Source organism: Dipodomys merriami, unplaced genomic scaffold, assembly GCF_024711535.1.
Source record: "Dipodomys merriami isolate MVZ:Mamm:240054 unplaced genomic scaffold, mDipMer1.0.p SCAF_17, whole genome shotgun sequence".
NCBI lineage: Eukaryota > Metazoa > Chordata > Mammalia > Rodentia > Heteromyidae > Dipodomys > Dipodomys merriami.
This window is the reverse complement of record NW_027203048.1, coordinates 26,311,466-26,540,835: the sequence shown is the minus strand read 5'-3', so window position 1 is coordinate 26,540,835 and position 229,370 is coordinate 26,311,466. Positions and strand designations below refer to the sequence as shown.

Genomic DNA, 229,370 nt, shown 5'->3' with positions numbered 1-229,370 from the left:
CTTACAGACTGTTTTGCTCAAGCTGCTCCAAAGAGCAATCGTCAATTCTCAGCCTTCTGTGTATCTAGGATTACAAGTGTGAGCCACCAGCATCAAGCTGAAGTATTTTTAGCTGTTCAAATTGGTTCTTGTGGGAAAACAAAACTATGGTTCAAACCGCAGTGTTTTGTTTTCTCCTTTTTAAAAATAATTTTTATTGAAAGTTCATTATATGCCACACATATTAGTAACTACATTATGTAATTTTATCTAGTGAATACTCATAAACATCATAACATGATGTACATGTTATTTGTTTGGTATAGGAAATGAAAACTTATTCCAATTGATAAAGTTGCCAACCAAAATGAATAAAAGATTCAACTCAAGAGGATTCAAACTCAAAGCTTTGCTTTGGGATCTCAGCCTCTTATTCACTGTTTTGCTGACTCCTATAATATAAATCAGTTATCCAAGGTTTATTATGCATTCAAATTCTTTAAATTTCCCTAATGATTTGTAATGGTATTTTCCAATGTATATAAAGGAAGTTGGCACACGTAATGATCTTTATTTTTGTAGATCATAATTGAGGTTTCAATAGAAATAGTCAGAGGTCATTGTCTCCCTCAATCCCACACCCTTCCATCAATAAAACCTACTATTTGAATTGCCTTCCAAGCCAATTCTTTGTTTTGTATTTCCACTGCCACACCTACATCTCAGACAGAGCCCCTCACTCCTGAACCGCTCATTTTTATTCACATCTGGGCTTTCCCATGTCCACACTCTTACATGCACTATCACTGACTAATCTTCCTAAAATCCTGTTTCATTATATGCCCACACAAAATGCCTGAGCAGTTTCTCAGTACCTATAAACTTAAACTTCAGCTCCCAGGCAAACATTCAGAGAGCTACAGAGCCCATCCTTTATAACCACTCATTTTTATTCCTGTTGTTTTTCTATATGAAAAAAACTGCCCCCATTTCTTCTCCCTAGTCATGCCTTAGTATTTCCATACCAGGATCCACACCATTCTTGAGTAACTTGTCCCTTACCTGTGATTTTTTTCCATCGTAAGGTCCTAGCTACAAGTCTGCCTTTTTTAAATCAAACTTTCCTTAATGTACTCCCTCCCTCATTGACTATTGTTAAGATATCTCTTTACATGAAATATAGTAGGCCGTAACTAATCAATATATATCCCACAAAAGTCTCTCTTTGGACTTCAACATTTATCAATACCACTCATTTGTCCTTTCCCTATACTAGGGTATTACTAGTAACCTTTACAATAAAACTGTCCTTGTGAGAAGTAATTCCCATATGAGATAGCCTTGTTAATAGGATGTGTGTTCTGATTCTCTATAATACTTCAAAACTAAGTCATAAAAAAAAACTAAGTCATAAAAAATTCAGATGCCTAATGAATTCATATTTCTGTCTTGTATTTTTTCACCATTCTTGATATTAATATAAGATACCAGTCTTGATATTAATATAAGATACCAGTCTTGGAATAACTTGCCTAAATGTACAAAGTAACTTTAAAAAGATGTTAGTATTTATTCTTCATTTATTACATTTGTTTTAAGGAAGGAGGCTTGGTTTTGGCTTTCTCAAAAACATATTATGTCCACACATAAAGTAAGGATCTCTTACTAAGATGTCAATAAATGTGTTCATAACGTCTACTGCATTTTTTAAATAATAGACCAATGGGTCTATCATGACTTTTTTCCCTGGTGATAAAATGTGCTACACAAAAAGGATGTATATAATAGTATTTGTAGTATTCTATTTTTTAAACACGGTGAAACGTGTTTAAAAAATAGAATAGAAAGCTAAGTAAGATTTTAAAGTTCATGAGAAAGAAAGGGGAAAGGAATTTGAGGAACAACTATTACTACCTCCTCCATGAACTTCCCCCATGCACACAAACCTTATTTCCCAGGTAAGTATATCCTGCCAATAAATCAAATCCTCAATTTATAAGAAGCATCACCTAGTGCAAGTACGGAGTGACCAGGCGAAACTGGGAAGGAGAAAACAGAGACTAGGAACCATACTCCTCAGCTCTGAAGAAGGTACATTTCAGAGTCGGATACAGTAAGTGCCTTTTGTTGTCCACCTAGAAAAAGAGAAATGCCACTGTAGAGCAATAACTACACAGCTCCCTGGAATTCTCAAGAACCAGATCAGGATCTCAAGCAGCGGTGGTCATAGGGAAAGGCCATCCCTGAGAAGATAAAGAGAACATAGCAGAGAAGTTGGGTGGAGGACCAGCCTACTCACTAGGACTACCTGAATCCTCACAAGGTGTCCAACTTTAAGCCAAAGGCAATATCTGACCTTCAAGGCCCAGAAGAGATTCATCTAGATTTTGAAAAGATAGGCCAAAAGCTGAGTCCCTTCAGTAGGATAAATCACACTCTCCATGTAAAGCTGCTTAGTGAAAAGAAGTAGGGAATTTGCCCCAGTCCCAGGAAGATCCAGATAGTGAATTCTTAGGAAGCTTTTGTAAACCAGGACCCACTCATCTTTTGGTTTTGTGCCAGTCGTGATCCCAAAGAACACTATTCAGGCCTGAAGCTAGAGCTCCTAGACCTAGAGACCCCACTTGTTAATGGGAGTAAAGTAATGGGGAAAATGTCCCTTTAGGGAATTGAGCATTACTAAGGGAGAAAGTATTATAGAAGAGCTCACTGAGATATTAATTTGCTTTTGATTTTATTATTGCAGTAAAATAAGGGCCATTTGTGTTTTATGTGTTTTTTTTTTCTCTTCTTGATTTGAAAGATGGTATTCCAAACCTCTTTACTCAACTGAAGACAGTCTGACCAAAGTAGAAGGAAGGGGGTGGAGGGAAGAAGAGGGGAGGAGGAGGGCAGGAAGAGATTTGAGATTGACCCCAAGGCCTTGGACATGATAGGCAAAGCACTCTACCTCTTGAGGCATCCCAAGCTCCAGAAATAATCTCTTCTTGGTTTTTGCTTTTAAAAACTTAAACTAGAAGGGGGGAGAAGTGTCTCTTCATAGGGAAAAAGGAAAATCAGATATTACACTAAAGAGTTGGCAGAGGGTTGTTCCACTATAATATTTTTTTAAGTAGAAAAGCGGTTAAATCCTATCATGATTAGGAAAAAGACAGATGTCTGAAGTTCCAAGAAGTAGCACAAGATTCTATTCTAATCCCTTACAACTGCCTAAGAATACCACATAAAATAGAGAGGCTACCCTTCAGCTCAAAGACGCTGGGCTCCACAGATACTGTCTTGCTTAAATAAGAGCATATACATCTGCTTTCTAGGGATCATCTGAGCTTACATCGTCATCGTATTGCCAGTGATCCACTTAGGCTCAGAAAAGCTTTGTGAGATGTTCCCCACCTACTGAAAACACTCTCCAGGACCCTTGTGTAACATAACAGTCAGTGATGGGTAGACTGGTTTTACAAGGGGCATTAGGATCTTAAGTTGTGCCTTCAAAGAATAAGACAGCCTGGAGCCGGTGGCTCAGGCCTATAATCCTAGCCACTCGGGAGGCTGAGATCAGAGGAACTTGATTCAAAGCCAGCCAAGGCAGAAAAGTCTATGAGATTCTTATCTCTGAATAATCACCAAAAAGCTGGAAATAGAGCTGTGGCTCAAGTGGTAGAGTGCTAGCCTTGAGCACAAAAGCTCAGGGACAGTGCCCAGGTCCTGAGTTCAAGACCCAGGACCACTCTCCCCACCCTACCCCACCCCCCCAAAAAAGAAAACAATGTGACATTTCATCATGGTCTGTCACACCCAATGCAAATGTGATCTGTAATGGCATAGATAATGAGGGGAGGGGAGGACCTGCTGAAACAGAAAACAAAATAAATATACAATTGTACATTGTATCTGCATCTGGATTGTAACTTTATTTAATTCCATATAGAGAACTGAAAATCTGAGTAGCTCAGTGATGGACAATATTTAAAATAAAAATGCCTCACAATGTGCAATGAACCCCCACTGATAATTACAAAATCGAAACAATAAGCTCCTAACGTTTACCACTCTGCATCACCAATGGCTTTTGCAAATACATAGTCTCTCCCTCCAAAACACATAACACCATCTTTCAAATAGAATTTCCATTTGTTCTTGCTTCGATGAATCTGGGGAGGGGAGAAAAATAATCTACATTAATTACATTTATAAGTTAGGGGATGATTTACATTGCTTTTGGAATAATATGTGGGATTATTCTGACCCTGAACGTAAGTTGTTTAAAAGACTTCCTCAAGATTGAGTTTGTATAAGACATATACTTTGAGGCACTGGAGATACATTAGTTATATATACATGAGTCATCCCTCAGTATCAGCCCATTGGAGAGGAAGAGAATTTGTTCCACAACTCCTGCAGACATCAAAAAAAAAAAAAATCTGTGGATGCTCAGATCTCTTATATGACATGACTTTATGTATTTGCATATAATCTATGTGTATCATCCTACATATTTTAAATCATATCTAGATTATTTACAACACCTAATTTAATATAAATGCTCTTTTTTTTTTTTTTTTTTTTTTTTTTTTGTCGGTCATGGGGCTTGAACTCCGGGCCTGGGTGCTGTCCCTCAGCTCTTCAGCTCAAGGCGAGCGCTCTACCACTTGAGCTACAGCGCCACTTCCGGTTTTCTGGTGGTTTATTGGAGATAGGAGTCTCACGGTCTCTCCTGCCCGGGCTGGCTTTGAACCGCGATCCTCAGATCTCAGCCTCCTGAGTAGCTAGGATTACAGGCGTGAGCCACCAGCGCCCGGCAATATAAATGCTCTTGAGTAGTAGTTATACTGCACTATTTAGGAAATCATGACAAGATAAAAAGTCTGTGCATGAGCCAAGCACCCAGCTCATGCCTATAATCCCAGATACTCAGGAGGTTGAGATCTGAGGATCCTAGTTCAAAGCCAGACCAGGCAAGAAAGTCCATGAGACTCTTACCTCCAACAAACTATCAGAAAAACCCAGAAGTAGTGCTGTGGCTCAAGTGGTAGAGCGCTAGCCTTGAGTAAAAGAAGCTCAAGAACAGTACCCATCCCAGAGTTCAAGCCCAGCACTGGCAAAAAAAAAAAAAAAAGTCTGTATATGTTTACTAAAGATGTAATTTTTAATATGTTTGACCCATAATTAGTTTAATCCATAGAGGAAGCAGAAAACAGAAGTGGAGGGCCAACTATGTTTGTTTTCATGTGTATACATATGTGTATATAATGCATTTATGCAAAAACAGAAAACATTTGCCACCTTCAAAGATTTCACACTTTTTCTTTAAACAGGAGATAGAAACTAATGAATAAGTATGTCATAGAAAACATTAAAAGTTGGGCTGGGAAGGTGGCTCAGTGGTAGAATGTTTGCCTAGCATGCATGAAGCCCTGGGTTCGATTCCTCAGTACCACATACACAGACCTGTTGCAACAATGAGAAGTACAAAATGTCATGTCAAAACCAGCTTTACAATGTCGGTGTGGGGGGGGAGGGGGGTATAATTGGGTGGGGGGAGGGGGGTATAATTGGGTGGGGGGAGGGGGGAGGCGGGGAAGGGAGGTGAAGGGTAAACAAAGGAGGAGGCTGCAATGCTTGGTAAGAAATGTATACATTATCCTGCCCATGTAATTGTAGCCCCTCTGTACAGTATGTTCTCAAATAAAATAAAATAAAATTAAAAAAAAAAAAAGCCAGAAGTGGCGCTGTGTCTCAAATGGTAGAATGTTAGTCTTGAGCAAATGAAGCTTAGGGACTGTGCCCAAGCCCTGAGTTCAAGCCCCAGGACTGGCCAAAAAAAAAAAGAAAAGAAAAGAAAAGAAAACATTAAAAGATGATTAACTCAATGAAAAAAGTAGTTGCTTCTCAGATTCAATGAATCCACATAGATACAGACAAAATAAGATAGGAAATCCTACTGCTTCGAGAGCAAAAGAATCACAATCATTGTTACTTCAGGGTAAACTGCAAGTGACTAAAAGCTGAAGGAAGTTGGGTGTAGGTAGCTCATGTCTAAAACTAGCTACTCAGGAGGTTGAGATCTGAGGATCATAGCTCAAAGCCAGCCCAGTCTTATCTCCAATCAACCACCAAAAAGCTGAAAATGGAGCTGTGACTCAAGTGATAGAGTACTACTAGCCTTGATGCTCAGGGACAGTGTCCTGGCCTTGTGTTCCAGCCCAGGACTGCCACACATATGCACATGCATGCACACATACACACAAAAGCCTTAGAAATATATGATCTGAGATCAAGGATAATAAATATTTAAATTTACTTGTTGATTACATATACTCTAATTCAGGAAGAAAAGTTGTGGTTAGGATTCTGCTACATTTTGTGAAGTCTAAGAAAATATAAAGGCTAAGTCCCTTTTTTGTATATATTTAAAAGTCCTACAGTACATTTTTCTGCATTTAATCACATTTTCATATATACCTATCCTACATATTCAAAACAACAGTAACAACAGAATACTGAATATAGCACAGATAAAAAAATTATATAACATGAATTCTAAAAACAACAATAATTCCTTCAGGTAGCTTTTCAAGTGACTGCATTTGTTCCTAAAAATTAAACCATAGTTAAATACTCAATATTTATTAATGTTAAAACCTTTTTAGTTGACCTAAGGAGACATATTGCATGACCTCTCTAGAAATGTCATGTGTGTTTTAGATTTTTTTTTAACTCAAGAGAAGCAAATAATTTTTCCTATCCACAGGCACAGGCACAGGCACACACACACACACGCAACACACACACACACACACACACACACACACACAGGCACAGGCACACACACACACACACACAGGCACAGGCACACACACACACACGCAACACACACACACACACACACACACACACACACACACACACACACACACACACACACACACACGTCTCAGCTCAAACAACCAGGACATGTTGGTAGGGAAACCCTAAAAGCTTTCCCAAAAATGACAAGGATGTTCACTCCTACCCAATTTTTTAAATATTCTAGAGGTACTAGAAAATCCAAGCAAGCAAAAGGAAAGAACAATTGGCATTATCCAGCATGATTAGACAAAAGCAAAGAAATAGGGAATAAAAATGGAATAAAGATTATGGGGCTGGGAAGGTGGCTCAGTGGTAGAGCGCTTGCCTTGCATGCATGAGGCCCTGGGTTTGATTCCTCAGCACCACATAAGCAAAAATAAAAAAGCCAGAAGTGGCGCTGTGGCTCAAGTGGTAGGGTGCTAGCCTTGAGCTGAAGAGCTGAGGGACAGCGCCCAGGCCCAGAGTACAGGCCCCATGACCGGACACCCCCCCCAAAAAAAAGGAATAAAGATTAAATAAATTCAAGAAGATATTTGTGTATTGAGTGCAAAAAATACCATTCTACTACATAATTATAATATTTTTCAAAAAAAGCAGCATTTTTTGTTGGTATTGGAAGATTAACTTTTAGGGCTTTATGTTAATCCAAGATTATCGATGAATACTAAGAATTCAATTTGAATCAAAATACATAATTCATAGTCTTTGTGTATATAAACGACAGACAGAATATATTGGTAAAGAGTCAATTTATCACAAAAGCCAAATTAATAAAGTAGGTAGGAATATTTGACCCACTGGTAGTATTTAATACTCTCTTCTTTTGAATATTTTCCTCACATAGCTTATGGTGTACTATCGGTTTTCGCCTAATTCTCTGGTCACTCCTTAGTTTCCCTTACTGATTTCTCCTTACCTCTCTTATCTCTCAGTCTTAGATTTTACCAGAACCATTCTTTTTTCTTATACTTCTTTTTTACAATCGGTCTCCTTATGTTAAATACCATATATATATATATATATATATATATATATATATATATATATATATATATATATACATACATATATATATATATATCCCCGCAACTCCAAATCATTATTCAACAACTCCGGCATCTCCTGAATGTGAAATAGACATCTGAAATGAATCCAAAAATAGGATATCCTCTTCCAAAACTTCACAGTTTCTCCATCTCTGTAGGAAATATCCACTCTTTGCTCTAAGTGCTCAAGTAAAAATAAAATCTTGACATTCTTTTGGCTTCCTACTCGTATCCCACAGGCAGGTCAGCCCATCAGTGTTAATTCTACCTACAAAGCATCTACCTACAAAACATGCTCATATTCCCACCACTTTTACCCCCTCTGCTCCTTTCACTCTTACCTAGAAAATAGCCTCATAACTGGTTTCCCCATTTCTCCCTTGTCCAATGCTGCCTTCAAGTCTACATTGAACTTTACCACGCAGGTCTGTTAAAACATCAATCAGATGTCATTTCTCTACACAAAATTTCTCAATGAGTTCCATCCAAAAACTAAATCCCTTACAATGAACATCAAGACCTTTCACTTCACTGGGTGCCAGTGGCTAATGCCTGTAATCCTAGCTACTCAGGAGACTGAGATCTGAGGATCACAGTTTGAAGCAGCCAACGTGGACAGAAAAGTCCCAATGAGACTCTTACCTCTAGTTAACTACTAAAAAAGTAAACAGAACTGATACTGTGGCTCAAAGTGGTAGAATGCTAGCTTTGAGCACAAAGAGCTCAGGGACAGCACCCAACCCATGAGTTCAAGCCTCACAACAACTGACAAACAAGAAAAATCTCTCACCTCCCCTCATTTTCTACGCCAGGTTTCTCTCCATTCCCTGAACACACAGGCATTCTTCCTCAGGACTTCTGCATTTGCTGTTCCCTTTGTCCAGAATGCTAAACCCAACTCTCCTGGACGTTGGTTCTCTTTTCTCCTTCTGACTTTTATTCCACTGACCTGTACATCACTGCATTTTCAGTAAGCCTCCCCCAGACCTTTCGTCTATAATCATTGCTTATTCCTCCTCAATATCACTAAAATCTCAACGTCTATGAATTTAGTGTGATCCAATAAAAATATTGGTAGAGTTTTATTTTGAACCAGGCAGGCTAATGATGAGTTAATGCAGAAAAATAAACAAGAGTTCCCAGGAAAACTCTAGAAAAGATGATCAGTGCCAAAGTACTACCCCTACTAGATTTTTTAAATCTTGATAATTAAATCATCACTGTAGCACAGACTTGTGGATATACAAACCAATAGAAGAAAACAGAAAAATTAAAAAGAACTCTCTCTAATGCTTTGTGCAAAAAAACAAAAATAGTATTTTTGGTGGTGGTGGTGGTAGTGTTATGTGTGTATGTGTCCGTGTGTATGTTGGTGTATGTGTGTATGTGTGTCTAGATTATAAAGGAACTTCTTTTTGTCAGTGGAGAAAAAAATTCCTTTCATGAAATGTCAGAAAATTTAGCTAGCCTCCCAAAAACAAGTTGATATCACACATTACATTACACATCAAGAAAAACATTTAATGGGTCAGGAAGTGAATAGAAAAATAAGCCCCCCAAAATACTAGAAGAAAACAAAAGTAAATCCTTTTTAAACTTTCAATTAAAGAACATTCTAGTCATGCCTCAAATTTTAAATGCTATAAAATTAAAGACTGAAAAATGTAACACCTGAACATAGGAATGAAAAAGCAAGATGGGGAAGAATGATGGAAGGGGGTGACATTGATCAAGATGTGTTGTACTGGGACTGGGAATGTGGCTTAGTGGTAGAGTGCTTGCCTAGCATGCATGAAGCCCTGGGTTCAATTCCCTAGTACCACATAAACAGAAAAAGCCAGTAGTGCTCTGCCTCAAGTGGTAGAGTGTTAGCTTTGAGCAAAAGTAGCACAGGGTCAGGGCTCAGGCCCTGAGTTCAAGCCCCAGGACTGGCAAAAAAAAAAAAAAAGATGTATTGTACTTATAAACTGATTTGCTGAACTCATACTTTTTTGAACAACTACTTAAAAATAATTAATTTTTTTGTCAGTCATGGGGCTTGAATTCTGGGCCTGGGTGCTGTCCCTCAGCTCTTCAGCTCAAGGCAAGTGCTCTATTACTTGAGCCACAGTGCCATTTCCAGTTTTCTGGTGGTTTATTGGAGATAAGAGACTCACAACTTTCCTGCCTGGGCTGGCTTTGAACTGCAATCCTCAAATCTCAGCCTCCTGAGTAGCTAGGATTATAAGTGTGAGCCACGAGTGCCTGTCTAGTTAATTTAATTCATAAACAAATAAATTAACTCAATTTTGAAAGTCAAAAAAGTGAAAAGAAAAAAATGAAAGCAAATGTCTGAGAAAAAAAGTACTTGCATATATAACAAACAGCTAATCATCTCTTTCCACAACAATAAGGAACCCTGAGAAATCAATAAATAAGAAGCCAATGAACTGTTTAAAGGCAAAAGTTGTGCACAATGTTACAAAAAGAAAATACAAAGGGCCTTAAACACATATAGAGTTATAATTTCCACCCAAATCTGTTTCAACCTTTCATAATGGTGAGGATCCAAATTGTGCTTTTATCATACTCTATTGGCAATGCTATAGGACAAAGTTACTCTCAAACAATGAAGTGGAAATATATACTAGAACATCTTTTTAGAGAATACAATGACTGTATTTTACCATACATTTGTCTTATCAACCTAATTATCCCATTTCTGAAGAGTTATGTGTGATGACATAGCTGCACACACATTGAATGTCTTATATCTATATGGTAATTCAAAGCAAGTATATCAAATTTTATCAGTAGGGGTTGGTTACATAAACTTTAACAATCATACAATGAAATACTATACATCTATTAAAATATTACTACAACAGTATCTTAGAGAAATGCTGACAAAAGATGGCAAATGGCAAAATACAGAGTGGTTTGTGCAACCTTTTGTACGTGCATTTCAAATCATTATAACTAGTTACTTACACTCAAGACAGTGACAGATAAGCTACTAGTAGCAGGAAGCACAGATAGCAAAGAAGTAGGAAATTGACTACCCATGTACCCTCATAGTAAAGTACATAGACATTGACGACATAGCAACCAATGGTTGTACTTGCATCAAAGGGGCAAACTTGGAAGCAAGTTTTCAAAACTGTCACATGAACACAATGCCTCCTCTGGTGGTTTCGAGTTCCACTTATATACAAACTGTGTCCTACTGTTGTCTCTTATAGAAGGTTTCATTTTACAGTGAGTTTTTCTTGTAATATCCTAATTACTTCAGTCTTTACATAAATTTTTGATATTTTCAAGGCCTGTAGAATAATGTCCATACAATTAATGCACTGTGTGTGGACCAGTGCCTTCATTTAAGCTGTTAGACATGTTCATAAATTCAAAGATTAGTTCTACCTGTTGACCAAAACAAAACAAAACAAAATACACCTTTTTTTTAACAAAATATGCTACTCCAAATTTAAATGAACAAGCAAATCATTTGGGGATCTTGTTAAAACATACATTCTGATCCAGGGAAAGTAATGCTACTGACCTTAGAACATCTCCACTCTTTTCAATTATTTTTGTTTGTTTCCATCCAATACTAGTCTAAATGAATCAACTAATGACACAAACTGTGAAGTTTTCCCTTTATAGAAATCCACTGTAACAGCATTTCCCATTCCACTCTGACCTTACAGACACATTCTCTTAGCTACTATCTTATGACTTCATTACTCCCTCTTAAAATAATTTCAATGCTTCCCTAATGCCCTGGTTCCTATTAATATTTAATACTATTCTTTAAATAGTCACTAATTAGAGAGTACTCTCCAACTCAACAACTAGATTTAACACTACACAGCCAATATCGTTTTTATATGCCCCACAAGGTTATTGTAAGAGTCAAATGACCAAGTATGAAGGGAAAAAAAAGAAACCACTGAAAAATTCAAAGCCTATATAATGAATTACAAGCTTTCTTTCACACTGCAGCAATGGATATTAAATACATAATGTTCCAGAAAATTCTTTATGCAACTTTCTGAAATGTAGATATAATTAAGTAACATAATGTTTTTATTGTAGAAGGCAATGCACAATTTATAAGAAACTAAAGTAAGTTTCAAAGTAAGAACTGTCACTTTTCTATGCCCTACTCCATCTTTTATTTATATTTTCCAGCATCTAAGTAGCCATTTTTCCATATATAAAATGTTTTAAGGGAAGAAAGTGATCTTGAATGTAGACCAAAGGATTTATTTTTGTTTTAGCAATTCAAAATGTTATCCATTGTTTCCTTTATGTATCTCAAATTGTGATTCAAAAGACACAAAAAGCTAACAATGAGATAGATATCCCTGCACTCCCACCGGGATGTCGAGATTAAAAAGTCAAGTAACAAGTGTTGGCAAGGATGTGCAGAAATTGAAATCCCCAAACACAGCTAATAGAACATAAAGCTGACTGCACCAGCTTGTCAAACAGTCTAGTAGCTCCTTAAAATGTTATCATATGACCCAGGAACCTCACTTCCAGGAATGTACCAGAACAGATGAAAATATGTCCACACAAAAACTTGTGCATTAGTGTTCATTGAAACATTTCACATATTAACCAAAAGGTACAAAGGAGGCTCAAGATATACTCCCCCAAATATGGCACTCAGTCCTCAGAAAATAACAGAAGCAGGAAGTCTCTCTTCCCTTAACCCTTCTCCTAAAAGAATTCTGTGACCTTCCATAAAGTCCTTATCTTCCCCCCCCCCCTTTTGGTCATGGGGCTTGAAATCAGGGCCTAAGCGATTCTGTCCTTAGTTTCTTTTTTTGCTCAAGGATAGCATTCTACCACTTTGAGCCACAGCTTCACTTCCGGTTTTCAGTTGGTTAACTGGAGATTCAAGTCTCACAGACTTTCCTGCCTGGGCCAGCTTGGAACTGCTATCCTCAGATCTCAGCTTCCTAAATAGCTACAAGCACAGACATGAGCCACCAGCACCCAGCCATACAGTCCAGAGGTGTTGACCCTGTACCCACAGGAGAGAAATACCATTATCTCCAAAGACATAGGGATACTGTGAAGATTCTGAACAAGGAGGCCTTGCTAAGTCCCTCCAGTTTATTACTAACAGATCATACCCATTTTTCCTCTGATTCTACTTCTGTATGGTTTTCCATACAGAAAAAAATAGTTATCTCTAATTCTTTATCTCTAATTCTTTTTTTTGGGGGGGGGTGGTGGTGGGAGGGTAGGGTTGGTCATGGGGCCTGAACTCTGGGCCTGGGAGCTGTTCCTCAGCTCTTCAGCTCAAGGCTAGTGCTCTACCACTTGAGCCACAGTGCCACTTCTGGCTTTTTCTGCTTATGTGGTGCTGAGGAATCGAACCAGGGCCTCACACATGCAAGGCAGCATTATACCACTAGCCACCTTCCCAGCCCCATGTCTTCATTTTTTTAAAGATCTGTTTAGCATTTATTAGTTGTATAAGTGGATCTTGTGTGATTGCCATACATGTATACAATGCACCCGGATCAAACTCAACTACTCCACTCTCCCGCACCCTCCTTTTCCTCCTTCTTGAAATGGTTCCAATCACTGGGGGCTGTTGGCTCACCTTGTAATCCTAACTACTTGGGAGGAAGAGATCTGGGGATTACAGTTCAAAGCTAGCCTGAGCAGAAAAGTCCCCCAAGAAACACTTATCTCCAATTAACCACTCAAAAACTGGAAGTGGTGCTGTGGCTCAAGTGGTAAATTGCTAGCCTGGAACACAGAAAGGCATTGGGACAGTGCCCAGGCCCCAAGTTTAAGCCCCACAACCAACAAAATAAAGAAAAAAAAAACAGTTCCAACTGATTTCACTGTGCAAGTATTTTCATACATGCAATGTTTCCACCACATTCACCCACTCCATTGCCCACCAACAACAAAGCCTTTTTTAATTTCCTGTGATTCATTTTCCATGTTTATTAGTAGTACAAAGGAGTTTTGCCATGGTAGTTCACATGTACATAAGTTATTGAGTTAAATTAACCTTGTCTATTCTTTCCCCCTGTGTCTTCATTTCTAAGGTTTCCTGTGCAATGTAAAATTTATCTTAACTAAATTTGTGTGCTTTGCACCTGTCAATCTCTCTTTATTAGGGGCCGCAGCTATGAACCTGCAGATGAGAAAATATATTACTTTCTTTCTTCTACAGTGGGAAACAATCCAAAGGTCCATAGACAGATAAATAAGAAGAAAGCGTGTGTTACAAAAGACTTCTACTGCATTATTCTTTCATATGAAATGCCTCAACAGGGAAGTCTAAAGAAACCCAAAGTGAGTTCCTGGTTCTTCAGGCCTAGGATCAAAGGTACAAGAAAATGAGAAATTAAAGAGTGAGAACTGAAGATGTGGGGTTGCTTTCTGAGAAGACAAAGACTCTAAAATTAACTGTGGAGATGTGTGCATGTATGCGCTAATATACTAAGAAACATCGAGCCATATACTTCCAATAGGTGCATTGCATAGGATGTTACTACCGCAAGTCTGTTTTAAGAAAATATTCATGTATTAGGGACAAAAATCTACCATTCTTCTACATAATCATAATTGTAATGTTTTTTGGGGGGGGAAAGCAGTATTTTGTTGGTGGTGCTATTGGGATTTTAATTTAGGGCTTCATACTTGCTAGGCAGGTGTTCTAACACTTGAGCCATACTAACAGCTCTTTTTGATTTTGGTATTTTTCCCATAGAATCTTGCTTTTTGCCCAGACTGCAGTCTTCCTATTTATGCTTCCCACAGCGGCTGGGGTAACAGGTAGCATATACAACATTATGCCCTGCTATTTATTGGTTTAGATGGGGTCTTATGAGCTTTTTGCCTTATGAGCCTTGCCTTGCCTTAAATCATGATCCTTCTGATCTCAGCCTTTCAAGAAGCTAGGATTACAGGTGTGAGCTACCACAACTGGCATAAACAATCATTTTTTTTAGTTGCTGAAATTAAAATGCTACTAATAACAATCTCTACACTTGAAACCAGAGCGTGCCTCCAACTAACTACCAGTCTCCCTGATTCTTCTATCATAACTTCATAACCTCTAGCTATTCTTTATTCTTACACTACCTTCTCAACCTGGTTTTTGCATGTCTACATCAAATTATTACATATGGCCAGTTTTATTCTGCTTTGTTTTTTTACTCTGATTACAACTTCCTCAGTAACCTTCTCAGAAAGTAAATGTCCTTCAGACCAAGTTGAGATTGCTCTTACTAGCATTTAGGTTATTCTGATCCATTCCCTACTTTTTTCCCCAGGCCAGTATCATTTCTTAGGCCATGCAATGAAAGAACACTTATTCAAGCCGGGTGCTGGTGGCTCATGCCTGTAATCTTAACTACTTGAGAGGCTGAGATCTGAGCATCATGGTTCAAAGCCAGCCCAGGTAGGAAAGTCCATGAGACCCTTATCTCCAATTAACAACCAGAAAACGGGAAGTGGCGCTGTGGCTCAAGTGGTAGAGTACTCGCCTTGAGCTGAAGAGCTCAGGGACAGCGCCCAAGCCCAGAGTTCAAGCCCCATGACTGACAAAAATAATAATAATAATAATAACACTTATTCAAATCAGAACTGTCTCTTTACTGCCCCTTGTATGTACTACTCCCTTCATGGTTTGCCTTTTGTCAGGTTTTTCTCAATGCCTGCTCTCTATACTCACGTCTATCCTTTAAATCACTCAAGCCCATTTCCAAACTCTATATTGCCCCAAGGATTTGTAAAGACCTCCAACTGCAAATGATTTCTTGTATTTCCTTGCCACTTTTAGGACTCCTGCCTGCCATGTGCTAGCACTTGACTTATGTGACAGTCATCTTAGCATTTGGTTTACCTGTCACATATTTTAGCTTTTGATTTACCTGCCATCCCATTCTGTGTCATTTTATTATTCCCTAAGAAATACTGTGGCTCACTAAGATTTTTTTTCACCTCCTTAAGACAAAGGCTATCACTTCCTGTCCTGTCACTGAGATCACAGCACAGTGCTGGACCTAGATGCACCCTTCACACCTCCCAGAATGAAGTAGCTGTTGTGTGATTCTGTTAACTCTCAACTGTAACTCACCATCCTATTTTCCACCATTTTACACACCTTCTGACTATAAATGCAATTAATAAACCCAGAGTCCAAAAGGTGAACACTGTACCTTATCATACTGACAGACAATTACATTATCCGTGTCAAACAGGTCTGGCACATCCTGCTCACTAGCGTCATCTCCTGAATTTAGAGGATCCTAAAGATGAAAGATGATCACATTAAGAAATTTCATGGGGCTTCAAATGTTTCAAAGCTGGAGATACATATGGAAATAAAGGCGCTTGGAGAGGCAGAATAGTGCTGGACTTTAAAATCAGATGTACTATGTCTGAATAACCAGCTAGGCCATTTAATGACCTTGAGTTAAGTTACTAAAAGCTCCACGAAGAAGAAGAAGAATGCCGGGCACTGGTGGCTCTCACCTGTAATCCTAGCTACTCAGGAGGCTGAGATCTGAGGATCACAGTTCAAAGCCAGCCCGGTCAGGAGAGACTGTGAGACTCCTATCTCCAATAAACCACCAGAAAACCGGAAGTGGCGCTGTAGCTCAAGTGGTAGAGCGCTTGCCTTGAGCTGAAGAGCTGAGGGACAGCGCCCAGGCCCAGAGTTCAAGCCCCACAACCGACAAAAGAAAAAGAAGAAGAAGAAGAAGAGGAGGAGGGGAGGGAGGGAGGGAGGGGGAGGGGGGAAGAAGAAGAAGAAAAAGAAGAAGAGGAAAAAGAAGAGAAGGAGGAGGAAGACTTCTCCAATTACTACATAAGACAAAGCACATAAAACTTAGTATGACAGGCACATATATAATAAGGCCACCCTAAATGATAGTTAATGCTTCTTATAAACTTAATTACCATATTCCACTCAGATTTTACTGTACTCATTAGAACACAGGAATTAGAACATAAAATATAGGCCTCTGCACAGCCTCCCTTCATTAACCTCTACCCAACCCCCTAAACCTCCTGCTGTCTCTAGTTAAGGACAACTAATATAAGGCTAGTTCCTCAATGCTTACTGCTAGTTTAAAACAGTTTAAATAAAAGTTTTAAGTCTGAGGATCCAAGTCATCTCATTTTAAAAGAATAAATATTGGGTTAATCTTAATTTCTCTTGTACCTGGTTCCCAAATACACTGAAGTAAAAGGTTATAAGCAAATACAGTGTAAGCTCCAAAGCAGTCCCCACTCACCTCCTCCATGACGTCTATCTGAGAGTCTTCATTATCACTATTGTTTGTAGTGGACTCTTCATTGGATACACTGTCAGCTTCTTCTTCAAGCACCTTTAGATCTCCTGTGTCAATAACCCCCAGAAATTCATTGTCGACCTCTCGTATACTTTTTATTTCTTCAGTAGAAGACATATCACCAGTCCCATCTATTTGAATTATTTCATTGACATCATCATCAGCTACCCGAATACTCAAATTCATCTGAGAAGTTGAATTCTAAGAGAGAAAGAAAAGAAATTCTTCATATCAAAGTACATAAAGTATTATATACAAATTTTAAATTACTTTGCCAAATTTTCTACAAATGGCCAGTTAAAATTTTTCTGTTTTATGAGCTGCTAAATTTTGAATTTGAGAAAATATTTCTCATAACTTAAAAATAAATTTTAAATTAAAAATGAAGTGAGTAAGCCAGGTGCCAGTGGCTCATGCCTGTAGCCCTAGTTACTCAGAAGGCTGAGATCCGAGGATTGTGGTTCAAAGACAGCCCAGGTAGAAAAAGTCCCTAAGATGCTTACCTCCAATAAAGCACCAGAAAACGGGAAGTGGTGCTGTGGCTCCAGTGGTAGAGTGCTAGAGCACTCACCTTGAGCTAAAGAGCTGAGGGACAGTTCCCAGGCCCAGAGTTCAAGTTCTACAACTGACCAAAAGAAAAAAATGGAATATACTAATACATACTATGTATATACTGCGCATGGGCAATATGTGAGTCCATGAATTTCATACAATATTTACCAGTTTTTTTATTTTTATTTTTTTGTGAAAATACTGTACAGAGGGGTTACAATTACATGGGCAAGATAGTGAGTACATTTCTTATCAAGCATTGTAGCCTCCTCCTTTGTTTACCCTTCACATCCCTTCCCATTCTCTCTCCCCCCCACCTAATCCTTCCCCCCCTCCCAAGTTGTAAAGTTCGTTTTTGACATGACAACTTGTACTTCTCATTGTTGCGACAGGTCCACCTGTATCCTTATTTAAACGACTTGTTTTTCCCCTTCCCTTCCACAAATTATACCGACATCAAATACAGTGAAAGCAGGGGTTATACTGTGGGGGAGGGATATACAAAGCAACAAAGAAATAATCTTATAATTGTGTTAGAAACAAATGCATGAAAGAAAAAAAACATTTAAAATACATATCTTAGGGTTCATTTTCCTAACATCACCTTATCTGACCTTTTCTGCTTGACTCATACATATACTAGATATTGCAAATAAGGAAAATCATGAAAGAAGGATGGCCAATAGACACATGAAGAAATGCTCAATCTCTCTAGCCATAAAAGAAATGCAAATCAAAACAACATTGAGATACCACTTCACCCCAGTTAGAATGGCAAAATTCAAGAACTCTAATAACAACAGATGCTGGAGAGGATGTGGACAGAAGGGAACCTTACTTCATTGTTGGTGGGAGTGTAAACTTGTTCAACCACTTTGGAAAGTAGTATGGAGGTTCCTCAAAAGACTCCACATAGAGCTCCCCTATGACCCAGCAGTCCCACTTTTGGGCATTTACCCAAATGTTTACAAACAAGACCATACTAAAGCTACCAGCACAACTATGTTTATTGCAGCATTATTTACCATAGCTAAGATATGGAACCAACCCAGATGCCCCTCAGTAGATGAATGGATCAAGAAAATGGTATATATACACAATGGAATTCTATGCCTCCATCAGAAAGATGACATTGCCCCATTTGTTAGGAAATGGAAAGACTTGGAAAAAATTATATTAATTGAAGTAAGCCAAGCCCAAAGAAACATAGGTCCCATGATTTCCCTACCAGTTTTTTTGTTTTGGTTTGGTTTGGTTTTGGGGGGGGTCCGGTCGTGGGGCCTGAACTCTGGGCCTGGGTGCTGTCCCTCAGCTCTTCAGCTCAAGACTAGCGCTCTACCACTTGAGCCACATCGCCACTTCCAGATTTTTTCTTTTTTGCTTATGTGGTGCTGAGGAATCGAACCCAGGGCCTCATGCATGCAAGGCAAGCGGTCTACCACTGAGCCACCTTCCCAGCCCAATATTTACTAGTTTTTATATGTGTGACATGCAACTATACACAATCACAACATCTGTTGAGTTTTAACGACTACAGTTTACTCTAAACAACTGAATGAAGTACAAAAGACAAGCAGTACCATGGCCAATGGAAAAATAGATAAAGGATTATACTAAGTGAAATGAGATAAATATACTTTATACAAGGCTCCCAGAATAGGCACATTCATAGAGACAGAAAGAATTGCAAAGGCTATTGCTTCTGTTTCCAATATTGAAAAAGTTCTGGAAACATATTGTGGCAATAGTTGTACTACATTGTGGATATACTTAAACTACTTAATTTTATGCTTGAATGTTTTCATGGAAAATTCCCTGTCATGTATATTTTACTACAATCAAAATTTAAAATTAGTAATAGAAAGGAAATGTAGTAACCACCTCTTGTCACACAGATTTTTATCTTCTTCAGTCAGATCAAACTAATAAGCATCTACTAAACACTTCATAAGCATTTCCTAACTTAAATATAACTGCAGCACACTGAGAGATGGAACATTATGCCATACCAAGGTTACAAAGCTAGGAAAGGGTGAAAAAAGATTAAACTCCAAGCTCGAGGATAGAGTTCACCACTAATGTACCGTACATACCTTTCCATTAGCTTGTCACAGACAAGATAGAGATCCACAAAATTTCAAGGTCTTTAAGAACAGGGTCTATTTTATATGATAATACACACCATAGGATTTACAGCAGATATTCTTAAATTTATTGATGACATCAGAGAACCTGGTAAAAAAGTTCGAATGGGAATAGACAGTACCACTGTATACCTGGAAGCAGGTATCCAGGTTGACTTGCATATTATTATACAACAGGTTTCCTTAGCTCTAACAACAAGATACAGAAGTGCAGCTCAACAGAACAGGCCTTCACAGGATCTGCCTAAGATATTAGGAATCCTAAGGTCACCAAACCTACAGATGGCTTTCAACAGGATCCAAGACACTTCACCAAGGGTCAAATAAATGCTCTTTATACTTTTTAGTTTTTGAAGGACAAGTGATGTTTCATACTTGAATACAACAATGTCTCAGTGTATCCATTTAAGATGCAACTTTCCTATTGGAATGTACTGAACTTGTTATTGAGTGTATGGCTACCCTGCGGAGTTTATACCCTATGGATAGTCTACAATGAACCCTCACAAAGTAGACCCAACAGTTGTAGTTGGAAAAATAAAAACTCATAAATTTTTGCTTTGTTTTTCAAGAGTACACAAAATCATCATAAAGACAGATCATATTTGAGGTTCCAAAAGATAGTCAGACAAATCTGAAGCACTCAACAACAAAATTAAAATGAGTATCAGTAACAAAAGTATGTGAAAAGTCCCACCAAATTGTTAACCTTAACAATCTAAATACCCAAAAATGAAAGAGTAAATCACAATTAAATTATAAAAATAATTTACTTGACTGTAAACAGAAATACAATATGCCAAAGCTTATGAAATACAGCTACAAAACTGAATTTTGATTTTTTTCAAAGAATAAGCATTTGATCTTTTTGTTTTCTCTATTCTTTATGTTCTCAGTTTTGTTTCCCACTTTTTTCTTCACAAGTGAGTACACATTAAAGTAAAAACACAGTAAAAACAGGCATGGTGACACACTCCTGAAATTCCAGCTCAAGAGACTGAAGCAGGAGAAATGCCAATTCAAGACTAGTCTATAATCCTAACTATTCAGACAGCTGCAACCTGGGAAGGCTCTGGTTCCAAGTCAGCTGGGTAGAAAAGTTAAGACTCCATCTCCAGTTAACCAGCAAAATGGTGAACTAGAGGTATAACTCAAGTGATAGAGAGCTTGCAATAAGCAAGAAAATCGAGTGAAAGCATGAGGATCTAAGTTTAAGCACTTCAGCTTCAGGTTAGATATGCCAAGGAAAGAAGGAACTCAGGGATTTGTGTACCAGGTTTACGGCAGCATTATTCATGAGATCCAAAAGGTGAGAACAACCCAAGTTTCCATAGGCAAATGAATGGGTAAATAAAAGATACTGTTCAGTCATAAAAGGAAGGAAATTCTGACACAGGCTACAACATGATAAACTCTGAAGACATTAATTAAATGAAGAGAGAAACAAAAGGTAAATGCTGGCTGACTCTGTTTACACTATGTAATTAACATAGGCAAATCATAGAGACTGAAAGGATGCTGGGAACTCAGGGGAGTTATTGTCTAATAAGGATGGGTTGGTGCATATATTTTTTTTCAAAAAAAACTTTTCATATATCTTTTTTAGAAAAGTTTTAACTATTAGTAAAACTCAAGTTTTATTGTTTTTAGGAAAGGAAAAGCAAAGTTTTCAGTAACTGAATATAATTTGCAGTTATGAATATGAAGAATATATATAATTCATTAGGCTTGTATACTTATCTCTTCTTTGATTTTAAGGGATTTTATAATTTACAAAATGATAAAAAAAATTCTTAAAACATTAAAAAGTTAATCAAGTTAATTTTTTTTTCTGTGCTACTACCAAGGCTTAACTCATGACCTGAGCACTATCCTTTAGTTTTTTTTCTCAAAGAAAACACTCCACCACCTGAGCCACACTGCCACTTCTAGCTTTTTGTTGATTAACTGGAAATAAGAGTTATGTGGATTTTTCTTCCTGGGCTGCCTTCGAACTAGGATCCTTAGATCTCAGCCTCCTGAGTACCTAGGATTACAAGCATGAGCGTCCTGAAATTTAAAAAAATAATAATTAAAATGGTAAATAGAAAAGAAGACATAAACAGAAGTAGCATAAATGCCAAGTATCTAGCAAAACTGGTAGAGTTTGGTTGGCAGAAAAAATTGACACATCCTCTTCAAAATATTTTGGCAATTCATTTCAAGTACCTTAGAAATGTTTACAGTTCTTTCTCAAAAATCCTACCTCTTTTAAATGCATATTAAAAATATGATACCAATGAAGCTTTAAAAAAAATGAGAATGTTCCTTAAACTAGGTGCTGGTGGCTTACACCCGTAATCCTAGCTACTTAGGAGGCTAAGATCTGAGGATTGCAGGTCAAAGCCAGCCTGGGCAGAAAAGTCCATGAGAGTCTTACCTCCAATAAACACCCCATAAAAAGCAAGAACTGTTGCTGTGGCTTAAGTGAAAAAGTTAAAAGAAAAAGCTCAGGGACAGTGCCTAGGCTCTGAGTTCAAGCCCCAGAACCAGCACACACACACACACACACACACACACACACACACACACACACACACACACACACACACACACACACTCACAATGTTACTTAAGTTTTTAAAGTACCATTTATAGTAGCATCCAAAACCATGAAATACTTAAATCAAAATACATAGAAAACATGCAAATTCAGAGACCTAAATGAATAAGAATTGAAGACTCAGTATTGTGAAGATGTCAATTCTCCTTTATTGACCTATGGATTCAACAAAGTTCAAATCACAGGAATCAAAGGTCCCAACATGTAGGCTGACAAGTTCATTCTAACATTTATACAGAAACACAGAAAATTAGAATACCTAAACTGATTTTGGAGTAGCACAAGATTAAGAGGCTTATTCTCTGACATCCAGACTTACTATAAGCTGCCATGATAAAGACACTTTCTCATGGGAAAAACTAGATATCTGATGCATAAGACAGAATAAATGCTCAGAAATAAGCCAACCTACATAGCTACTGCATTCAATGTGATCAGACAACTCAATTAGTAATATTTTTAACAAGTTACACTAAAAACTATTGCATATCCAAACGCAAAAAAAAAGTGTAAAGCTTGTAACAATAAAAAAAAATTTCAAGAAGAGCAGGATGCCAGTGGGTCACATCTGTAATCCTAGCTACTCAGGAGCCTGAAAGCTGAAGAACACATTTCAAAGCCAGCCAATGAGACTTCTTTTTTTTTTTAATTTAATTTAATTTTATTTGTGAACATACTGTACAGAGGAGTTACAATTACATGGGCAGGATAATGCGTACATTTCTTACCAAGCATTGCAGCCTCCTCCTTTGTTTACCCTTCACATCCCTTCCCAGCCTCCCCCCTCCCCCCCAATCCCAATCCCAATCCTTCTCCTTCCCCCCCTTCCCCCCCCCCACACCGACGTTGTAAAGCTCGTTTTGGACATGACAACTTGTACTTCTCATTGTTGCGACAGGTCCACCTGTATCCTTAAACAACTGGTTTTTCCCCATCTCCTCCACAAGTTATACTGACATCAAATATAGTGAAAGCAGGGGTTATACTGTGGGGGAGGGACATACAAAGCAACAAAGAGATAATCTTATAAATGCATTAGAAACACATGCATGAAAGAAAAAAACATTAAAATACATATCTAAGGGTTCATTTTCCTGACATCACATTATCTGACCTTTTCCACTTGACTCATACATCTACTAGATATTACAAATAAGGGAAACCATGGGACCTATGTTTCTTTGGGCCTGGCTTACTTCACTTAATATAATTTTTTCCGCCAATGAGACTTCTGTCTTCAATAAACTATTCAAAAAAGCCAGAAGAGGCACTGTGGCTCAAGTGGTAGGATGCTAGCCTTGAGCACAAAGAGGTTCAGGGACAGTACCTAGGTCCTGAGTTCAAGTCACAGGACCAGCAAAAAAAATTTTTTTTCAAGAAAACGTGACAAATATCTTTGTAACCTTTGTTAAAATATACATGAAGAAGAAGTTTAAAACAAAAAATGAAATAAGCTGGGTGCCAGTGGCTCACATCTATAATCTTAGCTACTCAGGCAACTGAGATTTGAGGGTTGTGGTTCGAAGCCAGCTGGGTCAGAAAACACCATGAGACTCTTACCTCCAATAAACTACTCAAAAAAGCCACAAGTGGAACTGTGGGTCAAATGGTAGAGCGCTTGCCCTGAGCAAAAGAAGCTCAGGGACAGGGCCCAGGCACAGTTGAAGCCCCAGGACTGGAGGTGTTGGGGGGAGTGTGGGGTTGGGGGGAAGGGAGCAAGGAATTGAACATCAAATTCACAAATTTCTCTTGGAAAATTTCTGTCAATATTAAGGGTATAAATCAACTACAAATCTTATACATTGTCAGTAGAAGTTACACCACACAGTAATGGTAAAAACACAAGCACTCGAAGTAAAATGGTGGATTCTTATAAATATACATGTATATACGACCTAGCAGTTCCACTCTTATTTACACTCTGTATACAAATGCTTTCAGAGGCTTTAGTCACAAGTACTAAAAACTGGGGAAAACCTTGGCGTTCCACTAGTAAACAAACTATGGTACATTCATATATAATGAATGACAGTACATGCAACCACATGGATAAATCTCAGACACATATGAGAGGCATATGTGCTAAAGCCATATATTGCATAACTGCTATTTGTTTGATATTCTGAAACAGTCAGAAGACAGATCAGTGAATGACTGCCAGGAATGCTGGTAGGAGGAAAGTACTAGCTACACATGCACATGAGGAAACTCTTGGGGTTAATGTGAGTGTTCTCTACCTCAGCTGCGGACGCTTTGAATAACTGAATGTGTTCTTCAAAATTTATATTGTACACCTGAAAGGTGAACATTACAAGTAAATTACACTTCAATAAAATCTGACTTTTTAAAAGGTAAATTATTATAAGGTTAGCCTCAAGCAAAAACTGAGTATTGATATTAGATTTTTCATTTTAATAGTAGTAAGGGCTGAAAACATAAAATCATAAGGTCTTTGGTTGCTAAATTAACTAAATCTCCCATAGTACTTTTCCAGGTAAGGATGAGCACATCAAGGAATATTAAGTTTCAGCTCACACTTATAAAGCTGAGGTCTGAAGATCACAGTTCAAAGCCAGCCTACACAGAAAAGTATAAGACTCTTATTTCCAATTACCCAGCAGAACTGGAATTGTGGCTCAAAGGGTAGAATGTTAGTCTTAGCAAAAAAAGACAAATGCTCTCTCTCTCTCTCTCTCTCTGTCTCTGTCTCTGTCTCTGTCTCTGTCTCTCTCTCTCTCTCTCTCTCTCTCTCTCACACACACACACACACACACACACACACACACACACACACACACACAATCTCCAGGATTCTTCTAATATAAGTTAGGTAAAGCAATCTTTTTTTTTTTTTTTTTTTTTGTGAGAATACCGTACAGAGGAGTTACAATTACATGGGCAAGATAACAAGTACATTTCTTATCAAGCATTGTTGCCTCCTCTTTGTTTCCCCTTCTCATTCCTTCCCATACTCCCTCTGCCCCTCACCCGACCCCCCCACCAAAGTTGTAAAGTTCATTTCTGTACATAACGACTTGTACATCTCATTGTTGCAATGGGTCCACCTGTATCCCTAGTTAAACAATTTGTTTTTTTCCCTTCCCCTCCACAAATTATACCAACATCAAAACAGTGAAAGTATGGGTTATACTGTGGGGGAGGGACATACAAAGCAACAAAGAAATAATCTTATAAATATGATAGAAACAATTGCATGAAAGGAAAAAAAATATTTGAATACTTATCTTGGGGTTCATTCCCCAAACATCAACTTATCTGACCTTTTCTGCTTGATTCAGACATATATTGCAAATAAGGGAAACCATGGGACCTGTGTTTCTTTGGGCCTGGCTTACTTCACTTCATATTAATTTTTTCCAAATCTTTCCATTTCCTAACAAATGGGGCAATGTCATCCTTTCTGATGGAGGCATAGAATTCCATTGTGTATATATACCACATTTTCTTGATCCATTCATCTACTGAGGGGCATCTGGGTTGGTTCCATATCTTAGCTACGGTAAATAATGCTGCAATAAACATAGTTGTGCTGGTAGCTTTAGTATGGTCTTGTTTGTGATCATTTGGGTAAATGCCCAAAAGTGGGATTGCTTGATCATAGGGAGCTTTATGTGGTTTCTTTTGAGGAACCTCCATACTGCTTTCCAAAGTGGCTGAACAAGTTTACACTCCCACCAACAATGCAGAAGGGTTCCCTTCTGTCCACATCCCCTCCAGCATCTGTTGCATGAATTTCAGAGCTTCTGCATGGCAAAGGACATAGCTAGCAAGATCAATAGAAAGCCCACGGATTGGGAGAAGATCTTTACTAGCCATACAACAGACAAGTGTCTCATATCTAAAATATACCTGGAACTCAAAAAATTAAATCCCCCTAAAACAAATCTTCAAAGAAACAACTGCTCAATAAATAAGTGGGCTAAAGACATAAAGAGAAACTTCTTTGAAGAGGAAAGAAGGATGGCCAATAGACACATGAAGAAATGCTCAACCTCTCTAGCCATAAAAGAAATACAACCTCACTCCAGTTAGAATGCCTATAATCAAGAACTCTAATAACAACAGATGCTGGAGGGGATGTGGACAGAAGGGAACCTTATTGCGTTTAAATTAGTAAAGTTATCCTTAGTCTGGGAGAGGAACATGACTATATATCTAACTTTAATATCAATAACTTTAACCGTGTTTTTCTTTCTCAGCTGCTTTCCTCAGAAGCATTTCAGCAAGCAATGGGAATTGCACATCATTACTGACACCTATGTCCTCTAAGGTAGATCAAAATAGCCAACCTCATTCAACATTCAAATTGAAGCACAGGACTGTGAGTAGAAAGATCTAAATCTTTTATACAGCCAAACATCCCCCACATAGATCATCAACGAACTCCTCCAGTTCATATTGTTAGGAGGGACTTTTATTCCTTCTCAAAAACAGCAAATATTAGCCAAAGCACTAAGCAAGGGCTTCAAAGAAGTCCTTCAGAAAGCTGAAATGATTTAGCATGAAAAAATAAATTTATGTCTTAATGCATTTTAGTAAATGCATTAAAAATAACAATAATATAAAATCTTGATTCTAATGTATTTGATGTTTTCATCAGCCAATGATTCTTCTTTGCCAATTACTGGGTGTATCTTAGCACAGTGCCAGCCATGACACTAACCATGACATACAGAAATGCTTTCTCTCCTGAAGGAGCAAAACTATATTTTACCAAGTTTCTCAGGAGCCAAAAAAAAAAAAACCTTTTCATTATTACAATCTGTCTTCAGCTTGTACCCTCAATCTGAATTTTTTCAGTGATATCAAATAAAAATTAAAATCACATGTCAGCTACCCTAAGAAGCCACTGATATTTTTATTCTGTTTAATGCTAAGGTGAAGTCGCTGCTGATGATTCTATGAATTCCAACTGAATATGAAAAAGTGTGAACAGTTCTGATCCAGATGAGGTCTCTGCTGCAATTTCATTTCCCTGCTCTAAAAACACCTAGTGCAGTAATGGCAAGATTGTTACACTTTGCCAAGTGTCATGCTTCAACTACATGTAGCTTCAGCAGCTAGGTAGTCCAATAAGCAATAAATAGGATTGCTTGAGATAAAATTTTGTTTGCCAGAACCAACCTTGCCAGCTTCCCAAATTTTCTCCCTTTTAGTTTTCCTATAATGAAAGAATCATAGTTTTGCAATGACTGTTAAGGACTCATAGGGCTTCACAACCGCAAGTAAGCTAAGAATAAAATAAGACAAATATAAGCTGTTAGGGGTTTTCCCCTTTTCAACTTGGTAGGAGTCTGCCTATCACATATGAGGCCCTAATTCTCCAAGTATTGGGAAGGGGAGGGGAGGGGAGGAGAGGGGAGAGAAAGAGAGAGAAAGAAGACGAAAGGAAGGAAGGGAGGGAGGAAGGGAGGGAGGAAGAATGGGGAGGGAGGGAGCGAGGGAGGGAGGGAGGAAGGAAGGAAGAAGAGAGGGAGGGAGGAAGAGAGAGAAAGAAAGGGAGAGAGGGAAGGAGGGATTACCATCACGCCTACCCCTTGTCAGTCTATCCCCACTTCTCTTCTGTGTTAGTCAGACTTTCTACCACTGTGACAAAATACCTAAGAAAGTCAGATATGGGAGGAAATACTCATTTTGGCTAATGGTTTCAGAATTTTCAATCCACGGTTGGCTGGATACGTTTCTTTGGGCCTGAGACAAGACACAATGTCATGGTGGTTGGAGCACACTATAAAGGAGGCTGCTTACCTCATGGTAGCCTGAAAGCAAACGGAGTATGCCTGTGCCAGTGGGATTTCTCCTTCCCCTTTTATTTGGCCTGGGCCTTAGGTTATTGGAAGATTCATCCCACCTTCACGGTGGGTCTTCCTTCCTTCCTGATTCTGAAAACACCTTGACAGATACACTGAGAGATGTGCTTTATGGATCTCCTAGGTATTTTCTTAATCCAAATTTTGAATTCAATTAACTATTGACAGACATTTTTATCTCTTAGCTTAGATTTAGAAGAAAAATCAAAACTGACTTGAACTTATATGTTCTTTTATCCCATTACTCCATCCATTTCCTGTTCACATATTGACTTTGAACTATATGATCTTGACTACATGATAAAATCACCCCCAGAAACCCCTAATGCTGATGACCAGATTCCCACTTAAGACCAAGTAGATCTAAACCCCTTGGAATGTATGCCTGAGAGTTTTAGTGCCCCTGTAATGATTGCAATATTCAGCCAGGTTTGAGAAACTGAGCCAAAATAAAACAAAAAATATCAATCATAGATTCTTACTCTCTAAAAGCTTATGCTCTAGTATGTTGTGCAAGTACACACATATGTTTGCACGTTTTTAGGTCCTAGGTATGCACATATGAATAGAATGTATCTCTTAATGTAGATAATTTTAATGTAACTTTACTGCATGACAACCAACAGAGAAGAACTGCAGTCAGTCTAACAATAAAAGAAGGCTAGGTAGAGGAGTACTGCCATTGTGTGGAAGAGATAATAAATGGATAAATAAAAACTAACCAGGAGTCAGGCACCAGTGGCTCACACCTATAATCCTAGCTACTCAGAAAGCTGAGATCTGAGGATTGAAGTTCAAAGCCAACCCAGTCAGGAAAGTCCATGAGACTCTTATCTCCAATTAACCACCAGAAGTGGCATTGTGGCTCAAGTGGTAGAGCACTCGCCTTTAGAGGAAGAGCTCAGGGATAGCACCCAGGGCCAGAGTTCAAGCCCTACAACCAACAACAAAAACAAAACAAAACAAAATTAGAGGAAACCATGCAGGAAGACCACCTACGTTCCAAGTTTCAAACAGAGACAATAATAAGCAAAGAAAGGAGTTGAGGAAAGGATGTAGATCTTGTCATGCCCTTAGTAAGGAGTCTGAACTTGACTTCTGAAGGGCAGGCAATGATGTGTTAGCAGAAGGGTTAGGCAGGACAGAACTCTGGAAGCAGTTATCGGCTAATACCACGAGCCAGGCAGCATGGCACTAGCACTTCCTGTCTTAACTCCCACAACTGTAACTCCCTGCTGGATACTGCTGCCTTTATTTCCAATAAAGTAAAGTTTACTTTGGGGAGTTACTTTTTGAATAACTTTCCCAAGTCACAAGGAAAGAAATTCAAAACAAACTGATCTTGAATCTTGAAGCCTGGGCCTTACTATCTAAAATGGCTGGGCTGCGGGGGGGGGGGGAGGGGGGGGGGATGAGAATAACAGAGGCTACAGGTTGGTGAACTAATTAAGACATTGTTATGGTAGCTCACATTACAAATAGGGCAGTGTCAGTAGGAATGGTGGAGAGGGAAAAGATGGGACCCTCCCAGGTACTTTGGAGGCAGAGATAAGAGTGTTGTGAGTTGAGGCCAGCAGAGGTAGAAAAGTTAGCAAGACCACCAACTCAATCAACACATCAAGCATGGTAGTTCCCACTGTAATCCTAGCTGTATGGGAAACATAGGAAGGAGAATTCAGGCCTGACAAAAAGCGCTAAACTCTTGCTGAAATAAGAACTTAAATCAAAAAAGATCTTGAGTGGTAGAACAGTTGATTACTGATCACAAGGCACTGACTTCAGATGCCAGTACTGACAACAACAACAAAAAAGGGAAAGATTCCACAAGTATTTAAAAGTTTTTAAGAAGCATCAAAACTATGATTCAGACTAAAGTAGGAATGAAGTCATGGCACAGTCAGCCACATGGAAAAACTATGAAGATATTCTGCTAACTGAAAGAAGCCAGCCACAAAAGGATAAAAATGTATAACTCCTTTATAAGCTCCCTAAAATAGTCATATTTCTGTAGACAGTTCACAAAACAGAAGCTAGTGAGAGCAGAATCAAAAGCTGTCAGGAATATATCTGAGAGAATGTTAAGCCTGCACAGACCCTTAGGACATCTGGAGTGGGTACTGCAAGACAAAAAAGCAAGTATAGGCAAAGTATAATTTCATTAAGCTACTTATAAAAAAGGAAAGACTACTTAGATTTTCTTTTTCAAAAGCAGGCCAGCATAAAGTTCCCCTATGACTATTTAAAGGTAACTTATAATAAATAAATAAGGAGATGTTTTATATGATATATGTGTTTGGTTTTGTGTTGTAGATTCAGACAGATTTTTTAAAATTAATTTTTAAAGAACTCGTATAAAAGTTACCCAATATATAACAAGGGAAAGGCATAATAGCACTAATAGTAAACCATGGTACCAGAGCTAAATCCTCCACACACACACATCATCTCTGATAATAACTTAAGATGCTTGTATTATGTCTAGGTTACAGACAAGAACTGAATTGCAGAAAGTAGCATTTCATCGTTTGCTTATAGATAGGAAAGCTCAGATTTGGGCCTATTGTGGCTACAAAGCAACCCCTATCTCTAACAATCCTAGATTAATACCGTTTAACTAATCTACTTATGCACAGCTGAATAAGCACGTAATGACACCCAGAGAGTAACTGGAGAGTAAATCCTTCACTTATCACACCAAAACTCTGAAAAGTTCATTCCAACTCTAGGAGAAAAACACCTCCAAAATGGCTAAGTGATCAAAACACTGTTTAAATTTGTAGTTATTTTTACCTCAAAACCACATAATGCATAATTATTAGTTTAACCTCCTTCCTAAATGATATATATTATGTGAAAACTATGGGGGGGAAATATACTACCACACACACACATACATTTAAATTTTAGTTCTTTATATCAAAAGAAACACAGACTTGCTAAAACACTTTGAACAAGTTTCCAGGAACAATTGAATTCTTCCAAGTGGGAAAACCTTAGGAAGTCTAATCATTGGCTATTGTGTGTCCCTTAGCACCAAGAAATTGAACATACCTTCTCCGGTACAGGTAAGCCGCCGGCCGCCTCTACTTTTCTTGGTTGTGTTATAGAGTCGCATCCATACATCCTACTGTTAATACCATAAAGCCTGGCATCCGTCACATAGTGGCAGGGAGCCCCAGGGGGGCCCAGGGAGAGCCCGCCATGTAGGTTTTGTGTCATGTTAGCTGACACACTGAGTACTGGCTCCACCTTAGAATCTGTTTGAGACACTTGCGAAGGAAATCCAGGACCTCGAAGACCCATATACTGTGAGCTTTCCTGCTGATTCAGAAAAGCTTCAGACCTGACTTTATGCTCATTGCCAGGAGATACAAGGAGACTGCTGGCGGTGGTTTCTAGTTGTTTCCTATCTATAGGAACAGAATGGAGAATTGTGGGTTGATGCAGCACAGTTTCCACTCTCTGTTGCTTGTCAGGAGTGGCTTGGATAGAACATGGATTTGGCCGTGGGATACTGGTCTGTATGATGGAAGGCTGCCCCAGCTGCTGAAACACTTGCTGGACAGGAGGCTGGACAACGCCTGTTCTTCCTGGAGTCTGGGTCACCATAATCGGTACGTTCACCTTGTAAAGGTGACCTCAAAAAGGAAAAAGCAAAAGTGTAAGTCGAACAAAGTCAATTACCTTAAAAAAAAAGAAATATATTAGTTATTTGTGATTATCTCCAAGAGTTTTCCTTTATTCTTCATTTTTATTATTTCCTGCAATAGTTATTGTTTGTGTGTGTGTATGTGTGTATGTATGTGTGTGTGTGTGTATGCCAATACCAGGGCTAGAATTCACCTGTTCTAGATCTTACTTGGCTTTTTTTGCTCAAAACTGGGGCTCTATCACACCTGACTTTTTGCTGGTCAGTTGGAGATAAAGCTCAGTTTTTTGAGCAACTAGGATTACAAGCTCAAATTAGCAGCTATTATTCTTATTTCTTAAATTATATTTTGCTTTACTTTTACCTTAGCAGCTCTCCACTATTGCTTACATGATTGATACCTTTTGAGATGTATACATACTCCCAGTATTTCATTGTGACTCTCTCTCTCTCTCTCTCTCTCTCTGTCTCTCAGTTTTGGAGCTTGAACTCTGGGCCTGGACACTGTCTCTCAGCAGTTTAGCTCAAGGCTAGTGCTCTACCACTTGAGCTACAGCACCACTTCCAGTTTTCTGGTGGATTGTTGGAGATAAAAGTCTCACGGACCGGGCTAGGAAGGTGGCTCAGTGGTAGAGCACTTGCCTTGCATGCATGAGGCCCTGGGTTCGATTCCTCAGCACCACATAAGCAAAAAAGAAAAAAGCTGGAAGTGGCACTGTGGCTCAAGTGGTAGAATGCTAGCCTTGAGCTGAAGAGCTGAGGGACAGCGCCCAGGCCCAGAGTTCAGGCCCCATGACCGGACCAAAAAAAAAAGTCTCACGGACCGTCCTACCCAGGCTGGCTTTGAACTGCGATCCTCAGATCTCAGCCTCCTGAGTAGCTAGGATTATAGGTGTGAACCACTGGTGCCTGACTGTGACCCTCTCTTATTGGTTGATAAGTTAATGTTAACAACCCACAATGCAAATTTTAACAAACATAATCATGTAAATTTGTTTTATATATTTAAAACATATGTTTCAAGATAAGGTTATCAAAAAAGAATTTAATAATTTCCACAGTTATCAAATCCCCTCCATCTTTCCTTTAAAATAATACTGAAAAAGAAGAAAAAAAACATATTTTTGAGTACTGAGTTAGGTGCTTTACTTCAACTTTACAACAATCCAAACAGGTCTGAAAACGCTTCAAATAAAGAGACAGTACTAAAAAACAAAGGTCAATTAACCTCCAAACTTTTGGATATCCTTTCTATTAGACCATGTAGTCTTTTGTTTGTCTGTTTTTATGCCAGTCCTGTAGCTTGCTTGAACTTGGGGCCTGAGCATTGCCTCTCAATAAGGCTTTGTAGATCCAAGACTGGTGATCTACCACTCAAACCACAGCTCCACTTCTGCTTCTTACTAATTAATTAAAGACAAGACTTTCCTATTCAGGCTGGATTTAAACTCTGGTCCTCAGATCTCAGCCTCCTGAGTAACTATGATTAGAACCGTGCACCACTGGCACCCACAGCCATTCAGTCTTGATTAAGAAAGAAGATAAAGGTTGGTTGAAATAGCCTTTGTCTTTTCTTGATTAGCAAGCACTACCAAGAACAGACATGTCCTTTTATTTTGTGTTTGCTAAAACTTAGAAACTGGCTTGAACTAGAGGAAATACATACCAAACGTCTGATATATATTAAGAAAAAGAATGGGGAACTGATTATAGGACAGGCCTAGGACAGGATCTTCTGTGGTAGATAGATTCTATACTATAACAAAGCCACCATTTCATTGATACTTTTTAAATAGGGATTATTAAAAGCTCTAAAAACAATTATTTTAAAAATCATGTAACTTAAGGTCTAGAAGCTAGTACCAATACTAACATCACAATATTCTTACAACAGCTCACCAGATGGAGTCTGCAGCGTCACACCTGCTGGTACATGAATAGGATAGCCAGGAAAAGCAAAGTTGGCACTGGAGCCCGAGGTACCCTAGACACAGGAAATTATATTAGGGACTTATAAAAAGACCTTACTTTTTTTCCATGATATCAGAGGGGGTCAAAATCTTGATTCCAGACAATTGGACAACAGCTGGGCAATGCATTTTATATCAGGGCTGAGTTCTTTGAAGAAAGCTGCTTTTTAATATTTGATTCAAGTAATTCGGATAAAGATCAAGAGGAATTCTATTATGCAGTTACTAGCAACCTTTTTTTATAAAATTGTCTTAATGTTTGTTACTTGTATGATAAAAGTACAGAAACATTCATAAAATATTTTCAGATATTTTGTAAAGGACCATAACCATTTCTATGCACAAAATAAAATTTTATACTGTGAAAGTTAAAAACATTTTAATTTCTATGAAGCCAGTAAGTCTTAGTGAATAAACAGTAGCTTCAAAAACTTGGGTAAAGGGGCTGGGAAGGTGGCTCAGTGGTAGAGCGCTTGCTTTGCATGCATGAGGCCCTGGGTTCGATTCCTCAGCACCATATAAGCAAACAGAAAAAAAGCCAGAAGTGGCGCTGTGGCTCAAGTGGTAGAGTGCTAGTCTTGAGCTGAAGAGCTGAGAGACAGGCCCAGAGTTCAAGCCCCACAACCGGACCCAAAAAAATAAGCAAAACAAAACAAAAACAAAAACTTAGGTAAAACTTCGTCTGGACCTCTGATTCTCAAAGTGTGAAGTAAAAGAAACAGTTGTTTTTATGTGTCTTCTAGAGAAAGTTGATCGTTAATGATATTTTAAAGTAGAAATGATAGTGATAATTTATGTAGTATATAATTTTTCTTTTGGAATAGCTAAATCCAATGTTTTAAGTAAAAAACACAAGTATAAGTAACATTCAATGTTGACAAGAATGCTATAAAAATTGGTTTTCTCAGACTACTAAATATGAGTGCATTTCAGAACAATTCTTTGGAGGGGCAATTTTGTGCTATATATTACACACACACACACTCTGACCCAGAAATTCTACTTTCTAGGAATTTACCCAAGTATCACATGAATGTGTTATGCTGTATTACAAAAGATTAGAAAGTATTTTCTCCACCAACAAAATTTGGATAAACTGTGGTGTACCCACAATATAAGGGAAAGACAAGAAATAGATTACTGAAACAGTAGGAAAAAACAGCAATTCTAATCTTTTCATTGACAATAACATTCATCAACAAACTCTAATAAATATACATCAAATATATGGGGGGGATGGGTAATAAGACCTCAGGTTTTTTTACATTTTACTCTAAATTTTTGTTTTCACTTGGTTGTATACCAGTCCTGTGGCACTGTCCCTAAGCTTTTTAGCTCACAGCTAGTGTTCTACCACTAGCCACAGCTCTACTTCTGACTTTTTGGTGGTTAATTGGAAATAAGAGTCTCACAGAATTTCCTGCCCAGCCTGCCCTTGAACCATGATCCTCAGAACTCAACCTCCTGAGTAGCTAGGATTACAGGCATGTACCACCAGTGCCCAGCTTGTTTTCACTCTTAAGAAATATTGACTGAAAAGTGGTAAACAGTTCAAATATTTTCAACTCACCTATATTCTTTATTGTCACCTTTTGTAACTGCTAGATTTTAGGGCATTAAGTTGTAAGTACCCAAGTAGGAAAGGACTATTGATTCCCAAGTCTCAGAATTCTTCACTAGCAGAGATCTCACTTGAACACTTACAAAAATATCAGAGAAAGTCACTAGTAACTGAAAAATGTAGGAAAGATCTAATTTCTCCATCCTATTATGAATTAAGTATACATTATAAGTTCTGTTGTGAGTGGGGCTATTAGTTTCATAAAGTGCAAATGTACACCTGGAATGCAGCCTTTGCGGAAACTCTAGGGACCCACTGGACAACCAAAGGTGCCCTCTAAGAAATCTCATACATCTAGTCTCCCTTTATTATGTTATCCTCAGGCTGATTAAAAGTGTGCTTATTCGCTAAAAAAAAAAAAAAAAAGAAAGAAAGAAAAGAAAAGAAATATTTCTATGAATCTCAATGGCAGAGATATTTCACTGGTCTTCATTCAAAAAGCAGTGCCATTTTATTTCAAAAATCCTGATGAGAGGAGAGGTTTTATTTGTTCTTAACGAAGAACTGAAAACAACTGGCCCACTAAATCTTTGATCCTAAAAAAGCAGCCCATGGGAAGAAAGTGGAAAAGAAATGGTCGATGGATTATTTACCATCAACACTGTAAGAAAAAAGTAAAAGAGAAAAAGTACTACTCTTCCCCACCTGAAAAATGACTAGATTTTTCTGTGAAGAAATCATAGTTTTAGTTCCTGCCTCTGACTCCTAGAGGGGAAAACAAACTACTTTCACAAAAGTAGAACGTGGCCTAAGTATTCCACTTAAAAACAATAATATCGTTCAATGCCGGAGAGAAAAAGAAAGAAAGAAAGAAAAATTATCATATCAAAGTTACCAATTTAAGGGCCACGAAGGATCTAAAATTATGCTGTATTATTAAAACCCCACATATTGGAACTTCAGAAATTTTCTAACCTTGTAGATCTGAGTCTAACAAGTACTCTAAAAGAGAACAAATTATATGGAAGTGTTGGTTCCAAATTGCCTGAGTTTTTATTATGATATTGAAACTATTCCTGTCCCCTATGCCTGCACATCTTTCAACTGGAGGCTCCTGAATTATATCTATGCCCAGCATTCTGCCACCAGGCACCTAAAGTGGAACACAGGTTCTTAAATGTACTTTAAATAAACTACATACCAGTTCTGCTGGGACAAAACTTGGAAGGGTTCTACCAGCAGGAATAACTAATGATGCTGTGGTAAAAACAAAACAATTATTATGTATCAATTCAACTTCATCAACTTAATAAAATTGCTACTTATAGATTTTCTTAAAACCAAAAATATTTTCTACCACTAACAAGTTCGACCATGGTGAATTTATTGATTTCAAGAGAGGAAGAGTAGTTGTATTTTTTTCCCCTCGCAACTTTAAAGACTTCACAACTAAATTACTTTATCAAAAGAGAATATCTCATTATAGTCAGGCACACTGTGCTTTTAGATCCATAACACAACATGTAGACTGCCCTGTCAGTCAATGTAGTATGAAATCTCTATATTATTCCATGGGGGAGAAAAAGCAATATTCGTTAAAGTAGCACATTTCTAAAAGACCATTTTGTTGATCAATGACATATAACCCAACATAAATCCATTCTAAATTTTATAGGTTCAAAATAAATTGCAATTCATTTCACAAAAAGTTATTTATAGTTCTTTGGCCAACTAAGCAAGCCCAGCTGTATGGTTTTAGGAACAGATGAATAAAAATACTTGCAATGAAACACCTTTGACTGCTAAGAAAGCAAATTCTCAGGAGAATTTGACTCAACCTGAATTAACGTTTCAATCACATATTATCTTTCCTTTTTTCTCTGATAATTGTTAACTATACCTGTATTTATATCTACAAGGCTAACCAAGGTTAAAATTTTAATACATCATTTAAAAATAAGTAGAAATGCCTGGCACTGGTGGCCCATGCCTGTAATACTAGCTGTTCAGAAAGATGAGATTTGAGGATGATTGTTCAAAACTAGCTGGGGCAGAAAAATCTGTGAGACTCTTATCTCCGATTAAGCAGCAAAAAGCCAGATGTAGAGATGTGGCTCAAGTGGTGGAATGCTAAACTTGAGCAAAAAAACAAAAAACAAAAAAAAAAACCAGGCTACAAAGCAAGGCCCTGATTTCAAGCTCCAATACCAGCATACCACACACACACACACACACACCACGTATAAAGCCCAAATAATAAGTACAGTAGAAGGATCTCAGTGGTCAATATAACCATAAACCTTAAATTGTCAAGTTCACTGTATCCACCTGAACATGACAGAATGTTGTTTGCCTTTAATGAAACAAGAACTTTTTTAGTACTTTTTTAGTGTGTCTATGAGCCACATTTATGTTAGGGCAATGTTTATCATGGCCTATTTCTCACATAAAGAACTAAGGAGAATTGCTCCAAAGACCTGTTTCTGCTGCTAGATTGGCTTCTCACACACAACAAACAGATCAGAGGAGCAAATGTTTTTGGGTGGGGAGGGGGAGTGGAGGTCTGTATGTGTCAATACTAGGGCTTAAATTCAGGGCCTTGCCATAGATCTAGAGCTTGGCTTTTTTTTTTTTTTTTTTTTTTTTTTTTTTTGCTTCAGGATGGTGTTTTACCACTTGTTTCACAGCTCCACCTTCCAGCTTTTTTGGTGGTTACTTGGAGATAAGAGTCTCAAGATCTATCCTGCCTAGGCTGGCTTTGAACCTTGGATTTCAGTTTCCTGAGTAGCTAGGATTACAGTCACGAGCCACCAATGCCTGGCTGCAAGTATTTTTTTAAACTATCCATTCTTCCCACATTCAGACAAGGGAAGGGAGGCTGAAGATTGATGGTTAATGAAGCACAAAATTATTTTTATCCTCTGTTCATCTATGGCTTTGTTTATTAACAGTCATTCTTTTATAAAAGCTAAATTAGGAGGAAAAAAAAGCTGGAGTGGCAAGAACACAATGGTATTCGTCTTAATTAGCTGAAGTGAGCGAAGTTTAAGTGGCTACAGCTAAGCCACAGCCTGAGAGAAAACAAAAATCCGTTAACATGGCTCTGAAGCAATTAAATGAAATTTCCTGAAGAAAAATAGCAACAACCTTCTTTAAAACACTTTGTAATAAATCCTAACAGATAACTCTCTATATTTAAAGAAATCAAACAGAGCTATAAGAGAACTTTTAAAGTTTCTTTACAGATACTAGAATAAAAGCACTGAACTAAACAAATTGTATAATAAAAATTCCATGCCGTTCTTAATTTTGATACTAAATCCACAAGTTATAGGTTCCACTTATACATATTCACAAGTTGTATATATCACTAACAATGCCTGAAACACTTTTTAATACCAACTTGGTTTTAAACTAAATTTTAACTAAATAGGTGTTTTCATTCAAACTAAAAGCATTAAAACTTTAATTTCCTGTATATATGCTAGGTATCTTAAATTCAAAAACAAATTTTATAAAATAGGAAAAACTCAATCCTGCAAATGCAATTTTAAAATTTGGTAATGTGCCAAGTGTTGGTGGCTCCACCTACAATCCTAGGTACTTGGGAACCTGAAATTAAGGTTCAAAGCCAATCTAATAAGACAAATCTCTGAGACTCTTATCTCCAAAACACCAGGGAGAAAAAAGCCAGGAAGTAGAGGAATGGTTCAAATAGTAGAGTGTCAGCAATGAGTAGTCCTGAGTTCAAATTCCTGAGTTAAAGCGCCAGGACTGGCAGGAAGAAAAAGTTAGATTATCTGTATTTGCCAATGACATGATCCAAAGCATAGAATGCCCCCCAAAGACTACATACACATAAGGTTTAAACTAGTAAAAAGGTTTACTAAAGCTGTAGGATTCAAAATCAGCACCTATCTGAAAAAGAAATCAAGGAAATGATCTCATTTCTGATAACATCTAAAGATTCTCTCAAATTCAAGGAGGTAAAAGTTTTGAACCTCTGGTTGGAAATCTAGACAACAATGAAACAAATTTAAGAAGACAAAAAAGAAATGAAAAGATATTCCAGGTTTTTTATTGAAATAACTAATATTAAGATGTCTATTCTACCCAAAGATATACACAGATACAACACAATCTCTATCAACATTCTGATTGTATTCTTCACCAAAATAGAAAAGTTGTAAAACGAATATAAAACAGCAAAAAAAATTAGGTAGCCAAAGCAATTCAGAATGAAAACAAAGTTGGAGGCATATTTCCTGATTTAAAATTGTATTAAAGATGGTTGCTAGGGGCTCATGCCTGTAATTCTAGCTACTCAGGAGACTAAGATCTGAGGACTGCAGTTCAAAGCCAGCCCAGACAGGAAAGTCCACGAGAGTCTTATCTCCAATTAAACACCAAAAAGCTGGAAGTGGCTCAAATAGTAGAGCACTAGACTAGAGCACCTGGGATGGTGCCCAGGCCCTGAGTTCAAGCCCACAACTGTCATAAGAAAAAAATGAAAAGAAAATTATGTTACAATTCGAAGTGATCTGAATGCTTGTAGTCCCTTCTACTTAGGCTGCTGAAGTAGGAAGATCACTTGAGTCCAGGAGGTTTAAGGCCACCTTGGGTAACATAGCAAGAGTATTTCAAAATATAAACAATATTACAAAGCTATAGGAATCAAAACAGTTGCTACTGAAATCAAAATACATAAACTAGTGGAATAGAATAGAGACCAGAAATAGACTCAAAACACATGGAAAACTAATTTTCAACAAGGGAACTAAGAGAACAAAATGCAGAAAAGATAGTTTCTTTAAAAAAAAAATGGTGCTAAGACAACTGGATATCCTCCTGTAAAATAATAAAATTGAATCCTTCTGTACTACACACACACACACACACACACACACACACACACACACACACACACACACACGCATGCATGCATGCACTCTACTCTCAAGAGGAATAAAATACCTAAAGAATACTAGATCTGACACTGCAAACTTCCAGAAGAACAAAGGGGAAAAACCTACTTGGAGATTAGCTTCAGCATGGATATTTTTTTTTTGAGGGGGAAGGAGGGAAGCATATCAAAACTCAGGCTACAAACAAAAATAAATAGGACTTGTGTTAGTCAAACTTTTGGTTGCTGTTTGAAATACCTAAGAAGAACACAACTTAATAGACTTGGGGGTCACAGTTTTAATCCATGGTCACTAAGCCCTATTATTTTAAGTCTGACGCATGACTGAGCATCATGGCAGACAGGCCCTGATGGACCACAGGTGATTACTTCATCACAGACAGGAAGCAAAGAGGAGTACACACATGCTAGTGCTAGCTAGGGAGCATCCTCTTTCTTCCCCTTCTTTGACAGTACCCCCACATTCAGGGTGAGTCTTCCTCCCTTAGTTAACCCTCTCTGGAAATGTGGACATCCCCAGAGCTGTGTTCTATCCATCTCCTAAGTTTCTCTCCATCCAATCAAGTTGACAAATAAAAGTAACTGTCACAAGACTACATCAAACTAAAAAGCTTTCTGCATAGCAAAGGAAACAATCAACGAAATTAAAAGGCAGCCTATAGACTGGAGAAGTTATTTGCAAATCATACATCTGCTAAAAGGTTAGTATCTAAAACATACAAAGAATTTATACAGTTCAGTTCAGGAACAGAGAAACAACCCATTTAAAACGTGAGCAAAATGATCTGGATAGACATTTTTCCAAGAAGACATAAAGATGGTCAATAGGAATATACAAAAGAGCTTGATATCACTAATGTAACGGAAACTACAATGTAATTCATTTTTTACCTGGAAAGATGATAAATCAAAGAGGCAAGCGATGACATGTGGCTGCTGAGTACAGAGGGCAAAGACAATCTTTATAAACTGTGGATGAAAATGTAGAATAGAACCATGCAGCTATTGTGGAAAGCAGTATAGAAGATCCTAGAAATTTTTAAAAATTTAAAAATTTAAAAAACTACCATATGACCAACAATCTTTATGATGGGTATGTAACTCATAGGATATTAAGTCACTACCACAAACAGGTATCCGCATTTCCACGTTCACTGAAGCATTATTTACAGTAGCCAATACATAGGAACAAACACATAGAATGGATCATGAAAGTGTAGCTGGATGCTGGTGGCTATTTGGGGGACTGAGAATGGAAGGATCATAGACTGGGACCATCCCAGGCAGAAAAAACTCTCCAGATTTCAAAAGCTTCAAAAGATGTCAAAAGCTCTCATGATTTCAGGCCACCAAGGCAATAAAAGCCCATGAGAATCCATCTCCACAGAGGGCAGCTGGACAGGGGAGTATGTGCTTGTTATCCAGAAACTCTGGGAATCACAGCAACTGAGGGACGCATCCAGGTGGGAAGTGAAATTCCATCCTAATGAGCTAGAAGCATGGATGGAGATATGGCTCAGTGGTAGAGTGCCTGCCTGTATTTAAATCTCATACCACCACCACCACCACTGCCAACACCGACAAGAGAAAAGACAGGTGAGAGAGGCAGGGAGAAACAAGGTAGGTAGATAGATAGATAGATAGATAGATAGATAGATAGATAGATAGATAGATAGACAGACAGACAGACAGACAGACAGATAGATATGATAGATAGATAGATTGATTGATAGATAGATAGATAGATAGATAGATAGATAGATAGATAGATAGATAGATAGATAGATAGATAGATATGATAGATACATAGATACATAGATACATAGATACATAGATACATAGATAGATAGATAGATAGATATCATTATTAGATTATTATTCAGTCTACCCTTTGCCATGCCACAACAGGAATAAACCTGAAGGACTTTATGCTAAGTGAAATGTGCCAGTCAGAAAGAAAAAATGTTGCATGATCTCACTTATATGTCAAATAGCAGAAACTGGGATGATGTGGGCCAAAGGACACAAAGTAGCAGCTATGTAGGATGAGTAAATCTAGAAGTCAAATAAATGTACTACATGACGACTGTACTTCATATTATGCTATACTTTTTGCTAAGAGATTATTTGAATGGTTAACTCCATGAGATAGGCTGATTTGCTTGACTAAAGAAATCTTTATATGTCTATCAAAACATCTTTCTGTCTACCTTAAATATATAGTGGACTTTAAATTAAAAATAGGTATGAGGCTACTGAGGGGGGCAGGGAGGAACCCAGCCTTAGGCTCATTGAAGCCAGCCCAGGCAAAAGGATGAGATTCTGTCTGAAATAAACAGAGTAAAAAAAGGCTAGGGACATGGCTCAAGTGGTATAACACTAGTGTAGCAAGCTCGAGGCCCCGAGTTGGATTCCCAGAATTGCAAAAGAAAAAAAGCTGTGAAAATCCAATTGTTTGTATTAAACCAGACATCAACCAGAGTATAAGAAAAGGAAAGCAGTTCCACTCTTCTCGCAAATACATTTTGTTCTGGAAAATAGTTACTTCCCCAAATGCTGTATATTAACATATAATTTGATTTTTAAATAAATAAACATCTTGTAAGATTTTTTTGTTTTAATTTCTACTCTGTTAAGAGACTTATAATCCACATTTTATAAAGCTTCCTTAAGAGTATGATGAAGACTTGAGAATAAAAAAATGTAGAGGACAGATGATGGGAGGATATTACTAAACACATGAATAATACAGCCCCAAAAAAAACCCACAATAGAGAAAACAAGTTTTAAAAGTGGAACAGACAAAGGCAAATGACTTATTCAATTGCAGATTTAATTTGGACTCTTTATCAAAAGAAATAAAAAGATTGTAGAAGTTTATTTTAATCAGGCACTTTTAAACATACTATGAGAAGATAATTAAGAAGTGCTTCAATTTTATGAGGCTATTTACTTCAAGAATCCCATTGTAGAGTACCCAGAAATGAAGACAGATAAGAACGAGGTCTACAATGCACTTTTAAAGGATATAGTAACTCCTCTTAAACCGGCTCACTACAAATCAAGTAGAAGAGAATAAGGGAAAAGACTGTCTTATTTTAAATGTAATTATTTCTATTATTCTAACTTCTAAAACATAGAATAAAAATGAGGTGTTGAGTGAAACCAATGCCATACATTAGTTGCCAGACTATTCTGTGATTTAAATCACTGGTAATATTACCATCTTGCGGGCAAAATGAAGTATTGCAATACTGAATGACAAAGAATCTGAGAAGTGTTAACTTAGCTTTTCATAAAAGACAATTAAACAGGCAGCTGCCTGCGTGGCTCAGGCTTGTCATCTTAAGTATTTGAGAAGCTGAGAACAGGATCAGCTTTACAAGTCTGAAGGTAAAGGTTCAAGAATAGCCAAGCAGAAAAGTCCACAAGACTCTTCAGTCCATAGCTGGGCATCGATGGTGACAAACACCTGTCATCCTAGTTACATAAAACACTAAGATCAGATGACCCTTGTTCCAAGCCAGCCCTGAATAGAAAAGTGTATGAGATTTCAGCTCAATGGAAGAAACTAAGCTGTAAAGGTATGTGCCTGTTATCTCCCATATGGCAGGAAGCCTAAAGCAGACATGATAGTCCGAACATGCACCTGGGCAGGAAATGAGACCTCCTCTCAAAAATAACTAGTGCCGAAAAAGGGTCAGAGGAGTGGCTCAGTGGTAGAGCACCTGCCTAGCAAGTATGACACCCGGAGTTTGAACCCCTGTATTCCCACACACACAAAAAAAAGAAGACAGTCAAGTTATTTATTTCTCCTCTCTACCCACCACATCCTCTCTTGCTAACTCCATGTAAAACAAACCTTCAGAGTTATCTATTTTTTAATGGAAAATTTTTAAAGTCCCAAAGAATGTTCCATAGACGAGTATAAATGGGGTGTCCTGGTAAAATACAAATGAACCAAGCCCCGAGAGGGAGATCTCAAGAGGCTGAGATCTGAGGATCATGGTTCAAAGCCAGCCAGAGCAGAAAGTCTGTGAGACTCTTATCTCTAATTAACTACCAAAAAAAAAGTGAGAAATGCCACTGTGGCTCAAAGTGGTAGAATGCTAGCCTTAAACACAAAGGTTTAGGGACAGTGCCCAGGCCTTGAGTTCAAGCCCCAGGAATGACACAAAAATAAAACTAATACAAACGAAAGCATAGCCAATGAGCAATAACTAATGAAAAATGCTTCAATGTGACAAGTGAACAATTAAAACTGCCATGACTAATTCTTGAAAACAAAATTTTATTTTAAAGGCAAGTATTAGATAAAACTTGTGCACAACAATTACCTATTGTTAATTTATATCATTTTTAGAAGCTATCATTTCTGCCAAACTTAAATTCTCCCATCTTGTAATAGAGGAGCAACTCACATGCTATCTCCTCTTCACCTAAGCCTATGTAATTTTCATGTGAATTTTCACTAGCATACAATGAACAAACTACTTATTAACAACAATCTAATCCAAAATCTGTCCTCCCTCCTTGAAGACATTACTCTTAGATAGCCTAAAGATTCTAAGAATCAGAAAAGAGGAATAAAAGCTAGAAAGACAAAATATCTGTTTATCTTCTGATAGCTAGTCTTTTCTAGTTTAAATTGCATATACAATATGAACAAATATTTCCCTTAAAAGCAGAAGTTGCCAGATGCCACTGGCTCACACCTATAATCCTAGCTACTTAGGAGATTTGAGGATTGCCAATTCAAAACAAGGGCAGGAAAGCTGAGAGACTTTCCAAATAGCCATCAAAAAGCTGGAAGGGGAGCTGTAGTTAAAAGTGGCAGAGCTCCAACCTGGAGCAGAAAAAGCTAAGGGATTGTGTTCAGGTCTTGAGTTCAAGCACCGTACTGGAGCACACATGCACCTGCACACATGCGCTTGCCACACACACAATCAAGTCTATATTGAATAAGTCTAAGAACAAAAAAAATATGCATATGGTCAAGATCTTGTCACTGTTTTAACTAACTAAAACAGCATGGTAGCTTGAAGAATCTCCATATTCTCTCTCACTCTACATTTTGCCAATACAACAGGTTTAGAATATACACGGGGAATAAGAGAGTGAATACACAGGTACTGTCCCCCCCCCACCACCACGGTATAACCTCTGTTTTCACTGTATTTGATGTTGGAATAATTTGTGGAGGGGAAGGGAAAAAACTAATTGTTTAAATAGGGATACAGGTGGACCCATTGCAACAATGAGATGTACAAGTCATTATGTAAAAAATGAACTTTACAACTTTGGCGTGGGAGGGGGGTACAGGGGGAGGATGGGAAGGGATGGGAAGGGGAAACAAAGCAAGAGGCTACAATGCTTGATAAGAAATGCACTCATTACCTTGCCCATGTAATTGTAACCCCTCTGTACAGTATTTTCACAATAAAAAAAGTACACAGGCACTCACCTTTCCCCTTCCCTCTGATACTTAACCACAGTGGCTCACTTACTTCCCAACTAAATCCACTCAAATTCTCCAAAAGAACCTATAATATTCATTTCTCTAAAATAAGGCTTTGTCACCTTTGTGGAATCTAATATTATTTTTAATTAAGCTTAAATAACCTGAGGGGGGTTTATCAATAATTATAAGACATGGTGACTCACAGTGTGTTCATTTCATGGAAATTATTGTGAGGTTCAAGCCCACTCACTTTAAGAACATAGTCCTGATTAAAAAACACTACCAAAGAAGAATTGGTTCTGAGGATGTAGATGAAACTCATATATATTTGTTTTAGCCAACCTGTGGGTTGCAATGTTTGGTGAAAGTTATGTGGCATTTGAAGAGTGAACAAAGGTGAATGGATGCTATTTCTGAAGAAGTCTTCTGTTGCTTTAGATTGCAAAACTTTGGTTTCCCAGAGCTGAAAACAAAACATAACAAGTTAAAAAACAAAACAAAAACAAACACCACTGCCAGACACCAGTGAATCACATCTGTAATCCTAGCTACTTAAGCAATGAATACAGGAAAGATGGTGGTGGTTCCAGGCCAGCCCCAGAAAAAGTTTGTAAGATCCCATCTCAACCAATAGCCCAGGCATGGTAGCATGGACCTGCCATGCCAGCTGTGTGGAGGGCTGAGATTGAGAGGACTATGCTGCCAAACCAGCACAGGCAAGAAAGTTCTTGAGATCCCATTCCAAGAAGAAAAAAATCTGAATGTATTAACAATGCACCTGTCATCCCAACTACAGCAGGAAGCATAAATAGAAAAATTCAAGTCTAGGCCGGTCCAGACAAAGAGCAAGTATTCAAAAATAACCAGAGCAAAAATTTCTAGAGGCGTGGCTCAAGTGGTAAAGTACCTGCACAGCAAGCACAAAGCCTTCAGTTCAACTCCCAGTACCACTAAAAAAAGCAAAAAATTACTGAGATATTCCTATGTTTTTTAAGTCTTTTAAACTAAATTCCCCCTGCCAGGTACTGGTGGCTCACACCTGTTATCCTAGCTACTCGGGAGGCTGAGATCTGAGGATCACGGTTCAAAGCCAGCACGGGCAGGAAAGTCCGTGAGACTCTTATCTCCAAATAATCACCAGAAAAATGGAAGTGGTGCTGTGGCTCAAGTGGTAGAGCACTAGCCTTGAGCTGGGACAGCATGCAGGCCCAGAGTTCAAGCACCACAAATGACAAAAAAAAAAAAAAAAAAAAAAAAAAAAAAAAAAAAAAAACCCTAGGGCTGGGAAGGTAGCTCAGTGGTAGAGTGCTTGCCTTGCATGAATGAGGCCCTGGGTTCGATTCCTCAGCACCACATAAGCAGAAAAAGCCAGAAGTGGCGCTGTGGCTCAAGTGGTAGAATGCTAGCCTTGAGCTGAAGAGCCGAAGGACAGCACCCAGGCCCAGAGCTCAGGCCCCATGGCTGGCAAAAAAACTAAACTAAACTAAACTAAATTCCCAACTGATAGCACAAGAAATATACTTATATAATTGAAAAGATTAGAAACACAGTTTATCTGTTTTCCTAGACTGAAAAGACAGGGAAACTAGATTTGTCTACAAACCTGCTTCAAGTCTTTTAAAACTTGTTCTTCAATGCCTTCTTCGGCAAATAGTTCCCGCACTCCTTCAATTACATCTTCAATTACAGATCTGTAGAGTTTGGGCTTTAGACAAACAATCGTTAATTTTTTTTAATTCTCAAATTTGAAGGTATTTCACCTTAAAAGATAGTCGAGGGATGGAAAGGTGGCTCAGTAGTAGAGTGTTTGCCTTGCATGCATGAGGCCCTGTGTTCGATTCCTCAGCACCACATAAGCAGAAAAAGCCGGAAGTGGCACTGTGGCTCAAGTGGTAGAGTGCTAGCCTTGAGCTGAAGAGCTGAGGGACAGTGCCCAGGCCCAGAGTTCAAGCCCCACAACTGACAAAAAAAAAAAAAAATAGTCCAGTGCCTATGGCTCATGCCTGTAATACTAACTACTCAAGAGGCTAAGATCTAAAGATTGCAGTTCATAGCCAGCCAAGGCAGAAAGTCCAAGGACTCTTATCTCCAATTAATCAACAAAAACACCAGAGCAGAGCTGTGCCTAAAGTAGTAGAGTGCTACCTTTGAGCAAAAAAAGCTCAGGGACTGTGCCCAGGCCCTGAGGTCAAACCCCAAGACTGGCACAAAAAAAGAAAAAAGACATGTATTCTTTCTAATATTATCATTTAAAACAAAACACAGTAAGAATTTTCATTAAGTACATCCTGTTCACAGGATAGCATTAGCTATCTGTAAACTGTGTTAGCTTCAAATCCCTGGTCTCAGGTACAATCCCTTCCTATTTCCAGGGTCAAATCTGTAACTACAACAAAATATGTAATAATCCTATAAAGGTTCATGGCTATGTTTATGTTACTTAGCTTGTATCAGAATTTTCTCTTCCTACTCCCTTTTAAAAGGGAGATTAACTTAAGAAACCTTGAATAACCTTCTGTTTTCAATTTACCTTATACTCAAAGTAGCCACTAATCCTGAACTACCAGGGTGCCCTATCTTAATTTCCAAAAGTAAATAAATTATAAATCTTAAGACTATCATACCCAAAGCCTGTCCTATTTGGAAAATACTTGTGGTCAAAAGTTGTGAACCACTGTCAAGGAAAGCTCCATCAAAATGGGGTTCCTAGAACAGAAATCAAGGACATAAACTTAGCCCTTCCACAAGGTGTATATCAACCATAGAGACAAAGATAACATCCTAAAATACTTCCTGGTAAAAACATAGCAGGACATAAAATTCAGTAGATTTCTATGAGGCTAAACATTGCTTATACCGACAAAACAAGAAGCATATGAAGTCATTCGGTCTTGTAAGTCTATGTAAAATGGGCTTCACTCAATCCCAAATGTTGTGTGTGATAATACTGATGGAGTGAAGGGCCCCCTGGTAAAAAAAAATAAAAATAAAAATAAAAAAATAACAGCTAAGTAGGAATTTAGTGGAGTTGCTCTCACTTCAAATTGCTTAATCAGGCCAAAATGAAAATTCTCATACCCATAAAATACTCTCACTCCAAAAAAAAAAAAAAACAGCTAAATTTTAAACTAATCCTTTTAAAGATCCAAAGTAAGCCTATGAATAGGCCAATCAGCAGTATTTAAATATGTTACTCACAAGGATATCCATTAAGACTAAGTGCCCCTAGATGAGTTGCTTCTTCTAAAACAGTTTATCCTGATAAAGGCATTCTAAATTGATGCTTCAGTGTTAATCCCAACTAGTGTGATCACACTTAGAGCCAGAGGGAAAAAAAAAAAACTCCCAGGGATTAAAAAAAACATCTTTAAGATCCGCCCTCAGAGTGTATACTGGCAGCAGTCAAAAAGAATCCATTAGAACACAATTTTTCAAAAGCAAAATAGGTATCAAATGTACTTTTTTTGGTAGGACTACAGTTGAGATATTCTATTGCTTTCGCTGTCTCTTATCTTTATTAAAAACTATACATAGTCCCAAAGTCCGTCTTAGCTTCTCTAAAAGAAGACAATTTCCTTGGAGTTCACAATCAATCATGTGAATTGATATATTATGTAAGCTTCCAGGCAGGTATGAGTATTTTACATTTCATAAAATACATTATCAGAAAATAGATACATTAAAATAGCATGTCTCTAAAGCATGGAATCATTTATGCTGCATATATACATATGAAAAAAATTAAAGCAATTTTCTAGACAAGTACATTGTCCTGAAAATATGAGTCTGGTGGTAATTCTTTAATTCAGTTTTTAAGTCTGAGGAAGTTTTCACAAGTGCCTTTTAGTTAGTTTGAACATCCCCACTGTGTGGTTGAGAGGGGCAAAGTTTGTGAGTGGTACACGTAAGCATTAAGTGTTAAAGGATGATGGGAAAGAGAAGGGATGGTTAGGGCAACACTAAAACTACTTGCTAAGGTAACAAGATCATATTACCCATTATTTCAGGTTATAAACAACATAGTTTGAATCAACAATGCTCATACTAAAATCAATCATTAGAACTGGGGCTGGCTGTGCTGGGCCAACCCTGTAATCCCAGCTTTGAAGAGGCTGAGGCAAGAAGATTACAAGTTCAAGGCCAGCCTGGAGCTACGCTGTATCTGAGGCTACTTTGGGTGACCCTGTCTCAAGACAACATAAAGAATCAGAGTACAAGTGAGCTTGGGAATTTTCTACACACACGGGAAATCACCAGGGTTGAGGTGGATCTCCACCTCTAAGACACTCTCCAAACCTTAACCCACACCCTCACTCTGGGTAGGGAAGACGTGTGTTCTTCCAGCTAGGCCCAATGTCCGGCCCTCTTGAGCTTGCCCAACACAGAGGGGTGACAAAAAGGTTTCCTAAAGTCTGTTATGTGCCACAGAAGGGTAAATGGATGTGTGGGGTTCAAATGTTTGCGAGCTCAGAGTCCCAGTTGCGCCCTGTGCCGGGGACTGGGGTCTCCCTTACCACTGGATTGAAGTAGGCCATGACAGCGGCTCCAGCCCTTCGCGCCTGCGCAGTGTGCAGTGAGCTGAGCGGCTGGGCTCGCCTGAGCGCTTTTTGAACGGCGCCCGTGTTGCCCTAGCAACCACCTGGACGCCAGAGGGAGGGCGGGAAGAGGGAGGGCGGTGAATTGGATGGGGTTAACTGTGGGCATGGTCGGGATGGAAGAGAGGGTGGCTGGCCTGAGAAGCAAGCCTGCTGAAATGGAAGACTGGGGCCTAACACACGTGTAGCCCTTTCCAGGGCAGGGGAAGGGCTTCTGTTCCCTTAACCTGTGACTTGGAAGTCTAAGCACACTGGGAGAGACAACGCAGAGAGGTCCCAGCTCAACAGCAGCTTTGAAGGATGGAAGAAGGAAGTAGATGGGTGGGTTCTGCCTTTGCCAATTTTCATTCTTGCTCCTGAACCCCACTCGCAGCTGCACTCCTTATTATATAAAAACATAACGAGGGTCACACTCTTCTAACGGGTGGGCAGCAGCCAACACAGCTTTTCCTAAGGATCCTATTAAACATGCAAATGAGAGGGGAAACGCGTGAACTGTAGGGGTGGAGAGAGAAGCCACATTACATGCATGTATGGAAATGCCACACTGAAACGCCTTTGTACAATTAATACATGATTTAAAAATGTACATGATCAAGCTGGATGACAGGGGCTCTTGCTTGTAATCCAGGCTATTCAGGAGACTGAGATCTGAGGATTCTGGTTCAAAGTCAGCATGGGCAGGAAAGACCTGAGCCTCTTTTTTCTCCAATTAAGCAACAAAAAGCAGGAAGGGCAGGTGTGACTCCAGTGGTAGGTAGAGTGCCAGCCGTGAGCAAAAAAGCTAAGGGACATGGCCCAGGCCCTGAATTCAAGCCCCAGCAAACACACACAAAGTTAAGCTTCCAGCTACACACAGTGAATCAGAAACTCAGAAGAAGAATGTAACAATAATCTCAACCTGCTTTCCAGGTGCTTCTCATAGTGTTAAAAGTAGACCCAACTGTCCTAAGACAAAGATTCTCAATTTAAGGTATAAGTTGAATATCTATACACATATAGATATATATAAATCATCTGATGGTTTTTTCTTAATTAAATGTAATTTTTTATTTAAATAGTTGTGGTATCAATGTAGCATAATACCATATGTGTAATACCATGCATCTTGATCAGTGCTGAAGGGCTTCTTGATCAGTGCTGAAGGGCTTTTAAAATGGTATGAATCACATTCCAAAGAACCTGATTCTAATCCGCAACAAATGTTGGAGAACCACTATTTAAATAAAGCCAGTTTGCCAATACCATTCAGGCTCATTTTCCTCTGCACATTGACATCACCGTCTTTTGACTTGCAATGATTTTTCTCCCTGTCCTGAAAGTTAGAACCTGGAGGAGCAGATCATACCTGGCAAAGGCCAAGACAGGTAGAAGCCTAGGTAGATTAGTGGCAGAGAAAATGAACACAACTTTCTTCTGCATTCTTCTGCACTCTACTGCTTAAACAGCCTTTCTAGGTGTTGACCCAAGGAGAAGGTTATTTGATCATTTTAAAATTTAAAATTGGCTGCTTACTTACTTTTGCCTATCAGGGTAGTGGAATTATTATATTCTACCACTCTGTATTTGCTTGCCTAGATCAGGTACCCTGTGGCTTCTAAGTTTCAAGCAGCTGATTCAGATAATATCCTTTAAAAAGACTTTTACACGAAGCTGAGAAGTTTGTATGGTAATTTTTAATGGTTATGTCTCTCTCCCTGGTAATTTACTACCAGGAGTAGTCCAATGACTTATCTTTCACCTAAAATAGAAAAGCTGTAAGCATTGATTCCCTGTGATATTATAAAAATCCAATTAAATTATTCAAGCTGGGAAATAAGAAAGCTGAAAAGCCACTTGTTTTCCACCTTTTTCATGGCAAGGTTTTAAATTTTCATTCCTAAATGCATAGGATTGGTAATCATCTAACATTTTGTGGCAGCCTATTGATGTGTTGTACTTTATTATATATTATACCTTTCTGAAGGCTAAGCTGTAGCGCGTATATACTTTTGAAATTATATTTGGACCTTTATAGACATAAAAAGTGTGAGTAATGGTTCAATTGTTATTGCTCAGTTAGTGCACTTAGTATACTCAGGTTACAGGAAAGTTATGCAATGTCAGCAGAGAGATTTCAGCTGTTTCCTTTTTTCCCCCTGGGGGTCTGTCTGAATGGTCACTGGTAGGTTTTTCTGGAGTTTCTTCTCAATAATAGACAATGACTACTAAAGGAAACATTCTGTAACCCAAATTCTGGGCTTAGATATCTTTTTTATTGAGTTTTTATTCTTAGTATAAAGGTGATTATAAAAGGATTAGAATTCTATAAATCAGGTAAGGAGTACATTTCTTTTTGGACAATGCCACCCATTCCCTTGCACTCTCCCAGTTTTCTAAAGATATCTTAAAGTGTAGTTATTTCATATCAAAACACACATGTAGTGAAGTCTTGGTCCCAATATAGCAGTGTGCAGAGATGGAAGAATCTAGGAGGTGATTTGGATTATGAAGGTTCTGATATCATCATAGAATCCATTGATGGATTCATAGCTTAACTTACATAACATTGGGAAGTGGTAGAAGGTATGGTGTGGGGGTAAGTGGGACAAAATGGGCCACTGGAGGCAAGCCCTTGAGGAATACACTTGTTCCCTACCCTCCCTTCTGCTTTCTGGCCGCCACAAGGTGAGCATCTTTGTTCTGCTATGTTATTTCCCCATGACGCTCTACCTCCCCACTGGCCCACAGTGGTGCAGCCAAGGACTATGGATCAAAACCTCTGCCACTGTGAACCAAAATAAACTATTCCTCCTTTAAATTGATGCTCTTATTTTGTCATAACAGAATCCTAACACATGGGAGAATCTAGGTTGTATATCTGCTTTAAACCTTTAGTAGCCACCTTCCAACATGGCGCCCCACTTCATCCTAGATGCCTACTCACAGCCTGGTTTTTTCCCCTCCCACATTGTTCTATGGTTTATCTGAGTGGATGGTAGAATGAAGTAGAGGAAATGCTTTCTCTGTCCAAGATTGTTACAAATTGATGTGAGCTGTCTCTTTTCTCTCAGGTCACTTACCTTGGAAGAAGCCAACTGTTTGGGGGAAGAAGCCAACTGTTTGGGGGAAAGCAGGCTATAAGAACCAAACACCTAAGGCAGAAGATACTGAAAGACTGAAGAAAGAAGTAGGAAAATCCAAGATTGTACAGAGAGCAATTTAGGAAAAACTTGTGGGGGGGGCAAAAAAAAGTGAGTGGCAGGTAGAAGACAAAAGGGTGCCCACAGACCACAGTGGGAGAAAGGAGTTTAGAAGCATAGCTAAACAAAAGTGGGCCATGGCCAGCTGAAATACATGGGTTTTCTCAAATTGACATGTCATATCAGTTAAGAAAGTTGAGTAAGCCTGATATTAGACAGCTCTCACATCTGACTTTCAGCTTAAACACACTCTCTTTTATGTATTTTTTTTTTTGGTCGGTCATGGGGCTTGAACTCTGGGCCTGGGCGCTGTCCCTCAGCTCTTCAGCTCAAGGTGAGCACTCTACCACTTGAGCCACAGCGCCACTTAAACACACTCTCACAAGAGACCTGGAATGTAACCCTAGAACCCTAGAGCCAACGCCCCGCCCCCAAAGCATCTCCTCATGTCTGTTCCTCAGATAGTGTTAGAAATAATACATATTTATCATTTAAAGTGGGTAAATGGTAAGGTACTCATTCTCTGCTTGGTCTGTAACTACAAGGAAGCTTGCTTTCCTTCACTGTAATCTCAGTATTTAAAGTTTCTCTAGTACTCTCTGTCATTGGTCACCGGGGTATTTTAAAAGGAGATAAAGGAATCTTTATAGACTGATGTTTGATAGATTCGACCCAAGATTATCATGAAACAAGCACACTGTTACAGTTCTGTAATAGTGACATTTCTTTAGCCATTTTTTCAAACTCAAGAGAAAAGTGTGTTACATACACAAAGCACTTTTGATGGTAAAATCAAGATCCCCAAACCTCAGTGTCACCATTTTATGAGTGACTATTTTTTATGTTAGTAAACAGAGAATTTTTTTAAAAAAAGGAATGCTGAGCCTTCGTCCTTCTTTGAGTACTAGCGTTGAAATTATACTGCACAAAAGGATAAAGTTCTTCCTTTCACAGATCAGAGCCACAGATTTTCACTTATCCCTGGTTCGTTTAGAGACTCAAATCTATCCTTAATACATTGTGGGTAATCAAGACCAGCTTTTGAAACAGTTAAGCAAATCTTAATAATCAGATTAATTCCTTTGCATCCTGTATGTTCTCATTATTTTTGCCTGGAAATTTTCTCTGATATTATTTCAGGAAGTAAAGAGATAATTGCACTTTGTTTATTTGTGAAAATGCAATGTCTAAAAATAATCCCTTTCTTTGATAAGAAAGTAAGAAATAAATGTCAGGGGCAGCACATGATCTTTTACATATTAAACTGCACATTAAAGTACAGGGTGTTTCAGTAACTATATAGATTCTAAATAATACATTTATCTGTAATGAAAAATGTGAGTTAGTCTTTAGGCATTAGGCTTCAGGCAGCAAATATTCATAATTAGTTTCGGAGCATTCTGTAATACACTAAACCCAGCAATATTATATTTCTCTGCCTGTATTTCATCCCTCACATCTTCCAGGAAATGAAAATCCAGTTCGTCTCTGCCTCTCCCTGTAACTTGGAAGTGGTTACAATGTTGGCAGTTGTGATTTATTTATTCTCTGTGCTTTTGTAATGTTGTTCATGTTCTAATACAACTCCAAACCAACTTACATTGTTTGAACATCAGATACTGTTCCATCATCATGAATCCTTCCCCAAACCCCAGTAGGATTTTGGTTAAAGTGACCATATGACACAATGCTATGATCAAATGATGGTCTTATCACGCAATGGAACCCTGTTAATCTGTCCAGTCTTGTCTGTGTTGAAATGCCTTAATATTCAAATGGTATATATGTCATGTACGTTACTGATAATTATTAATTCAAGGGAAAATACACAAGATGACATCCAACACAATTTCATCATCATTATTGGTAGGGTTTTTTAACATTCTCAGTGGGGGGCTTGATAAAGATTTAGTAGTTAAAGCATTTTCATTTCTCTACTCATAATGTGTATAATTATACATAAACACGAAATATTAGCAAGGATAATGTTTGTTGTCTCTGGTTAATTATCGAACCAGAATCTCCACCTAGAAAAGACAAAGGTGAAGACAAATAATAGGAGCCTAAAGCTATGTGCTAGAGAGACTCAATCAGCTTTATTCTTGCTGGGCTTTTCTTCCTTGCTAATATTTCTCATTTTTTATGAATGAAAAATAATTGTATTTTGAATATTCTATATTATTATTTCAGGCAGAAACAACATTGGCTAAACATATTTCTTCATAGTCCTGTACTAAGAACAAACGAAAGTTCTAGACATTATATAAGAAGACTATAAAAGGAAGTGGCGCTGTAGCTCAAGTGGTAGAGCGCTCACCTTGAGCTGAAGAGCTGAGGGACAGCGCTCAGGCCCAGAGTTCAAGCCCCACGACCGACAAAAAAAAAAAAAAAAAAAGAAGACTATAAAAGGTGGGAAGAAGCTGACATACCACTTAGGACGCTCACAAGCCTAAGAGGTACACAGCAGTATTCTTTTTGCCTCATATATCTCAGGGTGGATGCTGGAGAAACTGGAATCCAGCAATCACTCTTGGTCATAGAGAAGAAAAGATCCAACAAAATCCTATCTCAAATGAAAGGATCAAAAAATAGGAATTGAAAACAGGAATCCTCCTCCATCCCAACAACACAAACACAAGGGGCCCACTCCGAACCGCTTTGTACCTATGGGTAATTGTGTTTTCTTTTGGCTTTCTAAGTTGGAAATGTCCTCATGCCATAAAGTTAATATACTGTGATTTATTCGGTTCTAGTTGTTTTTTCTCCTAAGTGTAGCACCTAGTATTACCTGGCCAGATAAAGAGAATCCAAATGAGTAGAGGAGCTTGTTTTTTGGAAGTGCTTCATCTATCTACAGAGAGAAATTAAAAATCACTCCTAAAAATTCACCCTTAGAAATCTATTTTATTTTTTAATTTTTAAAACCTAATGTTAGACTCATGTGCATGGAATTAAATTTTTATTATTTAATTATTGATTATTCATTTGCTATGGTAGTTTAAACATTGTACATGATAAGACATTTTTTGTTTTAGTGTGTGTTGTTACTGAATGATGTACTCCCCATCCCAAGTCAACCATGAGTAAAAAATTACTGTAAAGAGATGGAGGGGAGGGAGGGGGAAGAGGGAGAGAAATTTCTAATATTCACTTGCATAATTCCTTATTGCAAATGTTTTTCATTTGAAATAACATTTCATCCTTATGTAGACTGGTGAAGAAACTTAAGTACTTAAGGTTGTTTCCCATAGCCTGCTCTAGCTAAACAATAGTTACAAAACATCACTAGCAGGAGACAGATGAAAAAATAGCACTCAGTGTTACAGTGTAGATGGAGGATGGCTCCACAGGCTCATGTGTTGAGTACTTTGTCCCCAGCTGGTGGCATTACCTTAGAACGTTCTTGAAACTTTAGCAAGTGAAGCCTAATTAGAGGAAGTAGGTCACGACTTGGGAGCCTCTATCTTGTCCTGAGATGATTCCCCACGTCTCTCTCCTTCCTGTCTTCCGTGAAGTGTATACGCTGACCATCATGATGCCTGCCCAAGAGTATTAGAGGGTAGGGGCCAGCGTGAAGTGAATCCGCTGAAACCCTCATCCAGTATGAACAATCCCTTTCCTAAGTTGTTTCTGTCAGGTATTTGATCACTGCCGCAAAAGTGACACTAATCCGCTTACTTTATCAAATTTGGTGTATTCAAAGAGAAAAGATGGTCCTTGGCTGCTCACCGGGGCCAAAAAAGCTAAATGTGCTTCCTCTCCTCTGCCAGCATCTTGCAAAGCAAGAGGAGATTTTGTTTTCATCTTTTTAACCCCTTGAAAATGCATGTGAGGGTGTTTAGCAAGGAAACACACATTGGTAACCATAGTGTGACAGAGTTTAACATTCTTCAAGACTATGGCTGTGTATTATTCACTCTTATCTGTCTCCTGGGTTTCTAGCATAGTACCTCATATGTGGAAAATACTCATGACATGCTATTGATTTGAATTTATAGCTAAACCGTGACCAAAAAAAAAAAAAAAAAGGAATTTACATCTATGTGGAAGGGAAAAAACTCGGAACTAAAACGTAACTCTCCATGGGAGAAGTTCATTGATTTAAATTCATCCTATCATTCATTCATGTAATAATTTATTTAATGCATGGGTCATGAGCTCTGATCGAGGGATCAACCCCGAACATTCAGCCTTACCACTACCACCCGTCTATTTTGTTCCCTGGGCGTTGTCAAGTCACTAGGGCAGAGCCACACCAATCAAAACCATAGACTGGATAAGGTGAAAGAAAAATACACAAGTAAGAACAATGTTACCACATTACGATTATTTATGAGGTGCCCCTAACTCAAATGGGAGACCCAGGCAAGGTTTTATAGAGCAGAACCCTAAAGCTGAGTGTAAAAGACCAGGAGAGGGAGCTGGAAGCATGCTTCAGGTAAACGCTAGAGTATCCAAAGCCCAAGGCTGGAGGACATGGTGGGTGAGAGGAAGGAGAGCAAGGAGTCCCATTTGGCCAGAGGATAGAGAACAAACCAAGCTGTAACACACACCAAGGCTGTGTCCAACACCCACTGCAGCATGGAGGTAGTGTGGAGGATGGCCACCAGGAAGGCATTTCACTGTGTCTTTAAGATTTCTGCAGTACAGAATGCACAGTTCTATTCGGAAAGCCTGCAGCAGAGACAAAAACACCATGACCTAAGTAACTGATGTCAATCATATGAAGCCAACAAAGAAGAGGAGGAGATATAGGGGAAAAGGGGCATCCACTGATGGAGGAAAAAGGCAATAAAAAAAGGCAGCTACAAACATCATCTAGTTCACAATTTTACCCAAGGCCATCTCTGGTCCCAGAGCAAGTTTAATATAGAATTTGTCCTTTTCCACAATGAGTACTTAGCAAAGCCTTTGAAAAGTGTTTCAGAATATCTCAAAATTATCCACTGGAGAGGCAGGCTCTTGGCATTTAACAATGCCACTGTTCTGAGATGCTCTTTCCTTGTCCTTTTCATGGCGCTTGAGGACCTTTGGGTGGAATTCTCTCTGAACGGTGTGAAAAATATCAAAATAAAACTCTATAGAAAAGGACGAGCACAGCAGCTAGGCGCTTCCTTCTCCTTCTGCCCCCCCCACACCCTCCCATCGCCCCTCACAGGTCTGTGGCAGCTCTCAGAGATAAAAGGCAGAAAAGGAGACTGAAATCTAGAGTGTTCACAATGGGTTTCCCAAATCAGAGCTCCCTGAGCCATTTATTCCCTATTAGGGGGATGGATAATCTCAGTTGGGAAAAAAAAAAGTCACAAGAGTATCCATGTGTAGGTCTCTGTCACTGATATTTCAAGCATTCATTCCAGGGAAAAGTATAGTCTGAGAGAGATGAGCAAAGTCTTCAAGAATGGGAAATTAAAGCCAGACAGTCGTAAAGTGTTCTTAAAGAAATCGATGAAAAAACTCCTAATCGAATTCCACCGTTGGAAAAGGAACTAAGAAATAATAACCCCGTGGATGGTCAGGCGTCCAGACACCTGTAGCCAGGCAGCGGGCCTTCCTCCTGACTCGTGATGAGCTCTCTTCTGAGTCAGCCCCGCCGCCAGCAGCCCTCGCCCCCATCTCCTCCTGTCTACTCACAGACATAGCCCTGGAAATTGCCTCTCTCTCCTTGGCATCATTAACTTGCCTCTCACCAAAGGATCACATGCATCCATCCTGCACTCTGTGGTGTACCAAGGCTCAAAGCATAGAATTGAAACACAATAACAAAGCAAGGGAAAGTCAGTCCACAGGTGACCAGCCAATGATCAACATTGCTGACATTTCTAAGCAACGTCTACAATAAACCACCCCCCACCTCTCTTCTATTTCTTTCTATATACTCGCTGTAATAATTACTGAAAGATTCAGGTCAGTGTATTCTAGTTTCTCAGTACTGAATTGTATTTACATGGATATTAATCTGGCTGGTTATCCTGTTAGACCCTTGATATGTGGACTTAAATCCATGGCATACGGCTCAGGAAACGGTAACAGTCCAGACGTTCAAACTTGTTGCATATGCAGTTGGTGTCGACTTCCCTTTTGGTCCTCCAGATTCTTGGATTTAAGCCATATGATTTATCATAAACAGTAATTGTAAGGGTGAAGAGATCGCTTAGCTTACTTTGATTCTGTCATTTTGTGTAACCATGTGCAATTTTTATTTGTGCTTTTAAATTGAAAAGAATGAAATGGGTTGTGAATTGCAAGCTATATTTTTGTTAGGTTTGGTCCCTTTATGCTACGTTCTAGTAACACGCACGTGCACGCGAGCACTGAGAATCACGGAATGAGGCTCTGATGCTGAACTCAGGGTCTCATTCTCTTGCTCAGCTTTTTTCATTCATGGCACTTTATCACTTGAACCGTGCTTCCGGCCTAGCTTTGTGCTGATTAACTAGAGATGGAGTCTCACAGATTTTTTTTTTTTTTTTTTTTTTTTGCTTTAGCTGGCTTGGAAACAATACTTTGGATCTCAACTTGTCAGGTCGCTAGGATTACAGGCATCAACCGTGGACATTCTACTAGAGTAACAATGTTTTTTAACTGAAGTCTATTCTTCTATTGTAACTGTGAATTGTTTTAATTGGTAGAGTTTAAATGATTCCATATCCAAAATTTGTTTTATGAGTGACATATAGGATGTTGGGCTAACTACTTGGAGTGTCTCACCCCTTCAATAATGTCTCTACACTTTCTCAGACCCCCGATGAGAGGTATTGACCTCAGCTATTTGACTGGAAAATACATATGCACCTAAGTTTTAGTAATTTAGAGTTTGACAGATGCTTTGAGAGCAAGACAGCATTTTCAGACGCTTCTCAAAGAACAACAGGACCACACCCTGACAGCCACTGGCTAATCCCAGCAGCACATACTGCCATGTTGGGCACCATTGCTCCCAAGAACCCCACTTTAATTTGGGATTACTTTCCATGAGTTCTGCCTCCATTATAATTGAGCAGCTGAGCTGGGAGTGTAACTTAGTAACAGAGCCTTTGTCTAGCATGCATTAAGCCCTGGGTTCAATCCCCAGCACTGCTAATTGAGCAACTTGACTTTGATCACTGTGGAACTCACTCACTTTATGGTCAATGTAATTTGTCTATCAGTGTGTACCCTACAAAATCTAAATATTGTGAAACTAAGAAAAAAAGAGTGTCCCTGTATACAAATAAGCCAGGTAATTCCTGAAATCTTAATTTGATAATCTCCTTAGTTCTACCTTCTTTTATAAGAAAAACAACAAATCAAGAAAATAAGCCAGGCGCTGGTAGCTCATGCCTTAATTCTAACTATTCAGGAGACTGAGATCTGGAGGATCAAGGTGTGAGGCCACCATGAGCTGAGCATAAAAGTGCAAGGGACCCCATCTCCAAAATAGCCAGCAAAAATCCAAGCTGAAGGTGAAGTTTAAGAAGCAGAACACTGCTAGGTGGCAGTGCTCACACCCATAATCCTAGCTATTCAGAGATCTGAGGATCACAGTTCAAAGCCAGCCTGGACAGGAAAGTCTGTGAAATTCTTATCTCCAATTAACCACCAGAAAACCAGAAGTGGTGCTGTAGCTCAAGCGGTAGAGTGCTCGCCTTGAGCTAAAGAGCTGAGGGACAGCACCCAAGCCCAGAGTTCAAGCCCCATGACTGACAAAAAAAAAAAAAAAAAAGAAGTAGAACACCAACTTAGCACGTATGAGGTCCTGAGTTCAAACCCCAGTAGCAGAGGGTAGAGGAAAAGAAAGAAAACTATTAAATATTAGCTTAGTAATAAATATCACACTAGTAGTATGATTACCAGTTGCTTAAATTATACTTTTTACAAATAATTTTATTATATTAAATAATTTTATTATATTCAAATTCACTTAGAAGTTGCTGGACACTTGCTATATAAAATATTACTATATCAAGAGCTGGGAAGGCGGCTTAGTGTTAGAGTGCTTGCCTCACATGCATGAGGCCCTGGGTTTGATTCCTCAGCACCACATAGCAGAAAAAAAAAAAAAGCTGGAAGTGGCGCTGTGGTTCAAGTGGTAGAGCACTAGCCTTGAGCTGAAGAGCTGAAGGACAGCACCCAGACCCAGAGTTCAGGCCCCACGACCGACCAAAAAAGAAAATTACTATATCAAATTGTAATAAAAAACCAAAATTCAAATATGTAAATATAAAAAACTATAAATTAATACTTGTACTTTTTTAAAATCCTGCAACTGCTTCCTAATTACTTTGGATTTAATAGAAAACTCAAAAATTATCACAGCAACATAGCACAACACTGACCCAGTGAAGCTCAATCAAGAAAATAAAAATTTAACAAAATAAGAAGTGATCGCAGCAGTAGGTAAATTTGCCTTGAAATGTGTCATAAACACAACAGCAAGCTTATGGTCCCTGAAAATTGTGAAGAAATACAAGCTGGCCCAACCAAACTACCCGTGCTAGATGGCACCTTGTTTTGTTAGCATAGACTGGAAGGAATCATTTTCTATGAGCAAAGACAACAGAAAGAGAAAAAATAATTTATGCCAGTCCATTCCTATAAAATAAAGCATAATAAGAATGAGGAAGAAAGAACTATAGAATCAAAAGCCCAAACTTAGGTCTTAAGAAGGACAATAACCCAGTGCTAGTGGCTCATGCCTGTAATCCTAGCTACCCAGGAGGCTGAGATCTGAAGCATCAAAGTTCAAATCTAGCCATGCAGAAAAGTCCACAAGACTGCATCTGCACTAACCATCCATAAAGCCACACTGGTTGAGCACCAACCAAAATCAAGAAAACTGAACTCGATTGGAAGGCCCTAAGTTTAAGTCTCTAGTACTAGCAAAAACAAAAACATCTCCATCAGTCATGGTTCCACTGTTCACATTTATAGCAAAGTTCCTCAAAAGAGCTTAAGGGGTGCATATCATGCTTAAACACATTGAAGGGTCTAGGCTAAAGACACTGGGGAAAGAACAGGCATGGGAAGGCTGTGTGACCTCGGCCTTTCTACTTACAAACAGCTCATAAACCTTCCCATGAGCACAGTGCTCTCGCAGGAGAGAGCAGGACGCAGGCCATATAAACCAATCTCCTAAAATAACCCTTACCTTCCGATCATTTCCCAGTATATCGCCTGGGGAGTTCCCCACACCGACCCCAAGCCCTTTTGTCTTGTCATTGCACCACAGTTTATCATTCCTTGTTTGAAGAAGTATGTAAGTCTTGTGGCATATGGCTTCTTGGGGTTTTTATTTGCTTTGGAAGACATAGGTACCTGCAAAAATATCAAAATGTGTATGCCTTCCTCTTATGGGCTTTAATAGGCATCTTAAAGTTAACACATCCACACATGACTCAGATTTACTTCCCAGAAACATGTACCTGCAACTGTCTCCCCCTACTCCATCAACAATGCCTCCATCCTTGACTTCCTCAGGCCCCAAATCTGCAAAAGCATCTTTGGTTCCCTTCTTTCCCTCACATTCTACCTCCAAAACATACATACATACATGCATGCGTGCAGACATACACATGTATGTACATGTATACATACATCTCTGTCTCTCTCTGCCTCTGTCCCTGTCCCTGTCTCTCTGTCTCTCTGTCTGTCTCTGTCTGTCTCTGTCTGTCTCTCTCTCCCTCTCTCTGTCTCTCTCTGTCTCTATGTCTCTCTGTCTCTCTCTGTCTCTCTATGTCTCTCTCTGTCTCTCCCTCTCTCTCTGTCTCTCCCTCTCTCCACTCTCTGTCTCTCTTTCCCTCTCTCTCTCCTCTGTCTGTCTCTGTCTGTCTCTGTCTCTCCCTCTCTCTCTGTCTCTCTCTGTGTCTCTCTGTCTCTCTCCCTCTCTCCTCTGTCTCTCTGCCTCTGTCTCTGTCTCTCTGTCTCTGTCTCTGTCTGTCTGTCTCTGTCTCTGTCTCTCTGTCTCTCTGTCTCTCCCTCTCTCTGTCTCTCTCCCTCTCTCTCTCCTCTGTCTCTCTGCCTCTGTCTCTGTCTCTCTCTCCCTCTCTCTCTCTCCTCTGTCTGTCTCTCTGTCTCTGTCTCTCTGTCTGTTTGTCTCTGTCTCTGTCTCTCCCTCTCTCTCTCCTCTGTCTGTCTCTCTCTGTCTCTCTGTCTCTATGTCTCTCTCTGTCTCTTGTCTCTCTCTGTCTCTCCCTCTCTCTCCCTCTCTCTCTCTCCTCTGTCTGTCTCTGTCTGTCTCTGTCTCTCCCTCTCTCTGTGTCTCTCTCTGTGTCTCTCTGTCTCTCTGCCTCTGTCTCTCTCTCCCTCTCTCCTCTGTCTCTCTGCCTCTGTCTCTCTCTCTCCCACTCTCTCTCCTGTCTCTCTGTCTCTGTCTGTCTGTCTCTGTCTGTCTCTCCCTCTGTCTGTCTCCCTCTCTCTCTGTCTCTTTCTCCCTCTCTCTCTCCTCTGTCTGTCTCTGTCTCTGTCTCTCTCGACCCCCTACATTTCAAGTATGTTCTGAATCCACCCCACTTTTCCTCTCCCATCACCAGGCCGGATACCCGCCACAACAGTCTCAATGTCCGCATCTTCACAAAGCTCACGGGATCCAATCTAACCACGGGGTAACCGATGGAAAAGCTGGAGGTGAGAGGCCATGATGGATGGGAATTGGTGTCCTTTAAAGGAGGCTTGGGGCAGGGAGGGGATAGCTCCCCCCCCCATGAAGGAAAGGACCTCCTCAGATTGTGAACACCGGGATCTTCAGAGGGGGGACTTCCCGCCTCCACCAGCGCTGTCTGTTCTTTACCATCCACCCAAGTCTAGGTGATGGTGGAGCCAGGGGACCAAGGGAACCAAGGGAACCCACTTCCCTGACTCTGCGCATGTCCCAGCCACCATCTGAGATGCATCTTGTCATGCATAAAGTTCATGAAACTCCTGGCACACAAAGCCGCCTACCTCTTTCTTATCTCAGCCTGAAGAGCCCTCCCTGATCTCCTCCCGGTCCAGCTCACCAGCTCTCCAGACTCCTCCTCAACCTCCATCCACCCAGCTCCAGCCAGCAGAGCTGAGAGACTAGGCCAGGGCCGGCTAAGGCCGCCTGCCAGCGCCTGTGTGCCGGCAGCGCCCTCTGCTGGACACTCGCCTCCCTGCGGGTCTGGGAGAGAGGGTCAGCTTAACTTGAGCCTGCCACTTGGTCACTTACTCTGCTTTATTTTTTCCGCATAGCAATGGCCACATATTGCTTATCTGTTGTCCGACTTCCGCCACTATTATGTCGCCTCTGCGAGAGCAGGAATGAGCAGGGTTTGTGGTTGCTTGTCTGCAGAGCCTAGAAAACACAGACATGATAAAGTCTTGACAAATGTTTGAATGACCAGAAAGATGATTAATTGCACTGATTCAGCATTTTCAAGTTATTCATAGTGGCAATCTATGGAAGGCTTAAGTAACTCTAGTTTAGTACTTCAGGATGTGGAAGATACTTTTAGGATATCTCAGAATACACCCATAATCTTGCCCATAACAAAAATAGAATATTCTAAAGGCTTTATGCTAGAATATCTACTCCGAAAAACCCTCTCTCTCTCTGTCTCTCTGTCCGTCTCTATCTCTGTCTGTCTCTCTCTCTCTTCTTTCTCTCTTCCAGAAAGAGTTCTCTAAAAATTAGTTCATTATTACTTCCCAAGGACTAAAAGAGCAAAATGGCTCATTCCTGAATTCAGGAAGTATGAGATATTCTTCTACAAGAATATTTTTGTTTGTTCTTAACTATAAATCTGAACTACAATTCTAGAGTGGAGCTAATTTCTGGAGACCACACTAACCTCCAAACATGCCAAAATGAGATGGATTAATTATAACACTTTATAAATCTTTTTTAAATAAAAAGAGTGAGAATTATTAACTCATTCAACATTTTTTTAATTCTGCAGAGAGAGAAGATGCTATTTTTCTCTCTTTAATAATTAGAAATGTTTAAAGATAAGCTTAATATTTAAACCTTTAGGATGTGTAAAATTGTATTCAACAGCATTTTTAGACCAGGCATTAAGAATACTTTAAAGGGTTTGTCTACTGTATTAATTTTAATCATGCTCCACTAGACTCACAATGCTTTGAAATGCTTTTTAAAATGCCCTAAAGATCTTTTATTAATCATAATACAAGCACCACCAAATTTAAAGGCTAAGGTTTCTGATACTGAGTAGCAGCAGCTTGCCTAAGAGCGCCCTCTTCTGTTGTAAGAGTGTATTGCAACCTACATTTCAATGGTGTCACAGCAATTCTTGTGAAACAAAAAAGGGTATTTTTGCTGTGGGGGGAGGGCGTTTCAACCCAGTCACAATCATGTTATTTAAATAGGCTAAATTTCTTCTTAACAACTGGTTTCTGTGCTGGTACAGATACAGGTAGGAGAAGTCACAAATTTCAAGGTAGAATGGTGATTTGTCTTACTTACCAAAGAAGTCTTACGGAAAAGAACTTTTACCTGCAAACTATGGGACAATTACACTGATCCATTCTCCTTCCCCTTAGAGGTGAGACATGATTTTAAAGGCATGTTACTTACAACTTTGCGTGTGTATGTGTTTGACCAAACCTCTACTTTCAGCTTTTTAGTGATTGACTGGAGATAAGAGTCTCATGGATTTTTCTGTCTTGAGCTGGCTTCAAGCTGTGATCCTTAGATCTCAGCCTCCTGAGTAGCTAGGATTATAGGTATGAGCTAAGTACAACTTTTTTCCCCCCAGTCTTGGGGCTTGAACTCTGGGCTTGCCTGAGCTCCTTTTGCTCAAGGCTAGCACTCTGCCCCTTGAGCCACAGAACCGTTACTGGCCTTTTCTGTGATTAATTGTAGATAAAGAGTCTCATGGCTGCCTTCTAACTGTGGCCCTCAGGTCTGGGCCTCCTGAGTAGCTAGGATTACCTACGTGAGCCACCAGCACCTGGCTGCATACAACTTTTATTTCTCTGGGGGAGGGGACATTGTTTGTGTTTTTAGAGGGTTTTGTTTTGCTTTGTAAATCGATGATCTGCTTGCTAACTATCGTACTTTAAAAATTATGAACTAGGGATATAGTTTAGTAGTAAAGCAATTGTAAGGCCCTGAGTTCCATCCCCAGCACCACACAGACACAAAATTAGTCTATCTTTCAATGTCCTTAGTTCATATTACCCAGGGGACATGCACAGATAATTAGGTTGGTCCCATAAAATTCCATGCCAAGATCCATACAGACTGGCTATTACCAGATTCTCCTTGCCCTACATGCTAGATCGCTGGGTTGGACATGAAGGTCTAGGGATGGAGAGGGTGTAGGAGAGGTGACATAGAAGCCACGTGTCCACACAGGTGGGGAAGTCCAGGGGGACTTGAAACAGAACAAGAACCGGGTGACTAATGGGATGTGAAGAATGCTGTCTTGAATGTGATCAGCTTCTACCACTTAATCCTTTTGCTTCCTGAGGATAAGAACCAATGGCTGGCACAGTACCTCAGGGCCTGGCCTCTGTGAAGGGCTAAGGCAGTTTTGAAATACTCATGTTAATAAAGGCAGGCACCAGTAATCCTCGCAATTCAGGAGGCTGAGATCTGAGGGTGACGGTTCAAAACCAGCCTGAGTAGAAAGTCTATGAGCCTCTTATTTCCAATTAACCACCAAAAAGCCAGAAACCAGGGCGAGGGTCGGGGGGAGCTTGTGGCTCATGGGGCAGAGCACCACCAGCTTTGAGAGAAAAAGCCAAGTGAGGACATGAAGCCCTGAGTTCAAGCCCCAGTATCAACACACACATCCCTAAATAAATAAATAAATGATCATTTAATTCAACTGGAGAAAGGTTGGGAAAATGCAATCATGATACTCAATGACAGAGGTGTGAAAGAGACCTATGTAAATGGAGGGGATGGGCAGGGTTGGGAGACTTGAGGGAGAAGGATGAAGAGGTTGGCATGGATGGAGATGCATAGCGGAAGAACAACAAAGGAGGGGGTGCTAATGCGCGACAAGAAATGTGCTCATTGCCTTACCCACATGACTGTAACCCCTCTGGAGGGCATCGTCACAATAAAAATGGGGGAATACCCACAAATGTCATTCTTCTTCTACAATGAAGGGTAGAAAGGTTAGTTTCATGAGGCTGGCGTCTTACCAGCACCAAGTTGCCTTCACACAGCAACCACCACACCACTCACACCTTATCTAAATACATTCTAGCACAGCTGGGTGACATAGTTTCCTGACATTTAGAAACTTTGCTTTTGCATGCACAAGCTTCCAGTGCTGGCAGTTCCAGCCGCCTGTGTTTAGGTTGGGAAAAATGGTGGAAGATTCTCAAGTCCTGTCTGGCTCACAACACCATTCCTTGTCTTTGAATTATTTTACAGATCTGTTAAAAAAAAAAAAAACATACTGATCTTAATGCCCAGGATCCTTGTCAGCAGAAATGCAAATTAACCATGAGATTGAGAGGGATTGTCATTGCCCTGTGACTGGCTTGGACCTATTTGCAGATTCATTTCAGAATTTCTTACTTTTTTTTCCTCTATGTATGCTTCTGCCCTTTGAGTACTTGCAGTAGAGTTGTAATATCTTACCAGTCTCCTCATTAATCAATGAGTTAAACCCTTATTCACACATTCAACTCATATCTCTATGAGTCATAGCGGTATTGTCTCTCAAAACTCATCCTATATGACATCATCAGCGTTTCATAGTGGTATTTTTTATCCAGAATATGCCAAGATGCCACATTTAATGACTCCTTAATTGTATACATGAGAATGACAGAGAGGCAATTGTTTAAGGTTATTAAAATTGATTTCACACCTTTAAAAAAAATAGCCCAGGGTCATACAAAAGAAGATACAAGTTCACAGCACAGCAAGAATTATTTGAAATACATCTTTAATTTTAGAAAAAATCAATATACAATCTACACAATATTTTGTTACATGGTTATTAAGGCTGAATCTGTTTTGTATTTGTATTGCTAGGACCCACGATCATATTTTGAATAAACCATTATAATGCTCATTGTGAAGGAAGGCCTTCTAACTCAGTTGATAGGAAAAAGGGCTGTCCTAGGCACAACTCCAGAATAAGAAAATACAGAACTCTTTTACATACATATATATATATATATATATATATATATGAAGTCAAAAACTCTACTCTTCCTTTTTGCATCTTTTTGTGTACATGTGTGTGTGTGTGTGTGTGTGTGTGTGTGTGTGTGTGTGTGTGTGTGTGTGTGTGTGTGTGTGTGTGCACCAGAACTGGGGCTTGAACTCAGCCTCACTTGCTCAGCTTTTTCACCCAAAGCTGTCTCCCTACCACGTGAACCACAGCTCCACTTCCAGCATTTTGCTGGTAAATTGGAAAGAAGACTCAAATATTTTTCTGCCAGGGCTGCCTTTGAACCCAAATCCTCATATCTCAGCCTCTTACATAGCTGGGATTAAGGCATGTACCACCAGCACCTGGCTCCTTTTGTCATACCTTTGTAAGTTGATACGCTCTTGTGATTCTCCTAGAAAAAAGGAAATGCTCTTAAACCCCTACTTACACAATTGATACTGCAATGATCAACCTATGATTAATTAATTTGTTTGCACAAGTCATATGACCTTGGAAGTGGAAAAATAGCCATGACAGCAGGATGACTAGTCACTAACTGGTTACATGAGGGCAAGTTAGCTAGTGTCAAACTACTGACCCCAAACCAGTCCAACGCATAAAGAAGTGAGCTCAACAGTCCTGGGGCTTGAACTCAGGGCCTGGGCTGTCCCTGAGTTTGTTTTGCTCAAGGTTAGAGTTCTACCACTTAAGCCACAGCTCTACTTCCAGCTTTTTCTTGGTTAACTGGAGATAATAGTCTCATGGACCTTCCTGCCCTGGCTGGCTTCGAACCAGAATCCTCAGATCTCAGCATCCTAAGTAGCTAGGATTACAGGCGTAAGCCACTGACACATGATTTCTATTTAAATGTTAAAAATAAAAATGATACATAGTTAAAAAAAAAGAAGTGAGCTCAATTACAATGCTAGAAATGAAGTATTTCTGCTTTACTCCCGCTTTCCCTCCCTCAAAAGCAGAGGTGTTTTTGAAGATCATTATTGACTTGCTGGATTCTCCTTCTTCCTCTGGAAGTCTGCATGGATCCTCCATGATTTTTTTCTTTTAGCGCTCAGTAGTTCCATTTGACCTCCTGCCATTTCTAAGGTCAGAAGAATTGTATTCAAAAGCCTCTCTTCCCTACACAGAAAGTTAATTTCACACTAAGTAATGAATATTAAAGGTCCTAATAGATGAGTAAATTAACAATTATGTGGTGGCGCCCTGCGGTTCATCAACCTTCTGCAATAGGGCAAAAATCCAATGTGGGCCTCTGTCGGTCTTTGTTGCTGAATCTTGAGATGCCCCTCAAGGCTGGGTGGCTTGTCAGCAAAAGACTCTAGCGGTGAGGAGCCCACAGATGCCAGTGAGCCTGTGAAGCAGGAGGGGTGATTCAGAATCAGACTGAGTTCTTTACGGGCAAGATGCCATAAAAGACACAGAGAGGAAAGGCAGGAATTAACTTGGCTAACTTCCCCAGCTTATACCATAGCATCCAATCGGACCCATCTCCCTATTTGTTCTAAACAGACTAAAGTCAGGGTGCTCATCTCAGATGATAAGGAAATGTGTGTATGTGTGTGTGTGTGTGTGTGTGTGTGTGTGTGCACGCTCACCCACCCTTACCGGAGCATGAAATCAGAGCCTTGCACTCTTACATAGCCTTTTCACTCAAAACTAGCATACTACCACTTGTGCTACACTTCCATTTCTGGTGTTTTGTTGGTTAATTGGAAATTAGAGTACCCAAGCTGGTTTTGAACCACCATCTTCAGACCTCAGCCTCCCTAGCAACTAGGATTTATAGATATGAGCTACCAAGAATTCTTCAAAATGACATACACACAAATTTGCCTTCCTGAACATCAACAGCAAGCCTCTAGCATATGATATCAGATGGAGTTAAAAAGAGTAATATCGATTCATTTTTACCACTAGCTTTTCTATTCTGTGGCTTCACAGTAAAAAATTTAAAAAAAAAAAAAAGAAAAGAAGAAGAAAAGCAATAAAATCTGCTGATTGATACAGACCATAAAAAAAATGTTTGTTTTAATCTGTTATTGGAATAGATGAAAATGAAAGCAATACAATATTAAATAAAATGTATGAAATAAAACTCCATAGGCCAACAAAAATGTTAGTTGGAAGGACATAATGTCAGCTTCGACTCAAAAATAAATCTAGTAAATACAGAAAAATGTCTAGCAATTATATTTAAGACTAGCCTAAGTTGAAGGTATATTAATGCCACACAAAGACTTTTTTTCAGGTGAAAAACACTCAGAACACAGATTTCATAAAGTTTAAACTTCTGACCTATCCCTATAAATATGAAAAGGGAATTAACAGCAGAATGATACCTGCACATGTCACTGGTTTTCAATAGATGTTAAACAGTTACAATCACTTCTCTGATTTTGAAGAAAATCATCTCCCAAAAAGCTAGGTATAATAACCTGGCATTGGGGGTAGGAGGAGAAAAAGAAGAAAAAAATAATAACCTGGCATCTCCCCACTTTACTTATCCTGAAAAGAAAACTACTCTAAATTAAGTAAAATTCACATAAAATCACATGATAGTAGCACTAACATAAAATAATCATCATATGATTTAGACTTCCACTCCAGAGAGCCTGGTATTCATTGCAACTAATACTGTGTCAAAATCCATTCTAGAGTCTGAACTTTTAAAAAACAATATTCATCAACTTTAAAAATGCATCTTTTATATACATAAATATTTTAACTCATGTCTGATGCTCTTGCTCCATTTTGAAAGGAATCCCACCCACCAGTATGTTTTAGTGGCTTGCATTAAAATCTGAAACACAGCCAGCCCTCACTTGCCAGTGTGCTCAGGGGAACAGAAACTACTCAGAGCCACAGGTAGAGACTCCCAAATCTCCATTTTCACTTATGGTTCCAACTCCAATCTCCACCTAGCCAGATTTCAGAGACAAGCAAGACAGGGAATGAAATGTTTTCATGTGTCTCCTTTTGTTTGCTTTCCTCTGTGGTCCAGCTACTAAGACAACATGGAGGTAACCCAGAGAAGAGAACCAAGTCACTGAATAATCAAATCAGTTAACATGGCTCACACACAGCAGCCAAGAGTCACACAAATTACAGACATGTTTTAGATCACAGCCCTAGGGAAAGACATATCACAAGTCCACACACAGCCCCGCTTCCATCACATGGTAGCAGACAGAAACTCATCAGGGAGCTGCACAATTGACAATGGGTCATCGTCCTTGATTCCAACAACTCCTACTGTGCCACACAGCCACCAGCTTCACCTGGGTCTTCTCCATCAATTTTAATCCATTTCTTTTCTATTTCCACCTGTTAGACAAAGGCAAGACACAGGTAGCATTAGCAGAGGCAACACAACGCCAACCCCTCTTCTGTCCTATTTACACATGAGCCAAAGACCCTGTAGACACACACGTCCCTTCTGCCCTCACACATACCCGCTCAGAACTGAGGTGCTCTGCTTCCTGGTAGAGTCCACCGATCCTGCCCTCCAGGGCCAAACCCAAACACTCCTGAGTCATAGTTTTGATCCAGATTTTTTTTATGTTAAACATGTTTCTATCACAAATTTTTGTTACTTAAAACATGAATTCACACATGATATCAAAACATGAATTTTAATTTTGAGATGTTTGCTGTTAAGATATTGACAGATCTGGCTAGACAGGGAATCAGCAATTCCAAGGACATCAGAGATCCAGAGAGCATCTCTGGAAGGGAGAACACATTAAAAATTATGTCTAGGGCTGGGAAGGTGGCTCAGTGATACAGTACTTTTCTTGCATGCATGAGGCTCTGGGTTTGATTCCTCAGCACCACATAAACAGAAAAAGCCAGAAGTGGCGCTGTGGCTCAAGTGGTAGGGTGCTAGCCTTGAGCAAAAGAGGCTGAGGGACAGCGCTCAGGCCCAGAGTTCAAGCCCTAGGACTGGCCAAAAAAAATTTTTTTAATATGTCTAATTAACCTAGTTTATGGCTGGTAACCTGGGTGAGCCAACTGTCTGCCTTCATCATTTCTTTATATATTTTTGGTACTAATACTGGGGCTTGAACTCAGGGCCACACACTCCTGCTTGTCTTTTTTCATGAAAGGCTGGCTGGCTCTCTCTCTACCACCTGAGTCACAGATCCCTTCTCCTTCCCCCCTCCTTCTCCCCTCCCATTCCCCCTCCTCTTCCTCCTCCTCTTCCTCTTCTTCTTCTTTTTTGCTGGTTAACTGACTTTTCTGCCAAGCCTGAATTCAAACCATGACCCTCTGATCTCAGCCTCCTGAGTAGCAGGAATTATAGGTAGGAGCCACAGTGCCTATCCAGCTGCCTTCACTCTTTCTACGTGAAATGCAGTGTCAGCTCATCACAGAGGTCCTCCTGAGCCACCCTAGATTTTAAAAAAAAGACCTTGTCACTTTTTATTCCCCTTTCAGCATTTGCCACTATTTGAAGTTACGTTATTTGCTTATTACATTTTTATTTCCCCCACCAGAAACTCCATAGGAACATGAACTTTGTCTCTTGTGTACTGCTAGGTCTCTCAAGCAGGATTACAGGAATGAGTCACCAGCAGCTCCTCATGCTCTGACATGCTCAGCAGATATTGATTCAATGGGAAATAGCATTTTGGAACTGCCAACAGTTATCGACCAGCTAGTAAATGCAATCAAAACTGAAGATGCAGCCTGGTGCTGTGGTGCATTCTTGTAATCCACGCACTTAGAGCTGGCGGAGAGGGATCACAAGTTTCAGGCCAGCTTAGACTACATATTAAAACCCTGTACTTAAAAAAATACATACTTTTTTTAAAAACCTAAAAAAAAAAAAAAAAAAAAAAACAGCTGGGCGCTGGTTGCTCACCTGTCATCCTAGCTACTAATGAGGCTGAGATCTGAGGATCACGGTCCAAAGCCAGCCGGGGCAGGAAAGTCAGTGAGATTCTTCTCTCCAATAAACTGCCTGAGGGGCTGGGAAGGTGGCTTAGTGATAGAGTGTTTGCCTTGCATGCATGAGGCCCTGGATTCAATTCCTCAGCACCACATGAACAGAAAAAGTCAGAAGTGGTGCAGTAGTTCAAGTGATAGAGCGCTAATCTTGAGCTGAAGAGCTGAAGGACAGTGCCCAGGCCCAAAGTTCAAGCCCTACAACTAACAAAAAAAAATAATAATGATGATAATAATAATAAACAAAAGCAGTAACATATGTCACCATTTTCAGATTCTACAGGAAATACTCAACAGACATTCTCCACATGTCTACCAACCTTGAAGAAGGAAATGTAAGTTTAGAGACAGGTGTAAGTGTAGGTCACTCTAGAATTCATCTAGCCCAAGTTGCCAGAGAGCTGACAGTGAACCTTTAAAACCCTTACAATCATGTCACCAGCCTGTCCCACAGGGGGCTCCACAGACCACCCGTCCTCCACCCCGCCCCTCCACCCCGCCCCCCCCAGACTCCTCAGTCAGTGAACTGGGGGAGGCTGGGACTCCTCAGAGCTTTCATTTAATATTAATTTCATGCATGGCATTTCATGACCCACAACACAGACATTTCCATAGAATATATTTGGGAAAATACTATTTGAACAGTGTGATTTATATTATAAATGTGTTTATAAGATAGTGATTTGTTTTTAATGTGCTGGGTTTTGTTGTTATTGTTGTTGAACCCTGTATGAAGTGTTCTTTGAATTCCTAAAGTCCATAGTGCCCATCAAGTTTCCATAGCTGAGATCTTTGAAATCATTTATCATCACAGAGAGAGGGGCATGGCTGAATACCTGTGAATACCTGTGGCTGTAGTCCTAGCTACTCAATAGGATTGTGGTTCAAAGGCAGCCAGGCAAGAAAGTCCACAAGATGTTAATCCCCAATTCAGTACCAAAAAAATCAAGAAGTGGAGCTGTGGCTCAGGTGGTAGAGTACTAGCCTTGAGCCAAAAAGCTCAGGATAGGGGCTGGGAATGTGGCTTAGTGGCAGAGTGCTTGCCTAATATACATGAAGCCCTTGGTTTGATTCCTCAGCACCACAAACAGAGAAAAAGCTCCAATGGTAGAGTGCTAGCCTTGAGCCAATGAAGCTCAGGGACAGTGTCCAGGCCCTGAGTTCAAGCCCCAGGACTTGCAATAATAATAATAATAATAATAATAATTTTTTGTAAAAGCCCGAGTTCAAGCCCCAGGGTTGAAGGACAGGGGGCACACTTAAAGGTGAGCCTGGGCCCAGCCGTGGACGCAAAGTTGGACGCACCTGGAGGTTGAAGCAAGCCCGCTGCAGAACATGCTTCTGGGGCTGGATGTCACTGTCTACCCCGAGAGACCGGACCGCGGTCCTGGAGGCGTAAGTGTCAGGCATTGAAAACTGCACCGTAGCGAATGGATACCAATCGGAGGGGATTTCCTGGTCTGATCCAAGTTCAAGTTTGTACGACAGACAATGGGGATGATCTGGACCTGGAAGAAACAAAAATCAAATGTTCAGTGTATTCCAATAGTGAGGTAGTGAGGGAAAGTTCACCTTAATACAACAGGCGCCAGTTAACTAGCAGAGAAACTGGCAAGCCCAGCAGCTGACAGCCGTGCAGTCCCAGCCAGCCAGGTCATTACCATACACCTGCACAATCTCCCTGGAAATGGCTTTTCTGTCTTCTCTTCTTTTTATTTTTGTGCCAGTACTGGGGCTTAACTCAGGGCCTGAGCACTGTCCCTTGTTTGTTTGTTTTTTCACTCAAGGCTGATGCTCTACCATTTGAGCCACAGTTCCACTTCCAGCTTTTTGGTAGTTGATTGGAGCTAAGCATTTCTCAGACTTTCCTGCCCAGGCTGGCTTCAAATCTTTTTTTTATTATTATTATTGTGAAAATACCATACAGAGGGGTTACAATTACATAGACAAGATAGTGAGTACATTTCTTTTTTCTTTTCTTTTTTTTTTTGGTCAGTCATGGGGCTTGAACTCTGGGCTTGGGCACTGTCCCTCAGCTCTTCAGCTCAAGGCAAGCACTTTACTGCTTGAGCCACAGTGCCACTTCCGGTTTTCTGGTGGTTTATTGGAGATAAGAGTCTCACGGACTTTCCTTGCTGGGCTGGCTTTGAACCGCAATCCTCAGATCTCAGCCTCCTCAGTAGCTAGGATTACAGGCGTGAGCTACTGGCACCCAGCTCTGAGTACATTTCTTATCAAGCATTGTTGTCTCCTCCTTTGTTTCCCTATACCATTGACTTCAAATCTTGATCCTCAGATCTCAACCTCTTAAGTAGCTAGGATTACAGGTGCAAATCATCACTGAAATATGTTTTAATTACAAATATTATAAAGTTTTTGCTAATCACAATGAAAGATATTTGACTACAATGTGTTTCAGTCCTGCTGAAATCTCTTCTTTTTAAGAACACAGAATAAACTTTCATAATCTCCATTGATTTTCCCTTTATAGATGATGCAAAAGTAACCTTCAAACTAAGTCATACTGATTTTTTAATTTGATATTTTTACATTAAACATGAAATTGTATTACATTTCAGAAAATATTCCAAGCCAAAAATTCTGTTGTTGCTTTTTTTTTTTCTTTTCTGTAGAACAGATGGCTTTTCACTATTGTCATTCTCTGGTACTTCTGAAAATCTTTGATGGGAACAGATGTGCAGTATAGAGAAGGCATACTTATCTGAGTCTAATGTTTGCTCTCATTCCACTCAATTTGTTGTTACTATGCACGTATATTCCACCAGGTTGGCCTCTGTGCCAGACCCAGGGATGCTGGCTGTACTCCAAGATCTTAAGCAGGACATGATATGTGGTATATGTGTTCTATCAGGTAAAATTATTTCCATAGTAGTACCTTTATAAATGGCCCATGGGCTGGGTACTGGTGGTTCATGCCTGTAATCGTAGCTACTCAAGAGGCTGAGATCTCAGGATCACAGTTCAAAACTACTCTGAACAGGAAAGTCTGTGAGACTTTTATCTCCAATTATAGCACTTACGTGATAGAGTGTCAGCCTTGAGTGACAAGGCTAAAGGACATGAGTTCAAGCCCTAGTACCAACACACACACACACACACACACACACACACACACACACACACACACACACACGAGAGAGAGAGAGAGAGAGAGAGAGAGAGAGAGAGAGAGAGAGAGAGAGAGAGAGAGAATTGACCCATGCTCCTGTCACATTATTCACTGTATCTACACATCCACTCTGGCCCTCTTTACTTAACTAAATGGATGAAATGGTAGTAATTTCAAATGCCAGATAAACTAGTATGCCACCACCATAAGATTTTCATCAGAGTATAGCTTTAGGCACCAAAACAGGAGTTTAAAGGATTTCACTTAATTCTTCAAAGATAAATCGCCTTTCATTCTTTACAGCCCATTTCTTGTAGAGAGACTAATAGCATCCCAAGGCTGTAAAAGGCCTTAAGAAGTCATCCGTCAATTAACCAGCAGTTGCTCATTAGCCATCTCGGCTGCTTACATGGAGAAGAGAACAAAGGTGGCTGTGAGGGGCCCTCTGCCCCCACATCACTGCAGGCGGCGACAGCTTCATTCACAGACACCCATCTAGCGTCCACCATCCGTTATCCTTTCCAGACTTCTAGATGCATCACAGGCATAGTAAACTCATTCACATCTAGTCCCAACACTTTCCAGGCCTGTTCCAAAAACTTGGCCAGGCATGGTGGCCCTAAGTCTATTATCCTAGCTATTTGGGAGGTAGAGATCAGGGGATTCAAGGTTCAAGGCCAGCTCAGGCACAACAAGAAGTTTGTGAGACTCTATCTCAACAAATGGCTGGGACATGGAAGCACACACCTGTCATCCCTAGCAAATAGGGAATTAAAAGTAGGAGCCTTGCAGCCCAGTTCAGCCCAAGCATAAAGCAAGACTCTAACTTGAAAATAATCAATGCAAAAGGGGGCTGGAGGAGTGGCTAAAATAAGAGCCTCTCGCTAGCAAATATGATGCCCTGAGTTCAATCTCCACTATCACCATAAACAACAGAGAGAGGTGGGGAGGAAAGAAGGAAGGAAGGAAGGAAGGAAGGAAGGAAGGAAGGAAGGAAGGAAGGAAGGAAGGAAGGAAGGAAGGAAGGAAGGAAGGAAGGGAGGAAGGAAGGAAAGGAGGGAGGGAGGGAAGGAGGGAGGGAGGGAGGGAGGGAGGGAGGGAGGACAATAGAACAGGAATTTGGGCCTACATGGCCCAGAGGCCAATCTCAGCACTTCTACATATTAGCTATGTGATTCTATGCAAGTTATTTTACCTCTCTAAGCCTCACTTTCCTCATTGGAAATTATATTAACCTTGACTACACCAGGTTGCTTTGAGGGTTAACCAACCAGCCATACACACTGAGTTGTAATGTACTATATGATAAAGATATGTTGTACCTATTTTATATATGATTATCACATGCTATTTGATTTCAAATGCATTATTAATATCCTTTCTAACTTTGCTAGTAAAGAACTGTGACTTCTGTAGGTGTATAATTTAAATCAATGTTGTAAGTAATCTAATGTGATATTCATGTTTTACAGGAAAAAAGTCGTGGAGAAGTTTTGCAGTGAAAATTGGAAAATCTGAAAAGGAAACAAAACATTTCTACTGATTTTCTTTTTTTAAAAAAGAGAGAAAGAGAAAGAAGAGAAGAGAAAAGACAAGAAGAGAAACTGGTGAGCAATAAGAGCCTTTTCACGTTTTCTGGAATGTCTTCCCAGTTTTTGAAAACTTTGAACTGCACTGAAGCAACTATGGTGGGTGTCCTTAATTCCACTAGGGGGCGGTCTCAAGCTTTGATGGTGTGATTCTCTCACCTCTTGGCTCTGGATGGGAAATTCAAGCTACAAATCTTAAATCCAATCCATGGAAAGCCAAAATATTTCATGTCGGAAGCTGAATTGTTCAGAGTTGAAGGAAATGAACTACAGGAGACTGACACAGATGGAGGAGGAAAACAACCAAACTACAGAGGACAGACAGAAAAGTAGATAAAAGAGAAAATGACTGGAAAGTGATCCCCTTTCTAATTCTGGACCATCATATATACCTCCTGTATATATACAAGACTCGTCACCTGTCCTCATTCTCCCTGCCAAGCCCTAGGCTCTTCTGTCATCCTTCCTACCTTACTATGCATGAAGCCATGTTTGCTGCAAAGTATTAAAGGAATACGAGGCAGTTAGCAAGCTTGAAGACACTTGAATGACCAGCAGCCCTTCCTGCCTGTCCTAGCATCACAGCTCAGTGATTCCACCAATAGGAAAGATCAGGCCTATGTTCACAAATCCCCACAAAGGAAGGCAAAGCCAACAGTGTTTAGTAGTAGACGAATTCAGATGTTCCCTGTCACTATCCATGCTCAAAGTACTTTTCTTATAGTGCAGGCATTTCAGAAACCTCAAAAACTCTCAAACAGCTAACATTTTAAAGATTTGGGGGCAGTACTTGGGTTTGAACTCAAGGATTCTGGCTTGGTAGGCAGGTGCTCTACTACCTGAACCATGTGTCTAGCCCCTTTTTGCATTGGTTAGTATGGTTCTAGGCCAACCTAGGCTGCAGTCATCCTCCTATGCCCCTGGAGATGACAGGCATGTACCACCAGGCTTTCCCTACCTCACAGCTCACCACACCAAGTCATTGGTGGAGTCTCAAGGACTTTCATGCCCACGTTGGCTTTGAATCATAATATCCTAATCTCTATATCCCAAGTAGCTAGGATTACAGGCTTGTGCCACCACATCCAACCTGAACACCTTTTGAAAAATCCTTGGCTCTGTAAAATACACAATGACCTAAAATCATCTATAGAAAGACACAAGTTCTGGAACCCACCAGTATAAGAGGGGTCCACAGGCTTACAGCAGCGCATGGTAGGTCACAGTGAGTTCAGGGTCACCTATTTAATCACTGCTAAATCACATTCACAAGGTAATTCAAGGACACACTAAAGGTTAAAAAAAAAAAAAACATTGACAGGAAGGGCAGAGATTGCCCCCTCCCACTTCCTCTGCTCACCCTGCTTCTCAATGGGAAATAGATGCAGCCAGCCCAGCATCCTTGTACTCTCTACCTGACCTCCTCAATCCCATAATGCAGCGGACAGGACAGCGCTGAATGATTCAGGAAGTGTCCCACTCCCAGCCAATGAGAGCCTCCATTTCCAGATAAAACCCTACTGCCTTGTTTGTGGGCCTCTTCTCATTCTGTCTTTTGCAGCTCTGATTTGTTCAATATGTCTTCACAGAAGTTTACTGAAATCCTTGCAAAACAATGTTCCTCAGTGAGCCTGGTACTGTGAAACTCTCCAGAAAGGCCAAGAGCAACCTACTTCTCCAGAACTATCCGTTCCCAGCATTGTTCTCAGAGAGCTCAAGTGCTGGGAAACACCCCTGGGAGGAGTTTGGCAGGCCTGTAGAAGACAGACACACTGCCCAGAATGGGAGCATCTCTGCAGAGACCACACCAAGTGTGTCCCTGCACAACCAGCCAGTGGCTCTCAGTCTTAACTGCAGGAGTGGAAGAGCCTCTTACAAAGCCCTGAAGCTGGGCCTCACCTCCAGATCTGATTGGCACAGGAAGGGACCGATGCATACAGTGTCCCTTATTCAAAATGCAGAAGTGGCCTGACACTAGAGGCTCAGGTCTATAATCCTAGTTACTCAGGAAACTGAGATCTCAGAATCATGGTTCAAAGCCAACACTGGGCAGGAAAGGTCATGAGACTCTTATCTCCCATAAACAACCAAAAAGGCAGGAAATAGATCTATGGTTCAAGTGGTAGAGTGCTAGCCTTCAGCAAAAGAAGCTCAGGGTAGCACTCGGGCCCTGCTTTTAAGCCCAAGGACTGGCAGAAAAGAGAAAGAGACAGAGAAACAAAGGGAGAGAAAAAGAGGAGAGAAAGAGAATGAGAGAGGAAAAAAGGAAGGAAAGAAGGAAGGAAGGAAGGAAGGAAGGAAGGAAGGAAGGTAGGAAGGAAGGAAGGAAGGAAGGAAGGAAGGAAGGAAGGAAGGAAGGAAAACATGCAGCAATGTCTCAAATTATTTTTTTCTGGACTTTGTAATTTTTTATGTTTTTGTTTTTATTTATTTATTTGCTGGTTCTGGGGCTTGAATGCTGGGCCTGGGCACTATCCCTGAGCTTCTTTTGCTCAAAGCGAGCTCTATACCACTTGAACCACAGCACTATTTCCAGCTTTTTCTGTGATTAATTGGAGATAAGAGTCTCATGGAGTTTCATGTCCTGGCTGGCTTCAAACTGCAATCCTCAGATCTCAGCCTCCTGAGTAGCTAGGATTACAGGTATGAGCCACCAGCGCCCGGTTGGACTTTGTAATATTTGCATATAATAAGATACTTTGGAGATGGGACCCAAGTCTAAATATAAATTTACTTATGCTTCACATTTTCCCTCTGCATACCTGAAAGGTAATTTTATACCATATGTTAAATACTTTTGTGAATAAAATAGTTTTCATGGTGTGGAATTTTCACCAGTCTGCGATCAAAAAATGTTTGGAGAATTTCACAATTACAGATTTCCAATTCTGTGTGTGTGTGTGTGTGTGTAGTAGTAGTAGTAGTAGTACTAGTAGTAGTAGTAGTAACTAGTTGTAGTAGTAGTAGTAGTAGTAGTAGTAGTAACTAGTAGTAGTAGTAGTAGTAGTAGTGGTGGTGGTGGTGGTAGGGCTCAACCTCATGGCCTGGGTGCTATCTAGTAGCTATTTCACTCAAGGCTCTGCTCCACCACTTGAGCCATGCTATATTCCTAACTTTTTGGTGGTAATTGAAGATAAGAGTCGCATAGACTTTCCTTCAGCCTGTAATCAATCCTCACATCTCAGCCTTTTGAATGGCCAGGATTATAGGCATGAGCCATGGACAACTGGCTGATTCCCAGTGTCTGTAGTGATGCTCAGCCAGTGTGTACAAAGCTTTCACGAGTAACATGCAGCCAGAGCTAGGAAACAGACCTAATTTAAAGGGTAAATATGAAAGCACCCCAGGCCATCTTCACTCTCCTGGGCAACTCTTTCTACCTCCTCACTATCCATACCCTGTCTCGAGGCCTCACTTCCTCTCTGCACAGGAGCTCAGGATCTTCAGCCTACCAAGCCTGCTTCTCCTACCTGCTGGCTCCTGTTTGTAGCTCAAGCTCCAGTCAGCCAAGACATGTTACACCAGCAAACTGCAAATCAGGAACAAGGAAACAGTCCAGTGTAGGGGACTAAAGTCCACTGGACCACTTCCTGTTCTAGATTACTCACAGCCCACAAGGAAGGGCTCCTCACCCTGGTGACCGGGCAGTTCTCCTGGGGGAAGATTTATATCTCCACGTAACCATCAAAAAGCCAGTGGAGGTGTGACTCAAATGGTAGAGTTGCAGTGTTAAGCAAAAAAAGCCAAATGATGGTGTGAGGCCCTAAATTTAAGCCCTAGAACAACACACACACACACACACACACACACACACACACACACAGAGAGAGAGCAAACAGCAAAACCTAAGGAGGCTAAATAGTGGCTAAAGTAAACTAAAAATCGTGTGCAAGACCCAGATGGTGAACCTTTAAAGATGAGTGAGGGAATCTAAACTACATTAGAAATGTCTTTTTAATATTTGAGGTTGACAGGTTGATACCATCAATTTTTCCTTGGTACCATCTTCCACAACAAATGCCTTGCCTCCGATGGCATTACTTATGCTATTAAAGAGACAGAAAAGTTCAACTTCTCTGCTAGAAGTAGGCACCAGAGGACACAAAGCAGCTGTTTGGTTCAGTGTTCATATCCCGCCCCCCTCTACATAAGTAAGGCCTCTGCTGATGAGTTACCATCAAACCCAAAGAGCATTTAAGCTACTTCCCCTAAAAGCCAACATAGGTGTGAGATATTTACTTGAATTTTTATCGGGAAGTCGATCTATCTTCCACACCACAGCCCGGTAGGCACTGTCATACTTTGCTGACCCCACAGTGACGAGAACAGCAGGTTCAGACTCAAGTTCATATAAACCACCCAGACATGCCCGGCGGTTCATTTTGGCTTTCAAGGACTTCTGCCTCTGGAGGTTCATGGTCCAGAGGGCCTTGACCCACTGAGATGGGACAGGAAAGTGGATCGTGATATTGTCACAGTACCTCAAGGAACTGGCTTGGGATGGCCTCTGGGCCACTGGGGCCATATTGACAAAAGCCTGTAGTTCCACAGAAGCCCCCTGGACAACCACTGCAGACTTCAGAGAGAACGGAAGTTCGTCCCCCTCATAAAGACTCTTGAAACGCATCAGCTCAAATTTGCAGCCATCAAGAGGCATGAATTTAATGATTCTTGATTGCTCAAATTCTGAGGCTTTCACACACTTATGAAAATGGTAGTCGAGAATATGGATCCCCTTCTTTTCTGGGTCATTTTCAAAACTGTTCTCATCTCGTTTCTGCAGCTCAAGGTCATTCAAGGTTAAAAAGCATTCCATATTTCCATTCACAAAGCAGAGGCAAGAGATTTGAGTTATCACAGCACTTTCCACCAATTTCCCATCTTCTCTTGTGACTTTACCCCAGAAGTGATCCACAATTTCCAGGGAAATTTCCTGCTCCTCGTAGCTCTTCTTTGGTTTTGAAATAGCTGGTAGCTTCATCAGCTCCTCCTCCACAGTAGTGAGAAAGTCAAGGAAGTCCCGGTACTCCGTGGACCCCAACTTCAACATCTGCTCAATGTCTGCCTCATGAACTATTTCTGTCTTAGAATGATATTTCCTTTTCTCTGTGTAGGACACATGCTCAATCTTTACAGTATGGATCTTTCCAGTCACACTAAAGTTCTCCACTTTAGGTTCTGAGAGTCTACAGTAAGGATCGAGCTGTAACTCTTTGAATGGTTTCTCCAACCCCTTCTCATAATACATTTGCAAAATCCCTCCAGGTAACACTTTTAGAAAAATTGGTCCCCATTGCCGAGAAGACATCATGTTCTTCTTCTCAGGAATTCTCATCATGAAGGACCATCCGGCTTTTGGCTGACTCCTGAAGAGCATGTGGGGGATAAAGGACGAATGTGGGTCTTCAACATCTACATCCTGTATAAACACATTTCCAAGAGGGTCTTGGTTCTCAGTTGATTGGAGATGTTCAAGCTTCTCACAGATGTAGTTGAGTGAACACTTATTTAGACTTTTTTGATCAATAGGCATCTCTTTGTCTCGTGATGAGAATGTCTTTCTGCTTCCTGAGGGGTCAAAAGTAACTTGAGAAGCACCACCTCCATCTTTCCAGAATGGATTTGAAAAAGCACAGTCCTCCCGAAAATACTGAAACTGGGGAGCATCACTTTGGGACCCTAGGTGTTGGGCCTGCTGTGGGCTGGTTCTATCTGGAATGTCCACTCTGGGAGCTGGAAGCATACATGAGTGGTCAGGGGATATACAAGTTGGTGTCATAGGTGGTACAGAGGAACATGCTCCGACTGTTGTAGGAGGGCAAGAAGATTCTGGAATAGGATACAGCACATGAGTCCCTGCTTTGGGGATGCCAGGAAATCCTGGGAAGTCTTTGGTAGGCGTAGAAAGAGGAGAATTACTAGGAGGTCCAGGACTGAAGTAAAAATCTACACTGGGAGAGGGAAGTGGGGTACTGCTGGTAGAGGAAGAGCCACTGGGAAATTCTCGAAGGCCAGGAAGGTTCAGCTTAAGTCCATTTGGTCTACAGACACCTTGGTTCTCTGAAGGAAAATTCTTTGGCTTTTGAGAAGATTGAAAAGCAGAGTCATCATCAAAGGTAACCCAACTTCCTGGGTTTGGAGTACACATTTTCAAGACCAGGATATGGTTTTGTCAAAGAATCAGGTGTGTTGTTGTGTTGTTTCTGTTAAAGGAAAAAGAGAGGAGAAGAAGAACAATTTAAAAATCACAGCCTTTTGTTTTGAGAAAGACTTGAATATAAAAGCATATGCACTTACTGAGTGCAAAGAAACTGGTTTTTTATTATTCTTTTGATAGCTGAGAGAGACAGAGAGACAAAGAGAGACAAAGACAGAAACAGAGACAGAGACAGAGGCGAGGGGTAGGGGGAGGAATCCAACTATACTCTGATTACCAGAAACTCACTTTGAGTTTACAATTACACAGATGCTGACAGTGAAGAGATGGACAATGATATTTCCTGCAGCAGAAAGTCAAAACAGAGCAGGAGTGCTATAGTTCTAATCTGGAATATCTCCCAAAGATGTACACGTGGAGGTGTAATCCTTACCTCTTCATGCAGTTAAGAGGTATAGAGTCTTTAGGAGGTGGGGCCTAGAGCAAGTTAGGTAAGTGGGTGTGTGCACCCTTGAAGGAAATTGTGGGATACAGCCTTTTCCTCTCTCTTTCACACCCAGCCATGAATTAGATGAATGGGCTTCCTCCTCCACATGTTTCCACCATGCTGTTCTGCCTTGCCATGGGCTCAAACAATGGACCAACCAACTAATCATGGATAGAAAACTATACATCAAACTAAACCTTTTCTCTCCTTAAGTTGTTAACAGTAATAAAAAGCTAACTTACACAGGGACTATACTTATATCAGACAATATAAACTTTAAGTCAGAGCACCAAAATGTATGTACCAAACATTGACAGAAGTGAAGGAAGAAATAGATAGCTAAACAATAAGAGCAGCTTTCAGTATCCCATTTTAATAACAGATACAACATCTAGATGGAAGATTACTTACTAGCTCAGGCCTATAATCCTAGCTACACAGGAGGCTGAGATCTGAGGATCTCAAGTTTAGGTAGGAAAGTCCATGAGACTCTTATCGTCAATTAAGCACCAAAAAAAAAGCTGGAAGTGATGCTGTGGCTCAAGTGGCACAGCACTAGTCTTGGGCAAAAAAGCTCAGAGAATGTGCCTAGGCCCTGAGTTCAAGCTCCAGGACCAGCACACACACACAATAAAGGTAGGGGGAGGGAAAAAAAAGCCACAGAAGACTTTAGTCCAAATGGCCAAATGAGATTACCAGATGTATTGAATATTCTACCCAGCAGTTGCAGAATGAAATACACCCTCTCAAACATACCTAGAGCATTTCCCAAATAGATCATATAGATCACAAAGCAAACCTTACATTTTGAAAACATAAAATCATACCTATTCTTTTTTGCCAATCACGTTAGAATAAACCTTAAAATTAACAGCAGTGAGAAAACTGTAAAATTCACAAATAAATAGAAATTAAATAACATGAAACTAAAATAATATATAAATAAACTGTAGTCACAATCATGTAGTCACATGATTACAATGAGGGTGGGGAAAATCAAAAGGTATCTTGAGAAAAAGGAAAAGGAAAATTCAATATAACAAAAGTATGGTTAAAAAAAACAATGCTAAGGAAGTTGATAGGTATAAATGCCTACATTTAAAAAAAAAAAGAAAGTTTACAAAAAATAATGTAGCTCTATTACTTCAAAAACTAGGCAAAGGGAGGGGGGACCAAGATGGAGACGGAGCAGTAGGGAAACGCCACAGCTCTCTCCAACCAAAAAGAGAGTTCGAGTTCCAATGCTTAATCTCCCCAAGAGACCGACAACAACAAAAAGACGAACACTCAGAGAAAAACCAGAGGCGGAGAATAACAAAAAAAGAAAGAGAGGAAAAGAAGAATTTCAGAACAGAGAAAAGCGAAGACCCCTCCCCCAACCTTTACTGGCCGTGCGGCAGTACGCCAAGCCGCCAGCCAGCCGGCCCGGCCGGGGCTGCAGGAGCCCCAGAGACACAGCAGAGACACAGGGGGCCGCTTTCAGATCACCAGGTACTGGTTTGCAGAACAGCGGATCGCCAGGAACAGAGGAACCTACCAGCCAGGAGTCTCCACGAGGATCCCACCCCCACCCCTCACTCTCCACCCGAGCAGAGAGGCTCCATCCTGCCAAAGCCGCTCGGCACCAGCAGCGCGACAAAGGGACCTGTCGGCAGACCACCCGCCCGCCCGATCGCGATCGCAGCGACCTGGCTGGGCCGCTTGGGCCCCAGAGGTACCGCGAAGAAGCTGCCTGAGCGTGGACACTTTTGACCCGACAGCTTCGACAGAGGCAGAGACAGAAAAGAATCACACAGAGCCACCACCACCCAACCCAGCCCGGATTGCAACAACAACTGATGACCTACACCACACAGAAACAACCAGCTCCAGGGTGAGTACCCCACAGGGGAAGTGTATCCCTCAAGGGAGACCAGAGCTGGAGGGAATCCCCAGACCCTGACCTAGACTCCCTACCCCAACACCCGGACCACAGGACCCACTAAAACTGGGAACTGTTTGAGAGCTCCACCAGCCCGTGGAGCACACTCAGCTGGCCAGGCTAGAGCAAGAGCACCCCTGGAAGGGAGCTTAAATGCCCAAGCCAGGAACAGCGCCCCTGGGTCAAGACTACCAACAGTAGAAGAAATTTGAACTGTGTCCCCCAGGCTGTATAACCTAGGTGGTATGCACATCAGCACAGGCCTAACGAGTGCGCTCCAGGCTGCATAACCTAGGTGGTACACACATCAGCACAGGCCTAACAAGCGCGCTCCAGGCTGGGACCGGAACCAGGCCCGGGGATCCGGCACCTGAACAACACAACCAACTCCTCCCAATTGAAGTAAAAAGCTGAGCATACGCCTCAACAGAGGGGAGAAAACCAGGAAACAACACTCCCCGGGAAGCACGCCTGTGACAACAAAAGACCTGGAGGCCCAGGACAAGAGAAGCCCAAACCCCACCAAAACTCCACCCATATACCCTAGACTGGGAATTGGGCAACACAGGCTGCCAGCACCTGATAGTAAGCAGGAGCTCAGACTGTTAAGGCGGCTCAGCAATAGAGTGATAGTCTTGGATGTATGAGGCCCTGGATCTGATTCCTCAGCATCACAAAAGCAAAAAGGGTCAGAAGTGGTGCTGTGGCTCAAATGGTAGGGTGCCAGCCTTGAGCTGAAAAGCTGAGGGACAGCACCCAAACCTAGAGTTCAAGCCCACAACCAGCCCAAAACAAACAAAAACACATCAGGAGCCCATAGCAGACTCCAGTATTTGGGAGAGTGCATCCAGAGCATCTGTTCTTCACAAGAGCACCCGTAGGAGCAAACACAAGCAGTCTAGGCTGCTCAACCCTTCCAAAGGCGGGAACTGCCAGCAATCTATAGCAGAGAGCTGAGAATCCTAAGTAAGTCAGAATAGCAGCTGGAAATAGGCTCCCAACAGAACCCAGATCAGGCACAGACTCTCTCTACCAATACAGAATCAGCAACCAAGCAAAGACAGACACACCAAAACAAAATTGAAGAGCAGTCTCCTGAACCTCCATGCGAAAATCACAGAGAAAAATCACAAGGTTTACCACCACCCAGGACAGCAAGCTCACCTCAAAAGCCAGCAGCCACGCAGGGGAGAGCCCCAGTGGGAGCAAAGCAGGAATGGAAGACAAAAGCTACATCCAAGGGTTGCTGGAGGCAATGACTCAAGAAATAAAGCGAGAAATTGATCAGAAATTGAAAGAGCACAAGGATGAACTATCCAAAGAGATACAGGGTATCAAACAAGAGATGCATGCAAAAATAGAAGCTGCACAAACCTCAGTAAGAAGTGAGATAAATGCCAAATTAGAGGTAATGCATACCTCATTGAGAGGTGAGATCAGTACTCTGAGAACCAATATTGAATCCATAAAGGGATCCATTTCCTCCATGCAAACCACAATAGAAGCCACTGTCAACAGAGTGAATGAAATGGAAGGTAGAGTGTCAGATACAGAAGACAGAATACACCAACTGGACCAAAAAGTGACAGATATGGAAAAAATCACTCAAATTAAACCAAAGGGATATTCAAGAGCAAGCAGATAATGCTAAAAAATTTAACCTTCGCATAATTGGAGTGGACTAAGGTGAGGAATTCCAGAGCAAGGGAATGCAACACCTATTTAACAATATAATCAATGAAAATTTTCCCCACCTCAAAAACGACCATCTTAACTACATCACAAAAGCTTATCGAACACCCAACAAGCAAGACCCCAGGAGAAACACTTCTAGACACATTATAGTAAAAATGATAGATCTGAATAATAAGGAAACAATCCTGCATGCAGCAAAATTGAAGAAGGAGCTATACTACAACAGGAAAAAAATAAGAATTACTGCAGATCTCTCCACACAAACAATGAATGCAAGAAAAGCCTGGGAAAGCACCATACGAGCCCTGAGAGCCAATAACTGCCAACCCAGACTGATCTACCCGGCAAAGCTAGCATTCACATTCGATGGAGAACTGAAAACTTTTAATAGCAAAGAAAAACTAAATGAATACATAAACATTAAGCCAGCATTACAAAGAATTCTAAGAGGGGGGACACAACCTGAAGAAAGCAACCAGGAACTGGGGCCTGCCCCAAACAGGCGTTACTCAAAGTCTAACTGAGCAAGCACAGGAGGAAAGGAAAGAAGAAAAACTTAGGAAAACGGAATGGCAGGGACAACAATGCATCTCTCTATACTTTCTCTTAATATAAATGGGCTGAATTCGCCAATTAAAAGAAAACGAACTGAGGACTGGATCAGAAAACAAGACCCATCCATCTGTTGCCTTCAGGAGACCCACCTCTCAGCCAAACATACAAACAAACTCAGAGTGAAGGGGTGGAAAAGGATCTACCAATCAAACGCCCCCAGTAAGAAAGCAGGTGTAGCTATCCTGATATCTGACAAAATAAACTTTTCATTAAAATCAGTACAGAAAGACAAGGACGGACACTACATATTAATAAAGGGAACAATCCAAGAGGAGGAGATAACCATCATCAACTTATATGCCCCAAATATTGGTGCACCCAGATATGTCAAACAAATGCTCTCAAACTTACAGAATAAAATAGATCCCAATACGATAATACTAGGAGACTTTAACACACCACTCTCGCCAAAGGACAGGTCTACCAACCAGAGGATTGGCAAAGAAGCTACCGAATTAAGAGAGGCCATACTTCAAGAGGAATTAACTGACATCTACCGAGTATTTCACCCTAAAACAACACAGTACACATTCTTCTCAGCAGCTCACGGAACTTTCTCCAAAATAGACCATATCATAGTTCATGCAAGGAACTTAAGCAAATACAAAGGGATCGACATAATCCCCTGTATCCTATCTGACCACAGTGGAATCAAGCTAGCTCTCAATAACAAAGCATACCACAGAAATTTCTCTAATACATGGAAATTGAACAGCACACTCCTTAACAATGCCTGGATAACAGAAGAGATCAGAGAAGAAATAAAGCATTTCCTACAACTCAATGAAAATGAAAACACCTCACAAAGAAACTTGTGGGACACAGCAAAAGCAGTCCTGAGGGGCAAATTTATTGCCCTCAGTGCCCACATCAAGAGAATGGAGACAGACCAAGTAAATAATCTCATGTTGCAATTAAAACAGCTAGAAAAACAAGAAAAAATGGGACCTAAAGCTACTAGATGAAGCCAGATAACCAAATTAAAAGCAGAGATTAACCAATTAGAAAATCAGAAAACCATAACCAAAATAAACCAAACAAAAAGCTGGTTCTTTGAAAAAAGAAACAAAATTGATGGCCCATTGGCTAGATTAATTAAAAAAAGAAGAGAGGAAACCCATATTAATAGGATTAGGGATGCCACGGGAAACATCACCACACGTACTCAAGATATCCAAACAATTCTAACAAACTACTTTCAAAAGCTATACTCTCTAAAGGAAGAAAATCGGGCAGAAATGGATGCATTTTTAGAGAAATACAAGTTGCCCAAACTGAGCAAAGAAGAAGTTAACCAATTAAATAAGCCAATATCCTATAATGAGATACAGGAAGCTATCAAAAGTCTTCCAACAAAAAAAAGCCCAGGACCAGATGGATTCACAGCAGAATTCTATAAGACCTTTAAACAAGAACTAATACCCATACTCCTCAAGCTCTTCAGAGAAACAGAGAAGGAGGGAGCTATCCCAAACTCATTCTACGAAGCCAATATCACACTCATCCCCAAACCAGGCAAAGACCCAACCAAAAAGGAGAATTACAGGCCAATCTCCTTGATGAACACAGATGCAAAGATCCTTAACAAGATTCTAGCTAACAGAATCCAGAAACACATAAAAAAAATAATTCACTATGACCAGGTAGGCTTCATCCCAGAGACACAGGGATGGTTTAACATACGTAAGTCAATAAATGTAATCCAACATATCAACAGAGCCAAGGTCAAGAATCACATGATTATCGCCACAGATGCAGAAAAGGCCTTTGACAAAATTCAACATTCATTCATGCTAAAAGCTCTGGAGAAAATAGGAATAGAAGGAACATTTCTAAAAACAATAAAAGCCATTTATGACAGACCAATAGCCAATATTATACTTAATGGGGAAAAGCTACAACCAATTCTCCTAAAATCAGGAACAAGGCAAGGATGCCCACTGTCTCCACTCCTCTTCAATATAGTCCTAGAACCTTTAGCCAGGGCAATAAGGCAAGAAAAAGACATTAAAGGGATCCGCATAGGGAAAGAAGAAGTTAAGCTATCCCTTTTTGCAGACGACATGATACTATACCTCGACGATCCCCAAAACTCCATCCCCAAACTCTTAGAAATCATAAATCACTTCGGCAAAATAGCAGGATACAAAATAAACCCACAAAAATCAGTTGCCTTCCTATACACTGATAATGTACAGGAAGAGAGGGAAATAAAGGGAGCAACCCCATTCACAATAACCTCCCGAAAAATAAAATATTTAGGAATTAACCTAACCAAAGATGTAAAAGAACTATTTAATGAGAACTATAAAAAGTTAAAGAAAGAAACTGCAGAAGACACTAGGAAATGGAAAGACCTCCCATGCTCTTGGATAGGCCGACTTAATATAGTAAAGATGGTAATACTTCCAAAACTAATATACAAATTCAACGCAATTCCTATTAAAATCCCAATGACGTACATCACTGAAATACAGAAAACAGTCCAAAAATTCATATGGAACAACAAAAGACCTAGAATAGCCAAAACAATTCTAGGGGATAAAGACAATATGGGAGGGCTATCCATGCCGAACTTCAAACTCTACTACAGAGCTATAATAACAAAGACAGCATGGTACTGGCACAAAAACAGACCCAAAGACCAATGGAACAGAATAGAAGATCCAGAAATAAATCCACAGGCCTACAGCCAGCTGATATTCGACAAAGGAGCCAAAGACATACAATGGAAGAAACACAGCCTCTTCAACCGCTGGTGCTGGGAAAACTGGGCAGCCACATGCAGAAAACTAAAAGTGGACCCCAGCCTATCACCATGCACCAACATCAACTCAAAATGGATTAAAGACCTTAACATTAAACCTGAATCTCTGAAACTACTGCAGGACAGAGTAGGAGAGACACTTGAACTAATAGGCACAGGAAGGAACTTCCTGAACAGAGTCCCAGGGTCACAACAAATTGGAGAGAGACTCGACAAATGGGACTACCTTAAAATAAAAAGCTTCTGCACAGATAAAGCTATCGCAACCAAGCTAGAAAGACAACCAACTAATTGGGAAAAAATATTTACCAGCAATATATCAGACAAGGGGCTAACATCCTGTATATACAGGGAACTCAAGAAACTAATCCCTCCCAAACCTAACAAACCAATTACTAAATGGGCAAGGGAACTAAAGAGGGACTTCTCAAATGAAGAAATAAAAATGGCAAAGAAACACATGAGGAAATGTTCATCATCCCTGGTGGTGAAGGAAATGCAAATAAAGACAACCCTGAGATACCACCTTACCCCAGTCAGAATGTCCCACATCCACAAATCATCAGCCAACGACAAATGCTGGAGGGGATGTGGAGAACGAGGAACGCTATTACACTGCTGGTGGGAATGTACACTCATACAACCACTTTGGAAAGCAGTCTGGAGGGTCCTTAGAAAGCTAAAGATTGACCTCCCTTACGACCCAGTCATACCACTCCTAGGCATCTACCCTGAACAACAGGAACCAATATACAAGGACACGTGCACCTCCATGTTTATTGCAGCACTGTTTGCAATAGCTAGGATATGGAAACAACCTAGATGCCCCACCACAGATGAATGGATCCAAAAATTGTGGTATCTATACACAATGGAATATTATGCAGCCATTAGAAATGACAAAATAATGGCATTTGCAGGGAAATGGATGGAGCTAGAAGGAATCATGTTGAGCGAGGTAAGCCAAGAACGAAGAGACAAACAGTACATGGTCTCCCTGATAAGTGGATGATAAATCCAAAATGTTAGGTGATATGACAAAACTAACAGGACTTAAGAAACAAAGAACTCCCACTCATCTGGTTGAACCACTACCAAATATCCCCATGCTGCTGATCACATATATGGTATATAACATGTGAGCACCGTTATATATTACAGACTGTGATAGACAATTTGCTCCAGGAAAGCTAGAATGAACTTGTGACTTTAACGAGCATCATTATTCCACAATACTGTGAATTACCGGAAATTAAGTAATCACTTAATCACAATAAAAAAAAAAGAACCTTGGGGAAGGTAGGGAGGGAGGGGATGGTAGGGGGAAAACAATGGAGGGGGTAACAATGTTCAAGAGGAAGTGTACTCATTACCTCACTCATGTAACTGTAACCCTCTGTATAGTATCTTTACAATAAAAAAATTAAAAAAAAAACTAGGCAAAGAACAAATTAAGCTTTCCGTTAGTAGAAGGAAAGTAATAATAACTAAAGCAGAAATAAATTAACCACAGAATAGAAAAGAACAATGAAAATGGATTCCATTTTTTTAAAAGACCAATACAATTGAACAAGCTTTAACTAGATGAAGAACTTAAAAAAGACTCAAAATCTAAATAAAAGATATTACAACTTGATGCTGTTTGGTAAGGGACTACTATGAATAATTATACACCAACAAATAAATTCCTAGCTGGGCACTGGTGGCTCATACCTGTAATCCTAGCTACTCAGGAGGCTCAGATCTAAGGATCAAGGTTCAAAGCTAGCCTGGGCAAGAAAGTCTGTGAGACTCTTATAACCAAGTAACCTCCATAGGTATGGAGCTGTGGCTCAAAGTGGTAGAGTGCTAGCATTGGGCAAAAGAGCTCAGGAACAGTACCCAGGCCCTGAGTTCAAGCCCCATGACCAGACCCCACCCCCACACCCACCCCAAAAAGAAAAAAGAAAGAAAACAAATTCCTAGAAACATACAACCTACCAATACTGAGTCATAAAGAAATAGAAAATCTAAACAGATAAATAACTAGAAGACAGAAATAGCAGTAAAAAAAATATCATCCCACAAGGAATAACCAGGACCAGTTGGCTTCTCAGCAGAATTCTACAAAACATTCAAAAGGAATTCATGCTAATCTTTTTCAGACTCTTCTAGTACCCAACTACCAAAGTCTATATAAGACTACACAAGAAAAGCAAACAACAAAAGAAAAACTGTAAGCCAATATCAATAACAACAAAAACAAGAGAAAAACTATAAGTCAATATCCTCCAATGAATATAAATGTAAAACTCCTTCAAAAATATTTCAAAACTAAATTGAACAGCACATTAAAGTAGAATGGTAACCAAGTGGGTTTTACTGCTGCAATGCAAGGATGGTTCAACAGTCAAAAGCCAATTTGTATACCACATTCACAGAATTAAGGATAACATCCACATAGTCATATCAAAAGATACAGAAAAAAATCATTTAACATCCTTTCAAGACAAACAGGATGAAGACAATAAGAATAGAATAAAATTATTTCTATATAATTTCCACAGATTAAAAGTTCATTTCTTCCTCATGGTACAAGCCTCCATAGCCAGGAATGAGAAAGATGCTCACACTTGCCATGCTGTTCAGCACAGCAGCAGGACACAAAGCCAGACCAAATAGGTAAGAACAAGAAATTAAAGGCATCCAAATAGCTGGACACTGGTGGCTGAGATCAGAGGATCAAGGTTCAAAGCGAGCCCACAGCCCAGGAAAGAAAGTCTGTGCAACTCTTATCTTCAATTAATCACCAAAAAAAACCCAGAAATGGAACTGTGGGTCAAAGTTGTAGAGGGCTAGTCTTGAGCAGAGAAGCTCAGGCACAACACCCAGGCCCTGAGTTCAAACCTCACGACCAACAACAGCAACAAAAAATAGGCCTTCAAATGTAAAGGAAGTCTTAAACTCATATCTCCTCACAGATGACTTGATTTTATACATATAAAAGTCTTTATGATTTTGCACACACACACACACACACACACACACACACACACACACACACACACACACACACATGAAGAAAAAAACTGTTAGAAATAGCAAATTCAGCAAATCTGCAAGATATAAAATTACTGTACAGAAATATTTTTTGTCTCAATATACTAACAATAAATCATCCAAGAAGGAAACAGGAATATATATATCAAGGAGGTAGAGGAGTTATACACTGAAAACTACAAAGCATAGCTGAAAGAAATCAAGGAAAGCACAAGTAAATAAAAAGCCTTCCCTTGTTCATGGACTGTTAAAATATCTACACTACCCAATCTTGAAATTAAATATGATTCCTCCCAAAAGAAAACTGGATTTTTTTCAGAAATCCTAAAATTTCAGAATCCTAAAATTCATACTGAAGCATAATAATTAGCCAAACCCAACTAGAGGACAAGAAAAAAAGAATAAAGCTGAAGGCCTCATGCTTACTGACTTTAAAATAGATTATAAAACTAAGATAATCAGAATACTGTGGTACTAGCACTTAGATAGACCAAATGGAAATAAATGAAATAAATCTAGGGTCAAATATACAATCAAATGATTACTGGCAAAGCTCCCAAATTACACAACAGGGAAAAGAGAGTTTCTTCAATAAAGAGACTGGTACTCAAGAAACTGAATTATCTACATGCAAAAGAATGAGATTGAACCCTTATCTTATACCACACACACACACACACACACACACACACACACACACACACACACGTGTACACATACACACACACACCACTCAAAAGTAGATGGAAAAAAAAAACTAAAGATGAAATGCAGCTCAGAATTACATGAGCTGTCGAACATGTGTTCAATCCCCAGCACTGCCAAAAGTAAAGCTCCCAAGGTGTAAAATTCACGCAAGAAAACATTTCAGTAGTGATTTTTTGGCTATGACACCAAACCACAAGCACCCAAAAACTAGACAAATGGGGTTCCACAAACTCCAAAACTTCTCACAGCAAAGGAACAATCAACAGGACTGAGAAGGAATCTACAGAATGAGAAGGAAAAAAAAAGATTTATAACATATAAGAAACCCAATTCAATAATAAGAAAACAGTCCAGGTGCCAGTGGTTTACACCTGTAATCTCAGTTACTCTGTAAGCTGAGATCTGAGGATCACAGTTTAAAGCTAGCCTGGGCAGGAATTAATTATCAAAAAATTAATCATCAAAAAAAAGCCAGAAGTGGAAATGTGGCCCAAGCCCCAAGACTGGCACAAAAATAAATAATAGTAATAATAAGAAGAAAAAAAACAACTCTGTTGAAAATGGGTAAAGAACTTAGACAATTCTTCATGAATATGACAAGCTGTTCCACGGCACTTGCCATTAGGGAAATGCAAATCAAATCCTTAAGCCATCCCCTCACACTTGCTAGAATGGCCATTATAAAACCTGAATAGCTGAGCACAGGTGTCTGATACCTGTAATCCTAAGAATCAGAGACTGAGCCAAACATTAAGCGGTAGAGCACTAGCCTTAAGAAAAAAAGGTCAGAGACAGAGCCTAGGCCCTGTGTTCAAGCCCCAAGACCAGCATAAAAGAATAAAAGAAACATAAATAAATACAGGAAAGTAACATATGTTGGAACCCTTGTGCACTGTTGCCAGAAATGTAAAATGCTACAACCACCACCATGCAAAATGATCCAGAAATTCCTCATAAAATTAATTAAATATAGAGCTGCTATAGGATCTAGAAATCTGTGTGGATCCAAAAGCAATTGAAAGCAGAATTTTGTTTTTAATAGCACTGGTGTTTAGGGAGGGGCGGGTGTTGAACCCAGGACCTTTAGCATGCTAGGCCAACGCTCTCCAGCCTCGAAACAAGAATTGTGAAGAGATATCTGCATTCCCCTATTTGTTGTACCATTCTTCACAATAGCCAGAAGATGAGAACAACCTAAACTAGTACACTAAAGGGTGAAGAATTGCAGTATATGTGGATGAGGGAATATTATTTAGCCTTTAAAAAGGAAAGAAATTCTAACCGAGGCAACAATACAATGAATCTTGAGCACCCTACGCTAGCCACAGATAGACAAATACTGCATGAGTACACTATTTATGGTGTCTATGGCAGATTCCTGGAACAGAGAGTGAAGTAGTGATTGTCAGAACCTGGAGTCAGGGACAAATGTTCTGTGGGAAGAGAGTTTCAACCAAGCCAAGTGAGACATTTAAGAGATCTGCTTCACCAGGGGACATAGGTAATAAACAGCACTGGCCACGTAAAACTGTGGATTTACCACAAAAGAAAAACACAACTGTATTGCTTTTTAATCAAATCTGTGTTAGTCTTGCTTTGGTTATTTTTGAGGTAGTCTTCCTTTTAGCCCAAGCCTATCTGGACAGCAACCCCGCTATTTTTGCTTTCTGAATAGCTGGAATGACAGATATGAACCACTGTGCCCTTTTTTTTTCTGTTGAAATTGGGTCTCACTAGCTTTTGTTCCTTGGGCTGACTTGGAACTGTGATCCTCCAGATCTCAGCCTCCTGCGTAGGGGGGATGAGAGGTATGAGCCACCTCACCCAGTCTTTATTTGAGTGATTACTCAGTAGCCAGATTCCTTTAATGCTATAGGAAATACAAGAAGAAAAAAGGCAAAAACTCAATTTTACAGTGAACCATTCCCAGCCCCTCAAATATGTGAGGTTTATTATAGTTAATAAGCATTTCAAAATTCATGACTTTATTTTTCAAGATGGGCTGTGAAGTGTAAAGTGTATTTCCTGCTTCCTAGCTAGAATTCTTGAGGGTCTGCTTCATCACCCAAAGACTCCCAGCTGGTAAGAAGACTAAATCTGGATTTTCTGCAAAATAACAGCAATGAAGATCTAATTCACACACCATCAAATCCACCTTTTTCAAACACACACACACACACACACACACACACACACACACACACACACACATATATTCAGTGATTTTATATATACACATATATATACATTTTATATATACACATATATAACACATATTCAGTGATTTCATATATTAACAGAGTTATACAGCCTTCACCACTATTTAATTCTGGAACATTCTCAGTACCCTCAAAAGGAGCCCTGTATCTATAGTCACTCCCCAGTTTTTCTCCTGGGTCCTAGTAATCAGCAGTCTCTTTTCTGTCACTGTGAACTTGACAGGTCTGGATGGCTCATGTAAGCGGAGCATGCAGCACAGATGTGCAATCTGCTCCTCTCACACGCTCCTGGCAGGAGTTTTCAAGGCTCATCCCCACTGCGGAATTGCCGGTGCTGCACTCCTTTGTATGCACAAATTCCATTCCGTGTGGAGCCATACACCACAGTCATCTACCCAGACGTCACTTGAGGACGCTCGGTTTGTTTCACTTGTTAGCTGTCATGAATAATGCTACTGTGAGTATTTATTTCTGCCTAACTTCTCTGTGATCATTTCTTAAGTGTATGTGTGTGTATCTATACGTATATACAGGTATATGTATGTTTATATATGTGCATATATGTATATATGTATATATAAATACATACACACACTTATACATATATATGCTCAAAAATATACAGATACATAAAAAGAAATATGAGTGTATATAACTATATGTGTGTATGTAGAGACCATACCTACACATATATATGGAGATATGTGTGTGTATGTGTGTGTGTGAGAGAGAGAGAGAGAGAGAGAGCTCACAGTTCCAAGTCAGCCCAAGGAACAAAAGCTAGTGAGACCCTATCTCAACAGGGAAAAAAAAAAATAGGTACAGTGGTTCACATCCTAGCTATTCAGAAAACATAAATAGGAGGGTTGCTGTCCAGATAGGCTTGGGCTAAAAGGAAGACTATCTCAAAACTAACCAAAGCAAAACTGACACAGATTTGATTAAAAAGCATTATGGTTGTGTTTTTCCTTTGTGGTAAATTCACCTGGAATCTACCTTTTTATATATGGGGGGAGAGAGAACATTAGGATTTGAACACAGGTTATTTCAGTCCAACTTGATATGGCATCAGTTACTGAAATCATTCTAATGACCCCGGAAGCCATGCAGGTAAGGATGGCCACAGGGAGCTGGGGCTGGGTGCAGCTGGAATCTTGGCACGCTGGGCGCACCTTCCATGATAACACTACATCACCTCTGAGGTCCTTTCCAGCTCTCAAGTGATTCTACAGTGGTCGACATCCCGAAAATGCTCTCAGAAGCAGAAAGTGCGTGTTACCATTAAGTTCATGTGGGATTTGTACCCAAACTGACAGACAGCAAAATCCATCAGACCTACTGAGGTAGAAATATGAAAGCCCCACTTGGGGGGCGGGGGAGAGGGAAAGTTTTCTCTCTCCAGCCCTCTCCTGCTGGGTAATGAAGGCTCAGCCCCGGCAATCATGCAAGCTTGGAGAAGGGCCAAAGCAAAGAGAGAAGGGTGGGGGGAATGAGGCTGGCAGTGTGCAGTGTCCGTGCTGTGGCTGCACATTCCTGCAGGCATAACAAACACACCGAGGAGCAAGCAGCCCAGGCTCAGGCCCCTCAGGAGGGCATTCCACATTCCTGCTCTAGGCTGAAGTTGCTGGGAAGTCTTTCCACCCGGGAACAGGAACAGGCCACCAGGAGGCTCAGAGGCAAGAAGCAAGCAACTATGTTGGGTTTTTTTCACTGTGAGAAGGAATCCAGCCAAAACAAGCCCTTCCATGGGGCGAGAGCTGGTAAAAACATTTACCTCGGTGGAGTTGATTCAAAGAAAGGAAAGGGAAGAGTAAGAGAAGAGAGGGTGCAGCTTCAGACTGAATCCATGCCAGACCTTCTGCCTCATCTGCTTTCCTGTGGTAGCTTTGAAATTCCACACCGTGCTGTTGATTTCTTCAAGTCTGGTAGTGTGAGACAAAATAAACTGATTTCCCTAAGCCAGACAAAGAAATACAATCCCAATACTGTATATGCTGCCCTGATGGTTTTTATAGCACACCTTAGAAAGGAATCACCCATGTTAAATCCCAGATCCTCCATGCACAGTGTACCCCAGGGTCTCTCCCCACCCCTGGGCAGAGCTAGTACCTGGAAGGCCTTGGACCTAACTGGGATGGAGTTGGGTGCTGATCTGGACCGGATGGTCCAGCTCCCCAGGCAAGGGCACATTCATTTCCTTCTGGACTCCTCCCTCCTCCCCTTTCACCTCAGTCTCTCCCACCTGCTGAGAACTCCCCCTAAATGATCTCATGTTTCTATTCTGACCCCAAAGCCCCTACCTGTCTGTCAACAGCCAAGGCTTTTCCTGCCCTCCCAACCCTACCACAGAGGAAGGGACCCCACCCTGCCCAGAGATGGTCTGGGGATGAGGGAAGGCCCAAGCAGTTTTAGAGGTATTTCCAGAAGTCCTCTCCAGGCTGCAGAAATGAAATGGTTTTTAGGCAGTAGCAGACTCTGGTTTTGGTTTTGGTTTCCCCTGCATTGCAAGTATTTGGGTCCAGATGTGTGTCTGTGTCCCCCTAGGGTGGTAAGTCTGACCCCTGACAGATCCCTACACTATCTCATTTAAACTACAAGATCATCTAGAGAAGAGCACAGCATGGGGCCATTTTCCAAAGCAGTTAGTGAAGACAGGTTCCCCTCTTCCTTCCTCAGAAGCCAACATTTCTTAGTCTGGTGCTCTGTCTCCTTGCTCAGCTGGGTACCTCATCCCTCTCCGCAGCCCCCACCTTTCAGAGGTCTGTTCCCAATCCATCTGGCTATCCTGCAACTGCTCCAGACAAAGTTCAGACGCAGGGCAGGTCACCAAGAATCTGAGGGAGGCGTAGACAGGAAAAGAAAATGTACTGCAGTGGAAATTTCTAGAAACCTACTTCGAAGATTAAAGATTTCTAAGGGCAGTGTTTGCTTCCCCTTAAGACTGTGAAGACATTCTTTACATCTGCCGCATCTTTTCACAGCCTCAGCAGCAGTAGCAGCAGAATAGACCAAACCTAAGCACAGATTTCAAGTAGATGCATTTGCCTATTCATACTGGGAAAAAGAAAAAAATAAAGCAAGGATAAAGAAAGCGGTGGCTTCTACCTAATCGAACATGCCACAGAAGGCATTCTGAAGCCTACCACATTCTCTTGGATGTACCCAGAGTTCAACAATCCCCAGTGTAGAGAAGGGATAAAATTCAAACCGTCTGTCTGCAAAAAGAAAGAATAAGCCATAACACATACAGCAGCAGCAGCAGAAGGGCTGCAGTTGTACACCATTCCTGTACTCCACCCCTTCTCCACCACTTAAGAACTCCTATAGAATTCTCCTAGGGATATTCTGGAGCCTCTCAGGGTTGATTCAACTTATTTCAAAAAGTAAATAAACAATAGTAATACCTTGTTGTAATAACAATGTTCAACAAGTCTTGTAAATGAGAGATACAGGTTTGGTTGTGGGGGTTGGGTGGTGGGAAGAGCGGATTCACCAAAAGAAAAGAATTTGGAGTAAACAGTTTCAGGTCATCACAGGAAGAAGACATCATTAAATCCTGGAGAATCTGAGTGACGTTCTTCTGATGATGTCTCATTTGTCAGGATATTTTTTCCAACTTGCCTACAAGTGCCTGGCACAAACACAAAGCTCTGTAACATTTTGACTACATTCTTTTAAAAGCATTCCCTTCCTACCTCCCAACCATTCAGTGAAATGCACGGAGAAGCCAGCTGCTTGTGGCTCATGGCTGTAATCCTCACTACTTTAAGAGGCTGACTGATCTGAGGATCAAGTTTTGAAGCCAGCCCAGGGAGAAAAGCCTATGAGATGCTTATTGCTAATGAAAAAGTAAAAAGCCAGACATGGTGGTACAGCTCAAGTGGTAGAACACCACCAGCCTTGGGCAGAAAAAGCCAAGTGTAAGTGCAAGGTCCTGAGCTGAAGCCCCATACTGGCAAAAAAAAGAAAAAAAAAGAAAAAAAAAGAAAAGAAGTACAGATGAGGTTCTACCTTAGTGGGCAGATGGTTGAACTCTGCCTGGATCAGCGGGGATGGTGAAGCAGCACTGCAGATCACTTGCAGCTAACATTGCAGTGTGTGCGTAGACAACACCCTCATATATGATCCCAGCATTCAGCTTCTCTGTCACTGCCCCTCAGTGGGAGAAGACATGTTGAGGTCTCCTGGGCCCCAGAAGTCAACAACACCACCTCTGCATGGCTCCAGATATCAGCCCCCATCCAGCTCAGTCATTGAGGTCTCTGACTTTTTGCTCAGAAACAATGCTCCAGAGAAGGAACGTCATCTTCCTGTCAGTATCTGCGTGGTTTCATTGGCTGTTCCCCAAATAAGGAATTCTCACACTCCATCAGGGCCAGACTCCGCCCAAGCAACTCTGAGATCAGCCCACAGCTACCCTTGCTAAACCCCTTGTTTTATGTGGCTGGGGGTTGGTAATACCCTCACCAGCATTGCTAGCCTGGGATTCCTATCAGGGAAACAAAATCAAAGTCAGGGCAAGGCAGGCCACCGTGTGAAAAAAAAATGCACCATAAAGACTTCTCTTAAAGATTTGCTTTGACAGAGTTCCAAGTACTCTTCCTGCAGCTTTTCCCCTAGCAGGGAAAGCAAAGGAAAGATAACCTAAGTCATAAGGGCTATAAAAAAGCCTCACCCTCATCTTAGATCATGAGCCATGTGAGTAAAGCATATGTTCTGCAGGCCATTTTATTGGAACACAAGGGCATGCGGTATTTAGTTCAGTTAGGTGACAGGAAATACCATTTGCAAAATACTAAACCACAGTCATCTACTGATGACTTCAAATATTATCAGCTTTGGCTGCCCAGCTCAACTCCCTAGCCTGTGGCACTTTTCCAGCACAAATATGCATCCTGGCTCTGTGTGTGTGTGCGTGTGTGCGTGTGCGTGCATGTGCACATACACGCACGTGTGTGCTGGTACCAGGGCTCCAACTCAGGGCCTCATGCTCTTTCACTTAAGGTTGGTGTTCTTCTACCTGGGCTTCCTCTCTATCTTACCTCTAGCTTTTAGAACACACACTGTCTGGTCAGAAGGAAGGTAAAGAACCCCAACTCTGGAGGAAGCATCTGGTCAGCCTGATGACTTCCGTTCTGCCCAACTCATGGCTGTGCCTCGGTCCTCCCTCGGGATTGGATTGTGAAGCTCCTGCCTTAGACCCCAGGCAGGGACGCTCCTTTGTCTGGGTCCTGTGCTGAAACCTAATCCCAATGTGACACTTGGAGATGGGGACTTTGGGGTGGGGGGAGGTGAGTGGGTCACAGGGAGTGGAGCCCTTACAAATGGGATCAGCACCCTTCCAAGGAGGGAGAGAGACAGCTCAGTCTCTCTGCCATCTGAGGATACAATGAGACAGCAGCATCAGCCACCTGCAAGAGGGTCTGCACCAGAACCTAACCAAGCTGGTTCCCTGATCTCAGACTTCCAGAACCACAAGAAATGACTCTCGGTTGTTTATAAGTAACTCTCCGTCCTTCAAGACAGCATCTCCCAAAATAGAGCAGCCAATAAGTGCAGATAAACATGCAGCCTCATCAGATGCCAGAAATGTTTCTCCATGTCCACAGCCCGTAGGATGCTTACGTTTTCACGAACCTCTAGGAAGGAGGAACACATAGTTTTCCTCCAGAACCCACAGGGCAGGTGTACCTAAGAATACTCTGGAATGTGAAGGTAGAAGAAACTCAGTTCACATAATCCTGGACAACTTGGCCCTTTCATTCTGGTGCTGGCTTCTCTGCTATACCTTCCACAACTTGAGTCTGCAGTGGCTTCTTTGAACAGCCAGGCCCTGAGCATTGCTCCCAGGATCCATAGCAGCCACAGGTTCTGTCCCTTGCACACCAGCAGTCCTTAAGGGGGAAGAGACACCGCGGCCACCTTTGCTTTTCCAGAGATGGACACCAAAGAACTTCCACATGGGCCATAGCTAGAATGATGTCTTTCCTTTGACCAGAAGCCAGCTTCAAACATCCTCCATGTAATGAGACAGCACCTGTCCTTCCCTGTCCCTCTGATAGCACTAAAGCCTCTCACCCAGGTCCTGGCCTTTCCTGGGATGGAAGAATGGGAGAGGCTCAAACACCTCCTTAAAGATGATGGTCTGGAATGCTGCAAGAGGCTTGGAGTCATGCATCCACATTCCACCGCACCGCAACTCCATCATCTCCCTGTACCTGGTCTACACCCTTCACTGGTGTCTGGGTACCACGCTGAGTCTCCCACTACTCTCTGGGCAATAGAGTAGGGTTGGCCACTCATCAGCATTTGAGTAAATGGTGCATAACTAACTATTAGGCTCTGGAAAATATGAGTGCCCAGCATGCTGCACAGCCAAGTCTTGTCCAAGCTGTAAAGGAGGAAGGAAGTTACGCTACTTGGTGCCTTATCTGCGCTAGACTGTGGGCTGGGATACACAGTGTCAACCAGCCTCCTGCCTGGCCTACAGTTCTGCCGTCTGTCCTTAGTACCTGTGCATGGCAAGATGAGAACCTTTTTAACCTCACATTGAGAGGACAGCTCCCTCATGGGCCACTGCAGTGGCTCATCCACAAAGGCAGAAGAGCACAAAGGCAGGATACCTCCACTTATGGTGACCCCAACTCTCGGACCTGCTTCTTCTCAGATACATTGCTTAACACTTTTTGGCCTCTGTTTCCTCATCTGTAATGTGAAAATAAGTAACATGTACTTCATAGGACCAAATAAGTATCACACAATAGAGTGAACTCTCAACAAACAACAACAAAAAAAAACAAAATGAAAGGTAACAAAATGCTTAAAAGCATGAAGTTCTAGAATCTGCATTAACTGCTGCTACAAGCCCAAGACCAAAACCATTCTCCATAGTTCCCCCAGTAAGCACTGCAAGGCTGCTGTGCAATCCTGGACAGCCTCACCTCGAAAAAAGAAAATGGAGGGGTATACCAGCAAATGCAGTTGTGAATGCCAAATTGCATTCTGAATGAAAGTCTCTACTTAGGCAAGTCAGCACAGCATGTAGGATGTCAAATATAATTAGGAGAACAGATTAAAAGTAAAAATGCAAGTCAAAACCTAAGATATCCCCTCACAGTTGCTAGAATGGCCACTATAAAATGTAAGTAGCTGGGAACTCGTAGCTCACACCTGTAATCCTAGCTACTCACAAGGCTGAAATCTGCGGATCATGGTTCAAAGCCAGCCCGGGAAGGAAAGTCCATGAGACTTTTACCTCCAGCTAACTCTCAGAAAACTGGAAGTGGCACTGTGGCTCAGAGTACTATCTTTGAGTACAAAGAGGCTCAGGGACAGCACCCAGGCCCTGAGTTCAAGCCCTACAACCAACAAAATAAAAAAAAAGAAAGAAAGAAAGAAAAGAAAAGAAAAAGGGAACAGTCCTTTGTATATGTGATTGGAGACAGAAAGGTTAAAATGTGAAATCCTGGTCTATGCTTGTCATCTGTGTAACAAGCTAAGATTCCCCAAGTCTTTGTGTTACTGTTTACCAGTGCATCTCAAGCAAACACCAGGATGATGACCTTCCAAGAAGACATTGGAGAGGGTCTGGAGACCATCTGAATTGTCATCAGTGGGGGTGTGGAATGCTACTGGTATCTTAGACATAGGGGCCAGGGATGTAGTTAATGTCCTGCAATGCACAGGATGGACAGACATACAGACATACACACATACAAATACACATGCACATGAGCGTACACATGCACATACAAAGCAAGGAATTAGCTCATCCAAAACGTCAGCTGAGGAATCCTGGCTTCATAGAAGTCAGGAAGTTCGGGGTATGTGTGAACAAAGTACCCACGGTTCTGCATGGATGTATTTTGTAGCAAATAAATTAAGGCCAAAGCTTGATAATCTGCCCCAGCTCATACAACCAGAAAATGTCACTGTCAGAATAGAACTCTATCTTGAGTCCTAAACTTCATGCTCTTTTTACTACACCAAACCTACTGTCAAGGAATAAACCAGAATAGGACAAAGGGTAGATGAAGGGATATTTTAAGAGAAGATTCAGGACTTAAGGAAGAAGGGGGAAGCTGGCACTTAAAACAGCAGGAAGAGGTAGGGAGGAGGAGGAGCTGGTTTTACATATATTGGTGAGGACCCAGGTGCATCTAAGTGGAAATCTCTCCTGGGAAGCCAAACACCGAAGATGGTACCCTAAAAGAAAATCCAGGTCTAGAGGTATATACTCAACAGCCTTTTCTAGGTAAGAGAGAGCTGAATTCCAAAGAGAAAGGGCACCCAAAGTTGAGGGCTGGGCCATTTTGCAGGGGAAGGAAAGGAAAAAGGGAAAGACACACCCAGGAAGTCCAATGTCAAACCAGAACAGAGGCCCATGACAATACAGACAGGAAGAATGTGGGGTTTCCTGATTTGGTCAGTAGAGATCGATGGGTGGAGGTAAGGGTTCAGACAAGGAGGCCAAGCTGCAATCTGGAAGCAAACAGAGCAAGCACATGGCCTGCTCAGGGCACAGGGCTAGACTACAAGCTACCCCAGCCTCCTACCCTGTCCTGCCTATCTGTTATAACTGTGAGGCTGCTTGTTTCCTGGAGGACTGTGTCTAGTAGTCCTAATAATGGTCCTCCTCTTTGTGCAATGCCTGTCTTCTGTTCTCAGGAGCTGCATAAAGAGGACCCCAGAGCTGCTTACTCTCCATAAAATTCAGCCCACCCCTGGCCTTGAGGAGGAGGCAGACAAGCAAGCCTTCTGTCGGACAAAGGCCTGCAAACAAGGCCCTCTTTCAGGGTAGCCTGCTGGCATTTGTGTTTTGTAGGTTCTTCAGTGGAAGGGGCAGGGCCCTTAGCAGAGAAATGAGAAGACATTATCCCCATTCGAGCTGCCTGGCCTGAGCTGGGGTACAGGGCCCTGAAGTTACAATGGCTCTGAGATGTTGATCCTGAAGTCTCCAAGGAAACCAGGAAAGTCATATGGTACACAGATGGCTGAAATTATTTTGATTCAGATACTACATCTTAAATAGCAAATCTCCTTCTTTCTCCCCCCTCCAAAGGCCCACTGTATTCTCTGAAGACAAACCACCAAGTCTTAGATATATAAAAATCAGTAAGATGCCAGGTAACTCATGTCTATAATCCCAGCTACTCAAGAGGCTGAGATCTAAGGATCATAACTCAACACCAGCCAAGGTAAACAAATCTGAGAGATTCTTATCTACAACTAACCATAAAAAAAAAGCCAGAAGTAGAGATGCAGTTTAAGTTGTAGAGCATCAGTCTTAATATGGAAAAACCAACTTGGAGTGTAAGGCCCCAAGTTCAAGCCCCTAACCACACACACACACACACACACACACACACACACACACACACACACACACACACACACACACACACACACACACACACACACACACACACACACACACACACACACACACACACACACACACACTATAAAGATTTCTCTCTAGATTTAAATAGTGGCTGGATTACCATAATCAGTCACTTTGCTATAAAAATTGACCAAATAATTTAACTTCATTACCATGTGACTGCTCTTAGCTGAACGGCCCAGAAAGGACACTTACTGCTCCCAAGTGTAATTCCTTCGCGCATACCACACTGAGACTGAAACAAGCTATGGAAAGGAAGGATGACTATCTGTAGAGAGTCAGCGAGGACCTCCATCCTAGGATGCTGGGCTTTGGGGAAGGTGAGTCTTGCATCATACCTAGTTTGCCCATTTCCTTCATGAAGAGTTTCAGAGCTTTTCCTATGAGCTGTGTTCTGAGTTAAATGCCATGCAGACCACAAAGATGAGTGAGTCCTGGTGGGATGATGAGAAAAACCCTAAGTTAGAGCATCTTACGTTTGAATCCTAACCCTGCTATGGCCTAGCTGTATGACATGGTGAGGGTAACAGTCACTGTTGTGGTCTGGATGTTTGCTCCCCGCCCCTCCTCCCAATTCCTGTGTTTAAACTGAATCTCCCACAGATAGTTTTAAGAGATGGGAAGGTGACGAGGTCCTAAGGGCTCCTTCCTTAGGAGTAGGATTGAAACATTTAGAAAAGAAGCCCTCCAAAGCTACTTCCTATGCACCATGGGAAGATGCAGTGAGAAAACTGTCATTTATGAAGCAGAGCAGGGCCTCACCAGACATCATGCCTACAGTCACCTTGATCTTGGGCTTCCTATCCTCCAGAACTGAGAGTATCACATCTCTGTTGCTTGTGAGCTGCCAGATCTGAGGTATTTTGTAGCAGCTTACACAAAGTCAGTCAGTTACTTGGACACACTAACTAAGACAACACCCGTGAAATGGCAGTAAGTGGGGAAGATCACAAAGACTGTCACTACCATAGGCTGCTTATAACCTGATAGGAAAGGCCAGAGGAAACAATGAATAAAAGATAAAATGAACTCATCCTCCTCCACTAACCTGCACTGGGAAGAGAAAAGTATCATGGGCGGTGCGGGCGGGGTGGTAGGGAGGGGGATCGGAGACTCATGGCTTTTGGCGGAGGAGATGTCTGCTTGAGTAGAGACTTAGGCAGCAAATCAGGCGTTCATGATTGAACTCTGTTTCTACTGATTTGGGGTAAAACAGCACTAAACAAGAAATTCTTCTATTCCCTATCCCACCTATAGGGGGCCCTATTCCCCCCAGCAAGCAGACACAATCCAGTTAGGTGCATCCTGATCATCACTGTGGCAGGAAGATGTGACCAGGACTGCCTGTATGCCTCCATATCCAATAGGTGTTTTTGTCTGTCGGGGGCCAGTCCTGGCTCACCCAGAAATGTCCCGTTGTTGTAGATACAGAGGTTTACTCTATGGAATTACAGAGAAGAAAGGCATATTTGCTTCTATCCCTCCCGCCCCCATGGAATTCCATGAATGTATATATGCATGAATATGGAACGAATCAAACAATCCTAAAATTAGAAAGAGATTTTTAAAAAGCATTGGTGAAGATCCTATTCATCAACCAGTTATTTAAAAATAAAGCAGTCTTGCCTTTATGTCTTGGTCTGAAATACAGATATCAGTGCATAAAGATAATAGTTTCAGCTCTTCAGTACTCAGAGAAAGCTTACAAAATACTTGCGAATTTCATCACTTCACAAAGAGTGCCAAAGGCATTAAAAGAGTCTGATTAGAAATGTGTGATGGGATTCACTGATCAGCACTCAGCCTTAGCCTCTGTGTAACCTTACAAATCTCTGGTCTGCAACCTGAGATGCTTGCTCATGTGACCAGCTGACTTCCTCCTCTGGGCTCTTGCGTGATTGCTCACCTCCTCAGGAAGACTGCACTAAGGTCATCCAGGTGCCTCTGTACAGCTCTGCCTGGGTAGATCCAGTTGTTCCTGACAGATCCAGCCCAGCTCACCAAGGCGCTGAAGTGCTCTCATTCTCTACCACATAGCTGGAAGCCCCAGAGGATCTATTCTCTCTCTCTACATCTGTCTCTCCATCAGTGACCATGTCTACATTACTCTGGATTACTTCTAACCCCTAATACTATATACATGCCAAGTGAATAGTTCTTATACTATATTGGATTCTTTGTTTTTGTGGAGGTACTAAGGACCTTGTGCTCTTCCTTGTTTTTTGTGTGTTTTTTTTTGCTTAAGACTGGCACTCTACCGCTTGAGTGACAGCTCTACTTCTGGCTTTTTGGTGGTTAATTGGGAATAAGAATCTCATAAACTTTCCTACCTGGGCTGGCTTCCAACTGTGATCCTCAGATCTCAGGCATGAGCCACTAGTCCCAGACTTGGATTGGATTATTTAGGAATGACAAGAAGGAAGAAAAAAAATCTATCTCTGCTTCATACACACAACTTTTTTCCCCAAATATTTTTGATTCCCTGTTGGTTGAATCCACAGGTGCAGACCCAGTAGCCTCAGAAGATGAATAGATATTCTTCTTCTCAAAAGGAAGAACCATATGGGAGACTGATTTATGCTCAGTAGGGGTCTGCTGATACCTACTAAATAAATAAGCAAAGATGACAAGATTCCCATTTGGTAAGAGGAGGTCTCTTTCCTCACTTCAGAATCCCCAGCTGGAATCTCTTCCGCATTCCAGGCTCCTTACTCCCCAGGGAGCCCCACGCAGCTCGCCCACATCCTAACAGAAGACCTCCTTCTTCCTTCTTTCCTCCTATCTGGGCTTTTGCTGTCCTGACCTCATGGACTCGAGTTACCCCCCCTCACCTCCTCATCCCCTGGCCTAGATCACACCTTCTGACACCTACTCAGTGCCCTACTGCCTAGAGCCCAGATTCTAAGTATGCCCTCAGGATCCCCACTATCTCTGATGCTAAATGGAAACAACTTATTTCCCTTTCCTGGGTTTCCTAAAGTGTGCGGTCACAGTGTGCTTGTTTGTTTTTGTCGATCGTGGGGCTTGAACTCTGGGCCTGAGCGCTGTCCCTCAGCTCTTCAACTCAAGGCTAGCGCTCTACCACTTGAGCCACAGCACCACTTCCAGTTTTCTGGTGGTTTATTGGAGATAAGTGTCTCACAGACTTTTGTGCTCAGGCTGGCTTTGAACTACAATCCTCAGATCTCAGCCTCCTGAGTAGCTAGGAGTAAGTAGCTGGTGGTATGAGCCACCAGCACCCAGCTGCTTGTTTTAATCAGGAACCAGCACCTCTGCCCACAGCCTCCCCAACTACCTCAGGACTGGATTGAAACATGATGCTCTTACAAGCTCTTCCACTGCATGAGACCTGAGTGGAGCATTCCATTGGGTGATGGACTTGAGAGTTCCTCTGGAAACTGTGGAGCACATGGTATATTCCATTGCTTTAGCTACTCTTTTTAGTGAACTTCAGTGTGGTCTCAGACTCTGAGTCTCTAGAAGCCTGGCACTGTTTCCCAGGCAAAATTCTTTTGGTACAGTGGCCACACACAGAGAAAAGCTTGATGCTCTGTGTGACTCCAGGGCTATTAACAAATGCAGTGTCAGATCTCCAGGACAAGAGGCTGGGAGTAAAGTCAGGACACTGGGCTCTGCCAGTAAATGAAGTACATCACTTCACCGCTCTGGGCATTTCTCTGCATGTACACAATGGAACTTGCTAGCCACCCACATTCCTATTCACCAGGATGGGGGGGCGGGGAAATGTGAGAAGCGTGGCCCAAGGAGAAATGTTGTAGTGCTTTAGAGGACAGGGAAAGTTGAGAAAGAAGAGAGGACAAAGAAAAATGAAAGAGCAGAAATAAATAGAAGAAAAAGCCCCCAGGCATCTGGGGGCACCATCAAGGATGAGAAGCTGGGAACGTTTCTAGTACCAAAAGGCTTTCCCAAACCTGAGAGGCCATGTCAAGGTTAGATTTACCCCAGCAGAGATTTCCCCTAGCACAGCAAAGTGGAATGAAGTCTCCCATCATCTGATATGCCACTAGCCTGAACCAGAGCAGCCAGACCCCTTGCTGTGTGCAAAGAGTCTTCTTTGAACTCAGGGCAGGAAAATAGTTGAGGATCCAAGGAGCCTATTGCTTGTGTGAACTGTGTAGAGTCCTTAGAAAGGCACCAGCCAGGCTACATCCTGGATCACAAGTTCCAGTTCCAGGGGCTTCATTTTATAGAGAACATTTAAAGAGACAAGAAGAGATCACCAATCATCATTTTCCCACCATCTCTTCCAACCCCACCCATCCCCTCATTGATCAGATGCACTGTACTCACAAACTGACATGCTGAATTAAGCTCCTTTATATAACTGCTTAAGGAAAATAAAAAATAAATGAAAGAATACTAAAGGGAATAATAATGATAATTAAGAGTTCCCCAAGGCTGGTCACCTCGATGGCAAAGTACACTAAGAATGCATCCTTAAAGGAAGAGTCCTCTGAAGGTGTGCGTATATAGGCAAGATTTGGTGAGCCGGGTGCCGGTGGCGCACGCCTGTAATCCTAGCTACTCAGGAGGCTGGGATCTGAGGATCGTGGTTCAAAGCCAGCCCAGGCAGAAAAGTCCGTGAGACTCTGATCTCCAAATAAACCACTGGAAAACCAGAAGTGGTGCTGTGGCTCAAGCGGTAGAGCGCTAGCCTTGAGCTGAAGAGCGCAGGGATAGCGCCCAAGCCCAGAGTTCAAGTCCCATGACCGACCAAAAAAAAAAAAAAAGATTTGGTGAGAGCTTGAAAAGCTAAGATTCTCCTAGAATCAGAAAAGCAAACCAAGAAATAAAAACCCACCTGTAGACATCATTTAGTCAACCTTCGTAACTTGGAAATTTTTAATGCCATATCCCTGCTGAGTAATTATCCAGCAGCTGCATAAACTTGTCCAGTGATGGAGACCTCATTAGTTAGTAAGTTCATCTCATTCTCATTGGAACAGGATTAAGCTCTTCTCTCTCCCATTAACCCCGAATTAACCTTTTCCAGGCTTGGTCTACACTCTAGGGAACTTAATTTAAATGCTCTCCCCTTGCACAAGCTCAGCCAGCCTGAGGCAGCTGCTAATGATCACTAGCACCAGGATCTTCCCATCCTTTCCTGAGAGCAAAATGCATTTTCAGCCCAACCCTGAAAATGCACCTGCACAGCCCACTTCCACACCTGTTTGCTAGTGACTTTAGTTAGCTTTGACCTCAAACTGCCAAGGGACATTGACTATGGCCCATGTTTTGCCTGAGGCATCTCTTCCCCAACCTGACAGCTAGCTCAGTGTTTGCTTTACAATTGGGTCTTGGCCTTCTGCCCCAATTTAGGCAAATGCTGGTCTTGGCTTTGCAGCTCTGCCTAGTGCTCAGGGCTTGTCATCAACATATCCCATGATAAGGCTGAAAAATGACAGTCCTGAATTCATTCCACTTAATAGAAAGCAGCTGTTTGTCTTTAAGCCTAATAATAATTGATGTTAGCACGCTCAGCCAGCATTAACTATTGTCTTTTCTAGCACTTCATTTGCTACATGAGGAAAGAGAAGTACAGAACAGGAAAATGATTCAACTCAGGGTCACCTAGCTAAGAAGATGGATATGAACTGCAATCTTATTCTCCAGCCCATGTCCGTCAATTGCAGTTAGGAGGAAGGAAGGCTCAGGCTACATTATGTCTCTCTTCTGAGTATATTTTGGAGTAAATTTTCCCTAGTTGGTGTGTACACATTCATTCTTTCTCTAACTCTATAGAAATCCACTAGACAGGCATTGTGTGCTTTGTATATGTACCTTGTAAGATCTGAAGTAAGCTTCCCTGGGGGGGGGGGGGTTAAGTCTTGATGTGTGTGATCACAAAATGTGTGTGTGTGTGAATTAATTCTCTCATGCATGCATACATTCACTCAACAGTGATAACTGAGTGCTCTAAAAACCATGCTGCACACTGCTGCACGTAAAACCAGTCATGTTCCACCACCTCGGGGTGTTCTTTACCTAATAGAACAATTCTCAAATGCTTTGCTAATAAGATAAAGCCAATTAGGCTCAATCCCAGACATATGCATACTCATGATTGGCAAGATGTCTGGTGGTCAATGCTCAGTGTTGTATCTGCTGATCCTACAGGGTTTGAAAGCTCTTCAGAGTCAGGCCCTGGTGACTCATGCCTGTAAACCTAGCTACTTAGGATCAGTTCAAAGCCAGCCTAGGCAAGTAAGTCCATGAGACTCTTAGATTCAATTAACCATCAAGAAATAGAGCTGTGGCTCAAGTGGTAGAGTAGTAGCTTTGAGAAAAAGGCTAAAGGACAGTGCCCAGGCCCCAAATGCTAACACATACACATGCACATGTGCATGCACATGTGCACATGCACAGACAAGTCTTCAGGAAGAATGGGTCTACAAACTGACACATAAACATTGATAGGAACTAACTGAGAAAACAGAGTGTCCACACCATGACAGGGAGGCAGAGGACCCTGACCCTGAAGGTACACAGGCACAGTTGGAGCAGGCCAGGCAGGAGAGGTGGAGAAGGACAGACAGGTAAGCAAGGGCATGAAAGCCATCCTGTGTCATACTAACAAGTTTGACTTTATCCTAAATGCAACGAGGATTCATAAAGGAAACAAAGAAAACAGGAACCAACTAGAATTCTACAAAGCAAGTTCTGAAAGAGTCGAGGACAGATAGGAGAGTGATCATCCAAAAGAGGCAGGAGATCGTGGGCAGGGTCCAGTAGGATCAGATGAGAAGCCAGAGTTGACTTTGTGGGGGGTGGAGGGGGGTGCACGTGTACATGCACACCGGTACCAGTTCTGGAGCTTGAACTTGGAGCCTTGCACTCCCACTTAGCTGTTTCACTCAAGGATGGTGCTCTATCACTTAAGCCACAGCCTCATTTCTGATTTTGTTTTTGTTTTTGTTTTCTGGCTAATTGGAGATTGGGATCTCGTGGACTTTACTACCTGGCCTGGCTTCAAAATGGCTTACTCAAATCTCAACCTCCTAAGTATCAAAGATTGGAGCTACGTAATGATGATGATGATGATGATGATGATGATGATCTTTAAGTAGTTGTGCAAAAGTGGTTACAATTCAACTTATCAATTAATAATTAGAATGCATCTTGATCAATGATTTTTAAAGCCTAAAAAATGAGGAGAAATTGATTTTTTTTTTATGGACATAGCAACGTCTACAAATCTGTGCAGAACCGCAACATCACCCTAGCTCTTCTCCATGGTGACTTGGTGGCCCCAGGGGGTGCTGCTAGTTGAGATGGGGAGCCTCAAATGGAGCAGCTGCTCAGTAGTGCATATATGTGAAGGTTAGATGCATGATCAAATAAATATCAAAAGGCTGTGGATGTGAAGAAGCAGTAAAATAGATGAGGATCCAGGATGCACAGAGAGGTCAAGTCCAAGAAAGGCAACAACAGAAACAAGGCAAACAGAAAAGTTCTGAGAGGGGAGGGGAGAACAGCAGAGGGGGAGGGAGTTACCAGACTGGAAACAAACCAGCACAGGCAGGGTAGGAAACTAGCAAAGGAGATAGCCTTGTCTCAGTAGGGGAGCTGCTGTAAGTCTTCCTGCAGAGTGATCTGCACACAGCCCATAGTGCTGGATAAAAATCTGCTCAGACAGACAAGCAGGCCATAATCGTTAAAAGTAAGCCAGGGTTGGCACACATGGACGTACATGTGTGAGCAGTAAAGGAGGAGCATCTGGTAGGAGTGGGGAATGTGTGGGTGAGGGAGAGGCAGATTCCGACAAGCGGGGGCTGTTTGAAGCTGGCTAAGCCCATCACTTGTGGTACAGGGCCATTCTCCACTAAGAGTTTTACAACCAAAGATGACTGATAAAAGAGGATGATGTCAAGAGCTGAAAATAATTTGTTTTGTTTCCTTTGTTATGTTCTCGTGCTGGGAATCAAACCCAGGGATCATACTAGGCAAGCAATCTACCACTGAGCTAGATCTGCAGCCCAATTTCTTTTCTCACTGGAGGAAAATGTTGATCTAAGCAAAGAATTAGAGGATCCTTACATTATTCTCCAGTTCCCAGCAAAGCCTGATCACTTTTTAGAGCACCTTTAAGAATTCAGACAATCTGAAGCACCTGACCACCAGCCTGCTACTCAGAATGACCCTGACTGGACACCTTCCACAGAAGCCATGACTAGCAGAGGCGCTGGGATTTTCACAAACTTTATGAGGCTCTACATTAAGCCACAAATGAGGAACAGGCCTGGTGCTACACTTAGGGAGGTTTTCGGGTGTGAATACATGAGATTAAAATACTTCTCTATGACTGCATTGATGCTAAGGCAAAGCCAAGGAAAACAAGGTTGGTAGCCTTGATTAGCATCTTCAAAACCTCTCCAAATTAGCCCTGAGTATGACTGCCGTGAGCTAGGAAAACAACATTCAAAAGGATGCAGAGAGGCCAACGTGTCAAGCCTGTCTCTGACTTTCTGGGTCATGACTGTTTTAAATTAGTATTCCCAATACTGTTTCCATGAAGCTCTTGGCTTAGTTCTGCAATGGAAAAGCTATTTTTGTGCTCTGAGCACACATAATTTATATGGAGAATACCCATAATTCCAATTAAATCTTGTAGTTTGTTGCTTTTTTTTCTCTACTGAAAAACAGTCATAGCTCTCATCACTATTGTTTCTGATAAGACTCTTACAAAATTCAGGCTCTGAGTCAAATACAGATGCTACAGGATTCAGATGAATAATTGTTGTCATGCATTTTAGATCTTGTGAAATTCTCTAGGAAGCTTTCAGTTCTTCATCCTGATAGGGCTCAATCTTCTTTGACTCCATGACTCATCTACCCTTCAATGGCTTAGGGCCTTCATGAGCCCTCCTGGAAAAACTGAAGCCTGGAAGTGGCTCCAGCTGATATTTAATATTCTTCCTCCGAAGCAGAACATTTATGATATGGACTTTGTAGGAAACTCTGGAGCTATGCTGTGAGACCAGAAAAGGGTTAAGAGGTTGGAATGCTGCCTCCTCAGTACTCAGAATGCTGAGAACTGGACACTGAAAGGCCAAATGGACAAGGCAAGACAATGTGTAAGTTACTAATCTAAGTTTGTTTAAATTACAGCTGTTTGGACCCTAAAAGCTTAAGACCTTGGAAATATGATGAAGTTGTTATGGTTAAGTGTTGTTCACTCCCCTCTGCTTCCTAATGATAAAGGAGTCAATTATCACTATGTTCACAAACTATACCTCTTGTTAATGGTTGTAACCACAAGGTAGATTGATACTCATTTTCTGCACTACATGTAGTCACCTCCCCTGTACTGAATTAAATAAATAAGCTTACTAACAGGAGCTTGGGGTTCAGAAGCTGGTGAGCAATGAACCTCCTGGCTCCCTACTCTCTCCCTCTCTCTCTGTCTTTTCTCATTTCTTCAGCTCCAGTATCCTGTCACTGTCCCAGGTTGCAGATAGACTTTAATAATACAATGAATGGTTTCATTTCCTTAAAAAGTTAAACGCAAGCTAGGTGACATGGCTCAGGCCTGTAATCCTAGGTATCTCAAGAAGCTGAGATCTGATAATCACTGCTGGAAAGCAGCCCCAGCAGGAATGTGCTTGAGACTCTTATCTACAGCCAGAAGTGGAGCTGTGGCTTAAGTGGTAGAGCACCACCAGCCTTGGGTAAAAAGAGCTAAAAGACAGGATACAGGTCCTGAGTTCCAGCCCCAGTACCAGCACACGCATACATACATATACATATACACAAAATAGAATAAATGCATCAACAAAATAAAGCAAAGAGATATTTTTAGTCAAGAGGAATAAGGTCCTTAAGTAATAACAGTTATGCTGTAAAAAGACCCAGAAGGGTGAGTTAAAGGCTGGACAAAAGCTTTAAGAAAACTCATCAAAGACAAACCTAAACTGATCACCTACAAGATGGAGGAAGGCAGTAGGAGGTGTAACCATAGCCTCTCCCCGACCGAAGTCTATGAGAACAATCCCTCCTTGAAATAATCAGAATAGGGGAAGGTAAATAAAGGAAGGAGAATAAAGCTTGTGGACATTAACATAGGCTCAGCACTTGACTGGTATTAATTCCTATCTTCTCACTTGGTTTCAAAACAACCTACTGAAGAAGATTTGTTATATACAGAAGAAATCAGTCTAGGAGATGTTAAATAACTTGTCCAAGGCTACATACCTAGCTAGTGGCAAAGGTTGCATTAAAATCCTGGTATGAGCCAGGTGCTAATGGCTCATTCTCATAATCTTAGCTGCTCCAGAGACTGACATCTGAGGATCATGGTTCAAAGCCAACCCAGGCAGGAAAGTCCATGAGACTCTTATCTCCAATTAATCACCAGAATATTGAAAGTGGTGCTGTGGCTCAGTGATAAGAGTGCTATCCTTGAGCAAAAAAGCTCAGGGAGAGGCTGGGAAGGTGGCTCAGTGGTAAAGCGCTTGCCTTGCATGCTTGAGGCCCTGGGTTCGATTCCACAGCACCCATAAGCAAAAAAAAAAAAAAAAAGCCAGAAGTGGCACTGTAGCTCAAGTGGTAGAGCACTAGCCTTGAGCTGAAGAGCTGAGGGTCAGTGCCCAGGCTCAGAGTTCAGGTCCACGACTGGACCCAAAATTAAAAAAAAAAAAAAAGAAAAGCTCAGGGATAGCACGCATGCCCTGAGTTCAAGCTCCATGACGAACAACAACAACAACCACAAAATCCTGCTCTGTTTGCTTCCAACATCTATTTCTTTTCTATTACTTTCCATTACTAGCTGAGCACCAGAGAAGGCCAGGGACTATTGCTTGATTGGTTGCCTTAAGATTATGAACAGTTTGTTACAGTATGAGAAAGCAATCTTTATGGATTGCCTTAAAAATTGCAAACAGGCTCTGTAGATATTGATCAACATTCCCAGAAATGGTGTCAGCTCCAAGTAAAGAATCGATGGCCCCCAGTCACCCTGCCTGCAGTAAGAACACAGTGAGCAGGCGTGCCCAGCAGACAGAGGGTCATCTCTGCACACACCAGGGAACAGCAGCCTTTCCACACAACTCCATCTCTGACATACTGACCTGGGAACCGTGTACTTCACTTCCAGGAGCTAATGTTCATGGATTTACCTACTTGGATTCTAGTTTACATACACAACGTAAAACTTTAAAACGAGTAGTCAAAATCTTACTTACTCTGATAGGCTATTGAGGGAACTAAAGGGAAGGAAAGTAGGGGGGAAAAGATAGAAGGTGAACAATTTCAAACTATATTGAAACTACATACAAACTCTGCATAAGGAATCGCAATAAAAAACTGTGGATCAATAGGAAGTTGGACAGGGAAAGAACAAAAAGAGGGTGATTCTGATTGAAATATAAAAATGCACATCTGGGGCTGGGAGGGTGGCTCAGTGGTAGAGTGCTTGCCTTGCATGCCTGAGGCCCTGGGTTCTATTCCTCAGCACCACATAAGCAGAAAAAGCCAGAAGTGGGGCTGACACTCAAGTGGTAGAGCGCTCGCCTTGAGCTGAAGAGCTGAGGGACAGCGCCCAGGCCCAGAGTTCAGGCCCCACGACTGACAAAAAAAAAAAAAATGCACATCTGAAGTACCATGATGAAACCCCTTGGTACAATTTTTGTACATGACAGAAAAGTAAAATAGGCTTAACACCAGTGAAAGTGGGAGGGCTAATGAAGGGGGAAAATGAGGGTGGATACAGTTACTGTGTTTGCATGTTGGAAAAGGGAACAATGAAACCTGGTGGAAGTGTTTTAGAACGGGGGAGTTAGTAAGGAAGAGCGAAGAGGGTGGTGATAGAGCGCATTGTATAAAAATGTTACAATAAAACTCCCTTATACAATTAATGTATGCTAACATAAATAACTAGGTGTAAAAGGGGGGCTTTCGCAGGGAGTGGTTAGCAGCTGAAATAAATAATCTAGATTTAATATGGCTAAATCTACATTAAAAACATAGCTACTATAGTGAGCTGGGTTGATATAATAATTAGTCCTTGTAGCTGAGCATAGCACAAATCTGTCATCCCAGCACTTTGGAGGCCATGGAAGGCCGATGGAAAGTTCAATACCAGCCTGAGCTACATAGAGAGAGCCTGTTTCAAAACAAAGCTCACAATTACCCTTCCTAATTAATTCCAATACTTCAAAACACTTAAACACAACTCCAACGAAGATATAATAGAAACCTGCAGGTCAGTCTAGAAGAGGGCAGCCCACTAAGTGAGACCAATGAGTGAAAGCTGCAGCCACTGGGCTCCGGGGGAAACCCAGCACAGAGAGGCCAGAATGGCAGGTGGAGCGTTAAAGGCAGTGCCTGAGGTGAACAGAGTACAGGTGATGCTGTGAGCGTTTGCCCAAAGCTGGAGGTGATGAAGGTCTGGAGGAACAACATTTACCAATCCAAAAAAACAACAAACAATGTTTGCCATTTGCATGACAAAGAGGACGAAAGGAGAGACCTACAAAATCTGGGAAAGCCAGCCTCACAGCACAGGCAGAGACTTAAAGGTGAATTTGGAATGGACCCAGAGAGCATCAGCAGAAGAATGAACATGAAATTACTCCATTAGGGCATACTAATACTCTGAGGGCCACAGGATTGCCATAGAAAGCAACTCCTGAGGAATACATAAACATAGTAAAAATAAGTCATCATAAAAACTCAAAAGAAAAATTCACAAATAATTGTGGTGGGGCTTACCTATAATTCCAGCTACTTGGGAGGTGGAGACCAAATTCTGAGGTTGAGGCCAGTCTGATAAGTTATTGAGATCCTATCTCAAAGACCAACAACACAAACAGGGGGCATGGCTCCAGTTAGAGAGCCTGCCTGGCACACACAAGGTCCTGGGTTCTATTCCAAGTACTGTAGAATGAGTGGATAAATGAGTGAATAAAGGTCACAACATCCTATACCCACGCTCAAAGTAGGCTCCTAAGTTGGCTCTGATGAGAAAAGGAATAGCATCCATAAAACCTGAGACAGCACTCAGACCAGAAAGGTTTTCATATGGTTAAATAAGCACAAGTTCAGGGGCACTGGAGTGAGTGTGGTAGTTTGGAAGATATCTTGTCCTTGATCTTATTTTTTTTTTTTCAGCAAGGATGTGGCTGGCTATCATTCAGAAATATCAGCCTTCCAAAGCCTCTTCCTTGAGGAATGGAAGCATAAAAGCCTCCTTCTTAAAATACATGTTTGACCAGGTGTTTAAGGAAAACTGGTATTCAGCAGATGCCAGGTACAATATGGATAAGGTTGGCCCAGAGAGCTTGGCTGTCTATGGGAAACATGGCATATGGGGTATAGATATTTCTTCCCAGTGTATCCCAAGGATCACCCTGAATATCTCCACCTCCTCTAAATCAGCCAGCTTTCCTAGTACATGAGATCACCCACAGAGCCAGCACCCCCCACCAAATTTTTTTTATTATTTTTCTTTCATGATAGTATTAAGAAACCTTTTCTCTTACTCCATGGTAAATACCAATCCTGACATTCCATTAGTATACAGTTAAAGGGTATTTGGCCACTTCCTGCCCTCTTCAGTCTTTCTACCCAGCACAATTACCTGATAGCCCATACAGACATGGCTCTGAAGAAATAATTGGCCTGACCTGCTTTTTGAATTTTACCTTGTACTGAGACTGCTCCGCCTATGGGGTTCCTGGAACTCCAGTCTGGCTAGTGAGCTTCCATGAAGACTTCTGGTCAGAGCTGGTTTCCAAAGAAACATGAGCTCTTCAAAGTCTAGAACAATTCTTGCAGACTTCCAAACACAAGCAACAGTGGGAGACCAGAGAGATAGGAGGGAGAGGCATTTTATAGTTAATCACAATATTTATGCTTTGTTTGTTTTGAAACAAGGCCTCACCATGTAGCCAAGCTGGATGAGAACTTGATCCTCACCAGTGCTACGAGCACACTCAGCAAAATAACAGTTCTTTTTAAAGCATAAATATTTTTCCTTTCCTCCTACCTACTCTTTCCTTTTATAATAATAATAATAGCAATAACAGCAATAATAATAAAGCATGTGCAGGACAGCCGACGGCAGTGGTTGAGATCCATACATTGTAGCCACTGTCCAGATTCAAGGAATAAGTCCAGCACTTAGTAGCTGTGTGGCCTTAGGCAAGTTACTCCTCTAATCCTACTTTCTGAATCACCATAGAGAAAATAATAATATTTACCTCAAAGAATTTTTAAATGAAATACCATACATAAGTCAATGTGAGCTATTACTGTTGCAAAGTTAGGAATACAAGTAAGTATGAAGAAAATCAAAAGCATCTATAATCCCATCATCTACTCCAATATACAGACCAATCCAATATTTTGGATGCTTTCTCATCGATAACTTGCTTTTCTAAATTCTAAGCAGGCCAATGCAGTTCAGTATTCTCATACAACATGTTGTTCCTTGGAGTTATTTTTCTTCTACCCTCCTCCCCCTCTGTAGGCACCATACTTCATGACTATGAATTTCCAACTCACCTAACACAGCTAGATGACAGCAGACTTTAGAGATGGAGCTTCTACCCTACCATCGAGACTACTTGTTCCTTAGGTCAAACACCCCTTGTGGCATTCATGAGGGTCCCCAGCATCTAAACCAGCCTACCCTGAGGCTCCTGAGCAAAACCTGATAATGGAGGCCTGGCAAAACCATCCACTGTAACAAGATTCCTCCCCCAAACAGTACAAAAGCTAAACAAGACAGAAAGGAGGTTTTTCTCCAAACTATGGTAAAGCTGAATTCCAGGACACAAAATAGACCATTAAAAATCCTCCGGAAGAGGAAGAGACTGAAGATTCTTATCAGTGGGCATTGTTTTTCTAAGTAACAAGGCCAACAGGTTCAAAACTAGAGGGTTTTCCAAGAATGGAGTTCATACCAGTTTCTTACCAACGATGCTTTGAAACCACAGTCAACCCTTGCTGATTCATATTAATGCAGAGCTGTCAAACACAAGTGAATCATATTAAAAAAAAAATAAGCTCTTGTATTTCCAGCAATATTCACTTCAACACTTTGGCCTGTTTGAATGGGTTGTATACACTCTGCTCAGGTCCATCTTAACCATGTGTCTATGCCTATGCAGGGCAATGGCTAAAGTTCTTAAGAACTATGTCCTGCTACACACACAAGTTTAACATTCCTGCGATCCTGCTCACACACTTCACAATAGCAAAGCCTTTCTTCTAGGTCGTGTGGAAATAAATCCCACTCGGGACTCTCTCTGTGACACTGACTCTGAGTTCTCAATAGCAACCTGGATCAATCCCTAAAATAATCCTCCAGATTCCAGACTTGATCTGTCCCCTCCCAGGCGAGAATTAGCAGGCTCTCTTTAAAGCACCAGAGAACCAAGGCCTGTCATGGAAACATTGGTTCAACCATAATAAGACCTGACATAAAAACCACACAAATGAACTGAACATTTCATCCACCCAATCGAGACTTTAGTTGAAGCCACAGCTTCATATTAAAATAAGTGAGGCTGTTTGTTCTTTATAGTCCTGTTCATTTTAGCCTCTTCCATTGCCTAGTTTGCACAGCTCTGGTTAATGAGAGAAAAAGTGAGAAAGGGGGTGGGGAATAAGATGGACTGGGAGCAGAAGCAGGAGAGGAAGACCTGCACTCGGAGCAGGACAGACAAGGCTAGGAATGCCAGAAACAAAAACCAAAACCCGGCAGCCCTGCCATCAGTGTGAGCTTGGGGGGTGGGGGGGGCTGTCACAGCCCATTGGCAGTAATCTAGAAAGAAGCTATGCTCAGCCTCTTTAACCTACCAGAACAGCTGTGGGTGAACTGAAGTCATTACTTTTCAAAAGCCAAGTTGTGTACAGTATTTTCTAGCAAGCATTCTAAGATCTTTTCAGAATTAAAAAAACTACTCCCAGTGTCGTTGTTATAAGAAGAAAGCGTAGGTCAAGAGGAAAGGATGAGCAAAAACTAAAGAAAGGAAAAGGGAGAGGAGAGGAAGAGGAGAGGGGAAAGGGAGTGGAGAGGGAGAGAAGGAGAGGGAGAGGAGGAGAGGGAGAGGAGAAGCGAGGAGACAAACCAACAAGAACAGTACACTCCCAAGGAGGAGTTTTCTCCAGCATCCCCAACGCCAAATCCCAGCGCGTGTCATTTCTGCCGGAAGTATTTGGCCGAGGGTCGCCGTGTCTGCAGCTGTGGCCCTTAGCGCGGCTCTTAGTCTTGGGGAGGGGGCACAAGGCTGGAGACAAACTTGGGGGACACTCAGCTCTCTCTGGGGAAGCGGGTGGGCTGGGAGAGAGCAGTCCAAACAAGAAAGAAAGTGAGGATCTGCCCCCCCCCCCGCGGGATGGCTGCAGGACGGGGCCGGGGATAGTGGGTGCACGCGGGGTCGCTCGAGCCCCCAGCCCCGCCGGCCCCCGGCACCGAGACCAGATGCTTTCTCCCGCGGTGGGAGTGTTCTTTCTTTAGAGTCAGGACCCAGGGGTGAGAAGGGGGTCCCCCCCACTTCCTCCCGAGTCCTGGGGCGCCTCTGGGACAGCGAAGGCGGGAGTTGGGGAGACCCTAACCCGGCACAGAGCGGCGCGCCCCGGAGATGCCAGAGTCCTGGGGTCCGCGCCGCGCCCCCGGCCCCGCCCTTCAAGTCCCAGCAAACTGGGGGGGGGTGGCCCCACCCTGGAGAGGGGGCTCCCCAAGCCTCCCGGGGAGTCTGTGCTGGCAGCGGGAGGGGGAGGGACTGGTCACTCACGGGCAGCGCGGCTGGGGCTCCGACTGCGGCCGCCGCCGTCCACACTGGGAGGAGAGGGGGGAGAGGGGGGAGGAGGGAGGGAAGGAGGGCGGAGGGGCGTGGCGCGGCGGGGCGGCCTCGGCGCGGGGACTCCGCCCGCAGCTCCGCCGGGACCCGACCTTCCCGTCCCGCCCTGCGTTCCCCGAACCCGCGGCCCCGAGCGAGGCCCCCGCTCGCTTCCCGCGCGCACCGTCCGCCCCCTTCGTCCCCGGACCCCCCTCCCCAGACCAGCGGGTTGTCACCCCTGCGAAGGGCGTGCAGGGCCGGCCGGCGGGGCCAGCCCCGTCCACGGGTCGGGCTAGCACCTGCCTTCCTGGACGAAGACCAGGGCCAAGCTGTGTGGACGGGGCAGGGCGCGCTCCCGGGAGGAGGGGAGGCGGATGGCTGCGCGCCCCTGCACCGTGACGGGCTGGCGGGTCACTGGGAAGACTCCTCTCTGGAAGGACACAGAAGCGCGGCTGGAGACTCGAAGGGAGTTGGCCTGGAGGGCAGAGACCGGGCAGCCGGCCTGGAGGGTGTGTGGGGAACTGGCCGTCCTGGGAGGCTGGGGAAGGGGGGCGGGGGGGGGGGCGGGAGGAGGGTTCGGATGGGGAGGAGGACTCCGGCAGGAAACTGAACATGGGAAATCCAGTCAAGATGGTAAGCAAAAGGATTTGTTGGTGTCCGGTATCCCTGGCACGTGGGGAGCGTTGGGCATCCCTTCCCCGTGTTGGCGCCGCGCGGTGATTCTCTGTCCAATACTTCGTCTGAGGTGTGTATCCTTGTTTTTTAACTGGAGAGCCCGGAAACCCAGAGATTCAAGCGTTCAGGTGCTCCATTTACCCTCCCAGGTGATGAGCAAGGAATCGGACATTCCCAGAGGCACAAGGGTACCCCGGAATTCCTGCAGACGCTCTTCTCAGATAAGATTGAGACGTGGGCTAGGCTCCCATCTCCAAAATAACCGGCAAAAACCGAGGCTGGGGACATGGCACAAGTGGTATGTATAATGCCTGTCTAGCAAGTGTCAGGCCCTGAGTTAAAAGCAGAGGGCAAATAAAAGGCTAGAACTAACTTTTCAGATGTTTTTTATGGATCAGAGTTCCCTGCACCCAGCCGATTCCTATAGTACGCCCCTACAGGAAACCACACACTTGAAAAATAGTCATTACCATTGAACTTTAGAGTGCACCTTTACAATTTTGTCATCTTTGAAATAAGCAGTATAGCCTTGATTAATAGGTAGCCCACCTGGTGAAAGAATTCTCTTCTGGAAACTTCTGGCACTTCATAAAGCACACAAGCCCATACTTTTCTAAAGAAGTAACTACAGTTGATTGAAAAGTATTTTATCTTTTGCAAAAGTGACCGTCCCTTCTGTGACTCAGCCTTGCTCCAAAGATCGCCACTTGTGTGTGCATGTTGGATTTACTTCTTGAAACTCCAGCACGGATTTCCAAGGGATCCTTCCATGCAGCGTCCTTCTGTAATCAAAACCTGGTGGTAAACAGCTGCGCCTGGCCTCCACAGCCATTAGTTGCCAGTATGTCCTCATTTCCTGTTCTTCTGCTCTACAGAAAGCAGACCCTCAACTACGTCATGCTCCTTATCATGAACAAGATTTGCTTTCCTGACAGCTAAACAAGAGGTCCTCAAAGTGTCTATGGATAGGACCTGTGAGGCAGACATGGAATTCCTCACAATTCAAGTCAGCTGAAGCTGTCAGGGTCAATTAGATAACTTCAAGAGGAGGGACAAGGTTGGTCCTAAATGACTGATGGGAACATTCTTCTCTAAAACTTTACGATGTCTTTATATCACAACACTCCAAAATACAGTAAGGGTTGTTTTTTTTTTTTTGAAAACTGTACTTAAAAAACATAAGCCAGCACCAGTGACTCATGCTTATAAACCTAACTACTCAGGAGGGTGAGATCTGAAGATTGTCTTTCCAAGTCTGGGGCAGAAGTCTGTGAGACTTGTTTTGTTTTTGGTTGGTCTTGGTGCTTGAACTCTGGGCTTGGGTGCTGTCCCTTCGCTCTTTAGCTCAAGGCGAGCGCTCTACCACTTGAGCCACAGCTCCACTTCCGGTTTTCTAGTGGTTTATTGGAGATAGGAGTCTCACGGACTTTCCTGCCTGGGCTAGCTTTGAACCATGATTCTCAGATCTCAGCCTCCTGAGTAGCTAGGATTACAGGCGTGAGCCACCGGCACCCGGCTTCTGTGAGACTCTTATCTCCAATTAATTGCAAAAAGCTGAGAGTGGAGTTATGTCACAAGTGGTAGAGTGCCAGCCTTGAGCAAAAAAGCTAAGGGAACTAGACCCTGAGTTAAAGCCCTAACACTGGCACGCGCACACACGTGTGCACACACACACACACAATTATATGTATGTATATATTATATATTTTCTATAAAATGAAATATAAATGTAATATATAATATAAATATTACATATGTGTATATATGCATGTATGTATATATGAATATATGTATATCCCAATAGATGACTTCAACAACAGTTAAGGTGATACAGTGCAAATTCCATTTTGTATGCATCATGCATTCTGATCTGACATGCTCCTGTTAAGTCTTTTACAAGAAGAAATTCTAATATATTTTGAGTGGAAATTTTCTGAGATCAAAAGAAAGTGCACATCTTCACTGAGAATGACAATGAAATCAACTATGTTTAGGGGGTGATCACTTAATCAGTTCAGAATGGCCAAGGATTCCACGTCGTTTATCATGAAAATGGGACACTCTGAGGTATGGCTTGAGCTACACCAGCCATGGCTATAGTTGAGCCCTAGGCCAGATCCCTAAGAGATATCCAGTTAGCATTTATTGAACACCTACTACATACAATATGATACCCTTTGCTAGATGCTGAGGAACTGAGTCTGTCATGGCTCTTGTTTCACATCATCTGTAGCTGGGAGATGACATGTGAAAATCTATGAGATTTGCCATTTTAACACAACTAAAAGGTTGGGAATGGTGGTATGGGTCTGTAATCCCAGCACTTGGGAAGCTGAGGAAGGAGGATCTTGACTTGGAGGCTAGCTTGGACTATGTAGTAAGACCCTGTCCCAAAAAAAGAGAGAAGGAAAGGGAGGGAGAAAAGGAGGAATGGTAAGAGAGAAGAAAAGGAGGAAAGGGAGGGATAGAAGAAGAAAAAAAGCAAAGCAAAACAAAACAAAAACCAAACTCTAAAAACAAGAAGCAAAGAAAAAGACAGGAAGGCTGAAGTGAGAATATTTTTCAGTTTTTTAGCAGGATGTAAGTGACTGACATTTTGTTGTACTGTTTCTATTCTTGGGCCTAAAAGATGTCCCCCTGACTGGGTCATTCCATGACTCCATGGTTTTTAGGACAGTGGGAAAATCAGAGGCCCTGATAAAATCAACAGAAGTATATTTCATTCCTCAGTTCTAATTGAGGAAGGATGAAAGCTGTAACTTTTGAGGCTGCTCTATCTGCAAACAGGACAACAAGCCTGGAGTATGTTTCAACAAGAGTCAGTTCTAATCCTCCCCTCACAAAAATTTGTTCCAATGCTCTCTAGCCTTTTATTTCTACAATTGCCAAGGACTATAATGAGTTTTCCCACTTCTGTGCTTTGACTGCCAGTTAACTTCCTAATTTGGAACTAATTACTAAACTGCTTAAAAATTTTAAGACAAAGAGCATCCTCTTACTGACTTTCCATTAATCACTATGGTATCTGAGGACATGGCTCTGAGCCGAGAACAGAAACTTCTTCTTCCAACACAGAACAAACTATTATTCCTTGTCAGTGTGGCTCAGATGTTTTCATACTCATCAGCAGCCAACTATGTTGTTATCTTATGTGAAAGTTATGGAAGAGCTTAAAGTCTTTTAAGACCTGGGAGCCACTTGCAGAGGTAATGCTGCCTAAAACCCTCAATTGCATGTCTTTCTGACTAGCGAGCTTTACTATGAAGAAAGCTTCCAGTCAAATGGAGGGAGCCTTTGTTTCTAACTCACTTGGCAGCTTTTTTAAATTGGTTCTTCACTTACCTGTTTGTTTGGGGTTTTTCTCACACTTTTCTTTGCTAATGCTATAGCTGATTTTTTTTTTAATGGGTAATGAACTTTAAAGTGGTCATGTTGTTATGTTTGTTTAACTGAAATTTTCTATCATCTTTCCTAAAGCATAGAGAGTACAGTTTTATCAACTTTGAAAAGTGATTGGTACTGAGCACAGGAGTAGCTCAGTGGTAGAGGGCATGCCTACCATGTGCAATGCCCCAGGGGCAGCTCAAAAAAAAAGGTTGCACTTCATATAATAGTCTAATGGAGGGTGGTATTGGCAAATCAAATGATATACAAGAACCATGCTGTGGCTTGAGGCCCATCTCCTCACTACTGACGCATCTTAATATACACATGAAATAAGAACATGAAGCAATGATTATAAGAACTGGAGCAATTATATATGAGCAATCTATAGAGAGGTGGACTCGATACCTTTTCTAACCTCCAAATTTTCAATAGTGATTTTTTTCAACATAATATGGGGAAGATGAGAAAACATCATTTTGGTATGGTGTGGAAATCCCACCTTCTCCAGAAAGCAATGCACACTTTATGACAAGTCTTTTGTTTTCCCCCTTTTTTAACTTTTACTCTATGTGGACTTCACTCTCACTCTCTGTGAGACTATCAGAGTCTCAAGTGAAACTGAGAATTGCCCTCTTGTTTTTCACTTTCCACAGACTTAGACAGGAGGGAGACATTTTTGAAAAGGGTGCTGCAAAGGCATGTCATGAGAGCAGGCATGGAAGTGTGACACTGAGGAGATGCCCAGGCTGACTGCCCAGAGATCAACACGACAGCTTGGAGCAGGCCAAAGGATTCCAGAAACTTCACTTGTTATATCTTATGTTTGTGGAATAGAGTCTCACTAATTTCAGGGAAAACAAAGAGTTGTACGCGCACCCTCAGCTACCACAACTAGTATGTGATAGTCATAACAAAGAATACTGAATAACCGCCTAGTCAAAATGTTGATGTAACTAGTTTAAAATGTGTGTGGTGAGGTCAGGCAGGGAGGAAGATAATAAAGACAAGAACAATGTGTTACCTAGAAATAGACACTAAAACAGGAGGTCATAACACATGGAGGAAGATTAGGAAATTGTTTTTTTGTTTTGCCTTGTTAATGTTTTTTGTTAAAATTTAGAGTTTTGTTGGTGTTTTAGAACCACTTGACTCAAGAGTTTTACAGGACTAGAAGGAAGGGGTATCATCATGGCATAAATATATTAAATTCATTTGGTAGCTGGCAAGACTGTGTAACACTGAATATGTACATAAAAATAAAGAGCCAAATGACATTGCACCAAGGTCTTTAAATTGGCTTGAAAAGCTAGTTAAAAGTTGACTGGAAGAGGGTAGAGGACTTTTCATAGAAATGTGGAATGGGAAGCTGGATAAAATAATGGCATTCCTGAGACATCTAGCATAGACTACTCTTCCACAGTCTAGAAGAAAAAATGGAAAGAATTTGTATAAAAAGAAAAGAAAGAGCCAGGTGCCAGTGGCTATCACCTATAATCCTAGCTACTCAGGAAGTTGAGATCTGAGGATTGTGGTTCAAAGCCAACCTGAGCAGTAAAGAACATGAGACTATTGTGTGTGTGTGTGTGTGTGTGTGTGTGTGTGTCTGTCTGTCTGTCTGTCTGTCTGTCTGTCCGTGGTAGGACTTACTCTGGGCCTGGAAGCTGTCGCTGAGCTCTTCAGCTCAAGGCACTTGAGCCACAGATCCACTTCTGGTTTTCTGGTGGTTAGTTGGAGATAAGAGTCTCACGGACTTTCCTTCCCCAGGCTGGTTTTGAACCATGATCCTCAGATCTCAGCCTCCTAAGTAGGTAGGATTACAGCGTGAGCCACTGGCATCCAGCACCACAAGACTCCTATCTCCAATAAACTAACCCCCCAAAAAGCCAGAATTGGAGCTCTGGCTCAATTAGTAGAGCACTAGCCTTGAGCAAAAGCAGTGCAGGGACAGCCCTAGGACCAATAACAAAAAAAAGAAGGAAGGAAGGAAGGAAGGAAGGAAGGAAGGAAGGAAGGAAGGAAGGAAGGAAGGAAGGAGGGAGGGAGGGAGGGAGGGAGGGAGGGAGGGAGGGAGGGAGGGAGGGAGGGAGGGAGGGAAGGAAGGAGAGGAAAGGAAGGAGAGGAAAGGAGGTAGGGAGGGAGGGAAGAAAGTAGCAATAACCGTAACATTACCAACAATATTTATTAATAATAATTAACCTTTAGATTTATCAAGTAGAAAAGTTACAATATGAATTTGTTTAATCCTCATAAAATTCTATGAGGTACTATTAATATTCCCATTTTAAGATAAGGAAATGGAGGCACAGAAATGCTAAGTAAACTCATTTAAAAGTATAGATTCCAACTTAAGGAGTTTGGCCTCCAAGTAACACTCTAAACTTTTATTTGGAAGGTTATTTGGGGAGGGGTGTGTGTGTGTGTGTGTGTGTGTGTGTGTGTGTGTGTGTGTGTGTGTGTGTGTGTGTGTGTGTGTGTGTGTGTGTGTGTGTGTGTGTGTGTGTGTGTGTGTGTGTGTGTGTGTGTGTGTGTGTGTGTGTAGGGGTGTGTGTGTGTGTGTGTGTGTGTGTGTGTATCACATGCCTGCCAGGTGTGTGTGTGTGTGTGTATCACATGCCTGCCAGGTGTGTGTGTGTGTGTGTATATCACATGCCTGCCAGACCTGGGGCTTGAACTCAGGGCCTGGGCACTGTCCCAAGGCCCACTGTTCAAGGCTAGTGCTCTACCACTTGAGCCACCACTCAACTTCCAACTCCAAACTTTCAAAGGATGGGTATGTTCAAGTGGTTGGGAAACTGAGGGGGAAGAGCCAACAAAATGAGAAACTGAAAATGTGAAGGTGAAAATCCAAGCCCTGGACTGGGAGTAGAATGGCGAGCACAGGTCACAGGTTAGCTTCATGCAGAATAGGAACTGTGCACAAGTGCCACAACAAAGAGGCACTCACTGCTGGCAGGATGAGATTTTCATTGCAGAGCCCAGGATTGAGGTGGTGAGGCTGGAGAGGTGGTGAAGCCATTAATGAAACTTGGAATAGAAATGAATGAGCAGTATCAGACTGTCATGAACAACGTATATCTGGCAGGGGCTAGTAGACAGCATGGTTGTTTCCCTGCAGTGTTTAGGAGCCCATGCCCAGGGGTAATGAGGAAAGTTTGGTTGCAGAACTGTAGGTGCAGCCTTCAGCTGGTGGAAGTCTGCCAATGGGCAGGGAACTGCAATATGAAAGGCCAAAGGAGTGATCTGAAGGGCCAGGTAGAATGGGACTTAACTAATACCGAGATCCTTCCATATCAGGGTCCAAACACCTTCACTATCATGAGGACAAGGCACAAGAACCTGAGTCTCTGTGGGACAGATGGCTGAGGGAGGCCTGACCTCTCTGCTGAACACAACTGGCGCTGGTGATGGGCTTTCAGAGGAACCAGAAAAAAATAGCTTGGAGCTGAGTGGTAATAGCCTAGATAGAACCAAAGGGCACAGAGCTATAGGCAGGAAGGGGAGGAAAGGATTTGGAGAACCTCTCAGCTAATCTAGAACTTGGACGTAGAAATGAAAGGGGCCTATGCAAGCAAGTGAGGGAGGTGCAATCTACTTGGGGCCTGGGGAGTGGCATGCGGGAAGAGAGACCCTAACAGTAAAGTGATATGTTTCTGAGATAGCATAAGGGAGCTGGCTTGGAAGAGCTTAGGGTGCTTACTTTAGTATGGTGATTCAGCAGCTCTCGAGGCCTAATAAAGGATTAACTGCAATTACTCCAATTGGAGGAATTAGAAAGATTACATTTAAGTCTATTGAGATTTGATACATTTTTATAAAGCCTACTTCAATAGGTTTTTATGTCCTTTAACAAGTTGTCAAAAAGCGACTCAAAGTTTGATGTAAGTACGAATTTATTGACATGAATACCTTTAGCTATTATTTGAACACAGAGAGGATACTGAAGAGCTGAAGACAATGATAATAAACCCACAGGATCTAATGTTTGCAAGGCCCACTCCCTCTGAGAGACAGAGAGAAGAGAGAGGGTGGGGAGCAGGGCTGAAGGAGGAGGGGGGAAGGAGGGAAGGTGGGAAGAGAAGGGAGGAGAGATCTGAACAAATCTTTAAAAAGAATCTGGAGACTGCTTTCAATTATAGTAAGAAGTAAAGACAATTTGACAATTTAAGCATTTTATCCAGAAACATATATCTATTCCATAGATACCAAATCGATTACCATATAATTGAGTTTGAAAATATACAAAATATTTGTTGTTCTTACATACTCAAATTAAAACCTAATTTTAAAAAGTGCACAGTAAAAACAGCATAAGGAAACCTACGATATCCATGGTATACGTATTGTTTTCCATTTCACTGTCAACATCAAATTCTGTATTTGCCTTACTGCTTGCAGATATATCCGAAGTGTTTCAAGGTCATACTCAACACTGACTAGTTTACTGGGTCCAACAACACTCCGGCTGCCCGATGGCTGCCAGCACTGGACGTAGAGTCTCGGCCCTGTAGTTTTTGCAGCTCTGGAAGGAACAGTCACCAACCAGCTATTTGTAAACTATCGACTCTTGTTCTTTTTAGAATTGCCCTGTGCAAAGAAAAATATTCGCAATAAGAACACAACCTTCCAGAAAAATAGTTCGCATAGTTTATTAACCAAACTGTCTGATGACTATTTCACTTTGGGGCATGCAGGCTTCCCAGAGGGAGAAAGTCAATAATCTTGCATGGTTAACTTTCCATCACAATCACAAAGCAGTTTGTTGTAGGTGATAGTAAAAGAAAAAAAGAAAAAAAAGGCAGCTCCTGTTTGGGATTTATCAAAGCCTCAAACACCCATGTTGTTCCCAAAACAGGGAATGTGAAATTTATGAAGCTGAATAAAATAGATTGTCCTAAATATGTTCCGTGTTTAAATAAACACCCTTTAGAGATCTCAGCAGAAATCATTTGATGTTCTTTGTGTGTGTGTACATTTGTTTTCTGTAATGAGGTCTTACAACAGAGACTAGGTTAGCTTTCAACTATCAATCTTTCTGCTTCTGACTCCTTAGTCCTATGATTACAGGGGTACTCCAGTAGGCTTACCCCAATAATTTTGAATATAGGCTAACTAATACTCAACTGACACTATTATCTGTCAAAAATAACCTTAGAAAATGACTGAGGACAAGTTAGCGGAAAGATATTTTAACTCTTTTCTAATTTCTTTAAATACAGAAGTCCAGATTTTCTTGTTTTGCATAGCTTGTCTTCTTTTTGGAGTGGTTTTCCCTCTTAGAAAGTTTCTAACTGAATTCATAAATGAGTAGGAGTTCTTCTTTCTTCTTATAAGTGGGTAATACCTATAGATTAAAAACCAGAAGCAAGATAATAGCAAACAAATGGTTGAGGATGTTTACTTCAAATCTAGTGGAGGGAGATAATGTCAATCAGCCATAAGGTGATGCTGTATGGTATCAAGTGCTAATAAATGGAGGAGAGGAAGGGATTACAGAATAATCAAAGAAAGATGAGCAAACCAGATGCTGGTGGCTCACACCTGTAATCTTCAAGAGGCTGAGATCAATCTGAGAATCATGGTTCATAGCCAGCCTGGGCAGGCAAGTTGGTAAGATCCTTATCTCCAATTAACCACCAGAAAACTGGGAGTGGAGCTGTGGCTCAAAGTGGTAGAGCCCCTACCCTGAGCAAAAGCACTCTGGGCATTCAGGCCTTGAGTTCAAGCCCCAGATTAGCAATCAATATAAAGTCTAAACTGAAAAGTAGTCTCTTAACTCAGTTTTCTTAATGCAAGTATTTTAAGGAACACATTAAAAAAAAAACTTTAGGAAAACTTGAAAATTCCCTAACTTCTGAAGTAGCTATAATTCAATTACACCTTGAACATACCACCTATCTTCTTGACTCAGCCATTATTAGGAACGTAACAGTGAGTTATACTGCCTGTTAGAATATCAAGAAGACAACATGAGGCAATCTTCAGGAGGACCAGCCCATACTTCAGTTGAGCTGCAGCTCAACTTTCCTGAAGCCAAAGTAACCAAAGAGCCCCCATCTGCTGTGTTAGCTGTTATGGTCATCACAGAAATAGCCTAGACAAGCATCAGAGACCCCCGCCCTTCCTAAGTGGCAAGTGGTGAAGGACTATCAGAAGACTACCAAAAGACATAGTTATACAATGCAGTCTCCAGTGTATTAACAAACAATTTTCTAAGGAGGCTCCAACTGAGCAGATCACTGCTAATGCTAAAACCGAACTCTGGTTTATTCATTTCCACTTCTTTTCCAGGGCATGCAGCAGAAACTCAATAAATGCCTGCAGAATCGGTAAGCGGTAATAGCAGATCTCAGAGAACAAGCTGGAGCTAGCAAATGCTAGATGTTTGTGGTACAATATTGTCTGAGTCACTGAAATGTGCTAAGCATCTGAGGTGACACACAGAACCGAATCCCTGGTCCCCTGAAGCCTACCTTCGTGGCAAAAGAATAACACATGACCATCCAGTAAGAGAGACATGGTTTGTGGCTATGCATTCCAACCTGACATATTACACAATAGCTAGGGACAAGGAGAGGCTTTGAGAAATTAAAAGAAAGGAGATCTCTGGAATTAAAAGGTAAGAAAGACATTCCTAAATTATATGGCTAGTCAAGAGAATTCACTAAAAGTCATTCTGACACCATTTAGACTCTTGTATAAACAAAGAGCAGTCCCTCTTTTAAAACCCTCTGTGACACCCCCTCCCAGCTATACAAGAGTAACAGAAATGCCAAAAAAGCACCAGACACAGCATTAAAGCCTCGGCTTATAACTTAGCCAAAGAAACTTAATTCTCCTTCTGGACAGGACAATTGACATTAAGGAAAATGATTCACAAGCACTTTAAATCTAATAACCTTCAGCTTTCAGAATGCCTAACAATGCATTATCATTCATGGACCATATTAAACACCAACCTCACCTGACCTACCTTACTGGCCATCTTGAGCGTGTCAATCTCTTCTCTCTGTTTGGACAGTGTCTCATTCATGCTGCACAGGTGGTCACTCATCATACTTAATTGATCCTCATAACTCCTCTTGGTAGTAGTCAGCTCATCCTATAGAGCAAAGGAAAAGAAAGGAGAAAACCCAAAGCCCAGCTAGTCACAGCACTCTAAAGCTTTTTAAATGATTAATTATTACAATAATTTGGAAAAGCAACTTAGCAAGATGGCCAAGTTGGTCAACTAACATGAAAGCTAGTGCACAGGGGAACAAAGTTGAGAGTAATGTGGGAAAAAAGTTTCCATATTCAACATATGTTAATAATTTCTATGTAAAAGTGTAAGACATACAATCTATGCAGGGTATAAAATCATCAGAAAAAGCTGAGTGATGCTTCCAAATCCCCTCCTCTTCCCCATGCCTTGCATGAGGTGGCTTCACATTGGCCCCAGCTCATAGCTCTTTGACTCACAGCTTTCACCCTGGAAGGCACATTCTTCTTTCCTTCCACCTTTCCCACTCCCATCAGCCCTGCAGATCTGATCTTGTGCTCCTAACCAACTGGAGAAAGTAATCTGAAACAAGGAGGTGCTGGGCAGTGCTATATGACTGGGTTTTCCTGTGCCTGCATAGAACCTATATTTATGATAACAGGAGCTTCTTGAAAAACAAGGCTAATTTAAAACAGGGCAAGGAAGAAGGAATATTTGTACATCCCCATCTTTTAATTTGTGGCAGTTATATGAACTAGAGAAGAGAAAGAACAGAATAATGTGTACAGCAAACTGCTGTTTATTTAATAAAAAAGAAGAAAAACAGAGAATTTTAAATAAATATAATTTTTTTAAAGTGTTGACTATAAGAAAATTTAAAAATAAAGATCAAGTCAGGAGGGAAAGCAAATAAGACAACCACTCTTGAACTGATAAAAGTAATTTTTACTTTAAAATGAGATAGAAATAAAGTGGTCAGACCCGGTTTTCACTGTATTTGATGTCAGTGTCCTGCATCTTGTATATACACTTCTCTAATTGGGGGAGGGGAAGGGAAGAGGGGGAGGGTAGTTGTGGAGGTGGGAGGGAATGGGAGGGGAAAAACAAAGGAGGTAACAATGCTTGATAGGAAATGTACTCATTACCTGGCTCATGTAACTGTAACCCCTCTGTACAGTATTTTTACAATAAAAAAGTATTAAAAAAAAAGTGGTTAGAAAAAAATGCAGGTACCACTACTTTTCTTTTCTTTTTTTTTTTTATTGTGAAAATACTGTACAGAGAGGTTACAATTACATGGGCAAGATAATGAGTACATTTCTTATCAAGCATTGTAGCCTCCTCCTTTGTTTCCCCTTCCCATTCCTTCCCATCCTCCCCCCGCCACACACTAAAGTTGTAAAGTTCGTGAAAGCAGGGGTTATACTGTGGAGGAGGGACACACAAAGCAACAAAGAAATAATCTTATAAATGTGTTAGAAACAATCCCAAGGTACCACTACTTTTCTGAAAGGAAAAGTTGACTTTGCTTCCCAAGAACGTCCCATGATAAAACACTACCTTTGCAGGTAACACTCATGAACTCACCTGCAGTCTGCTGATGTTCTGACTGGCCATTTTCATCTCCTCTGTCAGTGCCTCCTTAGACTTCTCAGCTAACGCTAGTCTTTTAGAGAGTGCTCGGCACTGTAAGTGAGAAAAAAATTCTACTTGTAGAAGCAGCATTGTCTAAAACAAATTCTGTTTCAGAGAAAGTTACCAGAATTTGATCCCCAGAGCAAAAGCCATCCATCCATCCATTCCATCAATATTTCTTGAGTACCTATAAGTACTGTTTAGAAGAAAGCTGTGGACCTACCTCATCATTTTAGTAAAGTAAAAAATGTCCAGCAGTTCAAGCTCATCAGTGTTTTTCCCTAGCTCTAGTCTAATGACCAGTGGTTACAAAACCATAAGAACATTCTCCATTTACTCAGCATTCATTTGTACTTAAGACAGATGAAAAGGATGTGTTCATTTCCAAAGTGATCAGTGTCACTACCAAACTCATTCTATGAAGCCAGCATAATCCTCAGCCCCAAATCAATTAGGAGAGATTCATCAAAGAAAGATAACTACAGACCCATCTCCTTGATAGCATCGATGCAAAACTTCTCAATGAAATTCTGGCCAACTGAATTCAACAACAAACCAAAAAAAAATCATATATTATAGTCAAACGGGATTCACTCCAGGGATGCAAAGCTGGTTGATTATATGTAAGTTAATTAATGTAATTCAATACATCAATAGGAGCGAGGATAAGAACCGCAGGATCATTTCAATAGATGCAGAAAAATCATTTGACAAGCTCCAACACCCCTTTATGATAAAAGTTCTGGAGAAGCTAGGAATCCATGGAACATTCCTCAATATAATACAGGCTATAGATAACAAACCAGCCAGTATTATACTTAATGGTGAAAAGTCAAAACCATTTCCTCTAAAATCAGGAATGAGACAAGGATGTCCACTATCTACACTCCTCTTCAATATAGTACTGGAATTATTCCTACAAGAGCAACAAGGAAAGAGAAAAACATAACAGAGATCCAAACAGGGAAGTTAGAAGTAAAACTGTCCCTCTTTGCAGATGTCATGATCCTGTATTTAAAGAACCCTATAGATTCCTCCTCCAATTTACATGAGTTGATCTGAAACTTTGGCAAAATACAGGATATAAAATTAACCGCCCCAAATCAGTAGCTTTTCTGTATGCCAACAGTAAGAAGATGGAGACTGAAATCAAGAAAGCAACTCCATGTGTAACAGCCTCAAAAAAAAATAAAATGAAATACCTAGGAATTAACCAAAAATGTGAAGGACCTCTATTATCAAAACTTTAAAAATCTGAACAAAGAAGAGCCAGATACCGGTAGCTCACGCCTGTAATCCTAGCCACCCAGGAGGCTGAGATCTGAGCATCGCTGTTCAAAGCCAGCCCGGGCAGGAAACTCCATGAGACTTTTTACCTCCAATAAAAACCCACTAGAAAACCGGAAGTGGCGCTATGGCGCAAGCGGCAGAGCGCTCGCCTTGGCCTTGAGCTGAAAAGCGCAAGGACAGTGCCCAGGCCCAGAGCTCAAGTTCCATGACCACCACCACCAACAACAACAAATCTGAACAAGGAAATTGAAGCAGAATTAAAGAAATAGAAAAAAACCTACATGCTCCTGGATTGAAAGGAGTAACATTAGGAAATAATTAAAAACTCAAGGCAATACCCATCAAAATCCCAACAGCGTTTTCAATGACAGAGAGAAAGCAATCCAAAAATTCATATGAAAAAAGACCCCAAATAGCAAAAACAATCCTTAGCAGAAAAAAGTGCTAGAGGATTATCAATATCAAATTTCAAACTCTATTACAAACAGCTTGGTACTGGCACAAGAATCGGCCTAAGGACCAATGGAACAGAAAAGAAGTCCCAGAAATAAACCCACACACGTATAGCCACCTAATATCTGATAAGGGAGCCAAAAACACAGGAAAGACAGCCTCTTCAATAAATGATGCTGGCAAAATTGACTATACACATGCAGAAAACTGAAATTTGATTCTTATATATCACCCTACACCAAAATCAATGCAAGGCCAGATACCATAAAAATATTACAGGATGGGAAACACTAGGGCCCCTAAGCACAGGTTAAAACTTCCTAAATAAAGATCCAAAATCACAACAAATCAAAGAAAGACTGGATAAATGGGACTGCATCAAACGGAAGAGTTTCTGCATGGCAAAGGACATAGCTAGCAAGATAAAAAGAAAGCATACAGAAAGGGAGATTTTCACTAGCTATGCATCAGACAAAGGCCTCATATCTAAATATACATAGAGCTCATATCTAAAATATACTTAGAGCTCAAAAAATTAAACCTCCCAAAAATAAACCCTCAAAGAAACAACAGCCCAATTAATAAATGGGTTAAAGACGTAAAGAGAGACTTCTCACAAGAAGAATGACCAATAGACATATGAAGAAATGTTCAATATCTCTTAGCCACAAAAGAAATGCAAATCAAAACAACATTGAGATTCCATCTCACCCCAGATAGAATGGTCATTATCAAGAAAATTAACAATAACAGATGCTGGTTAGGATGTGGCCAAAAGAGAACAACTACTACACTGTTGGTGAGAATGTAAACTTGTTCAACCACTCTGGAAAGCAACATGGAGGTTCCTCAAAAGACTAAATATAGAGCTTCCCTATGACCTAGCAATCCCACTGTTGGGCATTTATCCAACAGACCACAAACAAGGCCACACTAAAGCCAACAGAACAACCACGTTCAGTGCACCATTGTTTACCATAGCCAAAATATGGAATCAACCCAGATGCCCCTCAGTGAATGAATGGATCAAGAAAATGTGATATATATATATATATATATACATATATATATATATATAATATATATATGTATGATTTCTATGCTTCCATCAGAAAGATATTGACCCATGCATAAAGAAATGGAAAGACTTGGAAAAAATCATATTAAGCAAACTAAGCCAGCCAAAGAAACATAGGTTGCATGGTTTCCCTCATCTGTAGTAATTACAATGTGCCTATAAATCTACAAGTAAACATAATGGATGGTAAAAGACAAAAAACAAAGAAACAAAAATAAAAAAAAACTAAGCCAGGCACTGGTGGCTCACACCTGTAATCCTAGCTACTCAGGAGACTGAGATCTGAGGATTATTGTTCAAAGCCAGCCCAGGGAGGAAAGTCAGTGAGTCTTTTTTATTTTTTTATTTTTTGGGGGGGTCCAGTCCTGGGGTCTGAACTCTGGGCCTGGGCGCTGTCCCTCAGCTCTTCAGCTCAAGGCTACTGCTCTACCACTTGAGCCACAGCGCCACTTCCGGCTTTTTTCTTATGTGGTGCTGAGGAATCGAACCCAGGGCCTCATGCATACAAGGCAAACGCTCTACCACTGAGCCACCTTCCCAGCCCAGTCAGTGAGTCTTTTATCTCCAATTATCCACTAGAAAACTGGAAGTGGTGCTGTGGCTCAAGTGGTAGAGTGCTTGCCTTGAACTGAAATGCTGAGGGATAGTGCCCAGGCCCAGAGTTCAAGTCCCACAACTGACAAAAGAAACAAACAAAACCAAAACCAAAACACAAAAAACTATACTTGGACATGATAAATTAAACAGGACTCTAAAAATTCACACAGTGAGGATATTCTTAGGAGAAGATCACAAAGGCTCAATAGCTATGTGCATATGATCATATAAAATGATATTTATCAAAATGAACTCCAAGAAGAGGTCTAACATTATTTTGCTTCTTGTATTTTTTCACTGATTTTATTTTTGTCACTGATTTTATTTCTGTACATTTTGTTTTGTATGTGTTTATCTGTTTGGGGGAGGGTAAGGAAGAACACAGAAATGGTGGGAGAAAGGGTGAACAAATCCAACAGTAATACTCACTATGCACTATATTGAACTATACACCTTGTGGGGGAGGGGGTCAGGAGGGAAAAACTGGGAGAAAATGAGGAAAGAGGTGACCCTGTTCAAAAAGAAATGTACTCTTTACCAGACTTATGTAACTATAACCCCTCTGTATATCACCTTTAAAATAACAATAAAGTAAAATGAAAATAAATAAATAAAAAAGTGGCAAGTTAAAAAAAATAAGTAAAGCACAAGCTAAAACCTTTTCCTCTCAGGAAAAAAAGAAGTTACCAGTGGCTTCTAACCATGAGTCTTAGATCTTCGCGCGCGCGCGTGCGTGCGTGCGTGTGTGTGTGTGTGTGTGCTCTCAAGGTTGGCACTCTACCACTAGAGCCAAAGCTCCACTCCACTTCCAGCGTTTTGCTGGCTAATTGGAGACAAGAGTCTCATGCACTTTCCTGCCCAACACAGTCCTAGTGCTTGAAGTCCTTCATTAAACATCACCTTATGGGCGCAATAAAAGCTTTATAAATCCCACTCTAGGTTACAGGGGACAGCACAGCTGTTTTCTCTGGAAACCATCCAGAGCCAGAGCAGATGAAAAATAAAAAAGTTCTATTTCACACTCTTGTTCAAAGAGAGTGTGCAATAAAACAGACCCCAGACTTTCTGCAGGGGCACTGAGACCCAGGGGAAGGTGCTGACGAGACTCATGTGATCGTGGTGTGGACACCAGGCACTTAGCCTGTCCATTCCAGTAAAGTCAAATAAGAGGTCACCACTTCCTGTTTACAAATGAGAAAAAACTAAGCAATCTCAAAATTCCTGTGTCACAGATGGACTGAATACATTCACTAAAATAAGCAAGTCTCTTGAAAATTCCCTGGCTACTCATTTTATTTTTCAAAACAATTTCAGGGCACATAAGCCAATCAAATCAACCATTTCCTATTAACCAAATACCTACTCTGTGCTTAGTTAGCCCTGCACCTGACCAAGTGGGAGAGAGTCAAGCAAGGCCCCCATGAAGACAACGCAAGTCTGGGTCACTGACCCAGAAATCAATCAGGGAAGCAAGCAAGCAATCGAGATGGACTGCATGCTGCACTGCATGACCTGGATAACCACAGACCTATCACTTGAATCAAGCACAAATGCTGTGGCTGCTGGTTAACCACCCTGTGCTAGGCACATCATTTATTTTAGCAGGAAAGAGACAAAGCCCTTCCCCACTGCTAGCAAATGGCTCCTGTTGCCCTCTCCACCACGAAGTGCAGGAGACAATCGCAGATAGTCAGGCTGCAACAAAGGGTGTCATTCTTTTTTCTTTTTCAATTTTAAGCATCACAACTGTCTGCCATCTTTAATTAATCTTTAATATAAAGTTTCAAATCTGTAACTCTGAAGACCTTGCAGCTGAACAGAACCCATTCTAACGCAGTCATTTTACCTCTTGTGGTACTGGGATTTCAAGGCAAGATCTTGTGCTTACTAGGTAGACATAAGGCATGTCCCAGCCTTTTTTTTTTGGTGGGTTGTGGGGCTTGAACTCTGGGCTTGGGCGCCATCTCTCAGCTCTTCAGCTCTAGGTAAGTACTCTACCACTTGAGCCACAGTGCCACTTCCAGTTTTCTATTGGTTTTTATTGGAGCTAAGAGTCTCATGGAGTTTCCTGCACGGGCTGGCTTGGAACCGTGGTCCTCAGATTTCAGCCTCCTGAGTGGCTAGGATTACAGGCCTGAGCACTGGCGCCTGGCTCAGCCTTTTTTTTTTTTTTTTTTTTTTTTTTTTAGCTTATTTTCAGGGAGGATCTTGTGGGGGTTTTACTTAGGGCCAGTCTCAGAGCTTGATCCTCCTACATATGGCAGCCAGTAGCTGGTATGACAGGTGTAAAATACCACACCCAATTTATTGAGAAAGATAGTGTCTTGCTAACTTTAATGCCCAGACTGGCCTTGAATTGCAATCCTCCAGATTTCTACCTCCAGTGTAGCTAGGATTACAAATTTGAGCCATAGTGCAGTACTTGGTCTAATGATTCTTATTGTTTGATGTCTGCATTTCCTTCATTTTCCCCTTTCTACTATTTTATAAGTTGTGTATAATTTTATTTATAGTGCCTTTCTAATTCTCTGAACAAATTATTTGGTAAGAAAAAAAGAAAGCATAACAGAAAGATGTGGTATCTTTTGTTCAAAACGTTACACATTTTATTTTATCACGTATAGGAATTAAATTCTGCAAACCTGCCATTTAGAAAATGGAGAGTATTTAGAAACGCATTTTTTGCCTTTTACCTTGCTTATATTAAAAATCCTTCTCCCTGTAAATGTCTACTCATCTCTTAACTGGAAAGCAAGAAACCTTAAAAACAATGCTCCAAGCACATGGTATGCAAACTTCAGAAAGACTCCTCTAACTCTCCCAATGTTTTTGCAATGACTTGGAAATGACAAGCCAGTCTTACAGCTATTGAACTGGACATTTCTGGGTGGAACACAGACTGATCACTGTGAACGGCAACCAACAGACACCAAGAGCAAACAGACACAAGTGTCTACCAGTGGACAACAGGGCAAGAGGACAGTGGCCCAGTTCCTGAAGGGCAGGGAAAGTACCAGCTGAACTGACCCCCCACTCACCTCAGCATAGAAATGCACTGACTTGCTGTCAGCCAGCTGCAGCTGTGATGTAAGCTCTACTATCCTTGCCATGTAGTGATTTTTAATTAAGTCTTCACGAGATTCCACATCTGGAACCTAAATAGAACACAAAGAAAAAGACAAATGCCAGGGAGATGAAGACATTCTGGGGGGGGGGGGAGCCAAAAGGACAATCGAGTGTACATTTTCACTTAAAAAGTGATGAGGAAACAGTTTGCTTAGCTCCCAAAGAAATGTCAAATGTGGCAGATAAACAGACAGCCGTGTGTGTGTGTGTGTGTGTGTGTGTGTGTGTTGGTTCTGAGGCTTGAACACTGGGATGGGGTGCTGTCCTTGAGCTTTTCTGCTCAAAATTTAAGCCACAGCTTCACTTCCAGCTTTTTGGTAGTTAAGGTTAGGAGTCTCACAGACTTTCCTGCCTGAGCTAACTTTGAACCATGATCTTTGGACCTCAGTCTCCTGAGTAGCTACAATTACATGTCTGAGCCACCAGTTCTGGACCCCAATTTCTTTTATCCTGGATTTGCTCATCTCAGAAAGAAGTCATGCCTACAGAATTTCTCAGAAGAGAACAGAGCTGGGGTGGGAGTATTGGAGTTCCCTGGGCCACAAACTTGTCAAATTCCATCTGTCCGACTCCTATGCCACCTTCTAATTAGAACAGGGAAGGGAAATGGGGGGGGATTTATTGGAATTCCTAAATTTTGAACATTCTTTTTTTCTTTAAAATTATCTTAAGAAAACTCTAATGCTCCTAAATTTACTAATAAACTACTTCTATACTAAATAGTTTTGCCCTCTGCTTCAGACTAGTATTTCTTCCAGTTATTTAGCAATGAAAGACATAGTATTAAGTTTAATTTAAAAATACCTAAGTTTGGGGCTGGGAAGGTGGCTCAAGGGTAGAGTGCTTGCCTTGCATGCATGAGGCCCTGTGTTTGATTCATCAGCACCACATAAGCATAAAAAGCCTCTGTGGCTCAAGTGGTAGAGTGATAGCCTTGAGCTGAAGAGCTGAGGGACAGCACCCAGGCCCAGAGTTCAGGCCCCAGGACCGGCAAAAAAAAAAAAGGAAAAAAGAAAGAAATAAAAAAAAAAAAAAAAGAAAAAATTTCAGTTACAAAATACAGTACAAGTTCAAGGTTATCTATATTCTAAGCAGAATAGCCTACTATTTTTTTCAGTTTGCTAAAGCAAGTGATAAGGTGAATGACTTCAGTTTTTGTTAATTTATTCTTATTATTATCTTATTATTATTTATAAAGTCCTTAGAATACTTCAAAACTCAAATATGTAAAACTAGATGACAAACCAAATCTGCCCTGAGTTCACTGGCTACAAGCACAGTGCTCACTGGCCTGGAGGAACCCTGACTTCCTGGGCACCCATGGGGGAGGAAGAGTGTGGTCCTCTGCCTCACACAGCATGAAACCATGCTGGTAAGGGCCACACTTTGTCAACTTCCAGGACAAGCCATCCCACAAGGCAGATACAAAAGCAGGCTCCATGGAGCCTTCACTACTGTAACAGAAAATTTGTTCTTCATTTGCTAAAACTGCCCCCCCCCCAAAAAAAAAGAAAGTGGTCAAAAATGTCTTCCACAGGAGATAAACATGCTTCAAGATATTTACTAGCAAAGTTATGATGCTGAGGGCACATTACCTCACTCTCACACGTCCTGGTTAAAATCCCAATCTGGAAAACAAGGAGGAGAAATTATTAGAGCAGAATGTATAAATTCAGACCCAAGGAGTTAAACCCGCAACACTTCCTCTTCTCAGCCCACACTGGTTCAAATCACTGGAAATGCAGCTCTAGGACACCCACCCAGTACTGTCTTTCTCTATAAGATGCTGATACCTGTACCTAAGTAACTGCATTCACTAGTTCTGCCCTGAGGTAAAACCCAAAGGCCATTACCAAATGGGCCACCATTTTCACTGAAAGCCAACACAAAGTCCAGGAAGAGCAAGAGACAATCAGCCTTTAACCCAATCTTACCATCTCCACATTAATTACAAAGCAGGAGCTAGGAAAGTTGTAGACAGTTTTATGGAGACCATGACAATTAAACATTTTATACAGAAAACACAAACACACTGAGAGCTAAAAAGGAGAAGTACCACCTTTGATATAATATTAAAGCATTAATAAGCATTCATCTCAAATTTAAATTAATAAAAAATGTTTTGTCTCATTTGGCAGTTCTGGGGTTTGAATTCAGGGCAGGTGCTCTATCACTTGAGCCACAGGTTCAAAATTATGTAATTTTTAAACAAATTATAGTATAGTTAGTTTTTTTTTTTCATTTTTTTATTTTTTGTGCCAGTCTGGGGCTTAAACTCAAGACCTGGCGCTGTCTCTGAGCTTCCCTTGCTCAAGGCTAGCACCCTACCCCTTGAACCACAGCTCCATTTCTGGGTTGGTTGGTTTGTTTTTATAGTTTTGGTAGAGATAAGAATCTCACAGACTTTATTGCTTAGGCTGGCTTCCTCAGATGTCAGCCTCCTGAGTAGCTAGTACCAGCATGAGCCATGGGTGCCTAGCTTAGATTTTTCTTTTTTAAGGCTTTTCTGGGGGCGGAGAAGGTAGGGCTCAGTGGTGAACACTTGCCTTGCATGCATGAGGCCCTGGGTTCGATTCCTCAGCACCACATAAGCAAAAAGAAAAAAGCCAGAAGTGGCGTTGTGGCTCAAGTGGTAGAGCGCTAGCCTTGAGCTGAAGGGCTGAGGGACAGCGCCCAGGCCCAGAGTTCAGGCCCCACGACCGGACCCAAAAATAAAATAAAGTTTTTCTGAATTAAGATTTCAGAAACAGTCATGATTACTATTTTCAGGATATTTTTCCAGGTGGAAGGGCAGGTGCTTGAGCACCATGACTTATAAAAACTACAATTCAATAGATTCTGCTAATCAGAGATGTCACCTAATACACAGTGTTCAAATACTCTAAATATATGCTCAAGAGGATTATTCTGAAGAACAAGCTATGTGTACTAATGAATATTATACTCGCCTACTATTAAAGAGTTTATTAATTTTAAAAAAAATAGAAAAGCCATAATTTTCTACTCAATAAAGCAGGGATAGCATTTTCTCTCTCTCCCTTTCTCTCTCTCTCTCTCTCTCTCTCTCTCTCTCTGCACCTCTCTCTCTCAAAAACTACTTATAATAACAAAGTAATCATTTAATTTCCTATATTCAATGATGGCCACATTTGCTTAAGTAAACTTCAGACACTCATCTATTCTACCTCCTCTCCTGGACCCTTCCTCTTGAAGGAAAAGGTGTTAAATAGAAGGAAATATTTGACCATATAGATTTGTAACAACTTTTCTCATGTGCTACTAACAATAACTGATAATAGCCCTTTTAACAGAATTGGGCAAAAAAGAACAAGGAACTTGAAAACATTCATACCTTTGATTCAGTAACTCTAGCCTTAAGAAATATATCCCAAGGAAATTACTAATACATAACGAATCTTAGGGGCTAGGAATGTGGCTTTTAGTGGTGGAGTACTTGCCTAGCATGCATGAGGCTCTGGGTTCAATTCTTTTGTACCACATTAAAAAAAAAAAAAAGAATCTTAGGCATAAAAATAGATGTTATTTAAGATAGTAAAAAGTATAACTAATGTCCAATCATAGGTAAAATATATCATATATGGAATATTATGAACTCAATAACTAACAACCATGTGAAATTTTGTAGGAAAAAAATGTTAACTAGTAGATCAGATATTCAAGATAATGTCATTTTTCCTCCTTTAACCATCTGCATTTTGTATTTATCCACAACATAGGTATATTATACGTATTTTGCACATGCTATAACATATCTATAACTTAACATACATATTTTAAAATTCTATTCAAGCTGTGTTTTTAATCAAAGTAAAATATAATCATTTACATTGTTGCATAATTTTCTTTTTTGAACTTGCAGTACTAGGGTTCTGGTTTTTGTTTTTGTCATGGGGCTTGAACTCAGGGCCTTGGTGCTGTCCTTTCGCTTTTTTGCTCAAAGCTAGTATCCTACCACTTTAACCCACAGCTCTACTTCCAGTTTTCAGGTGGTTAGTTAGAGATAAGACTTTCACGGATTTTCCTGCCTGGGCTGACTTTGAACCACTATCCTTAGATCTCAGCCTTCTAAGTAGTTGAGCCATCAATGTCCTGCCAATACTAGATATTTTAATGAAAACATAAACATTAACCAGGTTCCAGTGGCTCCTGTCTAAAATCCTAGCTACTCAGGAGGCTGAGATCTGAGGATCCAGGTTTGAAGTCAGCCAGGGCAGAAAAGTCCATGAGACTCTTTTATCTCCAACTAACCACCTGAAAATTGGAAGTCGAGCTGTGGTCTCAAGTGGTAGAGTGCCAGCTTAGAGCAAAAAAGCTAAGGAACAGCGCCCAGACTCTGAATTCAAGGCTCAGTACCAACACAAACAAACAATTAAATAAGAATATTTAACTTCTGAAATAGGCTTAGAAATAATAAGTAGGCTTAGAAATAGTTAAGTTTTTATCTAATATTACTTTTTCCTGCCTTAAAATGCTTGAACCAAAATAATCTTGTGGTTTGAAGGATGAATTTCCTTTGTTAGTCAATGAACTTTGAATTGGACAGATCTGCCCAAGAGAAATCAGACCAAGACCATGGTGTGTACGCACACACACAGATACACACTTATCTCTCTGCAGTCTACCATACACAGGGCACGGCTCCATTCAGGCCATGGTTAGCAGAAATCTGCCATGTGCAGGAAAGAGGACTGACTGCATGCTAACTTTTCTCACCGGAAATACTCTTAAGACAAGCCTTAGGCTACTGCTCATTTTAAACATTAACTTTTTGGCAAGGGGGTGTTGAGGTTTGAATTTAGGCAAATGTTCTACTACTTGCACCATAGCTCCTACACCTTTGTACTTTAGGTTTTTTTTTCAGCTAGGTCTCTTGTTTTTTTGCTCTGCAGCTCTCAGACCTCAATCTTCCTACTTACACCTCCTATGTAGCTGGGATTCCACTAACTTTTACCCTGGGTGGCCTTGAACCACAACATTCCCAATTTCTGCCTTCTGTACAGCTGGCAGTACACATGAGCCACTGCAATAGCCTCCTGCTCATTTTAAAACCCATTTAAAAAATCTGTTGGAGAGAGGAATGGCGAGCAGATGTATTCACAATATTCAATGTGCGTATGTGAAAACAGAACCAGGTAACTCGAGGGGTTGGGAGGGATGGGGAGCAGAAAGGGATAACACTGATAAAGGTGCACTGTACTCATCAACTGACAGCTGAACTGAAACACCTTTGTAAAACTAGTTAATTAAAAAATAAGTTACATTTTGGGCTCAATAGCTATGTGCATATGATCATATAAAATGATGCTTATCAAAATGTAGGGTTTTTTTATTGTACTGTTTATGGTTCTTTTCTTTTTTTCCTTCTTTCCTTTTTTTTCTTTTGGTTTATTCCCTTCGGTCTCTGTTTTTGATTTCTATACCTTTGTCCTGTATGTAAGTTTATCTGATATGGGGAGGCTGAAGGGGAAGCACAGAAACAGTGGGACAAAGGGTAAACCAATTCAGCAGTGAAACCCACTAGATACTTTGTTGGAATTGAGCTATCTAACTTGGGGGCGGGGGCGGGGGGGGGGGGGGAGCCAGGAGGGGGAAAAACTGGGAGAAAATGAGGGAGGGGGGGTGTGACACTATCCAAAAGGAAATGTATTCAATACCTAAGTTATATAACTGTAACCAGTCTATACATCACTTTTACAATAAAATTTTTAAAACTGAATAACTGATTTATGACCTGTGTGCATATATATTTTTTCCTGAACAATCTGAAAGTAAAGTTATAAGTGTTAACATAACTCACCCTAAATGCTCAGATGTTTATCTCCAAGAAAAAAAAGGGGGGGGGGAATATTCTCTTCAATATAGTACCATAACCACTCCTAGGAAAATGAACTATCATCTGAGATCTGAAAATGTTAAAACACAATGAGGCTGATACACATTTTGGAAATAAAAGCCAGCCTGGACATTTTACTACGAGGAACACTCTAATACAAGAAGGACCAGACCTGTTCCTCACTAGCATCAGTGAGCCATGAGGAGTCAGCAGAATAGATACACTTGAGCAAAGAGGTTTCAGTAAACATCAGGCTTTCTTTAGGCTTATCAAGAAACACCTGGAAAAATACCCCTAAAAATTTCTTTCAAGGGGCTGGGAAGGTAGCTCAGTGGTAGAGTGCTCGCCCTAAATGCATGAGGCCCTGGGTTCGATTCCTTAGCACCTCATAAGCAGAAAAAGCTGGAAGTGGTACTGTGGCTCAAGTGGTAGGGTGCTGGCCTTGAGCTGAAGAGCTGAGGGACAGCACCCAGGCCCAGAGTTCAGGCCCCATGACCAGCAAAAAAAAAAAAAAAATTTCTTTCAAACTTTTCCCTAATTTCTTCCTTTGTAGATTTTCCTAATTTTTTTAGAGCAGCCAGAATACTATCATTAGAAAACTTTATTATAAAATAATAATAATTATATTAATTACAATAATAATTACAAAGTGCCAATAGAGATGTTTCTTTTTTAATTTATTTTTTAATTTTCTTATCAAAGTGATATAGAAGAGTTATAGTTACATAAGTAAGGTAGTGAGTATATTTCATGTCTAACTTGTTACCCCCTCCCTCATTTTTCTCCCTCTTTCCCTCCCCTTTACAATTGCCCCCCCCCCAAGTTGTACAGATCATTTTTCAACATATTGTCTAGTGAATATCACTGTTGCATTGGTTTCCCTGTTGTCCTTTATCTCACCATTTTGTTATTCCCCTTCCCTTCCCAATTCATTTAAACATATTTACAATACAAGGGTACCAAAATCAAATACAGTGACAACGGGGGATAAACCATAGTGGGGAAAAAACACAAACGAAAAAAGAAATCACCCAATGTTAAAAATACTGCTAAGCTGAGCACCAGTGACTCATGCCTATATTCCCAGCTACTCAAGAGGCTAGATCTGAGGATCATGGTTCAAAACCAGCCTAGGCAGCAAAGCCTGTGAGATTCTTATCTCCAATTAACCACACACACACAAAAATGTTGAAAGTAGAGCTATGGTTCTCCTAGACCCTGAGTTCAAGCCCCCAGACTAGCACAAAAAGCAATAAAAATAAGGCAAGAAATTTCAACTTATAAGGTAGTTTGCTAATGTACTATCTTATAAAAGAACTAGCTGGTGGATTTCTATATGATATAATAGAGCTTTATACTTTCTATATGATATGTATATAATAGAGCTTTATACTTTCTAAAATACATTATATATGGTTAAAAATGGTGTTAGTGGCTAGGTTCAAACCTGTGATCCCAGCTACTTGGTAGACTAAGAATGGGAGGACTGAAGTTTGAGGTCAGGCAGGGCAGAAAAGGTCATGAGACCCTCTTACTGAATGCCATGGCACATTCCTATCACCCTAAGCTAGAGGGGAGGTTACAATTGAGGAGAACACTTGAGACTTGACTTAATAAGTTAGACAAGGTGGTACACACTTGTTGTCCCAGCAATGACAAGAAGCCTAAAATAGGTTAAATGGTCCAGGTATAGGCCTGGGTGTGAGCCTTAAAAGTAACCTTAAAAGTAACCAGCAAAAACTAGAGCTGGAGGTGTGGCTCAGCAGTACACTACCTGCCTAGCAAGTGTGAGGTTAAGTTCAAATGTCAGTGCTTCCTCAAAAAAAAAAAAATATCAGTGGTAATTTCAATAAGAAGTTAGATATTTGGACCTTGGTTAGAAACATAACCAATGTTATAAGTCTTTTTCACGGAGAAAAAGAATCATCTTTTTTTTTTTTTTTTTTTTGGGTTCTGGTCGTGGGGCCTGAACTCTGGGCCTGGGCGCTGTCCCTCAGCTCTTCAGCTCAAGGCTAGCGCTCTACCACTTGAGCCACAGCACCACTTCCGGCTTTTTTCTTTTTGCTTATGTGGTGCTGAGGAATCGAACCCAGGGCCTCATGCATGCAAGGCAAGCACTCTACCACTGAGCCACCTTCCCAGCCCCAAAAAGAATCATCTTAAATTCAACTTTTTCTATCTTTTCCATAAACACAGCCCTCACTATGGAGTCTCATCAAATCTCAGGGAGTTACTTTTGAATGTGGAGTTACTTTTGAATGGTATGCCCTACCTTTCCTTGGAATGCATGAGTCATTCTTATTATAAACTGGCATGTAATTTAGATGATTGTTATCATCAGAATGTCCGTGTTTTCCCAAAATTCCTACATTGAAATCCTGAACTCCAAGGGTAATAATATTAAGAGGAGAAACCCTCTTGGGGTGATCTAATGGTTTCCTACAAAAGAGATCCAGAGAACTATTCACTCTTTCTGCATGTGAGAACACAGTGTGAATGGCCATCAATGACTCAGGAAACACCCTCACTGGACTCCAAATGTGCAGGCACTTTGACCTGCACGTGCCAGCCTCCAGAACTGTGCAAAATAAATTTCTGCTGTTTTAAGGCACCCAGTTTGTTATAGGAATTGGAAGGGACTAAGACAATGACTAATGCTGGACACTAGGTTAGATCTTATCGATCAGCATTAAAGTAAGGAAACTGCCGGCAAAGATAAGCCGGAAGATACTCACCAGACTGGTGCTCTGCACGGGCTCTGACACAGCCTTAGCTGCAAACTCCTCCTGGCCAGCAGTAGTTGGAGCCGTAGCAGCACTATCCTGGGCCAGCCCAGCCACCTGCCCACTGCTTGCATTCTTCAACTTATCTGCAATCCGTTGGTTTTCTTTCTCTAGCTTGATTTTGGCTAATTGTGCTTCCAACATCCAATGCTCTTTTTCCTGCTCCAGTTTAGAAATCTTTTCCAAACTCTGTTGAACCTTAAAAAGTAACAAAGAGTTTTACATCTCAGAGAATAAAGGAGACAAAATTAGTTTACAGAATGTAAGCCATAACTACTTCACAGAGGTGAAGACATTACAGCTTGACCTTTCTTGCACTACAATTATTAAACAGAATAGAAGAGACATAATCATAAATAAAGAAAAAGAACTAAAGTACAAAAATAATCCCTCATCATTAAGGGACAGAAAAAAAGCAGAGAGCAAAAAGGAAAGGCAAAGAGTAGGAAAAGAAACTCTAATGCATTCAACAGATACATTAAAAGCGAGAACAGATAAAGAATTCTTTGGTTACATGTATACAGAGAGGAATTTAACATGAATTCTCCGGATAAGCCCCCAGGACACAAATCAGGACTCTCTGCTCCCATCTCCTGCTTGCAATACAGAGAGGTTTCCCTTTCCCTTTCCCTAGTTCTTTCTACTCTATCTTTATTTCTTAAAGTAAATCCTTGCTGAATTAAAAGAAATAAGAATTCTGTATTTCTTCTGTATTAATAACCAGAATTCCATAAGCATTCTTGAGAAGCAATAAACAAAGATAGATACCTAAACTGAAAAATAGGCACTAGGACAAGACAATAAAATAAAGAGAAGGTGCTCACTAATTATTACGAAAAAGCAAATTAAACCACTCAGTAGACTCAAATTCAAAAGACAGAAAACACTAAGGTGAGAATATTTGTGAAAAAGAACTTTTATTCAGAGTGCCAATGTTAGATTTGAAAGAATATATGCAACATAATTTCTTAGGAAATAAAATACTCTATAGTGTTGGAATGCAAAATAAAGTTGCATTTAGGAAAGAAGAGAGAGGAAAGGGGCATAGGGAAGGCATAACTTGCTCACTCACTGTTCTCTCTCTTCTTTCCTACTTCCCTCCCTGCCTTTCTCCCTCCTTCCTTCAGCTTTTTCCACTCAAGGCTGGTGCTCTACCACTTAGGCCACAGCTTTACTTTCAGTGTTTTGCTGGTTCATTGGAGATAAGAATCTCACACTCTCCTGCGTTGGCTGGCTTTGAACCTCAATTCTCAGATCTCAGCCTCCTGCGCAACTAGGATTATAAGCATGAGCCATTAGCACCAGGCTCCTAGTAATTTTTTCTCAAGTATATATTACATGGAGAAATAATACTACCTACTCTGCTCTTTTTGAATCTAGTTATATTAATGTTCACTTGTAAAAATTAGTAATTTGCATACTTTCCTTTAAGTATGTTATGTTTTAATAAGTTTTAAAAGTCAATGTTCTGGGGGCTGGGAAGGTAGCTCAGTGGTAGAGCGCTTGCCTTGCATGCCTGAGGCCCTGGGTTCGATTCCTCAGCACCACATAAGCAAAAAGAAAAAAGCCGGAAGTGGCACTGTGGCTCAAGTGGTAGAGCGCTAGCCTTGAGCTGAAGAGCTGAGGGACAGCGCCCAGGCCCCATGACCGGACCCCCCCCCAAAAAAAAACAGTCAATGTTCTGGGAAAATAAAAGCATGAGAATTACATTAAAATAATAGCAACTATACGATGAATTCTAATGATAATGTACCATTATCCCGACTGAGTAATTACCATGTACCAGGCAGTATGTGACACCTTACTCCTATTATCCCAAAAGAGCATCTTAATAGGCCTATGATTCTTATTTCTACAGAGGAGAGCAAAGGTTCCCAGCAGCTACACCATCTGCTAAACTACAGAACTCAGAGCCAGGAGCTGGGACCCCCATCTGCCTGGCTCACAGGTTGGCTTCTTTCTGCTGTACCACAGTGCCTCCCACTGGCTGGAAGCAGTCTTGCATGACTCTGAAAGGTGGGTAATAACCTTTTCCTTTAAAGAGGCAAGAAGGGAGGCCCAGAGTGTCCAGGACACAGGCCCCCTCTAGTCCGTGGCATCAGGAAAGCATTAGCTCTGAGGTCAGACAGGGCTGCCAGTCAGTAGCTCATTTAGGCAAAATTTACTTCGTTTCCTTTAGTGTTACTTCCCTTACATTAAGAAAGAAAATACAAAAAAATTAATTCTTAAGGTATTGTACCTCTTATTAGTTCTGAGAAATTTGTTTTTCAGGAATTCCTTTCTGGATTAAATTTTTATCTCAACATTCTGGTGCATTAAGGTTAAAGGGATAAGTGATGTACTTTCAATGGAAATAGGTCAGCTTCAACAAAACATTTCTTCCACTCTCTCTCTTCCCTCCCCCATTCCTCCCTCCCCATCTTTTTTTTTTTTTTAAAAAAAGGAGAATTCTGAAAATTAAACATAAGCTATTAAACTGAGTGAGTCTCTGATAATATTTAAACTGGTATCAATCTGTACCAATTTCTAGAAAGAAAAGTACCTCCCACCCCAATTTGCCCCCCAATTCAACTGATAACCAAATACTGGAAATTTCCCATTCCTACTCATTTATAAAATGAAATGACTTGACAAATCTCTTGCTCCTCCCCTCTTTATTACCTTAGTATTTTTGGAATTTAAAACTGGTACCCAGAGTCCTTTATACTCCCATGTCCTGTACTAGAAGCAAAAAATGTTTCTCCCTTTTTTCCCCCATTTATATTATACGAAAATAAGTCCATGCTAAACTAAAAAAAATACATATATATGCCTACAGAAATAATCATCATGGTCAAAATGTGTTATTACTCAGCCACCATCTGTAGCACCAACTGAATCAAGACGACTTATTTAGAGCATCAACACACATTTTTCAACAAATTATGTCTACAGTCTTTTTTTAGTCTGCATAGAATAATGAATGTTTCATGTTACACATTTATCTATGTAGTTTTTTGAGTCACTTATGTTCTCTAGATACCTCCCCAGGGCAGTTAACATCTCTGCTATTTAATAAGTTGCATGACTTTCCAGGCACCATACCTGCTGTGCAAGGCCTTCTCGACTTTCCGTGGAGCTGAGAAGGACACGGCGGTTGGCCAGGGCTTCCTCATAAGGCACAGACTCCAGGACCGGCTACAGAAAAAGCATTGTGAAGAATTAAAGAAAAGACCATCTTACCCTTCCTCCAAGCCCACATAACACAAGACTACTCAATGGGGTGTGAAAATTAATCTAGCTGTATACGGACACAAACTAGCTCCTTTAATACGAAAAGAAAAGAATGATAGAGAACTTGTTATAGCAATTAAAAGCTACACTAACTAAAACCATATGGTCTTGCTCCAAAGTACAGATAAAGGAAAGAACAGAAAATTCAGAAACAGGAAAGGGCAAATATAAAATCTATTCTAGAACAAATATTACATTTATTATCCAATGAAGAAACAAATAGACTGGATAAATGATGCAAGAGCAATCAGCTTATCTTTTTTTTAATTTTTTGAAGTATCTTTATTTTTGTCGATCGTGGGGCCTGAACTCTGGGCCTAAGTGCTGTCCCTCAGCTCTTCAGCTCAAGGCTAGTGCCCTACCACTTGAGCCACAGCGCCACTTCCAGCTTTTTTCTGCTTATGTGGTGCTGAAGAATCGAACCCATGCATACGAGCACGCACTCTACCACTGAGACAACTTCCCAGCCCCCATTTAATTTTTTTTGTGATGATGTTAAGTGGGTTTGAACTCAGCACTTTATGCTTGCTAGGCAGGTACTCTACCACTGAGCTATACCTGCAGACCTTGTTTGTACAGACCAGGTCCATGCCTGATCCATGATACTTCTATTTTTCTCTTCCCTTTTCAGTTAAGCATTCACCACAATATATAGCTACCAGTTGAAGAGTCTCCTATGTATGTCTTGGCTGTCCTGGAACTATAATCCTCCAGGTCTCAGGCTCTCACAAAATACATACATTACTACACTATGCTCAAGAGGAAAACAGTGGGTGCTACATATTCAATGATAGTGCAGATTGCTGAGACACTCAAAATGTTTATCAGGTTAACAAAAGAAAAAAAGCTTTGGGGGCCACTGGCTCATGCCTGTAGACTTAGGAGGCCAAAATCTAAGGATCTCAGTTTGAAGCCAGCCCAGAGATACAAATCTATGACTCTCTTACCACAAATTAACCAGCAAAAAGCCAGAAGGGCTCAAGTGACTGCCTTCATCAAAAAAAAGACAAGCAAGAGTGTATGAGGTTTGAATTCAAGCCCCACTACCAACACATACACACACACCTCCCCCCCCCAAAAAAAAAGGAAACAATTCCAGCTGGACTCCAGTGGCTCATGCCTATAATCCTAGCTACTAAGGAGGCTGAGGATTGCAGTTTGAAGCCAGCCCAGGAAAGAAAGTCTGTGAAACTCTAAGCTCCAATTACACACACACACACACACACACACACACACACACACACACACACACACACACACACACACACACACACACACACACACACACACACACACACACACACACACACACACACACACACACACACACACACACTTCTGTATTTTGTCTATGGAGATGCCTATAATTGCTTAGAGACTGGAAGCTTACATACCAAACTGATATATAGGTAGAAACTAAAATCCACAGTTATTATCTATAATATTCTAATTTTGTAATTAAAGCCTTAGATGAAGAGGTGGGTAAAAGTGAAATGCAAAAGTTGTATGTTTAATAATACTCATTACAGGGCTGGGAGTGTAGCTTAGTGGTAGAGTGCTTGCCTCGCATGCATGAAGCCCTGGGTTTGATTCCTCAGTACCACATAATCAGAAAAAGCTGGAAGTGGCGCTGTGGCTCAAGTGATAGAGTACTTTACCTTGAGCTGAAGAGCTCAGGGACAGCACCCAGGCTCAGTTCAAACCCCATGACCACCACCACCACCAACAACAAAAAGAATAACTACTGCAGCCAGGCACCAGTGGCTCCCATCTGTAATGTACTCAGGAAGCTAAGATCTGAGGATTGCTGTTTGACAGGAAAATCTATGAGACTCTACAAAGTCCATGAGACTCTACCAATTTAACTACCCCAAAAAGCTGCAGTTCAAGAGGTACAGCACTCGTTTTGAGCAAAAAAGCTCAGGGACCGTGTCCATGCCCTGAGTTCAACCCCAGACTAGTACACACACGGAAAAAGAACACCCATTGCAGTGCTGCATATAACTGAGAATAACATCTTATATATCAACAATGAAATGATTAAATTATTCACGTTATACAACAAGACACTGAGAGGCATTATAAATATGACTATAGTTGAGCATGGTGAAGCATGCCTGTAAGCCTAGCTACTTGAGAAGCTAAGAACTTTAAGCACAGCCTAGATAGTAAAGCCAGGCCCCATCTCAAAAAAAAGAATGATTAGACATATATTTTGATATATATATATATATATATATATATATATATATATGTATATTCCCAATGTATTAAGAGGAAAAAAGATTATAGATCTATGTTTCTTTCTGCTAGCTATATTTTGCTTTGATAGCTTGTATTTATGCTTATATACCTTGAAAGTTGTTTATATGTAGAAATATTCTAACAAGGTTAAGAATAACACATTTGAGTGGTAGGATTTTGAATGATCAGAACTTTCTTTTAATGTACTGCTGTCATCTTTTGACTTTAGTGTATATGTGTCAGTACTGGGGCCTGAGCTCAAGACTTAGGTGCTGTCCCTTTGTTTTTTTGCTCAAGGCTAGCGTTCTACTACTTGAGCCACAGCTCCACTTCTGGCTTTTTGGTGATTAAATGGAGATAAGAGTCTCATGGACCTTCCTGTCTGGACTGGCTTTGAACTGTGATCCTCAGATCTCAGCCTCTGAAGGATGATTTACTAAAATTTACAAACAAATTTCAATTTTTTTGTTAAGATTGCTGAAGTTCCATTTTTACTGCCTGCTGACCTACCTTACTACAGGCTCTCTACTGGCACTAGGGACATGAATCTGCTTCTCACCAAAGGTGTGAGTTTCTATCACCTTTTTTCCAAAGATCATCTACCAATCTCCTGAATCCCCAAATTATACCAGTCTAAATGATATGGACTGTGGGGGGAAAAAACCCCACCATTCTCTGCGACTAGTTATGATTGCTTTAAGTTAAGTGTGGATGGCAGCTTACAAACCTTTCTCAAAGCCTTCATGTAGGCAGCAGCCTTCTTCTTATACTGCAGCATGCATTCCGCAGAGAGAGGACTGATGAACCCACTCGCCGCCTTGGGCCCATAGCTCAGTGAAGTGATAAAGTAGTCCACATTGTTGCCAAAGAAAGATGCAATCTAAACACAGCATAATAATAATAAAAAAGGCTTGTTCTCCAACTGTAATCTCAAATATAGCTATCTATCTATCTATCTATCTATCTATCTATCTATCTATCTATCTATCTATCTATATATCAGGTTTCAGAACTGTTTAGAATTTCAATACCTGCTTAAAAAGCCTGTGTTTACCTAGAATACTGTGGCGAAATATTTTTTTTAAAGAGAGGATCATAAATAATTGAGAATCGACTTCTGAACTGTCCTTTGCTAGACTGTTCTGTTCTTAAAAGCCAAGACTGATTCTAATTTACTCTATAGCTTTTCCATGAGCATTCATGAGCTATTTACATCATTAATTTCTGCAGTAATGTCAAATACCCCTGTAGGGACTGACCCATTTCATTTGCATTTAACTTCGAATTTTCACATTTCAATAGAAGACATAATATAAACATCTTTAATATGTAGTTTCTACCTAAAATTAATTCTTTAAATCTCAATTTGTAAAATATATATAGAAAAAAGACTAAGATTTCAGTAGATTGTCATTTACAGATTGAGCACTTGTTAAATTTATATAGGCAGCCATAAAGATCCACGACTATAATTTTTCTGAACCACAATTGCCTATCTACAGTGTTATATGAAACGGTGATATAAATAAAAATATCTGCTTAAAGGTTCTAGCCAGAAAAATAAGTCTGATATATTAAAGCCTCCTGAGTGCTGCAATTACAGGTATACTCTTCCATGCCCAGCTCTAAAGATTGTTTTTCACTAATGCTTTATATTATGTAAATAAAAGTCTGTTAGGTAGTACTCAAAGAAAATAGTTATTCTGAGCTAAGGCAAGGTGCCAGTGGCTCACATCTATAGTCTTAGCTACTCAAGAGGCTGAGATATGAGGATCGAGGTTCAAAGCCAGCCTGGGCAGAAAAGTCTAAAAGTCTGAGACTCTTATCTCCAATAAATAAATTACAACACACACACACACACACACACACACACACACACACACACACACACACACACACATACACACACACACACACACACACACACACACACACACACACACACACACACACACACACACACACACACACACACACACAGCTGTGGCTTAAGTGGTAGAGAGCTAGCCCAGGTACAGCACCCAGGCCTGAGTTCAAACCCCAGGACCAGTTAAAAAAGTCTAAAAGTCTGAGACTCTTATCTCCAATAAATAAATTACAACACACACACACACACACACACACACACACACACACACACACACACACACACGCACACACACACACACACACACACACACACACACGTAGAGCTGTGGCTTAAGTGGTAGAGAGCTAGCCCAGGTACAGCACCCAGGCCTGAGTTCAAACCCCAGGACCAGTTAAAAAAAATCTTGAGCTATTTTTTTGCTTGTGAATAATAAGACTATACCCCTTATCTATACACAGATCGTGGTACCATATACATTTTCCAAACTTTCTTTAATAGGTATATGCCATGCCTTCCTGCTGTTAAATTATAAACTATCAAATTTAGTTTAATCAAAGCATATTAGCTAAGTATGAAGCTGTTGTCAACCAACAGTTCAAATATTTCATTAGTCAAAAATATTTATAAAAATTCCCAAGTGAAGATCAGGTACACTTCCATGAGGCACTGTATTAACATTTAACTTTTTTTTTTCTTTTGGTCAGTCACAGGGCTTGAACTCTGAGCACTGTCCCTCAGCTCTTCAGCTCAAGGATATTGTTCTACCACTTGAGCCACAGTGCCACTTCCAGTTTTTCTGGTGGTTTATTGGAGATAAGAGTCTCATTGACTTTCCTGCCTGGGCTCGCTTTGAACCGCGATCCTCAGATCTCAGCGTCCTGAGTAGTTAGGATTATTGGCATGAGCCACTGGTGCCCGGCTTACAGTTAAAATTTTTTAAAAGCTAAAATAAACTATGAGCATATAGGTTCACAGAAAAAGCAGCAAGTGTAGCAATTCCAATAAAATATTAACATTCTCCTAAGTGAACAAATATTATCCATAGGAAGCTTCTGGCACACTGTTAATGAAAAGAGTGGAAAAGAAGCTCACTGATCTATTATGAGTCCATAGAACCTCAAGGTAACATGTGTTAATTATGGATGAACACTACAGCAGTCACAAAGACCAGTCCAAGTTCAAGTAAGCTGACAATGAATGTCTAGCATGACCTGTGATCATTTTGATTGACTTAAACCACTTGAAAATGTTACAATTATGGTTAACCTATCAGACAGGAAAATGATATACATAGTGGTCTGGGTTTTCTACAATGGGGAGTTCTGAAAGAAAGCTACCTTAAGGAGATGTTGAAAGTGTGACTCTGAGTGTATGAGCGCTGCAGAAACCACAACACACAGGATCAAAGGATGGGTAAGAAACCGCTTTAGTTTATAATAATCCAGTGCTTAATGATCCACATGTTCATTGTCTAATACTCAAGGATCAACGAAAGATACGTATGGATGCCACTTTAAAAGGAATTACTAAGTTATAAAATCACAGAGGCAGTATCATCACAAGTGTTACCAGAAAAAAAAAAACCTAAGAGTTGGAAAAACACCTAAAATATTAAGAGGTTATACTGGACTTGTACTTTTCTTCTTCTGTATCCTCTCATTATTTTCCAGAACAGACTAACATAAGCAAGGATCTATCTTGAGAACATGTAGAATCCTCAAATCATCCAATCTTATGCTGAAATATAAAATGATCAGCTCACTTATCACAAATCTACCACACTGTTTGAAAAATTGAGTAGATGACTGAACCTGAAGATGAAAACAATAAAATGCATTGCCTAAGAAAGAGGAAAAAAGAGATCCCATTATTTTATAAACATCAAAAAAATTTTCCACAATCCTTAGACAGACCAATTTTACTATTTTTTAAAAGGAACATTTTTAAGAATTGAATTTAAGGTCAATACAAGCCAGAGGATAAGTACCTTTCCTGCTCCATTTGTTAATGCTACTACTGATGACAGGATGCAGTCATTAGTTGTTATCAGCTTCTGTGTTGCTGTTGGAAGTTCGTGCTCTATTGTAGTTTTTTGGTTATAATGTTTGGAAATATCTATAAAAACAATGAAATCAAAGCTCACTACTTGTATATACTATTTATACATGTTACATATAGATGACCAGGCCACTCCTCATATCTATTCTTACAGATTTATAAAGTAAATGTGACAAAGAATAGCTCCTAAATAACAGTTCATAAATCCAGCTAGAAAGGACCTCCTAACACCTTCACCACCTGAGGGTCTGCATCTTGCTCATTAGAGGATTGGATGATTTGGCCCTCAGAAGGCAGTATGCTGAGCTGAAAGCTGAATCCCAATACTATACAGTTTATAATATATATAAGATATAGTTGACAAGCAGGTTCTAGATGCTTCTTATGTTTTATACAAAATAATCTTAAACTTTAAAAACTATTTCCTGTGAAATTTGACACTGTGAATTAAACATCACAATGAATCATCTAGACACCTGGACTATTTCCAATACCACTAGCAATTGTTCTTACCTATTCTCCTTCCCCTACCCCCAACAGTCTCTAAAAGAAAGAGAGGAAAAGGGGTGGTGGAATCTAAAAGCAAGACAGAGCTATAGATTATTTGGTTAAGACTCAGAATCACAAGCTAAGAAAGAAGCATAAAAAATGCCTTTTAAAAAAAAAAATTCCCCTGCTGGACACTGGTGGCTCATACCTGTAATCCTAGCTACTCAGGAGGCTGAGATCTGAGGATCATGGTTCAAAGCCAGCCCAGGCAGGAAAGTCTGTGAGACCATTATCTCCAATAAACCATCAGAAAACCAGAAGTGGCACTGTGGTTCAAGTGGTAGAGCACTAGCCTTGAGCTGAAGAGCTGAGGGACAGCACCCAGGCCCAGAGTTCGAATCCTTTGGAAGACTATGACTATATTCTTAGGAGAACAAAATCAATTAAAACAGATCAAGGTTTAATATACAGACTTTCATCACTCGGGATGGTGCAAAGACAGTATACTTGTTCTGGGAATGCTGGTCTGGCTTCCTTGATCCCTTCAAGCTTAGCCTCTAACAAGTATAAGGAGTTTTGCTAAGGACCTCAGAATGGCACGGCTTTACATACCTGCCCTTAATCAGTGGTATGAGTTTCTGGCACAGGTCCTGTGCATGAAGATTCCTCCTTAGCATTGTTTACTTTCAGAAATGAAACAGATGGGAACAGCAGAAGGCAGACCACAAAGCCAAAGGCTACTGAGCCTTTTTCAGGTCTATAATCCTTGGCAATGTTTGTTCAGATTTCAACATGCAAGGCTCACCTTTCATGATGTCATGAAATCCATTCAGAGCAGCACCAACATTTGTTAAGACAGAACTGTAGTTGGTCCGAAGAAGTCCATCTGGCTCTGTACCTAGGAAACCCAAGTCATGAACCTCAGCATTGTCCTGCAAAGTCAACCGCCCTCTTCCTCCCTCTATTTTTGGGAAGAATGACTGCCTGTAGCATGTTGGAAACAAAGGTTTTTACACCCTTTGCTGATACATTCACATGTAATGATAACAAACACAGGCACAGCAAATGCAGATATGTGTAATGGCTAAGAAACCAAACAACTTTGCTAAGCAGGAACAGATCTTTTTGGAATGAAATCCTCATGAATTATCAATTGGTTAGATAACCAATTTCTCATTTTTTCATTCCCTAAACATTACTTGTATATTAAGCACCATTACAGCAATACTATCCAGACACCATGAGGCCCTAGGTCTTCCCCAATAGTATAAGGAGCTCTGCATATCTGTCCCCCAGCAACATGGTGATCATTACAAAGGAAAGATAATCACTTGAACTTTCTAGAAATGGTTATACAGTTACAAATAAATTAGTATTTATTCCAGAATATCTATAACTCAGCAAGAACAGTAGGTCTGGAGCATATGAACCAAGACTTCCTTCTTCCCCTACCAGCTCAATGAAACAGAAATCCCACTCCCAACAAGTATAGCCAAACAGAGGACTCCCTCCTCTCCACCATCTAGGAGGCATTTTTCATTTTTGTCCCCAGCTTTTTGCTGCCAAGGCTAAGTTCTGAGTAACAAAGTCCAAAAGGAGGAGGAGGAGGTCCTTTCTTTCACCCATCCCTCACTCCAGAGATGGAGGCTCTACCCTGATCATATGCTGCTTAGAATACCTGGGCCCTAGTACCCTTTGCCCCAGCCTGTCAATATGGGTTTTATGTTGAAAAAAGCAGACCAAGAAGACTGGAGGACGTTTCCCATTTCCTCCCATCAAACACTTAGCTCCTAATAGGGAGGTATCACTCAGAGAGAAGTGCAGCAACACCAGAACCATGTCTCAGAGAGTTAGCTCCTGAGAGACAACTCTAAAGCAAGAGCTGAGTCTCTTTGCACAGGAACTGACTTCACTTGCAATACTATGTGGAGAACTTAAAGCTTGTGGCTTTTAAAAAATAAACAGTCTATGGTAAAAGCATAAAGGAAGCTGACCCATTCATTAGAGATAGAAACTAGACTATAGGCTAGGATGTCACTGAGAAGCAGCAAAGAAAACAGCTACCAGCCCTCCTGAGATCCAAACAAATTGTACTTCAAACACTAGAAGCCAAGCATGTTGATGCAAACCTGTCACCCCAGTATTTCTGAGGCTGAAGCAGGAAGATAGCAAGTTTGAGACCAGCCTGGGGTACATAGTGAAATCCTCAAAAAAATAAAAGTGAAAAAATAAAAAAGAGGAAGGCATCAGACACCCATGGCTAATGCCTGAAATCCTAGCTATTCAGGAGGCTGAGATCTGACAATCTCGGTTTAAATCAGCCAGGGCAGATACGTTTAAGAGACTCTTACCAACAATTAAGCACCAACAATGAAGCCAGAATAAGTGGTAGAGTGCTAGCCTTGAGCAAAAAAGCTCAAGGACAGTGCCCAGCCCCTGAGTTCAAGCACCAGGACACACACACACACACACACACACACACACACACACACACACACACGACAAAGGGAAATATTTAATGCATAGTAAATGTTTAATATTTTACATTTTTAACAATCACAGAAATAACTCCATTTCATAAATGGGAGTACAGAAGCATGTTTTTTTTTGCCCAAGGGCAATATTTAAATACATAATTTTCTACTCCACTTCTTTGCTCTGTTCATTCTATCATCCCCATCCCCCTTCCAGATTCTGGTGCTTCAAACTGAGTCATGAGCACTTACTTGGCAGGGCAAGGAGAGCCACGTAAGTCTGCAGCTTCTCAAACACAGCTGTCATCTTCTTCATGTCCTGGGACAGCTCTAGATTCCGAGCTCTTAATGCAGATGTGCAAAGAGAAGATTCACATTCTTCTTCTAAACTAGGAATGGGCAGATTTTTTTAAAGTGAGTATCTGAATGTCTTTGAGTTAGCAATTAGAAACTATTTAACTTCTCAAACATCTATATCCAAGGCAGACCTTACCAAAAAAGGAATTTGATCTTTTTATATTGTTTCTTTTTTTTTTTTTTTTTTTGCCTACACAGAACTACTTGCTGCAAATGCCAATGGAGCAATGGAGGACTAAATGAAGGAAAAGATAAAAGTCATATACACACCCAGCCAGTGCTGGTGGCTCATGCCTGTATTCCTATCTACTCAGGAGGATTGATATCTGAGGATCATGGTTCAAAAGCAGCCTGGGAAGAAAGTCTGTGAAACTCTTATCTCCAATTAGCCTCCAAAAAGCCAGAAGTGAAGCTGTGGCTCAAGTGGTAGAACACTAGCCTTGAGCATAAAAGCTCAGGGACAATACCCAGGGCCTGACTTCAAGTCCAAGGACTAGTGCACCAGACACAGACACAGACACAGACACACACACACACACACACACACACACACACACACACACACACACACACACACACACACACACACACACACACACACACACATCCCTGAGGGCAATACAAGGACATTAAAATATTAAGTATTACAAGAAGGGCCACATGCCTGTGATCCCAGCTACTCAAGAGGCAGAGGATCAGGAAGATCTTGATTCAAAGCCAGCCCAGAAAAAAGTTAGTAAAACTTCACCTCAACTGAAAAGTTGGATGTGGTGGTTCACACCATAATCCCAAGTACAACAAAACTCCACAAAAACATATCTGAGAAAATAACTCAGGCAAAAAGGGCTGGGAACATGGCATAAATGGTAGCAAGCATGAGACTCTGAGTTAAAACTCCAGTACTACCAGGAAAAAAAAAATCCTTAAAATATTTACAGGAGCATTTCACAAACTAAAAATATAATACTGCCACTGACACTAGCTGAGAGACTAAGAAATCTTTTTGAGGGGGTGAGATAGGGGGGACAGAAAGTAGGAAAAAAACAAGGGAGGGGGTAACAATGTTGGACAAGAAATGTACTCATTTCCTATGCATGTATAGTTTCAAAATCCCAAAACAGACTGAAACCCAGTCTGTTAGAGGCTCAGATATAAAATTAAATACTAAGCATTTTCATAAAATACATTATATTCAGTTTTAGATAGTTACTTGGGGAAAATTTCTTAATGTATAGAAATGTGAACTCTTCCTAACATTTATCTTAAAATGTATAGGTAATAGCCAGGAGTTGATGGCTCATTCCTATAATCCTAAATTCTTAGGAGGAGACTGAGATCTGAGGATATCAGTTTGAAGCCAGCCCAGACAGACAAATCTAAAAGACTCTTTTGTCCAATTAACCAGCAAAAAGCTAGAAGTAGAAGTCTGACTCATAGGACAAAGCACCATCCTTGAGAAAAAAAAGCCAAGCAAAGAGTGTAAGACCCTGAGTTCATGTCCAGTACCAACACATACACACATACACACACACACACACACACGCACACACACGCACACACATGCACACATGTAGTAATCAAGTAAAAAATGTTTTACATAAAACTAGAGAAGTACTAATCCTGGCCGTGTAATACCAAAACTCTAGAGGTCAGAGCCAAAGGATTGTGAGTTCAAGGTCAGCCTGTACTACATAGCAAGACACTGTTTCAAAAACATCCAAACAAACAAAAAACAAATGAAAAACTTAGCATGACAATCCTAATTATGTCCATGTCCTTCCCTCTCCCTCGCCACTTTTATGTTACTTACAGCAGACAGCTCTAGTCAATTCTGAGCCTGCTTGCTACTTAACAAGAGGTCAGCCGGTCAATTTCACTGATACTTAAAGTAATGCACCAAGTTATCTAAAAACATGAATTCCGTATGAAAAAGGGCTGAAAAATAGCATAAAACATTCAACAACAAAAACCTTAGATCAAGAAAGGAGTTATGGTTTTTAAAAGGTAATCATGCAGGGCACTGTGGCTCACACCTATAATCCTTGCTACTGAGGAAGCTGAGATTGAGGATCCTGGTTCTAAGCCAGCCCAGGCAGGAAAATCTGTAAGACACTTATTGCCAATGAACTATTCAGAAAAAGCTGGAAGTGGCACTGTGGCTCAAGTGATAGAGTACTAGCTTTGAGCTTGGACAGGCTCAAGGACAAAACCCAGGCCCTATGTGCAAGCCCCAGGACTGGCAAAAAAAAAGAAAAAAGAAAAGAAAAAAAGATAATCATTAAAAAAATGCACAACCTATCAAACTGTATCAAATAACGTATTTTTCTTTTGTTCTTTTTTTTAACCCAGGCTGGCTTTGTATTCAAGATCCTCTTTTTCCCTCCCCCACGGTATAACCCTTGTTTTCATTGTATTTAATACTGGTATAATTTGTGGAGGGGAAGGGAAAAAACAAATTGTTTAAATAGGGATACAGGTGGACCCATTGCAACAATGAAATGTACAAGACATTATGCTGAAAAACCAACTTTACAACTTGGGGGGGGGTAGGATGGGAAGGGGAAACAGGAGGAGGCAACAATGCTTGATAAGAAATGTACTCATTACCTTGCCCATGTAATTGTAACCCCTCTGTACAGTATTTTCATAATATATAAAAAAATAAAAGATCCTCTTTTTTGCTAATACCAAAGTTTGAACTGAGGGCTTCCCACTCACTCATCATTCTTACATTGCTGGCACTATACTACCTTGAGACATGCCTCCAGTCCAGTTTTTCGGAGTCTGGAAGACTTTTCTCCCCAGCTGGCTTCAAACCTCAATTCTCGAGGTCATAGCCTCCTCAAAAGCCAGGATTTCAGTCAAAGACACCAGTGCCTGGCTTGTAATGCTTCTTAAATTGAATCTTCTTAAATATATGCCAAACCATAAAGATTTATTCAATGTTAATGTTAAACTTAGTCAATTTTCAAAAAAATACTGAAAATTAAGCTATAACATATAAGGCTCTAAATGTAGTTAAAATCATCACTATTAAAGTCATAATTCTCTGATTCCTAAAATCCTCTCATATACACAAGTCACAGAATTTGGTTAAATACCTTGCTAGGTAACAATTAGGAAATAAGATATCTCTTAAACTGTCAAATTTTAAATGTTACAATTCTGTATTTTCAATATTTATAAGCAGTTAACCTACATACTTTCTAAACCTCTGTTCCAGTTTTTATTCTTTTTTTTTTTAAGCTAAAGACTTAGGTGAAATAGGCACCTTGGTTATTTTAGATCCAAAGTATCAAAAGTAATAAAGGTTCATAAAAAGGTTCATAAAAAATTCCAGTGACATATATTTTCTGCCTTTCTATAAATACTTAAGGCAGAATATTAAAGTTATTAAGTGGCATAAGATAAAAGCCATGATTTTTTATAATAAAAAAAATCACCAATAATAAAAATAAGAACATACTATTTCAAAGATACCTAAAGTGCTAGGCGCCAGTGGCTGACACCCGTATAATCCCGGTTTCTCAGGAGGCTGAGAACTGAAGATCAAGGTTTGAAACCAGCCAGGCAGGAAAGTCAATGACACTCTTAACTCCAATTAACCATTAAAAAGCCAAAAATAGAGCTACAGCTCAAGTGACCTTGAGCCAAAAAGTTAAGGGACAGCACTCACGCCCTGAGTGTAAGAACTATTACTAGTGTACACACACACACACACACACACACACACACACACACACACACACACACACTCACACACACACCACATACACAAAAACCAAACCCAATAACACATATTAATTTCAGAAGCTATGTCATAAATGATTACTGAAGACCCCAATTCACACCATTACATGGCTGTAATAGCAACACAGAACAGCACTACTGAAGACCACCGCTGACAGACAACTTCACTTTCCACCACACTTTTCCTTGTGCACACAAGTTCCCATGGGCAGACGGGTCAGTCAGATCACAAGAGGCATGGGTCCTGTTTTATCAACTGCAGAGCAAGTCAGGTTCCAGCACAGTCCCCCAAGCTCCCTGGCCTCCAGGGGAATACCTTTTTAACTGATAAGGAAGAATCTTCCTAAGGAAACATACGTAGGAGGTTAGATGCTCTGAAAAGGTTTTCATTTTCACAGTTGTCTCCTGGAAAAGAAAAACAACATCAAAGTTAAAAATGCTACTGGACTAGAGGATGTCCCACTTCCAGACATAGACAAGGAAGAAAATTACCAGGACGGTCACAGTGTCCTCAGTAATACTTTCAAATAAATGCAGCATTCCTTCCTCAAGGGGGCGGACATAAGATGCATTTTCATGAAGGTATTGTGAGAACTAAATAGGAGAAAACAAATTGTGAATTTATTCACTGGAAAACAAATATCAACACACTTGTAAATGGATCTATTGAGTTATAAGACTAAGTTCTCTTGGAAGTTTTCTGTGAAATTTGGCTTTCCCTGTATGCATCCCTCTGACAGTCCCAAATAATATCCCTACTCCTCATCCCAGTCCAAATCAATGAAGCAGGAGTGACACAGTGAATAACCAGGCATTGGAGGAAATGAACATAGGATGATAATACAGCCCAGCAGTGGCAGACTAGTGTCCCTGAACACCTGCTTTTCTATAAGGATCCCTGTTTACACACAGGGATTTTTGCATTACATACTTCATTTTTTAAAAATACAAGCTAAAAGCCTGGTGGTGGTGGCCCACACCTATTCGAATCTACCACTTGGAAGGTTGAGATTGGGAGGATCATGGTTCAAGGTCAGCCAGGGCAAAAAAGTCTGCACTATCCCATTTCAACCAATAGCTGGGCACAGTGGCACCTGCCTTTCATCCTAACTATGTGGAGGAGGCTAAAACAGTGAGGACTGAAGTTCAATGCAGCCTGAACAGAGAAGTCTACAGACTCAATGGAAGAGACTAGGTGACACAGTGCATGCCTCTTCTCCCAGCTATAGCAGAAGGCAAAAATTGGAAGGATTGTGGTCCAGGCAATAAGTGAGACCCTAACTCAAAATAATCAATGCAGTAGAGTGTCATGGCTCAAGCCTGTAATCCTAGCTACTTAGGAAACAGAGATCAGGGCATCAAGGCTCATTGTCAGCCCAGAAAGAGAAAAACCAAGCTACTGGGTATTATTTTTATTGTAGACAATATTCAAGACTAACAAATGCCAAGAATATAATTACAAATGATATTAAAGCATTTATAACTAGCATAGATCCTTTAGCCTGTAAAGGTATGAAGAATAGCTTTCATGGGTTGTAAATATAACCCAGTGGGACAAAGAGTATGCTTAGCAGGTGCAAAGCTGTAAATTCAATCCCAGCAATCTCAACCCCTAAAATAATTCAGAAAAAAAAGCATATAAATCAAAAACTTAGAAGCTGAAGGTAACTTTTACTTAGGAATATCTCAGTTATCAGTACTATGTACTAGCTCAAATTCAGTTTCTCAGCACAGAAGTGTAAGGTCTCATCGTGAATAACTGAGCTCACTACAGACTAGGCACAAATATGATCCTGGACCATTCAGTCCCTCTAGGCTCTACCTTCACAGCTGCACTCTAAGCTTCCAGGTCTTAAGGGCCACCTTATGATTCTAGGAACAATTTCAGACATTCTGATCATCATCTAATAAGTGGTTTCCAAATTTCTTCCACTATTATAAACTTATTAGAAAACTCACATAGAACCTTTCATTGTCGAAACGCCTACAGGTAAAATACTGAGAAATAAATGAATTCTTCAAAATAATGAAGTGCCTTAGAATTGGCAAAGAATCAATAATAATTAAAAACTCTATTGTAAAATTATAGGAAATGTAACTATATTAAAATGGGGCAGTACTACTTTTCCTAGTCAGGTATTTTGAAGCTTTTTCCCCATAGTAATGACCAAACAGTATTTCATAGGACAAAATTTACTTTTTCAGGAACCTCAATGTTTTTTGTGAAGTCCAATTAAGATTGGTGAAAACCAAACTTCTTATATATAAGGCACAATAAATAACAATAGAAGGCCGGGCACCAGTGGCTCATCCCTGTAATCCTACCTATTCAGGAGGCTGGTTCAAAGCCAGCCTGGGCAGGAAAGTCCGTGAGACTCTTTTTTTTTTTTTTTTGGTCGGTCGTGGGGCTTGAACTCTGGGCCTGGGCGCTGTCCCTCAGCTCTTCAGCTCAAGGCGAGCGCTCTACCACTTGAGCTACAGCGCCACTTCCGGTTTTCTGGTGGTTTATTGGAGATAGGAGTCTCACGGTCTCTCCTGCCTGGGCTGGCTTTGAACCACGATCCTCAGATCTCAGCCTCCTGAGTAGCTAGGATTACAGGCGTGAGCCACCAGCGCCCGGCTCCGTGAGACTCTTATTTCCAATAAATGGCCAGAAAACCAGAAGTAGCGCTGTGGCTCAAGTGGTAAAGCACTGGCCTTGAGCTGAAGAGCTGAGGGACAGTGTCCAGACCCAGAGTTCAAGCCCCACAACCAACAACAAAATAATAATAATAAATAAATAAAATAAATAATAATAGAAGCTTATCCTTACTAAGTGCTTACCAGTCTTCTCAATACTTTATCCCATTTAATCTTCAAAGATACATGCCTGTGAGGTAGGTACTATCTCCTCCATTTTAAAGATAAGGAAACCAAACCACATAGAGATTAAATAAAATCTCTAAAGGGCCTAGCTAGAATATGGCACTGCTGGACTGAAAACCCAAGAAGTCTGATTGCAAGTGTTTGCTATACTAATAGGCACTTTGAGTATGCAAGGACACTAAAAACTATTCCTAGAAACTTCATGCTGCACAAAAACAAGCTGGGAAAAAGAACTATAAGAAGAGTGGCACGAGTTATTTCAGATCACCAATTATCAGCTCTCAGAGACAGACACCTTTAGAGCAAAATCCCACAGGTTCCTCCCTGTGGAAGCTAGTCTCCAAGATGATCCCTATGTATTCCTGCCTCGGGTAGGACTTCTCTTATTTCGGAAGAGGTGATGGTATGTAACTACCCAGGTAGTATCAGCTTCCACCTTGTTCTCTTGCATCAATTTCTCTAGGGAATGTTAGCTGCCACGTTATGAGGTCACTCAAGTGCCCTATGGAGAGGTGCATGCAATGAGAAACAAGCTCCAGGAGCCAACACTAAGTTACAAGGCATGTGGAAGCCACGCTGGAAGTGAATCCCAAGCTCCAGCCACATCTTTAGACGAATGAAGTCCCAGTGATATCTTGAGTGGAGCCTTTTGAGAAATTATAAACCAAAAATCCTTCAGATACTTAGTTCCCGAATTCTTGACTCACAGGAACCATGTTTAATAACAAAGTATGATTTTTCTAAACCACTATGTTTAGGAGTAACATATTTCATATTAATAAGTAAGTAATGAACTCATTATCATTTATTCTACCTTTTCAGTTGTAAGAGATTTTGCAAACTAGCTTTTTTTAGAATTAGCTGGGGAGAAAAAAAGGAAAGAGAGGAGGAAAATCTATCAAGTCAAAGAAAGCATAAAGGAAGAGAAATCTGAAACTCTTAGGATTCCTTGTTTAAACCTCACAGTCTCAATTGACAAATGCCTGGAATCTCAACTGGATGTGAGGTTTCACTCCCAATCCATGCCCCCACAGGCAGGCCAAATGTCAGCTTTACTTATAACATGTTATTCTGATGCGCAATGATGAAAAGTTAGAGACTACAAACAAGAAGAAAGAAAAAAGCCATCAAATTAACCTTTCCAACAGTAAGATGGCACTTTTCCTCATGTCATCCCTGGTCAAAAAACTGCAAAGGCCTCAGTCCTAAAAGTGAAAGCTTGTCCTCAGGCTCACACCTGTAAGCTACAATATGGTGAGATCTGAGGATCATGATTCAAAACCAGCCCAGACAGAAAAGTGGCAGAAAAGTTCATGAGATTTTTATCTCCAATTACCCACAAAAAGCCAGAAGTAGAACTGTGGCTCAAATGGTAGAATGCTGACCTTGAGCAAAAGAGCTCAAGGACAGCACTCCAAACCCTAAGTTCAAGCCCCAGTACTGGCACAAAAAAAAAAAAAAAAAAAAAAAAGCCAAGCACTGGTAGCTCAGGCCTATAATCCTAGCTACTCAGGAGGCTGAGATCTGAGGATCACGGTTCAAAGCCAGCCCAGGCAGAAATGTTGGTGAGACTCTTATCTCCAATAAACCACTTAGAAAACTGGAAGTGGCGCTGTGGCTCAAGTGGTAGAGCGCTAGCCTTGAGCTGAAGAGCTGAGGGAGAGCGCCCAGCTGAGTTCAAGCCCCATGACCTACCAAAAAACAAAAACAAAAACAATGGTTGCTCATTATTGCCCCTTCACCAGTCTACCCCCCACACCATGCTTTCCTCTTCTCTCCTATTCAGAGTTTGCTCATTCCTGAAGGCCCAGTCAAATCCCCAAAGAATCCTTTCCTGATACCAAAGGCTTTTATCTCCCCTCCCTGACAAGCCCATTCCAATTAATAGCCACTCACTGGCTCACTGACATTGAAGTCTTTTAGCAGGTTCCCTAGTATTTAATTTCTTAAGCAACTCTATTTTTGTCACACTTTGTTTTGACAGTAAAGCCATAACTGGTGGCAGGTTTTCCATGTCCTCCACAGTACTTAGCTAGTGGACAGAAATGATAGGAAAATAATTAATTCCCTATTTGTTTTCCCTACTTGTTTAAGGCAAGAAGTATTCTAGGTTAAATTTACCTTCTGATTCAATGGTGATATAGTATCTATGGCAGAATCAACAGGAAAAATCTGAATCCTCTGTTCTGTATAGGTATGGAAGTTCAGAAGAGCTGTCACAAGATCTTGAACAAAAGCCAGGGCCTGCCCAGCTATATCTCGCATCTTCAGCTTTAAATGAAAAGTATAAAAAGTCAACTATCAAATTATCATTCTAAAATTTTATTAAGTCGGCTTCTGGAGGAAAACATTTGGTGTCTAGGATGAGTATTTCCTGGTTTAAATTCATTTCCTCCCACTAAAATTTTAATTCTCCTATTTAAGTAAATTAGAAGGCCACTAGCTTTGATAAATACACCGGCTCCACCTAAACTAAGACATAGAAGATTTACTAACGTAAAAGAAAAGCACAGCTCAGGACGGGGGCATGGCTCAGAGCACTTTATGCACATAAATGAGGCAAAAAGAAAGAAAAAACAAGTGTCCAAAAATTAAGGCATCCTCTAATTTAATTGTTAACAGACAAAGGAGACAATAAAAATCAGTATTATTTATGAATGGACAAAGAAAAGTAAGTACTACTATTTTAAAAAAATGAACAAGAACAAATGGACAAGAAAGTAAAGCAATGAATTAGCACATTAATTCTTATTTCTGGAGCGCACATGGCTGAACACAAGAACATGGACTTTATTCTTTACCTGATGCCTTCTATTGTGCAGTGGGACGTTGAGTGCATTATACTGATTATACTCTGCAAAACAGAAATGTGCCACATTAATCTCTCACTTTACAGGCATAGAAAAACAGCTTAACTGCAAAATAATACATGTTCTGCAGCAAAGTCAGCTTTGCATGAGAATTCAAAATACCAATGACACAGTCACAAGTACAAACAGAATCTATATATGGAATCCGTGCTTCCTCATATAAAGTAATATTTACAGAATTTTTTTTTTAACTTCAGGATTAAAAGAAAACCTAACATGCATGCTTCCAGTTCTAAGAAATCATCCAAATGCTTCTTTGGGGCTTATCAAGATTACTGAGAAGACATGATATTATTGCTGTCATTTGTCATTCTCTTGACTGGTTATCATCCAGTCGTTCATAATCCTCCAAAAATACCTCTGCTTCCAAAACATGACAACGCTGGGAAGCCTATCACTGTCTGCTGCTACCAGTGATTCAATTCTGACTACCCGGGGCTGGTTTTACTGTCTTTCTCACAGTCCTCCACCCCACGCTCCAGTCTGTCATGAGCCTCTGATGGCTTGCTAACACCGGTCTCATCCTTCCTGCACCCTCATTTCAGTGACCATCTCCTCACTACTTCAGCTCTCACACCTGCTTACCATCCAGATGCTCTGTCAGAAGGATCCGAACCAAATCCTCACTGTGAAAGTCTCTGTGTCATTCTCACCAGGGCTCTCTAATTAGAAAGCCACTGCTAACAACCTGGCTAGGTGTTCCTAGTTCAATTTCTGTCCTTCAACACCTCTCTTCGATCAGCCCTCCTATAGCCCTGCTTCTGCCTCTACCCCAGCCTCGCCTATCATTTCAACCATGCTTTTTGCAAACATAAAACCAAAACAAAGTCTGTTACAATGCATTCTACCTAATTTCAGGAGGGGCTTTGACTCTACTTAGCAATCCAGGATTCATTGCTATGTCCCTATCTTACTTCCTACTACAGCTACTCCCAATCTCTTCAAACTGAAACCCTCACTACCATTCCTCATTTCTGCTCCTGTTCCACAGATAAAATGCCCTCCCCTGCTAGTACTTCTTATAATCTAGAGCCCCCCCGGGTCCATGGGTCACATATCGTTCTTCAGCTACCTCTCTTCCTAGGCCTTTCACAATAGCGGCTCCTGATCTGCTTTGGACCAGGCATATCTGTCACTTCCTCCTTTCCATCTTTTTGACAGGGTCTTTCTATGTAGCCCAGGCTGACTTTGATCTTGTGAGCCTCCTGCCTCAGCCTCCTGAGGGCTAGGATTATAGGCATGTACACCTGGCCCCTACTTTCCATCTCTAGTGTCACTAGTTTCCTAAAAGATGCAATCCAAGTGTCTCCACAGTTTTTGCTGTGCTGTCCCTTGATTCTCTGCCTTCATGTACTCCTTCATTCTCATTGTTGAAAAACAAGTTTTGTCTGTTTTCTAGTGTCCATACATTCCTAGTCCCTGTGTAAGCAATTTGGTGTCTACCCTACATGGAAAAACAACCTTCAAAGGTTACTAGTCCTTTCAGAGTTGCCAACAGTCCCAGACCCAGGTGCCTTTCTTACCATCACTTCTCTGAGTCTCTCCACCCTACTTCCCAGCTTCTCTCCAGCACAGCTCCTCCCATCCCACATCTGAGACAGAGTTCACTGAGGAGCCTTTGTGCTGTGCATACCCTGTTCCTGCCTCTCCACAGTGGGGCTTATCCAGCCCAATAGTGTCCATTCTTTGCCTGTTGTCTGTTAGAACATTCAACAATCAAGTTAACCCCTCATCTTTCCCATAAGCCTCCTCTACTGTTACCATCTGGACCTTACATGTCCTTTAAAAGCCTACCCATCAAAGACTTGATTGTTAGCCTGTAGAACTACTAGGAGAAAGTGGAACTTCAAGCAGGTGGGACCAAATACAAGAAAGTTAGGCCACAGGGAACGTGTCCTTGAAAGGGATCCCGGGACCCCAGCCCCTTCCTTTCTCTTTGCTTCCCAACTGCAAAGAGCTGAGCAGCTTTCCTCACCATGTGCTCCCATGAGCCTGCTTACCACAGGCTCAAAACTCAACGGAGGCCAGCAAGCATGGACTGAACCTCTGAAAAAGCAAGCGAAAACAAACCTCTCATCCTTTTAAATTAATAACAAGTATTTGATCTTAGTAATAAAAAGCTTTTTTTTTTTTTTTGGTGTTGGTCCTAGGGTTTGACTCAGGGCCCGGATGCTGTCCCTGGGCTTTTGTGCTCAAGGCTAGTGCTCTACCACTAGAGCCACAGCTCCATTTTCAGCTTTTTGGTGGTTAATTGGAGATAAGGGTCTCATAGATTTTCCTGCCCCGGCTGGCTTTGAACCATGATGCTCAGATCTTAGCCTCTTGAGTAGCTAGGATTACTGGTGGCAACTGGACACCAGTGCCTAGCGCTAACATACCTTTTATTTCTGTCAATTACCACCATATTTCCCCAATTACCACCATATTTCTTTCTCCTTCCACAAAACCATCTGCACCTCTCTGCCAGCCTAGGTTGCAGTCTCCAGGTTGGCACAGCAGAACTGTCATCTTCCCTGGTCTCTTCCCTCTCACTCTGAGGCAGTCTATGTTTTAGAGGTGAATAAACCTTAACAGTACACAAATCTCATCTGGACAGTCCCTCGCTAAGAAAACTCTCCTACAACCTGGGGGCCCTGTGGATGAACCTCAATCTTTAGGATATAGTCCTACCCTCCCCCTCACAGAACGAAGCTGTCACTGGCCTCCACATGCCACCCACCCCAGCCAGCTGTCATTCTGTACTTCTGTTCCTGAGGCAATGGCAGCAGCTTCATCCCACATACAATTCCCTTCAAAAAACTCCTTGGCTGTTTTCTCTCTTCTCTGCCCAATAAAACCTGCTCATGCACACCAACCTGATTCAAAACATGCCTCCTCTGAAAAGGCTTCCTGTTACCCACCAGATTAAAGTGGTTTTTCATGGCATAAGAGAGTTAGTATTTTCCATACAGGCATTTCTATATCTCTGCTCTATTAGAAGGTAGAGATCCTTACTGATAATTTTTTAGTCCCTATGCTACCTCCCCATGTGAGCACTTAGCAAGTGCTCTGTAAATATTTTGGGACTGAAAGTAGTAACCCACATGAGATGTGATGTGACAAGGACCTGTAACTAAGTGACAATTAGTACTAGAAAAGGAAAACTCCAAAAGAGAGTCAAAAGGGAGTTATAAGAATATGAAGGAGGCTGGGCGCTGGTGGCTCACACCTGTAATCTGGTGGCTCACACCTATAATCCTAGCTACTCAGGAGGCTGAGATCTGAGGATCCTGGTTCAATGCCAGCCCAGCCAGGAAAGACCATGAGACTCCTATCTCCAATAAACAACCAGAAAACCAGAAATGGCGCTGTAGCTTAAGTGGTAGAGCGCTCACCTTGAGCTGAAGAGCTGAGGGACAGCACCGGAGCCCAGAGTTCAAGCCCCATGACTGACAAAAAAAAGAATCGGAAGGAGCTGGGTGTTGGTGGCTCACACCTATAATTCTAGCTACTCAGAAGGCTGTGATTTGAGAATTGCAGTTCAAAGTCAGCCAGGACAGAAAAGTCTGTGAGACTCTTATCTTCAATAAACTACTCAGTAAAAGCCAGAGTGGTACTGTGGCTCAAGTAGTGGAGCACTAGCCTTGAGCACAAAGAGGCTCAGAGACAATGCCCAGGCCCTGAGTTCAAGCCCCAGGACCAGAAAAAAAAAAAAAAAAGCCAAGGTTTCAAATCCAGGGACTCAAAGGGATGTAGTATGGTTTCCACTGACACGGTAGCTAGAAACAGGTGTTGTTTTTGAGGGGGAATTTAGATTTCTGAGGTAACAATGACCTGTGTTGATTTTAAAATTAAATCAAAGTACTATTTTCCTGGGATGTTTTCTGTCTTTTTCTCCTTCTGCTTAGGTCTTTCCTAAGAAAAATTTAGGGGAAGTGAAAATTAAGTTCAATCATGTGATTGTAGAAAAAGGAAATTATATTAATTCAAAGAAGTTTCAAAATCTAACAACTATTTTCTTTGCTTTCAAGGTTTTGTCTGAATTCTTGCCTAAAGACTACAAATTTGGAAGCTATTACTTAGGTAAGGTATTATCTTCACTCTTTTTTTTTTTTTTTTTTTGGGGGGGGGTCTGTCATGGGGCCTCAACTCTGGGCCTGGGCGCTGTCCCTCAGCTCTTCAACTCAAGGCTAGCACTCTACCACTTGAGCCACAGTGCCACTTCAGGCTTTTTTCTTTTTGCTTATGTGGTGCTGAGGAATCAAACTCAGGGTCTCATGCATGCAAGGCAAGCGCTCTACCACTGAGCCACCTTCCCAGCCCATATCTTCACTTTTTGAAAAGTGCTTTTCTGTTGTTCATGAGTGCTTAACTGGCCAGACCACTCCTAGGATGAACAACCAGCTTCCTATCACTAGGCCCTCCCCCATCAATAACCACTCTGCTTATATAAATATTCAACTAATTTATGTGAAGGTTGGTTTTTACCTTAGACTATCACAATTATATGAAAACAAAAAATGCATTTGAAATATCACCATTATATGCAAACAAAAAAAGCACTTGGATTTCAATTTCCAAGATGACTGGCTTTGGAGTAGTTACATGATCATTTTAAATCTCCCTTTGAAATATAAGAGCCAAAGCTAATCAAGAGAACAAAAAGAAAGCAACCTTCAGTTGGGCCAATTTATTTTTGTTTTGTTGCCAAGGAGATTAGAGATCATTTTAATTAGTTGCCTACCACAGAGAGCTTCAGAGTTAGAAATAATATAAAAAGGTATCAAATACCTACTTGTATCATTAAAAGGGACTTTTTCATTGATGATTGATAAGGATTCTTCTAATCTACTTGACAGATCTTTATGAAGATGCTTTAACTGTAATTGACTGAAAAAGAAAAAGATACAAACCCACATTACAAACAATCAGGGAATCGTCATTGGTTACCTCCATAACTATGCCATATATTGGAGACACACTGCTGACTGCTATTAAAAGAGGAAGAAAAGCTGGGCGCCAGTGGCTCGTACCTATAATCCTAACTTCTCAGGAGGCTGAGATCTGAGGATCACAGTTCAAGGCCAACACAGGCAGAAAAGGCTATAAAACTCTCTCCAATTAACTACCAAAAAGTGGAAAGTGGAAGTATGGCTCTAGTGGTAAAATGCCAGCCTTGAACAAAAAGGCTCAAGGACAAAACCCAGGCCCTGAGTTTGAGCCCCAGATCAGCTCATCAAAATAAAGATGAAGAGAAAGTACCTAAGGCTTCTGAAGGAAGGAATTTATCAGTCTCAATATGTTACACAAACCTAAGTTTCCTTCCTCAAGCAGAACCACTTCAAAAGCACAAATTTTATTTTTACACAATAAATGCTTATTCAAGTATCACTGTAAAAGGATTTTGTTTTTCTTTAAGTATTATATCAGAGGTTTTTTGTCAGATTAAAAGCTGATAGTTTCTGTTTTGGTTCAATTATCAGCACAAAGTACACATCTACTTCATTGCATTTATTTCCACCAATGCAATGAACTGAAGTAAATTCGCTTGACCAAGTCTACTAAATCCAAAGTATTATAAAGACCTTAAAATATGTCACGTACCACAAACGTGTGACTTTCTAAGTAATATTTTAAAATTTAGACATCTCTAACCTATAAAATCTCTATTTTATTCAAAATATACCAGAAAAGGGTTGGCACAAAGATTACTGTTCACATTCCATACCTCTACTTAGGGGAGTCTGACAGAGCACCCAGTCTTCAGTATGAGAGGCCCAGGACATGCCTGCCATGCCCCAAACACCTGCTAGCTGTGACTACTGCACAAGCCACTCAAGAATTCTAAGGCCCAGTCAAGTGCCAGATGGCTCATGACTGTAATATTAGCTACTCGAGCCTGTGATCTAAGGATCACAGTTCGAAGCCAGTCTCAGCAGACAAATGCAAGAGTCTTATCTGCAATCAGCCAACAAAAAGTTGGAAATATAGGTGTGGTTCAAGTGGTAGAGTACCAGCTGTGAGCAAAACAAAAAAAGTTGAGCGAGAGCACCCTCAGTTCAAGTCCCCATTCAGGATATATATATATACACATATATGTGAATATATGTATATAAACACACATATATGTGAATATACATATATAAATACACATATTTATGTGTGTACATGTATACATACAGATGTATATATGTGCGTTGTACATTTGTGTATGTATGTGTGTGTATATATACATACATACACATACATACATACACATACATGCACATATATATATATATATGCATATACATTTGCTTATGTATATGCATGCTGAAGCCCCAAAGGATGCATGAGGACTCTGGAGATTCCCTACTCCCATCTTATCTCGAATGAGAAGCAGAGGAGCAGCTAAAAGCCAAAACTCAGGTTCTCACTTCAGGGCCCTAGATTTGTTTCCACATACCATTCCTCTGTTCGAAGTCGACATTCCTTGGCCTCCTTTTCTAGAGTCTGAGATTTTACCTAAAGTTTACAAGGAAAAGAAAAGCAGACAGTTTAGGCTACAGCTGAAGCACACTTGAGAAATAATCAGGTCACAAGCTTACCTGAAACAACTAACTGTGCTTTACAGAGCAACATGAACAACTTTCAAGGGCCTGGATTAATTTTTACCATGCTCTCACAAACAGTGGGGCTTACTTCTAGCTTAGCCTTGTCATTCTGAAGTTTCTCAATGGTTTCCATGTACTTCCTTGTCAGGCCATCAACCACAGCTTGGTGCTGGGCTGCTTCTGTCTCCAGAGCGGACAGGCGACTCCTCAGCTCTGCTTCCACATGCTTGTGCTGCTCATCAGCTTCAAAAAACTGAAAAGGAAAGACCATTTTTTTTCTCATGAAGCACCAATACATATAAATGAGAAAGCCAACAGCAGTGATTATTTACTGAGTAACAGCTATATGGTTATATATCCTCTATGCAAAAGCCACAGGTATTATCTCAGTGTATATCAGAAGATATACTTTGGCTATCCCTCCTTCACACATGCAGAAACAGCTTGAAAGGTTGTAACTTATGTCTTACAGTAAATGTGAGATTGAAACATAGAAAGCCTATTCCAAAGCCTGCACCTCTTTTAATCACGAGTTCCTACTTCCTAAAATAGGGAAAGTTCCATCCCTTAATAAGAGTCTGAAACTAAGATTAACAGGCTGGACATGATGGCTCATGCTTATAATCCCATTTTCTCCATTGGCACAGATCAGCAAGAACATGATCAAGACCAGTCTAGACAAAAATGGACAGGGAAAAAGAGAGGAAGGGAAGGGAGAGGGAAAGGAGAAAAGAAGAGTAAATGACAGGGAAGGAAAATGACATTGACAGTTGTACTTAAAAGACTGTGGGATTCATGAAAAATCTATACAGAGACAAAACATACTATTTGTACTATTTTTTCTACTTCTCAGATTGCACATGGAAAATAGATTTTTGTCACCTGTATATGCAACCGTTCATTCTCTTCTATCTTCTTTTGTAGATCTTCATCAAAGACACTCTTCTGCTCTTGACTCAACTGAGAAGAAGATTCTCCACTTTTCTGATGGAAAGAATAAGTTATGTCCACATAACTTTCATCCTTTAGAGAAACATCCTAAGGTACACAGATTCTCTATCACCTTAGTAGCTTGTCTCTTCTATGTGTTCACCATTCCCAAACAATCCTGCAAAAGGTACACAGTCCATCATTTAACTTTTCCTATGAGACACAAATGTAACTGCAAATAGTGTAAAGGGCAGGAAAGCTTAAAAGAGAGAGAGAAGAACATAGAAGGTCATTATTCTTTTCAGAGCAATTTAGAGGTAGTACTATTGGGAAACAGAACAAACCCAGAAGGCTAACAACATAAATACACTAATAAACACCATTTAAATGTGATCTTTAGGCTTGGAAAAGAGAGTTTTGACAATTCTGCAAGTCTGACTTGTTAAACTCCTTTAAGAAATATAGTAAGTTAGGTAACAACATTCATAAAGTTAAGTTTATTCAGAAGTTCACATCAATTTATGAATTTTTAACAAACATAAGCTTGTAAATGAGACTATTGCTAAAAACACTAGGAAAAAACTCAAAGATAGGGCTGGGAGTGTGGCTTAGTGGCAGAGTGCTTGCCTGATATACATGAAGCCCTGGGTTTGATTCCTCAGTACCATATAAACAGAAAAGACAGAAAGTGGCACTGTGGCTCAAGTGGTAGAATGCTAGCCCAGGCTCTGAGTTCAAGCCCAGGCCTGGCAAAAACAAAAAAAGAAAAACAAACTTAACAGTAATGAAAATCCTCTCCCTTTGTTTTTTACTAGTACTAACATCATCTACTGAGAACAATAGCACTATTTAAAATTTAATAATGAAGCCAGGGCGCTGGCGGCGCATGTCCATAATCCTAACTACTCAGGAGGCTGAGAGCTGAGGATCACAGTTCAAAATCTGGTCAGGAAAGTCCATGAGACTCTTATCTCCAATAAGCCACCAGAAAACTGCAAGTGACACTGTGGCTCAAGTGGTAGAGCACTAGCCTTGAGCTGAAGAGCTGAAGGACAGTGCCCAGGCCCAGACCTCCCCCCCCCCCAAAAAAAAAAAGTGAGCAACTGTTTTCATGTAATACACAAACTTCAAATATTCAAGGGAGAGTCTAACAATGATACTGTGTTTAGACATTAGTCACCATCTTCTGCCTTCTTTGTATCATCACTCATCACTTAAAATGAAGTCACCTACTGATCCAATATCAATCTGAAATTAAAAAGCCCTTTGCAAAATGGAGAAGCCATATAAAAAACCAAAAATATTAAATATCCATCAGGTCTGGAACATGACATATGCTACTGAATGACAAACTCAGGGCCCTTAGAGTTTCCAAATTTGGAAGCTTTAATTAAAACTAATGCACAAGTGCTACACACACCTCCTTGTCACACAGTCAGAAGGGACAGAAACAGTCTGGTGAGTGGAGTCTAGATGGCCATTTCTTCCCCAGAGGTTTTTCAGAATTCTTGGGGCATCTGTGTGCATTTTGATAGATTCCCAGGTAGCTCTAATACGTGCCTATTATACCCTCTCTTTCCCTTTCCTTGAACATCAGCACCCCACAGAATTCTCTGTGCAGGGAAATGGGTACGGGAAAGGTGTTAACATACTGTGTGGTAAACATATCCTAGGCACTTTTACGTGACCCATTTAATCCTCACGGGCCTAAAAGCCTTGTCTCAACTTTGCTGATGGAGAAACTGATATAGTCCAACTCCTAAATGAACTAAGTATAGGTTTGCTGCTATTAAATTCTTTAAAACTAATAACTTCTGAATAAAAATGCCCTGAATGTTTACTTACCACACCTTTATAGGAGATGACTGTGTTCTGGACCCTAAGTCCAGATATAATAATAGAACATCAGAGAATCTGGAGGAGAATCTTCTGTTTAAACCATGCCTTCATTGCATGCCTGGGTCATACCAGCTTGCCATTATGGAACCTACCTTGTTCTTCTTGCCCCGAGGTTCACTCAGCGCTAGCTCATCTTGCAGTAGTTCTACCCTCTTGGCAAGCTGCAGATTTCGAAATGTCAAACTGTCCATTTCCTGTTGCAATTTCCTCAGTGACTGATCTCTCATTTTTAGTTGCTCCTGCATCCAAGTGAGGGTTTTGAGGTTCAGAATAAATGAAAAAAGTGATGCTTATTTCACCAAAATACAATCAAGATCTCTTGCTTCAGGGCATTCAAGTTGTTTTTATCTTTTCAGTTCTTACTTTTTTTTTTAGCTTTGTTTTAATGACAAAAATCATCTGTGGGCCAAACCAAGTAAATTTAAAACTAAACAGAAAACAGCAGACACAAAACCTGGGGCTACAAATTTATAAATCTAAATTTTTTAAGAGAGTCCCAGACTTACTAATGATACTCTTCAGTAAGCAAAACTGACAAAGAGTAAGTTCATATTTCCCTTTTTTTCTATAAATCTTCCTAGAACTTAAGTCCGTTGAAGAGCTCCTAGCTCCCATTCTGTGTGCCAGAGGGGCCTATTCCTTGTCCTTTCATTTTTCCTTGTTTTATTCGATTTATTAGCAAATCTTTAAAAAAAAAATAGACACAAAAAAACTCTCCCCACTGCCTGGGCCTGGAGGGTAACCAAGGGCTTCCTGCATATTAGGTTAGCTATATTCCCAGCTCAAAATGAAGTCTTTTCAACACTTATTTTGATATGCCAAAGATAAAAACCAGTATCATTCTAACACAAAAGATAGTTTCAGATACTGTTCTACACCAACTCACTTTAAAGCTAGATGAAAATAAAAACAGAATCTAGAATCCAAACACTTCCTGCTATTTTGTAATACCATAACAGGGCAAGAAATGGAGACATTAAAAGGCATACTGTTTCACACAATTTTTAAAAAGATAAATACTTAGAAAATAGTATCCTAAGTATATTTTTCTGTGAGATTCTGATAACTTTGTGTTCACTGACAATCAGCTACACATGGCCATATGCAACTATATGTTTCAGAAACACATATTTCTTTCACTGAAAAAAAAATTATAAAAAGCTAAGATTGGGATGTAGTTCAGTGGTAAAGAGCTTGCTTAACAAGTATGAGGCCCTGGGTTCAATCCTCAGTACTGAAAAAGACAAAAAAATAAAGAAAGAAAAAAAAAAGCACTTAAAAAAAACCTAAGAGATCAAATTTTAATAAACCAATGACTTAGCCATGATAAAAACAACCTAAATCTATAGCTAGTGTCCATACACTGAGATTATCTGAATGTTGAAAGCAGGACTAAAGGACAGAAAAACGTACTCCTATTAAGCAGGCATTTTTTTCTTCTCTATTGTTTGTTTAAATGTAAACTTGGTCCAATTCAGTTCTAAACTATCATACACCTCAAATTAAAGAAAGTCAAATTAATGAATAATAGTTACTGTCAGGAACTTCTATGGTAACATAATATTCTCACCAAAAGAATTGGCAAACTGTCAGTTGTACAATAATTATAATGATTATTGTAAAGAATTAGTAAAATAGAAAGTAATTTCTTTTCATTGTCATAAGTTACCACCAGGCAACTATAAGTTGCCTGAAGCTTCAACTCCACCAACCAATCATTCATTTCAGAACTTTATCCTAATTTCTCTTACAACTCAGCAAGTGGTTGATAGTGTTATCAACCACTGTAGAACTGCTGTGAACACTTAAAGATAATGGATCTAGTATACTTAGCACAAAGCTTGCCACATAAATGTTTTGGGGTCAGAGCTACCTAAGTGCAGCTACCAGGATACAACCAGTGGTTGAAGAGCTTCTCCAGAAAGACACCAGAGAAAAAAGTGCTACTCCCATCTGTCTAACAAGAAAGAGAAATCACAAGCAAATGGCCAGAGAGAGATAGTATATTTAACTGAAATTTAGTCAAGAAGTCTATAACCTGGATTTAATTTATCCACTTAAAAGCATAACTCAGCAGATAGGTACTGATGGCTCATGCCTGTAATCCTAGCTACTCGGGAGGCTGAGATCTGAGAATTGCCATTGGAGCCAACTTGGGCAAGAACAGTCCTAGGGACTTTTATCTCCAATTAACCACAAAAAGTGGGAAGTGGAGCTATAGCTTAAGTAATAGAGTACTAACTTTAAGCAAAAGAGCTCAGGGACAGCATACAGGCCCCAAGTTCAAGCCCCAGTACACACACACACACACACACACACACACACACGCCCCAAGTTCAAGCCCCAGTACACACACACACACACACACACACACACGCCCCAAGTTCAAGCCCCAGTACACACACACACACACACACACACACACACACACACACACACACACACACACACAACACACATACACACACACACACGCACACAAAGGTATCACTAAGCAAAGTTTATTATATGCCTCAGTGCTCTGATTAAAAGAGCTATTACTACTAAGTAGCACAACTAAAGGCAAGATTAATGGACTAGGTGACTTCCATATTCCATTTATTAGGACCCATCTGCTAAGAGCTGGGGACACAAGATATGAATGTGATCCGGCCTTCTCAACTGCTGTCTGGGGATGACTAGATACGAAGCTCCATTCATCCAGATGCACTGGGCTAAATAAAGGCCTTGAGGTACAGAAGAAATGCATTAGATAAAAGTCAAATCATACTTTTTAGTAGCTTTTAGTGAAGGAAATCAAATGTTCATACCTAAGGTAATAAAATGTTCATACCTAAGGTAATAAAATATAACAGTAATTCCATCCCCTATTCCTAGTGAATCAGTATCAGAAGTAGGACTTTAACCCTGAAACCCAGCTGAATTCTGTGTTTTCAGCATGTTAAAACATAACAACCCTTCACAACACAAAGACCAGACTGCATACCTTTAAAGCAGCAGAATTTGCCTGTTCATCCACAACACCTTTTTTTAGGACTTGATTCTGAGCCCGAAGCTGAAAACAGGGAGAACAAAAAAATTTTTAATATAAAACTTTGTAACCAGAATATCACTTACAAATTACTTTAGAGGAGTCATTATATTTAGATAACTAAACATTTTCTCATATACAGACATGCATACAATATAAACACATAGTATAAACAAAGTAAGTGAAATGGTTATTATAGTTCACCATTTTATGAACAAAGACTCACAGGCTGAGTTCCCCAACAACATGAAACTAATCAGTGGCAAAACTGGGACTAACTAGACATGGTAGCTCACATCTATGATTCCAGTACTCAAGAAGCCAAAGCAGTGAGACTGTGAGTTCAAGGCTAGCCTGGGCTACATAGAAAATCCAATGCTAGTTTGGGGCTACAAAGGGAGGCTCTGTTTCAAAAACAAATTAAAAAAAGAAAAAAAAGAAAAAAAAGAAAAACCACTGGGTCTAAAATTCTGTCTCCAACTTCTATACACCATTCTTCATATGAAACTAAATTATATCCCTAAATAAAAAACAATACAATAAATAACAGAATACTGAATAGGCCATTTTCCTTTAAATTCTGGCATGCTGTCCATTTGTAAAATTCATACAGTTAGAGAACCATTGATAAGAATTGTACAGAAAATGTACATCAAAATGTAGGTCACCAACAAACCCAGTGGGACACTGTAGCTAATATTAGTCATGAAAATGTCATCACAGACAGTGGCCTTAGGAATGGTAGGCAATTATTATCAGCCAGCAGCAGCAGCAATGTATGAAGCAATTAAGAAGCAGGTTCAATTTGCAAAATGATCTTAGTATCCACTTACATTTGAAAGATCATTATACACTGAACATTACATCATCCCAAGTACTTTTCATGTGTTACCTTGTCTAATCCTCACTGTCCTTCGAAGTAAAGTTCTAATTATCTCTATTCTAGAGATGAGGCACAGAAAAGGGAGGTGGAAATGCTGAATTCCTATCTTGGCAGTTTTGATTCCATCGTCACAATGCCAGCTAGACAACACTGACTACTATGTCATAAGCTATGTTAGAGAAAAGCATTGGGCTGGTGAAGGGGGGAAAGCCTTAGGAGAAGGAAAACGAGCTTCTTTCCACAGTTCAGTATTAAAAGTTGATGTATATAATGTTATTTTAAATAAAGTACACAAAAATTATACTGTTGGATGTTTTTTACTGATATCTACATCTGTATAACCACCACTGGCAGTTTTATAAGATAAAAATCCACTTCCATAGTAAGAGGAACATATTCTCAGCTATACATTCATTAAAGCTCAACACAGCTAATAATCTGAGAGTTCAGCAGAGACCAGAAATGACCAGATTTTTCTTCTCTGGGAAACTGAAAGAATGGGACAATCTTTTCTACCAGCTTTTAAAAAAAAAAAAAATCAGTTTTAATAGGTGCGGGTCGCATATCACTGTAATCCCAGCATTTAAGAAACTGATGCAGGAGGATTTCAAGTAAGAGGCCAGCTTGGGCTACAAAGCTACATAGTCCAGAGCCTGGGCTACACAGCGGGACCTTGTCTAAAGGGGAAAAAAAACTCTTTGTAATTCCGTATAGCTCAGATTAGGCTCCGGAGAACAGAGAACTGACTCTAGTGGAGCCAAAAGGACAGGAACATTTGAGTGGTAAACCTTAAACTGAAACATCAAACAAAATTTAAGATTATAAGAAGATGAATATCTTCTACTTTGGGAAAGTCAAAAATTACAGATCACTGCTACAACAGAAACCAGATCCAAATCTTTGCTTTGCTGTACACAATACAAACTTGAGAAATTCACTGGCCCTTTTATGCTTCAGCCACTTAGTTAATAGTATTATTGTATGGACCTGACCCTATCTTCCTTCTTGTGAGCCAAATAGGAGACCTACGTCAAAGCATTTTCTGAACTAGACAATGTTCCACAAATGGAAACAGCTCTTCTAGTTAGACGGGACTCACAGCAACAACAGGCATATTTATTACAGTTTGTCTGGTTTGAAGCACTGTTCTAAATGATATGGGAGTCAAAGATGTGGTGCTTGTTTTAAAAGAGCTTATCATTTACAGCAGAAAATAAAACAGTAAAACATGAGCAATGTAGGCATTTCCTACTCTTAAAAAAGAAGCATAGACACAAGTCCTCTAGAAATGGTGTTGGCAAAGTCTAAGGGCCAGTTGGCCTGTAATCCATTTTGAAGTTGTGCTGGATCACAGCCCTACTCCAACATCTCTGCTACTGTACAACAGAATAGAGTGGCCAAGACAGAAACCGCACATCCTCAAGCCTGAAGTGCTTACTGTTTGGCTCTTTACAGAAAAAGATTGCTGACCTCTGCTCTGGAGTTCAAAAGGGAAAGTACTAGCTGGGCGCCAGTGGCTCACACCTATAATCCTAGCTACTTAGGAGGCTGAGATCTGAGGATCTCGGTTCAAAGCCAGCCCGGGCAGGAAAGTCCATGAGACTCTTATCTCCAATAAACTACTTGAAAACCGCAAGTGGCACTGTGGCTCAAGCGGTAGAGCACTCACCTTGAGCTGTAGAGGCAGGGACTGCATCCAAGCCCAGAGTTCAAGCCCCATGACCAACCAAAAAAAAAAGAGGGAAAGTACTAGTGCAGTATCCATCATGTACTAGTCTACTTTTTAAGCAATATCAGTAAACTCACGGATAATGGCAGACTTAGTATTTTCACACCCACAAAGCCAAAGAGAGCAATGTCATCTCACACACCTGTCCTACCTGATCTAGTATGTTTTGTGTGCCCAGCAACTGCTTTAAGCTCAAAATTTACTAAACTATTTCCTGTAAGAACAGACCACAGTAATTAAAAAAAAAAAAGTCACTTTACATTTTAAGATATAATTAAGGCTACATAAAGCAAAATGAATAGACCACTTTGTTACAAAGCAAAAAGGGTAAGTGGAAGTGTGACTCAATTGGTAGAGCATTAGCCTTGGAAGTTCAGGGAGCCAGGCAAGAGTGTAAGGCTGGAGTTCAAACCTCAGTACTAGCAGGGAGGGAAGGAGGGAGAGAGAAAGAGAGGGAGAGAGAGAAAGAGAGAGGGAGAGAAAAGGAAGGAAGAAAGGAAGAAAGGAAGAAAGAAGGAAAGAAGAAAAGGAAGGAAGGAATAGAAAATAAAGGAACTTTCAAATAATTGTTTATATCTCATTATAACAAATAATAACTTTGTAACTGATTATAAAAAATTGTATTTCTTGCTAAACAAGTGAAATATGGCTTCAATCAAACTATTTAACAGAAAACACCATTTTGTAGAAATGCGTATCTAAATGCTTTTCCATTCTTTAGGTTAAGAAAGGACCGTGCCCCCTGAACTGCCTGTGTGGCATCTGCTGCCTCTCTGCAGCCCGGCAGAACCAGTCACTCCTGCTGCACTGCTGACCCAGAGGCCTGCCAAACGCTGCAATGAGCTCAGTGTGGTCCTTTAAGACCCACCTTCCTCCCTGCACTTAACACAGTGTGCAAGAGCATGGGGATTTTCTTTTACATCCAGTTAAAGACCTCCAGGTAGGCACTAGTGACTCTAGGAGACAAATCTGGAGACTCTCAGGCATACTGAGGCGAGAATATAGTCTGAAGTCTCTATTAGACAGCAACACCCTCCTGAAGACAACACAGCCTCTTCCCTGCAGCCTAACACTGGGTAGAGCTCCATTGGGTAGAGGAATAGCACCTCTGCATTCCAACTCAGATATTCTCTAATTGTTTTAAACCTCATTTTTGCCGTTGTCTTACAATCTTCAGACTAACTTTACCTTTGACTTTGAAATAATGGCCCAACTTGTTCTTCCTCCACGACTTTCCCTAACCTTGCCCTACTGCCTACCTGAGCTTGCTCCTCAGTTCCTCTAGCACCTACTGGTAGCAAGATACCTCATTAAACTGCTCCATCTTAACTCAGAAGCCATAAATTTCACATTTACTGATTTGTTTATGATTTCTATATTCATCTCCTATCTGCCACCTTAAACTATTCATGTTGTAGAAAACATTTTCCTTGTATTTCATGCTTATGATGAAAAATCAATATTGTGGATACAGAAAGATTTCAATAAGGTTTTATCCACTTAATCCAGTTAAGTACTGTATATAAGAGGAGTTTAAACATAATGTAAGAGACTGTCATCATTTTCCAGTTTTTTCCTAAGACTCTTCTCCAAATGATTCAAACCTCATGGTCCAACTGGACACCAGGAATTCTCAAAAGCCCTGAGTCAAACTCTTCAGTAACCTAGGCCCTACCTGCTCTGTGTGACTGTCATTTTGGAATTAAATAGCCTCAGCCAGGTCACTCATACAGCCGCTTCTCTAGACAGTTCCACAGGCCACTTTGACAAACTGACAGGATAATTGGCCTAAGAACTGAGGATTTATGACCTTTAATCACAAACTGTTAAAAGATTTGGTGGAAAATGAGAAATGATGCAATTTCTCAGCTAACCTTCAACTACGTTCTGTAGTAGAACCATTCTTGCATGGGTGAATTCACACAGAACATTTTTTTTCTTTTTTCTTTTCTTTCTTAATTTTTTTTTTTCTTGGTCAGTCATGGGGCTCAAACTCTGGGCGTGGGCGCTGTCCCTCAGCTCTTCAGCACAAGGCTAGCACTCTACCACTTGAGCCACAGCACCACTTCGGGTTTTCTGGTGGTTTATTGGGGATAAAAGTCTCACAGACTTTCCTGCCCAGGCAGGATTGATCCATGATCCTCAGATCTCAGCTTCCCGAATAGCTAGAATTACCGGCGCCCGGCTCATGCAGAACATTTAGACACTTATACATGTTTTACAACCCTGTCTGGAAAAAAAAAATCTTTAAGCATACAGCTTTTCTTCACTACAAAGAAATGTGTGTAATAGGCAACTCTAAGTCTCAACAAACTCAATTCAAAGCTTCAGCATACTGAAGCTATCTGCAGACCTAAACTATTGCAGTATGCCCTGGCTGATTCTAAAACTCCTTCAGTTCCATTATTTGAAATATTCAAAGGTGCTAAGAGTATCACCTGGGCACTCTGCCCACCCCAAATAAAGGATTAGGGATCATGCCCGCTGCTCTCCCCAGGCAGGTCATTTAAATTAATTTAAATTCCACTAGGCTACATAATGTGTACCAGTGATGGGTTATTTGTAACTGATACAGGAAGAACTTCCTCTCAGACCTCTCTTGAATAAAACCCTTTCTCCTATTCCTGTTCCCATGTAGGGAAACTTGCTAGGACAAACCTCCAACCCCCAACTCCTGTCCTATGTGCAAGTCAGTTGGACTACAGAGCATGAATAGCATATCCCTTGTCTCCCCAGGGCTTTACTATTCAGAGTTGGTCTTCAGGTGGCTACAAGGGCATCAGTTGGGAACAGATTCAGGCCCCATCCCAGACCTACTAAACCAGAATCTGCAGTGTAACAAGATCTTCCTATGAGTCACACGGACATTAACATCTGTGATGTTCCACTCTAGAGCCTAAGCTAGCACTATCCAACAGGGTAGACAATCACCATCTGTGTCTATTTAAATTATTTAACAGGGGGCTGGGAAGGTGGCTCAGTGGTAGAGCGCTTGCCTTGCATGCCTGAGGCCCTGGGTTCAATTCCCCAGCACCACATAAGAAAAAAGAAAAAAGCCGGAAGTGGCGCCATGGCTCAAGTGGTAGAGCACTAGCCTTGAGCTGAAGAGCTGAGGGACAGCACCCAGGCCCAGAGTTCAGGCCCCACGACCGGACCCAAAAATAAATAAATAAATAAATTATTTAACAGTACATAAAATCTAAAATCCCATTCCTCAGCCACATTAACTTCATTTTCAGTGCTTAATTTCAATACATGGTTACCTTGCTGGACAGCACCAAGAAAGAACATTTTTCATGTCATGGAAAGTTCCATCAGACAGCACAAAACACAAAACCGTAGTTGCCAATCCAACTTTAATAGTGAATCCTACATACAAGGACACCAGGTTAAAAAAAGCTGGTATTCTTGTTTTCATCCAGCCTAGCTCCTGAGTCGGATCCTTTAGAGCAGGTGACTGATTAACCAGATTCTGCTTACTATTTGGAGTGCAAACACAAGGGAACACAACTGACCCTTTCCCAATAGAAGTAGCTTTATACTAAGAGTGTAAGTAAAAAAAAAAAATAAAAAAAAAAAAAAAAAAAAAAAGTTCCCAAAAGCAATCATCATCATAACTAAGAAGTATCCATTGCAAAGTAAAATGTTAGAGAAGGAACAGATATTTGGCTTCCCCATTGAAGCCAAATGGAAGCCTCATGGAACCTTAACAAAAGCTGCTTTGTGACTACTACTCAAGTTTAGCATGTGTGGTGGTTTAGATGTTGTGTCTCCCAAAGGTCCCTATGTAAAATCTTGGTCCCTCCATGGTCATACTGGAGGTACCATGTACCTTTAAGAAGAAGTACCCTGCTGGGCGCTGGTAATCCTAGCTACTTAGAAGGCTGAGATCTGAGGATTGTGGTTCAAAGCCAGCCTCGGCAAGAAAGTCCGTGAAACTCTTATCTCCAATAAACCACCAGAAAACCAGAAGTGGCACTGTGGCTCAAGTGGTAGAGCGCTAGCCTTGAGCTGAAGAGCTGAGGGACAGAGCTCATGCCCAGAGTTCAAGCCCCATGACCAGAGAAAGAGGAGGAGGAGGAGGAGGAGGAGGAGGAGGAGGAAGAGGGGGAGGAGGAGGGGGAGAAGGAGGGGGAGGAGGAGGGGGAGGAAAAGGGGGAGGAGGAGGAAGAGGAGTACCCTTACAGCAGGAGGAGGAGGAGGAGGAGGAGGGGGAGGAGGGGGAGGAGGGAGAGGAAGAGGGGGAGAACCCTTACTGGATGCCAGTGGCTCCTACCTACAATCCTAGCTATTTGGGAGGCTGAGACTACAAGGATCATGGGTCTAGATAAGTCCAGGCAGAAAAGTCAAGAGAGACTGCATCTCAATAGAAGAAACTGGGTATGGTGGCATGCACCTGTCATCCAGGCTATGATGGGAAGCAAAACCAGGAAGATCGCAATCCAGGTATACATCACAACAGAAAGTGAAAACAAAGCACAAAAAAGAGCTGGGGTGGGGGTGACGGTGACAGAGTGCCTTTTAGCAAAAGTAAGGCTCTAAGTTCAAACCAGTACAGCCAAAACAGAGTAAACTAGCGAGTTGGGGGGGGGGGGGTATTCTTTGTGGGAAGTCCTTAAGCTACTGAGGATATGTGCTGTGATGCCACGTGACTCCCTGTCCCTCTCTACTTCCGGTTCCATGTATAATCACGTGCTTGATCCTACTGTGTTCCCACCATTGCCATTCACCAGGTGCCATGGGTAATCCAGGCACATTTGAGTCAGGCTTCACTGAGGTTACATTATGCTATGTGGACTTGTAAACCAAAGGTTCTTTTGTTGTTGTTTTTGGGGGGGTTTTGCCAGTCCTGGGGCTTGAACTCAGAGTCTGAGCACTGTCCCTGAGCTTCTTTTGCTCAAGGCTAGCACTCTACCACTTGAACCACAGAACCACTCCTGGCTTTTTCTGTTTATGTGGTGCTAAGGAATTGAACCCAGGGCTTCATGCATGCTAGGGAAGCACTCTACCAGTGAGCCACCTTCCCAGTGATCTTTTGTCTAAATCAGCTCTCTTGGGAATTCTGTTGTAGCAACACAAAGCATCTTAATACAGCACACAGAACAATTTGTCACAACAGCTAGGTCCTACTACTAATTTTCAGTAGGTTCAGGTCAAAGGTGATCTTAGGAGTCTGCATGTCTAACTCATTCTCAGATGCTGATTATGGGGGCCAGGACCCACACTTTAGAAGCACTGACCCAAGGTAACACAAACATTGGGAAGACCCTGAAATATGCTTACACACATGGTGCCAGACAAGAGTGCTCCTTCAAGGAAAGCAAGCTAAAATCAAATGAGCCAGAACTGAGTACAGGTCATTAGGAGTACAGTGAATAAAGGAAGAATTAAACTACAATGCAGTAACTGAGGCCCTTATTAGCTTTCCCTTGCGTGCTAGAGTGGTACCTTGCAACTCTACCCATTGACATTTAAAACCAGCCTCTACACACCTTCTTCCTCTCCAAACTCTACTAAATATGATTTGTTGTTGGGTTTTTTTGTGTTTTGTTTTCTTTGGGGGGGGGGGGGCGGGGGATGCATTCCAGTACTGGGACTTGAAGTCAGGGCCTGAATGCTGTCTCTCAGCTTTTTCCTCCCACAGCTGACATTCTACCACTTAAGCAACAGCTCCACTTCCAGCTTTCTGGTGGTTAATTGGAGATGAGTCTCAGGAACTTTCCTGCCAAGGGTGGCTTCAAACTGTGATCTTCAGATCTCAACCTCCAAGAGTAGCTAGGATCACAGGTCTGAGCCATTGACGCTCAGCTCTTGAACCTGATATTTTTAAAGTCTCTAATGGTTTATTTGCCAAACAAACTACTGGAGTCTTATTCTGCATTTTTACTAATCTTTCCATACTACTTTGTTTCAGCAACTCATTTGCCTCATAATTCTCATCCGCTTTTGGCCCCCAGAGTTCATCCTTTATCTAACTACATTTAGACTCTTATAGAAGCTCCTCCAGAGCACAGTGTTTTGGTTTGTATAAACTGCTCAGTAGGAAAGATGATGACTACAATTCGTAAGGAAGGAAGGGCCCTTTCCTGGAGTACAGGCTGAGATGGGGTTCTGCAAATGTCCTTGGGTTTAGGATCAAGCCTGCTTTTCTCCTGATATGTAGGCTTCCTTCTATAGAGTAACAGGAAACCTTTCTTCTTAGCATTCTGAATAAGGCAAAAGAACAACGTAACTAAATCAGCCACAATTTCTGCCACATGCGAGGTAATAAAAAGGGAAAGGGGCACAGGAATGCAAAGGACATAGATCTTGTCTAGAAACTGCTAAGCACTAAAACTGACAGAGAGTACATGCATGACTTTTTTTCTTTTTAACAGACTGAGGTTTGAACTCAGTTCTGTCTGCACTTACTAGGCAGGTGCTCCACTAGGCCATCAGCCCTTTCTCATCCTGGTATTTTTGAGATAGGACCTCTCTTCCTGCCCAGGCATGTGTCCCAACTGTGAGCTCCTTCTTTTAGGTTTTTCACAGGCATCACTGAGGCCAGGATGACAGGCATATGCCACAAACCCAGCTTCTTCCATTGAGATGGAATCTCTCTTGATGTTTCCTCATAGACTAGCCTAGAACCATGATCCTCCCAATCTCAGCCTCCCGAGTACCATGAGCCACCAGTGCATGGTTCACATGAAATCAGCCTCGTCTTCTAAGTTCTGAAGTTCCTTTCACATTGCAACTAAAAGAATGAGGACTATTTGGCTCTACTGAGGAGATGACTCCAAGTTTGTGAGACTTACTATCACAGTCCCATTAATATTTCTTAATATTTCCCAGCACATCTTTCTCTTGGGTATTCCTACATGGCTACCCTAATTAACTGTCAAAGTTCATCTTCAGGAGAATTACCTGAAAGTGTTAGCCTTTCCCCTCACTTTTAGCCAATTCAGCTCCATTAGAAACTTTCAGCAATTACCCCCAGCATCATTTAAAACTAACATGTGAGCCACATAACTTTAACATGCCCTCCAACCCTCAATTCTATGACCACATCTAACTTTGAATATACCCCATTTCCAACAGAAATCTGCTTCCTGCTGCCCACATCAGTCAGTGACCTCAGAAAATTCAGGGACAACTCAGTCTCCCTCATTCACCAAGCCATAATAAATGAAACCTGAGAAGAACCTCATATGTTCTTTGTATCTTCCTAGGCTTAGTGCTATACATAAAAGAGGCACACAAAAGAGAAGAGAAAAAGAGAAGCTAAAAAGTATTGTGGATCATAATTTCTCCTCTTTGTCCTAAATTCACTAACTTTTTTTTTTAAATCCTGTATTACCCTCCCTAAAACCATTCCAACATGCTACTGTCTGGCCTTCTTTTCTCCTATCGTTCTCTATTTCAATCTGTCCTCCATGTAGTTACAATTTCCATCCCAAACGTAATGCCATTCCCCCACTAACAACCTTTCGATCATTTTCTATTACTGAAAAGGTAAATTTGGGGGCACACTAACTCCATCACTCTGGAGGCCTAGGCAGGAGATCACCATGACCTGGGCCAGCCTGGACTACATAGGGAAAAGTTCACACTTATTTGACATCCACAATCCTTCATGATCTGATTCAAGCCCATTTCACCACTCCTGCCATGCATGTTATCTTACGCAGCTTTCAGGTCAGCACACATAGGCTGTTCCACTTGCCTAGAAAATTACCAACCTCTTCTCTTCCTTTCCCACTTTCTATTCCCTAACATCTACCCTTGCCTGATGACCTCTCTTCCATGCTTCCTTTGAACAACACTTGTTCTGTATCATAATTATACAAGGTTTGAAGATTCTACTAAAGTTGACTTCTGCAGCTGGAACCTGCCTAGGACCCTGGCAGACAGCTCACAGGAGGCATATAACAAGTATCTGTTGAAGAAGCTTATATATCCAAAAGAATAAAATCTCTCAAAGTTTTTTTTTGGGGGGGGGGTTGTTGCCTTGGGAGACTATACCATTATTCAGCAAGGTAGTCACTGCTCTGAACCCTGTGGAACCCCTTTTTCTATTTGGAATTGCGGTCTGAGCTCATTTACTCACCAGAAAAGAATAACCGTTGCATTACTTTTCTTTTTCTTTTTTTTTTTTTTTTTGAATGCTGAGTTTGAACTCAGGGCCTTTGCTCTTGCTTGTTTTTTCACTCAAGGCTAGTGCTTTACATTGAGCCATACCTCCACTTCTGGCTTTTTGCTAGAATCTTCCAGATTTATCTGTCCAGGCTGACTTCAAACCACAGTCCTCAGATCTCAGCCTTCCTGAGTAGCTAGGATTACAAGCATGAAGCCACTGGAACCCCAGCAATTCCATTACTTCATATGCATTAACTACTTTCGGTCAAAAATAACAGAAACAAATTTGAACACTGTCATCCTGCACCTACCCCACTTCATCATATGGACTTTGCTCTAAACTTCTGGCTCTTTCAAATAAGGAAGTTCTCCTTTCAAAGGGTGAAAATTTGCTACCACTGACAGTGTGCCACAGGATCTAAAGATAATTTCAAACAAAATGCAACAGTTTTGCCCACACTGGAATAAGCGTGCTATCTCTAGTGGATGGTGAAGATGAGTGTAAATGTTGCTTGCAGACTTTTATATATGCGTTTAGTGGCAAAGCACAATGTCCTGGATTCGATCTCCAGAACACAAAAAAGAAGACAAAAAAAAAAAGAATACAGTTTAAAAAATTCATTTCAATGAAATCTTAAGGGGAATTTTTGGAAAAGGTGCTTCAAACTCTCCAAATTGTAAAGCTCATTGAAAACTAAGCCTAGACTAGTGAATCAACTTCCAAAGATGTCACATTCAACTTTAATAACTTCATCAGAATATGCATAAGGCAGAAACACCCAATCGAGAAAGTGCACCACCCTCGTCCAAGAAAGGCAGGTTCTGTGAACACAGCGACAAAAGGGCAGGTCCTTACTTTGCTTAATCCAACACGTATGAAGCACCAGCTGGATGCTTTACCCTATTTCAGGTGAAGGAAGGACCACAGAGGGAAAAGGACCAAACCCTAGCATTCAAGCTGTCAAAAATCATTGCAGGCGGAATCCTGCCAAAGCACCAGAATGGAATACATTCGTAACCACCCATCCCCGGCGAAACAGTTCTCAGGAAAGACACACGGATCTGGGTGGGGGTGGATAAACATCTATCCACACGGATCTGGGTGGGGGTAGACAAATATCTATCCTCTAGCCATTCCAGCAGGACGAGAGCCTGGCAGATTTTCCCCATCCCCTGGGCTGGTCAAACCTCGAGGGTTAGAGCTGGCCCCACCTCTCTCCCTGCCCCTCCCCGGCCAGCACCCGAGGCAAAAGCCAGGATTCACACGGCATCCCAGTCTACGCCAAGGAGAGGGAGAATCAAACTCCAGCTCGGATCTGCAGCAATGCACACGGACCAGACACCGCCCGGCCCCATCTCCTGGGAGCTGCAGGTGGAGGCATGGAAATGGTGGACGGAGGAGGAGGAGGGGTGAGGAGGGGCGCGCTCGCATGCCCCCCCCGGGTCCCCCCACGACACCACAAGTCGCTGCCAAAGCAACCCGAGGCCGCAGGGCCAGGGACCCCCTCACTCCCCGCCCACGGTGGATACCTTTGAGTACTCCTGAGCCAGCTTCTGGTACTTCCCCTGCAACTCAGCCGAGGCCATGGCCTCCCCCGCCCCGGCCAGGCCGGGCTGCCCAGGCCGCTCAGCCCCGCCCCCCGCCCCCAACCCCAGACGCGCTCCCGGGTTTGGCTCAGCCAGCGTCTGCAGCTTGGCCACAGCCGCCGCGCCTCCTCCTCCTCCACTTCCGGGTTCCCGGGGTGGGAGGAAGGTAGAGTGGGCCTCGGAGGGGGCGGGGCGAGCCGTGAGGGCGGGGAAACGTCTTGACGTCATGCCGCGTCCTCCCTCGTCCAAACCCCCTCACGCGCGCGCGGCCTTACTGGCGCGCCCGGGCTCTGCCTCTGGGACTCCAGAGACGCCATCTTGGGCCATGCGTCAAGATGGCGACCTGGGAGGGAGCAAGGGGAAATCAGTCGAGACCGAGAATGAGGAGGGCCTACGGAGTGGGCGGAGTCCGAGGAGAGCGAGAGAGAGAGACCGAGGGAGCGAAGCACCGAGGACCGGAAGAAGAAACATTCCAAGTAGCGTCTCCCGAACCCTGGCCCACCCCACCCGGGGTTGTCATGGCAACCGCATGGCTTGGGATGGTTCTGTCTCTGCGGAGCGCGGAGACCTGGGCCTGCCGCTCGGTCGATCTCTGCTCTGGGTAGCATCCAGCGTGCAGTCGGCTTTGTAAGCTCCCAGCCCGCTCCCCTCCGCTCCTGACGAGACTTTCCCATCTTTAGGGCTTTGACATTGAGATCTCTTTGTGCCCATTAGCTACCCACACCCTGCGCCCCTCCGTCCCGCCCGGGCGCCGGGCCCCGGGCCCCGCCGGTGTGCGCCCGGCCCGCGTGCGCCCCCCCCCCGGCCCGCGTGCGCCCCCCCCCGGCCCGCGTGCGCCCCCCCCCGGCCCGCGTGCGCCCCCCCCCCGGCCCGCGTGCGCCCCCCCCCCGGCCCGCGTGCGCCCCCCCCGGCCCGCGTGCGCCCCCCCCGGCCTCCCCGCACCCGGCTCCCGCCTCAGGCCCACCCCCTCACCGCAGAGCCTGCTTCACCTGGTTAGAGTAAAAGGCATAAGGAAATTTCGGTCGTAATTCTGGCCATGCATGTAGACATTGCGGTCCTTAATAGTTTAAAACAGTTTAAAGAGAACTGAAGCAAACACTGCCCAGCCTGAGATGCTTTATGATGCTTTTGCTTCCATTAAAAGCTGCTTCCATTCATCTATTTAAATATATGTGTATATTTAGAGTTGTTCTAGATACTGCATTTCACTGCATTGGAATGATTGTTGAGAGAGGAATGGGTAAATAAGAGTATGTGTTTACCCTAAATTACAATATCGCAGTTAAAACTAAGGATCTAGGTCGGTATATATCTGCATATGTTTTTTAATACCAACGTAGTGGAACATTGTGTTAAATGTAAAACGCAGACCGCTATGTATTATAATACAGAAACATTTACAGATTAAAAAGTAACATTCTTAGCGGGTGCCAGTGGCTCATGTCTGTAATCCTAATTACTCTGGAGACTAAAATCTGAGGATCTCTGTTCGAAACCAACCTGGAAGGAAAGTCCATTAGACTCTATCTCCAATAAACTACTCAGAAAATGCTTGAAGTGTGCTGTGGCTCAAGTAGTAAAGCACTAGCCTTGAACACAGAGAAGCTCAAGAACAGCATCTCGGCCCTGAATTTAACCCCCATTACTGACCAAAAAAAAAAAAAAGTAACTTCTTATTGTTCATGAACATAGGAATATGTACTAAAAATACAGAAACAAAAACTAGGATACACTTCGAACTTGATAGTGGTTGAGAAAAGAGCAGCAAGAAACAATAAATGTATTTTTGGTTTTTTTTACGTAAATATGACAAAGGGTTCACTTTATTTAGGGATTAAGTGAAGGAATGTTATATTGGTAACTAGAATGAGTAACATTTTCCATGATAAAAAATAAACTATTTGTGTTACCCTGGTTTCCAGTTTTCCTATGAGCAAGCCAAGAATTGTATAGTGAAAGACTAAGCCTGTATTCATTCCAGTCATTGAAATCTGTAAGAGAATTATGAAGTAAAAAATACTTACATTTTTCAATTTACTAATTGCCAAGTTCTGTCCCAAATTTCATAATAGTTTCAAAAATTATTAATTCTGTGGTACCACCAAGTGATAGAAGACTGTAGGTCATTTCCATGTTTGTTAAAGAATGGATTTTTTTTATTATTTTTATGTCATCCTAGAAGTAACATTCCAAAGAAAAAATGTTCAACTTTAACCAAGAAGCCTATGTTACATTCATTTTACCAAACTTAGAAATTTATTTTCTACTGAACAGATTAATCTCTGCTGACAGATATATTGAAAAAAAGACTGGTGCTGTTTACTCCCTTGTTAAAGACATACACTGGAGAGAGGGGTATACATTCTCAATCTTAGCATTTGGGAGGTAAAGGCAAAATAAAGTTATCAAAATACACTTCAGCCAATAAATTAGTCATGTTGGTACATGCCTGTAATCCCAGCTATGTCGAAGTATAGGTAGGAGGATTTATATCCAAGGCTCTTGAGCAAAATATGCAAAACCCTCTCTGAAAAAAAGAACTAAAGTAAAAAAGATTGGAGGTATGGCTTAAGTAAGTACTACCAAATAAATAATAATAATAAGCAAAAATAAAGAACAAAAGAGCCGAGGGTTTCATTCAAGTGGCAGAGTGCCTTCCAGATAAGCTCAAGTTCCTGAGTTCAAACCCCAGTACTGCCAAATAAAAAAAAAAAGAAGAAAAAAGGAGAGAAAGAGGGGAGGAGGAAGAAAAAGGAAATACTAGTATAGGGCTGGGAAGGTGGCTCAGTGGTAGAGTTCTTGCCTTGTATGCAAGAGCCCCTGGGTTTGATTCCTCAGTATCACATAAGAAGAAAAAGCCAGAAGTGGCAGTGTTAGAGCGCTAACCTTGAGCTGAAGAGCTGAGGGTCAGTGCCCAGGCGCAGAGTTCAGGCCCCACAACTGACAAAAAAGAAAAAAAAATCAATGTAACATAAGCTTTGTTCAGGCATATGGCACAATTGACATCAATGTTGAGTCCACAGAGCACACATTAAACATGGTTATATATTGATCAGTAGCTGTGACCAGCGACTCTTAAGAACCTAACTTTTTAGTTGGTCACCAGAGGCGCATTCTTGTAATCCTAGTTATTCAAGTGGCTGAGATCTGAAGATCAAATCATGTCTCGAAGACTTACTTCCACTTCTAGCCTTTTGCTCCAATTATCAAACTGGAAGTAGAGATGTGGCTTAAGTGATAGAATGCCAGACTTGAGTGAAAAAAAGCTAATGGACAGCTCAGTGGTAGAGTGCTTGCTTTGCATGCATGAGGCCCTGGGTTTGATTTCTCAGCACCACATAAAGAGAAAAAGCCAGAAGTGGCACTGTGGCTCAAGTGGTAGTGCACTAGCCTTGAGCTGAAGAGCTGAGGGACAGTGCCCAGGCCCAGAGTTCAATGCCCCACAAATGATTTAAAAAAAAAAAAAAAAAAAAAAAGCTAAGGGACAGTGCTAAGGCCCTGAGTTTAAGAACACACACACACACACACACACACACACACACACACACACATGCATGCACACGCAAGCGCTCGCACACACACACACTTTGTATTTTCCCTGGAAATAATGGCATCTACAATCCAGTGTTTGCAGCAATGTTATCCTAACACAATCTGTGCAGAATTAAAGAACAAATCTATAGTAGGTAATGAGAATCAACTATCAAAACAATGTAGAACTTTCCTTGGCCATACAGAACACAACAGCCATTATGCCACCAGGTTACTAACAGTATTGGAGACACTTTAAGTGAATGAATGTTATTTTATGGTACAGAAGTATCACACATTTGCTGTCTTATCTGAGATGTGTTTGCACACATCTGAAAATCAAGGACTTGGGCTGGGAAGGTGGCTCAGTGGTAAAGCGCTTGCCTTGCATGCCAGAGGCCCTGGGTTCGATTCCTCAGCACCACATAAGAAAAAAGAAAAAAGCCGGAAGTGGCCCTGTGGCTCAAGTGGTAGAGCGCTAGCCTTGAGCTGAATAGCTGAGGGACAGCGCCCAGGCCCAGAGTTCAGGCCCCACGACCAGACCCAAAAAAAGAAAAGAAAAGAAAAGAAAATCAAGGACTTCTTTCCAACTTCCATTCATTCTCCACAAAATGAAAATCATCCCTTCTACTTCAGGCTGATGTGTGCATCACTTACTACAGTGACACTGAAAGACCATTGAGTTAAGATAAGTAAGCCAAGATCATCTCAGACGTATTTTCAGTCTCTATGGCTGGTCACCATACTTGACTGGAGATAATGGAGAAGTCTTCAGATGGAAATAGGTACAGGAAAATTTCTTTGCTTTCTGTTGTTACAATAGAATGCAATGAGTGGATCATTTATAAAGAAGTTGACTGGTTCCATGTTCTGTGGTCGGGGAAGTCCTAGAGCCAGGCTGACATCTACCAAATATCTGATAAGGCCATGAGCTGTACCCCATGTGACAGAGGGCATCACATGATCACCATGCTAGCTTGTACCTCTCTTTCAAATCCACCAGTGCCATCACATAACCCCATCCTCTGATTCATTTACTCCCATTTGCATCCCCAAAACTTCACTTCCAAATACCATTGACATATGAATATGGGGATTAAATTTCCAACATGTGAATTTCTGGTGGACACATTCAGACCACAGCAGAGAAAGATGAAGGAAGGCAACTGATGGGTCTTATTACACCTGTTCTTGTCTCTGTGTTTGTTTCTTTGTGTTGCTGGGGCTCAAACTGAGGGCCTTAAATATGCTAGGCTACAGCTTTACAACTGAGCTACATCACTAGGCCATTTATTTTCATTTTTAATCCAGCAAGAAGCTGTGTATCATTTTCATGGTAAAGTGATACACAAGAAGAGGGCAAGGAATAGAATAACTTTTCTTCCCATTATATTCTCTTTAGCAGCTAGCTCCAAACTTCAGGTTTGTGTGCTCTGTGAGGTCTGTACGGAATCTGATTATTTGCAACTTTGGGGAAGCCTACTAAAAATAGCAATTCTATACTTGACGTTTGGCAAGTTCTTCCATCGGCTGTGCCCCAATGCTTTGCCTGTCTTAACTTCAACAGACAGAAGGCAGATGGGAACTGGCGCTAGGTCCAAAGTCACATGGCAGACACTCACTGAATCAAATCTAGAAGCCAGGTCCTCCACCTCTACTGCAGACAGCTTTTCTCTAAGTTACATTAAATGGTCCTGTGCAGAAACATGCTTTACTATGTAACTTTAAAGCTCAGAAGTGAGTAGTTCCAAGCAAGGAGTTGGGGTGCTGAAGTTTGTCTGATACTTTTTGGAATTTGTGTGAACATGAGATAGATGCCATTGAAGTTGTTTGGAGAAGTGTGGGTGAGGGCTGTGGTAAAGCTCAGGGACTAGCTAGGCACATAATGTAAAGTCAGGGTCTCTGGGAACCTTGGGAAATAGAATCATTCCACAGCTCCCACCTCATCCCTCACCCCTTCTGTCCTCTGCCTTTGTTTCATTGTTGTTTTTCTGCCTTTTGCCTTCTTATCTAAGGGTGGGAAGTGGCCCTATGTAGCACTCAAGTTTACATAAATAAATCTATTTATTTTTGTTGGTTTTGTTCTTGTTTCTTTTTGTAGTACTGGGTATTCACTCTAATTCCTGGCCCCATATCCTACACTCTGCCTCACTAGTTAAGATTTGTGTGTGTGTGTGTGTGTGTGTGTGTGTGTGTGCATGCGTGCGCGTAAACACTATTGATAGTAAAAGACGAAAACAAAAACAAAAACAACTAAGCCAGGCACTGGTGGCTCACACCTGTAATCTTAACTATTCAGGAGGCTGAGATCTGAGGACTGTAATTCAAAGCCAGCCTGGGCAGGTTTATCTCCAATTAACTACCAGAAAACCAAAAGTGGCACTGTGGCTCAAGTGGTTGAGTACTTGCCTTGAACTGAAGAGCTGAGGGACAGCACCCAGGCCCAAAGTTCAAGCCCCATGACTGACAAAAAAAAAAAAAGCTATTCTCCAATCTTAGCCCCATAAGTACAGGCTTGAGCCACCAGCACTGGGCATCTGATTTTCAGTCAGTTCCTCAGTACCCTGCTCTTGCTTAATGTCTTCCTGCTCTCTACCACCTCTACAAATCCTCCCCATAGCTCACCTCTTCTCCCTTCTCTGGGCAGCCTTCTCCTGATGTCCATTAGCATTAAAAAAAATCTGGACCATAGCTAACACCCACACCCTTACATTGTTAATTGTCTATTGTACAGTATTTAGCTGTATATCCACAACTAAACAGCAAGATCCTTAGCAGGACTGCATTTTATTCAGCCCTTTATTCTCAGTGATGCCTGGGAAACAAGCCATGTCTAGGTGAGTTCTTAGAGTACTGTCAGCCCCCAGAAAGAAAGTAGTCATATCACACTCCCACAAACATAGTGATTCTTTTAGCCCTTAATTTCTCCCATCCAAGTACTAACCAGGCCCGACCCTGCTTAGCTTCCGAGATCAGACGAGATCAGGTGCGTTCAGGGTGGCATGGCCATAGACTCACCCCTTAATTTCTAGCCATCTGGAGGTCATCATAGGTGGGGGCCAGTTTTGGTTCTCCCACTGGTCTTTCTTCCTTTCACCTCTTTTCTCCATCCTCCCTCCCCATGCCTCTATCTTTTCTCTCTCCCAAGGCCTTAGTTCTCCTCTGGAGACCTACAGGGGAAGTAAGCCTTCAGTGAGCCCCATGCAGTGTTTTGCCTGGGAGACCCTTCCGAACAAAACACAAAGCAATTAATTTTAGTTTTGTTTCTATCTGTTTTGCAAATATTAACTGTCTCAACATCTTAGTGCCCATCAAGCTACCAATCTGTCTCTGTCCATTCACGTATCAAGGATTTTCCGTACCCCACTCTACCCTGACAGGAAAAGACAGAAAAGGAAAAAAAAATACTTGATTTGCCACATGAATTCTATAGCATTGAGTTTCAGGGAAGATTTTGTTTAACTATTCCTTCCCAAACCCAGCCCTTAGAGAACCCAATGTCCACAATGGGATTATCCATCTTCCCTCTCCCAGCTTCCCTTCTTGCCCAACTACAATCTTTTCTCCACACCACACCAGAGGGGTCCTTTAAAATACATTGCTATTTCTCTTCAGCCCCTCCTGATTCCCCACAGCACATAGAATGAAATCCAAATTCTCTGTGTTGTATGGGAAATCAGTTGTGAGAAACAGAGAAGCCACATTTTGAGAGGTCGAATTGGGAGTCTTTATTGGAGAGCCGGCATCTGTAGGTAGACTTCAGTCTCAAAGAACTGCAGCCCAGAATCAAGCTAGCATAAAGCTTTTAAAGATAAAAACATGTTGGGGGTAGAAGCCCAATTCCAACAGAAGCAGCCCTTATAGGGAAATACTCAGGTACAGGTAAAACTTTCCATTTCGGAAAGTAGCTCTGGGGCTAGCTAAACTTTTCATATACGGAAACAGTCCGTTTATGGAGATAATCAAGGACCAGTATTCTCTGTAGCAAAAGCTCCCTGTGTTATGTAGCATAATATCTGCAATTCAATGAATGACTTCTCTCATCTCTAGGCTTCAAGGCACCAGGATGTCTGTGAGAACAAGGTAATGTTACTTAGACCCAGTCTCCTTAGTTCACTTGCCATGGCTAGAACAAGCCTATAGGTGATCTGGATCCTACAATCTCCCTTGGTAGGAATTCCAAGACTGCAATGATAGAAATCCTCAGTGCTTCTTTGGGCCTAGGCTCTGGAAGTGTCCAGCAACACTACTGCCTTTTTCTAGTGATCAATAAGTCACACACCAGCCTGAATTCAGAAGATGGAAGATACATAAAACCTCTTGGCAAAAAGAACAATAACTCAAAGGAGGATATGGAGAGAGGAAAGCATGATTGGGTACCATTATTAAAATAATCCATCAGCCCTTCATCTCCCTCACTTCCCTTCATTTGTTTCTCCAATTCTCCATTCTTAAATTTTTAAAATTATTTTTATTACTTAATTTGTGTTTATGCTGGGGCTTGAATTCAAGGCTTGGGCACTATCCCTTAGCTTTTACACTCAAGGTTGGCTCTCTACCACTTGAACCACAGCTCCACTTCCAGCTTTGTTCTGGGTTAATTGGAGATAAAAGTCTCATGGACTTTCCGTTAGGGCTGGAACCATGATTCTCAGATCTCAGCCTCCTACGTAGGATTGCAGGCATGAGACATTGCCATCCAGATCAAATTCCCCATTTTTCTTTCCAGTCCTGGAAAGAAGCCTAGACACTGTCCTTGAGCTTCTTTTGCACAAAGCTAGCACTCTACCACTTGAGCCACAGTGCCACTTCCAGCTTTTTCTGTGTATGTGGTGCTGAGGAATCAAACCTAGGGCCTCATGTATGCGAGGCAAATGCTCCATCACTGAGCTACATTCCCAACCCAAATTCTCCATTCTTTAGAAACAAGTTTAGGAAAGCTTGGAGGTAGATTGAGGAAGATATATTTGGCTGGAAAAGGAAAAATAGATGGAGATTTGTCTTAATGGAAATTTTGTGGAGCAGAAACACTGTTCTTATTTGGGATGACTTAAGAGAGATCAACTCCAACCCTAGCCAGCTTTTCCTTGGTGCCATTGCTCATTGTCCTTGGCCAGGGTCTCCCCAGGTCTTGGTATGGCTGCCACTCATCATTCAGGCCTTAGCTCACATAGCACCACTTGCAGAGCACTTTCCTAGCCATCAAATATAATGTCTTTTCTCACTCTTGCTCACTCTCCTGATTGTGTCTTACCTCTAAGGCTCTAAGCACCTTTTCCAGAAGGCTTCCCAGGGCACCTTGAGTAGAGCCAGAGGCATGCCCCCCAGAAGTGTATCTACTTGTCCCTGGAGCCTGTCAATGCATCAGGTTACCTGGCAAAGTGAAATGATGGTTACAGGTGGAATCAACATTGCTAATCCATTGTCTCAAGAAAGAATCCCAGGGGCTAGAAGGTGGCTCAGTGGTAGAGCGCTTGCCTTGCATGCCTGAGGCCCTGAGTTCAATTTCTCAGCACCACATAAGCAAAAAGAAAAAAGCTGGAAGTGGCACTATGGCTCACGTGGTAGAGCGCTAGCCTTGAGCTGACGAGCTGAGGGACAGTGCCCAGGCCCAGAGTTCAGGCCCCACGACCGGACCCCCCCCCAAAAAAAAAGAAGAATCCGAGGGGCTGGGTAGGAACCAGTGGTAGAGTACTTGCCTTGCATGCCTGAGGCCCTGGGTTCGATTCCTCAGCACCACATAAGCAGAAAAAAAAAAACCGGAAGTGGCACTGTAGCTCAAGTGGTAAAGCGCTAACGTTGAGCTGAAGATCTGAGGGACAGCGTCCAAGCCCAGAGTTCAGGCCCCATGACAGGAAAAAAAAAAAGAATCCGAGGCAGCAGTGTGAAAAGGACTCCCCAGTATTGCCGGAGGAAGGATGGGCCAAGGAGTAGGGGTAGCCTCAAGAAGCTGGTAGATGTAGGAAACAGATGCTCCCCCATGGCCTCCAGAAAGAACACAGTGCTGCTGACATATGAATTGCAAACCTAATAAGAACCCTGTTTAATTCCTGATTGTCATCAGAACTATAAGATAATCAATTTGTGTTGTTTTGAATCAGTAAGCTTGGGGTACTTTCTTTTACACTCATAATAGGAAATAACCGTAACTGTAACATGCTACACCCAGCTCCTCTCTTTTCTTGTGTCCTCAGGCCATTGTCCACTTGTGACTCATAGCATCATAGTATGGTCCCAGCCACATCAGTGCAAATCTCCAGTGACATGGTGTGCATTGCAGGGGTATACTACAGTATTGCAATGAGTGTGAGCAGGGGTGTGCTGGAGCAAGCTCATATTGGCTTGTGAGAGCTAATTTAAATTTTCAGGGATTGTGCAAGCCACTTGTTAAATAGAGCCAGCACTAAAAGTTAATGATATATGCTGGGTGTGGTGGCTCAAGCCTGCAATCCTGGCTACTTGGGAGGTATAAATCATGGGACCATTGGTAGAAACCGATTGCAGCAAATGGAAGTCCTTGGGACTCTATCTCAACCAATGGCTGGGTGAGGTGTCATATGCCTGTCACCCAAGCTACAGGGGAAGCACAATGGCATCCCCAGTGACACAGAAAAGCACAAGTAGACGGACTGCAGCCCAGGCATAAGTGAGGCCATACCTCAAACACAATGAAGGCAAAAGGGGTACCATTCTCCTAGCATGTAGGAGGTCCTGAGTTCAATCTCCAGTACCAACAAAAACATAAAACAAAACAAATATATATAATTTAAATTGAATGTTGTTTTGATTACAAAGCTAAGAAATACTCAAAATGCATCACTTTATTATTTTATTATATTTATGACATTTAACCATTACCTCTGTTCTTGAAGTTTATGTTTATGCCATCAGTATGGCAGAGATCCTACATAATGATGCATTGTGCTTTGTAATTTTACATTCACATCATGAAGGTAGTTTGAACTGGCCTATGGTAGGAACTTTTGCACCAAGGAAACAGGAAAATGCTACCAATCTCCCCTCCCCCAGCCACCTCCCTGTTCCCCCCCTCAGTTCACCACACAGCCAGTTATAGAGTTGCCACATGTATAGGGCAGGTGATGTATAAGCTTCAGGCGTTGCCCATAACTGTCAGATGTTCCTTGTATATTGCATAACAAAGATCATGCACAGCTGTGGAAAGCAAGTCTCAGGAATCATATCCTCTGGACCCCTTCTGGCCTCATGGAGTCTGGACCTAATTTATCTTTGTTTTCCCAAAGCAGCAAGTGTTCAGTAAACGTCAGCTGAATAAGGAGATAAGCCCCTGAGTTAAACCCTAACTTGATTAAGGCCCCTTGAATTACAGGATGACTATAGTATTTTTTTCTATATAACAGTAAAAAGGATTTTAGATTACATAGTACTTTTTTTTTGGGGGGGGGTCTGGTCGTGGGGCCTGAGCTCTGGGCCTGGGCGCTGTCCCTCAGCTCTTCAGCTCAAGGCTAGCGCTCTACCACTTGAGCCATAGCGCCACTTCCGGCTTTTTTTCTTTTTGCTTATGTGGTGCTGAGGAATCGAACCCAGGGCCTCATGCATGCAAGGAAAGCGCTCTACCACTGAGCCACCTTCCCAGCCCCCTACATAGTACTTTTAATCAATAGGAACTATTTCGGAAATATTAGAGCTTTAGGGAAGAAGGTGGGGTGTTAATCTAGGGCTTAAACTCAGAGCCTTGCACTCTTCCTTGGTTTGTTTGTTTTTTTCCACTCATGCTGGCACTCTACCACTTGAGCCGTGCCTCCAGTGCAGTTTTGTGATGTTTTGTTTTTGGTTTTTACTGATTAATTGGAAATAAGAGTCTCTTGGACTAGCTTGAAACTGAGCTGGCTTTAAAACTAGCCTAGGTCGAAAACTCAGTTTCCGGAGTGGCTAAGATTGCAGGAAAGCCACCAGTGCCGTTAGTACTTATTATCATGATGGTCACTGAAGGAATTGTCTCTCCCCTCATGGCCCAGTCTTTCTATGTATCCAAAGATGGAATATGAAGGAGTGACACTCACGCTGTTTTCCCAAGTGCACACAGATGTCAGGCAACCCCCTAAAGATAGGTGCAGACAGCCCGACGCAGGCCAGGCAAGCTACCTAAGCCTGGCTGTAAACATCCCACTGTGGGCCCAACTGGAAAGCCCCTTTCTGCTTGACCTCATGGCTTTTTCATTAACCTCTGCCTTGTCGCTCGCACTACATTAAAACCCAACTCTTGTTCTACCTCTTTGCACAGTTTTCAAGCCTGCAGGAAGGCTGTGTCCCTCGCTGCTCTATCTCAATAAACAGTCCTCGCTGTGGAAGAGCCAGTACAGCCTGTTTCCTTCCTTTCCCCTCCATTTTCCTAACAATCACGACAGCCCACTGTCAAGCAAGTTGGCTGAAGTGCCCTTGTTTTCTTTGGTATTTTTTTCTACTTATTTTCCTTTTTTTGCAGTACATTAAGCCTGCCTTATTCACAGATTTATTATGCACAGTTTTAATGGAAGAGCAATTAAAAAAAAGATTAAAAAAAGTCAAAATAAATCTCAAAAAAACAAAAAACAAAAAATGCACAGGCATAACCCAGCACAGCTCTGGGGAGACACTCTCAGTCCCACACCTGTGAAGCTGGGTTTAAATCACTGCATGACTTGCTGGGTGTTTCCCTGACTTTAATTTTGTCAAAAGCTGCCTCCTCCCCAAAAGCAAAGGGTGTCCCCACCCCACCCAAAGCAAGGTAAAAGTTACAGTATTATTTTTTTTCCAGGCCAAGGCCTGTAAAACACTTAACTTGAATCATAAAGCAAAAATGCCAGATTTGTTAAAGGTAGCAGGTCTTAGCAGAAGCTGGACAGTGTGGGGAGAATGAATTGAGCATTCCCAGTATTCAAGATAAAGAGCATGAAATAAAATCTAGCAGTCAGTGAATTGTATTAATGTATCCAATAATAATTTTGTGACAGTAAGGTAGCCTAATTTGTGCAGTTTCAATTTAGACCTACTGTATGTATGATAGAGGTAAATTTAATTAATTTGAGAGTATGGAACTCTATGAGCAATCACAGTTCTTCCTGGATGGTGGTTTCCTTAGAAACAGATACCATGGTACTAGGGACTGCACACAGGGGTTTGCACATACTGGACACGTACCCTATAAGTAGGCTGACATCCCCAGCTCTTTTTACCATCTTGGGACAGAGTCTAACTATGTAGTACAGATTGGCCTTAGAACTTGGGACGCCCCTGCCTCAGCCTCTGGTGTAACAGGAATTACTGTGTGAGTTGTCCAGTTTAAATATCTTTTTCATAAAGCAAGATGGAAGCCCTCTGTTTACATTTTGAAGAATATGTTATTGTGAGAGCTTTTCTTCTCTTCTATTTTTAGAAGTGTTCTAACAAGCAATGAGCTTAAATAAAAATGCTCACTAGCAATTAAAGACAAATACCTTCCAGGATTTCCTATGTGGCAATGACAAATTGATAAAAGAATTACCTGAACAGAATCAGGAGGGATGCTAGAGGTTTTGTTTGTCTTGTTTTGTTTTTGTGGGTTGTGGGGCTTAAACTCTGGGCCTGGCCACTGTTCCTGAGCTCTTCAGCTCAAGGCTAGCACTCTATCACTTGAGCCACAGCACCACTTTCTGAGTGGTTTATTGTAGATAAGAGTCTGCCGGGGCTGGCTTGGAACCGCAATCCTCAGATCTCAGCCTCCTGAGTAGCTAGGATTATAGGCGTGAGCCACCACTGGTGCCCAGCTGGGTTGTTGGTTTTTTTTTTTAATTTTTAGACTACTGTTTTGTAATTTCTAGCAGAATAATTAATTCAAGGCCACAATCATCTGAGACCATTAACTAGGGGGCGAACAGGGAAACCAGTGGTATCCCTGTCATGGAAGTACCTTCTGATGAGGTACAGGAGGAACGACACAGCACCCTCTGAATCAGTCCTGCCAAGGAGCTTCACCTGGGTCTCATGCAGACTTTAGATCCACCTTCCAGTGTAGAGAAAACTCGGGGATTAGAGAGATACGTGACACCACAGGACACAGGGGGATCAGGACATCAAGCTATTGTATAGTGGCAAAAGTAGGAAGGCAAAGCTTGCTTTAGACGAGAAGGGACTTAAGATTTTCTTACAGAGTAAAATAAACACATACATTGTGCCCACTTATTCTACTGGGAAGGTTAAGCAAGAGAAATGAAAACATATGTCCACACAAAAAAGTTTTATTAAAAAATACCCAGAGCAGCTTTATTCATAACAGACCCAACTGGAAACAGTCCAGATGGCCCGTGGCAGGAGAATGCCCAAGCTAACTGTGAAATGTGCAGACGATGAATCCAACTCAGCAATAAAAATTAAAAAAAAAAAAGAATGAGAAACAGCATGGACAAATTCAAGATCATGCAGAGCGTAACAAAACCACACACAAAGATGCTCACGCCAAAAGTTTCCATTTTATTTGGAACTCTAAAACAGGCAAAACTCATCCATAATAAAAGCAATTAGAAGCCAAGTTGCCGACGGCTCATGCCTGTAATCCTAGCTACTCGAGAGGCTGAGCTCTGAGAATCATGATTCAGAACCAGCACAGGCAGAAAAATGTGTGAGATTCTTATCGCTAATTAACCAGCAAAAAAATATGGAAGTAGAGGTGTGGCTCAAGTGGGAGAGCACCAACTTTGAGTGTAAAAGTCAAGCAAAATTGTAAGGCACAGGAGTGGTTTTCTGGAGTGACTTGAAATGTCACTTGCTTGGTAAGGGTATGGGTTAGAGGTGTATTAATTTGTCAAAATTTAACCAACTGTATTGTGCATTTCATTGTTTGTAAAGATAAGTGCAATGCAAGGGAGAGAGAGAGATAGAGAGAAGACTTAAATGACATGACAACCAAACAATGTGTGGACTCCTGAGATTCACAAACAACTGCAAAAAATTTTAAACAAAGCCTAAAAGTAAACCAGAGAGGCATTTAGATGGCTCTAAAGAATTAGGAATCTTTTTTTTTTGGGGGGGGGGTCCGGTCGTGGGGCCTGAACTCTGGGCCTGAGTCCTGTCCCTCAGCTCTTGAGCTCAAGGCTAGCACTCTACCACTTGAGCCACAGCACCAGTTCTGGCTTTTTTCTTATGTGGTGCTGGGGAATTGAACCCAGGGCCTCAGGCATGCAAGGCAAGCACTCTACCACTGAGCCACCTTCCCAGCCCAAGAATTAGGAATCTTTTGATTCTTATCACAGAAAAAGAATTCAGAGGTGCATATTATACCATTTAAGGCAAAGCAACATGATGCTCAATTATAAAATTTCAAAGGGGGAAGGAAGCAGTTTAAAAACAAAAAAGATTAAACATAAGTAGGTGACAAAATCTTGATATTTGCAACCTGGATGGTAGGTATCTGAGCTATATAGTTCTGGCTCTGTTTTTGTATACATTTGAAATTTTTCCTAATAAAAAATGTACTGCCTTAAGTACACACAAAAAACCCACAATACAACGTAGGGGCGAGAAGGAAGCTCTTAGATTTATGAAACGCTCTTAGATTTATGATCTTTCTTATCAGATCCCCCTCCACCCAAGAGTTCAATTTTTTTCCCGCCCTTGGCTGAATGTCTTATTAAAATTCACACATTCCATCATCATGAACAGAACACAATAGTCACTTTTATGTCATATTTAAGTCAACAGATACTTACTGGTAAATAACCTCGAATAAGTGCACCCCGCTTAAACCACCCACACTACTCGGAATTGCGCACCCCAGTCATTTCCCAGTTTTTCTCTCTGCATGCCCCGCTTCCGCCACCAGGGGGCACGCACTCCCCGACCTTACTTCTAGGCGACCCAGGAGGGAGAACATCAGAGCTAACAGTAGGATTAATTGGTTACTTTTGGCACGCCTTGGCCAGTGGTTGCATTGTTTAGGCACGTCTCTGGTGACCTCATTCCATTAACACAGTCTTTTTGCGGAAACAGCCTGTTTGAACAGAACAGGTAAGGTAAATGGAAGATGACTAAATCTGTCTCCCGGATGTGTTGGGACATTTTGTACTCCCTGGAGGCTGAGTTAGGGTGTGGATCCTTCTTCCTCCCTGGACGGCTGGGAAGGAAAGGAGGCCAGTCACCCTTTCAGCAGAGCGCAATTCCTTCTTATTCGTGCCTGGGTTGGGCAGCATGGGTTGGGGAAGGGAGGGCAGCACAGGGTGGAACTGGCCTCAGTAGTGAGGTAATCCCCAAAGAAGTAAGGGGTTGCTGGACACTGCCGTGCGCTCCGCAGTCCCCAGCTTCTCCGGACCGTCAGGGCCTTCCTGTTCCTCTGGCCACGTGTTGGGTGCCTGCTGGGTTCCAGGCTCCCGTTCCCGCTTCATGACTGTCATGGTCACACTCGCACAATCCAGGCAGGACCTTTCCTGCTTCTTCAGCCATTCTGCCTGCTGTCTCCCATGCTCCCCAAAACCATGAGCATGGACTCTCTGGCCAAGGCCACACCATATTCACAGGATGCTGCTAGCTCTACCTAACCTCTCCTTCCCAACCCTTCCACCCCAGCTCGGGGCCTTCTCCCAGAATCCTCCTTGGACCCTGAGCACTTCCTTCACACTTCAGGACACAAGACATCATCATATGCTTCCAACTCCCCAACTAGACTCAGAAACCATTTCCCTAACACCTCTTGAAAAACTAAAAACATCTCACACCCATCATGACCACAGGTGCTGTGCAAGACCACCCCGAGGAAGCAGACACCAGGATGGAGAAAGCCTTTGAGAAGAAGGAACCTTCTGGAAGCCCCTCATATTAAACCCCAGAGGTAGCTGCCTTTTCTTCTCACATGAAAGCTGACTCTGGAATTAGGTGAGATGCGGGTCTGTGGCTGAGGAGAAAGTGGGATGAGTGTGGTTGAAATACATAGCAACCCACCTGCTCAGACCCCCTTTGATTCCCATACCCAATGCCCTCTCCACAAAGCCAGTCCTCCTTCGGCTCAGCTTATCCAGCAGAGCCAGGGGTCCAGATGAGAAAGAGAATCAGTGTAAGAATTAAATCCTAGTTACTATTCATGAATGCATTCATGTGTCTCTTAACAGATACAGGGGGCTGGGGGTGTTTTGTGTGCCAGGCACTGTGCTGGACCTGAGATGGGCCTATGAAAATGGCAGTGCTAGTGGAGGAGGATAGTAGAGCCTCTTAAGAGTATAAATACCTGCTGTAATAAGGCAGAGTCTAGTGGGGAGGCAGGGTGACATTACCCTAGCCAGCTGGTTGAAAAGTGAGTTTGGGGGCTGAGAATGTGGCTTAGTGGTAGAGTGCTTGCCTTGCATGAATGGGTTCAATTCCTCAGTGCCACATAAACAGAAAAAACCACAAGTAGTGTCATGGCTCAAGTGGTAGAGCAGCTCAGGGACAGTGCCTGGGCCCTGAGTTCAAGTCCCAGGACTGGCAAAAAAAAAAAGTGACACTTTTCAGGCATTCTGGCATAGGACACAGCATGTGACATTATACTGGTAAGCACTCATCATATGTGGGGGGAAAAACCCAATGGGATGTGGCCTGCAAACAAAGGGTAGGCAGAAGTGATGGGGTGAAGCCAGCCCCCCCAAAAAAGAGCCAGGACTCAGGCTCCAGATATGGAGAACCACTAAAGGAGTTCTGGGAATGTGTGCAATTAGAATCATGATATTAAAAATAACTGAAGACTAGAAATCCGTGAAGCCAAGTTCAGAAAGCCACAATCTCACATGCACATGGTGGTGAAGCTGGTACCAGGTCCAGGGCTGACCTTACAGGTACATTTGGAACACCAGGGCCACTCATACAGATTTAAGAAATTCACCAAGAGCCTTACTCACTTTAAAATTATATTATTTTGTTATTATTAAGGTACTGTACAGAGGAGTTGCCACTTCTTAAGACAGGAATGACTCCATTTCTTACTTTTTAAAATGTCACCCCTTCCTGGTCTTTCCTTCCCACTCTGGCCTGCAAGTTACATAAGTCATTTTCCACCCAATGGATTCTGATTAGCGATTGCATTTGTTCACTCTTCCTCCCTCCCTCCCTTTCTGTGCCCACCATAAAAGAAAAAAAAAGCAAAAACAAACATCAGTACCAACAATATCATTTAAAAAAAAAAACCCTCAAAACAAACAACAAAAAAGTCTTAACCTTCCTTTTTTTTTTTTTTTTTTGCCAGTCCTGGGGCTTGAACTCAAAAAAAAAGCAAAAACAAACATCAGTACCAACAATATCATTTAAAAAAAAAACCCTCAAAACAAACAACAAAAAAGTCTTAACCTTCCTTTTTTTTTTTTTTTTTTGCCAGTCCTGGGGCTTGAACTCAGGGCCTGGGCACTGAGTCCCTTAGCTTCTTTTGTTCAAGGCTAGCACTCTACCACTTGAGCCACAGCACCACTCTGGCTTTATTTGTGTATGTGATACTGAGGAATTGAACCCAGGGCTTCATGCATATTAGGCAAGCACTCTAACACTAAGCCACATTCCCAGCCCTTAGCCGTATTCTTAAAACCCTCCTCCAGGGCTGCATGTGAGCAACACACCAGTAATTCCTCAGGAGGCTGGAGGGCTGGCCCCAGGCAAAAGCCTAAGACCCTATCTGATAAACTAAAGTAAAAAGAGCTGCGGGGGATGTGGCTCAAGTAATGGAACTCTTGGCTAGCAACTGAGCCCTTGAATTCAAACCTGAGTACAGAAAAAAACATCCTCCCCCTACCCTCTTTGTCTTCCTATCTAAAGTGTCTCCACTAGAGTACAAAGGTGCTGTGTAGAGTCTGAATGTAGGTGCCCTGTGAGGAAGCTGGAAGTCTGTTAGTCTAGGAAATACTTGCATTTGTGTCTGTCTGCGTATTTTCTTCACACTGTCCAGGTCAGAGGGTGTTCCTTACTGAGTACAGATTTTAACTTTCTGGAAAAGCAGCTCACACATTGGCTAGCCATGGTTTGGTTCATTTCATCCCACAAATGGCAGAGCAGAGCCCATCCTTTGACCAGCTCTCATTTGCAAGTTGCCCACACATTAGACTAGAACAATGGGGCGAGGAGACAGATGCAGTAGATTGCACAGCAAGCTAGACTTTCTCTCCTGCTTGCTGTTGGAAACTCTCCTGACTGATCTTTCAAGTTAAGAAGCCTTGAGTCCCCTCAGGTGAGGTGTGCATAGTGGGAGGAGCAGGAAGTTGGCACAGCACACATGGAGTCTGAATGTGTGTCACCTAAGCTGAGCAGGATGACCTGAAGACACCATCCAGAGCCCTATGGTCCTCCTTTCTTGAATGGAGATGACATGTTTTCTGTCCTTTGAAGTGCTTCCATTCATACTTCTCTTGTCCTCCAACACCAAGACAGTGATCTCTTTTAGCCAGAGCACTATAGAATTTTCTTTTTTTTTTTTTTGTCGGTTGTGGGGCTTGAACTCTGGGCCTGAGTGCTGTCCCTCAGCTCTTCAGCTCAAGGCGAGCGCTCTACCACTTGAGCTACAGCACCACTTCCGGTTTTCTGGTGGTTTATTGGAGATAGGAGTCTCACGGCCTCTCCTGCCCGGGCTGGCTTTGAACCGAGATCCTCAGATCTCAGCCTCCTGAGTAGCTAGGATTACAGGTGAGAGCCACCAGCGCCCGGCTTTCCAGATGGATTATGTAGTCAGTCTAAAGCCCATCCATACCATGGTAGATATATGACTTCCTCAAATGTAGTTCTATGTCATTTTTAACACATTTAAGTTTTGTTTCCCCAGAGGGAGTTGAGGGGCTGACAGGCTAGACTCTGGGGACCTTGGAAATATTACTATATTCAGATGACCCCCTAACTCCAAAAGCAAAAGGAACATGCCTACTTACATGCTCAGGCCCCCGAGACAGTATCCATCAGTTTCCATCATAGGTAGATTCTGAAGGGCCAGAGTGTTCCTGTGTCTTCATAGGGATGTTTGTTTTGGAGGATATAAACTTATTCATAACTACTCTCATATTAGCTATGGAGAACTTGATACTCTCACTGAAGCCTTATAACTGCCCGGCAAGAAATCAGTAATCATGGAATTACTGATTAATAAATCAGTTCCAAGCTAGTCATAACAATGACAGGCAACTCCTCAATTCATTTTTCTTAGGAGAAAGTTGATGGGTTTTTTTTTTACAGTTTATTTGCAAAATAAATTTTGCCAATCTATTCAATTTTGAGATTACAGCATCTATAATTTACCCAAAGCTATGCATGATGAACAAGCTTAATAAGAGATATAAATGCATTGATACATTGAAATATTTCTAATGAACAATAATATTACTAGATACACAGCTCTAAGCCAAAGGATTTTGCTCAAAGAAAATGATCTTTGCATAACTGCTAGATTATTAAAAATGAACCTTGAGCTAAAAGCAGGGTAATAAAACAGTAATACTAGTAATAATGTCAGTTATACACATGTGTGCTTAGATAAGTTTCCCTAAACTCTCCTTGAGGAACACAGTTTGCAAAATGCCTCGAGTACTCTGTTAATAATCAGGGAATTAGAGTCATGCCCAGGATCATACAAGCTTAGTCCCTTTATTCTCTTTGTCTTTTCATTTAGAGAATATCATGCAAGAAGTACACGTGTGTTCTGTGTGTGGGCAAGAGTCTCTAGGGCCCAAGCTCCTTGAATGTCAGGTGGAAATCTAAAAACAAGTCTAGCCAGATGTGGTAGATTGTGTGTGTGTGTGTGTGTGTGTGTGTGTGTGTGTACCATTTCTGAGGCTTGAACTCAGGGCCTGGGCATTTTTGCTCATTGCTAGTGCTCTACTATGTGAGCCACAGCTCCAATTCCAGCTTCTTTTGTGATTAATTGGAGATAAAAGTGTCACAGACTTGCCTGCCTGGACTGGCTTTGAACCAGATCTCAGCCTCCTATGTAGTTAAGATTATAGATGTGAACTACCAGCAAATACTCTATTTTAAACAAACAACTGTCCTGAACAACTAATTCTAAGCCAGGAGGGAATAAGGAGTAATCTTCCAAGAGGACATGCTATCTTAGCATTGTCTGTGTGCTCTTGTGCGTATGTGCTAACTGACCCTCATTTTCTTCCTGGATCAGAGCACAGTTCACAACGAAGTTTTCAAAGGATCATGGTTCCAAAAAAGGAGCTGTTAAAGTGCTTCCAATAGTCATGAGGTTGGATATCAGGTGAATGTTTTCACTCAACACACCCTCCAGAGAATGATACCTTTGTTGAGGTTGGGTGTCTGTTACCATGGTAACAGTCCCTTCGAGCACACCTCTGAAAGAAGTTGGGCAATAGGCTGGAGCCAAAGGCCTCAGTAGAGGGCTGGCCATGTTTCCCAACCCAAGAAGGGGAAATCTTCCTCAGTCTGCAAAGATGGCTCACGGTTCATATCTGAGGCCTACACAGGTCAATGGTAAGTAGGCACAGGCTTCTTCTCATGGCTCCACATAGCACAGACCTTCAAGCAATGCTGTTATCCCCAATTATTTTGCAGGTAAAGAAACAGACACGGAGAGGTTAAATTCTGTGTCCAGTGTAAGGAGGCCATTCTTCTCAGAGCCTGGCCCCAGGGGATTCTGGCCATCACCTGCCCAACTGTTTTCCCAGTTCGATGGCTGAGCTTCCTGTGGAGAGCCGCCCACTGGCCTGCCTGTGGGCTTGCACATAGTTCTCTGTCCCTCTGCACTGCCCCGGCCAGCCTCCATGGGAGACACAGTGGCTTTGTGTTCCCCTCCTTGGCACAAGATGAAATCAGGTGGTCCTTGTTCTTCCTATTCCATGGTGCCAAGTCCATCTGAACACATTTCCTGTGTACACAGCCAGCTCACCAATTATCTGCTCCAATTAAGGAGAGCAAGATGCAGTTGATTCTGTCCCTCTGGCAGGCTGACCAAGGCGAAAGGCAAGGTTGGCATTGCTGGCTGAAGGTCCTCTGGTGGCCCTGGACAGGCTGTTTCCCTTGGCACAATTTCCCTGACCCCAGATGGCCAGTGCAGCTTCTCCTCTGCCCTTTTCCCACCTCTCCTTCCCTTCCAGAAATCCCATAGCCACAAAGTTCTAGCCCGCCTGTGTCCTGGATTGGAGCTGTGCTGGGCAGGATATGTTCATGGTCCATTGTGGGTTAGAACATAACTCTCTCAGGATCAGCTCTCAAATGCCATTGTAGATGAGGCATCTTCTGTGTGTAGGACCAAATGTAGGTTTGCTGCATATCAGTGTAAAAAACACCCACTGGGGGGGAGGGGGGAGGAAGGGGAGAGCCAGGGGATGGGAAGGGATGGGAAGGGGAAACAAAGGAGGAGGCAATGATGCTTGATAAGAAATGTACTGGTTACCTTGCCCATGTAATTGTAACCCCTCTGTACGGTATTTTCACAATAAAAAAAAGGAAAACAAAACAAAACACCCACTTCACTTTAAATTCAGTTCTGTCAGTCCTTTCTGCCTCCCAGCATGAAGACCATAAAACAGACAAAGGGCTGAGCATGCATCCATCTGTATGAGAACCATCAACACTATTGAGACCAATGCCCTCTCCACCTAAATTTATGGAGGAACTATGACCCAGAGATGACATTTGCATGCTTACCTATATATACCTTCTTGAAACAGAATCACCAATGTGTCTTTCCTGGAAAGATACAAGGGAGAAATAAGTTAAGATGCATTTCACTATAGAAATGCCTGGGCCCAACTACCCTAGGAGACACCAGGAACAAGTCAAATTCTATACAAATCATACACTCACCATGAACAAGACAGAGATACACATGGGCCGATGGATTGTGTTACATTGCATACAGCTAGTATCGCCACGTGAATGGTGAACAAATCCTAATATAGTTCCAGAAGTACAGGATTTTCAGTTTCTCATAAAAGTCAAATTCCTAGAGAATTAGGTATATTGGATACCAGGCCAAAAAAAGGTTGTGTTTATACATAATAATTATGTTTAAGGAACAGTTTGCTTTACTGTCATTGTCCCAAATCTACAGGAACATCTGGGACAGGATATCTTAGGCTCTTGTCTATTAATACAATACATGTAGTACTACCATTCATTCCATGTGGCATCAACAATAAGCAAACCTTCCCTGGCCTCCAAATACCCAGAGTGCTATACCTTTCATCCCATTAACAAAACAAAACATTCCAATTAATTTGGGCCACTACTGAGTCCTCAAGCAACCATAACTTAACCAAGATAGGCATTTGTTTTCTCATAAACAATACAAATTTGGGATTGGCAGTCTCTGGTGGGTTTGCCCAAGTATCCTATCTTTTCTATTCTGTCATTCCTAGCATTGCTTTCTATACTCCAAGTTCATGACTATAAGACATGTTCTAGATAGGAAAAAAAAATGGAAGGAGGAAGAAGGGCAAATCTATCTGGTAGATAAATCTATCTTAGATGAATAAACCTCCTTTAGAAATAAACACTCTTAAAAGTCTTACTCAGAACTCTCTCTTTATCCCTATCCTCAAATTGGCCTGGAAGTGTTTTAATGAGATGCACTGCTGTCTTCTGTGACATAGGGTTCTGTGGTGAAGAAGCAAGGGTGAAGAGATACTGGGTCAGTGCTGACCTCTGCCACAGGGCTTCACCCACTCACAATGTTTGGGACCTACTGAAGCCCAAATGCATATTCCACATACAGGTCCAGATGGAGGTAGAGACAGTCTTTGGGGTGCTTGGCCCAGGGTCTATGGGCTTCGATTTTGGCTATTATTCCATGCAAGGGAGCAGAGGGAAACCAACTTGTGATGGTCTATTCTGACTAAATCTTGGGACTGAAGAAAGCTGGAGACAGAAGGATAAGGATATGGGGCACAAAACCCCCAAAATATACTGTCTGAGTCTCCAGTGCAAGAAACCAAGATGGTGGTGGTTTCCTTTCTCATGTTAGCTTCTCCTTAGTCCTTCCAATGTATAATTCCGAAGTTGGTGCCAACCCTTCTGGAGTTCTGCTAGGGACGATCCATTTCAAAACATGTATTTCACCTACAGTGTTTCTTGTGCTGAGTGCTAGGGATGTGAGATGAAGCTTAGAAGGTCCCTGCTTGACTGTCTGGGCATGGTGGTAGAGATGGGTCACCACACCCTACAGTGGTCAGTGCAGTACCAAGGAATGTGCTGGGCACTGCATTCCACCAGCCAGCACTGCATTCCACATACCCAGCAGATGCTCATGAGCCACATAGATTCTGACTGGTAATTCTCTATGATGCCAAAGAAGAACCTGTTCTGTTCTGGGCAGAGCTCTTCTGGGCTGAAGAATTACTCACTGCTGCTTCTAGACTAAACGCTCTGTATCCCTTCCATTTCTTCCAGTCAACTGTGCCCTAGAATAAGTTCCTGAAATATGAAATACGTTTTTAATTTCAACATTGCAGAAATTCTCCTTGAACTAAAGCAAGTGAAACTCTTGGAACTGGGAAAAATCCAGAGATATTTAAAAGATAATAAAAAAAAGTAACTCTATGCTTGGAATGTTTTCTTTTTACTCTCCAAATCCCACCAGAGGGCAATTTGGCAACTTCCAAGGTTTAATGAAATATTCAGACTCTGACCTAGCAATTGCTCTAGCAATAGTTTATATTAAGAAAAATAATTGAGAGCATGTAATGCACAAAAATGTAAAACTATGAATGCTTCAATGTTTGTTAGAGCCTGGTTTATAATAACAAAAGGCTGGTTCTAACTTCTTTCACTTACATATGGTTGTTGTCAATGTATTCTAACCCATAACAACAGATCAATTAATAAATGTGGTACATTCTACAGCACAACAGACTACACTACTGAAAAGGATTCATTAATAATTATTTGTTCTGTGCCAGCCTAGTTGTATACAGAAGGAAATATTAACAAAACAATAAGGAGCCAGGTACTGGTGGCTCAAACCTGAAATCCTAGTTACTCAGGAAGCTGAGAACTGAGAATCACAGTTTGAAGCTAGCCTGGGCAGACAAATCTGTCAGATTATTATTTGTGATTAATTAGCAAACAGCCTCAGCCAGACTCTCTGTTTGTTATTTTTAAGAAAAAATGGTCAGGGGCTGGGAAGGTAGCTCAGTGGTAGAGTGCTTGCCTTGCATGCATGAGGCCCTGGGTTCGATTCCTCAGCACCACATAAGCAGAAAAAGGTGGAAGTGGCGCTATGGCTCAAGTGGTAGAGCGCTAGCCTTGAGCTGAAGAGCTGAGGGTCAGCACCCAGGCCCAGAGTTCAGGCCCCACGACCAACCAAAAAGAAAAGAAAAAATGGTCAAAGACCAAGAAAAGTTTGCTGATATTATTTTCCATTACTGTTGTTACATCTTTGGTACATACATCTAGGGATCTCATTTCTCATAATACTAACAATCAACCATTCCCATCCAACTCTTAAACTTATTAGTTGTAGAAATTTCCAAATGAAGTACAATGATCCTATTTTGTTTTTTGTCTAGTAATTGATATAAGAAAGCCTTTAAAAATCTGTGAAATAAGCCAAATTTATGAATCATTCCTTACTAATAACACTGAATTGCTCAGGGTTTTGTGGTGAGAAACAGAATACATTCTAATGGGCTTATCACAGAATATTTAACACCTTAAAAATTACTGAGGAAAATGAAGAAACACAAAAAAATATCAGGAAGAATTCTGAGGATCATGGGTCAGAAATGAAGCACTGAAGTCTGGGCTCAGTGGTACAAGTGTATAATTAGATGACAGTCCAAAGCCAGCAAGAACCTGTCTGAAAGATAACTAAAACCAAAAAGTCATCAAGAGTGGCTCAGCTGGTGGAGTACCTGCCTACCAATCTGGAAGCTCTGAACAATATAAAATAAAATTTAAAAAATGAATAGCTATTTTTTTCCTGTATTTTTAAAAAGGACTCAAGAATAGGAAAAGAAAGTGAATGCTATTATTGGTGTGATACATTGAAATGAATAAAATCTAAAATTATATACATTAAAGGGTAAGAACAGGAGATAGAGGAAAACTTTAATAGCCATATTTATTGAGCTAGATACTCATTTACTTATTTTTCTATCATCCTGCCTATTCACCTGCCTACATATGTGTTTACAAAAGTGATCATCTTAGGTTTACCTCATACTCAGGATAATAATACAAATTCATATCAAGTACCTTCTTGGTTAATCTCATATCCTAAATATAACCTCCCAACAGTTCCCCTTCCCCCCCCCTCCCGGTGGTAAGGCTTGAATTCTGGACTTGAGTGTTGTCTTGAGCTCTTCAGCTTAAGGCTATCACTCTACCACTTGAGCCACAGCATCACTTTCCCAACAATTCTTATTATTCTGTAAATACTCACACACATAAGCCTGTTTGCTAAAATGATACTACACAAATACATAAGTGCTGCAGTTCTGTTCTACAATCTTTTGTTTTAATAGACTGTGAGTTTTGAAAATGTCAGTATTGTTCTACATCTTAATACTTTAATATAAATCTCTGTTAGGAATTTCATGATATTTCATTGTAATCAACATAATTTATCTTAATATTCACAGCTAATGAATACTAAAGTTATTTCCAAATGTTCTCTTCTTTCACTCATATCCTATTATTTTGGGGGGAGAGAGATTCCTTAAAATAGAATTTCTCTGTTAAAGGTGAACATTGAACGGACAGACATCCCCCCAGAACACTGGACCAACGTGTGCACCTGCCACCACCCAGCCAGTGCCAAATCACAGCAACCTGGCAAATGTTTGTCACTTGCTTTTGTTTTATGAAAAAGGATTGTTCTGGAAGTTTTTAGAATTTTTTCCTAAGTTGCTAGCAGGGCTTTTATAGCCTCTCTTCCTCAATAAACTCTCCTCCCCTTTCTCCCTCTCTTTAGAAAAAAGTTGACACATGAAAGAAACTCTTTGTCCTTGGAACTGGATGAATTGAGACTGCTGTTCTGGGAAAGGAGATAAGCAGGGTTGTGATTATGGGCTATTTGTATTTGCACTTTTTCTATTACATTGCTCATTTCGTCTCAATGTTCATATTTATAGCATCAAATGATCTATGTTCTTATAAGAAAACGTGTTATGCCAGACATTACACCTTTCTACCTTCTGGCTTTTCTCTTGTTTTAGAATGACACTTGTGACACAATTCTTCACTGTGCTTTACTAGCAACTTATGGTGCTGTTTATTAAGCCTATTTAAGAAAAGGAAATTAGATTTTTTCCTTTATCCTTTTGTTCTCTCTTTCATTCTATTTTGTTGTTGCCTTCTTTCATTTATTGATCTTTCCATGGTTAATGATAAAACTATTAAACTTGGTGAATTTTCCCGTCTTCATTCATGTCTAAAGTGTCTATAGTTCGAGTTTTAAGTTCCTCTTTGATTAATTTGTATGAAAATTTCAAAGTACTTTAATTTGATGGGAGGGAAAGTTGCCTGCCATTTTTTTGTTGTTATTGCTGATGTTTTGTTTTTGTGGAGATGGGGATTTAACCCAGCTCTCAGCAAGACCTCTACCAATGACCTACATATTCCTAGTGACTGCTGCGTTCTCTTAATTTCTTGTGTTATTTTACTGTGATCAGAAAATGTGACAGTGTAATTTATACCCTTTTCAAATGTCTGCTTAACAAGGATATATCTTTTCATTTACTTTGTACTTTTTTATTTTTTGTTCTAGTACTGGGCTTAAACTACAGGCCTCAAAACATTTGCTTGGCTTTTTCTGCTCATAGCTAGTGACATACCACTTGAAGTACACATCCACTGCCAGCTTTTATTGGAGATAAGAGTTAATTGGAGATAAGAGTCTCTGGATTTGTCTGACTGAGCTGGCTTCAAATAAAGATCCTCAGATCTCAGCCTCTTGAGTAGCTAGTATTACAGGTGTAAGCCACCACTGCCCAACACAATATATCTTTGTTTAGATACACAATCTTATTTCTGAAATAGAACTGAACTAGTTCCATTTTTCACACTAATTAAAATTAAATGATACTAGATAAGGCATATAGCACAGATCATGGAAATGACCTTCAATCTCTACCTGATTACAATCTAAATTAGTCTCCACATTGCCTGATTTATTGGGAAACCAGGTTACCCATTTCACTAGATGAGTAAGTTGGTTAGTTCTTTGCATTTAGCCTCTTTGACTGCAGAATGAGCATTGCACTGTAAGGTTTCCGACAACTGTAGCATGTTGTGTAATTTGCCTCTTGGATCTCCTTCAAGTGAACACCATCTATTAATTAGCAAATTGAATAATTGATTCATGCAAGAGATGTGTGTGCTCCTTTTATGCCAGGCACACATGGTGACCACTGTCCTCTAGGAATTCACCGTACAGCGTTGCTAATTGGTTTACGAACTGGATAAAAACTAGTCAAGGTTTCTCTTGAGAAAAGTCATTACAGTGGGTAACTTATTAAGGGACAGAAAACTATTAGATCTTTTGAATTAACAACACCAACAAAACCAATGCTGTTCCATGAGAGAAAGGCTAAAAAATATTCCCCGCCCCCCGCCCCCTCCCCTAGAAATACTATCCCAAACCCTTTAGATGAGGGGATTCTTAATTCTAATGGAAATACCAATCTTCATCTGGGTCTGTACAACCCTGTGGTAAATCCCACAGTAATCTTGCAGAAAATTGCTACTGAGTACCAAAGAACCATACCAGGTATGATGGCCCATGTCTATGATCCTAGCTACTTAGGCTGAGACAGAGAGCATTTCAGTTTGTGGCTAGCCCAAGTAATAAGTTTAGGAGAACTCATTCTCAATCAATTAATTACCTGTCATCCCAGCTACCCAAGAAGCATAAACAGAAGTCTCATTGTCCAGGCTGGTCCATGGGGGATAAAGTAAAATCTCATTTAGAAATAATGGGGGGGGACATGAATCAAGTGGTAGAGCACTGAGTAAGCAAGCCATGTAAGTTAAAGGCTCTAAGTTCACATCTCAGTTCTAAAGGACTTATTTACATGGCTCCCAATCCCCTTCCCGTGAGCTCATGCAGCACCTTTGCACAAAGGAGTAAGTACCTGTTCTGGGCAGACAAATTATAAATGATTGTCCCAGCAGGGCAATGAGTTAAAGACACCTTCTCTAGACTGCTCACCCAGAAAGAGCCTGGTGAGTTCAGAAACGTCAGTTCACTCTGCTCCCTGGCCTTGAGCACAATGCACACCCATGTGATGGCTTAGTTGACTGAGAGTATTATTGAGTAACAATTAGAAAATACTGAGATCCTCATGTCAAACTGTGACCTTTGTGGAAAAGTGGTAGAACTTTCTAATTTCACCAAGCTTTCCTAAGTGAGTGGTGGTTTCAGTTCTAGAAGGAAGCTCATTATTCCTATGAGGCCTTTGTCCAGAGATTACCACCTATTCAGCAACAAGAAGCCCGATATCACAGTGTGTGGGTGAAATGTTTTAAAATTCTCTTCTACCAGAGCCTGAACCTTGTTGCCTAGTGACTACTGCATTGCTTGCTGCTGTCACTCACCATCTCCAGAGTTATCCTCTTCTCTCCTAAGGAAGGCTATGATTGGACAAAGGTGACATCATAGCACATGAAGGAATGGCATCTCTGTCAAGACAGCACCAATAAGATGACTCAAGAATTGGGAGCAACGTGTGTTTTGAGTCCTTTGTGCTGCTTCTTAACAAATAGTAATGAACATTCTCCGGATTTCTTGTAAAGCTAATATTGCAGGTGTTAGTAGTAGATTTCTGCCCATAAAAATATTCCTTGACAGCATATGGATTATCCTCAGATTCATTTAATCAGTGCTAGCTCAGCCAAAGCTTTTTCCCCTACCAGGACCTTGGTCAGCACTTGACAGGCTGAACAGAACAGATCACAGGCAGAAAATGACTGCCTCGCAGCTCATTATCTCACTGTTGCTGGCTGAGTGGAATTTCACTTACAAGGCAGGTTCTTCTTGCTGCTTATCTGAAAAGTACCTAAAGTGGTTCCAAAGCATCAATTTCAAGGACAGCCTTATAATAAGACTCTGGGCACCTACAGGAGGCATCAGAAGAAAAGAAGAGAAAAAATAATGATTAAAGTTGAAAGCACATCTACTTTCAAAAATCAAGTCGTTGGAGAAATCTCACACATTTTTGAAAATAAACAGAAGCTCTTTGATTACTTTTGAAATTGATATCACACACATGTACTGCTTTGAAAAACCGAGCCCGGTTGACTTTTTGATTTGATTTTTTTTAAACTTATACACTGTGGACTCTGAAATATTTCAGCCATTGAAGACATCCACAACACAATTGCAGTGTAGCTTGCACTCATTGTGGCCGACTGCTTGATTAAATCATCTGTTAAACGCTTTCTTTTCTTGGTAAATATTCAGTATACAGCACAGTCACAGCTGGTATAATTGGATAATTGCTTCCAATTAATACTCTGTTTCAAAAGCTCCAATTCCACACAAAGCTTATAGTAGAGCTGTAACAAAGGCAAACTCCCATGGGAAACATGAGAGCAAATTTCTTTCTGCAGTTCTACTGGAAAGCAATTACAGAGAGAACTAGTAAATTATATATAACCCTGCTTTTCCTTCTACCCATAAGAACCTGCAGGGTATCAGCTGAAAGATAGTGCCTGTCCCCAAAAGCTAGCTGCAAGTAGTTGAACTTGTCACTCCTCCTTTGAATAATCAGCATTGTGCTTAAAGCGAATCAACACTGACCATACGCTTCTTGGGGAAGAGTGTTTATACAGAATCAAATTAGTCAGAATTA

At 41.2% G+C, this 229,370-nt stretch overlaps 2 protein-coding genes across 3 annotated transcripts; both read right to left on the bottom strand.

The window, feature by feature from the left end:
- Window positions 1-3,882: 3,882 nt before the first annotated feature.
- Window positions 3,883-124,253, bottom strand: Ston1 (stonin 1). Its single transcript, XM_070025558.1, has 11 exons — window positions 124,195-124,253; window positions 82,663-84,626; window positions 75,010-75,212; window positions 47,486-47,587; window positions 46,225-46,345; window positions 36,699-36,754; window positions 33,866-33,950; window positions 31,369-31,955; window positions 17,132-17,389; window positions 16,052-16,141; window positions 3,883-4,130 (listed from the first exon to the last, which is right to left on the bottom strand). The coding sequence occupies exons 2-11, from the start codon at window positions 84,569-84,571 to the stop codon at window positions 4,023-4,025; spliced, it is 3,519 nt and encodes a 1,172-aa protein (XP_069881659.1). The 5' UTR covers window positions 84,572-84,626; window positions 124,195-124,253; the 3' UTR covers window positions 3,883-4,022.
- A 7,900-nt stretch (window positions 124,254-132,153) lies between these two features.
- Ppp1r21 (protein phosphatase 1 regulatory subunit 21) lies at window positions 132,154-199,168 on the bottom strand. 2 transcript variants are annotated; one of them, XM_070025556.1, is made up of 22 exons: window positions 199,039-199,168; window positions 186,734-186,802; window positions 183,840-183,986; window positions 181,801-181,902; window positions 181,007-181,171; window positions 180,771-180,829; window positions 179,121-179,215; window positions 174,278-174,330; window positions 173,598-173,747; window positions 169,104-169,205; window positions 168,928-169,016; window positions 164,757-164,893; window positions 162,836-162,928; window positions 161,471-161,598; window positions 158,341-158,493; window positions 155,181-155,273; window positions 152,049-152,294; window positions 145,055-145,087; window positions 143,372-143,488; window positions 136,868-136,966; window positions 135,272-135,400; window positions 132,154-132,885 (listed from the first exon to the last, which is right to left on the bottom strand). In XM_070025556.1, the coding sequence occupies exons 1-22, from the start codon at window positions 199,093-199,095 to the stop codon at window positions 132,856-132,858; spliced, it is 2,346 nt and encodes a 781-aa protein (XP_069881657.1). In that variant the 5' UTR covers window positions 199,096-199,168; the 3' UTR covers window positions 132,154-132,855. The 2 variants fall into 2 exon arrangements, with proteins under 2 accessions (XP_069881657.1, XP_069881658.1); XM_070025557.1 differs by lacking the exon at window positions 199,039-199,168 and adding an exon at window positions 192,654-192,710 and having other exon boundaries at window positions 132,155-132,885.
- Window positions 199,169-229,370: the final 30,202 nt, after the last annotated feature.

Coding starts and splice junctions, on each gene's coding strand:
- Ppp1r21 (XM_070025556.1), bottom strand. CDS start 199,095: ATGGCCTCGGCTGAGTTGCAGGGGAAGTACCAGAAGCTGGCTCAGGAG. Junction 169,017..169,103: donor AGGACACTGTGACCGTCCTG/GTAATTTTCTTC, acceptor TTTCTTTTCCAG/GAGACAACTGTGAAAATGAA. Junction 162,929..164,756: donor GGCTCTCCTTGCCCTGCCAA/GTAAGTGCTCAT, acceptor TGGGTTTCCTAG/GTACAGAGCCAGATGGACTT.
- Ston1 (XM_070025558.1), bottom strand. CDS start 84,571: ATGTGTACTCCAAACCCAGGAAGTTGGGTTACCTTTGATGATGACTCT. Junction 46,346..47,485: donor TTTTAAAAGACTTGAAGCAG/GTTTGTAGACAA, acceptor TTTTGTTTTCAG/CTCTGGGAAACCAAAGTTTT. Junction 4,131..16,051: donor TTGTCTGTCAGTATGATAAG/GTACAGTGTTCA, acceptor TCCCCTCCCCAG/ATTCATCGAAGCAAGAACAA.